Source organism: Engystomops pustulosus, chromosome 5, assembly GCF_040894005.1.
Source record: "Engystomops pustulosus chromosome 5, aEngPut4.maternal, whole genome shotgun sequence".
In the NCBI taxonomy this organism is placed as follows: Eukaryota; Metazoa; Chordata; class Amphibia; order Anura; family Leptodactylidae; genus Engystomops; species Engystomops pustulosus.
Window position 1 is genome coordinate 176556720 of NC_092415.1, and position 255219 is coordinate 176811938.

A 255219-nucleotide genomic window follows, 5' to 3' on the forward strand; every position below is an offset into this window, starting at 1 on the left:
AAGATGGGTGTAAGTCCTTGTGCAGATTAGATATGTATAACATACCCCTTGGTATTGTTATAAATATATAATATTGTGTTACACCTGTAAATGTGGATAACTGATCAGCAGATAGGTCGGATTTCCACCATCAGCAGACTAACACCAGATGAAGAGTGAAACTGGTTATATGGAGAAGGTCATCTTTCCCAGAACTTACATAAAGGCCGAGAGAAACAAGAGAATACACCGCAAAGAAGGGAGACTCAAGACCAAAATAGAGAGACGACACATTGCTTGCTTGGGTGTCCAGAAACATTCCCAAATGTCTGATTCCCAGGAACGGATCAATTACAGAGAACTTGCCCTTTTTGATATCCCACCTGAAGCTCTGGAGAACAGAATTATCTAGAGGTTGTCAACCTGTCATGGGACCTTCACCAGATAAGGAATTGAAGCAACTTTCTGGCTGCATATGGGATGTCTATGGGAAGTCTAATGAGATCCTTGCTGGATCAAAAGGAACTTGGAGAACTTGTGAGCTGTGAGGAGCGAATAAAGTAGACCTATATGGAGACAGATGCTTAACCCACAAAGCAGAAGCCCTGCTTACCCAAGAAGCATGCATTTTGTGAAACAGCAACAATTAGTAATGAGTGAACCCAAACCTTAACTTTAGCCAGAAGATCGGTTCAGCCTTTATCACTTCATCATTACTGTATGTTAAGTCTTCAAGTGTGTGCTACTATTTTTCAGAGGATCATTGCTCCCCATGGCGTCTTCAGGGAGAAACAATCCTCGGGAAATTGGTGGTGTGCACATGCTGCCAGCATTAAAATGCCACCTTTGCCTTTACCAGCACTGAATGAAAGTGTAACCAGTGGGGGGGTGAGTGTTCAAGTTCACTACCAGAACAGAACATTCAGGTCCGCCCTCTCATCCCTAACAACAATATATTAGGATCTGCCCAAAGTCTTCTCCTTTTCGTTAAGTCACTTAAATCCAGTTGCTTAGAGCCTCCACCAAAGTGGTACTAGTCTCAGAATGTACCAAAGTGGGTTCAGACTATTTCTTGATGTTTTTTTTCTTCCACAAAGGGACACTAGAAATAAGCTCTCTTGGAAGTTAAAAGATGCTAATCTGGAAGGCCAAGAGGAGAAGACTCCAGCTGAGTAGACGTAGAATCTTCTTTGGCAAGGACGGTATTACCAAAAAACTGAATTAGTTCCTGCAAAGTAGAGGAGATATATTAATGCTCAAAAGAGTGCACAGAGGAGGCGTCTTTCCACAGAATGTGGGTTAGGGGACCATCATGAGTGGCAGACCGAGGGGTCATCCTAAGCCTTTTTCTGGGATCTGCTCTTGAGAGGAGAGTCAGGGCAGGCTCCTCCTGGCCCATAATGATATATGTTATCCATTGCACCACTAGCCCATTGATAGGACAGGTTCCTTGCCGGAGGAGGAAGTCTTGGCATCTATCTGGACTGGCTGTTTCATACATTTACCACTGCTGAGAAGTGGGTAGGTAAGGATTGGTCAGTGATGCCAACAATTATGGAGATTATCATGTCAAGTTGTGTGGAGGGTTGCCAGAGGACCAAGGGGTAAGTCATTCAACCAAGATTTAGTCTGGCTGGCTGCATTGCAACTAGACACTACATTGGGTTCCAGCAACATACGTGGCATCTCACAAGGCAGCATGCTGCCTATGGAAACTTTTTTTAGGGAAGAGGACATGAATTCCATGATAAGGAGGAGACATAAAGAGGAGAGCAAAACAGACACATCAGTAAAAGTAGCTGGAGATGATGAGCAGAATAGCAGAGATGTAGATGGAACCAGACCTGAGGTGCAGGCAATCAAAAGTTGCATGACATTTGTACATATCAGGAGTCAGTATTGGTAGGTGAGACAGCTACTGTGCACCAACACTAAATACCATTCTGCTGTAAGGAGATACAGCAAGTGTACTAGACCACTTCAGGCACTCCTTTAGGAAGAAGCCTTCTCCTGAAGCAAAGAGTATAGTAGTAGCACTAGTTGAGTTTGTCACCTACAAAAACTAGGCTCAAACTGATTAGCCTTTTGGCTGAGCAGAGTGTATAGCCTAACATAGACTTGGCCTATACCCATGTGCAATGTCCCCAATGCTATTAACCAGAAAACAAATAAGTTATAGTGTGCACTTGTAATTGTTGCCTCTTTATGCAAAATGCCAAGTAATTGTAACTTATATACCATCATAATTCTGCTCTGATCCTCAGAAGGTTAACATTATATTTGTGAGCCCATCAACCACTTTGTTTCCTTATTACGGTGGGTCCCTACACTACCACTTTACTTATAGATCAGGATATCACATTATTACAGGGAAGTCTCTAAGATCTTGATCTCTGCAGTCTAAACTAGGGGAGGAGACGGCATTTATTATTCGAGTAAAGTCTTAGTGTAGGGACCCATCTGAATGAGGTCGCCGTGACGTGGCAGATGGGCTAGCGCAATTTATATAACTGTGCGCTAAGAACCTCAATTTTAAAATTGTAGTCAGGGATAGATGGAACAAAAATTATAATTCAAAGTATTAACTAACTAAGATGATGTATTTCAGGCAGTAAGACAAGTCTAAAGCCTGGAATAGGTTTTATTTGGTGTAATTTAGTGGCAGCTCCTATTTTCTCTATTTATGTGTTGAGCTAAATAGGCTCACTAAGAGTCACCTGAAAATAGAAGCTACTTTAAGGAGGACTTTTTACCACCTCACACATGTGGAGATGAACATACCATGGTATAGGGGCTGCAGCAGAGATTCAGAGGCACTTTCCATTTTTTTCCTAGCACCCATGGTTGCTGCAATATCAGTAAAGATATCTAACCCTTATAATCCTCTCTACTGTCAGAGAGGAGGAGCTGGAGCAGAGTAAGGGGCATGTGTTATGATTGGCATAACACACTCCCCCTCCAAGCACCTCCTCTCTAACAGTAGATAGGATTATAATGGTCAGATACTGCAACTGATATCTTTGCAACCATAGGGGCTAGAAAGAAAATTCAAAGTGCCCACGAATATGTGTAGCAGCCCCTTCAAAGTATGTTTCTCTCCAGGTATGTGAGCTGGTGAAAGGTTATCTTTAAATAAATTCTGACTCATCTATATGATGCAGACTCATTGAGGACAAGCACAACCATGAGGGTATCCAGTGTGTTTGTTTGGAAGTACTGGGAAGTAGAGGTAGGGTTACTCTTCAAAGGAAATGAATCTTAATGTAGACAGATAAAGGCTAGACACAGATAAAGGCTTAGGGTTGCCTTTTCTACTGGGTTGTAAAAGTTGTGCAATAACAAAGCTGTAATAATTAACCTAATCCACTGAGCTGTCAGAATTCCAGATCCAGGAGATGTTGATCCCATGAGATAAATATATGAGTTATATATACACACATACTGTATGTCATAGAAATATACTAATTGTGGAAATTATTTTTAGAGGGAGAGCTAAAAGTAACTTGATGAGACAGTTATAACAAAGATATATTGACAGGCTCTAACAGTAACCAAAGGGAGTATTAAAGTGAAAGTGCATTACTTGAAGGGGTTGTCTAGCAAATCCACCTACTGCTTATGTGTCAACAGCTCTGGACACCTTTGTGCAGAAAAAGCAATAACCTCATATGGTGCGAGGTTCCTGTAGTAAAATGAGATGTACATATTTGTTTTTGCACTGAGCTTTTCTTATCATGCATTCATAAATTATTCATATATGATCATTTCCATATTGCAGCCTCTTCTTCGCTATCTGAGGTCTGGCCGTGGGATGTTGGCACGTCAGTCTGGATAACACATGCACAAGCCATTCACACTACCTAAAAAACGACATGAATGAATGGAGAAAGAGAGATTTATTCAAGATCATGTCTTTTATCAACTCTACTGACATTTCTATACAACGGGACAAAAGACTTAGCAGTGAGCACTACATAAAGGTGGAGGAGTGGGGGAGTGATTGGAGGAAGGAAGATGCAGGCTTGAGGTGTATAAGACTAAGCTGTCTGCTGTGAGATAGGGAAGGGCTAGGAGAGGAGGCAGCAGGATTGAGCTGTCGGCTGTGAGATAGGGAATGGCTAGGAGAGGAGGCAGCAGGATTGAGCTGTCGGCTGTGAGATAGGGAATGGCTAGGAGAGGAGGCAGCAGGATTGAGCTGTCTGCTGTGAGAAAGGGAATGGCTAGGAGAGGAGGCAGCAGGATTGAGCTGTCTGCTGTGAGATAGGGAATGTCTTGGAGAGGAGGCAGCAGGATTGAGCTGTCTGCTGTGAGAGGGAATGGCTAGGAGAGGAGGCAGCAGGATTGAGCTGTCTGCTGTGAGATAGGGAATGGCTAGGAGAGGAGGCAACAGGATTGAGCTGTCTGCTGTGAGATAGGGAATGGCTAGGAGAGGAGGCAGCAGGATTGAGCTGTCTGCTGTGAGAAAGGGAATGGCTAGGAGAGGAGGCAGCAGGATTGATCTGTCTGCTGTGAGATAGGGAATGTCTAGGGGAGGAGGCAGCAGGATTGAACTGTCTGCAGTGAGATAGGGAATGGCTAGGAGAGGAGGCAGCAGGATTGAGCTGTCTGCTGTGAGATAGGGAATGGCTAGGAGAGGAGGCAGCAGGATTGAGCTGTCTGCTGTGAGATAGGGAATGGCTAGGAGAGGAGGCAGCAGGATTGAGCTGTCTGCTATGAGATAGGGAATGTCTAGGAGAGGAGGCAGCAGGATTGAGCTGTCTGCTGTGAGATAGGGAATGGCTAGGAGAGGAGGCAGCAGGATTGAGCTGTCTGCTGTGAGATAGGGAATGGCTAGGAGAGGAGGCAGCAGGATTGAGCTGTCTGCTGTGAGATAGGGAATGTCTAGGGGAGGAGGCAGCAGGATTGAGCTGTCTGCTGTGAGATAGGGAATGGCTAGGAGAGGAGACAGCAGGATTGAGCTGTCTGCTGTGAGATAGGGAATGGCTAGGAGAGGAGGCAGCAGGATTGAGCTGTCTGCTGTGAGATAGGGAATGTCTTGGAGAGGATGCAGCAGGATTGAGCTGTCTGCTGTGAGATAGGGAATGTCTTGGAGAGGAGGCAGCAGGATTGAGCTGTCTGCTGTGAGAGGGAATGGCTAGGAGAGGAGGCAGCAGGATTGAGCTGTCTGCTGTGAGATAGGGAATGGCTAGGAGAGGAGGCAACAGGATTGAGCTGTCTGCTGTGAGATAGGGAATGGCTAGGAGAGGAGGCAGCAGGATTGAGCTGTCTGCTGTGAGAAAGGGAATGGCTAGGAGAGGAGGCAGCAGGATTGATCTGTCTGCTGTGAGATAGGGAATGTCTAGGGGAGGAGGCAGCAGGATTGAACTGTCTGCAGTGAGATAGGGAATGGCTAGGAGAGGAGGCAGCAGGATTGAGCTGTCTGCTGTGAGATAGGGAATGGCTAGGAGAGGAGGCAGCAGGATTGAGCTGTCTGCTGTGAGATAGGGAATGGCTAGGAGAGGAGGCAGCAGGATTGAGCTGTCTGCTATGAGATAGGGAATGTCTAGGAGAGGAGGCAGCAGGATTGAGCTGTCTGCTGTGAGATAGGGAATGGCTAGGAGAGGAGGCAGCAGGATTGAGCTGTCTGCTGTGAGATAGGGAATGGCTAGGAGAGGAGGCAGCAGGATTGAGCTGTCTGCTGTGAGATAGGGAATGTCTAGGGGAGGAGGCAGCAGGATTGAGCTGTCTGCTGTGAGATAGGGAATGGCTAGGAGAGGAGACAGCAGGATTGAGCTGTCTGCTGTGAGATAGGGAATGGCTAGGAGAGGAGGCAGCAGGATTGAGCTGTCTGCTGTGAGATAGGGAATGTCTTGGAGAGGATGCAGCAGGATTGAGCTGTCTGCTGTGAGAGGGAATGGCTAGGAGAGGAGGCAGCAGGATTGAGCTGTCTGCTGTGAGATAGGGAATGGCCAGGAGAGGAGGCAACAGGATTGAGCTGTCTGCTGTGAGATAGGGAATGGCTAGGAGAGGAGGCAGCAGGATTGAGCTGTCTGCTGTGAGATAGGGAATGGCTAGGAGAGGAGGCAGCAGGATTGAGCTGTCTGCTGTGAGATAGGGAATGGCTAGGAGAGGAGGCAGCAGGATTGAGCTGTCTGCTGTGAGATAGGGAATGTCTTGGAGAGGAGGCAGCAGGATTGAGCTGTCTGCTGTGAGAGGGAATGGCTAGGAGAGGAGGCAGCAGGATTGAGCTGTCTGCTGTGAGATAGGGAATGGCCAGGAGAGGAGGCAACAGGATTGAGCTGTCTGCTGTGAGATAGGGAATGGCTAGGAGAGGAGGCAGCAGGATTGAGCTGTCTGCTGTGAGATAGGGAATGGCTAGGAGAGGAGGCAGCAGGATTGAGCTGTCTGCTGTGAGATAGGAAATGCCAAGGAAAGGAGGCAGCAGGATTGAGCTGTCTGCTGTAAGATAGGGAATGACTAGGAGACGAGGAAGCAGGATTGAGCTGTCTGCTGTGAGATAGGGAATGGCAATGAGAGGGGGCAGCAGGATTGAGCTGTCTGCTGTGAGATGGGAGCATGGCAAAGGGTGGGGGAGACCTGACTGAGCTGTCTACTGATGGGGGCGGCTGAGGAGCAGGACTTGCAGGGCTTGTAGGTGAGGCTTGTGCATAACAAGAGAGGGGAGTTTGATCATTTTCATCTTACGCAGGCAGATTTTTGTTAGGAAGCTCTGCTGTGCACAGCCATCCATGCAAACTGCCTAACACTTAGGTTAGACCGTGTTTTAAGAAAATCTAGCATCAAAATCAAGCATGATATACCAAGGGAACTTATGGTATCATAGATTGTGACTGTGGTAATCTTCTTATGTTTGGTATCCATGGCCTCCTTCCTTCTTTTAAAATTATGCCTATGAACCAGAAGGAATTAGAGGCATTACCAGAGCCTCTCCCTGCAACAGCTTCACAGGCTATCACACTGTGTAGAAGCAATCCCCCCTTTCCTACTGTGTGAGATTACAGCAGGCAGAGGGAGGGTGAAATGCTGAGACAGTAGGGGGTTGGGCTGGGTATTTGAGACAGTGTTACAGTCTGTGAAACTACAGAATGAAGGGCTCTGGTAATGCCCACTGAGCTCTTCAGGCTAATTGGCATACTTTTAAAACTTTATTTTACCACAGTCACAGTAACTGGTCTATGGGTGAGTGTCCCTGGTTATTGTGATGGATATCATATTTCTCTCCAGACGCCATCTTGTTCACTGTCGTCCATCTCATGATTCAGACACCATTTTGTGTAATCTGTCTAGAGATAGTTTTTGGCCATGCTGCTGTTTGACATCTTCTCTGCAGCCCCTGAAGGCCATGTTTTGACTAGTGGGGAGCCTTCACAGTACATTTAGTCATAAGACCCTGTTCCCTTGAGAAACATTCTTGTTAGAAGAAACAAAACCTAGAGTTCACTTGGGAATAGCACTTAAGGGGGGTTTCTGGGAGTTGCTCAAAGTATATTCAAGCTAACCTATAGTATTTCAGTATTTTATCACCTTTTCGTGCCCTATGCAAAGCTGCACACCTTGAATAAAGTGTGATTGAGTGCAGTTTATGACCTGTATGCGTTTTTCTGTTATACTCTGTCAGTCATCCATGTCAGCCATTTTGTTTTCCCTTTCAACAATGGGAGATCACTTTATTACTTAAGAAGGCTTGTTGAAGCCCTGAATAAAAATCTCTAACATTATCATGCTTGATTTTGATGGTTTCCTTTAAGATATCCCTATTGATTTTAGTCTTTCTATAAACACAATAGGCAGAGGAGGGGATTAAAAGGTTGTCAAAATTGTTCATTGACTTAAATGCTCACCTGCTCAACCCCCTGCCCATTCCAGCACCCATTGGCCTATTGTCCCTCCGGGGACTTTGTTAATATTACAGCAAGAAATGTCTACTGTGCCAAGACATAAGTACAACAGTCAATCACTGGTATAGCGTGAAATCATTACTGCAGCATAAATGTACAGAAAGGGAGAGTCTCGGACCTATAGATGATGGAGCGTTGTGGAATGTGAAGAGAACTTATCAGCACTAGAGCGTGAAGTTCCTCTGTGATCGCTGTTGTGCAAAATCTCAACAACTATGTGAGAATACTCCCATGTCACAGGGATTCTGTTTATTGGTCACAATATAAGATTTTTATCGTAGTATAAAGAATGTATGCCGAGCATTGCCGCGTTACAATACTGGTAGCAACTCTCAACTGCAGTAGAATATTATGACATGGCGGAGATCAGTGAAAAGAAGTATTTAGCCAAGAAATGCTGAGAATTTCTACGTTGCATTGCGTTGCTTCAGGTATATGCTTAATCACTTGTGACGGAAAGTATTTATTAAATGTGACTGCCAGGTTTGAGTCAATGTTTTCTCGCCACAGTTCTCCCATCTGGTGAAGACTACGTGTTTTGACAGTCTTGCTGAGATGGCTCAGGAGAAAAACAAAGACTGGGCACAGAAAGACAAATGAGGTTCTTCTCTGATCCATCTGTGTGTGATGACTAAGCCATCCACAGTAAGTGGTACCTTTAAATGGCATTAACAGCATATTCATTAGGGAACACGTGCGATGTGTGTGATCTTCCCGTGTCATAGGCAGGCAACAGGAACAAAACTGAAAAATAAAATAGTGTCTGTAACAGAAACCCTGCATGATGCAATTGCATATAATAGCATTACATAGCAGAAGACTTAAAGGGAAACTACCAATTGGGCAGTCATGATTTAAACTACCGTATTTATCAGACTATAAGGCGCACCACAAAAAAATCCTTTGAATTTCTCAGAAATCAAAGGTGCGCCTTATAGTCCAGTGCGCGTTATATGTGAACTGACTTACAGACAACAGCTGCCTTGAACTGTGCACAGGTCTGCCACCTGCTGGTCATTCATCCTTATAATCTGGTGCGCCTTATATATGAACCTAGACGTTTTAGCGGGCATTCATTGATGGTGCGCCTTATACTCTGCTGTGCCTTATAGTCCAAAAAATACTGTATATATACTTAGGGGTTAGGTTTTACTTCAATATAAAAGAACAAGTCTTCATAATGCTTTAAATACGAGTATCCTGGAGAAAAATGGCTTTAAAAATTAAACTAATCAGCACTCGGCGCTCCTTCGTCTCCTAATTATGCACGCCTCCTTTGTGCTTCATCCGGGACCTCGGGAAGTCTCGCAAAAGTAAGCTGGCAGTTTCCGTTTTTTTATATGGATGAGGACAGCACATGCGCAAGACTTCCCGAGAGCCGGATGAAATCTCCAACTCTTGGACAGAGGGGTGGGAGGGATTGGGTGTAAATGAAAGCATGAAATAGGTTAGCATAATTAGGAGGGGAAGGAGCGCCGGGTGCTAATTAGCATATTTATAACAATCTTTTTTCTCCAGCATTTAAAGCCTAATAAAGACATGTTCTGTTATATAGAAATAAAACCCGACCCGCAAGTATGTACTACCCAAGTGGTATTTTTCCTTTTAATGGTCTCTCTTATGTCATTTCATTCTGGTTTGTGGAACCTAATTGACTTTGGGCAACTCATAAGTGAATTGTCTATTTGACTCCCCCCCCCTCTCGGTTTACATCTCTTAACCCCTATAAAAGTGGGCAGAAAGAGTACGTAACCCGGGGATTGCCTGTATTGGTTATTTAAAACTAGTGCATAGAAGGGGGTCCATTTATATACAAGATGACAAGAGCTACATTGACAAAGCAGGAGATATTTCACAATGCATTAACATTCGCTGTGTGACCAGGTGCAAATCATTTCTTTGTGTTATCAACTGTTAAAGCCGGGAGGAGGCCGTGTGCAATGTGCATGAATAGGAGAATTCTGAAAAATGGCAAATTCTCTACAATGAACCAGTAATTACATTTTTTTGTGTTTTTTTTTAAATTAAAAATATATGTAAGTTTATTATTCCTACAAAATAGGCATACTATTTTTCCTAATTAGAAATAGCCCTACTTGAAAAGTATTATTATAAACAAGTATATTTTGACTAGTCAAAAAGTGGGAGCAGGTCAGGGGTACAACAAAACTAGACTTAGGGGCAGATTTATCAAGCTGTCTGAAAATTAGAATAGTTCTAGTTTCCCATTGCAACCAATCACAGCTCCCCATTAAATACTACAATGTGAGCGGGCACTACTGGAGAATAGCGTAAAAGACTATTGTCCACGTATCCCTGAATGCAACATGTGAAAACACTGAAGAAAAAGATGGGATACGTACAAAGGACTGACCATAAATAACAAAATATTTTATTGTAAATAACTACACATATAAACAGGACAAGGAAGAAAATTAAAAACACTTAAAAAGATGCACACTAAGGTGTATCTGGCTACCAAGGGTCAATGAGCCCTATGATCCCTCCCACGTGCAGACAATATTGAAATATAAATGTACAAAATGACACCAGGTGTCCAAACCGCAATTAGCAATACAATTTCAAATGAAAAATAAGTAACAAAAATGAAACTGGGTATGCAAAAGACCTGGTGATCAGAACAAGGCTGCCTGTGAAGAAATGCAATGCCACAGGAGGGGGCAATGCATGTGCGGTACCTATCTGAATGCAGGTGAAAGCCAGTGCCGCAGGCAGACCAAGTCAGACGGGGAGGGATGTGGAGCAGACCCCACGCGTATCGTCACCTGACTGGTGACTTCCTCAGGGGTAAGTGATTTGTGAGTTTCCAGTGTCCTATTAAATACCCAGCGTGTGTCACCCGCCCACCTAATCATCAAGTCTTGAGAAGTATGATTGGTCAAATACACTGACCTATGATGTTGGTGCTGGCAGGAGAAGGGAGTCGGCGTGTCCAGCAATGTACCGCGCATGTGCGGAAGTGTTCCGTTCACGTGTGTGGTCACGTGAGCGGGTTGGATCACATGATCAGAGCCGGCCGGAGAAGACCATAAATTAAAGAAGAGACGACGTCGCACATGCAACTACAGTAGTAAAGAAGGCATGGTAGGTAGTTAGTCGGAGAGAACATGACGAGGTACATGTATCTCCATATAGTGAACTTTGAGATGCGCAAAAATTTAAAACAGTAATTATCAGAGAACGCGGCACTGAATGTGCATTAGAATATGTGCTACCACAGTATAGTAAATTTTTGAACGTTATTACATACTGGCGAGACAGTGCGGCGCCACTGCCTATTCGGCGAATATAGTATTTGATCTAAATAAAAAATATATAATGAAAACGTAAAAAAAAATTTTTGGGTATCATTCTTCACGTATTTTTTACGTTTTCATTATATATTTTTTATTTAGATCAAATACTATATTCGCCGAATAGGCAGTGGCGCCGCACTGTCTCGCCAGTATGTAATAACGTTCAATTAATTTTGTCCTTACTACTTAATGCTTATGTACTAAGCTCGGATTGCATACTCAAGGAATACAGTTTAGGGGTCATATCGTATCTTCCCCTATATATTTCACATTCACTTGACTATAAGCGCCGCACCATCTTTTTCTGTCCCAAATAATGTGTCACTTACTTGGTTTTTCGTTATGCATATTTACTATACTGTGGTAGCACATATATTCTAATGCACATTCAGTGCCGCGTTCTCTGATAATTACTGTTTTTAATTTTTGCGCGTCTCAAAGTTCACTATATGGAGATACATGTACCTCGTCATGTTCTCTCCGACTAACTACCTACCATGCCTTCTTTACTACTGTAGTTGCATGTGCGATGTCGTCTCCTCTTTAATTTATGGTCTTCTCCGGCCGGCTCCGATCATGTGATCCAGCCCGCTCACGTGACCACACACGTGAACGGAACACTTCCGCACATGCGCGGTACATTGCTGGACACGCCGACTCCCTTCTCCTGCCAGCACCAACATCATAGGTCAGTGTATTTGACCAATCATACTTCTCAAGACTTGATGATTAGGTGGGCGGGTGACACACGCTGGGTATTTAATAGGACACTGGAAACTCACAAATCACTTACCCCTGAGGAAGTCACCAGTCAGGTGACGATACGCGTGGGGTCTGCTCCACATCCCTCCCCGTCTGACTTGGTCTGCCTGCGGCACTGGCTTTCACCTGCATTCAGATAGGTACCGCACATGCATTGCCCCCTCCTGTGGCATTGCATTTCTTCACAGGCAGCCTTGTTCTGATCACCAGGGGCCACATTTATCACTTGTTTTTTCTGTTGGTTTTGCGCCTTTTCGTTTAGGCGCACCGTTTTTGCGCCATTTTTGCGATTAAACGTCAAATTAGCCGCGCAGCTAAAATAACCACCTTTCCCTCATCTATCGTTCAATTCCAGATGTTTTGCTGCGCCTAATGATATTCATCACGTGCGACTTTTGCATTTAGGCGCAAAAACGGCCGCAAAAACACTCCAGCCCGAAGGTGGCATTATCTGAGAAGAAAGCACTGAGCCCCTTTGCAGAACAGCTCATTTCTATCAGCAAAGCTCAACCAGACACTGAAACATATAATAGATACATTAGATACATTGCAGACAGGAGCTGCAGACTCTATTTACAGTTCATCACCTTCTATTTACAAAATATTCTGCAAAACGCTGAGCTCAAAGCAAGAGCAAGAGAAGTTTGCACAAGTTTGCAGAAGCTTGCAGAATTTTGCAGATACTACAAACAAGTGTCCCCCATGTAATTCTGCACAGTATCACTAGTGTCTGAGGGGGATACTGTGCAGAATTACAGGGGTGCAGCAGGAGACCAGCACTGGGGGATCCCCTCCAGGAGAATCCCCTGCTGAGGAGGTTACTGGGTGCAGGGTGTCACACACCTCGGTGCTGCTGTGAGTGTTATCTTCATTCTGGGCTGTGGGAGAAGCAGAGAGGAGCTTGTAGCAGGATCACATGTAAGTGCCTGAATCTAACATTGCGCCTAAACTGCGCCTAAACTGCGCCTAAACTGTGTTAAAGTAAAGTGATTAATAAGAGGCAGAAAATATACTTATCACAGATGGTTGTAGCTTGTGATAATTCTGGCAAAACAGTGCGCCCGAATTTAGGCGCAACTACTACACTTAGGCGCACAAAAGTGATAAATGTGGCCCCAGGTCTTTTGCATACCCAGTTTCATTTTTGTTACTTATTTTTAATTTGAAATTGTATTGCTTATTGCGGTTTGGACACCTGGTGTCATTTTGTACATTTATTCATTTATATTTCAATATTGTCTGCACGTGGGAGGGATCATAGGGCTCATTGACCCTTGGTAGCCAGATACACCTTAGTGTGCATCTTTTTAAGTGTTTTTCATTTTCTTCCTTGTCCTGTTTATATGTGTAGTTATTTACAATAAAATATTTTGTTATTTATGGTCAGTCCTTTGTACGTATCCCATCTTTTTCTTCAGTGTTTTCACAAGCTCCCCATTAAATATTCATGAGCACTGGTAAAATGTAAGCTGAGCTGTGATTGGTTGCCATGTGCAACTAGAAATATTCTGACTTTCAGACAGTTTGATAAATCTGCCCCATAGTGTACCATGCTCCAGCTCTCAGACCTGCTTCTGCCATTGAGTGCTCTCCTCGGACCATAGGGCGTTACTTGTGGCGGAAGAGAACATAGTAGGTCACAAAATTTTCCCGAAAAGATATCAGTGAACCCCCAATATTCGCAGTCAAGCAATCAGTGTCGAGAGACCAGAAGACTTGATTGACAGCAGAACTTTTTTTGGCCTCCCAGCCCTTTCCAGAATTCCTGAAAAAAATTTTTTTTTCCCTGATATATCCTAGTTTTTCCTTTCATCCTCACATTTCAAAAGCACATTTCTTGTAATTTCTTATATGGACAGTTATATTACTCGGGAACTCCCAGAGTGTACGCTCAGTTATGGTCCAAATGACTTTAGGGCAGTGATGGTGAACCTTTTAGAGCCTGAGTGCCCAAACTTTAACCAAAAGCCACTTATTTATTGCAAAGTGCCAGCACAGCAATTTAAGCAGTAATGTATTTCTCCTTGTTCTCTGACAACTTTCAATCCTTCAGCTTCCTAAAGACACCAATGCAGTTGAAAGGAGGAGGGCAAATTCATCTATCATTGTAGGAAGATTCTGTAAGAAGATTCTTTGAGTCCTGTCTAGTGAGCTTCATGCTGGGGTTATGGCCTGGGTGCCCACAAAGAGGGCTCCGAGTGCCACCTCTGGCACCAGTGCCATAGGTTCGCCACCACTGCTTTAGGGTTTTGGCCAAGGTGATGAATATTAAAGGACATCTACCAGTTCACTGGTGGTAGAGTGTCCTAATTAGGCTGCTCGTTCAGTCTAGGGGATAAGGGGATAGTTTTTAATAGGTTTTCTGGCATCTTTATTAATTAAATAACTTTGTAAAACAGCTGGAGGCTCTCAGGCTGATGGTGCCCAAGTGCTTTTTGGGTTCCCTGGCTTTATTTTATGCACATCCCCCCCTCAAGCCTCCTCCTGCTCTCGGCCGGGGAATTACGATCCGGACGATGGCATCAGAGCCGGGGCGTGGAGAGACCAGGGCGTGGAGAGCCGGGGCGTGGAGAGACCAGGGCGTGGAGAGACCGGGGCGTGGAGAGACCAGGGCATGGAGAGAACGGGGCGTCTGCTTTTTCCTAGTTCCCCGACCGGGAGCAGGAGGAGGCTTGGAGCAGGGGCGAGCGTAAATTATAAGCCAAGGAAGTCAAGAAGCACTTGGCACTAAAGATGCCAGAAAACCTCCCCATCCCCTAGACTGAACGAGCAGCCTCATTAGGACACTCTACCATCTGTTAACTGGTGACAGATGTCCTTTAATGAGCTAATCTCTGGTCCAATTCATTTAGGGGTCCTATAATTACGGTACCTATGAAGTATAGGGCCTGTCATCATCTAGTTGCCCCTCTCCTCTGTCTTTGTACCTTAAGGCTCTTTTATCTATCATACACTATATCAGTGATTTTCAACCAGTGTGCCGTGGCAGACTAGTGTGCCGCGACACATGGTCGGGTGTGCCGCGGGGAAAGTTCCCCAAACTATGGTGCCCCCTGTGTTTTGTTTCCCGGCAATGTGCAGCGATGTAAAATGAGAAATACTATAGTCATGAGGCTGGAGTACTACAAGTACCAGCTGATATGCTGAGTATATGAGCCGGCACTTGTACTCTGGCCTCATGGTCATAGTACTTCTCATTGTACCCCTTTATTTTGCAGTATATAAGCCACATAATAATCAGCACCATATACTAAAAACAGGGAGAAACTGAGAACTGTTGAGGAAGAGGTTTCACACTCATTGAGTGAGTAAAATAAATTTAGAATCTATATTAACTATATGTATAAAATGACTGTTTTAGTGTCATTTTGTGCTATTTTGGTTGGTGGTGTGCCCCAGGATTTTCTAAGCATAAAAAGTGTGCCGCGGCTCAAAAAAGGTTGAAAATCACTGGACTTTATAACAGTACAGGCCTTTTCTGCCTACCAGGATGTATTCCAAACCAACTGGCTATTCTGGGAAGGGGAAAAGTAGGAAAGGGTAGCAGCTGGACCAACTTAAATCTTTCCTAAGTCTTAGGCCTTTTAAATAAAGCGTGTTGCTGGATGGAAATACTTAACACAATGTGCTGATTATGGGAAGGAATTTGTTATTACTGCTTTAAGAACAACTGATTTATTAGTGGGGCTTGTAAGGCTCCCGGAACGCCAGGAATGTGCCGAGTAATTTTCACTTTTCAACTAGGAAGATAAAATCTAAAATCCATGGAGCGAAAAATAAAACACATTTGCGGGAGATTATTTGTAGCATTTAGCTGTAACAGCCTGTAATGTCTAAGGTCTAGATGGTAGCAGATGACTACAACTTCTTAGTTTTTTTTTTACTTGTCCCAAGCTAAGAATTATGGGTTCTGCATCTTCAAAATAAAAAGGCTCATCATGTTTAGAGTTTATTCAGTCATGAGCAAAGAAAGTATATGGTTACTGATGTGACATCTACCACCAGGATGAAGGAATATAAACCAAACACACTTACATACTCGTAGGAGCTGTTCTTCTTTAAGCTTCTTATCCCCTGGGCTTTTTATAAATTATGCAAATTAGCCCGACAGGCTTCAGGCTCCTGATGTTAATGGTACTAGGAACCCTTACTGGTTCGTTTCCATAATTTGTAAAGCTTTTTTTTTTAATTAAAACTAAGGGCATAAAAAGCTTAAAGAAGACCAGATCCTGGCAGAGGGGACACACATAAGTATGTCAGTGTGCTTGGTTTACAACCCTTCTTCCTGGTAGTATCACCTGGTGGCTCACACTTGTGGGAATGATGGAGCCTCCCAGAGGTAGCATATGAGTTCCTTAGCAGGGCTGCCATCATTTCGGGGACCCATACAGGCACATTGTGCCAAACTATATATCACACAAATAACTTAATCAAAAAAATTACAGTATTTTAACATCATATCATTTTACTTTATTAGGCTTTTTATAATCCTCCAAGTTGGGGTTATCAGTTGTTACTTACCCGAGGAAGTCACATTGGTGACAAAACATGTGGGGTCTGCCTCCCCCTACCCTGCTTTTCCCCATTGGTGCCTGTTGCCCTTTCTCACCCCTTTTTTCTATATCCACATTGGTATAGTATGCTGATTGTTTTTTTTTCTGGGGTGGTTTTTGATCATTTTATCTCCGATGTAGCTGGTATAGGGGAGTTTATCTGGGGCTCTGCGTTGTACTTTCAGGTGCCCAATATGCCCATTGCATCTTTTAAGTGGTTTATTATGTGTGTGTTGTATAATGATTAATAAAGAATTTTTCTATTCATTTTTGGTCATTTGTTGCATCCATCTGCTTCTTTTTTGTTGTGTCATTTGGATATGTTTTGATGGATAACCATGATAAACTCCTGATTTATCATGATGGATTTTGATGGCAGATTTCCTTTAGTTTCAACAAGTTTTATTAACTAGAAAAACAGAATAGTGCCTTACAACAGGTCATGGCATAATATACCCCTCGCAGGAGGAACTCCTAGAATGTATTTCAGAGTGATACAAAAAGCAGAACTAGTATAGGGGGGAGGAGGGAGGGACACAGGGGGGGGGGGGGGTTGGTATCCTGAATATGTTTGTACAAGATCACTATAGGTGAGAGAGGTGGTAGATTTCCTTTAAAAGAAACTTGTCACCCGATTTTACGACAATTAACTAATAACCCCCTAACCCCCTCAGGTAGGGTATAATATGCATTTTCTAGAATTCCCACTAATGTGAATCCCATCTATTTACTTACAAAAAAAACAAACATTATGTGAAAATGAAAAAGGGTAATATGTTGTGCGAGATGAGTCACATTTAGAGGCTGCACTACAAATGTCTCTATCTTGCGTTGTCATTCAAAAACTATCCGTTTTGTTTGCTTTATATGATGTACCCCCCCCCCCCCCCAAAAAAAAAAAAAAACAGTGACCCATAAACTTTTATTATTTTTTCATAGGGGACCCATAGATTTTTATTGTTGTCTGTGATAACCACCAGATGTGAAAAAAAGGACATCAAAAAAGCGCATAGAAAAGAAAGTCTCAGTAAGATACAAGTGGAAAGCAATCATTTAAGCAAATTTCGTAGTGAATAAGTTTTGAATATTCTTTGAAGAATCGCCCAGTCGGATCCTGAAGTGAATGAGACGGGTTCTTAGCGGTTCTGTCGCTCTGCTGTTTACCAACTAGTTTATTCAGGTGCATGAAGGATCCGGTGTAGGGAAACCTACTAGTCATCACAATCTGATGATTTACCCTTATTTCAGTTTCCAAAGTAAATTTCTGCTCTGTATAAAACATTTGGTATTGAAGACATTTGGAGATCAGACTCGTAGAAGACAAATAAAGCCCAGGAGCAACATAACATATTATATTCCAGGAGAAACAAACACATCAAAGCCCTCAAACAAATGCCATGTGGTCCAATTGTTCCAACTCACACCCCATGTGCCGTATCCCAGCAATACAGAAATAGTACCTACCGGTAATTTACTTTCCGTGAGTCCACCATGCCAATTCACCCCTGTAGGGGCAGTAAGTCGAGAGGGTAATAGGCCCTGCTCTCAGCCTCCCTCCCTCTATACCAGGAAGCAGGGCCGGCTCCAGGTTTCAGTGGGCCCCTGGGCGATAGAGCCTCAGTGGGCCCCCTAACAGTGAACTCATGTGGCGGCATGGCCTTACCTCCTGAGCTCAGACAAAATCATATATTTCAATTACATAGGCAACAAGCATGCTGTCGCTGATAAAATTACATTTTCTGATCACGGGCGTGACTAGTAGAGGTTGGGCTCCATAGCAGACCATTGAAGGGGGCCCCATTCCCTTAAAAACACATGCATGTTTTTACTCAATCATATGTAATACAGCTGTGGTTGTTACGCCACTGTTTCTGATCGATCGTCGTGGTGGGCCCCTTTGGAGCTATAGGGCCCCGGCACTTGCCCGAGCCTGCCGGGTGCTGATGTCGGCCCTGCCAGGAAGGATTGGAAAGAATGTTAAATCGAGATACAACAGAACATTTACTGGAGGCATATACAGGCCACGGTAGACCCATGGAATGTGAATTTCCGCTAGGTACTAACTCAGTATTCCCATTACGTCACCCATGACGACCCCCTGGAGACATATTGATAAATCAGGAAGGGACTACAGTCTGAAGGGGAGTGGCTCTCCTTGTCAAACATAAACTAGCATGGTGACTAGATACCTAGGTGTGGGCGCCATATTCCCGTACGCATGCGCCATATAAAGCCGATACAAACCTCCCACTGTACTCGAATAAACATCTTGATAGGCTGGGAGCACGCACAGATCATCCAACAGGGGGAGTTGCATACACGTCATCCGGAGGGAGGAGTTGCATGTGGGCGGAGCAGAGTGTAGTCAGGCTTTCAGTTCCTTGTGTCATCACACTGTTGGCATTAATAACAGTTGATCTGTGACGTGGCGTTTTGAACCCCTTTTTTGGGCCATTTTTAAGCAGTCTGTTAAAAAACACATGCATTTTTGAAATCGCATCAGTTTTTTGACCCGTTTTAATTAAGATAATTGGTAAAACCGGTCAAAAACGCATGCGTTTAACGGACTGCTTAAAAACGGCCCAAAAACAGGTTCAAAGCACCATGTGTGCTTTGAAATTAGGTAAGTAGAAATTACCTTATCTTTGACCAAGGACCCTGTGCATATATCCCTGGGATAGGTCCCCAACTTTTCACGTTAGCATCTGGCTGTATGGGGATCATTGGCCATTGATTCCACAGGAGACCTTTCTCCAAATAGTCCGGATTTTTCCACCAGTCTAGAGATTTTACTTGGCATGGAATGTGAAACTTCCTGTCATTTGCAGGTGATTTCTATTCCACCAGGACAATATTCGCCTGTGGAGAATTCTGGTATCAGTCCACGTTACACACTGTAGCTGCGTCATCTGTCCCAGTAGGCTCACGGTTGTCCTTATAGTAGAGGCCGATTTTATCTTTTCTTTTCTGAATCTGGAGGAAATTGTCCAAGCATGGGGTGATTATAGTGTTTTCTCCTTTCATGTGCTTCACCACTTTCTCTGTGACCTTCCTGAATATTTTTGGAGCAGACGAGATACCAAACAGAAGGGAACTGATTTGAAGATGTGTTAGTTTGCCTGAAGAATGTATCCTGTAGGTGTAATGTACACATTACTGCACCCTATTAAATCAAGGGAGTCGCATTCATTACCGATTCCATTTTGAATCTTGTATAATTAACCAATTGTTTAAGTGTTTTGGATTATCACACATACAGGTGTATATACACTTTCATCTGGCTTCTGTACTAACACATAGGAGAGATGACAGATGAGAGATGGCTATTACAGAGGCTGACAGACTTTTACACTGCCAGCTCTGCTACATCTGTTCTCATAGATGTGCCTGCCTCCCCCTTACCCTGGATCACTTATCTCCTTGTAGTTTGCAGCTGCTCTTTGCTCACCATGTGCTGGCAGGAAGTGAATAAGTGTATGTGTCAGTGTGAGCTCAGTGCAGGCACTGCAGAGGGGGGGGGGGGGGGGGGGGTTACTGCAGGCTCAGAGCAGAAAGGCTCAAAGCACAGCCATCTTACAGGAATCAAAGATGGCGTCCCAACTCTAAATTGTATTGTGATTTTAGCTCCCATCACTCAGTGAGGTCAGGGTTAAAACACTGAGCAGACACTTCATGATCCCTCTAGTGCCATGTGAGATGTTGTGTGATGACATTGTGCTTATATACCATGGGAGTGTCAGCATTGTATAGAATGTTGAACAGGAAACAAGGGCCTAAAAACCTGTAGGCGTACCGTTCTCACAGAACACTAGAATTCGCACCATTGTATTAAAGAGAACCTGTCAGGCAAATTAACCCCCAAAACTAAATATATTTTTAGAAACTGCCATTAGAAAGCATTGCCCCCATCTCTTCATTGTCCCTCTACATGACTGCAAACTTAATCAGGCACTAAAGATTAATGCAGATAACCTGAGAGGTCCAAGGAATCATTACTTGTCTCACACGTGTATAGCAGAACATGTAAAAAAAAAAAAAAAAAATATAGTAAATGAGGTCTATATGTCGATAGTGAATATTAGCACTGTCCAAGTACAAGGAGGCAGAGCAGTGATTTGGAGACAGCTGTCAGTCACAATAATAGGGTGTGGTTCAGAGAGAAGAGTCAGAATCTAATTTGCATATCAATCTGCTGTCATTAACGAGCAGTGCCTCACTGACAGCTACTTTTAGGCAATAATTGGGAGGACTTCAACCCCTTAACTGCAGGACTTATTACCCGGCGTGGTAAAGTTCTGGTGACAGTTTTTTGACTTGAAGACCTGACTTTGACCACTGCCCTTCTCCAATGAGTAAGGTGCAGAAACATTACCATTTGAAAAACCATACACAAGGGATAGGTTTTGCATAGACCCAGAAGAGGATTATGCCACATTCATTGTGCCTATAACCTGCATTTCCAGTGGCTGGTCACATACCAGAAGATAGTTCTGCCTTAAAGAAAATCTACCACCAGGATGAAAGTTTGTAAAACAAGCATACTAGCATCTGGTGAGTGCCCTCTCTGGAAGGATCTGCTCCACTTAAACCCTTTTTTTAAATTACGGTAAGCAGACAAGCCCAAGGAGCTCCAGGTTAAAATAACATATCCTGCCAGAAGAGGCACACAGGGCAATGGCTCATGGACAGATAAGATGGACCCTCCATCTGCAGCCATTTTATAGACAAGCACATCTGACTGATGAGGTAAAAGACAGGCAGCTTCACTTGGCCTATCATAAGTCACCCAATATCCTTCCCACACCTTACAAAAACCCATGAGCTAAAGTGGCCAACCCCTATAATAAGCAATAATTACTTTGGCTTGGATGGAGCCCTCCCCAGACTGTTGTACATAAGAGTCACTGGTGCATCTTTAGACTACACAAGACTTGGCTACACTGATAAAATAGAAAATATTGGGCAGTATTCCACCACATGGGCAAATGTACTCCCCTACACCCTACAACATTGTCTACAGATATTACAGTAGATATAAGGTTATGCCAAAACATGACACCGAGCACAAGGTCTGCAGCTGTTTTATTTACAAGTTTACACTGAACAAAGAAAGAAACACTGACGTTCAAGCCTGGTTAAGGGTAATGTAACAATAGGCATCATTAGAGTGATTACAATATTATAAACAAACTACACAAAAAAAAAATTTAATGCCAGTAAAAGTATTGGCCATAATATTTAAGAAATATTGTATACAAATTTATAGTGTGTGATTGAAAAGTGGAAGTTGGTAGGTATCTGCACAGAAGTCAGATTATTCGCATAATCAAAGAAAAAAAAAAAAAAAAAAAAGGCGGCTGTGACCATCCATGTCTTAACATCCGAGTAACCCTTCCAGTACCAGAAGACACCCTAGGGTGCTGGCATTACAGTACACCTACCACCAAGACGAGAGACTGTATGCAAATGAGTCTAGGGGGCTCCAGGCTCCATTAACACCAATGGAGCCTGGAGCCACTCAGGCTCATTTTCTTACAATCCTTCATCCTGGTGGCAGATGCCCTTTAAGGCTTCTGCTGGGAGAGGAAGGGTTAACAGCGAAGCCCAATATTGAAGTAGAACAGGCAGTTTGCTTATTCAAGTAGAATATATTCCCAGTGTCCGCGGCTTGTGTAGTGGAATTACATTACGGAGCAGGACGACTTCCCTTGTGAGCCTACGCCATCAATTTTCTCAGCTTCCAAAATTATTCTTTTAAAAACATCAACAGCGGTCTGCAAAATGAAAGCAACAAAACATGACAAGATAAAAAGCTGCTCCAAGGGCTGGAAACAGAGGGGCATTGTGGGAGTACATTGTACCAAGTGATCAGCCATAAACAAGACTAGGAAGTAGAATAGAGCAGTGATCATGGCATCCAGTCACCTACATGACCAATTCCTTATCTCACTACTGCAGCGGTTAAGGTTACCGATGAACTAGTGTCATGAGGGCGAATACCATATCCACCACAGCTTAATACAACTATAAAAATTGCCATTTTTGAAGGACATGTTAAGAGTGACACTATGCTGCCAACTAAAAGGAACACACCTTTAACCACCTGCTACCAAACTACTTCTCACCTTCTTGACACGGCCCAATAGCAGACACGTGTCACTAGAAGTAACTGACTTTTGAACACTTTAAATATTGCCAGGTGCGACACATTGTTCTTCATGCAGTTGACAAATTTGGGTAATACATTGGGAGTTTATAATAAATGCCATTTGGTAAATGGATTGTCAAAATTTTCTAATTTGACAGTTAAAGTTATTTTACTATTATGACTAACATTTACCAAATGTCTGCTTCATGTCAATGTAGCATTTTTATGCATCCCCTTATATTTGGAGGATGTTCTCAAGCCTGGAACTTTAGGTGCCATTTTTCACTTTTTCATAAAAACAAACTTTTGAGGGACCTGCTCAGATTGCAAGTCACTTTGAGTGACCCAAGTTATAGTAAAACTTCATAAATTACACAACTTTTATAAAGTTGTTAAACTTCATTTTACAGCAGTTAAATCAGCTGCAATTTTGAAGTTTAACTTTTGGCCAAATGGGAAATTCTCAATGGATAAAATGCCAAATGCTGCACAAAGTTTGATAACTAATCTCCAAGATAACAAGATCATTACAATTATTGGAATATGTCATTTATACAAGTCAGTATTCAGTAAAACTAAAAATATCTAAGAATTTGTTTTCATATCACCATAATTAGATTTTTTGGTTGACAGCTGGCTTAGGGATTATTCATTTGAAGGACATGTTAAGAGTGACACTATGCTGTGCTACCATTTTGGCTCACACAACTTTTTTTGTGATTGGATTATGAAAATTTACATTTCTGGCAAGTTTTTGTTATGCTCGTACAAGTACAATGTTTCCGAATTAGTGTACAGATTGTTGCGGTTGTGCTGTTGTACAATGATAAACCGTACAGAAATGCCCTCCTGGAACATCGAGATGTATGGAGCAAAGAGGTCATGCACAGCTGTCTGCTCCATTACTCTCTGGGAGTGATGAGGGGTCTGGTTGAGGTAACTGGGACCCCTTGTTTTCATAATTTCAAACTTACCTGATTCTCTTTAGCGGAAGACTCCAAGAACGCTGCATTCCAGGACTCAGCTAAGGCTTTGCCTTCTTCATAGCTGATCACTCTAAAAATAGACAAATTCAAGGATTTCAGATAATGAAAGAAGTCTACACTCACCGGCCACTTTATTAGGTACACCTGTCCAACTGCTCGTTAACACTTAATTTCTAATCAGCCAATCACATGGCGGCCACTCAGTGCATTTAGGCATGTAGACATGGTCAAGACAATCTCCTGCAGTTCAAACCAAGCATCAGTATGGAGAAAGGTGATTTGAGTGCCTTTGAACGTGCCATGGTTGTTGGTGCCAGAAGGGCTGGTCTGAGTATTTCAGAAACTGCTGATCTACTGGGATTTTCATGCACAACCATCTCTAGGGTTTACAGAGAATGGTCCGAAAAAGAAAAAACATCCAGTGAGCGGCAGTTCTGTGGGCGGAAATGCCTTGTTGATGCCAGCGGTCAGAGGAGAATGGGCAGACTGGTTCGAGGTGATAGAAAGGCAACAGTGACTCAAATCGCCGTTGAACTTTGAGGCAGATGGGCTACAGCAGCAGAAGACCACACCGGGTGCCACTCCTTTCAGCTAAGAACAGGAAACAGGCTACAATTTGCACAAGCTCATCGAAATTGGACAGTAGAAGATTGGAAAGACGTTGCCTAGTCTGATGAGTCTCGATTTCTGCTGCGACATTCGGATGGTAGGGTCAGAATTTGGCATCAACAACATGAAAGCATGGATCCATCCTGCCTTGTATCAACGGTTCAGGCTGGTGGTGTCATGGTGTGGGGAATATTTTCTTGGCGCTCTTTGGGCCCCTTGGTACCAATTGAGCATTGTTGCAACGCCACAGCCTACCTGAGTATTGTTGCTGACCATGTCCATCCCTTTATGACCACAATGTACCCTGTAACATCTGATGGCTACTTTCAGCAGGATAATGCGCCATGTCATAAAGCTGGACTCATCTCAGACTGGTTTCTTGAACATGACAATGAGTTCACTGTACTCAAATGGCCTCCACAGTCACCAGATCTCAATCCAATAGAGCGTCTTTGGGATGTGGTGGAACGGGAGATTCGCATCATGGATGTGCAGCCGACAAATCTGCGGCAACTGTGTGATGCCATCATGTCAGTATGGACCAAAATCTGAGGAATGTTTCCAGCACCTTGTTGAATCTATGCCACGAAGAATTGAGGCAGTTCTGAAGGCAAAAGGGGGTCCAACCCGTTACTAGCATGGTGTACCTAATAAAGTGGCCGGTGAGTGTATATTGGGAGTATGATATTTTCTATCCCCATTTCAGTTGGTAGAATGGACTACAGATTTATTGCTTTAGATTTTCCACTTTTGAATAAAGGTGGAAATCTCTAACACATTGTAAAACCCAGAGGTTACTACAAACCTTTCCATGTGCAAGTCTTTCTTGTTTCCAACCAACATTATGGGAACCCTGGAAGAGAGAAAGTCAGGTTAGTGGATACAGATCAAGTCAAGGGGGGCAGATTTGTAAGGTCTCAAAAGCACCATAAACTTACTGGACTTTCCCCACCATATCCAACAACTTTTCATGAATAACTTTAATCACTTCAAAGCTAAAAAAGAGAAGAGAATGTTACAATTTTTCACTACTGCAATACAGACCTGTACACCCTATCGAAGCTGCTGTTAGACATTTTATAGATATTATGAACTTTTATAGTTGCAATAATTAGTTGTGATGGCTATAATCTAATAAGCAGTGCAGAATCTGACACTACTAACAATGGCCCCTTTAAGAATACATGCACTGCATTAAGTCAGTCTCCCCTGCGAGAGAAGCGACCCTTAAACATACCTTTTGATAGAGGTTACAGAGTATACAAGGATGTAGCCATTGATGTCTATGGAATAGGTCTGAGGAATAATGGAAAATTCATCCTAGAAAAAAAAAAAAAAAAAAAAAATATATATATATAATATAATTTATATCAGAAATTACCAAGCGTTTCCCCATCAATTCCAGCAGCGAGACGGGGACATCCCTGTTTCCATAGGAACTATTCTCTTCTGCTGTCAATTTTACATGAATTGGAACAATCCAGCAGAGATTGCAGAGTTCCTGAGATGGTGATCAGGTGAGATCCCTGGTGTGGAACATGATCCGACCAGTCATTAATTTGCTGTATAGTGGAGGAAGACTGGGGCATATAGAAAATGTTTCGTTTCAAGATGTAGACTGTAAGAGGAGGTTACAGACCTTATTCTAACATATTCTTCTTATTCTGCCTTTAGAAATCAATGAAGGTGAATGAAGGATTATGGATACATTTGGCATTCTAAGATTAGTAGAAAGAAAATACTCACTTGACCAGCCGTATCAACTAATTGCAGCTGATAATCTTGTCCATTCACAGATATCTGTTTGGTGAATGCTAGAAAACATGAAGACAAGTTATTGCTGATCATGAAGTCAGACATTTTGGCAAGTCAAATTGTTTAACTCATGTCTCCATCCAATGGCTATAGTGCAGAAATCTACCACACGGATGCAGCGCCTCTAAACCAAAACTACTACACACCAAAAAACCCTGTCCCCAATGGGGCTCAAAATCTAATCAACCCAATTGGAGTCACTCTTTGCAGATGCTGATGTGAACTCCCCAGCGCTGCAAGGCTGTAATGCTGATCACTAAGTGCCCATCTTGCCTTGTGCTGGGGTGCGTGCCTCACGAGACAGGCTTTGTTCTATTTTGGTACTTATGGCCCCCCCTGCTCCCTCCCTCAAACCAAGTGAAAATTCTGCAAATGAGCCTCAGGGGCTCCAGGATACATAACAGAAGTCCCTTTTGCTGCAGAAGTGTGCCATCAGACTCTGTCTATTTATGGCTCAATTAGGTACCACACCTCTTCCCTCCCAAGCCAGAGTGAGAATGGCCCTCTGACAGTTTGAGAACTTTTAAAATGATGCCAATTGCGAGGGGCTCCTGGCTAAGACATTAGAAGAAAAGATAAGGAAAGAAGGTTTCAGGAGGCACACAGCAGCGTTACGTGTGATTGGTCAAGCATCCCTGCATGCATGGGGTACATTTCTACAGGATATTGCATTGCCACAAATAAGCTATAATAATATTGTTAAGGAGTTCAGATAAAACTGAGCAAATTTCCCCCATCCCCTCCTTTATATTCCAGGCAGGACATGGCAGATAGCCAGGTGGCTCAAAGGTGAGCTTGGAACAGCACCAGATCCGCAGAGTTCAGAGAGTTTGTTTATCAGCCTCAGTATTACAGAAGGGCAAAGGATTTGTACAAGAACAGCACAGACAGGACTACTGATAAACTGGGCTACAGGGGCAGAGTAGAACCACACTAGTGTCCTCTACAGGCATCCACTAGCCCAACCACATCAAACCTCTGGATCAAGTGTTAAAGGTCAGTAATGGTGTACTTGTCCTGAGGTCTTCATGTCTAGAGTCAATGACTCTTCTCCACCACTTTGTATTGCCAAGGCTCACAGAATATAGAAGGACATCTGTCTGGGATGACAGGTCGGCCACCGCTTATGTATGGTGTATTAAAGGGTAGTGATTCATGTCTGCTCTCAGGGGGTCTTGGCTGTTCGATAACCTAAGCACATTGTCAGTATACAGCAACTCCTAGCACTAGAGGGATCATGAAGTGTCTGATCAGAGAGGCCCCACCCACACTCTGGGATTTTACACTGACAGTGATGGAAGCAAAAACAGAAATAAAAATAAGTAAAATTGTAAAGTAAGGGGTTAAAAAAAATTCTTTATTGTGTAAAGAAATCACTTAGGTATTACAATATGAAAACTTCCTTTCATGGGCAAACCCCTTGCTAGGAGATGCTGTGTACTGACAATGTGCTTAGATTATGAGGGAACAGGTTTATATACACTTTCATTTAGCTTCTGAACATTCACTAGTATCAAACACATAGAAAGATGACATAGAGATGAAAGATGTTGAGATCCACAAAATGGATATATCAATGACACTTCAGCTCTCCTACATCTGAGCTATAATAAACACTGTCAGCTCTGCTATAAAGGTCTTATCTGTACCATTTATATTTAGTTTCTTCACACTGCTGCTTGCCCCGCAGGAAGTGTCTGATCTAGTCTTGTAATGGAAAGGGGAGTGGCCAATTCAGAAAGCAGAGAAGATATTAATGACAAGAATTGTCATTGACAGAGATTGTACACACATCAGGATTGAGCGAGACAGACTGTACTTATCTGAAACTATGTATTCTTGTTAATAACAGTTAAAGATAAACACCGACGGGGGAAAAAAAAAAAAAAAAAAAAAAAAGTTGCAGGACACTTACTGTTTTCTATAGTTGGATCATAGGCATCCACAAACTGTCCTTCAACAAACTGTATGGTGAGTGAAGACTTCCCTGAAAAAATAAGAGGTTTCATTAATGGAGACTAAGGGTTTTAGCATTTGGATCACACAATAACAAGCAGCCAAATTCTACAAGTAACAGAACTTTGATGTCAAATTGGAAGAGAGAACTGGGTCCAAGCATGCAATATAGGAGAATGACAGCGACAGAATTACAGGAAACCTCCCATCAGAAGTAGATCTGGTGGTAGATGCCTCTTGTCTACCTCTACCCTAATCTGTAATTTACCAATCCTGGAAGCCAACCGTTAAACTTTTTTAGTAATATGTAAATTAACTGCAGAGGCTACTGGGGCGGGTACTAAGTCGACCGGGCTCTGGCTACTCCACACCCCAGTAGCCTCTGCAGTTAAAGAGAACCCGTCATGCAAAATAACCCCCCTAAACTAAATATATTTTCATAAACTGCCATTAGAGAGCATTGCCTCTATCCCTTCATTGTCCCTCTACATGCCTGTAAACCTAAGCAATGAGGTCCTAAAGCTGTATGCAAATGACCTGTGAAATGTCCAATGAAGCATTAGCATATTCAAGTTGTCCACTATTCATGAGTGGGAGGCACAGCCACACCCCCAGTGCTTGACTGACAGCCTGTATAATGATGTGCTTCCTGGTGCGTGCGTGCGTGCGTGAGATACAGCAGCTCCAGGCAGCCATGTTACAGCAGAACATGTCAGGCACTTGTGTAGCTGATGTCTGTGTCTCTGTATATTAGGAGGATGCAGCATGTCAGCAGATGCAGCACACACACTAGCAATGCTTTACTATACATTACACACAGACATGAGCAGGGGGAGGAGAGGGGAGGGGTAACAGGGGTGACATCACTGCCTCTGACCATGTGACCAGCCTCATTTACATAATAAAAAATAGATGATTTTACAATGATTAATGTATGAAATAACTAGATAAAGGCTGGGATGGAATCCTTGTGAGCTGCTCCAACAGGTAGTGGTGAAAGGACAGACGTCCTTCAAGCCATTTTTTAGGTTTCCTTTATATATAATATAAAGCAAGTCCCCCACCCATTCTGTGCCCAATAGACATAGAGGGGAGGTTTATCATACACTGACACTCATGCCCCAACCCTATGCCCCCCCCCCCCCCCCACCATCCAGCAATGTCAGATACTGTACATAGAGGCTCCTGCAGGGTGGGCTGCACAACATTTGTACACAAACCACATGTTCCCATTAAAATTATTGCAGTTACTGAATGCTGTCCATGGGCACCAATGCTGGGACCCTTATACAAGATAACCTAACTAAACAAGCCCCTGGGCTGCTTCCACACACTATGCTTATCACATGGCCCCAGAGCTGGTCACAGATCTCATACATGGGAAGAACAGCAGCCCTCACACGGCAAATGGAAGTGGATATTTTTATTCCCCCCGTGAAGTTTCTTCTAACCCAGAGGAAATGTCCGGGATGGTTCTGTTGCTGTGGGAAAGGTCAGCATTGTGAAGCTACACAACACAGAATGGCCGTGACGCTGGGGTCACCCGGGTGCTGCAGTGAAGTTTCCAGACCAGGATCAACAGTGTGACCTGAAATGTCATCTGCTGCCTTTTATGTTGGGGAAACTTGACAACGTGGAATTACCAGGGTTACATGATTGTTCCTGGTCACACTGTTCTGGAAGCAGAAAACGTTCTGTTCCATGTATGCTATCAGGATGTTTGCAAACATTTATCCAGCATCCTATCAGCGCATGTAAAATTATAATCTGACATTGCCGTAAGCAATCCTATGTGAAATCCATGTAAACGCTGGAGAGGGAAGTTGAGGGGAGGTAGTCCTCGGACTCCCCAGTACGGGCCATTGACATCAGGGCCCCACAGCCATCAGTTTCCTGCACAATTTCAGCATAAAACGCCATCTGGACAAGTGGATGGCACAACCCGTCTGCTTCCAGCTCCATACATTCTGCTGATAAATAAGGAATCCTGGTACCACACATTGGTCATTTATTTTTTGGAATTAAAATGTACACAAGTAGCTCAATGTTAAATACCCTTAATCAGTGCCAGCATCAATCCGAGGCATTACCGGCAGGGGTGAGCCTGAACAAGCTTCTGGCTGAAGCCCATTAACATTATTATTATGGTGATACCCCGAAACCGCACAGGTACCAAAACGATTGGATGTCTGAGGTCTATAACCACTACAAAAAAAAAAAAAAAAAAAAAAAAAAAAAAAAAGACACTAAACAAGCCTTAAAATGTAAATGAGCCAGAAGGGCTACTGGAAGTGCTACAATAGCCCTTTGTGCAGTAGCTTCACAGGCTGTTACACTGTCTCCTGCATACTCCGCCCACAGGCCTAGAAAGTGCTCCTTGCACACTAAGCCTGTGAAGCTTCAGCTCGTGAGGCTCTTTATTTCCCCAAGAGCTTTTCAGGCTTATTACCATAATTTTAAAAAGTGGATTTCAGAAGGATGGATAACAAATAAGATTACCACAGTCCCACTGTCTGGATCTACTAGCAAGTGCCCCTGATTTATACTTGTCTTGATGTTAGATGTTCTCAAAATCATTTTGTGCCGAGCTAATATGATTGCCAAACCATGAATAAGAGTAAACATGAAGCTGCAAGTTGATCAATTCTACAAGCCATAACAAAAAACCAGTCTGAAGAATAAGACAATCCCCCAAATGTAAGACATTTCATGGTGTTCTGGAAATAACTTGAATGGACACCTTGACAACATCCACAGTATCCATACAGGTTCCTTACTACAGGTGTACCACCACTAATACAACCATCGCTTGTCTGTTGTGCAGCTCTTACAATACACAGCGGCCATTGGCCACACATTAGGCCTCACTCTGCACCAACAGCCCCAAAGGAATGGAGGGTCCAGACACACGGCGCCACAAGAAAGGCCAAGATCACACCGGCATTCAGCAGGTCCTGTTATATTCTACTGAAACTGACCGGATACTAGAAAGCCTAAACAGATGTGAACTGGGCCCAAACTATAGCTCCTCAGTAAGGAGAGCTCTGGACCCCAGCAGTAACACTGCTGCTCACCAGCTCTGTTCTTTCAGTAGTGGCAGTTACCAGTATTACAAGTTAATCCATGTACATATGTAATTATACATCTCATGATACACAGCAGTAGATCAAGCACAGCACAGATGCTGGGGAACACAGAGCCTGGGGTACATTGCCCTATAAGGTGGCTGGCATTCCAAATGACACTAACACTTATGGCACCTTCAGACAAACCCTCCTATGACAAGTGCCCATCACTTTAATGTGCGGTAGTGCCCATACCATGCAATGGCATACAAGTAGTGACAGATCAGCTGCCCCTAGTAACACTGCCACCTACTATCTGTTATATGAGGCAATGGCAGGGACCAGAGCAGGTGATATAGGAGGGAGAGGGCAGGGTAATAGTGGCATGAGGCTCAGCACACAGATGGCACCCTCCATCCCCCCCAACTGGCACCCTCCATCCCCCGCGCCCATACACCTCCCCCCCGCCTGGCACCCTCCAGCGGAACACTACATATGGGTCCCGGCTCCCCATGTGTCCGGCGCAGGAGCCGCGGCCACTCACCCACGGAGCGGTAGCCCAGGATGGCGATCTTCCGCGACTTAGGCTGCGGCATCTTTGGGGACTCCACTGTTAACCTTTGGTGTAGACCCGAAGGCGCTGCATCCACTGACTGATGAAGGAAGAAGAGGACGCCGAGCACGAGCCGCACTTCCCCGCCTCACACCGGAGCTGTAGCGCTGCACTCCCGCCCACGGCCGCGCTCGCTGATGCTGCTGCGTGGAGACGTAAGGCGTCAGCTCGGCTTTATATCCCGCCTTCTCCGGCCCCGGCACGGATTTGTTATTATTATTCTGCCCGCCCTCTCCCTGCCCGGAATAAAACTCGCTGCGTCACCCCAGTCCGTTCTCTGTGGCGGGGAAGCGGGTGATTGGTGGATACTTGTGGCAAGGGGCGGGGCGTGTGTCAAGTAAGACTTTTCTATTGGACGTAGGCGGTGCCTTTCTGACAACCCGAAATGTGACGGGGAGGTGCAGCGTCCGCTCACGCGGTTGTCGTTTAGCAGAAGGCAACCGGGCACGAGAGGGTGAATGACGCCGCCAACGCGTAGAGGGCTCGGCCATCTTTGCGGCGACCAAAACTCAGTGTGGTGATTGGAAATGTCGTCGCCGAAATGGCTCCTGAAGTGCGGACAATAACGTATGTATGTGACGTGAGCGTCCACACCGGCGTGCGTCAGCGAGTGTGACAATGATAGTGCACGCAGTGTCCGCGAGTGACTGTCTTACAGTACGGGACGCGCTATCCTTATGAGCCGGCTCTCTATGGTCACTGGAGGACGCAGGCTACTACTGCTTTTATTTGGCAATGAAATCTCCTCCTAACTGTGGAGACGTTAGTGTTTACATCTTCCGTTTGATCTCCTGTTATTTGAGTAGATCCTCCGTTAACCCCTTAAGGACGCAGGGTATTTTAGCTCATTTCTCGCTCTCCACCTTCAAAAATCCATAACTTTTTCATTTTTCCGTGTACAGAGCTGTGTGAGGGCTTATTTTGTGTGTAACAAATTTTTCTTTCCAGTGATGTTATTTATTATAACATGCCGTGTACTGCGAAGCTGGAAAAAAATTCCAAATTTGGAAAAATTGAAATAAAAGTGCACGTGTGTCACGTTCTTGTGGGCTCAGTTTTTACAACTTTCACTCTTTGCTCCAAATAACACCTCTACTTTATTCTTTGGTTCCAAATTTCTACAGGTTTTATTGCGTTTTAATACATTTTCAAAAATTAAACGAATGTGTATGAAGAAGAAAAACATTTTTTTGGCATCTTCTGACACTACTAACTTTTTCATACTTTGGTGCACGGAGCTGTGTGAGGTGTCATTTTTTGCGAAATGAGCCGACGTTTTCATTTATATAATTTTTTATGTAAAAGCCGCGTTTTGGACATTTGGGCGCCATTTCCCGTTTTGGAGGTCACCGGCGGCAATAACCGTTTTTATATTTTGATAGATTGGGCATTTTGGGACGCGGCGATACCTAATGTGTTTCTGATTTCTACTCTTTATTATGTTTTATATCAATTCTTGGGAAAGGGGGGTGATTTGAATTTTTATTATTTTATTAATTTTTTTTACTTTTTTAAAACTTTTTTTTAAATTAAAATTTTTGCTTATGATCCATTGCAATGAGCCACTGGCTCATTGTAACAAATCTGCAGTAACCATACAGCCTTGTGTCTGACGAAGACCTGAGGCTGTCGCCGCCCCCCGACGACGTTCAGGGGAGCGACGATCGGAAGAAACATGGCGGCGCCCAAGCACCGCCGTGCTTTTAAGTGGCAAGGAAGAGGTTAACACCAACGATCGCTGCAAGCACCGACCGCGGGTGATAGCGATGGGTCTTTGATGCAATATGCAGCAAAGCCCATCTCTGTATGAAGAGGGCTCAGCCCGTGAGCCCTCTTTATACACCCTTCAGAGCTCTGCGGCGATTATATCCGTCGCAGAGCGTGAAGGGTTTAAAATGGATGGCCATAAAATTATGGAATACAGAAACTTGACACCAATTGAAAGCAAAATATGTATTTCATAACAGATTTGCTGAAAAACTGATATGTTGATATTAATGTGTCAGTCCAGAAATCTGTTTAAATCACAATGTGGTTTTCCAAAACACAGATGGAAACTGGCCCTGACCTGCAGGGGGTGTGCCCCGGCCCTGTCACATATACGTTTCTGTGGAAACACATGCAATCGGTAAACACTTCCTGGTTGTGACTTCATCTAAGGGCACTGAGGCCAGAGCAGGTTCCCTTACTTCCCTATAGTGCTAGAGAAATATGGACAAAAAGTCTCTCCCTATTTTTCCTAAATCATGCACATTGTCCAGCCCCTTCCCCACTAAACATAGTATAATATTGTTTTTATGGCCCCCCATAGTATAATGCGCCTTTCCTGTGGCCATCCCTCATCCTGGACCTATATTATACCCCCTGAAGCAACTCAGCAACATATAATATCCCCTCTGTAATTTTATCTTCCTTTTACCTTTGTTCCCCCACTTTTATTTCTCTCCCCAAAATTATAATGCCCAAGCTTTCTGTACTCCTGACACCCTCCCCTCATATTGTGTCCTCCATCGTCCCTCATATTGTGGCCTTTTGTCTCCACTCCCCTCATATTGTGGCCTCCTGTCTTCAATCCTCCTCATATTGTGGCTTCCTGTCCTCCATGATAATAATAATTCCTTAAATTGGTCCCCCTCATATTGTGGCCACCTTTCGCCCATGATCCCTCTTTTATTGTGGCTTGTAGTCTACCATGATTCCTCTCATATTGTGGCCTCCTGTCTTCCATCCTTGCCACATCTCTGTCCACCTGTCTCCCATCCTCTTCATATTGTGGCCACCTGTCTCCCATCCTCTTCATATTGTGGCCTCCTGTCTCCCATCCTCTTCATATTGTGGCCTCCTGTCTCCCATTATCTTCATATTGTGGCCTCCTGTCTCCCATCCTCTTCATATTGTGGCCTCCTGTCTCCCATCCTCTTCATATTGTGGCCTCCTGTCTCCCATCCTCTTCATATTGTGGCCACCTGTCTCCCATCCTCTTCATATTGTGGCCTCCTGTCTCCCATCCTCTTCATATTGTGGCCTCCTGTCTCCCATCCTCTTCATATTGTGGCCTCCTGTCTCCCATCCTCTTCATATTGTGGCCTCCTGTCTCCCATCCTCTTCATATTGTGGCCTCCTGTCTCCCATCCTCTTCATATTGTGGCCTCCTGTCTCCCATCCTCTTCATATTGTGGCCTCCTGTCTCCCATCCTCTTCATATTGTGGCCTCCTGTCTCCCATCCTCTTCATATTGTGGCCTCCTGTCTCCCATCCTCTTCATATTGTGGCCACCTGTCTCCCATCCTCTTCATATTGTGGCCTCCTGTCTCCCATCCTCTTCATATTGTGGCCACCTGTCTCCCATCCTCTTCATATTGTGGCCTCCTGTCTCCCATCCTCTTCATATTGTGGCCACCTGTCTCCCATCCTCTTCATATTGTGGCCTCCTGTCTCCCATCCTCTTCATATTGTGGCCTCCTGTCTCCCATCCTCTTCATATTGTGGCCTCCTGTCTCCCATCCTCTTCATATTGTGGCCTCCTGTCTCCCATCCTCTTCATATTGTGGCCTCCTGTCTCCCATCCTCTTCATATTGTGGCCACCTGTCTCCCATCCTCTTCATATTGTGGCCACCTGTCTCCCATCCTCTTCATATTGTGGCCTCCTGTCTCCCATCCTCTTCATATTGTGGCCTCCTGTCCTCAATCCTCCTTATATTGTTCCTCCATCTCCATCATATTGTGGCCCCTTTTCCTCCATGATCTCTCTCATATTATGGCAATCCAACCCCTTCCCCCGTTTCTGAGTATTATCAAAGAAATAAAAACCTTGTTACTTACCTTTTTCTCATTCCCCCATAGTCCAACTTATAGACCCCCCCCCCTCTGAGATGAAGAAGAAGGGGGTTGGGGCCAGCAAGAGGAGGAGCTACCTCCACACATCTCTGCAAAAGAGCAAAAACAGAGACACATGGAGACTGCAGGAGCTGATTCCGCTTCCTGGTCACTGTAGTGTGTGTCGGGGCAAGGGCCAGGAGACGGAACACCACAGGACATTTTTCCAACTGGCCCGAATTCGGTGTGACAGTCCCAGTTTTTCAGCACTGCCCTGCCATCCCGGGCGATTAGAAGAATGTCCTGGGGTGTTGGGAGTTGTGCCTCAGTGTTACTGCTGTATAACACAGATATGACCCTAACCGGACACATAAATCAATGTTAGATTTATATCTTCACATCCATAATGACATGCATTACACTTACAGTGACCTATTATATACACACACATATACAACTATGCACTGTTATACACATAGATCTGTAATCTTATACACCCTTATGACTTATTATACACATTGCCTGCTATGATGGATGTGTCAGCCAGGCTATCCAGTAGATGCTATCACTCTCTCCTCATCCATCTAGGTATATGGGGGATGGGAAGTACAGAGAATGGAGGAGACACAGAGAATTAAAAGGCCCTCATCCTGTATATCAGACTTCTGTGCTGATCCAAACCATAGAGAGAAGTTGGTGGTGTGCAGGGAAGTCTTCTTTATTATAGGGAACCTGTCACCAGGAGACCCATTTTTAGCAGTCCCCACAGAGCATAGTACATACTCTGCCAAAGTGTTTTTGTATAAAAATAGGTTTTACAGAAAAAAAGATATGTTATATAGTACCTTTGTGATTAGGCATCTGGGAGTGGCTGTAAAGGAGCAGCCCCCCCCCTCCTTTGGGAAAGCACTCCTCCATGTGTCCTTTTCTAATATATGAATAACTCCCCTCACTCGGGATTGGCTGTAGAGAAGCAGGGGCGTCGCTAAACCAAGTGACGGGTGTTTTCATATATGTAAAAAGGTCACATGGAGGAGCTGTTTCCCAAGGGAAGGGGGGAGGATTTCTCCTTTACAGCCACTCCCAGGGGACAAGTGCCTAGTCACAGAGCACATGGCATTGAAAGGTACAATATAACATATCTTTTTTTCTGTAAAACCTATTTTTATACAAAAACACTTTGGCAGTGTATGTACTATGCTCTGTGGGGACTGGGGGAGTGCTAAAAATGGGTCTCCTGGTGACAGGTTCCCTTTAAGGGAAATCCACTGTCAGGAATCTACTGACTTAGTAGATCGTGATGGTAGATTTCTCTAGTCTAACGAATGCCTAATCACCTTGTTTTATTTTCTAAAGCCTAACCTATATGTTTATGTGGAGTAGCCTCTGTGAGCTTAGGGGCGGTGTACCACACTTCTGCTGGGTTGCAATAGCCGCCTATAGGAACGTATATCCAGCCGTATACGTCCCCACACGTGCAGTGTGAATGGGGCCTCAATCTCAGTTTCGGCTTTTCATTATTATATAGCTAGCCTTGTACAAGTGTCCCTGCTTTGGCCACTAGAGGTCGCATTAAAACTGTGGAATGTAAAATCAGGGCAGGATCAGTATAAGATAACCTATGGATTAACTGATCGGAGCTGATATTTTGATGAGTGTACAAACTTTTGGTCACATTTTAGTCATTGTCATTTGTCATTTCAGACATATGGCCACTATTTTCTGTTACGGGGTTCAATGCTGGGAATAACCGATAGATTGGACATTTTGCGACACAGGATACCTAATAAGTCTATGATTGTTACTGATTATTTTTATATCATTTCTAGGGAAAGGGGGTGATTTCTTTTCTTTAACTTGTTTTTTTTTACTATTTTTCCAACCCCCTAGCGTACATAAATACTAGGTTGTCTTATTGATCCAACCATATGTTGCCATACTAAGGTATGGCAGTGTATGGGGATTTTACAAATGATCTATTACAATGTGCCAGTGGCACATTGTAACCGATCTTCAGAAACCATTAAGCCTCGGGTCTTATAAGGCCCCTTCTACACTAGCGAGTGTAATGCGATGAACTCGCCTCACACTCGCAACGCATGCTGCCGGGATCGCGCGGCCCGAACGCTACAAACTGGGACTGAACTGACATGCTGAGTTCACTCCCGCGGTGCAGCGTCCGGGCAGGGAGACCCGGGCAGCATGCGTTGTGAGTGTGATGCCAGTTCATCGCATTACACTCGCTAGTGTAGAAGGGGCCTAAAGACCCAAAGCTTTTATGGCGACAGATCGTAGGGAGAAAAGATCTCAGCCAAGATGGCCCAGGCACTGCCGGCAGCAATCAAAGGGTTGATACTACCGTGATCAGGACCAGCACCCCATGCATTTGTTACCGGTGGGTGTTTGCAGCAATATGGAGCCTGTGAGCCCTCTCCAAACACCCGCAGCCGACGTGTGAGGGGTTAAAAGCGGCTTATCTATAGATATTGATATCATCAGAGTTTGTCTGAAGAATTCATGGAGGTTTGAATCTTCTGAGAGACATTTTTTATGTTATTATAAGTATTGTGCAGCTTCATCATTGCTATGCTTCATAATGGGCAGCAGAGGGAGCAAGTGCTTTTCTTTCCTTTTCCTCCTATGAAAAGAATGGACTATGGGGGTCATTTACTAAGGGCCCGATTCGCGTTTTCCCGACGTGTTACCCGAATATTTCCGATTTGCGCCGATTGTACCTGAATTGCCCCGGGATTTTGGCGCACGCGATCAGATTGTGGTGCATGCGCGCAACGGAAATGGGGGGGCGTGGCCGAACGAAAACCCGACGGATTCGGATAAACCGCCGCATTTTTTAAAAAAAAGTGTCGCGAAAATTGCGCTTACCTTCATCCAGGTTAGGCCGGTGAATTTCAGGGCATTTCAGCGCACCTCCGGGAACTTCAGCGCAGCAGCCACACCTGGTGGACGGCGGAGGAACTGCCTTCATAAATCCCGGCCGGACCCGAATCCAGCGCAGAGAACGTGCGTTGGATCGCGAATGGGCCGGGTAAGTAAATATGCCCCAGTGTCCTCTAAGTGCTTAGTGCTGTTACTTTCTTCTCTCTAATGCGTTACAAACCCCTGGATCTGTACTCAAGGCAATTATTGAGGACAGAGGAAAAGCACCTCCTATGCATGTCCCAAATGCTGAGTTTTCTCAGAATTTGCAACATAATGCTGGAATTATCTGGTGATTTTCTTGCAATTCCAATCCTATATTTCTGGGGGAGATTCAAAAACTTGTCTATATCTGAATTCTGGAGTAATTTCTGCCTGAAATGTGCCACATTTATTGTCCATTGCATTGAGCCAAAGCAGTTATGGATCCTAATGATTGAGAACATATCACTGAGAGAAGCTGCAACTCTCTTTTCACTCCTGGTTTGGACACCAAAAACTGCATCTGAAAAAGTGAAAGTGTGACTGCGCCCTCAGGCTGGGTTCACACGTTACATTTGGATTGTGTTTCAAAAATTGCTACGTGTGATCGTTAATGAGCGCCCAGTGTTTTGCATATACAAATCTACAGAATCCCTGCTTTTATCATGAAATCTGGATTGTGTTTTGAAACTGAATGTGTAAAAGCAGACTTAAAGGAAGCCTGTCAGCAGAAATGGACCCAATAAGCCACTACTATGTTGTCAAGTGGTGGCCTCACCCAGAAAATCAACTTTAAAGTGAGATTTAACTTGGTATAAAGTCACAAAGACAGAAAACTGAGAGCTGAAGTCAAGCTCTCCTGAATTTATGATGCCCCTTTTGCTGTGACGGACATCGTTCACTAGATTGCAGGGTGCGTTCACATGTTCAGTTTTTCAGATGCAGTTTTTGATGCGCAAACCAGGAGTGGAGTGAAAAAGGAGGAGGAGCGGCTTCTCCCAGTGATATGTTCTCACCCATTATGATCCGCACCTGCTTTTTTTCCTTCAAAAACTGCATGTGAATAACTGAACGTGTGAACGCACCTTAAAGAGACAGATATGATGTCACTGGGCACATGACTACACTGAAGGGAGTCTTCCGATGTTGGGAAAACTTGACTTTATTAGCCAACTCTCCACCTCTCTGACTAAATACAACTAGCTTAGATGCCCCCCATCTGCTGCAGAAGAGAAAACGGGACAAAAATTGTGGCGCGCTTAGCATTCTGTTGAAAGCTATTTTTGCCCTGTGCCACCCATTTTGCGCCGCTCTTTACTTAACCACCTCACAGTATAATGTCCCCCTTATTGCCTCATCCCCCCATCTCACATTATGTCCCTCCAGGTCCCTGTCACATTGTAGCCCCTCTGATATTGTGCCCCCAGCCATCCATATTATTGTGCCCATTCCCCAGTAGGTCCCCCAGTTATTGTACAGACCCAGCAGCTCTGCTTATTTTGCCACCCACCACAGCAGCTCCCCCTCTTATAGCTCCCATACCGTAATAATAAACATACTCATTTTTCCTTGTTCCCGTGCAGCAGCTTCTCTCTCACATGATGTCATCACCTGCCAACTCTGCAGAAACAGAGGACCGGCGATAGTGAACCATAATAATTCCTTTATATAGAGCACACAGATTCTGCAGTGCTGCACAGAGTTTACCAGATCAGTCCCTGTCCCCAATGGGGTTCACAATCTAATCAACCTACCAGTATGTTTTGGAGTGTGGGAGGAAAGCAGAGGCTGGTGCTACACGCACCGTTTTGCGTTTGAAAGCGCAAACCAAGCCGCGCCCCGATCGCATCGGCATTCTATGGAAACGCCTGCGATCGGGAACAAGCCGCTAGTGTTTTGCATTAATTTTACGCAAAACACAGGTGGCTCGTTCCCGATCGCAGGCGTTTCCATAGAATGCCGATGCCGTTTTCAAACGCAGACAAAGCGGTGCGTGTGTCACCAGCCAGAGGAAACACATGCAAACATGGAGAGAACACACAAACTCTTTGCAGATGTTGACCCTGGGACTTGAACCAAGGATGCCAGCGCTGCAAAGCTGTAATGTTAACCACTAAGCCACTGTGCTGTCCCTAACCATTGTAATCAGCTCTATCGGTGTCCGGAGGATGCGAGAGCTCTTGTCCCGGATATACCTGCCGCCAGGCGGGACAGACCACAGTGATCGGGACTGTCCCGCTGGATCCAGGTGGTAGAGTTTATATCTGGCTTCAAAGTGGACTCTGTGGATGATGCTAGTATGCACGGAAGAAACATGATCTGCACACAAGATAATGCTTGGATATAGGGACAAACAACCATATCATACATCAGTTTCCATTTATGCTAATTGGAATTTATCTGAATTTTCTGGCGTATGCCCAGGTATTGTTACTATTTCTCCCATATGCCACCTCCATGCCAAGTAAGCTTGGAGTTATGTGAAGGGTGCCATGCCTGCAGGCAGAATAGGCTGGAGCACGGCAGTCCTGTCCTGCACTATAGCGCAACTGCTCCCTACCCATTAGCTTTTACTAGGGCTTTTATTGCGTTTCAAAACAAAATTCAAGCTCATCATCAATTAGCAACAAGTGTTTTGCCAATTAACAAAGGTCGCAACTTCGTGAACGCAAGCGTTTAATGTAAAAGTGTCCGAGTTTGGGAGTTACTCCACCCTGATGAGCTTGATATGCGTTTTTTTTGCATATAAACAATGCAAAATATGTGTAGATTGTTCCAGAAAACAAGCGGTTCACTAGAAAAAAACACTACAAACACTACATGTGAACGCAGCCTAACAAAGGGATGGACTCGCTCATGGTGGCTGCGGTGACACAGGCTTCACTAATGAGATCCAATCATTGTGTTGGAGCAGCAATTCTTATGCATTCCAGACTTGTCTGTAACAAATCATTGTGTTCCACCTGAAATAACAATAGTGGAGCAGCTATTGAGAGATAACAGTAGGGCGTCTGTATAGACTGTAGGGACACATCAGGATAGGGATGGTGGGGGGCTCATCTGCTGTGATCCCTTCTGTTCAGAAGAAACTCCAGCAGTGTGGAGATCAAATTGTGTAAAATAGCATAAACACATTCTCTAGATCACTGATGGCGAACCTTTTAGATACAGAGTGCCCAAACTACAACCAAAACCCACTTTTATGTCGCAAAGTGCCAACATGACAATTGCAGTAACCTATTGGTCTCTGCTGTATCACAAGTTTTAATCATATTGGAGTCCTGAGGAAGCAGGAGACTTTTGGATTGCACCTCATCTCCAGGTTCCCCTGAATAGGAAGAATTAAAATAGCACTGAGCGTGGCACGTCCTGAGCTGTCTTGGACTGCAGGGAAGAAGCCTTGAGTCCCATCTGATAAATTCTGTGCTGGGTGAAAGGGCTCAGAGTGCCACCTCTGGCACCCGTGCCATAAGTTCACCACCACTGCTCTAGATGATCCCCGGTCACTCCTGTACCCATTCCCAATGCTTCCTGAGGCACCGCTGTTCACACCCCTCCACGATAATGTAACAAATACATGTTCCACCAATCACGGGCTGAGGGGCAGAGAGCTGCTGTGGCCAGTGATTGGTCAAGAAGGCATTTCCTGTGTGCCAAGGGCCAAATGGGAATCCTAGGTGGGAACAGCTTTTCTAATATATAGAAATATATATTTTTCTTGAACGGGTAAAATATTTTTCATCCTGGGCAATTCCTAGAAGGGAGTTTCCGAGGACCATGATAATGGTTGCCCATCAGTAGGATAGCTCATAGTTGAGCACTCTGATAGGGATATAAATATCAGTTAATGGGTGGTCCGACTCCCAGCAACCGCACATATAAACTACTTGTACAGACTGTGGGGCTTTGTATAAGTGTCACATACAGCGGTGTACTATATTGGTCATGCTTAGTATTGCAGCTCAGCCATGTTCAGCTGCAACTACACCATGTGACAGAGATCTGGGGGTAGACCACCAATCGTAGGTCTCATGCACACAACCGTGCGCTTCACCTGGGCCAGACAAGTGGAGAAGAAGGGGCGTTCGCTGAAAAAGGTCAACGTTGCAAATCTGGCCAAAAGTAGGACCTGCTCTATATAATCCTGGTGCGGTGAGAAAACAGCGTAACAGACCTCTATGGCGGCCGTCATTACATCCAACACGGTCATGTGCATGGGGGCCTCATATTAATGACCCATCCTATAAAAGACCATTGTAATTCTGGAAACCAAAATAAAACCAGGAACATACTGGGTGCAAAGACGATTCAAGACAAAACTACCACAAACAATGCATCTTTTATTGCCCTGTGTAAAGTAAGTGCACCCTCCATAACGTCACATTAGAAATTATCTGCAAGCTTTTTCACCCTTCTCCTCCCAGACAGTAAAATAAAATGTACACTCTTTATCAACCCATCGGAAAACATACAGGAAAAAAACCATCATTGGGGAAAAAAAAAAAAAAAAAAAAAAAAACACAACCTTACAAACATGAGGATTTTACAGTTTCCACAAAAAATATATTTATATAGATGAGTTTCTCTGGCACTTCTACTTATATACATTACAGTACAGGATACCAGTTTCCGATAAATCTTCCCATCGAGCCGCAACAATGATGAAACAACGTGCGCGGTTTATTCTTTACAACAATCAACGGTTTATTCATAGGGGCGAGACCTTTCGGTCTTCGCCGGTTTGGTGCAAATTCCTTTAAAATTGAATGTAAAAAATAAATAAACGTATAATTTTTTTTGTTCAGCGTCTCTTGAATCTGTGGTATATCGAAGCGGTAGAAAGGTCATTGTTGCGGGAAGGATGAGGATGATGATGGGGGTGGCGTGCCTGATGTGGGTTACAGTAGAAGAGCAGGACGAGGAGAAGCACAGCTATGATGTATATATTGCTGCAGCCCAGACACGAGGAGGAAGAGATTCCTTATGGTCCACATTGGGGACCTCGCTCCTGGATGTTGATCTATAAGGACTAAACGCGCATCTCTTAAATAGTTTCTGATATATATAACCTACCCTAGTGACACCGCGTGGACACAAGGAGAGGGGGACAGTAACCGATTTTGGTGCTATGATGGTCTTTGGCACCTGCATCGCACACAGTCACTCGGCATTCACATTCAATACAGTGTCTAACATTGCACGGCCATGGGGGGAGGGGTCCCCGTATTAATAATATATACACTGCACACTAGGACCGCGCCCTAGCATCAAAACTCTTCAAGAACCCAATAGAATTCCAAAAGCAGGTAGAAAACGGTGTATTTGGATATGTCGAACAAAAAAAAAGAGGAAAAAAAAAAATTAAGCGAATAACAACGAAATAATCTGTTGCATCACCATCGGGGTATCCTCCTCTGAGAAATGTCTGTGCCATTGTGCCGGCTCAGATCAGAACTTTCCATTGCGTCACACACATTCTCCAGGAGTCTTCTGCCCACATATCGCAGTCCATGTATCTGAGGCAAAAGTTTGACAAAAAAACATAATCCAAGTTCTTTTTGTTTGTTTTTTATTTTGTTTTCTAGAGAAAATGTTGATGAAGGGTTCAGGAAGGGAGAGGGGAGGGGATCAGTCCGCTTCGCTTTCCTTTCTTTTGGCACCTGCAAGATATAAAAAGGAAAACATGAAAGTGAGAAATAATTTTATTTCTGCACCTAATAATCCAGAGATTCTATGATGAAGTGATGCAACCGTTAAAAGCAAGCATGGCAAACCAGGGACACTTACTCAGAGATCCAGGCACAGCGACTGTGGTAAATCTTCTTATATTTATCCATGGCCTCCCACCTTGTAAAATCAATTTTTAAAATTACGCTAATAAGCCTGAAGGGGTCCTGGGGGCGTTACCAGAGCCCTTCGGTGCTCCGGTTTCTGCGCAAGATTTTGGAGACAGACACCCAAGGTTCTAGTACAAGAAGCAGCAAACTATATCCAAATTCTAGTGTTCATTCTGGAGCTGTATACTCATTAGGTGGCACCAAGTGACTGAAGGAACGTCTATAAATGGACCCAATATGAAGGATTTCCTAGCAGTGTCCTTAATCCCAGGAATCAGATCTAAATCATTTCTATCCTCCTATCACTAGTGTGATAAGGTGATGGGGAGGCCATTACCCACCTGCAGGGGACAGCACCAGTGCTTGCAGGATATCCGAGAGAGATATAATTCCAACAATGCTGTGAGCTTCATTCACAACTACCAGCCGATGTACCTGGGGAACACATGGCAAGTCATCACTGGAATATACTGTAAACAATCAGATCATAAATCTCTTTATGTGCACTTTCTGGGATGCATTCTCTCATGCTGGACATTGCCTTTAATGATCGTCACAGGCCGCACATTTCTCTTCTTGCAGGTGACAATTAAAATGCACAACCGGATTCCTTAAATCGCCTGCATTCGGAAAATCGTGTACACGTCCATTAGATACGGAAGTGATAGAACTGTACAGGAGTGTTTATATTGCTGCGTGCATGTAGGAAAGGTGGGAACATGGCGGCCTCCTGCTGTAGGGATATGTTCATTCAAGGAAAATGGGAGCTGTAGTGCAGGTGATACTAGAAAATTATAGAATGGAATGTATTATACTTCATTATCACCCGCACTACAGCTATATTATATTATTATAGAGGACCTGTCACCCACAATTTCAGCACTAGGAGCTGCTTACTAAGGTAAGCAGCTCCTAGTGCTTAAACGCCGCAACATCGGAAACCTCCGGTAACGCTAACACTATGGCAGAGTACAATGTAATCGTCAGACGGCTCGCAAAGCGGTCCGACATATTCATGAGGGGGCGGTCCGAGGCGCTGCCTCTTCCCCAGAACCCCCTGCTCGCTCCATAGGCCGGCGGAGACTGCCGCGCGTCATGCAGCAGTCACCGCCCCTAACCGCGCCCCCTCATAAATACATCGGACTGCTTTGCGAGCAGTCCTACGATTACACTGTACTCCGCTGCAGTGTTATATAACGGTAACGCTATGCTAACACTGCAGCGTTTGTTTAAGCGCAGCTCCTAGTGCCGAAATTATGGGTGACAGGTACAGATAAATAAAGCAGCATCTCTGTGCTTCTTTCCCGCTTCTTTGTCCTGTAGTGAGCAGTGTATGCGAAAGCCACTTCGGACAAATAAGGAGGCTGAAGATTAACTCTCATATCTAGAGAATATATTTTGCAGGATAATTCAGCTCTCTGAAGAGACCAAAAAGAGTCAAGTCATTAGACACTTGATCAGGTTCCTTTATCTCTCGGCTGTCAATGGATACAGGACAGAAAGCGGATTTACACAAACTGCTTTAATAAGGAAGAAATGAAAGGAAAAAGAAGGACACAAGAACAGATTTCTCTAATAAAATGTATAAATTATAATAAATAATAAAGTATATTACAAAATTTATCATCTGCAATATTTATTTAGGCAACTGTCGAGAGTTTAGTTAAAAGGGAACCTTTCACCACATTTTTCACAAATGCAGCTAGTGACAGGTTCCCATAGATCCCTATTAAATGTCCCACTTCTTTTAGCTAAAAATTGTTTTCCTCCCTGCCATTAAATTTGCTATCTTACTTGGTATACAGCCAAATCCTGAGCGAGTCAGAGGGGACGTGTCCTCTTGTCTTCACTTATTTCTACGCCTCTTCACGTCCCCTTCTTACCATTCAGAAGTACATGCCTTGTGGCCAGGGTGATGTCATCCAAGGTCCTTTAGCCACTAAAATTTGCAAAATCTACCACTGGTATGCATCTAATCACATGAAATCACAGCATGCCTCCATGGACTTTTACCTCTCCTTAATGGAGGCCAATATGATTTCATGTAATCAGATACATACATAGGGTAGGTTTTGCAAAGCTAAATTGGTAAATGACATTATCCTGGTCATCTGACATTAAGTGCCGAATTTTGAGATGGAGGTATGGGGTGGAATAGAAAGGTGTGAGAATGGGGGGAGGGGACACCCCTCTGAATCACTCAGGTTCTGGATGTATGCCAGGTAAGATAAGAAAGTTAATTTTATGCTGATGAGAGGGAAACAATTTTTGGCAATATGGGTCTATGGGAAGCAGTCACCAGCTGTATTTGTGAAAAATGTGGTGACAGGTTCCCTTTAAGACAAAATACTCTCAAGCACAGCCTTACATGTCGCTGTAGGGGCTTAATCCTACGACAGTACAAATACTGCTCTTACCTCTGCTCTGACTATTCGGTCCACAATAGTCTCCAGTGTTTCTAGCTTATTGCATTTTACTACACCTTCGAAATACTGTGAGCGGTGTTCCAGTGCCTGTGTCACGGTGATGTCTAAATTATTATAGGTTTTCTCAGCAGCAAGGTTCTGAAAATGAATTATGCATCTGTCAATAAAAGTACGGTAAATTATAAAGGAGATGACGGCAGGACGGAGCCCATTATATACAATACAGTCATGAACCCTGCACTGCAGCTATGTACAAGGCCACACCAGCTGCTCCACCCAGTCTGTAGAAGACCCAGTTATCTTGCATCAGGCAGCTAATAGCGTTACTTTTATCAGTTGTATATCCTGGTTTTATCGCTATGGAGAACGCATAGCAATAGCAAGTAAAGCCAGATATTCACATAACATCCACTGGTTACATTAAAGGGGATGTGGGTAAAATCCTTTTTTTTTTTAGCAACTATTCTTTGGAAAGTAGATGAATGTTAGCTCCACCTTTTATGGCAGAGGCAATGAGGTGTGTGATGGAGGAAAGATCCAGCATGGGGCTTTACTAAAAAACTATTCGAGTACATCCTCAACTTCTCCTTTAATTTGCCAAAGTAAAGAACAGCTCTAATGAGTCTTCCATTATCTCTTGGGGACACATTTGTAACATGTAATTCTACATTCAGACTGTGGGGGCGCTGTAGGAAATTTGAACGCCTGCTGCTAGGCTCCCCCTGCAGATTACAGCTCTGTAATAGGAATACGAGCCTAAGTAACCATAAAACAGGCGGTACACGTTGTAGCAGTGTTTTCTCTCCCCCCCGAGAGGCGACATACAATGATGTATCCAAGGAGCTCACATGAGGATTATTCTATTTTAATCCTTCAATTTTCAACCATCCATCGATTCTGTCACCGGTGTTAAATAAAAGCGACGGCTGTGAAAACCGTGATAACAGTAATACGGATTCTTCTTATGGAGACGCATGTAGCGGCAAGGTGTGAAATATCTTTAATTAGGCTGGATATTCTGGCAAGTGTATGCAAGATGGAAACATCATCTCTAGACTGGCAACATGAAGGCACCGCAGATTATTACAGGAAAAACTGTGCGCTACAATTACGGTTTACAATAACGAGTGTTAAAGGGGCTGTAAGAAAAAAAAAAATATTATATATCTATCCATCTATCTATATCCCCTGCTAATATGGCCTGTTAGGACATAAAAAGGGCCATGGGGGGGGGGGGGGGAATTCTATGTTTAGAACCTCTGTCTATGATCCAAAACAGAAAGCTATTCTATAGTAAAATATCATGTTCTGGTGAACTAGAGATGACAATTTATTACATCTGAATGGACACGCCGTTAAAGTACTTAACTTACTAAATTCTGGGTGTCCAAGAACTGGGGGAGGGGCCCGCTCTCACTACAAGGGGCAGAACACAGACCCCTCTCCCCCCCAGGACAGGCAGACTGCATAGAAAGTAATGCTTTATATAATATTTGCTAAATGTAACCCCCCCCCCCCCAGACAAAGGAGCAAAAGTTTAGAGAGAAATTTGTGCATTTAAGACCAAGTATACTTACAATGACATCAAATTTGGAATAAATATCTACAACTTTCCCTGTAATGAAATAAAAGATCTGGTTAGATTTGCAGCTAGAACAAGTCTTATCCAGGTGGACACAGATTACAGATAACATTTTGGGATTAAATGTTGCTTTATGATGCAAAGTAATTTTTTTTTTATTAATCTAATACCTCCACATTTATCTACTACTAGTATGACTTAAAGGAACACTCCAGGTCACAGCTAATTCATTTAATAATACCTTGTGCAGAGCCTGAAGGCAGGAGCGCGACTCCAGGTTCTAGGAATAATGAGAATGGGTCATGCTCCTCCCTCCAGGCCCTGCACCTTGTATTAAACAATGAATTAGCTATGACTAGAGTGTTCCTTCAAGTATAAGGCCCCTTCCACACTTGCGAGTGTGATGCACTAAATTCGCATCACACTCACAGCGAGTGCTGCCCGGATCTCCCGGCCCGAACGCTGCAAACCGGAACTGATCTGACATGCTGAGTTCAGTTCCGGTTTGCAGCGTTCAGGCCTGGAGATCCAGGCAGCACTCACTGCGAGTGTGATGCGAATTTAGTGCATCACACTCGCAAGTGTGGAAGGGGCCTTATACTTGAAGGAACACTCTAGTCATAGCTAATTCATTGTTTAATACAAGGTGCAGGGCCTGGAGGGAGGAGCATGACCCATTCTCATTATTCCTAGAACCTGGAGTCGCGCTCCTGCCTTCAGGCTCTGCACAAGGTATTATTAAATGAATTAGCTGTGACCTGGAGTGTTCCTTTAAGTCATACTAGTAGTAGATAAATGTGGAGGTATTAGATTGATAAAAAGTGTGCAATGGGCCCAAGATCCATACCCACAAATATCCAAATTATTCTTTTAGTTCCCAACCTTAAAAGGAGCGTTTCCATTGCAACAAATAAAAGGTTTTTGTTTGTATAATGAAACATTATACAATTCCCTAATGTGCTTACTGTATCAATTCCTTGTGGTTTTCTAGATCTCTGCTTGCTGTCATTCAATAGGAAAAAAAGATGGTCCCTTGTCATGTGATGTCACACAGGTGCACAGCTGGTTATATCACACAACTGATTACAGATACTCTCAACTAGCCTAGCGCCTGTGTGACATCACATGACCAGGGATCGGTGTTAATCCTCAAGGAAGTAAACAATGAAGCTTCATGTTAAGTGACAAGCAGAGATCTAAAAAAAAAAAAAAAAAAAAAAAAACAAACAAACCGAGGAATTGATACAGAAAGTATATTGGAAAATAATTTTTGCTGAAATAGGAAATTCTACAAATTCTCAATAAGAAAGTTTAACTTTGATTCTTAGGGATGGCAAGTAAAAAAAAAAAAAAAGCTGCTGTACTATTTTTTTCCCACTATTAAAGACAAAATTAGATATGACCGATCACCATGTTCTGATGAAGATGCACCAATGGGATCTTACCCGACTCATCCACAACCGGCAATGCAGAAACCCGTCGTTCTACAAATATATTCAAAGCTTTGATGATGGGAGTGTGGGGATGGATGAAGGCAATGTTGTGGTAAGTCCCTATCCCAAGTTCCTCTAGGTTTTTCTTCATGAAGGCAGGCTTTGGCATCTCTGACACCTGCAAGAAGAGACCAAATCTCAGCCATTTACCAAGTAACAGACAAAAAAAAAATCTACTAAAACTCAAGTTTATAGTAGATATAAGTATATTAGACAAGTTAAAAGATAGGAGCAGTAATTTACTCTGGAGCGATCCTCTGATACATAACACTTGAGGTGATGGCTCATATCAAGAGCAATAACCTAGATGTGACATATTCCCTTAATACTCAGTGGGGCACATGAATCAAACTTTTGGTTTGTCTTTTTATTTAATTTTTGAGACTTTTCACTGCGCTTTTGCTCATTTGCGACTATTTTTGCACCCAAAACGGTCTCCATTGAAAGTTCACCAATGTCTAGTTTTCTGCAGCGTCTCCTGAGTTATCACCTGAATCCAGAAGTGAAAGTTTAAAAAGGCACAAATTTTGGCACAAATCTGCAGTTGCCCCAGACCAGGTGTAGAAATTGGCTCAGAACTGATTAAAAAGTCGCGTCTGATCTTTGGTGAATATGACACATTTATCAAGAAGGAAAAACTGCCAAAGAAAAGCCAAGAAAAGTCTCAAAAAACAAGACGGACAAAGCCAGACCTACCTTGTCGACAGGTACCCCAGCTTTGTCGACAAATCTATGTAAAATATACTCTACCAAGGATAATCTATGCTTGTGGCGCATCCCCATCACCAAAACAGGGGTCTTCTCCTGACTAGTGATAGCGCAGAAGGTCGAGCATGTGTCCCGCTGCTCCGTTCAATACTATGGCGAGAACTGCCGAGCACAGCGCTCAATGTCCGTGACTAGGCGGGACACCCGAGCGCTGTGATCTGCAATTTCCAATACTTCCATAGTAGTGAACGGAGCAGCATGATGCATGCTCCTCTGATCCTCCACACATTTCTGGGATCTCAGTTCTCCGGATTGCCGTTGCTCAGCAGTTGGACCCGCAATGAGATTCTTATCCCCCCCTCCTCTGGATAGGTCAAACCAAAAGTTTACAAAATTTTAAGAAACTTCTTAAAAAACAGGAGAACTTTATATTTCAGCTGCAGTGGATTCATGTCATGAGGGGGGCGGAGAGGTTTCCAGCTGAGGTAGCGCTGTGTCCAACTGGTGACGTTAAAATCCATAAATACAGATGGTTCCCACCTATAAATAGACTGACAGAGGAGAGGAACAGTCGGGACTCTTCTTTACTTACAAAAAGCTGAAGAAACTTGAGGATTCTCTTGTGGGTAAGAATATAAAGTGCATTCCCGCTGACTGGGTCGATGACCGGTAACCGGTGGATTTTGTTTTTGATGAGTGAATATACTGCATCGTATAGGCTGAAGGAGAGACATGAACACATTACACACTGCGTAACAATGAAGCTGACTACAGTAGTGAATAGTCTCAGGATCAATAAAGAGGTTTTGCTGGACCAAATTTTTAATGACTTATTCATATAGATCATCAGTTGGGGGACATGGGCTCACTGCACCCATTCACTTCAATAGAGCAGCCGCCCAATATACTACAGACTGGGAAGTACTTCCAGCTCTCTCCATAGTGTAGAATAGAAGCCGTACAAGATGTTACACCCTTAACTTATTTCTAAGACTAAGGTCGCACAGAGCATTGAAACATTGGTACTGGCTAAAGTACTACTAAACTCAGAAGCACAATATTGAGCCCCGTTCTATCATTTTCAGTACTCAGTGACTTATGCCCTTCTACAGACTCCAAGAAGCTGTCCGCAGGGGAATCCTCTGAATAGATGCGTCAGGCCATTGGGAGAGCAACTAAGAGCTACACTAGAACTTCCATAGAGTTACACTGTGCCACAAGCTCAATGCACGGGTATATAAAGATGTATCTTCTCAAAGATCCCTCTATATATCATTATATATACAAATTAAATCGCTACATAATAAAACAACTGCACTAGTGCAATCCACCTACCATATTTTTCGGAATAAAAAAAGAGAAAAAAACTTTTTAGCAAGATTTTTTTTTTTTTTTTTTAATTGCAAAAAATGTCTTTTAGTCTAAAGGTCAGGAGGATCCAGCACTACCAGACCCCCCTGACCGCTGTACTGGAGATTGGGTAAAGCAATGACAAAGTGTTTCTCCTGATCTCAGAAGACAAAGCCTCTGCTCTCTCCCTTTCCCAGCTGTCCTGACATGAGCAATACTGCAGGACCTAGAGTTATGTCAGAATCACATGCTTCCTGCATCACTGCAAGGTCCTTAAACACTTTCTTGCCTTCACAGGATAGTGACAGAAGAGTGTTGCAGCTGGAATTGGGAAGAAGAGCCGAGTGTGTGAGTGAATGGACGTAGCAGAGTGTGAATGATGTATGTATGTATGTGCTCTTCTTTTTGTGCTGGTGTATAATGTAATTTTATATATATATTATTATATTTGATATTTTATTTATTTATTTTTGGATGACTAAATCTGGGGTGTATCTTACAGTCCAAAAAAATATGGTATATTCTTACCTTGCATCTGGAGTAATATTCACCAAAGGCTTGAAGGTTTCTTGTAAATACAATTCTGTAGAAACACAGTCATGACAGAAATGTGGTCATACGCATAGCAATGATGAGCCGAGAATTGTGCGATCACTAAATCCTAGAGTAGGAAAACCCACCCTTTAAAAGGAAGCACTCAACATAAAAAGAGCAAAACAACACACACAGCCCTTTCCCAGTTTTATTCCCACCTTTCTCTTGATCTTATTTTGCCGAATATTGCAAATAATTTAAAAACAAATGGTATCAAAAAGTGGTCTAACATATGAAGGTTAGTATATATAATATACACTGTGGTCTGTATAAGGGGGATGGCCTTTTGGAGAGCTTAGCCTTCTCCTTACTGCCCTCTGGATGCAAGACGACTGGGTGGAGGAGACGCTGTATACAGTATGAGCGCCCCTTTTACAAACCAAAGATGGATCTGAAAGGTGGGAGATTAACCCTGTGTGCTCTGCAGGATCTCTACAAGCCTGTTTGCGTCTGCTGAATCGGTCCTTTAAAGAGGACCTGTCACCCAAATTTTCGGCACTAGTGCTTGAACAAACGCTGCAGTGTTAGAGTGATAGCGTTACCGGAAACAGTGTAATTGTCAGACAGCTTGCAAAGTTGTCCAACACATTCATGAGGTGGCGGAGTTGGGGCGTGACTAGGGGTGGTGACTGCCGCCTGGCATGCGGCAGTTACTGCCGGCCTATAGAGCGATCCCCCTCATGAATACATCGGACTGCTTTGCGAACGGTCCGATGATTACACTGTACCCCACCGAAGTTGGAGGTTTACGGGAACGCTATCACTCTAACACTGCGGCGGTTGTTCAAGCACTAGGAGCCGCTTACTTTAGTAAGCGGCTCCTAGTGCCGAAAAATTGGGTGACAGGTCCTCTTTAAATAGCTTACTAATCCCACACCTCATCATAACACAAATTAAGATTTCACATTCTAAAAACCAAATTCATAGTCCGAAGCATTGTGCAAAAGTTAAAACAACTTAAGAGTCAGACGCTTACCCCTCCAGGTCTCTATCTTGTGCTCCTCCAATTCATAGATCTGTACCTATAGTAACAAGTAAATACATAGTAGATGCAGATTTATTGTGCGTTGCTCTGGACTATACTCAGCAGTAGAAAATCTGTAATAATTCACAACAACCTTCCTATCCCCTATGTACCGGTCCCTGAGGGCGCAGTAGGCACAGGTGTTAACAGCAGGTTACATACACTAGATCGACAGGTATGAAGAGCGGGAAGGGCAAAGTGCTCTGGAATGATCAGAATACAATAAATCATCTCCTCTTCATGTCAGGAGTTGGTGGGCGCTAATCAAGTTTGGGTGGAAGGGAGGGGGGGGGGCTAGGGTTTCTAAATTTCATTAGTCAGCGATCTCTGCCCTTTTTTGGGCTATGCGGTTTGGGGTCCCCACCGCCAATAACCATTTCCATAATAACTCCCTGGATTTTGATGGTAGATTTCCCTTAATTCAAGACTGTACCACAACCTCCACCACCACCACGAAGGCCGCCGTAAGGAGTTTGTACAAGACAAATGTGTTTACCACTCCGTCATATTAGCTGGCACAGTAAGTAAGGGCTACCACATGATGTGATGTACTCACCATTGGAGACTTGTAGTATCGATGTAATATATTGATGAAGTCTGTAATTGTTAACATGCCTAAAAGGAAGAAAAAAAAAAAAGTATGATAATGATTATGTTACAGTGATTGGCTACAGAGGTCACATGTCATGTCGACAAGTTGGAAGAACAGGACTGGCGAGGACTAGGAGAGTACTGAAAATATTTCCATTTTGGAAAAATTCATGTAGATGGAAAATTCCTTTAATTCCGCATGTGTACGAGAAATTTAAAAGAAAATATCCAAATAAATATTCTGGCCGTGCGCTGATCACCACATATAGTAGTTGTAGTCAGAGCAAAGCATTGTGAAAGTTATGAACCGAATCGGTCATCCGGGTCCGGGCTACAATGCCCCATGGCTAAACCAAGCATGGAGATGGGTCCGGCTTCCTGCGTGTTAGGGCTTGAACCCAGTTCCAGGGCAACAGTCGACTGAGTTCACGTATACGAAGCGTCTTGGTCTCCGTGAAGGGGTTATTTATATAGACGTCTTTTATCAACATCTTTTTCCGAGAACCTCTCCAAACTTACATTCCAGATCAGAGGAGAGCGGTATTTAACTCTGTCTCCATAGCAGCAGCAGTATACGCTCCTCGCAGATGTGCAGCGGCTCATGAAATTAGCAGATCATTGGTTTCGGGTGTTAACTTTCTATTTGGTTCTATTAAACTGCAAGACATCGAACTGCATTTTAAGACCGAATAGATTTTATTTTTCCAGTGTTCTATAAAAATATATATGTATAAAATTCCAATGTCCTGTTTGATAAAACAAAAAAAAAAAAAGGTGGACATCAGGCGAGAAGGATAAGAAAAGAGGTAGCGCCTTCTGCTATTTGTTTCAAACTCAAATCGTGAGTTCTTTGTCAAGAACTTTATATGTATATGCTCTTTTTTATCGCTCTTCATTGCTGCTATAATATAGGGGCAGGTTGTTTCACATTACATTTCTCCTTCAAGTGTTGGAGGGAATCGCTTCTCCGTTTTTGTCTTTCAGGGAGAACTCCTGGGTACGGGGTCTCCTCCATATGCTCTAAAAATGGAGCAAGGAGTAGATCTGTCCAAGAACATAGGACCCTGATCTTTAATTAAGGCCTCATGCACAAAGCACAACCGTATATGGTGGCTGTGAGCAAGACGCACAAATTGTGGTTGTTGATAGGACAATACACAGCGTCATACTGCCAATTTTTAACATATGATCACAGATGTCAATTGTGTGATAGCCACTCAGAATTAGAAGCAAATCCTGCAAAATGCAGACAGACCCTGAATACAGTAATCTCCTCATAAGGTTTACACTGCTCACTGCAGGAGGAAGAAGCAGAAAAATAACGCTACTTTTAAGGGCTCGTCCGATTCCAGCAAATAATTGTTGGTATAATGAGAAGTTATACAATTTTCCAACATACTTTATGTATTAATTTCTCCCATTTTTCTAGATCTCTGCTTGCGGTCCTGCTATAGAAAGCTTCTAAGTTTACTTCCAATTGGATTTTAGAAATTCTTTGCGGTCATGGGAACAAAAATAATCAATCCTTCATTACAGACACCTTACAGCTGATCATTGCAGCCTGGGACTAAAATAACATCCAGAGAGCTTCACCAGAGGTCACAGTGGGCAGAGAGGTCCGTCTGTAACTAAGGCCTCTTCCACACCAGCGTTGCGTTTCCCGTCAGGGTGCAATGCGTGAAAAACTGACGTTTTTGGCTGCGTTTTTGTTCCATTTTTCCTTGGAGTAATTAGCGTTTTTCACGCGCGTGTTGTTAGCGTTTTTTTGCGTTTTCGGCGCATTTTTCACGCGCGATTCAATGGGAGACTCGAGCATTTTTCAAAGGGACCATGGTTTGGGATTAAAATGTGTTATTTAATTGAAAAATAATGTCTTCTGATAATTTGCAAACATCTGCGATCTATTCTTCACTGTTCCGTGCGTATATTATCTCCCGACAATTTAGCAGATGTGAAGAACAGTGAAGAATAGAATAAAAACATTGAACACAGTGAACACAGGATCATTTAAGAGAAAAACACAGTGCAGAACACAGTGCAGAATAGATTACAGATGTTCGGCACATCTGCTTACTTGTCGGGAGATACGCGCGGAACGGCGCGAACAAAATAGCATGTGAAGAACAATATATATGTGTGTGAAGAACACATTGCAGATGTTGCTCGCGAGCAGGGGAAATAATGTTATTCTGGTCACCTAGCAACCCTTAAGTTTAAAACGCATTGCACTTGCAATGATTGCGAGTGCAATGCGTTCTTGATGCATCTCCATAGACTTGAATGGGGCATGAAAAACGCGCATGACACGCAAAAATAGAGCATGCTGCGATTTTGACGCGCGTGAAAACGAACGCAAGCACGCGCGTTAAAACCAACGCTAATGAAGAAAGACCCATTGAATACAATGGGACAGAGTGCAATGCAAGTTCTGCGCGTCAAATGCACGCGCAGAACTCGCGCGTGAAAAACGCCAGTGTGGAAGGGGCTTAAGGGTCGTCTGTAAGTCAGGTGTCCTTAAGCCGCCAGATTACCTGCAGATTCTACAAGTTCAATCAAAAATCTGCTATCCAATTTAACACACTGTGACTTTGTATTGCACGATATGCCCATTACAGTGCAGATTACAGCGCTCACCTACAAAACTCTGGTTTTTCGTTTCCCATAACGGAGCAGCTCTCACACCATTCGCTACCAGCGCAAAAAAGGCTTTCTTAACCTGCCAAGGAAAGACACAGACACGTGAGCTGGGATTTATGATTTTATATTCAGGTCAATTGTACGTTCAGAGCTGTGACAGGGGGAGGGGAGTGGATCAATAACAAAATCAATACTCCATGTACAGTTCTAGTGGTATTTTCTTGCATACCAAACCATTTCTTAAAATTTCAGGGTAACAAGTATTATATATAGTGTATATGGCATCACAGGGACTTTCTTAATAGTAATCTGAATGTTTCCTTAATGGGGTTTTCCAGAGATTGAAAAACAGCACCACACCTGACCATGGCTTGTGCTGGTATTGCAGATCAGATGTATACAAATAAAGTAGAGTTTCAATACCACAAGTGACAGGTGTCTTTTTTCAACCGTATAAACTATGTAGTGTGGTTGGCAAAAATTTGAAAGCAAAAAACACACAAAAAAAACCATCATCATCTAAGTCAACCCTCCTGAAGCAGATACATAACATCTAACCAGAAAATTTTACTTTTTGCTTTATTTCTATTTCAGTCTAAAATAATGTTCACTATTCTATTATTATCCAGAATCCAGAAAGTTCTCTCCTAATATCATAAGCTTCTAAATCTTGCAGCCAGTTGCCCTCTGTAAGCATCCAGCCAATCACTGCAGCAGGCAGTAATGACATCACTACTGACTGCTGATGTAATAATAGCAGCATGTGAGGAGGGTCATTCTCTCCACCACAATCCAAACAGTAGAATTGTGTCTGCAGTTAGAAGGATAACAAAACTTTTTTTCATGCGGTTAAAGGTCGGCACAAGAAAATAATATAAACTCTGACCCGTAAACCAACAAAAAACATGAGAATAAAAAAAAAGAAAGAAAAATGCAGCAGAACAATCCAGCCCTGAACTGGCTTTGAAGAACTTAAAAACCCTGCAATGGGAATTCCGTTCCTTGAAGATGTTGGAGAATAACAGGAAGGACGAAGCTTTGAAGGAGAGATCCCGGAAGATTTATTTCATGTACAGAGCAAACATCTCAAAGCAGAAACGGAACATGGAGTAAACCTATAAAAGTGCACAGGCCTTTGCTGTGAATAACTTCAGCACCGGCCACAGGACCCCACTAGTCTATCACGCGGCTCTGCTGGGATGTTGGTCCACTCTTATCACAGTTTCTCCCACAGTTCTGCGACTGTTGTGGCCACGAAACCCACAACTTTGTCACTAAGGATTTCCCAGAGGTTTTCTATTGGATTTAGATCAGGATTTCATTGCTTCAATGTTTTCAGTTTCAAGGCTGTTACACTGTGCAGGAGCACATCACCACCTGCCTCCTCAGCACTTCCCCCCTCCCTCTGCCTGATGTAATCTCATGGCAGCAGAGTAAATTTCAGCACACAATGTGAGGAGGGAAGGCTTATTAGAATAATTTTACAAGTTGATTTTAGAAAGGAGGCCATGGCCAACAAATATAAGGCTACCACAGTCACTGTGCCTGCATACTGGATTTAGATGGGAAATTTCCTTTCAACATAGTCAAAACTTTCACATACACTATAACAAGTATACAGGGGTGCACTTACTTGTAAGGTAGTGTCAAACACAACAAGCTTGGAGCTGGTGGGTACAATGTCATAACACTTGTGGGATTTCATGAAGCGCACGTATATATCACTCTCCGATTCTTCAACAGCTAAAAGATACAAGTCACCATTATTATAGTACACACATTGTACACGAGATTTACTGCAATGCAACATCATGACAATCACAAATATCAGCTGGTAGTGCTACATCCCAGGGCCCGCTTCCCTGCATCCACTCTACTGGGTCCTATTGTGCCCTCATACATGGCCGGGCAATGTCCAGGAGAAGGATAGCCACTGCAGCACACCTGACATATCACACCTAACACACCTCCATATCACACCGACACATTTTAGGGATGTACAGGCAGTCCCCGGGTTACGTACAAGATAGGGTCTGGAGGTTTGTTCTTAAGTTGAATTTGTATGCAAGTTGAAACTGTATATTTTATAATTGAAGTTCTAGACAAATTTTTTTCTTTTGTCCCAGTGACAATTGGAGTTTCAAAATTTTTGCTGTAATGGGACCAAGGATTATCAATAAAGCTTCATTACAGACACCTTACAGCTGATCATTGCAGCCTGGGACTATAGTAAAGCATCCAGAGAGCTCCACCAGAGGTCACAGTGGGCTGAGGGGTCCGTCTGTAACTATGGGTTGTCTGTAAGTCGGGTGTCCTTAAGTAGGGGACCGCCTGTATTGTAGTAGGTGGAAGTTACTAAAGGCTAGACGGGAGCCACAACGCGAGGGGGGGGGGGGGGGTAAACACTATACCTCTGGGGTATACGATTTTATAATTTTCAGTCTGATGCTACAGACATACTACAGCTATGTGCCAGAGGCTGTACAGCCCCCCAGGATCCTTAATGTAGGAACAGTGGCGAAAAAAAACCCTCCATAGCCGGTAGTACTTGCTACATAATATCCAGCCACACACGTAAATTGTGACAGAACAGAAGTGTCGCACCTTCAGGGTTACTGACACCCACAGCGGGGGCCGCCCACTACTCAGGAGCAGAGATTTTATAATGTGGAAGAAGAAATACAGAGAAAAGTCTTCCACATTGTGACAAAGAGTTTGTGATGGGAAAAAAAAAAAGAAATCTTAATCCACAGATGCTGCGCTTTCCCATAATTACCATACTTTTTGGCAATTAAGATAATTAGTTTGGTTCCCAGGATATTCAGCGTGCCCAGAATTTGTTCTGGGAAACACAAATGGGTTTTCATTTTATTTTTGACTAACTGTGAATTTTATCTGTCTGTGGATACAGCACGTGCCCGTACAGAGGCCACCGTCTGCACCCCAAATATTTCTAGGGTCCCTTAGGAGAACAAATGTTTCCGAATTCCCCCTCTATGCACAGGACATAATGCACATAGATGTCTAAATGCAATGTAGACTCTGCCTATAACCTGGTCACCACTCGCTCAGTGATAGCTGCAGGCAACGGACATCATGGAAAGAGCTGCAATAATTTCTAAAAGGGAATGTACCACCTCCATCAAGTATGTTGTAGAGAAATGTACCACGACTCCCAACAAACCTTGATTAGTTCTGCTCAGAATGGGATTTTTGAACAACTCTCATTGTAATCCATATGCTAATTAGTCAGTTGGTGCACCAGGCCGTGTCCTCAGCACCCGAGCACCACCATTCCTGGCTGAATCGTAGCCCTCTCCAATAGATATAACCAGGGGATTTATCTTATGCATGGGTGACAGGAAGGAGAGGAAAGTGATAAATGCAGCAATAGGTGCTGAGGATACGCCCTGGGTGCACCTACTGCCTCATTAGCATATGATATTAATTGGGAATATCGTGGAATAATGGATAGAAATAATCAAGATTTGTTTAAAAAAAAAAAAAAAAAAAAAAGAAATCACTGTACATTTGTCTACAACATGATGCCAGAAGCTTACAGTGCAGGGATAGATTGTCTTATAGTCCCTACCATTGGTGTTCTTATAACAAAATCAAAACTGGAGGTGACAATACAGTAAGGTTGGATGAAATAAGCGAGTCCCTCCGTGTGCGAGAGCGGTTCATAAAGGATCATACTTGCACAGAGGATGAGCAGATACCTATATCATATACAGGATGGGTTCTGTAGGTTTGTTCTTAAGTTGAATTTGTATGTAAATTGGAACTGTATAATTTATAACTGAAACCCTAGCAAGAAGATAACTGTTACAGCTGTTTATTGTAGCCTAGGGATAAAGTTCAGTAAGTTACCAACTACCACAGGTCTGTTCGTAACCAGGGGTCGTCTGTAAGTCGGGTGTTCTTAAATAGGGGACCGCCTGTACCTATATTAGGGGTTATCCACTTTTATCTTATAGTGTCAGACTGTAGTGACCCGCTCCTTTGACAAAGGAATTGAAACATTCAGTTGCCAATGCAATCCCAGTACACAGTATCCGGTGACAAAATAACATGATCCCGAATCGTGTTTTAAAGGAGAACACAAGGATCTACTACAAGGTAAATCTTTGGAGAGACGATGGATCTTCCCTTCATCCTTAGAAAGGTTTTTCTTATTTACCAGAATCATATAAAATGGTTTTCTGAAGATCATATATCTAGATGCTCCAGATGTAAGTAATATATGCATGAGTCTGTATGTAGGTTGAGAACAGCGATGGGGGGGGGGGGGGGGGGAATAAAATGTATACTGTTATATTACTCATTTACATCTATATACCTTGTATATATATTTGTCTTATCTCCCGTAAGATAAACTTCAGCCCAATCTGCCCCCAATAGAAGGCACATTAACCCAGATACAGTGCAGCCACATACATGTCCTATCCATCACCCGGAGACCTAACCGGTTATAGGAGGGAGAACCTCCGAGTAGAGGATCACGCTAACAAATGTTTATCAAGACTACAAAATATACAGGTTGTCACCGCTGCGCCCAGTCTATATATAAACTAAACTTTACATAGTGATATACAGTATAAGTAATAGTATCAAACGTTAAAGGGCCATCACAGCTACAGCACAGACACCATAGTTATGGTATAAAAGTCATACAATCCACTAATGCATTTCCTGCATCAATCCTTAAAGGGGTTTTCAAGACTTACATTTTACCCCCATCAGTTTCCAAGCATCACCCACATAGAGCCCAGGACCAGTGTGAACACCATGGTTACACAAAGTGTTGTTAAATTAAGGAAATTAAGTAAGATTTGTGAGGAATATATTAAATTGCATGGCTCCTCCTGCACTATAACATACCACCTGCAGATTAGAACACCAGATTAGGTAGGAATTAGAAGAATAACATAAAAAAAGTCATACTTCATATTTTCCCACAAAGCCTTTTATGTTCAACCTGTTGAAAACCTGTGCATAGCTCTTCCTGCAGGCAGCATGTTATAGAGCAGGAGAAGCTCATCAGATTGTACAGATAGGACCTGTAACATACAACTAGGACTGCACATACAATGCCATTTGCCCTCTTTATAGGCATATTTAGCACAAGCCGTTATGCACATATGCACAGACACGCCTGGCGTGTGCCAGTTTTCAAGTTTTAATATCTTGTGGTGCAGCAGGCGAGACCCACCCCCCACCGATGACAGCAATGTGCCCATACAGTCTGGGCAATGTACACCCATACATAGCACACAGAGGACAAGCCTTTTGCAACCAAATCAGAATTTTTTAATTTCTTCTTTGTAAAGAAACTATTCCTGGATGGGGATTAAAGAGAAGCGCGTGTCAGGAGTCGTCTGTAAGTAGAAGGCTTCCTCTACATCTCCATCTAAAGCTCCAGCTCTTCTGTGCTCCTCAGCCCAACCAGCGCCTGCTCTATGGCTACATGGTCAATAATGAGGAAGAATTACAAAAGTCTAGTAAAATAAAATAACAAAATGTTGTTCCAAGAAAAACACGTATAAATAGCGTCGGACTGTTTACCCGGGAATTAGAGCAACAAGGCTCGCTGGGAGGGGGAGGCAGGCGACTGAAGACACAGCTTGACCTATCCACCCTTTATGGGTCACAGACTTAGAGGGATTATTATTTGTATAAAGAAGGTTACACTGTAACCAAAAAGTGTTACAATAATAATAACAACAAAAATTCTTTATATAGCGCACACAGATTATGCAGCGCTGCACAAAGCATGTCAAATTGGTCCCTGTCCCCAATGGGGCTCACAATCTAATCAACCTAACAGTATGTTTTTGGAGTGTGGGAGGAAGCGGAGGAAACCCACATCAACACTGAGAGAACATACAAACTCTTTGCAGGGGAGGAGGGAGGGGGTTATGAGGGAGCCCGTCATTAGGTTGAATGTTGAAAAACTGATGACATGTTCCCTTTAAAGTTTAACTAACTGGGAAGCAATTACTGTTTTCGGAAATGAATAGAGCAGGTGACAACGTATTCCAAAGTTTACTGTTATCAAGGAAAGCAGATTCTCTGTGCTGCTTCTTTTTCCTGTAGTGAGCAATGTATCTGAAAGCATTGAGAACTCAGTCTACTTCAGACCAATAAGGAGGCTAATGATTAACCCTACCTAGAGATTCCCCACCAGGATGAAAGACTATATGCAAATGAGCCTGAGGGGCTCCGGGCTCCATTAACACCTATGGAGCCCGGAGCCCCTCAGGCTCATTTACGTACAATCCTGAATAAATCATTTAGCTCTCCAAGGTGATTAGACCTTCCGTGGACTGTATGAAAGGCGTAAAGTCATTAGATCCTTTATCAGATTGTCAGTAGATACAAAACAAAGATTTACAAAAACTGCTTAATACAGGAAGAAAGGCAGAGGAAAAAGAAGGACAAACATTTCTTTAATAAAGTATATTACAACGTTTTTTTTATTATTATCCGCACTATTTATAACATTTTGCCAAAAGTTTAGATTTACTTTAAAAGTATTAGCCGTCTGCCACTACATACAGAAGAAAACCAAAAATACAGTTCTATACTCCTGTGGATGAGCCCCTTTCTCTTGGTACTAGTCCGAGATCCCATAATAATCAGATATTGATCACCTAGACGATTTGCCATTGTTATCCAAGTTCTGGAATGCCCCTTTAAAAAAAAAAAAGCTACGAGGATACATTACAGTTCGGTTTTTATGAGGTGGAGCAAATAAGGTCCTTTTGTTTAGCAGGAAGGTTTATGCTTCATGAATCTAATTTGCCTCCAACCATTAACCCGGCCTCTCATTTCCCTGAATAGAACAGTTTAGGTTTTTAGCTGAAGGTCTATATTTATACCATAGAAAGAAAGAGGCTCTTTATAACCCTATGAAGAAGAGAGGCAAGAAAACGGCTCGGCTCCTACCACAGCCACCGCACTGATCAATCATATGAACAGGAGGCGAGTGACAGGAGACGAGCCCGGGGAGCACATGTCCATACATACAGGAGATCTGCAGAGGAGACGGAGTGACCCTAGACGATGGTTGTCCCATAATTATTAATCACTGACATTCTGGACTGTGGGATGGAAACTCACTGCGCCGGTATACAGTAAAATCTCATCCACCATCCAAGGTAAAACACATTGGACAAGCCTCTAAAGGGATTGGCCAGAAGGTTTAAAAACATGGCTACTTTCTTCCAAAAACAGCCCCTAAACTGACCACCATCTGATTTTCTGGTATTGCAGCTCAGCAGTATAGAGATGAACGGAGCTACTTAGCAATACCACACACTACCCATGGCCGCTTTTGGAATAAAGCAGGCATGTTTTTAAATCGAACAACCCCTTTAAGTCCAAGACACGGCCGAAAGGCCACATTCCTACAGTGAGTGAGATGTATCAATCTGTGTACACCAGAAAACTGGAGTCCTTTGCAGCTGAAATGCCATGCAAACCATTCATTGTAGGTTTTAGACCATTTTTAAGCAGCATCATTGTTTTATGGCATATAGCAGTGGTGGCGAACCTATGGCACGGGTGCCAGAGGTGGCACTCAGAGCCCTTTCTGCTGGCACTCAGGCCTCATCCAAAGACAGAGTTCACCAAACAGGATCAAATCTTTCTACAGTCGCAGGCAACTTTTGAGATGCTGCTCTCAGCGCTATTTTAAAGTAACACTTTATTGGCTGTTTGGATCTGCGGGAAAAGTGAGAAGGTGCTGACAAAACTGCATTATCTTTGGAGGTCATCCTGCTAGACCCACCATTCTTCCTGTACAGAGACCCTGGAGAGAAGCTATTTGCCCTCTTTCTTTCAACTGTATTAGTGGCATTAGGCGGCCAATACAATTGAAAGATGTGGAAGAACACATAGCAATAAGTTACTGCTTAAAATGCCACGTTGGCACTTCACGGTAAATAAGGATTTTGGTTGTAGTTTGGGCACTCGGTCTCCAAAAGGTTCACCATCACTGGCATATAGGGATGAAACTACCGTATTGATTCTGTGTTACATAACCCCAACAAGATAATCTAATTTTGATTTCTAATCCAAATCAACTGCATTAAGGTAATTGACACAAAACTCTGTAGGGATATTAGTTCCTCAGTTTTCTGCTGAATATACACATAATATTATAAATACTTTATTAGAGGGGAAGTTTAAATAAGGGGAATTTGTTTTTTATAGTTCTGGGAATCGTTAAATCCGTATGCAGTGAGCTCCCTCTAGTGGTGTTTGTGGGCAGACATTTACAGCAGTTCTTTAGCCTTTGATATTGGTGAAATTTTGTGGCGACCAGTGGCCGGAGCTGAATGGGAGCTATGTTGCAGTGGTGTGGCACGGTAGGAAGGGTGCGGCCACATGCAGAATTTGTATTGCATTTACAAATACAATGCAAACGCCCTGGATGACATATGGGTTTCCATTGACTGCTGGTTCCAATAGAAATGCATTTGTGATGCATTGAGTTAATCAATTAGGGATCTAAGCTGCAGTACTATGGGCCGGGCACTGCAGAATTGGAAACGGTTAAAGCAAGTGGCTGCTTGGGTGTCAGGCTGCATTTCGAAAAAGAAAGGAGAGGGACTTGGCCTCATCACGTGTAAGCATGGGGTGCTTATCCCCAATCGCATGCATTTCAGTGGAAAAGAAAATGCACCTGGACCAAGTCCCTCTTTGTCGCACTTGAGTTTAAAAACTTCATTGAAACGCAACGTGTGACGCAGCCTCAGACCTCCACTACTGAACCAGCACAGACCTGCGCCCAGACTGATTATGAGATCAGTTAGCGCAAGACTGGGTCCATTTAGGTACAAGAAAAGACGAGAAACATGATAGGTACAAATTTAATTAAATCTCCAGCTGATCCGCAGTCTGTCCTTACTGGAGGAATGCAACAAAACAAGCAGAACACAATCCCCCCTGCCCCAGAGGTCAGACGCCGCTACAATGGATTAAAGCTGTTCTCAATGGTTAATGCGGTTTTGTTCACTATTAACACTGCAGCCGGTCAAACGACAATCCCAAAACAGCAATAAGATTTTACAGCAGCCAATAGGATCTTGTGCATGACGAGACAGAACAGACAATTTATTTGTTTTTGCTCCAACCTGGAACAGCACATCTACATTTCTCCATGGTAACAGACTACAAAGTAATGTGTGTAGTCTGAGCCTTCAGTCTGGATATAGTGGAGATCTACATGTACAGCGATAGAGAATAGTAAATAATAAAATATTCCTGTGTCCACAGCTACTATAGACATGTATATGCATTGTAATGGTCACATACCACAACCTGTGTAGTCTGATGCTATAGTCATAAGCACTTTAGGTAGTCGTGTGACCTTGGGCACATACATTGAAAATCTATAAAACAGACTCTCAATATCGGATTGGAGGTCTCCAACACCCCCTACAAATCAGTGTATAACAAGAAAATGGAGCGGGAAGCAGTTAACTCTCCTCTATAAAGTCGTCAGACCAAGTTGCTGCAGATCAGCTCCTATTAATCACAATGCAATCTTAGCCGCAGTGACTTGCTTTAGCCACTACACTGGAGAACGGCACTGTCAACTTTCTGTGCCATTCTCAATTAATGAATCAGCTTCTGATAAGAGCCAATATATGGCGGGAGGGGAGCTAGTTACGTCAACTTTTGATATTTAGAACACATTCGATAGATATTTTACCTATAATTTTAGCCTAAAAACCCTTTAAAGTCATATACGGTAGGTTTCTTTGTGACCCACATATAACCTGGGTTATTAAAAATTAAGCTTATTACACTCATGCAGATAATTTGTTACTTAAAGAGAACCTGTCACCGGGTTTTAACCCCACTAAATTGATAACCGCTTTAAAAGGAGCATGAAATATCCTTTCTAGAGTTCCCTCTATGTGAAATCTCACCCATTTACTATATAAAAAAAATTATCACAAATTCAGACAAATATATAATTTTTACATAAGACGAGTCAAGGTTAGTGGTTGCAGAGGTAGTGTCACTGCAGAAGCCCATATCTGTTCTATAGCCATATTATAGTGCCATATTAAAGATAAGGACCTCATCTTTCAGATCACAACAGCTTTTTGGTTCTGTGATCTACAGAACCAGAGATACAGGCAGCGAAGGACGTAGTTGAAAATGCAATCTGCAGATATAGATCCAATTCCCACCTATTATTCTTTAACTGCCTGTAAATCCAGTTCTGCTTCTTACAGAGCCATAAGCCCGATGGGATCCAAAATATGAAATTCTTATCTGTAATATAACACAAAGAGCATGTTACTATGGAACCAAAAAAAAGGGGCTTCTGAAGTGTCACCACCCCTGCGGCAACCACAAAAATTGACTCCTCATGTGAAAATGGGATGAGAAGAGTCATATTTGCCTGAATTTGGGAGATATATTATATACAGGTAAATGGGTGAGATTTCACATAAAAGAGGGAAATTCTAGAAAGGACATGTCATACCACTACCTGAGCGGTGAAGTAGTTAAATGGGGTAAAACCTGGTGACAGGTTACCCTTAAGTAAAAAAGTGATTAAATAAAATTTAAGTACAGTATTTCATATTCACAGCATAGCAGAATTCCCCCTAGAAATATTCAGGATCCCCCATTATATTCTGTATACAGGACATCAATATGATACAATCCTACAATTACACCATCGCCAGGGACTGCTGCGGCCTCTCCGGTCTGGGTAATGGTCACGGGCAGGCCATCCTCCTCACCAGCCGCACATCAGCTAGAATAAACCGGAAGACGCTTTTATAGGTTTCTTTCTGACTACACAGTTCGCTCTGCATGAACGCTCGCAGGATGAAGTTACTAGGTAGTAAATCCAGTTTCACAACTCCAGTCGATTCCTTCGTCAGAATTCAATAGATGTTAATTGAAACCGCTGAAGTATAATTGGCGCGAATCTGTATTGACTCAATAGGCCGACATAACGTTACGTGACCTAGTGACACAGTTACATTGCATACTATGCGTATCCATGCATTCCTATAGGTGTAACTGTTCTCCAGTGTGTAATGTAGTGCAGAGGTTATACTAAAGGGGTTTCATGTACTCATATAGCGATTACCTATCTGAAATCTGGCACCACCATGACCTCTACTAATACTAGTCCACTACTCACCAAACACAGCGCCGTTAGTTGTATAGTGGCTCTGCTTGGTATTACTGCCGATAACAATTCAATAAATGGGGCCATGCACGTAGTATGTAAACTATGGGTGTTATTTATACTGCTCCACGAGACTAAAGACGAGCGAATCCAAATTTCCTGCACAAGTTCGGGGCCCAGACATATTGCCGGATAAACTGCCCAAAAGCCAATCCGGCAAATTAATGCCCCTTGCAACTTGCCATAGCTATGATTGGCTAGGGTTGTCCCCTTGGCCAATCAGGAGTAGCTACTAACAAAGGCTGTTTTGCAGCTTATCCAACAATATGTCCAGGTCGCATGGGACATATCTGAAACGGATATTCGGATCATCTCTACTGGTAACCATACCTTTATGTGTGCTGTTAGTAGCAGCAGGACTGTGAAATGCAATCATATTCCAGATTAGCAGCTGGACTTGCAGCACTCTGATGCACTGGTGTGTGAGATCTCTTCACTGTACAAAGCCCCAACCCTCAGAGTAACTGATGTAGTATGCGACAGAAGCGCGTTGGGGGTGCTGTGCAGTGTTTAGTGAAGAGATCTCACACACCGGTGTACTAGAATAATCCCAAATAAATGTATCACATCTCCACGGCCAAACTCACTTTAAAATTAAAATTGTCTGCATTTAAAATTAAAAAAAATAAATAAATAAATGGCATCATTAACCATTAAAGTTCCCTGCAGTTTATCGCTATAGCGTGGATGCGGCTTTACTTGTCTGAATTCGCCCTTACACACACGGAATCACGTTCTGCTACATTACATTCCAAAGAGACCCAACCGGTCCATAAACATGACTCACAGTCACACATGAGCCGTACAGAGACTTGTGGACACACGCCAGAAATATATGATGTATGGCTGCAATTATATCGTCTATAAGCAGCTTGAACTTTTCATACCTCAAGTTCAGATTAACCACGAAAAAGACTTACGGTATTTATCCTTTCAAAATGTGCGACATTTCTGCAGGAATATGACATCAGAACATTTGTAACTTCGCCCAAGATAGAAACTGGGTTTAAGGAATATCCCTTTAAGTGTATTAAGACCTTAAATAAGCAATTGTCTGTTTGGGGGACAGATGCCAACTGCTAGGCCCCTGCTGATGGCCAGATTAGGGCAACTCATCCCCTCCTCCCCCTCGGTTCCTGCAAAAACAAAAAGTCAAATAAAGCGGGGGAGGGCTTATTCTCTACTAAACTCCTCCCACTGACCTTGTGGTAACAGGTGATCAGTAGGGGTCCAAGTGATCAGTCCCCTATCAAACTGGTAGTGATCATAAATGCTTATGACTGGAACATCCCTTTAAGGTTTCATTCTCAGACAGACGGCTATTCCTTTCAACTCTCCTATTCACATGCAACGAGGATCATGCCAGCGTTTTGAAGGAGCAGAGGGAACAAGCCCCCGCCAGAGGCCCTCTGGCTATTCTCCCCAAAATCTGCCCCTCCCCACTTCAAGTCTGTGACCCCATTACATACACCTATGGCTGGCTAACCCCCACCCCACAAGAAGGTAGGTGTGCATAGCCAGTGTGACTTACCTAGGCACCTGGGAACTTCCCCTGACATATCTTCTCCTCTACCACAGCATAAAGAGCAGAATAAAGCGCAGGGAGTAGGAGGATTCCTTTACACATGACCAGGTAAAACCAGACAGTTCCATCCCCAGCGAGAGCCCAGAATCACTCTGCTCAGACTTTAAACCAAACCCTGAAAAGGATCTCCGTACAATAATAAATACAAGTTATATGGTAAAGTAAGAGGTAAGTAAATCTCAGAGCTAAGTGACCTTCAACTTGGATTCAGTCAGTAATATATTTCACCCATGATGCTAGGAGCAGCTCAACAGGTTAAACACAAACTTTCCCATCAGATCAAAAAAGTGACCGCATCAAAATAGTATCCGCTGTGGTTTTAAATGGAACCTGTCACCAGATTTTACCTCATTACACTACTACCCCCCTCAGGTAGGGTATGAAATGTCCTTTCTACAATTCCCGCTTTTATGTGAATCGTCACCCATTCACCTATATAAAAAAAATCTACTCCAAAGTCATGAGAAAAATGAGCAGAGAAGAGTCATTTTTAGAGACTGAAGGAGTAGTGACCTCAGACGTCCCCATCTTCAGTTCTATATCAGGTAGAAACACATTAAAGACAAGATTTCAGATCACATCTGAATGTGGTTCTACGATCTACAGAACCAGAGATATAGGCAGGAAATGGATCATTATCTATAACTACATGTATCTCCAGTTCTGTAGCTCAGAGAACCAGAGGCGACCTGAAAGATGAGATTCTTATCTTTTCTATGACACCAGCATGTTTATAGGAGCTTTAGAATGGAAGATAGGAGCGTATAAAGTGACACTCCCCCTGCAGCCTCTTAAAGTGACTAATCTGATACTTTGGAAGCTTTTTTTTGTTATATGGGATAGATTTTATATAAAAGAAGAAATTTTATACCCTACTTGAGGGGACTATTAGTTTAATGGGGTAAAATTTTGAGGACAAGACTCCACCGCCTGAGTGGATTTGTAATGATCACAAAATTTTGCAGGAAATGTTAACTGCAAACTGCGCAACTGCCCCGATCACATTACAGGGTATTACGGAATGCGATCTGCTCCTGCCGCTCATTATCCCACACCCTCCATTAGTATACCCTGCCAATAATCCACTTCAGCCAACAGCTGGAGTGTCGTCACAATGTTTCAGGAGCCTCACGTCTCTGCAGTGGATACATTAAACAGGCAGCTTCCGTGCATGATCTATAGGGACTTCTAACTTATACGCAGCCTCTCCAGTCCCATTGATTACACATAAAGCCTTCCCATTATCCCCCGCACAGGATTTATACATATTGACGAGCCGGTAAATAAGTCTCCACTCTCACCGCCGAGGATCCTCCTGGCACAGTTCGGACCCGAATCCAGCAATCCTAGCATATTGATAATCTGCATTGCGTCCCTATGGGCAGTAATGAATTAGAGCGTGAAAGGTTCACGGAGAAGCTGACTCATCTCAGGGAACGGCGGGCAGAAATGGAAAGTTTAAAGAAACAAGACTTAAAGGGGTTTTCCACATTTACCATGCATTTTTTATCATCATCAATATAAAGCATAACGCACCGTCTGTTTTGCCCAGTGTTCCTTTAAAGGGAACCCGTCAACATATTTTACTCCAACTACTGATCCTAGGGCATGATAAGTCCTTTATAGATTTCCCTGTTTAGTGGAGGAGATTTGTTTTTTATAGATAAAGGGTGAAACTTCAAAGTCATGTAAAAATGAGTAGAGATTCTGTCTTAGAGGAGTCAAATATAAAGACTACAACTTTATAGTCTCCTCACATTTCCAACTATGTCTAGCAGTTCTAAACATAACAGAACCACAAGCCTGATATGATCTGGAAGACTGGAGGAGATTAACTTTAATACAGAGTCAAAGATAAGAGCTTCTGAAGGGATACTCCCTCTGCAGCCTCTAAACATGACTCATCTGAGGACAATAGGACTCTAAGGGTGCGGTCACGTGGTGCATCCTTGCTGCGATTGTACATATGCCTTCATTTCTAGAAGTGTATGAAGCTGTATTAAAGGGAACATGTCACCAGGGATTTCATTTTCTCTATAGACAGGTTCCAGGAGCCCATAACACCTGCAGTGCAAATCTGCCTTTCTGCTTCCTCTAAGCATTTGCATTACATTATAATTGTGTGTTATAACTTACCTTGCATCCTGACAGAATCCTCTGTGCAGGCCCAGGGGTTGGGCTTCTGTTTAGATGCATTTAAAAAAACAATATGTGACAGGTCTGTGCTGCAGACAGCTTAGCTCTTGGCCCCCACCTTTGTGCTCCTGCACAGCTCCTCCCTCTCCCACTGATGTCAGCTCACCAGCCTGTGAGCTCTGTGAAGGTGCAGGAGGGAGGAGATGTATATGAGCACAAAGGTGGGGGCCGAGAGCTGAGCAGTTTGCAGCACAGACAAGTCACTTATTTTAGTGCACCCAAACCAAAGCCCAACCCCTGGGACTACACAACGGATTCTGTCAGAGTGCAAGGCAAATTATAACACACAATTATTTCTGCCTTTGAAGTACAATATATTTGCAAGGCAAGTGTGATGGGCTTCTGCTGTCTTTAGTCAAAATGAGGTCTCTGGTAACAGGTTCCCTTTAAAGCTTTCACAGGTGCTTACACTTCCCAAAATGAAGTAAAACTGATTGAAAGCCAAACGCACGGTAAAGACGCAAAAAGGCACCAAGTTTGCATCATAAAGGAATTTTACAAGTGATTACATATCCTCAGGATCGGTCATCAATACGCAGGTGGTTGGGTCCCACACCCATAATATGCATCCAGATTCTTGTGGAACATCAATTCAACAACTATAGACATGTATAGGAGTTTAGTTGAAGTTCCTTAACATGACCACTATACAATGGATAGAGACTGAATAGCTGAGCATTGTGGGCCGTGACGGATCACATACTCATGACCTATCACTGGGGGGGAGAAGGGGTACCCAGGACTCTTGCCGTCTCTCCTAGGAGTCCTGCCAGGTTGCATTCAGAAGTCCCACTCCTAAATATTAGAAAGCTATAAATCGCCCCTCACAGGGAGCAACATGTGAGCCACACGCCACACGCGGTAACGTACAAGAGCCTTCACCTTACACGAGCTCAGGATACAATTTTATCTAAATTGGAGAGAATTTTGGAGGATTTCCTGCAATCAATCTTCAATTCCAGGAGCGCAGATTCCCTTCAATTACAAAACGCTCTTGGGCATTTTGGAGAATCTTAATAAAATCTCATTTACGCGAGGAAGGAAGAATGTGTCGTTCTTGGCAGCGTCAACATGTTGGGACGAGAAGTCTAAGTATCAGGCCTGTTAGTGTCCGTATTTCTATGGTATGGATATAGAGATATATACATACAGACGTCAGGAGATGAATATAATGACTACATTGACCTATAACTTGTGTGTAAGCAGGTGAAGCGGAGTGTTCTCAGGCCGCATTCACATGTTGCGTTTTCCAGGCAGCTGAAGATCAGCTAAAAGCAATTGTCTTCTCCAACCTTAGGGCTGTGTTCACACGTGGCAGTTACGCATGTGTTTTCAAAACGCATCACAGCAGCTGAGAAGCGGAGATTTGCCTGATGGCAATGTTGACAGCCAAGTTATTAGGAAATTCCCCTCTCAGCTGTTGTCAGGAGTTTGTAAAGGCATGCGTTAACACCAGGTGTAAACACACCCTCAGTCTCACCTGTAAAACTTTGTAGCCTTTGGATGCTACAGGTGGGAAGGGCTTTGCTTCTGGAACTTCTAACACCTTTTGAGACTGCGTTTACATGTCACGTTTACGTTGCAATACAACAGCCGAAGAGAGCAGATTTAGCCAAGGACACGGCTGTTAAGTTACGCAAAATAAAATGTTAACATTGTGTTAATGGCATGTTAACATTAAACAAAATGCCAACAACGCCAAGTTAATGCATTCGTTAAAATTGCTCTTTGTAAATGTAACGTCAACAGCAATGTAATTAGACAAATCTCCTCTCCCCTGCCACGTGTAAACGCAGCCTAACTAGGCTGCATTCACACAGATGTATGGGGGGGGGGGGGGCGTATATACGGCCGGAAAGAGAATATACCTCCCCCATCATCGTCTGCGGTGCTCAGGCTTGGTAGGGTAAGCACAATGTGTGCTCACTGTGCTGTGGCCGGAAAAAAAAAAAAATTTGAACATACTCCATCTTTGGCCGTAAGAACAGACTTGCGACTATTTTCTATGGAGAGGGGAGGGATGAGCAGCGCTTGATAATATATGAGGCAATTGCATTGCAAGCATTTGTCTATTACTATGCCTCTAATACAGTAGATAGAAGTGCCAAATAATAATGCACAAGGCGCCATCCCACTATCGATTCCTAATTTGTAGGTAACAGCGAGGACTTGCAGCCAGATACCGGCAGACTCATCGCCTTACTCATATTCGCCATTAGGATCTCGCCCCTGCAGCCACAGTAACAGTGAACAGGAGTGGGTGATGTTCCGGGAGAGGTTTACGTCTGGCACATACAGCTGCCCCCCTGAGGTGAAACTAGCCCTGACATTTCCAGAGTTTATTTCCCAAGTCAGTCCGTGACCCGCCGGAGCTGCGGTGAGAGCCCACTCCGTGATAAATGTTGACTCACTGCTGGCATCCGACTGTCAATGACATCACTGCGCAGAAAGCAGCTCAGACAAGTTGGCCACATTGTACCCTGGGGTGAGGTGGCGGGGGCTTTGCCATCTGCAGGGCAGAACAGGAAGGGGGGGGGGGGGTCGCAGAACATTGATGCTCCGCACCGACATTCTGTGCCCTAAACCTGTCATATCATGCGGCCGTCAGGATTCTCAGGGAAGGTGTCACTATCCCGGGATATTCACCGCACGCTCCGCTCTACCCCACACATGGAGCAGAGCTCTGCTACTCCTCTAACTCATCCGGCATTCAGCTCTGCTACATCTGCCATATGAAGATGCTCATATAACACTGGTATATTTAAAGGGGTTGTCCAGCTATTTGTGCACATTCAGGTTTTAATAAATTAATAAACCCCCCTCATTGTCTCAGACGAGTGGTTTTTCTGATGTTTAGGAGTCTGGTGAGCGGATGTAATCTGCACCTGACAGTCTTAGCCCCCATTCAGACATCAGTATCTCCTTCAGTATTATTTACAAGCTAAAAATCCAGGAATGGAACTTGAACGGAGAAAAACCGTAAGATCCGTTTCCCACAAACAGGTATTGCCTGACCGACCCTGTACATGACGAGGATTTACCGACTGAACCCAGACCTGCTGACCTGAACCCAGTATCTGTTCTCAATCTCCTACGCACAGAGTAAGTTTGTTGGTGTAACTTCCAAATACTAATGGAAGATACTGATCAGAATACGGCAGTCTGAATGGGGCCTTACCTGCAGGACTGTGAATACAGAAATAGCAAAAATCACAGGGTTCCTGCCCCTGCTCTATAACATGCACGCTCGACAGGGGGGGTGGGAGGTTGCTTAATGATGGGAGTACTGGCACGACGGGGGGGGGGGGGGGGGGGGGGCGCAATGATGGGAGTACTGGCACGACTGGGGGGGGGGGCAATGATGGGAGTACTGGCACGACTGGGGGGGGGGGGCAATGATGGGAGTACTGGCACGACTGGGGGGGGGGGCAATGATGGGAGTACTGGCACGACTGGGGGGGGGGGCAATGATGGGAGTACTGGCACGACTGGGGGGGGGCAATGATGGGAGTACTGGCACGACTGGGGGGGGCAATGATGGGAGTACTGGCACGACTGGGGGGGGGCAATGATGGGAGTACTGGCACGACTGGGGGGGGGGCAATGATGGGAGTACTGGCACGACTGGGGGGGGGCAATGATGGGAGTACTGGCACGACTGGGGGGGGGGCAATGATGGGAGTACTGGCACGACTGGGGGGGGGGCAATGATGGGAGTACTGGCACGACTGGGGGGGGGGCAATGATGGGAGTACTGGCACGACTGGGGGGGGGGCAATGATGGGAGTACTGGCACGACTGGGGGGGGGGCAATGATGGGAGTACTGGCACGACTGGGGGGGGGGCAATGATGGGAGTACTGGCACGACTGGGGGGGGGGCAATGATGGGAGTACTGGCACGACTGGGGGGGGGGCAATGATGGGAGTACTGGCACGACTGGGGGGGGGCAATGATGGGAGTACTGGCACGACTGGGGGGGGGGCAATGATGGGAGTACTGGCACGACTGGGGGGGGGCAATGATGGGAGTACTGGCACGACTGGGGGGGGGGCAATGATGGGAGTACTGGCACGACTGGGGGGGGGGCAATGATGGGAGTACTGGCACGACTGGGGGGGGGGCAATGATGGGAGTACTGGCACGACTGGGGGGGGGGGGCAATGATGGGAGTACTGGCACGACTGGGGGGGGGGCAATGATGGGAGTACTGGCACGACTGGGGGGGGGGGGCAATGATGGGAGTACTGGCACGACTGGGGGGGGGGCAATGATGGGAGTACTGGCACGACTGGGGGGGGGGGCAATGATGGGAGTACTGGCACGACTGGGGGGGGGGCAATGATGGGAGTACTGGCACGACTGGGGGGGGGGGGCAATGATGGGAGTACTGGCACGACTGGGGGGGGGGGCAATGATGGGAGTACTGGCACGACTGGGGGGGGGGGCAATGATGGGAGTACTGGCACGACTGGGGGGGGGGCAATGATGGGAGTACTGGCACGACTGGGGGGGGGGGGGCAATGATGGGAGTACTGGCACGACTGGGGGGGGGGGCAATGATGGGAGTACTGGCACGACTGGGGGGGGGGCAATGATGGGAGTACTGGCACGACTGGGGGGGGCAATGATGGGAGTACTGGCACGACTGGGGGGGGCAATGATGGGAGTACTGGCACGACTGGGGGGGGCAATGATGGGAGTACTGGCACGACTGGGGGGGGCAATGATGGGAGTACTGGCACGACTGGGGGGGGGGCAATGATGGGAGTACTGGCACGACTGGGGGGGGGGCAATGATGGGAGTACTGGCACAACTGGGGGGGGGGGGCAATGATGGGAGTACTGGCACAACTGGGGGGGGGGGGCAATGATGGGAGTACTGGTATGACAGGAGGCAATGATGAGAATACTGACATGATAGGAGGAGGATGGGAGTGATGTGCAGTGTATTCAGCAGTGCTATCCATAGGCACGGCAATGGTGTATAGCTGGGCCCCTGTATATAAGGAGCTGCTATACACAGGCAGCAGCAGGGCCTCCAGCTACACGTCAGGGGCAGGTACCTAGCGGCACATCCATCAGCAGGTGAGGCAGCTCCATGCACCACACACAGGACGCGGCGGGCTCGTACCTTCATCTTCTAGCTCCAGTTTCTCCAGCATGCCTTCTATGGTGCCGAGAGCCTGTGAGGGGAGAAGGCAGAGAGCGGGGATGAGCAACAGCACCAAACCTCCTCTCCCTCCACCAGCAGCGCGGGACTGCCCTGTCTGGCCGGGGCGGAGCTTCACTCTCCCACGGTGACGCCTATTGGGCGATTAACAAAATTAGGATTGTGATTGGTTCGCGGCATTAACGGCTCGGACCAATGGAGAATAGAATGACTAAATGCCCCGCCCGTTTTCTGCAGCGCACAAACAAGAGCCGGTGTCGGCTGTCACTATGGGGACTGGGGCTCATCTTCTGAGCTGCCCTGGTTGGGAAGCTCCGCCCTGGTTGGGAAGCTCCGCCCTGGTTGGGAAGCTCCGCCCTGGTTGGGAAGCTCCGCCCTGGTTGGGAAGCTCCGCCCTGGTGATGCCGGTGCTGTGTGAACTGTCACCTAACACGTGTAATGCAGTTAGTAAAGCGCAGATTGAGTTTTGAAACACAAGTCAAGCCAAACGGAGTGGAGTTTACCCCTAAATGCATGTGATCTGGAGCGAGAACCACAGGTTGTGCAATTCCGTTTAGATCTAAATGCATCTGCGATGGGAAACCGCTCTCCGCTGCGCTTGAATTGCGTTTCTAAACGCAGTGTGCGAATGTAGTATAGCATCAGGCAGCTTTACCATACACATTTGTTATTTTACAGTAATTTGTTAATAAAGTCCTTTACATTGGTGAGAAAGGGACCCTTGCTTTCCAGATTTCGGGGAAGGGGGGGGGGGGAGAATCCAAGCAGTCAGACCCCCACCAATCGGATTGTTATTCGTTATCCAGTGGATTGGGGGATAACAATAATACTTACATCCTGATGCAGGTAATGTATAAAAATAGTTCTTAAAGGGAATAAAACATTTCAATACAAATTATTCGTCTAATGTTTTTTTTTTATTTTCTATTATTTTTGCCGAGCAGTACAGATATGTATCAGCAATATATAAAGATAAATATAACATTGCAAAAAAAAGCGTTTTATGAGATGCTACATGAAGCAGCGCAGGACTCTGGGCCCCCCCTATCAGGATATTTCACAATTCAGCATAGAGGATAGGATCAGCCCCTGTCCATGCCCCTATGGACTGTGTTGAGTTTATTGATACAGTATACAGCTGCTGCTCCCTCTAGTGGCCACCAGTAGGAAAAAATACAATTTCGTATTTACTGAAATACGAAAATCAATGAAACCCCCCTGCAAAAATCGGTAAATTTATCGGTAGACATTAAATTGCTTCATTAAAATAAAATCACATGCTATCTGTCCCCTCTGATCAGATGCTAGTTAAAATTTAGGGACATCCCCTTTAATAATGAGGGCGCGTTCACACGTTGCGCTTTTGTTTGCGTCTTAATTGCGTTTTAAAATGCATTACAACAGCTGAGGAGAGGTGATTTGCCTAATTACATCACTGTTGACATTTGCGTTTACAAAACGCATTGTAAACGCGATGTTAAACGCATGCGTTAACATAGCGTTAACAAATGTAAATAGTAATGTAATTAGACAAATCACCTCTCCACAGCTGTTGTAATGCATTTTAAATGCAATGAAAACGCAAAGTGTGAACGCGCCCTGAGGGCGCGTTCACACGTTCCGCTAGTGTCGCGTTATGAACGGGGCGGAGTTTGGGGCGATCCCATATGCATTTCCAGAGAAACGCATGCGATCGGGTTATTAATCACGTGCGTTTCCCGGGAAACGCATATGCGATCGTCCCGAGCCCCGCCCACTGTGCGCTAGCATCGCGTTATAGTTCACACGTTGCGTTTTGACCTGCGTTTTCATTGCGTTTGAAATGCATATACAACAGCTGAGGAGGGGTGATTTGCCTAATTACATCACTGTAAATGTTTCCGTTTACAAAACGCATCGTAAAAGCGATGTTAACGCATGTGTTAACAAAGCGTTTACAAACGTAAACGGTAATGTAATTAGGCAAATTACCTCACATCAGCTGTTGTATATGCGTTTCAAATGCAATGAAAACGCAACCAAAACGTAACGTGTGAACGAGCCCTGAGAGTTCCATTCAGTGACTTCTTGAATATGGTGAATGAGTCAGTTATACCAGGATCATAGTAGGTAAAACAGCAGGGTGAGGATGGGCGCAACCAGATATTAGGGCCTCTGTGTGTGTCCCACGGTGCAGGGGATTTGTGGAATATGTGGCTGTTTACTTTAAAGCAGCAGAAGAAAAAATCTACTGTATTTGTTGACCGAGCACAAGAATTGCATTATTATTATTATTATTATTATTATTGTCAATTTGAACTAGCACCCCCTAGTGTTGTGAAGTGATCTCTACACCTACTACTAGTAGCACATCATCATGTAATACAGGGACAGGTGTGGAGGGAGTGCAAAGGGTGCGGTTGCAACTGGACCCAAGAGGCCTAGAATGATGCCACACATGGCGTTTTTGGTCAGTTTGAAAATTCATACGTTTTTGACTAATTGGGAAAAATGGACATATACAGTCGCGTTTTAAAAACGGATGCGTTTTTAAACTGACTAAAAACGTATGCTTAAAACGGGGCCAAAAACATCATGTGGGGCATCACCCAGGCCGCGGTCACACGTACCGCTAGGCGTCCGTCATAACGCGACGCTAGCGCACAGGGGGAGGTCCTGGGCCCGAGCGCACATGCGTTTTCAGGGAAACGCATGCGATTGTTGCGCCGATCGCTTGCGTTTCTCTGGAAACGCATGTGCGTTCGGGCCGAGGACCTCCCCCTGTGCGCTAGCGTCGCGTTATGAACGGACACCTAGCGGGAAACGCATATGCGATCGGGTTATTAATCGCATGCGTTTCCTGGGAAACGCATATGTGATCGGCCTGAGCCCCGACCACTGTGCGCTAGCGTTGCGTTATGAATGCGACGATAGCGGAGCGTGTGAACGCGCCCTTAGGCTGGTGCCACACGTAACGCTTTGTCTGCGTTTGCAAACGCAGGCAAAGCCGCACCCACCAGGGTGGGCCGTGGCCCGATCGCATCTGCGTTGCTATGGGAACGAGCCGCCGTTATTTTGTCATAAATTAACGCGAAACACTCGCGGCTCGTTCCCGATCGCAGGTGTTTCCATAGAAACACCGATGCGATTGGGCCGTGGCCCGCACCGGTGGGTGCGGCTTTGTCTGCGTTTGCGTTAATTGTGGCACCAGCCGAGGGCGCGTTCACACGTGCGTTTTGACCTGCATTTTCATTGCGTCTGAAACGCATATACAACAGCTGATGTGAGGTAATTTGTCTAATTACATTACCGTTTACGTTGGTAAACGCAATGTTAACGCATGCGTTAACACATTGTTAACGTGCGCGTTAACAACGTGTTTACTATGCGTTTTGTAAACGGAAACGTTAACAGTGATGTAATTAGGCAAATCACCCCTCCTCAGCTGTTATATATGCGTTTCAAACGCAATGAAAACGCAGGTCAAAACGCAACGTGTGAACGCGCCCTTAAGGACGCAGGGTTTTTTCGCTTATTTCTCGCTCTCCACCTTCAAAAATCCATAACTTTTTCAATAAGCTGTGTGAGGGCTTATTTTGTGCGTAACAAATTTACTTTCCAGTGATGTTACTTATTATTCCATGCCGTGTACTGGAAAAATTGAAAAAACCGCATGTTCTTGTGGGCTCAGTTTTTCGGACTTTCACTCTTCGCTCCAAATAACACCTCTACTTTATTCTTTGGTTCGGTACGATCGCGGTGATACCAAATTTATACAGGTTTTATTGTGTTTTCATACATTTTCAAAAATTAAACGAAAAAGGAAAAAAAAATTGCCATCTTCTGACGCTAATAACTTTTTCATACTTTGGGGTACGGAGCTGTGTGATGTGTCATTTTTTGCGAAATGAGCAGACGTTTTCATTGCTACCATTTTGAGGACTGTGCAACATTTCCCGTCTCGGAGGTCAGATAGAGGTTGATAGATCGGGAATTTTGGGACGCAGCGGTACCTCATGTGTTTGTGATTTTTACTGTTTATTATATTTTATATCAGTTCTAGGGAAAGGGGGGTGATTTGAACTTTTAGCATTTAATTAATTTTTTACATTTTTTAAACTTTTTTTTTTTTTTTTTTTTCACTCTTTCTTAGACCATCTATGGGACATTAACCCTAGATAGTCAGATCGTTCCTACCATATAATGCAAAACAACTGTATCACAGTATATGGAGTTTTTGCATGACATTCATTACAGTGACCACTGGCTCATTGTAACGAATATGCAGAAGCCATTCAGCCTTGGGTCAGACGAAGACCAGAGGCTGTCATGGCAACTGACCGGGTAGCAACGATCGGAGGTAACTTGGCGGCGCCCAAGCGCTGCAATACTTTCAGTGCTGCCGGCGACTTTGCCGCCGGCAAAGAAAAGGTTACCACCCGCGATCGGTGCATGCGTTAACATAGCGTTAAAGAATGTAAACAGTAATGTAATTAGGCAAATCACCTCTCCTCAGCTGTTGTAATGCGTTTTAAAATGTAATGAAAAGGCAACAAAAGCGCAACGTGTGAAAGCACCCTCAGGGTCACAGGTTGTGTTTTGGTTCCGTTTTCATTGCGTTTTGAAACACATTACAACAGCTGAGGAGAGGGGATTTGCCTAATTACATTACTGTTAGGCCGCGGTCACACGATCCGCTAGGCGTCCGTTCATAACGCGACGCTAGCGCACAGGGGGCGGTCCTCGGCCCGACCGCACATGCGTTAACAGGGAAACGCATGCGATTGATAAGCCGATCGCATGCGTTTCCCTGTTAACGCATGTGCGTTCGGGCCGAGGACCGCCCCCTGTGCGCTAGCGTCGCGTTTTGAACGGACGCCTAGCGGATCGTGTGACCGCGGCCTCAACATTTGGTTTTACAATGTTAACAGCACGTTTATATAGCATTCTGTTAACATTTGTAAACGCAAATGTTTATAGTAATGTAATTAGGCAAATCCCCTCATCTCAGGTGTTGTAATTCGTTTCAAAACGCAATGAAAAACACAACCAAAACTCACTGGGGGACATTTACTTAAAGTGTCGTTGTCTGCATTGGCTTTGTTACCGACCTGCTCTCAGAAAGAAGATACACATTTAATATTGTGGAGCTGTGCAGAGACATTTCTGGCGCCGAGACTATTTTCTGTCCCTGGGACCAAAATCTGTCCCGAGCACCAGAAATGTGTCCAACAGTCCCTGCTAGACCAGTTTTCTTTTGGTCTACTTTCCGCCAGTTTACAGCGCCCAAAAAGGGCTGCGACACATATTAATTGTGTCTGAGTTTCCACTCCGCCAAAGCCCTTTTCGGAGAAGAGTCGGAGCAGACGGAAAAAGTCATTTTTTCTGGCCTCGCCAGCTAATAAATTGGTCGGAGAGCAGAACATGCGGTGAGAGGGCCACAAAACTGGCGGAAACACCATAGTAAATGTCCCCCACTGTGTGACCGCACCCTCGGAGACATCCAATAAACTTGGAGCATGTGACAACTGCCTCTGCATCACATGAGGAAACCTGTTTAGATGTTTGGGTTACTCACCGTCTTTGAGGTAGCGCTAAGCGTTGAAGTCGCCAGGGAAGATTTAGTCACAGTAACTGGTAGATGTGGTAGGGAGAACCTCTGGCCCGTGTCCGGCGGAGAGGAGAATGAGCGGAGCCTGGCCTCCAGACGTTCTGGTTCATGCTTGTAGGATTCCAGAGGGAAATTGGGCTGCTTGGTCACTTGTGTGGGAGTGGATGGGGAAGAGGACAGTCCTGAGGCTGCAGAATATAAGAGGAGAAGATCCCCATTAGATTTATCAGAACACAAGCGCTGAGTTATACTTTGTGTGTAAAACCTTACTGGCTTCTGTTTCCATCTAAGTCATATTCACGTGAGGAAAAGCTGAGATCTGCGATTCTGTAGAGATCTTAAAGGAAATCTATGACCAAATAAAAACATAATAAACACTTAGGCCACACGCACCGCTTTGTCTGCGTTGAAAACGCAAACGCAGACAAAGCCGCGCCTACCAGGGCGGGCCGCGGCCCGCTCGAATCGGCATTAATATGGAAACGCCTGCGATCGGGAACGAGCCGCCGTTTTTTTTTGCGTTAATTTAATGCAAAACACCGGCTTGTTCATGATCGCAGGCGTTTCCATAGAAACGTCGATTCAATCGGGCCGCCACGGGCCGCCCCGGTAGGCGCGGCTTTGTCTGCGTTTGCGTTTTCAAACGCAGACAAAGCGGTGCATGTGGCACCGGCCTAAGGCCCTTTCACTCCTTTTTTGCAGACCTGAACTTGCAAATAAGTTACGTTTTCCGTTCTTTAATGGTTTCTTTCTCACTGACTGTTTTTTTGTATAAGTCGTGTCCTATGTCCAGCTGAATTTGGAGCTGCTGCCTTCCCATTAAAATCTATGGGGCATTCATTTTTGCAGGTTGCATTCAGGTTCGTCCATTTTTGCAGACTGTTTTTTCATTCCATTGCTTAGATACAACACATATGACCAGAAAATCATCACATGACACTTGGATGACATACGGACAATTTTTGTGGACGAGGTATGAACAAACTGACAAAGAACAAGTCCAAAACACAACATAAAAATGGACCTACTGAGTATGCTGACCTAGGAAAATAACATTCGTGTAAAAGGGGCATTACTGTATTTTTATGACTATAAGGCGCACAAAAATTCCTTTTATTTTCTCAAAATTCAAAGGTGCACTTAATATATGAATTGTACTTACAGACAACAGCTGTCTTGAACTGTGTACAGGTCTGCCACCTGCTGGTCATTCATCCTTATAATCCAGTGTGCCTTATATATGAACCTAAACGTTGTAGCAGGTATTTATTGATGGTGCGCCTTATAGTCCGAAAAATACGGTACTCATAGATCGAGGCAAAGCATTGTAATCTTTTTATATTTGTTACCCATAGCCTTCTTTCTTCCTAAATCAACTTTCAAATTATACTAATGAGCCAGAAGGGCTTTGGGTTTTTTGACCACAGCCCCTCAGTGTTCTGCATTCACAGGCTTTTACACTGTCTCCCCTTTCCCCTCTTCTCCCTCAGGACCTTCCCCTCCCTCTGCCTGTTGTAATCTCACAGAAGCAGAGGGAGTTTCAGAACATAGTGGTAGGGGGATGTGCTCCTGCACAGAGCTACAGCCTTTGAAGCTACATCAAAGAGGGGTTCTGGTAACAACATGGACTTCTGGCTCATCATTAACATAATTGTAAAAATTTATTTAGAATGAAGGATAACAAATATAAGACCATTACCATAGTTACAGTGCCTGGATCTATGGGATTACCATGCTTGATTTTGAAGGTAGATTGCATTTAAGTACATTTCAGTAAGACCTAGATCATTTCAAGAAATTTTAAACAAATGATTTGCATATTAAATTAATATGTATTTGTTAGAGAATCATGTATACAAAAAAATGTAAAAATATGACAAAAGTATTTAAGACATTGGCAATGCAAATGAGCCCTAACAAGTTCCGGATTGGAGATTGCTTTTAGCTCTCCGTGGGCTTATTCTTATCTATCGAATCAGATACAGAATTAGTGTAACCTTTCCAACAGTCTCCTTGAATTTGGAAGAAAATTCAGCATCTATTTTCCTTCTCCCTAGGAGCAGCATGACCATGATTAAAACTCGACTTGTATTAGGACCGACTGAGATGTAACAGCAATTTATGTAGCAGGAGACGGTCACATATTTCTGTCTAAAATTACAATGGAATATTTTCCATCATAACATGTGGAAATGAATGTCATAGCTGCAGTATATCTACGGTAATAAAGAATGAGTCCACATCTCATCTATTTTTCCACTTTACTTTGCTTCAAAGTAAGAATACAATGTATTCATTGTTGTAGGGGAATGTTTTCCTAGATGCTCTGTAAGATAATTAGTTGTAGGGCATCTACATTACATTGACTGTATATGCTTAAAGGGACTTTGTCACCAGATTTTACACCATTAAGGCTACATTCACACACATGTACGGGGGACGTATATACGGACGATGTATATACGGCCGATATACGTCCCCCATACACTTCTATGGGCTTATGGGAGCGGTACGGTGCAGCACACGTGCGGCACCGTACCGCTCCGTAGCCTGGGAAAGGATAGGACATGTCCTATCTTTTGCCGTGTTACGGCGCTGTGCGCCATATGTTCCTATGGAGAGGGGCGGGGGTGAGCAATGCTCAACTCCTCATCTCCCCGTGCGCCGCCATGTGCCCGCCGTGCTACGGTATCGCGGGCAAAGGCAGTGTGCATGTAGCCTTAAATCTCATTTGTTTACCTATAAAAAAATCTTGTTCATAGCCAAATGAAGAAGAGAAGAGTCAGATTTTGCCTGAGATCTGTCCCTTAGAACCTAGAAACATGAATTACTGTGTCATGTAAGGATAGTAGTAGTTTAATGGGGATAAAAAGAGTCCTAGTTAAAGGGACACTGAACCTAGAAATGAATCCAATAAGTAAACAAGAGAGATTCTCTTTATCTCTCCCAAGTATATCCCAAGACCTGCAGATATCCTGCAAAAATCAAATGGATTCATGGTGAAATGTGGGAATAACTGTTCTTACTCTCGGAAGAAATGTCTAATTTTCTTTTGAAAGAATAAATTGGCTAAATCTTTCATGATACCATTAATATCCAAAACCAACTAAGCTTCACTAACCCTATAACAATTTCAGTACTGTAGTATGGCAGTATATGGTAGGATCGATCAGACAACCTAGGGTTAAAGTACCCTAGGGGGTCTGAAAAATAGTGAAAGTAAAAATAAAAAAAGTGAAAAAAAACCCCATAAAAATTCAAATCACCCCCCTTTCCCTAGAACTGATATAAATATAAATAAACAGTAAAAATCATAAACACATTAGGTATCGCTGCGTCCGAAAATGTCCGATCTATCAAAATATAATAACGGGTTTTCACTGCGTTTCCCTCTAACAGAAAATAGTGCCCAAATTTGAAAATGGCACTTTTCTGGCATTTTGAAAAATTCTATAAAAGTGATCAAAAGGTCATATTGTTCTAAAAATGGTAGCATTGAAAACGTCATCAAAAGTTACACAAAATGACATCACCCACAGCTTCGTACACCAAAGTATAAAAAAGTTTTTAGCGCCAGAGATGGCAAAATAAAAAAAGAATTTTTGGACAGGTTTTAATTTCTGTAAATGTATGAAAACATTTAAAAAACCTATACAAATTTGTTATCCCCGTGATTGTACCGACCCAAAGAATAAAGGAGACATGTCATTTGGGGCATACATTGAAAGGCGTAAAATCCAAGCCCACAAGAAAAGAGCGCAAATTCGTTTTTTCACCATTTTTGCTGCATTTGGAATTTTTTTTCCCGCTTCCCAGTACGCGGCATGGAATAATAAATACCATCACTATGAAGTGCAATTTGCTATGCAGAAAACAAGCCCTTATGTAGCTCTTTACATGGAAAAATAAAAAGTTATAGATTCACCCAAATTGCAGGTCGCTAGCCCACCCATGCCTTTTTCCCCCCGCTGGCGCGGCGTCCGCGCTTCTTACATGTCCCGGCTCCTGCTCTGTCTTCCTCGGCTGTGTGCGCGCTTTCATGAGTACTAGGGTGCGCGCGCTGGCTTCAAAAGATTTAAAGGGCCAGCGCACCGCTAGTTGGCACTGGCCATTTTTAGGAATTCTACTTAAGCCTGCCCCTTTCTGCAAACCCCGCCGCATCTTTGTGCCTACGCCTTAGAGAAAGCTCTCCTGCGATATTCCTGTGTTCCTGCTCCTGAGTTCCCGTGTTCCTGTGTTCCTGTTCCCGTGCTCCTGTATGTTCCTGTGTTCCTGTTCCCGTGCTCCTGTGTATTCCTACGTTCCTGTTCCGTGTTCCTGTTCCCGTGCTCCTGTGTGTTCCTGTCCGTTCCTGTGTTATCGTTCCCATTTGCCTGGACCTCCCGTTGCTGACCCCAGATCGGACTTGACCTTGCATCTCTGCTGCCTGCCCTGACCTTGTGCCTGGACCTGACCAGTAGACTGTCTCCTGCTAAGGTACCTCGACCTCGGTTGCCACCGCGGGCTAGTTGCACCCACGGAACGACCTGGTGGCACCCTGCCCCAGAAAGTCCAACCAGCTTTCTGGCAGGCTCTGGTGAAGACCAGGTGCCACTTAGATTCCGGTCCCGGGAGTCGGCTAGTACCACCTCCTGCGGTGGTTCAGATGATCCACTGATCCTGAATCATGACAAGGGCCAGGTCGTTAAGGGGTTAAATATTGGAATTGTTAATTAAAGTAGGCAGCTTTTTTTTCTTGTGCCACGCAATGGGAAAGACTTCTCGCTCCCAGTAAAGAGCCTGTTGTTAAAGATTGGAATCCTGTTTATTCTCTCCTGCGATACCATCCTTTTGTAGGTGAAACACTATACCAATGTACATTGAAACGGAATGTATCATGATATGTGATCTCACCCTGTACCTATTCTATAGCTGAAAAACTGTTAATGAATCCCACCTCTGACTTTAGTGCTATACCCTTTAATAAATAAGATACCAATTTCCAAATCTATCTTTTGTATCACATATGCTTGGCAGGAAGAGTTAACCTGAATTGGTAATGTATGTGACCTCCCATCCCCCACCATCTATGTGTGTAGGCAATGTATAAGCCTCCAACTACAGACAGTCATAAAAATGAGTAATAGATGGATGGTCCCGGCCTCCCAGCTTACTACAGACACCAAGGTTGTCTGCTGATATTGAACACAAGTGCTATTATAAGTCTATTAGGAAATTGCTTCAAGGGTAAAGCTTTATTACCAGGAAGCCATGCACCATGAACCCTATCCTTTGATTAGGAAGATCACTTTTCATACTATTACCTTTTAGTCCAACACACCTTCTAAAATTAGGACAGGAGCATAATATTACAGTATGACTTCACATGATAACCATCCCCTCGGCCCACACAGTAAAGTATAGGTAGTTTGAGGACATCCTCTACACGTCCACAGCCCATAAAGTGAGCCCTGGACCAAATCCAGTGTATACATAAATAGTGCACAAGGTTCTGGGCAGGTCAAGACAACCACAGCTCAAGGACCTACAGCTCAAGGAGGCTTCAGGGGGGGTACAAAAACATTCTAGGGAATCGTAGGACCACCACTGCTCAAGGACCTACAGCTCAAGGAGGGTTCAGGGGGGTACAAAAATATGTTAGGGGATCGTAGGACAACCACTGCTCAAGGACCTACAGCTCAAGGAGGCTTCAGGGGGGGTACAAAAATATGCTAGGGGATCGTAGGACAACCACTGCTCAAGGACCTACAGCTCAAGGAGGCTTCAGGGGTATACAAAAATATGCTAGGGGATCGTAGGACAACCACTGCTCAAGGACCTACAACGAGGAGGAGGCTTCAGGGGGGTACAAAAATATGCTAGGGGATCGTAGGACAACCACTGCTCAAGGACTTACAGCTCAAGGAGGCTTCAGGGGTATACAAAAACATGCTAGGGGATCGTAGGACAACCACTGCTCAAGGACTTACAGCTCAAGGAGGCTTCAGGGGTATACAAAAATATGCTAGGGGATCGTAGGACAACCACTGCTCAAGGACCTACAACGAGGAGGAGGCTTCAGGGGGGTACAAAAATATGCTAGGGGATCGTAGGACAACCACTGCTCAAGGACCTACAACGAGGAGGAGGCTTCAGGGGGGGTACAAAAACATGCTAGGGGATCATAGGACAACCACTGCTCAAGGACCTACAGCTCAAGGAGGGTTCAGGGGGGTACAAAAATATGTTAGGGGATCGTAGGACAACCACTGCTCAAGGACCTACAGCTCAAGGAGGCTTCAGGGGGGGTACAAAAATATGCTAGGGGATCGTAGGACAACCACTGCTCAAGGACCTACAACGAGGAGGAGGCTTCAGGGGGGGTACAAAAACATGCTAGGGGATCATAGGACAACCACTGCTCAAGGACCTACAGCTCAAGGAGGGTTCAGGGGGGTACAAAAATATGTTAGGGGATCGTAGGACAACCACTGCTCAAGGACCTACAGCTCAAGGAGGCTTCAGGGGGGGTACAAAAATATGCTAGGGGATCGTAGGACAACCACTGCTCAAGGACCTACAGCTCAAGGAGGCTTCAGGGGTATACAAAAATATGCTAGGGGATCGTAGGACAACCACTGCTCAAGGACCTACAGCTCAAGGAGGCTTCAGGGGGGGTACAAAAACATGCTAGGGGATCGTAGGACAACCACTGCCCAAGGACCTACAACGAGGAGGAGGCTTCAGGGGGGTACAAAAACATGCTAGGGGATCATAGGACAACCACTGCTCAAGGACCTACAGCTCAAGGAGGGTTCAGGGGGGTACAAAACTATGTTAGGGGATCGTAGGACAACCACTGCTCAAGGACCTACAGCTCAAGGAGGCTTTAGGGGGGGTACAAAAACATGCTAGGGGATCGTAGGACAACCACTGCTCAAGGATCTACAACGAGGAGGAGGCTTCAGGGGCGCCTGGAGATGGTGGGGGGTAAATTAGCTTTACATTTCTATACAGATTTAAATTATAGAAAATAAAAGTCTTTTAGCAGCACTGTTTAGTGTTTAGTCATACTGCCATTGAGTACCGTATACAGACAGTCCCCCGGGTTACGTACAGGATAGGTTCTGTAGAATTGTTCCTTAGTTGAATTTGTATGTAAGTCAGAACTGTATAATTTATTATTGTAACCCCAGCCAAAAATTTTTTGGTCTCTGAGACAATTGGATTTTAAAAATGTTGGGTTGTCATAAGAACCAGGATTAACAATAAAGCCTCATTTCAGACACCTGTGATAACTGTTATAGATGTTTATTGTAGCCTGGGACTAAAGTACAGTAAATTACCAACATCCAGAGGTCCGTTTGTAACTAGGGGTCGTCTGTAAGTCGGGTGTTCTTAAGTAGGGGACCGCCTGTATACTCGAATATAAGCCGGATTTTTCAGCACAAAAATGTGGTGAAAACCTCAAACTCGGCTTATACTCAAGTCAAGACTGACCGAAGAAGAGAAGACCTGCAGGGGGCGCCAGAAAGGTGATTTTTGACTTTGTTTTTTTAAGTGCTACCTGGGGCAGATGCTGGATGGTTATTTCCTGGGGAGCAGGGGGCTGGCTGGCTATATACTAGGGGCTTGTAAGTTGAAGGTATGGCCTGGCTATATACTGGGGGCACTGGTTGGCTATATACTGGGGGACATGGGCAGGCTATATAAATAGGGGCACTGGCTGGCTTTATACTGGGGGGTCATGGGCTGGCTTTATACTGGGGGGGGCATGAGCTGGCTATATCCTGGGGGGCATGGGCTGGCTATATAAATAGGGGCACTGGCTGTCTTTATACTGGTGGGCATGGGCTGGCTTTATACTGGTGGGGGGCATGGGCTGGCTTTATACTGGGGTGGCATGAGCTGGCTATATGCTGGGGGGCATGGGCTGGCTTTATACTGGGGTGGCATGAGCTGGCTATATGCTGGGGGGCATGGGCTGGCTTTATACTGGGGGGGGCATGAGCTGGCTATATGCCAGGGGGCATGGGCTGGCTATATACTGGGGGTCATGGGTTGGCACAAATGTATATACTCAAGTATATACAGTACATTGGAAAAAAAAAGGTTGAAGCGCACTAAGAGCAGGTCCTAACACTGCTGTGCTCTTAGCTCTTCACATTTTAGTACCCCACAGCCCTTATCCTCTGCTCTCAGTGACTCCTGTACTGTTAAGGCTAAATTCACACATCTGCAAAAAGTCCTATTCCTGCCCTGATTGGCCACATGGCCACTCGCTATGAATACCATATAGTTGGTCAAAAATCGTTTGGTTCGGCCATAAAGATTTTGACAAAATAACCAACAGTCTGGGTCTACAATTTAGCTTTTAGCCATTTGCCCTTTGTATAAACCTACCCCATACAGAGAGGTTGATGTGAGAGGGACTCACTGAGCAGTAAACCTTGTACAAACCTCTCACTTATCCATGAATGTTATATTCCTATCCCCGTATTGTTTATGTTACCCCAAGCACAAAGGCACATACACTGCGCACTACTAATGAATAACTTTGAGACGTTAATAACCCTTGAAATTATTCTTCTGCATTTAGCAAAGCAATTTCTTGCCAGTTAAACAGAGAATAAGACGGCCCCTGGCTGCTGCATTCATAAGTAGGGTCTGAGACACGTCCTAATCTGCATTCATCCAGGAACACATTCGGAATAACTGGCTTATCCCTTTATCTGAAATGTTCTACTTTATAGTGGAAATTCCTCAGCATTATATATGTAGTAATGAGCAGCTTGAAGGGATGCCAGTTTTCCAGAACTCACTGAAACTTATTGACTATAATAGTTATTAAGGAATAGTCCTGAAGGTCAGTGCTGACATCTACAGAATAGGCTCTTACTTTTTATTACTATGTCTCTGAAAAACCTCACATATCAAACCATCCAATTTACAGAAAGTCTATTTCCAGACTACGGGTGAACATAGCATTAAAGCCCATGGTTCCATGGTAAGTGCTTCTTTTAGGGTTTTTCCCAGTGTATGAATGATCATTATCAGTCCAATAAACATGAGTGGCAGAATGCATGGGCCATTGTCGGTCCATACAACTGTGTAATATGGGACCCCATTGTCATAATCATTAGGGCCAGACATTTATCAACTAAATTATAATTATACATAGGAAAAATTCAGAAACGTTATAACATACTTTACATTTCAAATCATCAGCATGGTTGTTTGCTCTCAATGACCAGGAAGGAATTTTTTCCTACTGTGGGCCAATTGGAATCAGCCTTGTGCAACACCCCTGCCGACGCAGTGTTGCAAAACTAAAAAACCTCCCATAGATTTAATAGGAATCTATGAGCCTGATCAACTAAGTGAGACCTTCAGTGTCTGGAAATGGTAATGCACCTGTATAATATCTGCCTGAAGCGGAGTGTTGATTACTGCGACCAATCAAATGTCTTGTGGTTTTTATATTGTACAAAGGTGCTGGTTGGATAATTAGCTTCCCAACTGACAAGGGGAATTTATAAAACAAATATAGAAAGATGCAGAAGAACAGGCACTACCCAAACCTCCATGAGAAAAGTGAGTGCCGTTCTGTTCACTACGGGAATTTATATAACCTCTTGTGGCTGGAAAGTTTGCTCTCTTTCTGCCCAGGATGGAATAAGAAGCACATGTGTCTGAGGTTTGCTGCCCAGATCCACAGCCTACAACTAAGGCCTGCAGGACTCTGCGCTATCAACCAGAGTACTACAAAGCAATCTGCAGCCTATACCAGAGTGTGAGCAACATCTGCCAAACACCATCCAGCCAGTGACCTGGAACCAGTTGACTAGTTCCCTACTGCTGTGGCCATTGCCGTGTTCCAGAATAAACAAACTGTGAGTTTTATGGTTGAGATCCCTTGTCTCGGAGTGATCCCTGGGTAAATCTGCTAACATCAAGGGTGCCCCATTTACCACCAGCCTTAAATTTCTTTACAACTTCTCGATATAACAGTATTTATCATGATTATCAGAGCAGCTTGCTTTACCCCACTTGTTTTTCCAGCACAAAGGGAACCTGTCACCTACTTTTACCCCACTAAACTAGCAGCCCTGGTAGGGTATGTCATTTCTAAAATTACCTCTTTCTGTGAAATCTCCCCAATTTACCTAAAGAATCCCATTCCACGTCATCGGGAAATGATAAGAAAACTGTGAATATACCTGTGAATTTAGATTATAGAATCACAGGCCTGTAAAAGTTTAAAGATAAAATTCTCTTCTTTAGTCTGGTACCAGAACTAGTGGCTATAGAATCCAAGACATAAGTATCTAAATTTACCATTCACCTCCAGCCTCAGTTGTCAGATTGTATATAAATCTCGATGATGATGAATAACAGGGCAAAGGCAAAATGGAGAATTGTTATTTTGTCAAGTGGAAGACACAATGAGGAATAATGTAAATTCTTTTTGGAATGTCAACAGTTTAACCCAGGAAGAGGTACGGCACCGCCTCGCAAGCACTAAGATAGATAAATCACCGGGACCAGATGGCATACACCCCCGGGTTCTGCATAAACTATGTACCATGATAGACAGACCGTTATTTTTAATATTTGAAGATTCACTGAGAACTGGTTATGTTCCACAGGACTGGCGCATAGCAAATGTGGTACCAATATACAAAAAAGGATCAAATAGCGATCCTGGAAACTACAGATCCGTGAGTCTAACTTCTGTGGTGGGGAAAATATTTGAGGGGTTTATTAGAGATGCTATCCTGGAGTATCTCACTGTGCACAACCTTATAACCCAGCATCAGCATGGGTTTATGAGAGATCGGTCCTGTCAGACTAATCTGATTGGTTTCTATGAGGAGGTAAGTTCAAGACTGGATCTGGGGGACGCTGTGAATGTTGTATATCTGGACTTTTCAAAGGCATTTGACACCGTGCCACATAAAAGGTTGGTATATAAAATGAAACTGCTGGGAATAGGAGAAAATATGTGTATTTGGGTAAGTAATTGGCTTAGTGATAGAAAACAGAGGGTCGTCATTAATGGCACATTCTCAGATTGGGTTGAGGTTACTAGTGGAGTGCCACAGGGGTCAGTATTGGGGCCACTTCTTTTTAATATTTTTATTAATGACCTTGTAGTGGGTTTACACAGTCAAGTTTCAATATTTGCAGATGATACTAAGCTGTATAAAGTAATAAATACTGAGGTCGATAGTTTAGCATTACAGAGGGATTTGTGGAAGCTTGAGGAGTGGGCAGAGAAATGGTTGATGATATTTAATGTAGATAAATGTAAAGTTATGCACTTGGGCCATGGAAACAAAAAGTATAATTATGTTCTAAACGGTCAATTACTTGGTAAAACTGGAGCTGAAAAGGACTTGGGGGTATTGGTGGATGGTAAACTTAATTTTAGTGACCAGAGCCAGGCAGCTGCTGCCAAAGCAAATAAAATTATGGGATGTATCAAGAGAGGAATAGATTCTCATGATAAAGACATAGTTTTGCCCTTATACAAATCGCTGGTCAGACCACACATGGAATTTTGTGTCCAGTTTTGGGCACCAGTGTATAAAAAGGATATAGTAGAGCTGGAACGGGTGCAGAGGAGAGCAACCAGGATTATTAGGGGAGTGGGGGGATTAGAATACAATGACAGATTACAAAATTTGGGATTATTCAGGGGAGACCTCATTACAATGTACAAATACCTGAATGGACAGTACAAGGATCTCTCCAAAGATCTTTTTATACCTAGGCCTGTGACCAGGACAAGGGGGCATCCTCTACGCCTAGAGGAGAGGCGATTTTACCATCAACATAGACAAAGGTTCTTTACTGTAAGAGCAGTGAGACTATGGAACTCTCTGCCGCAGGAGGTTGTTATGGCGGACTCTATGTACATGTTCAAGAGAGGCCTGGATGCCTTTCTGGAGAGCAAAAATATCACGGGTTATGGGGATAAAACATTTATTTAATTCTTAAAGGTTGGACTTGATGGACTTGCGTCTTTTTCCAGCCTTATATACTATGATACTATGAGTTACATAATGATATTGTTGAACAGGATAATGTTGCTTTCAAATTGAAATATGTTTCTTGGCTCAAAATACTGAAACCCTATGATAAAGATAGGGCCTTAATATTAGATCATTGGGGGGTCCAACACCCAGAACCACCATAGATTCGAGTTAATGAACGAGACAGCTCTGTTCTCAGTGTAGTGGCAGAAATAGAGTCACTGCAGGTAGATCCTATTGAAATGAATGGGGAATAATCTGCAGTAACCTTGTCTGACCACTATACTGTAGCATCTGTCTGCTTCCTGAACCATTCTCTCTTTTTATCAACTGATAAATACAGATATTGGACCCTTTAATTTCCTACATATTTGATTACATCTTGTTATGCTCTTCTCATATTATTGTCATAACTTCCTTATGTATCCGGCTATAATGTTCCCAGAATGCATCCTCCAAATTATTTCGAATCCTCATGAAAGTAATCTTATTACCCAGCATGCTCCATTCTAAGAATCATAAAATAACTGTTTCCAGTAAAGAACCAAGTTCTCTTCAAGAGTCCTTGAGTGAAGTTTTATACCAGTCAAGTGTCATATCACAAGACGTAGATCATTTAGTGCTTTCCACTCCTGCTGGATCTGGATACTGTGAGAACCAGTGCTTACAGCTCCATTTCTATATTTACTCTACTCCCGGCACCTGCCATTTAGACCCTTAGCGGAGCAGCCTCGTGTTTAATGTCATTTATTTCAATGTCTTGGGGACACAGGAAATGCCATGAAACGTTCACCTCCGTCGTCTGTTTTTACGCAAATGGAGGAAATGTAAATTGGCTGGAATTCCTAAACATACGGGTGTATGGGCTAAGCGCTCGCACAAAGATCTCAATTAACTTTGAAGCTCTGATTCAGCTTCTGTGCTGTGATTTCTTAAAGGAAAACAATCATGGAATGTGCATTATTCGAGAAGAGATTGTGACTCTGAAAAAGCTTAATTAGCTGAGATGTAGAGTGACAAATCTGAGCTCCAGACTCTAATCCAAAAATTGCATGGATTTACACTATGGGTCAAGGAAACAGATCTTAAATAATAACACTGCTGTAACTTTCCAATGCAGAAGTGATGCTATGTAAGACTTAAAAGGACCCTGACGTTCCAATTAACCCAATCAAAAGAAATACAGGCGGTCCCCTACTTAAGGACACACGACTTACCGACGACCCCTAGTTAAAAATGGTTCCCTATGCCCCCTGTGACGTCTGGTGAAGTTCTCTGGATGTTACTTTAGTCCAAGGCTGCAATGATTAGAAGTAAGGTGTCTGTAATGAAGCTTTATTGATAATCATTGGTCCAATCACAGCAAAAAATTTTGAAACTCCAATTGTCACTGGGGCATAAATTGGATGGACATGCAATTATAAAATATACAGTTTTGACTTACATACAAATTCAACTTAAGAACAAACCTATGGAACCTGTTGTGTATGTAACCCGGGAATTTCCTGTCCTTTTCATGGCTGCAATGTTAAAAAAAATCAAATTTTTATGCTTATATGCAACTCACCTGTAGTGAGTTGAATCATAGTAAATGAGTCCTGCATATTCATTGTTCCCTGCACTGCCCTGCATCCCTGTTCCTGGTTGACAGGTCTCACTGCATATACAGCTCCCTTTACTTTCCCAGGGGTCGTTATTAGGGGTAGGAAATGCTACACAATGCCTTGCTGGAACCTTTACAGAGAGACCTCTGTGAGGCTAAAGAGAATTCCTGAGGATGTAGTGAGGAGCAGGTCAGAGAGAGAGACAAAGAGAGAGAGTGGCTTTGTGTTACTCAGCCCTGCTACATCATTAACCACTCCCTCTGGAAGGAGGGGGTGAGAATGATGCTGGCCTAAGAGAAATCAACCTTGCTCCTTACCCCTCCTTAAGAAGTTCTCTTCAGTAGGGTTACAATGTCAGAATCAGTGAGGGAGCGGGCTAGCATTTTAGACAATACAAGACACCGGATGCTGATCGCCATGCGTTTGCATAGAATAACATATATGTTCAGCCATGGCTCGACACCATACCCTTTGATTCCATTTCATAACGGAACCAAACGCTAACATCTGACAGCACCCTTAGGAGTTAGAATTTGCCTCTGGTGATTGGCTGAGAGGGATAACAGATGGTACAACATCAACACCCTGAATGATTGAATGAACCAGTGGTACACACTACTTACGGATATTTGCCTTGTGAGTGAAATCTCAGGATGAACCTAAAATTCACTGTAACCTTTACAGGTAGACTAATTGTGGACCTTCTCTAAACTTTTGAATGGGCATATCCAAGTGTTTAATGTTCCCTTACTTTTTGCACAACCTGCCATTCTCTAATAAGAAGATTAACAACAAATGGTGAATTCTATGAATCGTTCAATACATTTCCTGGTTCAATTAGAGTTAATATTTAATCAGCCCTCCTCATCTTGCTGTCCACATTTTGACATCATGAGGCACATTTACTTATGCGTTCCTGTCACGATACCTGGTCCGGACTGTCCGACGAGGATGAAGTCCGGCGCGATTCACCAAGATCATGCGCCTGAGATCCTGCATGTGTCGCTTCCTCGCTGAGGTCCGCCAGAGTTCACCTTCTTCTTCCCGGTGTATGTAAGTGCATGTCTTGCGACACAATTTGACATGTTAAATCCTGTGCGTTGTCTGAATACGTCGGATGGTCCGACAACCTGCCCCTCGATTTGTGTCGCATGAAATTCGGCGCCGGTGCCCACAATCCGTTCGCGTGCAACACAATCCCCGGCACGATCCCCAAAAACGTTGAACAACCCAACGGAAATACGGCTGCGGGACCTTAGTAAATAAGCCCCCATGAGTCTAAGACAGCCCCTAACAATTGATCAATGATACCTCGGCATTGCCTGGCTTCATGATGTTCTCAGGAGGTTAGAGTGTCACAAAGTGTCATCAGGGTTGCTATAAAGAGACTGAAAGAATAGAAGTGGATGTCCTTTGGTCGTTTCCCTCTCTGATGAGCATTTCTTTGTAAGTAATGTTCTGTAGAACCGAGTGATAGATGCAACACACCTCCAGGCACATTCAAGCAAAGGTGAGTAGCATCCATCATGCCATTAAAAAACATTAACATCAATATGATATGCATGCTAGATGACCCTCAACACCACCAGGCACTGGCATCATTATTATGCATGGACCACGGAGCATCTACTTTGGACAAGGGACCAGGGAGCCTCAATGCTGTTAAGTGATAAAGGTTTTTTTCACACTGAACAGAAATTATGGCCACCAATGATGTTGGATATGTCAAGGAGAGCGCTAAGTATAAGCCACTGTTGTCACCAAACAAACCTTTGGTTGCAGTGGGAATGTTAGAGTGTGGACAGGTATTACACTTCTAGAATGGTACAGTGACAAGCCTAAACTACTTGTATAAGATCATTAATCCAGTCATTGTGCCTCTGCATGACCAATACAGAATTCATTTTATCTTCATGGATGACAATGCACCAACTCATTGAGATTGCTTCATTAGGGGATGGTTGCTGGATGCTGAGGTAGCTCAAATGGCATAGTCTTGACAGTCACCAGACCAGAATCTCAATTAAACCCTATGGAATTATCCCATTAGCCAATGGAGTCGCTATGGTAAGGCTTGGAACTATGTATTCCTCAACCTTCAATGACCTGCGGGCTTCTCTTATAGAAGAGTTGGATGCTCCTACAGAAGACAACTAATGACGTGTGATTAGCATAAGGCCCCTTCCACATTTGCGTTGCAGATCACGTCAGAGTCTGATCAGGGTGCGATCAGGCTTTGGTCAGTGAAAAACTGACATTTTTCATCAGAGTTCAATCAGTTTTCAGTCAGAATTTGTTCAGTGTCTCAGTTTTTCACGCACGTTTTCAATGCAATTTCAATGAGTTTTTCATGTGCAGATGAAAGGACTCAGGTCTGAGCTCTATCTTTTCTATGGCAATTGATGCGTGAAAAACGCATTGCACTTGCATGTGTCTCAGAGTGCGATGCGTTTTTGATGCATCTCCATAGACTTGTATGGTGCATTTTTCACGCGCGTGACTTGAAAAAGTAGAGCATGCCGAGATTTAGACGCGCGTTAAAAAAAACACACGTGTGCGCGTGAAAAAAAAATGCAAGTCTGAAAAGACCCATTGGTTACAATGGGTCAGAGTGCAATGCAAGTTCTGCGCGTCAAAAGCACGCGCAGAAAACGCACATGAAAAACGCAAGTGTGAAAGGGGCCTTAGACATCATTGTCAGCTTTAATTAATGCTTAAGTGATGACAAGTTGTTCAGACATTGATATTTTTCTGGTGATATACCCACCACTGTTGTTGGCTTTTGTCTCAATAAATAGTTAGAGATGAGAAAATCACCATTTCATGATTTCACTTACGGTAAATGTCCTACTTGCATGATATAATATCACTGCATTGTGAATTTTTAAAGTTTTCCAAAAGCCAAATATTCCTAACTTTTTGTGAGTCACTTGTGTACCTGAGAGGCATCGTTTGTCTATGCATAAAAAGAGGTCTCCAGATTGGCCTTAGCCCAATTTTCTTTGGCAATGAGAGTTTATGCAAGACTCAGGTCAAATCTCAGCGTTATGAACCCTCTGCTCTACATATTCCACAATTTTATCAATCTGTTTTGATTTTCCAGTTAAAAAGTTAAAATAAATTCTCCCGGTTTCTATTGCAGATCCTGTTATATATGTCCGTCTTGTGCTTCCTTACATTGCATCCATCAAACTAGAATAGACTTCTAATATGTCCATAAGGAGCCATGCATAAACCCAATGCATTGTAGAAGGGTAAAGCTCCAGTTAAAGTTAATCTGTCATTGGGATTTAACATTTTCACCAAATTACAGATTTCCATACGCTGTTTAATACTAAATCTCTGTCGGCTTTTATAATTAACATTACTGCTTCCGCACAATTTTTAAAGTAGATAGAAGTATACCTGGTTCCCTGCCAGCAAACTGCATAAAGTCATCATTATTATCTGCACACTGCTCTTACAATTCTACTCCCTGCTCCCTCCTCTCCCTCCCTCATGCAAACAGGAGCTGACCCTGTGCTGCAAAAAAATCTGTCAGCTCAAGTCTGCAAGAGGGGATGAGGGAGCAGTCAGTAGAGTTGTAAGAGCAGTGAGCAGATAATGATGATGACTTGATGCAGTTTGCTGTCAGGGAACCAGATTTAGTTTTATCTTCATTTAAAAGTGAGTGGAACCATTAATGGTACATATAAAAGTGGATGGAGAATTACTATTGAAAAGGCTATGGGAACCTGTCATTAGGTGAAATTGTTAAATCCTGATGACAAATTCCCTTTAAAACAATTTACCATTGAATGATACTTATGTAATAATTTTAACCATACTGGGTTCATATAAAAATTCGATTTTTAACCTTGAACAGATTAAAGGGTTGTGTTGCAACTACATTTTATTCTCATGAGCATCAAGAAATTAATCTTAATAAAATAAGACAAGAAAAAATGAATCGTTAAGAGAAGAAAACAAAGGATTTGAAGAATGGTTTAAACTTTTTTTTATCCACTGGCTCAGACATGATCAAAAACATTGGAGCTGAGAAACTTGTGCATCTTAGGATCGGAGCACAACATGAGGAGTCTATATACCAACTAACCTAAAATAATGAGAACTCAACATATACACACCTCCTATATCTACTTCATTAGGCATTGTACTATGAGAGGCTGACATAGCAGTGAAAACTGACCAAGTTATATTTATATTAATGCTAATTTATTTGAATAAAATAATGTAATGCTTATTCAGTCAGATTTTTTACAGATTTTTTGGGGGAGAATGTTACACTTTTGAATAATCTGTCAAGGTCTACAGGTATCTGCAGACACCAGATCAGCACAGTACAATGTACAGTTGTACTGTCCATTTGTTCTCCTGCTTTCTGTAAAACAAGAGCAGGACACTCACCTTCCCCAATCATTACATCAGCAAAAAAACATGTCAGCCTTTGCAGCTGCCCTTATGTGATATAGAGCTGTGGAGCACTGGAACAGTGGGTGCTGACATTCTGAGTGCTTATAAGCGATAGGGGACATAAATTGGGGGTATCTCCTATTAAGTGGGTTATTTATGTCTTCTTTTTTAAGAGATCACAGCACATAAGCTAGCACCCTGGTCTTTCTAATACTAACCACATCACTACTCACCAAGCACAGTGCCATACAATGTATAGAGGCTCTGCTTGGTATTGCAGCTCAGCTTCTTTCAATTGAAAGATACCGTGATGCAAACCGACCAAGTAATTAAAGGAGCTGACATCACAGGCTTGTGAAATGGTAGTGTCCTGCAATGTCCTCCCACCGGGCCTGACCTTTTGGTAGGGGGGATATGGATTCGCCTGGTACATAAGTAGCTGGCTTTGGTCTGGCCTAGCGCTAGACTTGTCATGATCGCTTGCTCCAGGTGGAACAGTCCTCGTCCATGCCAGGCAGGGCCATTGAGGGTATTGCAGAAAGGGATAGCAGGCACTATAGCAGGAAGGGGCAGGCACTGCACAGGTAGCTGATTCACTACCCTAATCTGACATGTTTGTTAGGATAACCCTGTCTAATTGTACATACAGGGCCACATTTATCACTTTTGTGCGCCTAAGTGTAGTAGTTGCGCCTAAATTCGGGCGCACTGTTTTGCCAGAATTATCACAAGCTACAACCAACTGTGATAAGTATATTTTCTGCCTCTTATTAATCACTTTACTTTAACACAGTTTAGGCGCAGTTTAGGCGCAGTTTAGGCGCAATGTTAGATTCGGGCACTTACATGTGATCCTGCTACAAGCTCCTCTCTGCTTCTCCCACAGCCCAGAATGGAGATAACACTCACAGCAGCACCCAGGTGTGTGACACCCTGCACCCAGTGACCTCCTCAGCAGGGGCTTCTCCTGGAGGGGATCCCCCAGTGCTGGTCTCCTGCTGCACCCCTGTAATTCTGCACAGTATCCCCCTCAGACACACTGGTGATACTGTGCAGAATTACATGGGGGACACTTGTTTGCAGTATCTGCAAAATTCTGCAAGCTTCTGCAAACTTGTGCAAACTTCTCTTGCTCTTGCTTTGAGCTCAGGTTTTGCAGAATATTTTGTAAATAGAAGGTGATGAACTGTAAATAGAGTCTGCAGCTCCTGTCTGCAGTGTATCTAATTGTATCTATTATATGTTCCAGTGTCTGGCTGAGCTTTGCTGCTAGAAATGAGCTCTTCTGCAAAGGGGCTCAGTGCTTTCTTCTCAGATAACGCCACCTTCGAGCTGGAGTGTTTTTGCGCCCGTTTTTGCGCCTAAATGCAAAAGTCGCACGTGATGAATATCATTAGGCGCAGCAAAACATCTGGAATTGAACGATAGATGAGGGAAAGGTGGTTATTTTAGCTGCGCGGCTAATTTGACGTTTAATCGCAAAAATGGCGCAAAAACGGTGCGCCTAAACGAAAAGGCGCAAAAACAACAGAAAAAACAAGTGATAAATGTGGCCCACAGTTTTTTGCATACCTTGTGCTTGTAATCATATGTCTTTGGCACAGTTATTGACACTAATACATACTTATGCTGACAGTTTATCTTTCCAAAGTGTCGTTCAGTGCTGTACTGTTTCCAGTTATTACATTAATAAAGATAATAATTTTTACTATGCATTTTTTGGTCACAAGCTTCTATCTTTTGTGTTTTTGGTTTGGTGATTTGTAAGTAAGCGGAGTTGCTGTATATATATATATGTACAGACATTTGCCAACCCTGTTTATTTTGGTTGAGATTCATGGTGTATGTGTGATGTAGGGATTGGTAGGTAGATGGTAAAGGGGAGGCCAGTGATGTTAACAGCAGCCAGGGATCACACATGTAGACAAGATGTAGAACATCAAACTTACAGTCTCTTTATTCCAGAACTTCAAAGCAGCAAAAATTACAGGCTACAGTAAGGATCCTATTTGCCATTATCCAAGGTAGATGGTTGTTTGCAGTCTGATAAAGTAAGCCCACAGCCCAGATTCAGAGACCTGGGGCTGGAGAAGGTAGAAACTGCTTTGGCAATAAATTTTAGAGAAGCCTCTGTATAGATACAAAGCTGCAAACCTGATGGAGGGAGGATTGCCCTCAGGAAAGACAGCAGCTGAAGGCTGGTGTCTGTAGACCTTGGGCCACATTTATCACTTTTGTGCGCCTAAGTGTAGTAGTTGCGCCTAAATTCGGGCGCACTGTTTTGCCAGAATTATCACAAGCTACAACCATCTGTGATAAGTATATTTTCTGCCTCTTATTAATCACTTTACTTTAACACAGTTTAGGCGCAGTTTAGGTGCAATGTTAGATTCAGGCACTTACATGTGATCCTGCTGCAAGCTCCTCTCTGCTTCTCCCACAGCCCAGAATGAAGATAACACTCACAGCAGCACCCAGGTGTGTGACACCCAGCACCCAGTGACCTCCTCAGCAGTGGCTTCTCCTGGAGGGGATCCCCCAGTGCTGGTCTCCTGCTGCACCCCTGTAATTCTGCACAGTATCCCCCTCAGACACTGGTGATACTGTGCAGAATTACATGGGGGACACTTGTTTGTAGTATCTGCAAGCTTCTGCAAACTTGTGCAAACTTCTCTTGCTCTTGCTGTGAGCTCAACGTTTTGCAGATTGTTTTGTAAATAGAAGGTGATGAACTGTAAATAGAGTCTGCAGCTCCTGTCTGCAGTGTATCTAATGTATCTATTATATGTTCCAGTGTCTGGCTGAGCTCTGCTGCTAGAAATGAGCTCTTCTGCAAAGGGTCTCAGTGCTTTCTTCTCAGATAACGCCACCTCCGGGCTGGAGTGTTTTTGCGCCTAAATGCAAAAGTCGCACGTGATGAATATCATTAGGCGCAGCAAAACATCTGGAATTGAACGATAGATGAGGGAAAGGTGGTTATTTTAGCTGCGCGGCTAATTTGACGTTTAATCGCAAAAATGGCGCAAAAACGGTGCGCCTAAACGAAAAGGCGCAAAAACAACAGAAAAAACAAGTGATAAATGTGGCCCCTTGTGTCTAGTTACAACTCTACTTCTAGTCAGAGGGAGTATAAGTTAAACTTCCCTTTTGTGTGGATTTTCAGGCATCCATGATTTAGGAACCTTGGGGCAGAACAGGACTAACATGAACGAAACAACAATTCTCATTGGCTAGCAATCAAACCCTCCCTTCCTAGGCATATAATATACAGCTGCACTACCAGTTATGGACAGTAGATGGCGCACAGAGGTAATTAAGCTCTATGAAAAGATAACAATTTGATAGGAGCACAATATTTTGTAGTAACTGCATTGGCAGGGCTATTACAGTCCCACTGGATCCGCTCTGATCGATCTACTGACGCTATTGCCTTTTATAATTCAGGCATTCTACGGACTGATTCTCCTGGGCAATCTGTATCTGATGAAGGTCGTGTTTTAGACTGAAGCGTTATATGGTGGTTTGCATTCAAATTACAAATGTAAGCATATGGAAAAATGTAAAAAATAAAATGTGCCAAGTATTTATTCTATTGTATGATCGTGGGGGGGATCCCCCAGATGGAACACCACTGAGCTCTAATAAGGAGTTACATAGAATAGGTGTTTAATAATTAAATCCCAGAATACTCCTTCATTTCACAGCTGCCATTAATAAAACATATTGCTGATAGAGATTTAATGATTCCATCCAGTTTTTAGGGAAAGATCCATGAGAAGTGAACCCCCAGTATCAGGCAGAAGAGTCACTTAGCTATTCATTTACTGTTACCTGCTTCCCCTTGTGAATCCAAATCAGATGATTTGGCTGATGGAACAGATGTGACTTTGTACTTTTAGATCATGATCTTTCATAGGGTCTAAATCTGAAAAGCCATTTAACTCATCATGTATTATGAGTTGTTAACACCTTCTGTGCCAAGCATTTTTCAGCCATGTCCAGTGGCAGTAATGGGTCACACAGTGAGTTATACATAGAAGCCTGAGGAAGTTGGCACATTAGACTGGCATCACTGCCTTCCAACTGCATCATCATCGCAAATTCTTTCTTCGCTTTGGACAAATTGTTTAGACAAAGCTTAAGCTGAAGGAAATAGACTAATAATGGTGCACAGAGCCAAAAAAAATGAATTTCTTTAGCAAATGGGACACAAAAACCTTGTCGCACCCTAGTTATTGTTATTGTGATAGAAACTGTTTTGTCTATTGATACCTGCTTAAACTGTATGAGTGCCAGAACAATAGACAATAGAAACCAGGGGCAATTACTTATAGATTCAGGCGACATGACTGTGGTCAACTTCTTATATTTGATATCCGTGGCCTCCTTCCTTCTAAAATGAACTATAAAAAATATGCTAATGAGACAGAAGTGCTCTGGGGGTGTTGCCAGAGCTCTTCTGTGCTACAGCTTCACAGGCAGTTACACTGCGCAGGGACAGTGCCAGATGCCAGAGCCCCTCACTGTACAGGAACATTTTCCTCACTCTGTGCTAAAACTTCCTTTGCTATCCGGAGATTACAGCAGGCAGAGGGAGGGGAAGTGCTGAGATAGCTGGGAGAAGGGTGAAAACAGTGTAACAGCCTTTGTAACTACAGCACAGATGGGCTCTTCCGACTAATTATCATAATTTTAGATTTTAGAAAAACAAATGCCATGGATAACACATATATGAAGATGGATCTATAAGTAAGTGCCCCTGGTTTATCATGCTTGATTTTGATAGTAGATTTCCTAATTATGGATTATTATTAAAGGGGTGTTCCCATTTCGGTAAATTAATGTTATTGTTTGTATAATAAAAAGTTGTACAATTTTCCAATATACTTTCCGTATCAATTCTTCACTGTTTTCTAGATCTCTGCTTGCTGTCATTCTATAGGAAGCTTCTTTGTTTACTTCTAGTGGACAGAAATCTGACTGTGGTCACACAGGCGCACTGCTCATTATAACACACATCACTGATTACCCTTTGGGATACTATCGAGCCGTGCACCTGTGTGACCATGGTTAGATTTCTGTCCACTAGAAGTAATCATAGAAACTTCCTATAGAATGACAGCAAGCAGAGATCTAGAAACAGTGAAGAATTGATATAGAAAGTATATTGGAAAATTGTACAACTTTTTATTATACAAACAATAACATTAATTTGCCAAAATGGGAACACGCATTTAAGCCTGTATAGACTAGCAAAAACTATACATACATTAATAATTAATGTTATATAAGTATATATTATTACATATCTAATAGCTTTCTCAGTCTATATTAGCAGTACTATACATACTTGGGTGTCTTATCATACTCTCGGGATACTGGTAAGTATTTCTCTTGATACACTTCTTGCACTCGACTTGTTTCTGACACCACATATGGTAAGTGAGTGGGAACAGCCTGAGCCTGCAGCTTCTACATCAATGTCTTACTAGCAGGGCCAGGAAAAAACACAATGCCGGACAGGAACATGGAAGGCAGTAATTTCATGTGGTGTGGGTGATGTGATTTGTGAAAACCATTGGCCCCCCTCCCCCCACACGCGCTTATGACAGCACTACGTGTATAGTGAGTAGACTTGAGGTGCGAAGGATCTTGTGAACTAATGAATATGAACGTTACCATTGTATAATGTCCACCTGGCGGCCTATTCCTGGCTCTGGACAATGTGATATAAGACAGTGGCACACACTGTTTTCTATTGCGCCCCCTATGGAGCGGGCAGATGGTGTAGCTATTATGCTAGGTACAGGCCGTGTCGCACTTCTAACCGCTATTCATTACTAACATGCACTAACATTCCCACTATCATTAGCAATGATTGTAACTGCTTCAGTAGTGCCATATGTATGTACCTAGAATGACCCCTTTAGGAGCAAACATTCCAGGAGTAATTTAGGCAGCAATCCTCCAGTCCAATTTATTAAGAGAACAATCGTATTGCTGTAAAAGAAGGCAAACCGTACTGTATGTCATCAAATATTCTAATACTTTGTTCCTAAGAACCGTAGTACTAGGTACTAGGCAACGTATCGGTGACCTATAGGTAATATCCCATGAACCCGACTGCTATAGGCGACTAATGAGCCATTCAAATTTTTGCCGTAAAAAGTAGATTGTACTCAGACATGCCTGGCTTAATGGTAATTTGAGTTACAAGAGAGTATTTGTGGATTGCTCTAGGAAGGACAATAGGCAAGCCTTAAATGTGACTCTATTTTGGATCCAAAATTTTAAAGGCGATTTCCCATATTTCCCTATTTATGACATATAAATGATGGGTCCTACCTCTGGGACCTGCACCTATAACGGGAGCACAGGTCCACATTCTCCATTCAACTCTATGAGAGCAGCAAACGTATCCTCTAGAGTTGAAGGAACTCAACCAGACGATGGGAAGGGGATCTCAGACCTCCATGTCTGTTATACTTGCTGGGGGAAGCACGGTGGCTGAGTGGGTGACACTTCTGCCTTGCAGCACTGGAGTCCTGGGTTCTAGTCCCACCCAGGTCAACATCTGCAAAGAGTTTGAATGTTCTCTCTGTGTTTGCGTGGGTTTCCTCCAGTTTTCTCCCACACTCCAAAACATACTGGTAGGTTGTTTAGATTGTGAGCTCCATGGGGACAGGGACCAATTTGTGCAATGCTGCGTACTCTGTGTGCGCTATATAAACAAAGAATTATTATTATTATTCTAGAAATAGGACCCGCATCTATCATCTATGTATGAAATAGCAGCAATAACAATTTAGCAAAGGTAACCTGACAAAAGGAGAACAACCAAATGACTTTTTAATTTTTTTTCTCAAATAGCATAGGATCAGATGGGAAAGAGTTTCAAAGAATCACTGTATATAAGGATACAGGATGGAACAACTAAGATCATAAGAACTTATAAGATTGTTCCTTAAAATAAAAAAAGATTCTTATTAAAAGTAAAGTAGTTGTGTTTTGTGAGGAAGGATGAAATATGTTTCTTTATGTAGACCAGTGGACCGAGGAGGACTAGGTATTCCATGGGTTTTTTTGTATTTTATTGCGGAATTGTAGCGCTTTTTGTAGGTTAATTAGGTGAAGTTCAGGAAGAAGAGACACTATTTTTATGTTATTAGAGAGTGGAGAATTGACACATTGGGGGTCATTTACTAAGGGCCCGATTCGCGTTTTCCCAACGTGTTACCCGAATATTTCCGATTTGCGCTGATTTCCCCTGAATTGCCCCGGGATTTTGGCGCACGCGATCAGATTGTGGGGCATTGGCGCTGGCATGCACGTGGCGGAAATGGGGGGCGTGGCCGAACGAAAACCCGACGGATTCGGAAAAACCGCCGCTTGCACTTACCTTCACTCAGCCCGGCTCGGTGAACTCCAGTGCGTTCCGATGCTTTTCAGCGCAGCAGCGCCACCTTAATGAATCTTGGCCGGACCCGAATCCAGTGCAGAGAACGCGCCGCTGGATCGTGAATGGACCGGGTAAGTAAATCTGCCCCAATGTAGGATATTTATCAGGGCCTCTGTGCCACGTCAGTGACATAGTGACAAAGCACTTGCGATTATTTACCCCAATCCGCCACCTTCACGCCAGTAGGGGGGCGTAAAAGGGGGGGAGGCACCGCAGGCTGTGTGGAGGGCGTGGCTGGCCGGGAGTGGGCCTGGGTGCAGAGCCAAGCACTGATGTGGAGCTATCTTCACAATCCACAATTGGCTTTCAAACACTCCAGGGGATTAAAGGACTTGAGTTACATAGAGGAAAAGGATGGATGGAAATGATGACGGGATGCAGAGCGCTTGTAGTCAGACAGGCAGCACTTTTAGAAAGGCTTTAGAAGCATCATGAGGAAAAATCTTATATAGGAACAATGAGCAAACAGCTAAAAAGAGATGGAAAATTACAATGGAGAGCCAATAAATCAGCGACGGAAGTGCAGACAATGGAGATGTACAGATGTGTTTTCTTCTGTTTTCTGTTATGGATGGAAATTAGAGATGGTATGAAAGCAGTTAACTTTAAGTATAATATTACATGCACCACTATACTATACATTACAATAATATGGTATTAGGTCATTAGAAAGAACCTAGTTACCTGCTAAACGGAACAGATTTAAGATGGTTATTTGAGAGAAGCCCATTGTCATGTGTGAAGGGAACAAATGAATTCCTCAGCCCAAAACCAAACCAAAGATCGCTGCCCCACGTGCACAGTCCATATAATTGATCCATTGAAGTGTTTTTTGCCTTTCTAATAGAATTTGCAGAGTCCAGTGCGAGTACATGAGGGATAAGACTGTTCTTTTCATTGTATGATGTGTATTCTGTATTTCCCAGTCTCTGTAATTTGCAGTTCTCTCTCAGCGGCTGGGGGAAGACCTAGCTGCTCCGGCTCACTTTTTAAGGGGTTTCTGAGATTCAGCAAACATTGCAGTGTGAAAAGCTGATTAGACAAACATTCTTTTCTTCTTTTGTAATATTTATGCTAAGTTTGTTAAAAACCCAATGGATCCTGCAATGTCGCTGGCTGAAGGGGTTGTCCACCACCTGTACATTTTTTAACACGCTTGGACAACCTAAATTCGCCGTGTTTTGTTGCGCCCTATTTGTCATTACATTGTGCCTCTTTACAGATGTTTGCTCAGTGCTCAGAGAAGGGGGAAATAAGATAAATGACAATATATGTTTACAATTGGTCACTATTGAGCTTAACATTTGTGGACCTGGAAAATCATTCAAAATATTGAATCTCTTTAGCAGTGTATTGGGTCCTCTGAAACCCCAATTCAAGATTGTCAGAATACTATTGCATCACATTGTATTGTGGTTATTAAAGGGGTTGTTCACTTTCAGCTTATAATTTATATTGTTTGTAAAATGAAAAGTTATACAGCTTTCCAATATACTTTCTGTATCAATTCCTCACTGTTTTCTAGATCTCTGCTTGCTGTTAATCAATAGGAAACCTCATTGTTTGTACCAGTGCGTAAAAAATGGTCCCCTACATGGTATTCTACATACTACCAACCAGACAAAATACTTGGACCTCAAGTGACTCTGTCAATGTTCTCTTTAGATTGACGTAAAGATATCAATACCCAATGGCCAGGGGATCATTGGTTATAAAGTTTTACCGTGCCCTTGATACAGAACCCCAACAATCATCAGGACACAATTATATTTGGGAAATTTATATTATTTTTCCCAGTCCAAGTCTTGGTTTCTGTTATGTATAATCTCCCAGATTAAATGATAGTAGCGCTATCTGAGACCACAACAAAATATAGGCTTTAGTCCACATGGTCAGTAGACAATATGGACCCCTTAGTCATGCAATGCTATTATGGAGGCTGGAGTCTTGGTAAAGTTTCTGTAAAGCCATCAGGACCAGCAGGTCACATGATCTCCCTACAGCAGGACTCAGGACTTCCTGTTCTGCTGGCTTCTGTCTGATGGAGGTGGCCGTACAGCCATTACAGTGTGCACACCCCCTGCACTATCACCACACCCACATGTCCTTGCCTCTACTATGGGAATAGTTATGGCGGAGGGAGCGTGGGCTTAGTAATACCTGCATAGCCTTCTTTTATGCGTCAGAAGCCAGCAGGACACAGGCCATCACAGGAAGCCCCGATTACTGCTGCCAGCAGGTCACATGATCTGCTGGTCCCAACAGCTTTACAGAAACTTTACTGGCAACTTAACCGACAACAGGTCACTGTCTCATGACGTTTTATAGACAAGGAAAAAGTTATTTGTGATATGTTAATGGGAAGAATAACTAAGATGCTTTCAATACAAAACCAGCTGTCACTTCAGCGTGGCAGTAAAAGCAGCGTGAGTTATAGTCCTGCTTGTTCTACATTACATAAAATGGTTGTGGAGAAAGCAGAGCCAAGCCCGCCAGCAATAATTGTCAATCTAATCCCTCTGTATTGATTTCCATTAGCAGTAATATTCTTTTAGGGATGAAAAAAAATGTAACAAGGTCATTAATTTTTAATTATGTTTTTGGAAAGTAACAAAGTGGATTTTGTAATGTATCTGAAATAGCAGCTTTGAATCCAAACTACATGTAGTGCTCGCTCCCAATCGCAACATATCAGCTTCACCAATGCAGTTGGGTGAGATGGGGTGCACCAAAAAGACACTTTGTGGCCCAATTTTTGTTTACAGTTGACTTGATCAGAATATTAAAGGGGTTGACTTTACAAAAAAAACAAAGGTAGCTGGGAGGGGGCTGCTTAAAAAAATAAACATGAACTTACCTCCCGGCACCCTCCGGTTGTCCCCCACTACTCCGGTCTGTGCCCCATGTAAACAAACATGGTCGCGGAAGCAGCTCTGCATTCAGCTTCCGGGTGGCCGGCCTTGCCCACCCGCCCCTATTCACAGCATTGAATATGTGAGACGGATGGGTGTTGGGTCCGGCCGGAAGCTGAAGCTGAATGCAGCGCTGCTTCCACTGCCATATTTCTTTACATGGGGCACGGACCAGAGTGACAGCAGCGCGGGACACCAAGAAGGCACCGGGAGGTATGTACATGTTTATTTTTTTAAGCAGCCCCCTCCAGGCCATGTCGGTTTTTTTGTAAAGTCCCAGACAACCCCTTTAAATGTTTGCCCTAACTGAAGATAGGTCTTTTTTCACCAATTGATGAGACATTAACCCAGAACCTATAATGCAGTGAAGTTATCTTTTTAATGATCACTAACTTTTTGAAAATAATTTCCATAAATCCACAGTATAGCTGAACATATGGAACCAGGGGTGAACCTAAACTTTCTGCGACCTGAGGCGAGCTATAGAATGGCGCCCAATCCTGTAGTATTATCTGATCAGGTTATTTTGTTTAGTATGTATGAGATTGCTGTCAGCATTGTGTTTACAAAACACATACGTTAACATGATGTTAGCATAGTGTCAACAAAGTTATGTGTTAATGTGATGTTAACACATGCGTTAATATGGCATTAATGAATGCATTTTGTAAACGCCATGTTGACAGCAATATCATTTGGGGAATCTTCTCTTCTCAGCTGCTGTGATGTGAAAACGCACGCGTTAACGGAACGTGTGAATCCAGCCTGAAGAGGGGAAATTTTATAGTTCTAGTCCAACATATAGGTGGTGTCAAGTAGTACTCACCAGTCTTATACTGCACCAGATGAATCATCCAGCATCAGACACAATGGAGCTCATTTACTAAGGGTCTGCGGACTGCACTCCAACGATTTCCGATGTGCGCCGTACTCAGAAGGGTTTTTGCCGCATGCGATAGGATTTTGTCGCATCGGCACCGGCTTTCACGCGACACAAATCGGGGGGCGGGCCGTTGGATGATCCGACGGATTCAGACAATGTGTGGGATTTAACATTCAAAATTGTGTCGCCAAGCACTTACATGCACCATGAAGAAGAAGGTGAACTCCGGCGGACCTCAGCGGGGAAGCGACACATGCAGGAAATTGGATGCACGATCTTAGTGAATCGCGGCAGCTCCGAATCGTTGTCAGACAACGCTCCTTGGGGATCGCAACTGGACGGGTAAATAAATGTGCCCCAATGATTAATCTGGCGCAGCAGAGAACGGTCTAGTCTTACTCTGCACTGGTCTAAAAACCAACACATTAGTACATCTCCCCCAATATTATACTTCACATACAAAAACTCGCTTTTGCTCACGGTGCCAGGAAAAAAAAATTGATACGCAATAATGGCTACTTAATACGTGTAATATGATAACTTCCTACATTGGATGCAGAAGTAGTATATCACTGGCTGACTCAAATTCACAGCAGGTCCCCATATTATTAGATTACCGGTACTATTAAAACTGGAGCACAAGACCCAGGTGCTAGAATAAGCGATTCTCCCGGCAGACGTGTTCCGTTTAATCACTGCTCTCAATCTGCGGAAGTAGAGAGAGAGAGTTATAATGTAATTATTAAGACTAATCCCTTCTGCTGATTATCTGCTAACCTATTCCAGCTCTATGGTGAAGAAGGGCCTCTCCCTAGATACTGATATGTAGTCTACACAGAGGAAAGCGATTACATAATTACGGCCATCGACAGAGGATTCTGTTTTTTTAAATATATTATTAGATTGAAGCTAATTATTCTCCAAGGCAATGTTGTCCATTAATTTCCCTATTGATGGCTCATCCTGCAATGTTATGCTGTGTTACACTCTACTTATTGTATTCCCGAACAAAGGAAATCAACCATCATGATAAACCAGGGACACTTACTCATAGATCCAGGCACCGTGACTGTGGTTATCCTCTTATATTTGTAATCCATGGCCTTCGTCCTTCTATAATCCACAGTTAAAATTATGCTAATAAGCTAGAAGGGCTCTACAATGATAACTCCACCCTCCCACCGTGTTCTGCTACAGTGAGATTACAACAAGAAGGGGGAGGGGGAAGTACTTAGGGAGCAGAGGGTGGGTAAAAAGTGCTCCTGTACAATGTAGCAGCCTGCGCAGAAATAGCATAAAGGGGTTCTGGTAACGCTTCCTCCCCAGACCACAACTGTCTCATTAGCATAATTTTAAACATTGATTTTAGAAAGTAGGCAATAGATATCAACTATAAGATTTCCATGGTCACAGTGCCTGGATTTATGAATAAATGGTGATGCCACACATGGCGTTTTGAACCCGTTTTTGGTCCGTTCTTAAGCAGTCCATTTTTTTAAAAACACATCCATTTTTGACAGGTTTTACCAATTATCTTAATTAAAACTGGTCAAAAATGGATGCGTTTTCTAATGCTTGCATTTTTGGACGGACTGCTTAAAAACAGACCAAAAATGGGTTTGAAACGCCATGTGTCCCTGGTTTATCACGCTTGATTTTAATGGTACATTTCCTTCGATTCAAAAGCAGCAACACAAAATTGTGGTGCCGACACTTCATAAATAAGGTGCAAGAGACAGAGCAAAGGAGAACAGTTTTACCTCAGACACTTATGATAAATCTCTCCCATACAGTATATAAACACCAGCAAGTGCCTAAGGTTCATCTGAGTACATCTTCTGACTGTGCTGACTTTTTGTATAATGTCTTATTACACCGACCTTTTCACCAGTTATTACAATTCTCTACTCTTCATTGAAAGTAAAAAAGGCCTATAATATACAGAAGATCCCATTCATTCTACTCTGGTTACATAAACAATGCTTTCTATGTACTGTAAATAATCAGCGACGTCCTAAAAACGAAAGGTCCTTTACAAAGACGCCTCCTACCAAATGTTCTCCCTGATTTCTAGTGCTAAAGGTGGCCTATTTTTAGTCTGTGGTTGAGCTAAATGTTACCATAGTGACTATTGGTCAATACAAACTTAGCCTTGACTTTCCCGGCCTAGGTATACACAGCTCCTCTGCTTGGGTCTGGAGGGGTTGCCAGCAAAGCAATAACTAAAATTAATATTAACTAACAACTACAATATAGAAAACTAAGGAAAACACAAAACTATGTTTATGATCCACGGGGGAACATGTATTATCTTTTCTGCGCCTAAAAAATGCCGGGATCTTTCTTTTTTTTGGGCGCAGAATTTATCATTTATAATGAGTTTGTGCCAGAAAGAACTGATGTTTCTGACTTTCCCGATTCCTCCGTCTTTTTTTAGTGCAAGTGGGTGTGGCCTAACTTTTCCACATTGTCCGTCACATTTATGTGGATTTTGTCGGCATTTTTTGGCACAATTTTTGGCGCACAATAGACCAGGAAAAAATTGTCAGATAGCAAAATTAAGGTGCAGTCCATGTAAGATTTTGGCGCACATCTCATTGATGTCGGCATTTTTATCGCGCATGACTGATTATTACTGTCTACCCATTATTTACTTACAGCCGTGCGCCACTTTAAAACATCGGGCTGAGCTTTCCAGAGACTGATCTGCGATGCCGATAGTCGTGCTTGCGCCAGAATTAGTAAATCCCCCCCCCCCATGGTCTTTGTTTCTGATGATTTCTTAGCCATATGATCGGTATCCATTGTCAACTTCCAAAATTTCCTTTAGTATATTTTGTTTATTATGACTGTTATTACAACTTGTTGCATCCTTTAATAGACGCTTCATCATTGATTCCCATGTAATTGGAATTTTATCTTTAGCCCCCAATTTTTCCCAGTTAGCTCATAAAAAAGTAATAAAATATTTCATATTTCAAAGTCTGTGCGCCAAAGATAATGCTAAAGATAACGCTCCAGGAATTTTAAGCCAACTAATAGGAGATGCAAAGTACGACTTGGCAGTCTTATACTACACCAGATTTGTCCTCTAGAATCAGACATTGGGGTGGGGGGCATTCATTATTGTCTTTGCACCATTTTTTTCAGTCGTGGTTTTTTTTTGCGACATGCATGCTATATTTATTATGTGTCAGAAACATAATTTAGTTGTTTCTCCAACACTCCCTTTTTTCATTCAATATGTAATTCTTTATCCTGACACTTTTTTTGCTAGTTTTTTGGCTAAATTAGTCCAATAAAAAACAACTAAACCCCTTAATGAAAGCGGTTTGACATTTCTGACACTCATTTGTTCATCTTATGGTGCGCCAAATACATTAAAGGGATTTTCCCATGAATGTGATGGGACCCCAATGGATCATGAGAACAGGGGTCCGATGCACCCCTGTCAAACCCTTCTTGGCACCACCGAGATGGCAGGTGCAGCAGATCGCACATCGATCGCACATGGCGATCATCTCTATAGAGCTAACGGAGATTGCCGAAAGCCGTGATAGGCTGCTCCTGCCATTTCAGTGGTGCTAAGAAGGGTGTGACAGGGGTACCTCGGACCCCATCAAACCCTCATTTTAGTCATCGGTGGAGGACCCATCACTGAAATCCCCACAGATCAGCAAGTCAGGCCCAATGTGGGTAGTCTTATAACATCACAGTGCAAATCACAGCTAAATTGGGCGCCAAAAACAACTACCGGTAATAGCACCACAAATAACGAATGCCCCACGTTGTGATAAACCTGGCACAGCATCAGACTGTCTCACATCTGTTGTCTCACTTTACAACACCTTTTTTGAAAAATCTTCTTCTTTTTATTTTTAATTTATAATACCTTAGTTATATCTGCTTTCCAGAGCAAACCACCTCCCATGTCTTCCTATTCTTTGTTGTATATTTAATATAGACTACAATCCCCCAAAAGATTATACCTTAGATGTTAAGAATAAAAATAGTAATTTGGAAAAGTCAAGATGAAAGCCATGTGTATAAAACAGCTCGGCCTTTGATGGCTAAATTACATTCCTCGGGCAGGTAGGGGATTGAATATCTATGAAAGGCCACCACCGGCACTATAAGACAAGTGTTATATACTGTATACACCTGTCTGGGTTTTTTTTCTATGATTTCATAATAAAGGGTTGAATCTAAGGTTATTTGAATTTACCAAACATATAAAAAATGTTAATTACAGTTTTCTTTTTGGCTTTATTTTCGCAAGAATAGTACGTTTTTGCCGTTTGCAATAAAATTACCTTGTAATCAGTTCTAGACTGATGGATGAAGGCTCAATATACTGTGAGGTTTGGGTTCAACATGGCTTTAAGATACAAAGTAATTAATAATAATAATTCCTTTATTTATATAGCGCACAGAGATCATGCAGCGCTGCACAAAGCTTGCCAAGTCGGTAACGTCGTTTCGGGAGTTTCGGCTAGCATATGTGCACTTTTCTTTAAATAGGTTCATACACACATATGTACATACTGCAAAAGCTAAGTGCCCAAACCACAAAACTTATGGAAAGTCCTATTGCTGCCATAGGTTTGTGACTCTTATCTCCTGTCATTGACGTGTGAGCAGACATCAAGCACCAGCCTGTGATGAGCACAAGTCAGTTCATTGCACATCGGTACATACATTGCACCGGTACATCTGGTCTTCAGAACTTTCCCCTGGCTAGAAGGTCCCAGAAACTGCTCTCTCTGGCCTGACATAGGTGCAGAAGATGGAAAGTACAAGAGAAACAAAGAAACAAGTAGCTGGAACAGGGAATAACACTTTCTAGGAAAACACATCAGCTATTTTGATGGAACTCTTTAATGAGGAATTTTAGTGGCAAGTCCTTATTCACATGAATGCCATGGACTATGGATTAGAGATGAGCGAGCACTAAAATGCTCGGGTGCTCGTTATTCGAGACGAACTTTTCCTGATGCTCGAGTGCTCGTCTCGAATAACGAGCCCCATTGAAGTCAATGGGAGACTCGAGCATTTTTCAAAGGGACCATGGTTAGGGAATAAAATGTGTTATTTAATTGAAAAAGAATGTCTACTGATAAGTTAGCAGATGTATGCAAACATCTGCAATCTATTCTTCACTGTTCCGCGTGTATATTATCTCCCGACAAGTTAGCAGATGTGAAGAACAGTGAAGAATAGAATAAAAACAGTGAACACAGTGAACACAGGATAATTTAAGTGAAAAACGCAGTGAAAAACACAGTGAAGAATAGATTGCAGATGTTCTGCACATCTGCTTACTTGTCGGGAGATACGCTGTCCCGGGATCTGCTCCTCTTCTTCCACTGAAGTCTCCCCGATCTCTCTGCCCTTCGTGCCTGCCACTGCCCCGCTGTCTCCGTGCCTGCCGCTGCCCCGGTGTCTCCGTGCCTGCCGCTGCCCCGCTGTCTCCGTGCCTGCCGCTGCCCCGGTGTCTCCGTGCCTGCCGCTGCCCCGGTGTCTCCGTGCCTCCCGCTGCCCCGGTGTCTCCGTGCCCGCCACTGCCCCGCTGTCTCCGTGCCCACCGCTGCCCCGCTGTCTCCGTGCCCGCCGCTGCCCCGCTGTCTCCGTGCCTGCTGCTGCCCCGGTGTCTCCGTGCTGCCGCTGCCCTGGTGTCTCCGTGCTGCCGCTGTCCCGCTGTCTCCGTTCCCGCCGCTGCCCCGCTGTCTCCGTGCCCGCCGCTGCCCCGCTGTCTCCGTGCCCGCCGCTGCCCACGATGTCTCCGTGCCCGCCGCTGCCCACGATGTCTCCGTGCCTGCCGCTGCCCACGATGTCTCCGTGCCTGCCGCTGCCCCGGTGTCTCCGTGCCTGCCACTGCCCCGCTGTCTCCGTGCCTGCCGCTGCCCCGCTGTCTCCGTGCCTGCCGCTGCCCCGCTGTCTCCGTGCCTGCCGCTGCCTGTGCTGCTCCCTGGTGTCTCTGTGCTGCTCCCCGGTGTCTCTGTGCCGCTCCCTGGTGTCTCTGTCCTGCTCACCGTGTTCTTCAATGTGTTCTTCACATACTATTTTGTTCGCACCGTTCCGCACATATCTTCCGACAAGTAAGCAGATGTGCCGAACATCTGTAATCTATTCTTCACTGTGTTTTTCACTTAAATGATCCTGTGTTCACTGTGTTCACAGTTTTTATTCTATTCTTCATTGTTCTTCACTGTGTTTTTTTAATTAAATGCTCGATCTCGAGCAGGGGAAATACTCGTCCGAGCAACGAGCCGTTTCGAGTACCTTAATACTCAAAGGAGCATCAAGCTCGGACGAGTATACTCGCTCATCTCTACTATGGATCAATTTTCAACAAACTTTGCATAAATCAAGTGAATACGAGAAAAGTTATTATCAGTTAAAGTATCCCTTTCACCAATTACCATTGTAACGGTTGTACATACTGTAGCCTTTATCATCCTCCTGCCTTCTTCTATAATCTGTTTTTTCAACTTACTAGCAAGACAGGAGGTAAGAGAAGGGAGGAGGGAGCAGTGAGTCACAGCACCTAGGGCTCCACTCGACCGCTCAGAGAGAATTACAATCTGCAGATTAATTATTGGACAATGAAAATTGCATATGACATGATGGTCAGAAACAATGTTTACATGTTTGTTTACATGCACATATTAATAATGTTTTATTGATGTTTTGATCAATTGATTTTTCCATATTGTAATTCTTCATAAATAAGGTCACAGTTTTAAGGTCACTCCAAATAGAAAACTTCTAACATTTTCTTGCAATTTGTGTCCATGTTTGGTTAGGTTATCAAGTATTATTCACGGATTCTCACCAGGGGTGATCCTAAAGTCCCTCCTGCATGAGGCAAGCTATAGAACAGCCCCCCCCCCCCCATCCAGTAATTACATAACAATTTATTTTTTAGCAATTGGGTTTTCCATGCAGCCTCTCGCTCACTTGCTGAAATTGAGTGTGAAGAGACATTATTTTTAAGTGTTAGGTCCTGCTTTATATTAAGTGTTAGGTCCTTACTTCGCTTGGTGCGACCTTAAGCAAGAGGCTCAACTCGCCTCATGCCTGGTGCACTCCTGACTCTGACTAACAATCCCCAGCCAGGAATTGTTTACTGTAATATTCTATTGATGAAGATTCTAGTTGTCAGTAAAAAGCTCTAAAATATTAATGTGTTTCTGCCACTTATCCAACTGTTATTACACTCAGAAATGATCATGCCTAAATTGTAAAGAAACCAAGACGACAAAGAGGTTTTGATTGAAGACAAAATATTCTAAAAATTCGGAAAAACACATTATCCGACTGGGGTTTCTTGGGTACAAATAGAGTTTGAGACCCCCTAACTAAATATAACATACCCCGATCCACTATGATAGAATGATAATAGTATTAGTATAACACACACAGGAGATATGCTCATTAAAGCTCAATACATTTTTAATTAGTAAGTTGACTTCAGAAAGTATTGACTATGTTGGCTCTTTGACGATGATCATTATAGAGACTAAAACTACTATCACAGGAAAAAAACATAATAAATGAAGTCAAAGAAACTGTGCCCATCTAAAGAAGATATATCCCCATATATTAGACTTACTATGATCTGACCCCCATCAAGACTGCCCCTCTTTTTACTCCTATACAGGTGGTGTTTTTTCAATATAGAATCATTCATTATGTCCCTCTGCAGCAGGGGCGTAACTACAGCGGTAGCAGCCATGGCAGCTGCTATGGGGCCCACAGTGTAAGGGGGCCTCGGTATCTGAACCGACACATTAAATAATGGAGGATGTTCACCATTATATACATATGATGCTGCACATTGAGCAGCATATTTTTCAGTGCATAAATGTGTGTATGTATGTAAGAGTGTATAAATGTGTGAGCATACAGATATGTATATTTTCTTAGGGTGTAGGGGGCCCCATTCAGACATCTGCTATGGGGCCCTACGTCTCCAAGTTACGCCCCTGCTCTGGAGGCTCATGGGACCCGCTTTATCCAATGACTGTCCTCCTCAGACCAGGACACAGCGCATAAATGGATGCCCCTTAGAAGAGCATAAGCGAAAACCGATGTCCGAGGAGGCCGATAATTGGATGGAGCAGGTCCTGTGACCTTCTGGAATTTCCAGTAGGGTGCAAGGTGCTGATCCAGAAGTACTGGAGAGACAAGGAAAGTTGGACTCTTTCTGGTCCCCTATAGATTGTTTACATTCATGGAAAACCCCTTTAACTATTCAATTCATTCACTACCATTTAATATGTATAAGCAATTCGTCTAAATGTTATCACACAATCCATAAGATCTATATAGTCATGTTACAGATGTATTACTCTCCAGCACCAAACTTCTTTAGCGATCCTCATGGCTGTCCTGTCACCATAAGGCTTACAATCTAACTTTTCTCTGGTAGTCAGGATTGCTTGCTAATTCTTAAGAATGTCGATACCTTTGGTCACAAACTCAAGTGACTAAGGAAACCTACGCAAACTATACTGCATACATTGACATGCAAATAAAAGGCAAATACTGATAGCTAGTAATGACGCGGCGATGCCGGAGCACAGACACAAGGTTTCTCATACTCAATGCAGCAATCCACAATAAAATATAAAATATACTTAAGCCATATAACATAAACCTATAACATAACATATAAACCAAACTGTGCATCATTCTGTGTCATCATATTGAAAACATCACTGCGCTCCTGTCACTTAAAGGAAGGAATGTAAGCCAAGCACACTGACATACTGGTGTGTGCCTCCTCTGGCAGGATCACAATAGGGCTCACAATCTAATCAACCTACCAGTATGTTTTGGAGTGTGGGAGGAAACACGGAGAGAACATGGCCTGGATGGGACTTGAACCCAGGACTCCAGTGCTGCAAGGCTATAGTGCTAACCACTGAGCTACCATGCTTTTTCCACCCTCTGCTATAGTAATATCATAAAATATAGGAGGATTGTCTGAACTTTAATGCCAGGGTAACACTGCAACATTGCAGAGCAATTTTAACTATTGAGCTGCAAATGACGTCCAAATAAGTGCATTCAGGTACAGAATATCAGAGCATAAAGCGCAGCATTATGTGCTGATGAAAAAGTTAGCTCAACTAAATTTTGTACGTTGATACTGTACCAAACATATTTGTGTTGTTCTATTTTTGAATGATGAATGAATGAATGGGCGCTCAATATACCAGAGTGGTAACACACTTAAAGAGACCTCCTTTATTTAGACTCGATTACTCTTTTTAATGCATTTTTTCCTTAATTGTCTTAAAGAGGTCTTACTGCAATCTATCTCCTATCCAATCTATCTAATCCATCTATTTATGTCTATCTATGTATGTACTACATCACACATGCAGTCAGGACATAGATAGATAGATAGATAGATAGATAGATAGATAGATAGATAGATAGATAGATAGATAGATGTAGTGATAATATTCTGAAAGTCCATATAGTGTGTGTGATATGTATATATACATATATATATATATATACACATATATACACATATACATATATATAGATATACACCATATGGACTTTCAGGACTTTTATCATTAACAGGTTTCAATTTTTCGGAGAAATAATAGGAAGACCTGACTGTACAGGGCATATTAGGGAAAACAAGGCAAATTTGTATATGCAAAATCCGAACACAGCAAGGTGTACACATCATACCTAGGAGTCCATGAGGTTCTGATTGTCGCCTCTCATTCCCCCGTCCCTGATCCTTTCGCTTCTTGCTACCTCTGAGGCTGCCAAAACGCTTCATCAGGGGAAGTAAGTTGTGCCACTTCAGTAGATCATATCCACAGCAAGTCAAAAACTAAAATACAACGTTGCTAAAAATAGAGGTGAAGAAAAATACAGAATTGAAGATTCTGGAGAAATTCACTTGTTAAATATTTGACTCCTTGGAGTTTAGGGATTGTGGTGGAGGATCTCCCGGTCAGGGCGCATTGCAGCCTCTGCTAGAGATCTGCACACACTGAATTCTTCTCCTTAAGTGGTGAAACAGGCTGCAGATACCATACAAGATCTTCCTGCTTGGGGACGGTCAGTGCGGACTGATAAGACTCCTTTTATAAAATTCCACATCAGGAAAAGCCAGGCAGGGGATTGTCATGTGCGGTTGTGAATAATGTCTCTTTAAAAAGACTGTAAAAGGAATCCACCCTTGTCCAGACAATTCTTGGCACCAATTGGCCGGAGCACATTCTCATTATAATGTGACATCACGCAGCTATTTTGACTCGTGCTCTGGGCCCTTCGCTGAAGCAGGAAAGCACATGCTGGTTACGGCTTCATGTCAAGTGCTCGCTAGTCACTCGGAGACCCACATGTCACTACAGCATGATCATTCAGAATGGAAAACGTTCTCCCTCCGAAAGTGAAAGACCCCGGGGCTTAACCAGGAATGCCACTTGTGCAGCCAGATATTCGCACAACTCTTAACCCACAGAGCACTGGGTGTGCACTCGTTTATACTGCAGATTTTTTTCTTCCTCTTTTTCATAGGGACTTGTGTGCTCAAGGCGCGATTCATTCATTCTTTTAGAAAAGTTAAATAGTAACAATGTATATTTCAGAAATTTGGATTTATCTTATGTGACCTTGGGACGGGCATACAGAAAGGCTATCCTGGGACACTGTCATATCTAGCACATCGGCTCAGCCAGGAGGTAACCTTACCTGAAGTGCAGAATACCTCCTACCTGCAACATGGGCTTTTACGATATTTAAAGGGGCATGCATTTTTTGTCAAATTATTCTACTACCTTTAAAGGAACCTTTCAACAGAAATTGAACTACTAAAGTCGAAGCAGTATGTTGGCAAGTTGATCAACATCTTCCTAGTTATGTTCCTTTCATGGCTCAGTGCTGGGGCATCATCTACAAAATCAACTTTGAAGTGAAATGTAAATGACTTTAGAACTAAAGTATTCTTGCCCCAAAATGTCCCCTCTGCTATGGTTGGCATCATGCACCAGACCTTAGGAGACCCATTCAGTGGTAGCACTTGATGCAGGGCCTGCAATGACACCATGGAGTCCATACAACCATGGAGTCATCGGGACGAGACTTATCATATGCTGTGCTCATATGCATATGATCAGAAAGGTATACCCTATCCTCTACCCTTCAGTGCCCTTCTAGTAATATACTATTAAAATAATTCAGAAGTAATTAGGTTGAAACAGTCTCAAACAATGTAGGTTTAAACTGTTAGAGCAAACCTGAAATGGTAAATATGCAGCACCGATTTATAAAAACTTCAGCACATTGTGGGGTTAGTAGTCCAGTGGGTGGTCCTACTTATTGATTGACAGCTACCTACAGGGGAGTAACTACAGCGGCAGCAACCATAGTAGCTGCTATGGGGCCCGCAGTGTCAGGGGGCCCCATCATCAAACCTGACAAACTAAAGAATGGAGGATGTGCACTATTTTATCCATATTGGGGGTCATTTACTAAGGGCCCGATTCGCGTTTTCCCGACGTGTTACCCGAATATTTCCGATTTGCGCCGATTTCCCCTGAATTGCCCCGGGATTTTGGCGCACGCGATCGGATTGTGGCACATCGACGCTGGCATGCACGCAACAGAAATTGGGGGACGTGGACGAACAAAAACTCGGCGGATTCGGAAAAACCGCTGCATGTAGGGCACTGGGCCCAAATGCAATTTGACTAACCCAACTGCATCCCTTTATTCCTAAATATATAATGCGGATTGAGTCTGTAAAACCTAATGAACTACAGAACTCTACTCTACTTTTCTGATACACAAACACCCTTAAAGTTTTCTCATAAAAGGGGTAGAAGCAATTTTGCAAGTTATCCCCTATCCACAGCATATCCAACTGCTGGGTCACTGTTCAGGAGAATGGACCACCAGAAATCTGGAGAACAAGAGTCCCATTCTCACGAATTGATGGAGCTTCAGGTGGAGAAACGTCTATTCCCTATCTACAGAGATGTCAGAGATATCCGAGAGCTGTGCTCAGCAATTTCTGTCACTCCTATGTAGTTGAATGGAGCAGCAGGACACATGCTCAACATGCTGCTCCGCCCATTAATGAGAACATGACCCTCATGATCGGTGGGAGTTCAAGCAGATGGACCCTCATTTTGTTATCACTTATCCTGTGGATGGAGATAGTATGCAAAATCATTAAAACCTCTGTCCCTGTCTTGGAGCACTGTAATGTCCTGGAGTTGAGCCATTATAAACTCTGGTCAATGGAGTTCCAAAGGACCTAGTGGGCTGACTGCCCTATTGGGCTTCCCCCAACTCAGAAACTTGGGTAATGAGACCCCTTTTCCTATCCCAGGATCCTTTTACTACATTGTTGTACTAAAATGGTTAATATTATATTTATGTTAAAAGTATCTTTCTTCAAGCTTCCAGGCTAATGATTGGCTGGCACCTCAGAGAGTTCCAGAAAAAAATCTATACATTCTCCCTCTATTTGGACCTCTGTATTTTTGGTCTTCAGCTCTTTTTGGACTCTGTCCTTCTAGATTTGTCTCCATAGAGATTCCTGTGTCTCTGTGTGCTGCTACTGCTGACATTCTTGCAGTCCGCTGGCTCTCATCATCACCATACAGCCAGCCGATCCACAGACCTGCTAGCCTCCAAAATAAAAGAGCCTTCCTTTATTGTGTTTCTGTTGTTACAAACCTGCCAATAAAAGCAGCCATAATATTGAGGAATTTCTGCTCCTCTCTGTGTGTGCCTAGACTGCTGCTACCATCACAGGCCTCCCACAAAACCTCTGCCAGAGAATTAGCCATCTTCACTGGGAGTGCCCCAGGGGGATACCTTCTGCATATGCTGCCCCCCCCCCCTCTTCTTGCTTTACTTCTGTGACACCTACGGCCTAGTTGCCATCATAGCCAGCCACTCCAAGTTCTAGTTCCTGCTGCCCCCACATGTTGTCGGCCAAAGGGGATGTTGCACTAGCCTTGAAGGGGTATTCCGACGAAGACAAGATTCGTAAATATACTCAGGATAACAAAAGAACACATTCTGTAATTCACTGTTAGTAACAAAAATACAGCAATTCACAGATATATTTCCAACCTGTCCGTCCGGGTATATTCAATTTTGGTTGCCTGGGATGCAGCCGTAAATCTTCTATGGTAAGGAAGGGCAGATTCTTCTCATTAATAGCTTATCCTGTCTGCAGGATGCAGTGTGCTCTCTGCCCCTCCTCCTCCATTAAAAGAGATGCTCACACATAGACACACCCAGACACTCCCTGTCGGTAAGTAGCAGCTTGCACAGACTCACTCTACAAGCTACAGGCTAGAAAAGGTCTTTATAGCATAGGAAAGAGGGAAATGGCACAACTAACTGTGTGTGTTATAGCTGAGATGTAGTATAGCGGACAGTGTGTGATATAGGTGAATTAGCAGAGTGTCATTGTGTGTTATATTCATCTAATGGATCTCATCATCTCTCATCTCTGATCTGTCTCATCTCTCTTTATCTATGTGTAAGATACTAGTAGATTGTTCAGAAGCTTAATAAAAGTGTAGATTAACCCTGTACCCTGATAATCAAAGCACATTGTCAGCACAAAGCATCTCATAGCCCAGAGGAATCATGATGTGTCTGCATAGAGAGTCCTCGCCCACACTCAGGAATATTACACTGACCATCAGTGATAGGAGCTAAAACAACAATAAAATTGAGTAAAATTGTAAAGTAAATTATCTTTATTGTCTAAACATCACTAGGGGGTTATAACTTGAGAACTTCCTTTAATGGGCAAACCTTTTTAAGGCATCCTGTGAAGAGGGGGTGCCTTTAATGTGCAAACCCCTTTAATCACAAAAGTGCACTAGAGTTTATAAAATAATTTTCATTATTGCATAAAAGTTAGTTTGCTCTTGGAAACTCCCATCTTTCTTACTTCCTATACTCTCAGTGCTAATATGAATAATATGAATGATGATCGATTATGACATTGAATAATACACAAAGTAGCATGAATGATACATGTAAGACAAACTGCTGAAGGACAGATTGTTTCAGCACTGGAAAACATTCTAGCAATGTATTCAATGTAAATGTTCATTACCATCAGACCAGGCAGCTCCATAGATAAGTTATAACTACGAGATGTGCTATAAAAACTACTGTATAATAAATGCCACATGCTTTATAGCCCCAGCCCTGGGAGCAATGCGTCACCACATGGAATCTTTGGTCAGATGAGAAATTGGCTTTCTGATACCTGTGTAACGTGACCTGGTCAATCCATGACCGCAGTATAAATAGAGTGGGATTAATATTCCTCCCAGTGCCCCACTGAACCAGTTGGCTTGGTCACATGCTGGCAGAATTTTAATCACCTAATTAAATAATCACAAATTGGTGTCTGACAGGAGGACATTGTTACATTATGATATCTGTCAGGATGCGTAAAACAATATCATATTCAATTGTCATCTTATTTAAGAGGAAGATATGAAATATTCATTTTTTTTTCTATATTAAATATTTTTTGTTCCATAGTTTGATATTATGTCTAGAGATTAGCAATTTATTATAGTAACCACATTATATCGCCTCCAGCACTCTAGGAAGCAGAATGGCCACTCAATGATCTTCATGATGTCTCCCACAATAATCCAGACCCTAAATAAAGGGAACCTGTCACCAGGAATGTCATATTTAGCTAGTGTTATGTTCCAATAGCCTCTGCTATGCTGATTTTAAAAATGGCTTTGTCAGCATTCTGAATCATTTCAGTACTTTATATAAGTTTAATTCACATTACCTGGGTTCCTACCAGCAGCATGTGGTGAGTCCCAGGGGAGGGGAAGATGAAGCCTGTGTGTGACTGTATCCGCACATGCATTCTTCCTCTACAACACCCCCCTCCCTCTGCTGCATATCGGGGAGAGGTGAGGAAGCTGTATGAGTGTGGAGGAAAGGAGATTGACATAGGCACAGACAGGCTGCAGCTGCCCCTCCCTGGGGATTCACCACACACTGCTGACAGGAAGCCAGGTAATGTGAATTACATTTATATAAAGTACTGACATGTTTCGGAATGCGAACAAAGGCATTTTTAAAATCAGCATATGTTTTTAGGACCTGTCACCAGCTAAAAATGACATTCCTGGTGACAGGTTATGGCTTAATGAAGCTGTAATGGATAATATATGTGGGATAGGGACAAGATACATTTTGGTATCCAGGATTTCACCATAGTAAATAATAGTTCTAGCTTCATCTTAATCCTCTTATTGCAAAATGTATATTATTACTGAAGCAAGAAGTGGCACAGAGGAAGTCTGCATCATTTTTATGGGGTAAAAAGAGAGATAATACTATCTGTGCCTCTATCCTATACAGAGAGAAATTGGTAAATTATTCTATCATTTAAAGAGAGACACGAAAAGAAAAAAGAATGGGGGGAACTTATCAAGAGCTTACACTCTGCGACCCTCCCGGCCTTCTGGTTTAAAGCGGAGGATAGGGGACTTTTAATGGCTTGACATATTGACATATCCACTTCATTTCCATCCCCTCATTTATGAGTCCCACCACTGAGACCACCATTTGTTCTTATAACAAGGGCCAGGCCCAGTGGTCATTCATGCGCAGCCACTCTCCATTCAAGTCTCTTGGAGCAACAATTATGTCCAAGCTTCTAGACACTATTTTCGCAGCTCCCACCGACCTGAACCAAAAGAGAGCACTGCATTGCAAAGTCATTGCAGATCCCCTTCTCAGGATAGATGCGAGTCCCAGATGGCAATATATTATATATTATACAATATATTATTTTCAATGAAGCAAAGCAATGGTGAAATGTGCCCATACAAAGACTACAGAGAGAAACAAGGATATGTTACTATCTGTGCTTACATACAGTGAGAAATAAAAGGGGCAAAAGTCTCTATATCTTTATTAATTAGAGAGAAAGAATTATCGTAGTTAGAAACAAGGAGGCAGCACTATCTTTACATACATTATTAGCAAGAAGTAACTGGTAAAAAAAAACTACAAGTGTTTACAACATCTGTAGAGGGAAACAAGTACTTTCTGAGCTTACATAATCTACAAAAAAGCAACAAGGAGACAGTACTATCTGAAACCGTTTGGCAGTATTATCTGTGCTTATGTTTCTTACATAATCTAGGCAAAATACTGAATTGCTCCTCAATACCAGAAAATTATACTAAAGCATAGAGATTGTGGATAATTTGCCCCCATGCAATAGTTTCTTGCCATTGCACTGAATACATTCCAACAAAAATGATAAATTCCCCCCAAAAAACTACAGATACTTCAAATGTATATTGAAGGATGGAATATAAAGACAACAAAAAATGAACAATCCTTTAGGCCCGTACCAGACTAGTGCATTGTTTTTCCTTAAGTGTTCATTTAATAAGTAGTTAGCATGTGATACTAATATTTGAAGATAGAAAGATCTGGACCGCAACACTTTTTTTTACAGCCATAAAATAAATAAAAATAAATTTTAAAAATAATTTTAAAAAAATTATATTTAAAGTTTTATTTTCTTAATTCTTTTGTTTTAGATTGAAGTGAACTTCTATGTATTTCTGCCTGGAGTAAGTGACATCTGACAGGCTGAAACCATGCAGACCCGATGACCCGCTGAGAAAATGATCCATTTACTCCCTTACTCTCACCAGAAGAGCAGCACCCACTGTGCACATTGCATCGATGTATAACCATAATGACAGGAAGGAGAAAAATACTTTAACCAAAGCCAAGGATTAAAAATTGATGGTCTGTTGAGTTAGAACCAGAGGGCGTCTGGGAACTGACTTATTTTGTGGTCTCAGAGTAGAAGGAGCTTTAATGATTTTACTAGCTCGCACATACCTGTAGGATGAAAGAAGTGTTCTCAGATTGTAACTAGCCCAATGACCTTTCACTAATGGCTCGCTGTTCTCTTCAGCTAATGTTGTTCTGCTGCGATTGTTTAAAGAAACATTAACAGAAGCCATTAAAATCAATGATTCAAAAACATTGTCTGTTCACACCTACCCCAAAGCCTTATCCCTACTGCTGCCAGAAAATGGAGCTGTGGAGTATGGACAGGAGTCCAAAGAGATACATGTCATTGAGAAAGCCAATGGGAGGCATTCATTATTTTTGGCACTAGTAGTTCTTTTTTGGCGCCCAATTTTAGCTGTGTTTTGCACATGTTACGGACCACAAACTTAAAGGGCATCTACCACCCGGATGAAGGACTGTATGCATATGAGCCTGAGGCGCTCCAGTAACACCTATCGAGTCTGGAGCCCCTCAGGCTCATTTGCATACAGTCCTTTATCATGGTGTCCTTTAAAGGGGTTGTATACGTTCAGTAAATAACTGATATGGTTTATGTAAGGAAAAATTATCCAATTTTTCCAATATACTTTCTGTATCAATTCCCCATGGTTTTCTAGATCTCCCCCTGCTGTCCTACTATATAAAGCTTCTAAGTTTACATCCAGTTCATAGAAATCTGACCATGGTCATGTGATGTCACACAGGTGCACGAGCCATTATATCACAGAGAGTAATAAGAGCTATGGGGCACATTTACTAAGGGTCCACGGAACGCATTTCCGTCGGGTTCCCTGAATTTTTCCAATTTGCACTGAATTGCACATGGGTTTAAGCCCACGCGATGAGATTTTGGCACATCGGCTTTCATGCGTTAAAAAATTGGGGGGCATGGCCATCGGACAACCTGAATGATTCGGACAAACCGCAGAATTTAACATTCAAATTGTGTCGCAAGACAATGCACTCACATACACCGGGAAGAAGATGGTGAACTCCGGTGGACCTGAGCGGGGAAGCGACACATGCAGGAAATTGGACGCACGATCTTAGTGAATCACGGCAGCTCCGAATCCTCGTCAGACAACGCACCTCAGGGATCGCGACGGGACAGGTAAGTAAATGTGCCTCTATGTCTTATAATAAATGGTGCACATCACATAACCATGGACAGCATTCTATCCGCTGGAAGTAAACAATGAAGCATTCTATAGCAGGACAGCAAGCAGAGATCTTGAAAACTGTAAGGAATTGATACAGAAAGTATATTGGAAAATTGTATAAACTTTCTTTACATAAACCATATAAATTATTTTCTGAAAATGAATTCTGTAATGTATTTGGCACGCCATAAGAAGAACAAATGAGCATGAAGGGGTTTAGAAGTTGGTAGACTTTTAGAAGGTGTGACTGAAGGGAAAGAAGCTAAATTGTGGCGCCGGCACATCATAAATATGGCACATGTCGCAAACTACAAAGAAAAAACCCACAAAAAATGCCAAAAATATATATATGGCGTAAAGCTGATAATGAATGTCCCCCCTCCCCAATGTGCTAATGTTTAAAGGGAGTTTTAATAAATAAATATTTAATAGATGGGGTTGTCTGCTCTAGGATTCAGACAAAGAAGTACCCAGAATACTCAGTAGAGGGGCTGCAGCGTAGAAAAGTGTGATTTGTACTCAGTTCAAGTCTAAAAGTGTTTCTCGTTACCACCCCTGGTCATGGAATACTCAAATATTACCTGCATTAAAAAAAAACATGAGTGAAGAAACATCCCGTTATATAATAAATGTTACCACTTGACCCTCAAACCAGAAACTTCTTTTAGAACACAAAACATTTCGGTGACTTTTAGGTCTTTGTCAACTTGTTATGGTGGTTATATGGCCTGTGGTTATAGAGCCGAACTAATTAGTTGCTGAACTGTCAAAACTTCACAGTACGAGATCCTAAAGTGTCGATGGTTCTGATAATATTCCTATATGACTGTCTGGCCAAGTCATTTGTTTTGGAAAAGCTTCTATTGTTCTTTACGTGAACTTTGATATTAACATACTTTTTCTGGAATTCAATGCTTTCCTCTTTTTCAAATTTTTCTTCCTTTTTACGAAATATATTGTTATAATTTACACAACACAAATATGATGGAGGTACAGGAAATATAGTATGAGGGCTGCTATAGGGGTTTTCCCAGTTATTATGATATTGATGCGAGTAATAAAACCAGGCATTGAAATTCAACATTACCTATCCTTCCCTAAAAAACCCAAGAATTCATAAATCTGCTTGTTATTGTATAAGGCTGCATTAAAGGGGGAATTATATGGGGGGCTACAGGAAAGGAGGCATTATATGCTGCAGGTAAGGGAGCATTATAAGGGGGGAGCTGCAGGAAGAATGGGCAGTATAGGGGGAGCTGCTGCAGGAAAGGAGGCATATGCTGCACGTAAGGGAGCATTATAAGGGGGGAGCTGCAGGAAAAATGAGCAGTATAAGGGGAGCTGCTGCAGGAAAGGAGGCATTATATGCCGCAGGTAAGGGAGCATTATAAGGGGGGCTGCAGGAAGAATGGGCAGTATAAAGGGAGCTGCTGCAGGAAAGGAGGCATATGCTGCACGTAAGGGAGCATTATAAGGGGGGAGCTGCAGGAAAAATGAGCAGTATAAGGGGAGCTGCTGCAGGAAAGGAGGCATTATATGCCGCAGGTAAGGGAGCATTATAAGGGGGGCTGCAGGAAGAATGGGCAGTATAAGGGGAGCTGCTGCAGGAAAGGAGGCATTATATGCCGCAGGTAAGGGAGCATTATAAGGGGGCTGCAGGAAGAATGGGCAGTATAAGGGGAGCTGCTGCAGGAAAGGAGGCATATGCTGCAGGTAAGGGAGCATTATAAGGGGGAAGCTGCAGGAAAAATGGGCAGTATAAGGGAAGCTGCTGCAGGAAAGGAGGCATTATATGCTGCAGGTAAGGGAGCATTATAAGGGGGGGCTGCAGGAAAAATGCGCAGTATAAGGGGAGCTGATGCAGGGAAGGTGGCATTATAAGCAGAGCTGCAGGAAGAAAGGCAATATAATGGGAGCTGCTGCAGGAAAAGGGGAATTATAAGCGGGTGAGCTGCGGGAAAGGGGGCATTATAAGTGGGCTCCAGGAATGAAGACAATATAAGAGGGGGAGGTGTAGGAACAAGTACATTATATAGGCCAATAAGGGACTGGTATTGCACTTTGTGGGTACACAAGGGGTGGGGGCTAGGTACCAGGTTAGGGCAGACAAAATTAGATTTTTCAGCAACCCACCACCGATCCCTGGAATAAAAATGTTGCTTGCAGTTGGTCCCTGGTTACAGAATGTTTGGGGACTAATCCTTTGTTTGGGCTCAGCCTGAAATTAGGCCAAAATTTAAAATGATAAATTCCAACTATACTATGCCATTAGCCATGGAGAAATCTTACCAAGTACACCGTAATTATTTTTAAAGGAATAGTAAATAATGTGGGATAAAAGGTGTTGTCCTATGAGGACTATTTAAACATTTTCCTTATATATAATATAATAGCTGACAATTATGTTCACTGGGGGAGATCTATAAAGCTCTCTAAGTGTAAGAATGTGCTTAATTGCCCATGGCAACGGCTCAGCTTTCATTTTACCAGGGCTCATGAATATTTTAAAGGGGAGCTGTAATTGGTTGCCATGGGTAAGTAAGCACATTCTTAAACTTAGACAGTTTGATGAATCTCCCCCACAGTGTTTGGATTGTCTGGGGCATCTTCTTCCAGTCACCAGTGTTGGTCCATAAAAGTGTGTAAGGGGGTCTACCCAAGTAGCATAATGTCATATATTAAGATTATAGAATAGACTGTAGGTTCTTAAGAGCTCTCCAATTGTCCCATATGACTGTTTGTACTCTGTAACGTCTTATTTTATTTGTATATGTTCCCTATCATTTGTAAAGCGCTATCAACTATATCTCTATATAAATAAAGATTATTATTTTAATAACTCTCATCACACACGGGGCCGGTTTTAGACAAAGTGGGGCCCTGGGAAAAACTAAATGTGGGGCCCCAAAATAAAACTATTTTATGATCAGTCACATTCAGTAAGAGGCTCCAATAGTCCTGAACAATAATAACACTTTGTAGTTTACAAGCTGTAGTAGGTAAGTATCTGTAATATGGGAATGTAGGAGGATTTTATAGGATATAGACAGATGATAGATAAATAGATAGATAGATAGATAGATAGATAGATAGATAGATAGATAGATAGATAGATAGATAGATAGACAGACAGACAGATAGATAGATAGATAGATAGACTGATGATGAAGATATATATGAAAGATGATATAGATTTATAGATGCAGACATATAATGTAGATTATATATAGATAGATGATAAAATATAGATATGAGAGACAAATACGGTAGTAGAGCACACACAGATCTACACAGAGCTTCCAAATCAGTCCCTGTCTTCAATGGGGCTCACAATCTAAAAAACCTACCAGTATGTTTTTGGAGTGTGGGAGGAAACCGGAGGACCCGGAGGAAACCCACACAAACACGGAGAGAACATACAAATTCTATGCAGATGTTGACCCTGGGACGTGAACCCAGGGCCCAGGCACTGCAAGGCTGTAATGCTCACTAAGCCACCGTGCTGCAGTAGATAGATAGACAGGAGATAGATGATAAGCATCTTCACTCGGGCATTCAACCAAGGGGTATGAAAAGAGAAATACATCCTCTGCTTACAAAAGTCCACATAGAGGTGGTTCCTTTAGGACAGGGGGCCCTGACCAAATGCTCAATTTGCCGCTCCCTAATGCCGGTCTTGATCACACAAATTCAAATGGATCGCTAATTAATTAATAATATTCATACTACATTTGATTGCACTGATGAACTTCCAGCAGAACATCCTTATGCTGCTATACAAGTATTAGAGAGGGGATTAGCTCAATATGATATTATTCACACAGCCGAACATAGGGAATTTTTACAAAAGCAGATCTATTAAGCGATGCTATTAAATCAATAAGTATGGCTATTATTAGACATGATCCCGTGGCGTGGGCAACTTTATAACTTTTTACATAAAAGCTCATCCACAGATATTCTGCAGCATTGCTGTCCTGGTGGATAATTCTGTAGGACATTCATGCAGGACATGCTGATATAGCACTCACATCAATCTGATGATGTGAAATAAAGTTATATGAAAAAAAAATTCATCCCCCTTGCCAAAAATAATACATTTTTAACTTTTTATACATGTACCAGGGTTCTACACAAGCCTTTGTATATGCTACATACGTTTGACTGCATTTCCTTCCATGGCTGATCCTAGGACGCCGCGATAGATACTCATTGCTGGCTTGAAGCCCAGAATCCTGTCTCTGTACAGGCGATACTTGTAACATTCCATCATTCCAGCTGGATACATTCTATACCATGACACCAGACAACAGGATGACCATTTTGGGAAGGAGTCTAGATCCTGAGGAACATCATGACCATCTCACAGTAGAACCTTCCTTACTAGATGTTCTCTAGCTGATATGAGACAAGGGTCTTCTTCTCACAGGTCCAGCATTGACTCAAAAGTTTCATAAAATGTATTTGCCTCCAGTCATGTAGAGAGTAATCACAAGACGGAAGAAGTTAGGGTCCTGCTAGAGATCCCTGTAGAGGGGTTAATAGGCCGTGTACTTGTCCTGTCCCATATAACTGTCCTGTAAGGAATACAGTGTTCCACACAATACTAGGACACAAGGTCATGTGCTCCTGCTTTCATGAGCTGCCATCATCCTCTGTTTAATGTTTTAAAGGTTATATTGGTATTTCATCCAAATTCTGCATGTCACAATCCTTGTTTCATTAAAAAAAATCACATTGTGCAGCAGGGTAAAGTACAGTGTGTACTATTTCCTAATATAAACATCTGACAAATAAAGACCAAATCCGAACCAATGTTATATAGGTATATATGCTCTACATGCTCTTTAAAGGAAATCTACCACCAGGATGAAGGATTGTAAAACAAGAACACTTACATACAGGTGTGTGACTTCTCTGTCAGGATCCATTCTCCTTTTCGCTTTTTAAGCCCTTGTTTTTACAAAAAAAAAAGTTTCAAAAATTAAGCATTGAACATGAGGAGCTCCAGACTCAATTGACACCTATTAAGCCAGGAGCCCCTCAGGCTCACTCACATAAATTTTAAATTTTTTTTCTTAAAAACAAGGGCATAAGAAGCTAAAATAAGAGCAGATCCTGCCAGAGGCGATGCGGACCAGTATGTCAGTGTGCTTGGTTTACAATCCTTCATCCTGAGCGTAGATTTACTTTAAAGGAAATCTACCATCAATATCTAGCATGCTAAACCAGGGGCACTCAATGCTTGAGATTCAAAGCTGTTACACTGTTCAGAACATGTCTCGCCCAACCCCCTGCTCTCTCTCCTTCATCTGCCTGTGTAATATAGCAGCAGAAAGTGCAGGGGGGGGTGACTGGCTCTGCTTATTGTAACAGCCTGAGGGGCTCTGAAAACACCCACCAGAGCCCTTCAGAAGCATTAGCATAATCACAAAAGTTGCTTTTAGACATAAGGAGGCCATAAAGATAAGAAGATATATGAGTAATTGTCCCTGGTTTATCATGCTTCCTTTTGATGATAGACCCATCACCCCCCCTCACATGTATAGGTAAATACTTGTATTCACTATGGAATAACAATTATGGAAAATTCTTAATAGAACTCTGCGTACTACCATTCCATAAACAATCTTTCTAGAAATTTCTAAATATGTAAAAAATTGTGAATTTGTTAAATGTCTATACACAGTCTAAGGAAGATTCATGAACAATTCTCTTTAAAGGAGGTAAACAAGTATAAGACAAACCTATCTGCTTTCTCTTAGAAAATGCATCACACAGGTCAGTGGGCCTTCATCGAGTCCTGACCTTCATCTCCATCTACTTTAATGAAGCTAGTGGGTAATATCCAATTTCAAATTAATTTGAGTTTGAGATTGCTTGCTTCTCCTATAGTAGTGAGCAGTGTTTCTAAAAGCATAATATATATATATATTATACTGAATTGCACAAACCAATATTGTGGCAAACTGCTCATACAACTTCTGAAAATCCGTAACATCCTATTTACCATGAAAAACAGAGTATATTCGCCATCTACAGTAGCTGGTGCTGGTCACAAAATGTATGTGAGATGATGCATAAACAGAAGAGATGTGGCGCCCTCTAGTCGACGCCTAAAGAATAACACCTAGAGATCCCACAACAAGATGACAAAATGCAAAATTCTAAAAATTATAGGAATATAACAACACATTCCTGTATGTTTATAATGACTCCATCGGAGCCTAAAATATCATATTGACTATAATGGGGTCCAATGAGTTCCTAATCTTAATTAGGATAATTTTTTGACAAAGAAGGTTATTTGAATTTTTAGAGAAATCTGTAAAATAAATCCAGTCCTGAAAACAATATTAGGCAGCTGTGGCCATGTGCTGTACAGGGGAAGACACACAAACACCTTACAGCACATTCTTCAGTCCTGAATCATTGGTAGAAGAATGTGTGACTTCCCTGCAAGTCCCAATAACATTTGTCATACTGCCCTCTAGTGGTAGAAAAGAAAAATGCCAATTTTGTATTGGTAAAATAAACAGATATTATCCCTAAGGCCATTTCTTAAATGAATCAGTATGTTGCTATTTTAATATTTAGTTTTTTGCTTTCTTAAAATCATACTAATTATATTGGAAAAGTACATATACTACAAGTGAAGCCAAGTGAATACAGATCTATCAGTTTTGCACAAAGTTTCAGTCCATACGGCGACTTTATCAATGTATACTTGCAAAACAAATCATAATTTACTAACTGATATGGATTATAGATGACATATATCTATGATTACAGTTGACACTTTTATCCTCATAGTCAATGTAGTTATTCATATGTCATATGTCATATGCTGTGGTGAGCCATACGAGAAGGATGAGGCAGGGGTTGCAGCTTACTGAAGGTGTGGGAATACCCACGCGGGTGTCGGTTCTGTTCCTTATATGTCCCACTGCCCACAGTACCAGTACAGATGTGGACTTTGCTCACTGTCCAGGAAAATAAACATGTACTCTACTGGTTCATGGATATCCATAGGTTTGGGGAACACTGATATTGAGTACTATGAGCACAAATGTTTCTTTATTCTCCAATATTTCATGGTCAATATATATGAACACATCTTTAATACAGTTATGTTGTGTTGGATGTATAGAATTTGGAATACGTTCCACATATGACTTTAGTACCATTGTTATTCCTGCAGCCACCACTTCCTCTCCTTCCTCTCTTGGCTCTGAATGAAAGAAATCCAATCTGATTTGGAAATCCCTGTGCCGCTGTAAACACTAAGGTTTGCTCTACTTGTCTGTCTTAGTTAATATTTGCATTTCTCCTGAAATCGTAATTCACAAACATGTGTTCTGAGAACTGCTGTTCTTTTGTTATTCCTCCTGGAAATTAAATTGACACAACACAGAAAAGTCACCTGTTCACCTATTCACCCTTGATTGCTGCTTAGATCCTGCATTGGTAGGTGTAAAAGTTAATAGAGGGAAAAAGCTCAATCCTTGTCATTTGGAAAGAAATCATGGAATGGCTGGCTAGTGCGGCCTTGGGCACGCTGTGGTCATGCTGCTTGGTATGGGGACTGGAGGGCTGTCCTACAGCCTGGCAGGTCTCCAGCAGGTGGTGTGTGCAAGAAATATGGAGGGAGAGGCTGATGCAATGGTTTCTCCCTGAGGCAACCCCTGAGGTGTCTCTAGGATGAGTCCCTGGGTAAGGGATGGGGAGCCTGAGGTAGTAAACAGCCATATCCAGGGATCAGACGGAGGCAACGTTGTGCAAATTAACTTACAGTTCTTCATTGAACCTCAAACAGCAGGCAATGGCCTAACACGATTAACATCAGATTCTGGTTACTGGAGTGGTCATGGAGAGTGGTCCGCAGGAATGGTGCACCAGCCTGATAGTAGATACAGGCTGGTATAGTTGAGGTGGAGCTGTGTCCAAATTGCGGAAGCTGCAGCTCTGGGATTGAGACTCCTGAGTTCCTGGGATCAGTATCTGCTGCACACATTGGCTCTCTCTTCTCTCTGACTAAGAACAGACCATGTACTCCCTCTGCACAGGGGTTTTATATTCCCTCTGATCAGGTGGTAAAACCTCTCCAATAACACTCCAGCTAACAATACAGCCACATAATTGGATAATTACTTACACCAATTTAACTGTTACCTTTCCAGGCAGAATCTACAGCTGCTCAGCAGATAGATCCTGGCATGGAGAGAGTGCTATTCGCAACTACCACCTTGCCTACAAGTTGGCAGGGGTGTTGCACAATCTTTAAAGGAAACCTACCATCTACCTAATAAGGTAGATCCGGTAGCAGGTTCCTTTAATAAAGCACTTCGTGCGAAACACGTGTCGGGGCAATCCTCTGCTGGTCATCATTTGGTATGGTATTTGTTACTGTTTTGGTCATCCTATTTATATGTGTCATTGTTTATTGCCTTGTAACCATGCACTATAGTGCATTGGTTCTTTTTAAACAATTCTCATGACTGTTTCACCTACCTCGAGGCTATTTGTTCAGCCATTTATTGTACCATGCAGAGTTTTTAATTTATGTTGCTTGTCCAGTAATTGTATCTATTGTTTATGTATTTTTGCACATAATAAAGTATTCTTTGTTGCAATCAAATTTCTCTTTTTGGGTGGTACGTCACTCATGTTCAAACTTTTGGTGTATAAACATTGAAATTGGCAAACAATGGCCCTAATGTACCAATAGTGTTGCAAACTGCCTCTGGTGCACGGTGTTAAATTATCTGGTGCAATCGGCACTTCTATGGAAAGTGTGCACACAGTTGCACCTTTTTCTTTTTGGTGCACAGTGTGTGGCACAATTGTGTTGAGTTGCGGTAATAAATGTGGCCACCAACTCTGACTCAGTACTACCACACCCCTTTAGGTGCACAGTTTTCTAAAGTGTCGGACAAATTGCAACCACAACCAAAAAGCAGTGCAAAAACACTTAAAGGAAATCTACCATTTGCTTTTATGCATTATGAAGCAAACATACCTTGAGAATGCTGTAGCTACACTGATGTAGAAACATATCTTGTTTAATCCCTGAACTGAGTATTTTTGCTGAAAAAACTATTATAAAATTATGATAATGAGGCTCTGTCGCTCCTGTGGCAGCCTGGGCTCTCTCCTCTTACCCTAATTATGCACTGCTTCAGATTTGTCCTTCCTAGCATAAGCTGAGAATACTGTAATCACTGTGTTGTCCCTGACAGGCAGAAGTAATCAATCACTGCACCATCCCCCAGCTGCTGTGTATGAGTCATCCAGCGCAGGTTGATTAGTCCTGTCTGGACATTCCAGGCAGCTCCTGTGTATGTGGAAGTAATGTGTTTATTTACAGCAGCCAGCCTGCACCCAGCTTTCCCAAGGTCCTGAATTTTATAATTGTTTTCTGAGCAAAACCATCTTGTTCAGGGATTAGACAAGATATGTTTCTGCATCAGTGTCGTCACAATTCATAAAAGCAAATGGTAGATTTCCTTTAATAAAAACATGTGCAAGCACCAAAGACGTTGTTTTTAGTGCAAAATTAGACAAAAAAACTGGCACAGACACAATGATATATCTGGGCTTATATACTGAGATTTAGTATTATATATATTTAAATTAATAGAATTATTATTTATTTAAAACTTGGCACATTTCTTTGGCAGACAGGGCAGCGCCATTCTAATACCTTTTAAATGATATGCCACAGATTGATCCGCGGAGTGGTATTACCATTATGAAATTGCGCACATGCCAGTGAAGTCAATCCTGGCCCTGTCCTCACTGATGAATCTGGAGGCTTATTACATGTAATAATCCTGGAAAGTTGGCAATCTGCGTGAGGTGTACACAAATAACCCCTCAACCACTGTGAGCTTCTTACAGCACAAAAATCATTAAAAATTAATTTTGCCACAAAGAGGCTTCCAGACTGAAAGCATCATGAACCTTTATCGAGCTGCCAAAAAATAACATTATGTATTGTAATGTTAGACCCAGTATGAGCTTAACTGCGCTCCACTCCGGCACAAAATGTTCTGTGCAGAATGGAAACATTTTCTTTTTGCATTATCAGGTTATTTGGAGATAAAACGGATGATAGGATTTAGATACTTCATCGTAACAGATTGTTTTCCCTGCATTCAAATAGGGGACTATTAAAAGCGTAAATTATTCCATAAAAACACAGAAAAAGTCATCAGGTATTATGGATGGAGAAACGGTGTAAAATTGCTAGACATTGTACACGTAGGATGGAGCCAATAAAGTCATTTATAGAAATGGTCCTCATTTTCACATTTTAGTTGGGCGCATTTTCGTTGGGTTTCCCGACGATTTCCATTTTGCGCCAAATTGCTCACGTGATCGGATTTAGGCGCATCAGCGCCAGCTTGCATGGGACAGAAATCGAGGGCGTGGTTGTCAGACAACCAGACGGATTCGGACAACATGCAAGATTTAACATTTAGAATTGTGTCGCAAGACACGCACTTACATGCACTGGGAAGAAGAAGGTAAACTCCGGCGGACCTCAGCGGGGAAGCGACGGATGCAGGATCTCGAGTGCACGACCTTAGTGAATCCTCGTCGGACAACGCACTGCGGGATCGCGACAGGACCGGGTAATTAAATCTGCCCCAGTGATTTTGTGATTAAATTGATGGTAGATTTGATTATTTATATGAACACTAAAATAGTACAATTTATAGAATCTAATATATTGCCTATGAAAATGAAATGTAGTTAACTACAGATGACCATACCTGTTATTGTATATACTGTACATTATTAGGTTGAGTACCTTCAATTGATCCTGGAGGATAACTATCATATAATGCTGCAGCAAAGAAATGGCAAATGGCATGAAAAGTGACTTAAAAATTACATTTTTATTTAGTAATTTAAAGGACATCTAACATTTTAGATTTAGAGCTGCTGTGTTTAAGTCATCCAGCTCAGGTTGATTTGTCCTGTCTGGAGAGTTCAGGATCTCCATGTAATGTATTTATGTACGGCAAGCAGCATGCAACCCAGCTTTCCCAAGGTCCTGTATTTTATAATAGTTTTATATATATATATATATATGTTATAATATGTTTCTGCATCAGTGCAGCTACTGCATTCCCCAAGTATGTTTGGTTCATAATGCATGAAATCAAATGGTAGGTTTCCTTTAAAAGGCATAAACGCCACCATGATGTATTTATGTAATACATGTCATAGTCATGAGTAAGGGGGTTTGTATACATGATGGCGGCATTTATGACTTTTGGATGATTAAATTAAAAATTGAGTTTTACGTCACAGTCTCAGGATTCTACTTTTCACCCCATTATAATGGGAAATGGGTCAGCAGTTATAAACTTTGTGTATCCTGCTAGTAGCAACGTGAGTGTAGAAAATTGATTTATATTCCAGAAAGAGTATCCTGCTAGAGTTTTTACACAGAGCAAATAGGAGAGGCTGTAGAGCAGTTTAAAGCATAGCACTAACAGCACAGCAGTTTGAGAAGTTCTTACTGTGTTCTATGTTTTGTACTAGTGGACAGGAATCTGACCATGGTCACACAGGTGCACGGCTCGCTAGTATCACACAGCTCTGATTACTCTCCATGATATAATGAGCCGTGCACCTGTGTGACCATGGTCAGATTTCTGTCCACTAGTACAAAACATAGACACATTCCATAGAATGACAGCAAGCAGAGATCTAGAAATCTGTGAGGAATTGATACAGAAAGTATATTGGAAAATTGTATAACTTTTTATCATAAAAACAATAACAATTATTTGCTAAAATGGGAACACCCCTTTAATTTGCAAGTTACTATATTTTTAATAAAATGTAACTTTTATTAATTATATGTTTTATTCTTGCCACTTTTCCCTACTTACCACTTTAATGTTGAATTTGAGCCAGGGCAGGTGCCAGCACTGGGCATACCTGGGTAAGTTCCGGGGCCCAGAGCTGCTGGGGGGCCCACATGAGGCTGAACATAAGTAATCCATGGAGTTCAGGGGGCTGTATCTAATGAATCTATAGGGTACGAGGGGGGCTTTATATAAAATACCCACGAGGGGGCTGTTTGTTATTATAAACTAGGGAATACTTTAGTAGACTGTTGTCGTTTCTGAATTTTTGATGCCACCATGTGAGTTTACTGCAAAGGGGCCCACTGAGGCTCTTTCGCCAAGGGGCCTACTGAAACCTGGATCTGACCCTACAAGGAGCTATGAAAAAACATGCTCGTATTCTGCTCATAACCTATGAGAAACGATGTAAAACGCTCCAGGTTTTGGCTTTAAAAACTGCATCAAAAAAGTGTAAATGCATTCATCTGTTCTTAATGCTACTAAATTGTTATTATCCTTTATTTCTATTTGTAATGATTTAACAACATAAAAAATATAGCTGGAAATAAGTGTTAAATAAATGGTGAACATTTTTATACTGATCCTTTCGCTAGTAAAAATCCATGTCTGACATTGCCAAGTTCTGTAAATATGTCTACTGTTTGCCTGGCAGAATAACACTGCGCTGCTATAAAGATAACACTCATATAAGATTTCCTTCCTCTCTGTGAATTGTAGTAATTACATACAAACAGTTATTTCTCATAAAGAATTGGGAAATAAAATCCTTTCCCATACTGCCCTGCTGTGCTCACAACATGGAGAGGAATGACAGCAAACACAAGCCGGGACAATGGTTTGATCTGCTTTCTGCTGAGTATCGCTCTGTCATTGTCATGGGGGGATATTTGTTGTGTCTAATTGTAAAAATACATTTGTGGCCCCTATTCACATAAAAACATTCCACAAATCCCGAGTCCATTGATGGTAAATTGTAGTAAATAGAAATAAAACAGGTAAAATAAAGTGAGTGACCCTCAGCAATAATGACTTTTACAAGAGCGCATTGGCCAGGCAACTGACGTACAAGCTACAATAAATCTCCCCCATGGGTTTTACAGGTGTATTACTTGTGACTACTATGACCACTTAGCGTCTGGAGGATGGCCAATAGATCCCCTCCTTGTCATTAAGCCTCTGCCACTGCTTTGTGTGGCAGAAGTTGTCAGGCATGATGTGATGACATCATCACTCTTTCCAACTTCAGAATGGCACATAGAAGTGGTAAAGAAGAAAGGAGGCTCTGCTGCAGGGGAACATGGAAAGGTGAGTATCAGATTTTTTCCCCCCAATCTGACTGCACATTGGTGGAAAGCGGGCAAGAAAAGATAGGGCTACGACAAAAGGGGGCATCACATAGGCATTAGGTGTGTGGGGGGCTGTTACACAGATCAATGCATGGGGAGGGTAGAGCAAAGGTGGAGGGCGACAGATAATGGCTATAAGATGGGGGGGGGTGGCTACATGAAGGGTATCATGAGATATAGGGTGTTACAGAAAGGTAACATAAGGGGAACTACCTCAAATGTAGAACTATGTGGAGAAGGGCTAAGAAAGGGGGCATTTCGGAGGGGCATTATTTGTGTGTATGGGGGGGGCTACTGAACTGGGGAACATTATAAGTGGCACTTAAATAAAAGGATTATACATTGTGGGAGCAAAAGTGGCTGGGGTTGGGGCAAAAAATTACTTTAAAATGGGGTAACTGTATATTGAGGTGGCTGCTATACTTGCATGTACTGTTTAGGGGGGAAGATATAGTTAAAATTTGCTAATGATTGTTGCCCAATTATTTCTAGTTACATCCTTGAATATGTAACTGCTGGTTATGTAAATGCTGGTTACTGACAAAAAAACAAGCCAAACAACTTTAAGAAGACCACAAAAGACCCAAGAAGCCGGGAAAACAGTACAAAAGATATCTTCCCATGAAGATATGATTCTTAAATATACTCAGAACAACAAGTTCTCTAAATCACTGTTATTAACGAAAATACAACATTTTATAAACATAATTCCAACCTGTCTATATCAGTCCTGGTGTTTACAATTTGATTGTCCCTAGATCCAACTGTAAATCTTCTGACTATGGTCAGATTGTTCTCATGAATATCTTCTCTTGTCTGCACATAGCATAGCAAGGCTGACTGTCTGAGCATTATGTCTTATATCCATCTCATGACTCTGATCTGTCTCATCTCTCTTTTTCTATGTGTCAGTGTCTATGTGAACTATTAGACTTTTCAGAAGCTAAATGAAAATGTATATAAACCCTGTACCCTGATAATCCAAGCACGTTGTCAGCACACAGCATCTCACAGAACAGTTCCACACTCTGGAATTTTACACTAATTGTGACTGGGTAATAAGTCACAAAACAGCAATAAATCTAAGTTAAAATGTAAAGTAAGGGTTTCAACTTGATCTTTATTGTGTAAACGCCACTATGGGATTAAAATTTGAAAACTTTCTTTCATGGGAAAAACCTCTTGAAGACATGAATGTACATCAATTCTTGGTTAGAACAAATGTTTACTAATACATAAAATTCCAGACTGTCACTCTCTCACAGGTCTCTCACAAGTCCCAAATTGTGTTGCCTGGTTATTACATGACCTGAAGCTCCTGGCAAAATTTAAGAAGGTAAGAATAATATGGGTAATTCTGTTTGGTATAATTGTCTAACCTCATTGAGAATTGAGAAAAAGTCTCTGGACTCCAGTAATGAGAACTAAACTGAATTTCCCATATTGTCACGTACCCTTCATATTCATGGGCTTCCATACATTTCCTTTCTAAATATGAATGTAACAGAGGGGACGGCCCTGTATAATGAGTAAGGAGTATTATGGGTATGATAACATATTGGGGCAGATTTACTTACCCGGCCCATTGGCGATCCAGCGGCGCGTTCTCTGAACAGGATTCAGGTCCGGACGGGATTTATGAAGGTAGTTCCTCCGCCGTCCACCAGGTGGCGCTGCTGCGCTGAAAATCAACTGAACGCGACGGAATACACCGAGCTGGACCAGGTGAAGGTAAGCGCGTCCCAAGTGACACAATTTCGGTTTATAAATGCAGCGGTTTTTCCGAATACGTCGGGTTTTCGTTTGGCCACGCCCCCCGATTTCCGTCGCGTGCATGCCAGCGCCGATGCGCCACAATCCGATCGCGTGCGCCAAAATCCCGGGGCAATTCAGGTACAATCGGCGCAAATCGGAAATATTTGGGTAACACGTCGGGAAAACGCAAATCGGGCCCTTAGTAAATGACCCCCATTGGGGGAGAGGAGGGGTGGGATGACTGGACCTGCATTAGAATCACAAGATCAGTACAGAAATTGTAGAGAGAGCATATGGTCAGTGCACAGATCCGGAGCACTTCATAGAGATTGGTGATCACTGGTGAACGTGTAGGGGTGTCATCCTCAATAACAACAGCTGTTTTTGATAGCTCATACTAAACTACCCTAAAATGACCCTAAAATAAAAACATCAACGAAGGAGTCACGAGTACAAGGCCAGATCTGCGAAAGTCTCCCTATAACAGCCATTTAGACTTAGATCACCCACATACAATGTAAGCATTTTTATCTGAAATATACATAGAAGACATTTCTTCAGTCGTCATCCATTGTGTTCTCTTCTCATTTCAATGTTAAATGTTTTATTTAATCTGCGAATTGCTGATAAAGTCAAAGTTAAAGGCTGTAACCTTGTTAATTATTGACATTATGTGACCTGTGTGACAAGTTCTGCCAGTGATACTCCCAAGAAGTAGAACACATTCTGCTGTTCCTGTGGACGAAGACCATGTCTCCTTGTTATTGCCATAAAATGATAAAAACACATTTATATCCACCAAAAGTATTCACAGCAAGCAGAGGTTTTGGAAAAGTGTGTTGGATTAATCCAAACAATATGTTGGAAACTGCTTATGGTGGTGCCATTAATGACCTATACATAGGTGGTGTGGGAATCTGGCACTTGTGATGCCCTTCAATCAGTGGATTCCTGCTGAGTAACGAGGGATGCAGGAGCTCTGTTCTCTGTGTAGTGACCAGCAACAGGAACCGAAGTCCAGCTACTGTTCAAGCATCATGTTAGATAAGGTTAGAAAAAGAAGCAGGTCCATCAAGTCCAACCTATAAGATTTAACAAGTTTTCCCCAAAAAAACTGGTGTAGAGGAAATCCCCTGCCTATGATAATGGTAGAACCACCTTTCCTCTAGGTCTAGAGCAGTGGTGGCGAACCTATGGCACGGGTGCCAGAGGTGGCACTCAGAGCCCTTTCTGTGGGCACCTTGGCCATTGCCCCAGCACACAAGACAGGACATAAAGAATCTTCCTGCAGTTCTAAGCAACTTAAAAGATGCTGCTTTCACTCATATTTTGATACTTACTTCTCTACTTGGGACCGTCAGAAGTGGGAAAATGAGTAGACAGGGACAAATTATCTTTGGAGGACCTCCTGCTGGCCCCACAATTTTCTCTGTATAGAGGGACACTGGAAAGAAGCTAAAATGATGAAAATTTTCCATCTTTCTACTGTGTTGCTGTCCACAGGAGGCCAATATGATTGAAAGTTGTTGAACAGGGAGCAATAAGTTACTGCTTTAATTTTTGGTTGGCACCTCACGATAAATGAGGGGGGTTTTGGGTTGCAGTTTGGGCACTCGGCCGCTAAAAGGTTCACCATCACTGGTCTAGAGGATACAAATTGTTCTGGTATAGAGACATCTTTGGAAGGATCCCTGTACTCCCCAGGTATTTGTACATTGTAATGAAGTCTCCCTTTTTCTAATCCGAATAATCCCAAATTTTGTAATCTGTCATTGTAGTCTAGTCCCCCCATTCCCCTAATAATCTTGGCTTCTCTCCTCTGCACCCGTTCCAGTTCCTTTTTATACACTGGTGCCCAAAATTGTACACAATATTCCATGTGTGGTCTGACCAATGACTTGTATAAGGATAAACTGTATGTCCTTTTCATGAGAATCTAAGTCTTTTTTGATATATCTCTCTGATTCTATCAGTAGCTGTCTTACTCTGATCACTAAAATAAAGTTTACTATCCAACAATATCCACAAATATTTTTTTGCAGCAGTTTTCCCAAGTAATTGAGTCTTTTTAACTTGTTTTGTACTTTTTGTTTCCATGGCCCAAGCGCATAACTTTACATTTTCTACATTAAACTTCATCATCGTTATTAGTATTATTAGTCATTTCTCTACCCATTCTTCCAACTTCCACAAACCCATCTGTAATATTATACTATCTGTCTCTGTATTCATTACTTTACAGAGCTTAGTATCATCTGCAACTATTGAAATGGGAGTTTAACTGATGTTCCCACTGCAGGCCACTACACAGTGAACAGAGTTGTACTTCTGTTATTCTATTCCTGGGGACTACCATAATCAGCGGATAACTGAACATAGTGTTGAACCCTACACATCTAATTTTGATGACCTATCGTATGGTTAAATCATCCATATCACTAACCACCTTTTCAAGCAGCATTTTTTTTATACAAATCCTAAAATACTTTAGTTAAGGATCCCATCATTTTAAGTGCAAGTCAAATTTAAGGGTTTAATTAGTGACTGTGAAATAAACACAATGCCTTACTTAATTATTAATATTATTGACTCCACATGGTCCTTAATTCTGCATTAAGAGAACCTGAATCTGATTAAATAGAAGATCCGATTAAGAAGAGTAGACTATATTCCAAAGACTTCAGTTCGACTCTGTCCTACTGTGATTTATACATTGTTCTGGTTACACATAATCCGTAATTATTAATTAATCCAGAAGTCATTATGTTTTTCATCTTTGCCCTCATTAAAGAATGGACCGTAATCATTTATATCATTAAAGGGGATCGTACAATGAAAGAAAGTGCTCTTCTAGTGGACCTGACCCATCCATGCATTTCATGGTTAGTCATTGATTTGTATTATGTGTACTACAAATTCTATGCCTATCCTGCAGTGGGGGGTTATATCGTTAGGAATTTTAGATCAGCAGTGAGATTGCAAAGCGAAAGAGGGATATGAATTGAAAACCTATGTAGTGTAGACTTAACAGAATACTCACCAGAATATAGAAATAGGGATAAGTGAGGCAGAACCGCAGCAATTCTCTAAGTGTGAGGGCAACGTGTGGGTGACATCTGCCTATAAGTAGGGAGGACTTGCGTTCCCCCACTCATACTCTAGGGAGGCTTCCCAACAAGGACAGATATATATGCCCTCTAGAGCCCTATTCACTAATGAGATCATAGTGAAAATTTTAAATAAACTCAGAGTATGTGAACAACACACATTGTCAACACTTACATAGGTTGTCTTCCGACCCATCATACAATGAAAGCTTTGACAAATCACTGTCTGTAATTTTAATCACAGTGGGGCAGATTTACTTACCCGGTCTGTTCGCGATCCAGCGGCGCGTTCTCTGCACTGGATTCGGGTCCGGCTGGGATTCATCAAAGCAGTTCCTCCGCCGTCCACCAGGTGGCGCTGCTGCGCTGAAGTCCGCTGTAATGCCTCGAAATACACCGGCCTATCCAGGATGAAGGTGAGTGAAATTTTCACGACACAATTTTCTTTTTAAATGCGGCGGGTTTTTCGGATACGTAGGGTTTTCGTTCGGCCACGCCCCCCGATTTCCGTCGCGTGCATACCGGCGCCGATGCGCCAAATTCCGATCGCGTGCGCCAAAAACCCGGGGCAATTTAGGTACAATCGGCGCAAATCGGAAATATTCGGGTAACACGTCGAGAAAACGCGAATCGGGCCCTTAGTAAATGACCCCCAGTGTGTTGGATGAAATTGCACCTTCTCCCACTTTTTTCTGTACTTTTTTAAAATAAAGACTATTAAAAGTTATGTTTTAGTGACAATTGGGTATATACGTCCGATTTGGACGACTTGTTTGTCTTATATCCTGCAGTGGGCAATGGCTGTGGCTTGTGAAACCAGTACCACGGCAGTCAAATTAAAAAGACAACCCTTTTAGGATCAACGTGTCTCTAAAACATGTGACAGATCCTCCATCATCATTTAGTCATTATAGACGGAGGTTCCTTTGACCCGCCAAATTATGTGATTCTGAAGAACCTATTCATACTGAACCATGAATGTCACAAACCAAAACTAATAAGATCATCCCTTTCGGACAGCAAAAAAAGGAACAAAAAAAGGAAGCTGCTGTACCCCTACTGCAAAATATATACCAGGGTCCCATAGTTATAATTTATCATTTAGACTACTAGTCTCCTAATATGGGACAAATTATGGCCCCAAAAACTACAAGGCCCAGGTGTGACTCTCTAAACCTCCCTAAGTAGCACCCCTGATGGCTAGCCCTTAGACCTCTACTGACCTTTCCAATAATTTTTTTTTTTATACTTCTGATAAGTTCTAATATAATGATATTTGTAAATCAACCTATAAGAAATGGACAACTGTGACTGCTCTATTCAATTCCAACTGACCATTGCTATATCTTTGGGCCCCATTATAAATTGTTAGAGCCTGGGCCCAGTTTTGCCTCTAGTAGTTTGAGAAGTTATTCAAAGAGTTTATAGTTTGTGTGTTTTCCAGGAAAAACAACCTAAATATCATTCAGGATACTGCTGTAATGATATAGATTATATTTTATAATGGTTTTGTGTGACAGCAGTTCTGATAAAATAAAACACTACATGGTGGCTTTCCTATAGCACTCTATAGTCTACATGAGGGGCTGTTTTCATCCTCAGGGTATAAATAGGCTGACAGGAATGTGCTGTATGAACATTCCCAATTTCATCCCATTGAAGAAGGTATTAGGTTTTAGCTATATGTTTTAGTTTTCTCCCAGGACAGAGTTGCTGACCAAGCAGAAGCTAAAGAAAACATCCGGGTTGCAAAAGTTACTAGCCCTGGCATCTTTTATTGGCGGCTCCATCAAAGACCTCCAAAATGTTTGTTCTATTTATGCACCATGTGCTCTTGTTACTAGGAACCTCCTCCTATGGAACAAACTCAAACATAAATCAGGGAACTACATCTATAGAACTACTTATTTTTATACACAAGTCTGCCTTCTTGAATATGAAAGAGAATCAATAAGGAGGAACAACACAAATTGGTAGAAAACTGGGCACATGAAAAACTAACTAAACAATGATACAAAATGACCATGTGCTATGCCAAAATACACAATCTTTATTGAAAATTAACATCACATAAATATTATACACCAAACCAAGAGTCATTAAAAACATTTAAAAAGGATGCAAAAATCCTCTGTACAAAACCCAAGGGAGGGTAGGACCCATGATAAGGCCCACCAAAAACAACACCTCCCTACCCAGCCCCAAACTCTAAGCCTGTCAAATACCAGAGATGTTACAAAGCAAAAGGGTAACCAAAGAATATATATCTATAAAGTAATAGCGTAAGTATATAAGGCAAAAATAGATGTAATTACCAGGCAGGCCAGACAAGAGGGTGAGGGGCTGGGGGAGCCCCATGCGTATCGCCACTCACGGTGGCTTCCTCAGGGGTACCCTGGGGGGATACACGTGGGGCTCCCCCAGCCCCTCACCCTCTTGTCTGGCCTGCCTGGTAATTACATCTATTTTTGCCTTATATACTTACGCTATTACTTTATAGATATATATTCTTTGGTTACCCTTTTGCTTTGTAACATCTCTGGTATTTGACAGGCTTAGGGTTTGGGCTGGGTAGGGAGGTGTTGTTTTTGGTGGGCCTTATCATGGGTCCTACCCTCCCTTGGGTTTTGTACAGAGGATTTTTGCATCCTTTTTAAATGTTTTTAATGACTCTTGGTTTGGTGTATAATATTTATGTGATGTTAATTTTCAATAAAGATTGTGTATTTTGGCATAGCACATGGTCATTTTGTATCATTGCCTTCTTGAATATCTCTTGATACATGAACTTCTAGGCCCCAGAAGAAAAACAACCTCCCCTCACCTAACGCATCGAAGAAGTTTCGTTAGGGCTTCAAACAACTGCCCATCTCATACAAATGTTCCGTAAAATGCTCCTCATACGCCATAGTCAACCTGACAAGTTCCCTTAAAACAGATCAACAGCATTTATCATTTGCGCCAAAGTTTTAAAAAAATGTTGAGGAGCACTTTTCCCTCTTACCTTTTCTTGATCGGGTAAAGAATTTAATGCCCCCGGGTGAGGTAGATTGGTTGGAGGATGTAGAGTCTTTGGAAGAGGATCTAAATATTCCACTAAAGCTCATCCGTCGAGGTGAGCGAGGAGGGGACTCCTGATGTGGAAACGGAAACACAGTTTTTGGGGATCCAGGGCTGTATTTTGATTTTACTGGAGCAGATAGTGGACTAGATGGTCTGTTTTGGAGAGCTCTTGGGAAAAAGCTTTTTGAAGGGCTCCCGGTACTGCTTGGTTCCTCTGCCTAAACAAAAAATAAAATAAAAAAAATAATATAGTGATATAACAGGTCAGGATAAGCCATTTGTAAGTTGTAAAAGCTATAACATTGTTAATTTTCCACTGAGGTTGCTGGTCGAGGACACGTTTTTGTGGGACAAGTGCCTATAAACATTCAGGCTGATATGTGCATAGAAAAAGTCACAAAACTTTTGCCCAAAAATAGCAAATTTCCTATTATGCTACTGTTTCAAGCCAGAATTCTAAAGTACAGGAACTATAAATCTACCCCTATGTGTAAATGTGCAATGGTCAATCTATAAGTCTGAACTGAGGCCTAAAGTGTTGTGTATGCATTATTATTCCTTAGAGCTAATCATACAGATGAAGGTTTTGTTGTGGATCATATACCTTGCGGGGGACATTTTTATCTGAATTGTCCAAATCTCCATCCAGAAAGGGCATAGCAAAGGAACTGAGGTCCTATGAAAGAGAAAAAAATTATATTAGCCAAACAAAACAAAGATTGACTTCTTTCATGTTTGATCAGTGATCAGTTTCCGGTTCTGGTGCTATCCAACTGTGGTCTGGATATCTGAAGTTGTGACAGATTTCAGTGTGATGTCACAAGGAGGATGTCTGAGTATCTTCATCCTTCATTTTTTACTCACCAACAGATTTACTCACCAACAGATGATCCAAAGCAAAAAATTGTACACATGCATTAGCCTATAGACTTAAAGTATTTGGTTCCGTTATAAATTAGGACACACTCATAATAGAAAACATTATTTGCAGCCAATGGGTGTCCCTCTATGATCTAACATGGCAAAATTCATCAAACACTCTGCATGAAGAGAATACGGTCCCAGATCAATGAGTTAAAGGTGTTTTTACCACAAAATAAGTTAGGTCCTATCCACAGGATAGGATCGAACTTGCTGATCGGTGGATGTCTTAGTGATGAGAACCCCACAGATCACGAGAACATGGGGTCCACTGGGGTCTGATTTACCACTGTCGGTCCCCTTGTCTCTCCCCTAGATGAGCGGAGCAACCGGCAGCGCATGACCGGCTGCCCCGTTCATCTCTATGGAACTGGCAGAGATAGCTGAGTACGGCGCTTGGCAATCTCCTGTAGCTTCATAGACATGAAAGAGGCAGCTCAGCCTGTTGCTCCACACATCTTGAGGAGCCTGAAGCTCCCTGGATCTATGAGTAAGTGTCCCTGGTTTATCATGACGGATTTTGATGGTAGATTTTCTTTACATTGCCGTGCCCTACATACGCTCCCAGCATTGCGCACCCCATCCAAATACTCAGCAGGCTCTTTCTGTATATACACAGAAATCTAATACTACTATTAGTGCATCCACCCATCCTACTACAACCCTGACCACAAGGGCCGCATATAGCACAGTACAACATCTCAGCACATTACGTACATGTTATTCATGTCACTTACATAGTGTTAGGAAATACACTGAGTACTATTCCATTCAGCATAACAACTCATGAATGATATTATTCCATAAACATATTTTGGTCAAAAGACTCAGCAGAAATACGTAAGATCCATAATCCTGGACGGACTTGTGTTGCAAGGTTCTTGTACTTGTGTTTACAGCATCACATAAGCCACAACTGTGTTCATACTTTGTATCATGTGGGAACATGATGTATGTGATAATGGTAAAAATAACACAACCATTGATGACTAAAACTTCTATCGTACTTCCCTGTGTATCTTGAAGAACAATTATTAGTTATCTAAGGTAATACAAGTTTTGACTTGAAGGAAAACACTGACATCAACTCTTTCTGAACTTTTCTTCTATAGTGCAGGCCATTTCATGGGAATGTGCCAAAGAAATTACCAATTTTTTATTTTTGCATTTTTATTTGCCATGTCATATTCTATATTAATTTAAAAGTAGTACATGGTGTAATTTTCAACATTCTCAAATAATTCACTGACTCTTTTCCACTGTATAGGGGGTTTCTTTTCAGCAGTCACCTTATCACTGACTGAGGATTACAATAGAATTTCATCATTACATCACTACTGACAATAGATGATGTCATAGATTATCTCCTCCCTCTCCCTGTACAATGACCTCTATATAGATAGCACTGGCCCATCATTACATCACTACTGACAATAGATGATGTCACAGCTTATCCCCTCCCCCTCCCTGTACAATGATCTCCATATAGATAACACTGACCCATCATTACATCACTACTGACGATAGATGATGTCATAGATTATCTCCTCCCTCTCCTGTACAATGACCTCTATATAGATAGCACTGACCCATCATTACATCACTACTGACAATAGATGATGTCACAGCTTATCTCCTCCCCCTCCCTGTACAATGACCTCTATAAAGATAACACTGACCGATCATTACATCACTACTGACAATAGATGATGTCACATCTTATCTCCTCCTCCCTGTACAATGACCTCTATAAAGATAACACTGACCGATCATTACATCACTACTGACAATAGATGATGTCACATCTTATCTCCTCCTCCCTGTACAATGACCTCTATAAAGATAACACTGACCCATCATTACATCACTACTGACAATAGGTGATGTCACAGCTTACCTCCTCCCTGTACAATGACCTCTATATAGATAACACTGACCCATCATTACATTACTACTGACAATAGATGATGTCACAGCTTATCTCCTCCCCCTCCTCCCTGTACAATGATCTCTATATAGATAACACTGACCCATCATTACATCACTACTGACAATAGATGATGTCACAGCTTATCTCCTCCCCCTCCCTGTACAATGTCTTCTATATAAATAACACTGACCCATCATTACATCACTACTGACAATAGATGTCACAGCTTATCTCCTCCCCCTCTCTGTACAATGACCTCTATATAGATAACACTGACCCATCATTACATCACTACTGACAATAGATGATGTCACAGCTTATCTCCTCTCCCTCCCTGTACAATGACCTCTATATAGATAACACTGACCCATCATTACATCACTACTGACAATAGATGATGTCACAGCTTATCCCCTCCCCCTCCCTGTACAGTGATCTCTATATAGATAACACTTACCCACCATTACATCACTACTGACAATAGATTATGTCACAGCTTATCTCCTCCCCTTCCTGTGCAATGACCTCTATATAGATAACACTGACCCATCATTACATCACTACTGACAATAGGTGATGTCACAGCTTACCTCCTCCCTGTACAATGACCTCTATATAGATCATACTGACCCATCATTACATCAGCACTGACAATAGATGATGTCACAGCTTATCTCCTCCCTCTCCCTGTACAATGTCCTCTATAGAGACAACACTGACCCATCATTACATCACTATTGACAATAGATGATGTCACAGCTCATCTCCTCCCCCTGCAAAATAACCTCTATATAGATAACAGGTTCATATAGAGCCCTAGTAACTATCTGACACCCTTCTTTTAGCTTAAAATAGTTTCCCGCAGATAACCATAAAATCAGAGTTATAAACTTGCCTGGTATCTAGGGATCTTTAGAGTGAGTTGAGGGACATTGCCTAAAGTCATGTGACCAGGTTGACATCATCACAGGTACTTTAGCCTCTTAACATTGGCAAACTGTACCCCATGCACATATCTGGCCACATAAAAAATCACAGCATGCCCTTATGGACTTCTAGTCTTCTCCAGACAGGCTGCTGTGATATCATGTTATATGATTTGCTCTGATTTCATGAGATAGATGCTTGGTGTACAGTTTACTGCTGCATGAGGAGAAAGCATGGGGAGGAGCTGCTGGATTAAGCACAAGGAGGCCACGCCCACTTTGATTCGCTATAGACATCCAGGTAAAATTACATAATAAGTTAAAAATATGGGAATCTGAGGGAACACTTTTCAGCTAAATAAAGGGGCTCTATAGGAAACTGCCACTAGCTGTATTTGTGAAAAATGTGGTGACAGGTCCCTTTAAGAGGTCCCAGCTCTCAGTTGAATGTTTTTTAAGCTGTAAGTGGTAACAAGTGGATACATTTGTATTGCTGTAGTTGTACGGTCAAGCAAATACTTTTTTTATCATGGAACTTATGGTTATTAACATATTTTGCTGCCACTATAATAATAATAATATTTAAATAGCGCCGTTCATATTCCTCAGCGCAGATCATGGGGTACTTATAAACACAAAATAAGACATTACAGAGCAATAACAGTGTCAGATGAAACCGTAGGAATGAGGGCCCTGCTCACAAGAGCTTACAGTCTATGGGGATATCTATCAGGACCTCTGCGCCATGTCAGCTTATTGCTAGCACTTGCGATTATATGCCCTAATCCACCACCTTCACACCATTGGGGCGTGAAGGGAGAGCATGGGCGGCCTGGAGTGGGCCGACACGGGGCGTTACTGTCCCCACGCCGGCCCACTCACTGCTGCCGGCGACTTTTCACATGTGTCTGCCTGGCGTAGAATAAACGCTGCGTAGCAGCCTGCTGATACATCATGAGGCGGAAGCCTCTCGATGTATCCTGATGCAAAAACGCAGCAGCGGGCATATCATATCATATGATATTATAAATATCCCCCTATAAGGCTATGGTGACAGTAACTTGGTGACACTGGTTTATTGAATAACTAACTTTGCACTCTACTTATGTATCCTATATATTGTATGGAATACATTGCGGCACATTTACTTACCCGGTCCCGCCGCGATCCCGCGATGCGTTGTCCGATGAGGATTCGGGTTTGACGCGATTCACTAACCTCGCTGATGTCCGCCGGAGTTCACCTTCTTCTTCCCGGTGCATGTGAGTTCTTGATCTTGCGACACAATTCCTTTTTTAAATTCCATGGTTTGTCCGAATCCGTCGGGTTGTCCGACGGCCCGCCCCCGATTTCTGTCGCATGCAAGCCGGCGCCAGTGCGCCACAATCCGATCGCGTGCGCCAAAAACCCGCAGCAATCCAGGGAAAAACAGAAATAATCGCGAAACCCAACGAAAGTGCGGCGTTTGGGCCCTTAGTAAATGTGCCCCATTGTGTTTCTTTTATTGGGTTGGGGTCTGGACCAATAAACTCAAGTGATTTAAGCCATTTTCCCATTATAGAAAGTGGTTTTCAAGTTATAAAATTGTAATAACTAATCCACAGGTCTATAATATTGGTGACCCCGCCAACCAGGCCCGGCGCCAGCACCCGGCTAACCCGGGCAAGTGCCGGGGCCCCAGGGTACTGGAGGGGCCCACTCGGGCCCCCAGATCAATTGTAGCAGTGTCGGGCGTCTCTCATAGCGATCTGTGTCTTCCGGACACAGATCGCTATGAGAATGTTTGCAGTCACTGCTTTCCCCGGCAGGAGCTGCTGCATCGGAGGCTGAAGGACCTGCGATGACGTCATGGTCACATGACCTGCCGGGGAAAGCAGTGACCACACAGAGAGAGCTGCATCAGTAAGGTGAAAGGGTAGACAGGGGGGGGGGCTATGTGTATACAGGGGGAGGGCAGTGTGTATACAGGAGGAGGAGGGGGCTGTTTGTATACAGGAGGGGGGGCAGTGTGTATACAGGAGGAGGAGGGGGGCGGTGTGTATACAGGAGGGGGGGCAGTGTGTATACAGGAGAAGGAGGAGGGGGACTGTGTGTATACAGGAGGGGGGGCAGTGTGTATACAGGAGGAGGGGGGCAGTGTGTATACAGGAGGAGGAGGGGGGCAGTGTGTATACAGGAGGAGGGGGGGCTGTGTGTATACAGGAGGGGGGCAGTGTGTATACAGGAGGAGGAGGGGGGGCTGTGTGTATACAGGAGGAGGGGGGCTGTGTGTATACAGGAGGAGGAGGGGGGCAGTGTGTATACAGGAGGAGGAGGAGGGGGGGCTGTGTGTATACAGGAGGATGAGGGGGGGCAGTGTGTATACAGGAGGAGGGGGGGGCTGTGTGTATACAGGAGAAGGAGGAGGGGGGCTGTGTGTATACAGGAGGGGGGGCAGTGTGTATACAGGAGGAGGGGGGCAGTGTGTATACAGGAGGAGGAGGGGGGGCAGTGTGTATACAGGAGGAGGGGGGCTGTGTGTATACAGGAGGGGGGCTGTGTGTATACAGGAGGAGGAGGGGGGGGCAGTGTGTATACAGGAGGAGGAGGGGGGCTGTGTGTATACAGGAGAAGGAGGAGGGGGGCTGTGTGTATACAGGAGGGGGGGCAGTGTGTATTCAGGAGGAGGGGGGCAGTGTGTATACAGGAGGAGGAGGGGGGCAGTGTGTATACAGGAGGAGGGGGGGCTGTGTGTATACAGGAGGGGGGGGCTGTGTGTATACAGGAGGAGGAGGGGGGGGCAGTGTGTATACAGGAGGAGGGGGGCTGTGTGTATACAGGAGGAGGAGGGGGGCAGTATGTATACAGGAGGAGGAGGGGGGGCTGTGTGTATACAGGAGGGGGGGCAGTGTGTATACAGGAGGAGGGGGGGCTGTGTGTATACAGGAGGGGGGAAGTGTGTATACAGGAGGGGGGCAGTGTGTATACAGGGGGAGGAGGGGGCAGTGTGTATACAGGAGGAGGGGCAGTGTGTATACAGGAGGAGGGGGCAGTGTGTATACAGGAGGGGGGGCAGTGTGTATACAGGAGGGGGGGCAGTGTGTATACAGGAGGAAGGGGGGCAGTGTGTATACAGGGGGAGAGGGGGCAGTGTGTATACAGGAGGGGGGGCAGTGTGTATACAGGAGGAAGGGGGGCAGTGTGTATACAGGGGGAGAGGGGGCAGTGTGTATACAGGGGGAGAGGGGGCAGTGTGTATACAGGGGGAGAGGGGGCAGTGTGTATACAGGGGGAGAGGGGGCAGTGTGTATACAGGGGGAGAGGGTAGCAGTGTGTACACATGGGGAGAGGGTAGCAGTGTGTATACAGGAGGGGGGGGATGTATCCACGCGGGGGAGGGGGGGCAGTGTGACTACTGAAGGGCGGCCCATAAAGGGGCCCACTAGGGCTCTGTCGCCCAGGGGCCCACTAAAACCTAGAGCCGGCCCTGCCGCCAACCAACCACAAGCATGGCCACAAGTTTACATGTATCCCCTCTTTCCCGTGCCTCCCACTCCCCCATGATTCACAGGGCCTTGATCTCCCCTCCAAAACCAGGCAGGGTGCACTGGACCATAGTGTAGCAGAAAGATCCCCAGAACATTTCATCTACTGGGTCATAAGTTTAGTTCATGTGACCCAGGAACTGCCCGGCTCCCTGTATGAATGGTTATCCCAACATTTGCCATCTTAGACCATGGGGGGGATTTACTAATTCTGGCGCAAGCACAACTGTCGGCATCGGAGATCAGTTTCCGGAAAGCACAGCCTGATGTTTTAAAGTGGCGCACGGCAGTAATTAAATAATGGGTAGACGGTAATAATCAGTGGTGCGCCATAAATGCTGACATCAATGAGATGTGCGCCAAAATCTTACATGGACTGCGCCTTAATTTTGCCCTTTGACCATTTTTTCCCCAGTCTATCATGCGCCAAAAATTGTGCCTAAATATGCTGACAAAATACACATAAATGTGACGGATAAGTTAGGCCACACCCACTTGCGCCAAAAAATTACGGAGGAGTCGGGATAGTCGGAAACATCAGGTTCTTTCTAGCGCAAACTCATTATAAATGATTCACAACAATTCAGCTCCCAAAAAAATGAAAGATCCCGGCATTTTTTAGGCGCAGATACAATAATACATGTTCCCCAATGTATGGTAGTGATGCAGAAAGTGGATATAACACGTAGTAAACAAGCATGTTGTGTACAGATAAGGGGTTGTTGTATTAATGGTGCTATTAGGATGCAGTTCTGCTCACATCAAATTCCTGGACTTTGTTCTGGTAGAAGCAAACAGCAGCCTTAATGTCCTGGATCCCGGCCATACTGTCACCTGGCACAAATAAAGTGTTTTTGTGTTACTAGAAGGACAAACTCCCCTTCAGCCAAACTATTAACTCTTTATTTGTATGTAGACTTGTGGTTCTAGAGGTTAAATAGAGCTGGTGCCGGTACTTACTTTCGTTAGTGTTATTAACCGCTGTAAACTTTAGAGCAGAAGAGGCTTCGGCGCTTCGTGCTCGCTCCTACATAGGAAATGCCGGAGACGTTGCGCGTGCACAGTCGCGCGCAGCGCTGAAGCCTCTTCTGCTCTAAAGTTTAAAAAGTGTTAAAACCGTGATACAGCGGTTAATAACACTAACGAAAGTAAGTACCGGCACCAGCTCACCCTGACATGGTGCTCGGTACCTACTGCTTACCCCTGCCATTCTAACTGGTAGGTTTCCTTTAAGCCACTTTATCAGGCCTGGTATAAGACAATGGGGCAGATTTACTTACCCGGTCTAATCGCGATCCAGCGGCGCGTTCTCTGCGCTGTATTCGGGTCCGGCCGGGATTTAATAAGGCAGATCCTCCGCCGTCCACCAGGTGGCGCTGCTGCGCTGAAAAGCATCTGAACGCGCCAGAGTTCACCGGCTCGGGCTGAGTGAAGGTAAGTGCGTCCCGAGCGTCACATTTTCCGTTCTTAAATGCGGTGGTTTTTTCGAATACGTCGGGTTTTTGTTCGGCCACGCCCCCCGATTTCCGTCGCGCGCATGCCGGCGCCGATGCGCCACAATCCAATCGCGTGCGCCAAAATCCCGGGGCAATTTAGGTACAATCGGCGCAAATCGGAAATATTCGGGTAACACGTCGTCAAAACGCGAATCGGGCCCTTAGTAAATGACCCCCAATGAGCCAGACTTATTACAGTCTTTGCGCCAGCTTTCTGTCTGACTTTGCACTGAAAAGAACATACAAACTACTTGCACATGTATTTATAAAGTGTCTGCACCAGTTTTGTGTCGCGCTTTTGTGTTTTCGTCTGACAAGACCAAAAAAAATGTGCACCTAAAGGGGTGTGTTACTGCTTAGTCGGATTTTGCGCCACATTTATACTGACGTGCGCCACGTCTCTTTCTGCGTCACAATTCTGCATCATGAACAAAGAGCACCCAAAGGAAATGGTGTCCACTTCCCAAGAAGTGCAGGGGGCGCAAGATTAATGAACAACAATGTAGGCCAATATCTGAAAAGAACACAAATTTAGTGCTCTATTCAGATATTGGTTCACATTTATCAAAAACAGTGCAGTCTGTACTATGTGCAGTTTCCCTGTGTAGTGTGCAGAGGGCGCCAGATTCATGAATTGTGGAGCACGTTCTTCATGAATCTAGTGCCCCCTGCATGGCCCCAACATTTTTTGGTGCACCTTCAACATAGGGCGTGCAATACTGTTGGACACTGCATGATGACACTGCACGGACCTTAGTGAATCCCGGCAGAACCTGAACCAGCGTCAAACAACGCGCTGCGGGATCGCGAATGTACCAGTTAAGTAAATGTGCCCCAGTAAGTGTTTTTTTTGCTGGGTACCTCATGTTGGATACAATAGGAACCCTTTCAAAATATTGAGGGGCTAGTTCCATGAAGAAAAAATAGAGTAGCAATAAGTATGAAGCCATACTCTCCGTTCATTTGTGGGACTCCTGTGCTTCAGATTAGTAGGGTCTCAAAATTGAGTTGACTATGAAAATTAACCCATTGAGGGTCCGGAGTCCCGAATATCCCTTATGAACTAGAGAAAAGGGAACAATGAAGCAAAAACACAACTTAATGGGGCAGATTTACTTACCCGGTCCATTCGCGATCCAGCGGCGCGTTCTCTGTGGTGGATTCGGGTCCGGCCGGGATTCACTAAGGTAGTTCCTCCGACATCCACCAGGTGGCGCTGCTGTGCTGAGGTTCCCCGAGGCCCGCTGGAATGCCCTGAAGTACACCGGCCTATTCCTGGTGAAGGTAAGTGCAAGTTCCGCAACACTTTTTTTTAAAAAATGCGGCGGTTTTTCCGAATCCGTCGGGTTTTTCGTTCGGCCACACACCCCCGATTTCCATCGCGTGCATGCTGGCGCCGATGCGCCAAAATCCGATCGCGTGTGCCAAAATCCCGGGGCAATACAGGGAAAATCGGCGCAAATCGGAAATATTCGGGTAACACGCCGGGAAAACGTGAATCGGGCCCTTAGTAAATGACCCCCATTAAGTAATATATCTGTGTAGGAAGAGAATTGCAGAAGGACATACTGGGGGGGATTTACTAATTGTGCAGCAAGGACGACTGTCGGCATCAGAGATGAGTCTCCGCAAAGCACAGCCCGCTGTATTAAAATGGCGCACGGCTGTAAGTAATTAATGGGTAGACGGAACCGATCAGTCGTGCGCCATAAAAATGCCGACATCAATGAGATGTGTGCCAAAATCTTACATGGACTGCGCCTTAATTTTGCTCTCTGACCATTTTTTCCTGGTCTATCGTGCGCCAAAAATTGTGCCTAAAAATTCAGACACAATACACATAAATGTGGAGGATAATGTGGAAACACCTACTTGCGCCAAAGAAAGACGGAGGAGTCGGGATAGTCGGCAACATCTGTTCTTTCTGGCACAAACTCATTATAAATGATCCGCAATAATTCTGCGCCCAAAAAAACATAAAATCCCGGCATTTTTTGGGCGCAGATACGATAATACATGTGCCCCACTGTATCACGGTAACATTACATGAACTTACCGCTATAAGACAACAATGTGAGAATGTTCATGGCGACCTCACTAGCTCGGGTCAGCGCCTATTACTAGAATATTTGTCGTCACATCTCGCTAATATGTTTGTTGTGGCCTACACTTACATAGTTTTATTTCTGTCTCTCCGCACAGATACTGCTACGGCTGGCACACGGAGTGAAAACATACAGGAATTTTCAGATAAAACATGTTTGTTGTCTGTGGCCTTCAGCAAAATACTTCTTTTACAAAAAGAAACTCTACATGAGGAGCGACCAGACATGAATAGAAACCTTCTACATTTACAGATTTAGAAGTGTTATGACTTCAGAGTTTATCTCTTGGTGTTCTTTTCGGACGACAGATTAGAGAAATATAATCCACAATTAATAGAGTTGTAGAAATTCCAGGAAAGGGATCTGTTAGTCTATGTAAACTCACTAGACACCAACACAATATAACTCAGTGAAGATATTATTACACGTGGAGTCCCAATAATAATAAAGAACCCCAACATAATGGCCCGGATTTATCAAAAGTGAGGTGCTGTACAAGAATATGTACAAGATAGGGTCTGTAGGTTTGTTCTTAAGTCGAATTTGTATGTAAGTTAGAACTGTATACTTTATAATTGTAACCCCCAGGCAACATTTTTTGGTCTCTGTGACAATTGGATTTTAAAAATGTTGGATTGTCATAAAAACCAGGATTAACAATAAAGCTTCATTTCAGACATCTTTTATAACTGTTACAGATGTTTATTGTAGCCTAGGACTAAAGTACAGTAAATTACCAATTGCCAGAGGTCCGTTTGTAACTAGGGGTCGTCTGTAAGTTGGGTGTTCTTAAGTAGGGGACTGCCTATCCTGCCTCACTTATATGCAGGGTGTGGCAGATTATTAAAATTGGTGCATGGGCTTCAATTATCTGGCGCACCCTGCAACACAATTCTGTCGAGTTGCAGTATTTACCCCTTAACAACATTTGACATTTTAGTGTGTCACATGTCAGCTGATGGTGTGTGGGCTGAGCCCTCTCCATGCAAGGTGGGTGTTTGCTGCATTTTACAGCAAACACCCACCGGTAACACCAAAACGATCGATGCTTCATTAAATTGGTCTCAATTGGTCTCAGTGATCTGGCTGCAGCCTACTCAAAACTCCTCATTTATAAGACAGACATGACTGCTTGACTACGGCAAAGTTTGGGGGAAACAGTTGTTAGTCATGTGAATGTTTTTCAGGCAGCTGTATAAAGTGTATTCATCAGTCCCCCTCCCCCTCTTCAATCTTGGTCTCTTTACTAAAAAGGTGATCAATCCCCAAATACTTTTAGGACTTAATATAGTTAGGTTAGGGAAGGATTGTAGGGGCTCATCCCTAATTTTGAGGTATATTTTGATATCCATGCTTTACAATCCGAAAGTATTACCAGCTAGAAGGTGACATGGATTCAGATGTTTTTATGGATGTATTCAGCTGTGAAGAATGAAAAACTTGTCAAGCTGTAAAGACCTGTCCTTTCTCTGCCCTCTCCCGTCTCTTTCTTGCCCAATAATCAAAAAAGTGTTTTCTACAATGGACTTTGGATCTTTTTTTAGAGTTAAAAGGTTAAATAAATAGTGCTCCACCTAACTTCTGTAACTTTCTATGGATTCTGAGGGTTCTTCTTCTACACAGGTAAGGGTACATTCACACGCGGAAACAGCGGAGCACGGCCGTACACCAGGGAAAAGATAGAGCGTGTTCTATATTTTCCTGGTGTGTGGCGCGGAACGGTGCCACACATATGGGGACATATATGCGGCCTCAGATTTGCGGCCCCCCAGGCGGCCGTGTGAATGAACCCTAAAAAACACGAGCCCCCCCCCCCAAAAAGAAAAACTCAACTGAATCCAAAATTCTAAATTACCACGTTTTCAATGAATTAAGGCCTTGTTCACATGGCCGTGTGCTTGCCTGGACCGGATTGAGGGCGAGCAAAGAGCCGGGTGGAGAAGCGAGGGGGAGTGAGCACTTCTCACCCCACCCCTCTCCATTGAACAAGTGTTAATGCTGTAAATTTTCCCAAATATAGGACATGACCTATCTTTTGTGGCGTAGTCACCCGGCCCGGCTTATTTACTAAGGGTCGGATTTCAGAAACTTTCAGGTTTTGCGCCACTGTGACAGCTATTTAGAAGGGGATTGTGTCACACGCGATCAGATTTTGGCTCAATCGCACCGACTTTCATGCGACAGAAATCAGGGGGCGGGTCGTATGACGATCTGACGGATTCAGACTCAACGCAGGTTTTAACTTCATAATTGTGTCATAAGATATGCACTTACTTACACTGGGAACAAGAAGGCGAACTCCGACAGACCTGACCGGGGAAGCAACACATGCAGGAAATCGGGCGCACAATCTTTGTGAATCGAGACACAGTGCATTATAGTCGGAAGAATGCACTTTGGGTGAACTCCTCGGACAGGTAAGTAAATGTGCCCCTTTGTGATCACTTTGCTATGACTGGGTGACATAGACTTCTATTGTGATCTGTAATTTGTGCGGCCAGATCAAGACCACAATTACGCCCCTGTGAATATTGCCTTAGGGTGTGTCTCACACTATATTGTCAACAGACCCCACCGAAAGCAACAAGATCCGCTGCAAAGAATGAAACATCTATTGACAAATTGGAGAGGAAAAGATAAACTAGTTTGAAAGTGTCCTGTTGGAAAGCACATCAATTATAGTGTATTATGAATAAACAGATTTCGTTATTACGCACATAACAGTCATGTGTACGGTAACATAAAAGAGGTGAAAAGTCAGGAGTTTAATCCGGGTCGCCGAGTCAATGGGCGCTTCACGTGTTTTGCTCCTTTCCATACAACATAAACAGATATCACAATCATCAAAACAAGAACGAGGACTCCATAGAAAAACAAGTTCTTTGTAAGTTCCCAAACAACCTTAGAAGTCAAGGCGTATGTGCTCTGGTCAACCAGGATAAAGCTGCTTATGCTCCTAAAACTAGATCAGAAATGTGTGACCTTCATAAGCCCCAAAGTTATTTTGCATGTTTTTGTCTAGTATGAATCATTCAATAAGTGAAAAGAAATAAAAGGTTTTCATCTCTGTGGGCGTCATAATAACAGATTATTCATCGCGAGCGCAGAAAATATGCTTGATCATTCCAAACACACATGGACCATGATTCATCACTGCAGAGACGGAGCGTCTGAGACAGACTCCGAGAAATCGTCTATCTGAGTCGATTTTCAATGAAACATAAACATTATTGCAGATTATACATCTTGACCAAGTATTCCTGCAGCATACTAAGAATATGTTTTAATCCAGAGACATAGATTAAAGTGATCGGGCCCCGTTTCAAAATCTTAACCAGGCCCCCAACTATAGTGTTATGTTTATAGTGCTTTTCTCTTCATATAAAGGCTCTTAAAGGAAACCTACCACTTGTAGTGGCAGGTTTCTGATGGAAATACCGGGCACCAGTTCAGGCTGAGCTGGTGCCGGAGCTTATTTTCGTTAGTGTTTTAAACCGCGGTATCGCGGTTTAAAACACTTTTTAAACTGTATAGCCGGCGCAGGCAGGTACGCGCTCGGCGCTTACCATGCGCGCGGCTCTCATTCACTTCCTATGTAGCCGCGCGCACGGATAGCGCCGAGCGCGTACCTGCCTGCGCCGGCTATAAAGTTTTAAAAGTGTTTTAAACCGCGATACCGCGGTTTAAAACACTAACTAAAATAAGCTCCGGCACCAGCTCACCCTGAGCTGGTGCCCGGTATTTCCATCAGAAACCTGCCACTACAAGTGGTAGGTTTCCTTTAAAGGGAACCGGTCACCACATTTTCATCTAAGGTCCTTTACCCAGTTAAATTTGCAACATCTATCCCATGTATGTATTTGATCACATGGCAGTATCATGGCATGATCACAGCATGTCTGCATGGACTTCTACTCCTCCCCATCCTCCATGGAGGCTGCTGTGATTTCATGTGATCAGATACATACATGGGGTAGACTGTGCAAATGTAACAAGACTTTAGATGACATCACCCTGGTCACATGACATAAAGTGGACAACGATGTAACAGAGCTCACATTCAATGTTCCACATAGAATCATCTTCTGTAGCAGTGAGATCTGTCAGTCAGGACAATGAGGCGGGGTAATTCCAAGTAATATTTACTATGCAGGACTCACTTAGTGTCATTGGAATCACATCAGGTGAGTTTCATTTAAGTTTACAGATTTCTTAACATTGCAGCCATGGAAAGGAACCATCTAGTGATATAGTAAGAGGAAAAAAAAAACACATACCCTTGGCTTGTCTACGAGGTGGATCCTTTCATAGCAGTGCTTCTGCGGCGTCTGGCATGTGAAGCAAGTCCAAAATTCTTCAAAAAAGCCGGAGCACTTTTGCAGATAAAATCCAAGTATTTTATTAGATATCCATTAAAAGTTTTGCACTATTCAAGTGCATAGAAGGTGCAGGCATACGACCTATGCGTTCCAGACCATGATTAAGGCTTTTTGTTAAGCTGAAACGCGTGGGTCGTATGCCTGCACCTTCTATGCACTTGAATAGTGCAAAACTTTTAATGGATATCTAATAAAATACTTTGATTTTATCTGCAAACGTGCTCCGGCTTTTTCTGAAAAATTTTGGACATCTGGGGAGCCTAGGAGCCTGAAGAAGGCCTCTATGTGCCATCTGGTGGAGTTGAAGGTTAGTGTAGCAGAGAGTCTATTAATGGGTATCAATAGACACCCCTGCTAATGGCACGCACTTATCTTCTGTGGCTAAATCATTTCTGCACTGAACTTTCGCTGCACTTGATGTTAACTACATAAGCGCCACAAAAAACTGAGATTATCCAGATCAGTATCAAATCAGATATGTTGCAATAAAAAGTGTCTGAATCAGGTTTTTCTTCCATTTGAAAATAACACTTTTTTCTGCTTTTTCTCAAAACGTTGTCCTTTCTATTAAATAAACTAATAATTAAAACTGTGGTAATTTTATATATGTGATATTCCAAATCTTCTATGCAGACTTGGGCAGTAGAGTATTGTGAGCAGTCATATGGGAACCAAAATATTTTTGTGACTCTTACATTATGCAATTGGCTTTTTACATTGCATCATGTTGTCTACACTGTTACTTTATATGGAACGCTATGTGAAATTCAGCATATGAAGCTTTACAGCTGATAAAAGAACAAATACACAATAGCTCAGTCTACAGAGACCCTACTATACACTGCTGCACCTACAGTAGATATAATTAACAACCCATCACTCCTTCTAAGCTTTGGATCAAGACTTTTGTGCATAACCAGCAAGCTCTCAATGAAGAAATCTATAAGGTCCATACACCAACCCTGGTCAATGTAGTCAACTATAACGACCCATCACTCCTTATAAGCTTTGGATAAAGACTTTTGTGCATAATTCGCAAGATCTTAATAGAGAGATCTATAGGGTCCGTACACTGATTCTTGTCAATGTAGCCAACTACAACAACCCATCACTCGTTATGAGCTTTGGATCAAGACTTTTGTGCATAACCAGCAAGATCTCAATGAAGAAATATATAAGGTCCCTACACCGATTCTGGTCAATGTAGTCATCTACAACAATCCGTCACTCCTCATAACCAGCAAGATCTTAACCAGAGGGATCTATAAGGTCATGCCAACTACAATGCCTCTGATTACCAACTATGCAGAAATTGTTGCAAATCCTATACCAGCTATTGCATTAAAATATATCACGGACTTACAGATCTGAGATATCCTGACGGTAGCTGGAAATGTCTATAGGTAGCAATGAGTGAATAATATCACTGTATTCCTGGGCTCCCACTTGCATTATTGTGCCTGCAGCAGATGGGGATCAATGCAGCATGTGTTTCCTAGTTCCCTTCACAGTGTAAAGTAAGAGGGAAGTGGACGGCTCAGGTATCTTTGTATACTACAGGCAGTCGGCCCCAACCACCCACCCCTGTGCCAAAAATGTATCAGGGCTACTGGAAGATCCTGTTACATTAACACAGCAAGCTGTCACATTAACTCTTACTAAGAAAGTGGCCAATTGCTAGAAGACATCTGTAAGAGCCATTCCAGCCAGTTCAATCTCCATACCCCTATTTAAAGGTATATAACATCACTTATCTTAGTACCTGCTTCATAGTAACAGCTGATGGTTCTGGAGGGACACGGCCCGGTCATACAGCTTCTATGTGAGTTCTTTCTCTGCTTTTACAGTGTGTTTAGTGTGAACATATGCTCGCACTGAGCTTATAGGTAAGACTGTCATCATACCCCCACTCACTTCTGTTATCAGTAAACACTTGAAAGACAAGGAGGCCAACTAGGTGGAGCTACTATCCATAGCTACTATCCAAGAGTCAAAGCAAGACAATTATGCCAAGTTAGTTCATTATAGTCTAATGCAGTAGATTTGTTGTTGATTTTTTCGACTTTAACATACATCTAAAAAAAGTCAGATATAATGGAATAGATTTAGAGTTGCAAATATTTCTGCAATAAATCTCTTGCATGTGGATTTACATTACCAATCGCCCACAGATCTCCAACGTAGGCCCCATTCACACGACCGTATGGGGGACGTACATGTCCTATCATTACCTATGTTATGGCCGTGCCCAATGGATTGCTATGAAGAGGGGAGGGGTCACCCCTCATCCTCTCTATCTCGGCTAGCGTATGTCCGGCCATATCTGTGTGGGCAGACGTCAGTACTGCAGCTACTGTACCGCAGGCTGAGTGAAAGGTATTGTGCCACCAGGATAAGGGAAAAGTGATCACTGGGGATTGTGTATACTGTAAAGCACAAATGCTTTAAATGCAAAAAAGTGCAAATGAGATAATTGTTAAAGGATATTGATCAAAATTAGAGAACACCTGCATGTTACTGCTGCTAACTTCCTTAATTATCTAACAAACCCTTTTAACTGGCACCTAACTTTCTAGTTCTCACTGACTAGAATAGTGTGCCGTTCCAAAGTGACTGAAACCCTCAGGCAGCAGGTACCAAATGATAGACAAAGGGGTGATCCCACAGCCACAGCAAGAGAAGTTGGTTGTTCCAAGTCTGTGATTTCTACAATATTGATATCTGTGATATCAATATCACAGATATCTGTGATATCTATAGAACATCAAAAACTCATTTAAGTCCCCCAAGAAGGCTGGTCACCCTCGAAAGACAAATTCAAGAGAGGACATGATAATGCGGACAGTGGCGTAACAAGGAGAGGCAAGGCCCCATATCAGACTTCTGAATGGGGCCACCCTTACCCCTTAAAAAAATATACATATTCACATGCTCACAAATATGAGTTACAGTTGCACGGTATACACAATATATATATGCAACACCCTCGCCGATGCAAGGCAGAGGGATTGTTGCGAATACGTCCCACCATGTAGCTTGCAGCCTGTGTAGGGTCTGATCAGCCCCACAGCATGTCACTACATAACAACTACATAACACAGATGAGCACTGCAGCGGTAGAGTCTGCCTGGTAAGGCAGGAGTTAATTGTTTTATGTGATGCAATTCCAGCAACCAATCACATGTGTTAAATCTTGTATCTGTGAGCTGAGATGTAATTGGAGGAGTAGCCACCACCTGACCAGTGGGAGTAACAAAACCCCTGGTCAGGAAACTTCTAGAAGTCAGTCTTAGGCTAGAGCTGACACAGCTCAGTACAGCTAAGCAAGTCAGTGCAGCCAGCACACCAGACAAGAGCAGGAGAGCTCAGCTCCCTGGCTAAAGAGTGTAGTGAGTTAGTCAGAGAGAGAGGAAAGGGGTATCATCCTACCTTCAAGGGTGATATCTGAAGCAACCCAGGACAAGCTGAAGCATCCTTCAAGGACACAGCTATCTCCCAGCCTGCCATTTGCATCCAGGCTGATGATACATCCGGTGGCTCCCTCCAACTGCATCTCCAGCATTCTACCATTCTGTCAAGGCACGTTGCTACTATTCCTGTCGGTTCCAATAAAGAACTGTAAGTTATTTTTTTTCAATGTCTGCCTCCGTCTGGTCCCTGCTTCTATGGCTGTCCCCATCACGGGCACCCTGTCCACCACACAGAGACTCATACTCTTGACACCAAAGGGTTGCCCCAGGGAGAACCACTATAGCAGCCTCTCCCTCATCATTTCTTGCCAACACCACCCTGCTGGAGACCTGCCAGGCTGTAGGACAGCCCTCCGGTTCCCCATACCAAGCACCGTGCCACTAGCGTGCCTAGGCCGCAACCGCCAGCCACTCAGGTACTGCAGGCCCCGGCTGTCTCCAGTCCCCAAGAAAAGGCTAGGCCCCGGTGGGGGATGTTGCATATATATAGAGTATAATGCAATATATATACACATCATACATTGTGTAGACATACAATATATACACATCACAGATACAGCATATATACATCACATATATGTTATATACATATTGGGGCACATTTACTAAGTTCGAATTTGAATGCATAAAAAGTGCGTCCCTCGGACTAGAACGGGATATGCGCCCATTCACTAATTGTGTCGCACGCGTGATAAATGTGGCGCATGAGTTGCGCCACAAAATTTTGGCATAAAAAGTGCACAGCGAGGCTAATTGCACAGCTGGTATCTATCATGGCTGGGCGTCCAGAGCAGTCCACAGCAGCACCAGATGCTCCCAGTGCCATTTTTATGGAGCTACTCCGGCAGCAGTGTCCCCAGGTGTATGACTATGCCATCCGCGGAGCACGGGAGATGGAGGCGGAGAATCGTCAAGCCCCCCCAACATCTGTGGCCCCAGCATCCGCTGCTCCGTCCTCTGCTCCGTCCGCTGCTCCTGGGGATCACAGACCACCAGCTGCCGGGGATATGGATACTGGGGGCTCTGGTGCTGAAGATGAGGAGGAGCCTGGCCGGGCAAAGAAGGCACGTTTCACGGAACGTGAAACGAAAATATTGGTTGAGGAGGTATTGTTACATTTTTTTTACTTTTTTTTACTGTTGGTGTCCTGTTCGACTCTTTACCCACCGTTGCAGAGGGCGCGTTCACACGTTGCGTTTTGACCTGCGTTTTCATTGCGTTTGAAACGCATATACAACAGCTGAGGAGAGGTGATTTGCCTAATTTCAACACTGTTAACGCATGCGTTAACAAAACGCATCGTAAACGCGATGTTAACGCACGCGTTAACAAAGCGTTAACGCATGCGTTTTGTTAACGCATGCGTTAACATTGCGTTTACAAACGTAAACGGTAATGTAATTAGGCAAATTACCTCACATCAGCTGTTGTATATGCGTTCCAAACGCAATGAAAACGCAACCAAAACGCAACGTGTGAACGCGCCCAGAGTGTTTTTAATGAATGTTTTTTTTTCCCTTTAAGTGGTGCTTGTGTATGGAACATAGCTGCAGACCCATCCCTTTAATTTGTGCTTGTGGATGGAACATAGCTGCAGACCCATCCCTTTAAGTGGGGCTTGTGTATGGAACATAGCTGCAGACCCATCCCTTTAAGTTGGGCTTGTGTATGGAACATAGCTGCAGACCCATCCCTTTAACTGGGGCTTGTGAATGGAACATACCTGCAGACCTATCCCTTTAAGTGGGGCTTCTTGCTTTTCAAAAGCAACATTCTCCAAGTAGGATCCTAAGCAAAAGAAAAATGCCCTGACTTTCACCTCCTTCAGCCCGGTGTATCTGAGTGCACGTCTTGCGACACAATTCGGTTTTTAAATTCAGGGGCTTGTCCGAATAATTCGGGTTGCTCGAAAACCACACCCCCTATTTGTGGCGCACGGAAGCTGGTGCGCGCGCGACAAAATTCAAACCCGTGCGCCACAATCCCGGGGCAATTTAGGGGAAAACGGCGCAAATCGGAAATATTCGGGGAACACATCGGGAAAACGCGAATCGGGCCCTTAGTAAATGTGCCCCATTATGTTGTACAATGTATATGTATATAATGGTGTCCATTCTTTTGTCAGGTTGGATGATGGGGCCCCCTGACACTGTGGGCCCCATAGCAGCTGCTATGGCTTCTACCACTGTAGTTACGCCCCTGAATGCGAAGAATCTCCATGAGTAATTGTTTCAACACTGCATCTGGAATTCGTCGCAAGTTCAGCATTGAACAGGGTAAGGATCTGCCTCATGTCACAGTCTCACAACATTTAAGAGAATTTGGACTGAAATCCCACTCTGAAGTGACCAAACCTATCATTAGCAGAAAAAAAATCAAAAAGGTAGACTCACCTTTGCTGAGGAGCATGTTGTGTGGACAGATGAGAAGTTCATTTGAAAGCAAATTTAATTTATTTGGAACTGATGGGAAACATTGGGGCAAATTTATCAAGCTGTCTGAAAGTCAGAATATTCCTAGTTACCCATGGCAACCAACCAATCAGCTCCCCTTTAAAATATTCTTGAGCACAGGTAAAATGAAAGCTGAGCTGTCAGCTGCCATGGGCAATTAGAAATATTCTGACTTTCAGACAGCGTGATAAATCTGCCCCAGTATGTTTGTCAACAAACTGGGGAAAAACCAAACCCAAAGTTTGTAACGGAGTCAGTGAAAGCTGGCGGAGAAAATGCCATGGTTTGGAGAATGTTTTCTGCAGCAGGAGTTGGACCTTTCATGCAGCTACATGGCAGAGTAGATACAAGTGTGTATCAGAACCTTCTTCAACAACAAGTGGTTCCTTCCTTGAGTTCTTCATTCAATTTTCTTCCACCAACATTGTCCCCAGTCACACAGCAAAAAAGGTAAAGAAGTTCACAGAAAACATTGAAACAATAAAATGACCAGCCCAAAGCTGATCTTAACCCAATAGAAAACATCTGAGAAATCCTTGGTGACAATGTTATGGCCAAGAAACCCACCAAAGTCACAGAACTATGGAAGAGACTGGAAAAAGATTGGACCAAAATCCCAGCAGATCGGTGAGAGAGACTAATGAAGTCCTGTGGCTGCAGATGTGCTGAGGTAATTCACAGCAAAGACCTGTGCACTCCCTACTGATTGGTGACTGGTGGGACCTTCAGAAAATTTAGTTATAATCTTTCTCAGTGCTGTTCTCTAATTATGATCCTTATGTTTTGTTTTTTTTAAATAAAGTTTTTATGTTGAATCAGTTTATTGAGACAGTTCAACAAACGATAAACAATAACAAAAAACAGAAAAACAAAACAGGTAAGAACATAAGAAAGTTATCCACGCAGGGATAACAACAGTATGATTTACAATATCAATACATACTATGGAGGGGTACTAGACAATTTGTTTGTTATTTAAGGTATGGTGATATTTCTCAAAATTACACAGATATAAACAATACCAGTCTTGAGAAACCGCTAGGCCAGCGATGGCGAACCTATGGCACGCGTGCCAGAGAGGGCACGCAGAGCCCTCACTGCTGGCACGCGCCCCATCCTCCTAACCACTGCCAGGTGCGGACAACCACTGTCCACACCTGGTTGTCATGGCTGCTAGCAGTATCGGAGCTGCGCTCCGATACTGCTAGCAGCCATGACAGAGCAGGGTGCTGACACTTCCTGCTCTGTCACTCCAATCACAGCAGCGCACAAGACGGTAAGCGTCCCAGCGCTGGCAGCGAAATGATGTCATTACGCTGCCAGCGCTGGGCACCTTACTCAGTGTGCGCTGCAGTGATCAGCCGGAGGAACGCCGAGTCTGAGGTGAATTTTTTTTTTTTTAACTCAGCGCATCCACGGGGCATAGATCAGCAGGAGGCTGATTTCCTGCCCGCTCCCGCCCCTCCCCTCCCCTAAGCAACCGGCCCGAAACTCACTGCGCCGCTACCACAAGCCCCCGCGCCCGAAACCCAGCCCGCTATCGCACCCCTACCCCCCCGCCCAAACTCCGCCCACTACTGCAATTTGCCTGCCCGAACTCCGGCCGCTCTCACTACCCCCCCCCCCCTCAATTCCAGTCACTGCCCTGCATCACCCCCTCCCCTGGAACTCATAACCCCATTGCCCCGAACTCCAGATGTTGCATTACCCCCCCCGGCCCTAACTCTGGCCGCCCACCCTCTGCCCATCTACCCTACTGACCCCCCCGGAACAACAGACACCTGAACTTCTGCCCGCCAGCAAGGCCGCCACCTTGGACAACTAAAGAGTAAGTAACATGTATTTCTATGTATGTATTTATGTATATGCATATTATATTATATATTTATATGCGCATTTATATATTTATATCTGTGTGAGGGCTTATTTTTTGCGTAACATATTTTACTTCTCATTTATTATTCCATGTCGTGTACTGGGAAGCTGGATATTAATACTTTCACTGTGCGCTCCAAATCATTTGTCTCCTTTATTCTTTGGTTCGGTAAACTCACAGTGATACCAGATTTGTAGGTTTTATTGTGTTTTAATACTTTTTCAATAATTAAAACAGTGTACAAAAAAGAAAATAGTTTCGCCATCTTGTGACGCTGATAACTTTAGTGTACGGAGCTGGGGAGGGGTGGTTTTTTGCTTAATGAGCCGTTGTTTTCATTGCTACCATTTTGAGGACTGCGTAACCTTTTGATAACTTTTTATTACTCTTTTATGTGATGTAAAATGGTGTAAAAGTGGCTTTTCAGTGTGTATAGGACTGCTGGAATCCGAGCTCAGACAGTCCTGTGTAAATTGATTCTAAACTAAACCGTCAGTTTTCAGGTTAAATTGCCGTACTGGCACTTTGCGATAAGTAATTAGGTTTTGGGTTGCAGTTTGGGCACTCGGTCTCTAAAAGGTTCGCCATCACTGCGCTAGGCTCTTATGGATGGGCCCCGTGTCGGACCCAAAATCCCTAGCGGTCCAGGTGATATTAGCTTCTGCGTCTGAAGAGGCATAATATGACGACGGCAATAACTAGTGCATATTTGAGCAATCACCCGATTATTCCCAGCTAACTGCTAGCGCCTCCTTTCTATGAGTTATAAAAATAACGGACAAATATCAACAGGAGAGAGTAGGAGGGCAGGGAAGGGAATAGCAGGGGGGAGGGAGAGAGAGAGGGGCTCCCCTTAAAGGGAAAGGGAAACCATTGCAGATTTAGATGCTTGGGCAACATGTGGTGGAGGACATGAATGGGTGAGTATATAGATAAAGGCGAACAGTGGCTTAGCATCCTATCCCCCCATGAGGTCGCTAAAGGCTTTAGTTTCCTTGAAATCCAGCCACGACTGCCACACGTGAAAGTACCTTTCATAAGCATCCGGTGTCACCGCGGCCAGCTCCTCCATGCGGGACAGCGCCAACATCTCTTGGGCCCATTCCGCCATGGACGGGCAGACCGCCGATCGCCAGTGTCTGGGAATTACCGCTCGTGCTGCTATCAAGCAGAACCTCAGAATGTTCTTCTTTTGGAGGCTAATGGAACCTGGGAGCATCGACAGCAACGCTATCTCTGGGGAAGTTGTCACTTGTTTACCTGTTATTTGTTGGTACGTGGCAAATACCTGATCCCAGAACCGCTTGAGGGCATCACAAGTCCACCAGATGTGCAGCATGTCCCCCTTCTCCTTTCCACAGCGCCAACATAAATCTGAGACAGAGGGAAAAGCCAAGTGTAGTACTGTCGGCACCCGGTACCACCTAGACACAATCTTGTAGCCCTTCTCTTGGGCAGCACAAGCAGATGATAACTTATGAGTGAAGAGGAATGAGCGTTGCCAATCCTCCTCAGATGGGGCATTACCTAGGTCGCGCTCCCAACCTTTGACAAAGGAGAGCTCTGACGAGTCCGGGCCTCGGGATAGGAGAGAGTATATTTCAGAAATCACATGGGATGGGGCCGTATTGGACCGGAATAGTCTCTCAAACTCAGTCAGAGATTCCCCGTACGCTGCCGCGGATCCCGCCTTATTTATGAAAGACCGGAGTTGCGAATACTCAAACCACGATGGGTTAGTCACTTCAGGACGAGGATAGAAATCCTCTAGGTTTGGTAAAGGGGAGCCCTGTAGGATATCATGTAATCTGGGGTCTTCGAGTACCCCCCACCCCAAAAAGGACAATTTTGACATCCCTGGAGGGAAACCGGGATTGCGAAATATTGGTGTGAGGGGGCTAAACTGTCGGGACAAAGTTCCTTTTGAAATCAACGATCTCCATATTCGCAGGGCGTCTTTCAGGAGGGTAGCCTGGGGGGGAATAGAAGGGATAGACTCTGAAGAAATCCACGGGAGGAGCTTAAGCAGTACTGGAGAATAGGCTTGTTCTAAAGATACCCATTGCTTGGTTGTGGTGTGAAAATGCCAGTCTACAAGTCTCGTGAGTATGGAGGCTTGGTGGTACAATTTTAAATCAGGCAGGCCGGCTCCCCCCCTGGATTTGGGGCGAGTCAGAACCCTCCAGCCCACTCTAGGTCGACTAGAACCCCATATAAACCGTAGCATGGCTGAGGGCAATGATCGAAAGAATGTGGCTGGGAGGCTGATGGGCACCCCTTGGAAGATGTACAAAAACCGAGGGAGGATGTCCATTTTAAGGACGTTAATCCTACCAAACCACGATAAGCGTTTCCGGTCGTATCGCTGTAGGTCCCCCAAGGTGCGTTCCAACAGGGGTGTGTAGTTGAGGCTATACAGTTTGGACGAGTCAGTGGGAACTGAGATGCCTAGGTATCGGATCGATGTCTCCTGCCATTGGAACGGGAAGTTATCTGTTATGTGCTGTACTTCTGACTGTGGGAGGGAGATGTTTAAAGCTTCCGATTTGGTGTAGTTGATTTTAAAGTTACTGAGTACACTGTACCTCTTAAATTCCTGGATAAGGGACGGAAATGAGATCCTTGGCTGCGATACGTATAGTAATAGGACATCAGCGTACAATGCTGCTTTGCAGTGACGGGAGCCCATGCGGATACCATGGATATTAGCGTTGTTTCTAATGGCAACAGCCAAATGCTCCATTACTATAACGTATAGCAAAGGGGACAGAGGGCACCCCTGTCTAGTCCCATTTTTAATTGTAAAAGAAGAGGATAAATTGCCGTTAACCCTAACTTTCGCAGTGGGGCTGGAGTATAGAGCAAGAATTTTCCCCAAAAAGCTTGGACCCATCCCTATTTGTCTCAGCGCTGCCTCCATAAAACCCCAGCTAACCCGGTCAAAGGCCTTTTCTGCATCGATCGACAATAGACATGCTGGGACCTGTCCTGCCTTAGCCTGAGACATCAGTAGGAAGGTCTTAATCAGATTGTCTCTGGCCTCCCTACCCTGGACAAATCCCACCTGGTCAGTGTGAATGACTGAGGGTAAGTGAGGGGCCAATCTCTCTGCCAAAACTTTGGCGAACAGCTTCACGTCCACGTTGATCAGAGAAATGGGACGGTAGCTGACTGGAAGAGACGGGTCCTTCCCTGGCTTAGGCAATACGCTAATATGAGCCTCTAAGGCCCGGTCCGAGAATCCAGAGTCCGCAGAGACAGCGCTAAAAACCTTGGCCAATAAGGGGGACAGGAGCTCCCTAAATTGCTTGTAGAAGGCTGGAGTAAAGCCGTCTGGGCCTGGGCTCTTCCCAGTAGGGGTGTTTTTGATAACTACCGAAACTTCTGTAAGCTCAATCTCCTGCTCCAGCCCAGAAATCACCTCTCCAGACAAGGGCGGTAGGCTAGTTTCTGAGATGTAAGACTCTATTTGAGCTTCATGTGAAGGAGCGGACCTAGGTGTGTCAGGGCCTTTTAGGGCGTACAGGGAAGAGTAGTACGAAGAGAAGCTATCGCACATTTCAGATGGTTGGTAAACCTCTGTCCCCCCCGGGCCCTTAATCTTGGGTATGTAGGAGGTGAGAGACCGGGGGTGTAGTAAGCGGGACAAGGGGCGGCCGCACTTGTCTGCATGGTCGTATAAGTAACTTTGAAATCTTGCCCTCTGATGGAGGTACTTTTGGTCTAGAAGGGATCTCAGAGATTCCCTAGCTAATGTCAATTCTGCTAGGACCTCATGGGATAGGGTAGATTTATGACGCGTTTCGAGGCTCTGAATTCTAGAGGTAAGTGACTCTATCCGGGCTAAATTCTCTCTTTTAAGACGAGTCCCATGGCGGATGAAGATATTTCTCAGGGAGTATTTGAGGTGTTCCCACTGCTGCGGCAAGGGGGCCTGATTGTTTGTGGTTTGTGCTTGGATGCTAGTATTGATGTGTTCCCGGATGTCTGCTGTGCAAAGGGAGTCCCTCAAAAGATTATCATTCAATCGCCATGTCCACGGAGAACGGGAATTTAGAGGTAATGTCAAGGACAGGAATACTGGGGCATGGTCAGAGAATAGTATGTTCCCTATTTCTGCCTCAGGGGCCCAGGACAAAGCATTATGACTTATGAGAAAGAAATCAATCCGGCTATAAGAGCCATGTGCCGGTGAAAAGTATGAGTAGTCCCTGTCCTGAGGGTGTAGGATGCGCCATACATCCAGTAAGTGGAGGGCCTGTATGTCACGTTTAAGGGACCGCATTTGGTTCTGTGGAAGATAGTTTCGACCCCCTGAAGTATCAATCAAGGGGTCTAGTGGGAAGTTAAAGTCACCCCCTATGACTAAGTGACCTTCGGCAAATTCTGAGAGCGCTGCCAAGAGTTTCTTACATGCTGAAACAGGGTTATGATTAGGTAGGTACCAGTTGGCGAGAGTCAACACTTGTCCCATAATTTTTACCTTCAAAAAGACGTATCGACCAGAGTCACCCGTCTGAGAGGCGATCACTTCGTGAACTAGCGACCTGTGGAGGGCTATCGATACTCCCTTGGACTTTGCCTCAGGGTTGGCACTGTGGAACCAATGTGGGAAATTCTGATCACGGATGTTCGGCACGCTGGTGGACTTGAAATGCGTTTCCTGTAAAAACAGAATGTTAGCCCGGTGTTTGTGCATATCATACAGAATTTGTGAGCGTTTTTGAGGAACATTCAGTCCTCTGGCATTAAAGGAGCATAATTTCAAGGTATCCATCTGGGAATCTATTGGAGTCGTGGTGATGGGAATGCAGGAGTCCCCCTAGCCTGCTAGTATAGAAGGCCAGAAGAAAGTGTACAGGGGAGGGAAGTGTGTCAAAAGAAGGGGAGGGGGAGGAGAGAGAACAGAAAACACAAATATACACAATAAACAAACAAAGAAACACAAAAATTGCGTTGGGGAAGTAACAGCTACTATACCGCAGACAGACCAGCTGGCCACGGATTCCCCTGTGGGTAGTAAACTAACTGTAGAGGACACCGCCGTCCCCTGCCGCAACCAAATCTTACACAAGAATAGAAATATCGACATCTGAACGTATCCAGCATTAAGGGGTGTGGGTGAAGGAGATTGGGATTTGGGGTTAGGTAGAGCTACTGAGCAGAGGGTCTTGATAACTATAACGGCTCTAGGCAGCGAGGCTCGCCCAACTCAATTCAACCTGGCTTGATACCTACTGTTAACTGTGACACAATATGAGCCCAAGTTGTAGATATTTAACATAGACCCTGCAACTCATCTAACACTCAGGACATTAACTTAGTGCTTGTGTCAAGACCTATGACGTATATGTGACTCAGTTCAATGGCTGAGGCGCATGGTCGCGACCCCGACGGGCCCTGCCTCGTCCAGGGCCACGATGTGCTCTACGCCCGGGCAGCCCCCCCAATGGAGGAAGGTTACCGGGTCGCCCCGGTAAAGGCAAGCCGGGCCAATCTGTGATTGCCGGAGCCGGAAAATCCAGCGCCGCAGCAAAAGCAGGGACATCTCTGGGATGGCACACCACATATCTTTGATCTGCTCGTCTTATCTGCAGGTCGAAACGGAAAACCCCACGTGTATGGTATGTCTCTTTGACAGAGTTCATCCAGCAAAGGTTTAAATGCTCTTCTTTTGAGCAGGGTCAGCCGTGATAGATCAGGTAACAACTGAAGGTGAGCCCCTTGATAGATAATGTCGCCAGCTAGACGTGCTTTAGACATGATAGCGTCTTTAAGTTGGAACCGATGCACCCTGCATATCACATCTCTAGGCTGGTCACCCGCTGGGGGGCGGGCCTGTAGTGAACGGTGGGCTCGGTCTAGCTCCAGGGGTGTATCTGCCGGGACTTCCAGTAAGGAGTTAAATAATTGTCGCAGAGTATCGTGAAGCGAAGGAGTTTCCACAGTCTCTGGGAGGCCCCGCACTCTAATGTTATTGCGGCGACCTCTGTTCTCAGCATCATCTAACTGATCCGCGAGATATTGCAGTTGAAAGGTATGGGTGGATATAGCCTCATCATGGGAGTTTAGACGTTCTGTAAGCGTATTGTTGACTTCCTCTGTCAATGAGACCCTAGCTCCCAATTGTTGGACCTCTTCCCGCACCATATTTAGCTCTGCTGTATAAGATTGCTCCAATCTGGCTACATAGCTTTCCATATCATCTCTAGTGGGTATAGTACGGAGGTGTGAGCTTAGGGCACGTAATTCAGCTAAGGCACCAAACTCCTGGGACCATATGTTCTGCTGTGTGGTAGAAGGCCCCTCTGGGGAGAAAGCTGCGGCCATTACGCTGTGCCCTGTGGAGGGTACAGGGAGCTGATTCGGGTCCTGCGAGGGGTGAGGAGAAGGTGCTGGGCTATGGGCTGAGGGTGTCCCTGGCCAGTCATCCCCCATTTCAGACCATAAGGCCGGGGAATGAGGAGCGGAGGGTATGTCTCCTCTGGGGCACGGCTGCCATCCGGCGGTCTCCCTCTCTACCACTCCAAAATGGCCTCGCTGCTGGCTCTCTACCTCTGCGGCCCAGGAAGGGCCCGGTGTAGAAGATGGGGAGATCTGTGGGGCACTGCATGACCTCATTGCTGGTGGGTTGACAGGCTGAGCTGTATCCATAGCATTGGGTACCTGGAAGTCATTACTCTGCTGAGGCAGAGGACCACGGTGGACAGACGCCTCTGTCAGAGGAGGGGTGCTGCTTCCCGGTGGCAGGTGCGTGACAGGAGCCCCAGGTGGCCGTTCTTCTTCATGGCTCCCATGCTGCTCCGCTGCAGGCTCTGAATTCGCTGCCCGATCGGCTGCCCGCTCCAACCGCGCCACGGAGCAGATCATTCCACTCCGCGGCTGTGCGGGGAGAGGATCGCCGCGGGGGGATTCAGCCGCGGGGTCCGCCATCTTGGCCACGTGCTCCGTCAGTGCTGGAGCGCCGGCTTCTTCTCCCTGCTCCCCTCCGCTCGTGCCAGCAGCTGGTATCTGCGGCTGTGCTGCGCAGGAGGCACCCGGGGTCTCCGCTGTATGAGACTCCCTCTCCGCGTCTCCTGATCCACGTGCAGAGCCCGCCGCCATGTCAGGGTTCCGAGTGGATGCCGCTGCCGTCACTATGCCGTTGAGGTACCTGCTTATTCCTCTAGCTGAGGTCCGTCCGAGATGTACTGAAGGGGTTCGGGTACCCCCTTTTCTCTTTGCACCCATGTGTGATGAGAAGGGATCGCTGGATACGCGTTTATGCTGGTCACAAGCAGGGTGAAGGCAGGAGCAGGCTTAGTGTGCAGCCATCTTCCTCAGCAGCCAGGACACGCCCCCTAAATAAAGTTTTTATGTTGATAAACTTTGGTTATTGTATAAAACACAATTCTAGTAGTATGGTGCACCCCTTACCAAAATCAATCAAATGTTAATCAATGGAGGTTACATTATTTTTGAAAAAATCAAGTGGCCCCATACACTGGGGCACATTTACTTACCCGGTCCAGTCGCAATTCCCGATCCGGACTGTCCGATGAGGATGAACTCCGGCGCGATTAGCCAAGATCGTGCGCCCGATATCCTGTATGTGTCGCTTCCCCGCTCAGGTCCGCCGGAGTTCACCTTCTTCTTCCCGGTGCATGTGAGTGCATGTCTTGCGACACAAATTGAATTTAAAATCCCCGATTTGTGTTGCATGAAAGTTGGCGTGATTGCACTAAAATCGTGTGCACCAAAAACCCCTGTTAAATGCCGCTCAAATTGGAAATAGTTAGGAAACCCAACGGAAATACGGTGCGCGGACCCTTAGAAAATGTGCACCATTGTTCTCTAATTTTGATCTCCAGTGCATTGTGGGTTCCAGTCAGACAAATTACTCTACTAAAGTAATTGAATTTCTAAGAAATGTACTTGTGATGGGATTTAACTTTGGTATCATTTACATTAATAGTAAACAGAGACCACAAGATCTTCCTGAAGAGCGCTGAGTAACAATCAGTGAAATGACTTCTGCTAGCAAGGTCTGTTAGTGAAAACAATACACTTTTACTTTTCTTACAGCAACACAGGACAGGACCTGTAGCTTGTATATACTGTACACACAGGCAGCCCTACAGTGCTTACATGTTTTTTTCATACAGGTGAGATCTCAGTTATCTAAGATATTAATGTAAGACATGTTGATTGGGAGAAATTCTCAAGACGTGTCGATTTTTGAAATCCTGATTCTTGATGGAATGATCATTTATGGCAAATTCCATACAAGAAACAAGGGAATCCTGTTCTGTAGGTGGGAGTAAGGCGCAAACAAGCTACTCTACCTTGACCGAGCTAGTGAGCAAAATCATTGCTCTTATTGGCCAGCTGGTGTCTGCTCTGTAAGCAGCATCTAATAGAGCAGGAGGAGCTGTGCCGCTTCCTATATTTTCTTAAGAAAAGAGATTCAGTGTAACTTGTTTTGTAGTCATTGAAATTCCTTCTTGTTCAATGAATAGTAGACCTGTAAGATTATTGACAGCGCTACTGTGATAGACACTGCATGTAGTTGTCAATCTTTAAAGCGGTATTCTCATTTAAGCAAATTATACAATTTGTGAATATATTCTCTGTATCAACTGCTTATGGTTTTCCAGATCTCTGCTTGCTGTCAAACTTTAGGGAGATTAATTAGAAGTGTCTGAGAGCAGAACGGTTCTAGTTGCCCATGACAACCAATCAGAACTCGGCTTTCATTTTCCTAAAGCTGTTTATAAAAAATATAGCTCAGCTCTGATTGGTATCCATAGGCAACTAGATATGCCTGACTTTGAGGGAGATTTTTAATGTCGGCCGGCTCCTTCATGAATGAGGTCGACTACAACAGCAGAGGATACGAGGATCCAACCTCTTATTTGGTAGAGGTCGGATCGGTTAAAACCAACTTTCCAAACATAAATTTTAAAAAAATTGACAGATATAGAGAGGGGAGAGGATTATAAGGGGTATATTTGGGGGAGGGGGGCTTTTTTGGGCATGACAGGTCCTCTTTAAGACTCCAGTGCGTGGTCTACTTAAAGTGGTGTTCCTATTTGTATACTAAAAAGTTATGCAATTTTCTAATATACTTTCTGTATCAATTCCTCATAGCTTTCTAGATCTCTGCTTGCTGTGGGCTATAGTAAGCTTCTATGTTAACATCAAGTGGATAGAAATCTGTCCCTGGTCATGTGATGTCACACAGGTGCATGGCTTATTATATCACAGGTCGCGTAATGTCCCACAGGTGCACATCTCGTTATAATAAGACAGCTCTGATTACTCTCTGTGATATAATGAGCTGTGCACCTGTGTGACGTCACATGACCAGGGACATATTTCGATCAGAATGAGGTGAGAATGTTGGGTGGCAGATTTATCAGAAGCGTCTGACGTAAAACTGTTGTATGTGATAATAACGTCTTGTGCGCCTGCATGTTCATCACATGACCATGGACAGATTTCTATCCACAGGGAGTAAACAATAACGCTTGTTAATGACAATGACAGCAAGCAGAGATCTAACACTAACTAACTAACTAACACTCTCATTATGACTACTGGGAGTCTTGTTTAACAACTACATTTTTATGCAAAAGGACAATGGCAGCAATTCCTTGAATACGTGTAGTAATGTTTTGAATAGTAAAGATACTTGGCAGCGTCCATAACAATTGGGGAATAACTGGCTCCATCGAGTCACATTCATCTAAGAAATCAATGCTGCAGTGAAGACGAGGCAGAGACGTCATGCTGTTTGTCTGGCCATCTCCTGACCCCGGTCTTCAGCACTGATCAAGGACTTACTTGTACCATTAACCGTAAAACATAAAGATAGAAAAATAATAATAATCTAATTATTTCAGTTTGTATAGCCACAAAATAACATTGGCAAACTTTTGTAAATTTTCACTGGCTGCACACAACATGTGAGCAGTGCATATACCGGACTCCTTTACTATCATTGGACTCACATCAAGCGGGTTGCATATAAGTTTACAAACTGATTTTTTTAAAACATTGCAGTAATGGAAAGGAACCATTTAGTGACAAGGCCAAAAACAATTTTTTGTTCAGGAGGTTTTAATTTTTGCAAATGTATGAAAACATTATAAAACCTATACAAATTTGGTATCCCCGTAATAGTACCAACCCAAAGAATAAAGTAGACCTGTCATTTGGGGCGTATAGTGAAATCCGTAAAATCCAAGCCCACAGGAATACGGCACAAATGTGTTTTTTTACCAATTTCACTGCATTTGGAATTTTTTTTCCCGCTTCCCAGTACACGGAATGCAATATAATATTAAATACCACCATTTTGAAGTGTAATTTGTTACGTAGAAAATAAGCCATAACACAGTACATAACTCTGTACATGGGAATATAAAAAAGTTATAGATTTTTGAAGGTGGGGAGTGAAAAATGAAACCGCAAAAACGAAAAAGGGCTGTGGCGTTAAGGGGTTAAAGATGTGCTCACACAATTGGCAAATACGCTCACACTTTCTAGTGATAGCTGTGCTGTGCAGACTTGGACAAGGCATGCAGGGTCACCGAATAAGATCTGTTGGGTACTGTACATATAGATAATGCTCTGTCAACAAACACTTGTACAATGACTATATTACAATTTTGCTACAATAAGCAGTGACAGATAATTTGTAAGTGGAATATTTACAATCGATGTGTTACATACAGTGGTGTAACTAGGAGAGGCAAGGCCCCATAGCAGACTTCTGAGCGTGGCCCCCCTCCTCACTTTAAAAATACACATATTTGTAAACTCACATATGTACTTTACAATCGCACACACAATTATAGACTCGTATTACACTACAGGTCTTTAGTGTGTCAGGTCAGATGACAGGGCCCCTCACACTGTGGGCCCCATAGCATTAGCTATGGCTGCTACCCCTGTAGTTACACCCCTGATTACATACCAGAATGCAACTAAGTTAAAACTGACATTTAACAAAACACATTCCATTCAAAATGTCAACTTAAAGTTTGCCTCATCCTGGTATAGTATGTAATACATCAAATGTCAAGTTAAAGTTTGCTACTGTTGCTGTGACTATGTAACTCTATAGCTGTGCGCATTCTCAGGACCGTGGTTCAACGCTCGCGGCCCGTGTGTCATCGACGTGTGAGGTCCATTTATGTCAGTAAAGAATAATGGGACAGGGATGAGAAATGCTCGGAAATTTTGGGCTTGGCCAGTCGGCTCAGACACATGGTCCTGGAAACCCTGACTGTATACAGTATATCCCATATTAAAGTATTTGTCTGTGTGGTTTCTAATAACAGATAACACATAATTTATCTATAGTATAGATCGTGTATTTTAGTATTTGTGGAAAACACAATGACAACAGCATGCACACTGTATTATCAATCATTGTTGCCAGAAAAATACTGTTTTATGGACATTTTCAGGTAATTTTCACATTATTTAATAAGTAAAATAGAGTAAAAAAAACACACACATAGACCAAAACTCCCCAAACTATAATATTCAATGGCTTATTGTGCCCATTTTTTCCAGAAGAAACATAATTGTAAGTGGAATAAAACAACAATCTTATGATGATAATCTTAAGTTAATCATTGACTTTGTATGAGCGGAGCATTATTGCCGTATTATCAATCTCTGCTACTTGTTACTGTAAGTGCACTAGGTTTTATCTTAATGAAATCAAAGCTTGTACTGAGTCCTATAATTAACTGAGCAACTGAAAAAGAACTAGAAAATGAATAAGCAACAGAATAATGATCTCCTGGTAAACAGATACATATAAAAAAGCCATATTCCAGAGAACCTGTCACCAGGAATGTCAGTTTAGCTTGTGACAGGTTCCAATAGCCTATGCTATGCTGATTCTAAATATGCCTGAGCATTCTGAATCATTTCAGTACTTTGTAAAACTTTATTTCACATTACCTGCCTGTGTTTTTAGCAGCATGTGTTTCCTCATCCCTCTACTTGAAACAATCCCCCTCCCTCTCCTGCCTGTTCAATGCACATGACAGTAAGGGAGGACAGATGAGGGAGTTGGTTGAGTGTGGAGGAGAGGAGACTAAGATACAGGGACACAGACTGCTGCAGCTGCCTCCCCACCCCATGATATCAGACTAGCTCTCGAAATGTGCCAGTTTTCATGCTGGTATTTTCATTTTAATATGTTTTCTGGAAATCAAATAAAGTTGGACAAATGAATTTTATCAGCCAGTGGACATTGGAGGCCTCCAAGGTTTCCAAGATGGTGGAAGTCCTCATAATCTCTACATTTACCAATTAAATAGCTTCTATTCTTGAGTGTATAAACTATTAAAGAAAATCTACCATTTGCTTTTATGCATTGTGAATCAAACATACCTTGAGAATGCTGTAGCTACACTGATGCAGAAACATATCTTGTTTAATCTCTGAACTGGTCTCTGAGTGGTTTTGCTAAAAAAACATTCTTTTTTTTCAGTGGTTTGATGACATAATATAAATGACAGAAGCAGCGAGAGGAATGAAGTCAGGCACTCGATCAGAAAATAATGCGGGTTTCACAGGCAGTCATGTCCCCTTCCATCTGTCCCCTATTATTGCTTATGTCTGATTTTGTCTGCATATGTACCCCTTGATCTGTAAAGCATTGGGGGGGTTGATGCCTCTATATAAATACAGATTTATCATTATTACTAAACTACTACACCAATTGAAGGATTTAAATGAATGATAGGAATGATTATGGGTGCAGGTTCATTCTACAACTGCTAGATATTGGGGGGAGGGGGATTCCTGCACAGTAGTGGGGCTATCCCATACCTCCCAAATTTTGTGGAGATGAAAGAGGGTAAAAAGATAAGAATCCATAGAAATCCCCCCCCCAAAGCCCTTCCTTTAGACCTGCCTTGTACTCCACCCCCAAACAGTATATAATTCTCCCCTTATTATCCCCATCAGCCCCTCACATTCTCACGTTTTGCCCCCCCCCCTGCCCTCCATCAACTCACATTGTGGCCCCCACATATTGTGCCCAACTCCCCTTCATATTGTGCTCCCCCCCCTCCTTTAACAATGTGCTACCCTTATATTGTGCTCTCATGTTCCCCTTATATTATGGCCATCTCATATTGTGCAGCCCCCTAATTATGCCATTATGCCCCCCCCAGCTTCCCATCATATTGTGCACCCCCTAACATTGTGGTCCCCATATATTATTACCCCCAGTTACCCCTAGTATCCAAGACAGGGAAGCAGCACTCCGTAATAAACAAGTGTTTTGTGTCACAAGTGGGAGTTACCAGTTACCCCTGATATTGTGGCCTTCTAATCCTGTGCCATCCCTCAGCTGCCCCTCATGATATGCCACCCCCCTGCTCTCCATCATATTCTGACCCCCATCTCCCGTTAACACAGTGGGCTAGGATCCAGGACCGGTGGATGGTACGGCTATTCTACTCAACTGTTAAAAACGTGGATCCATATCCTTTCTGTGTTAACTAAACTGCATTGGCTTGGGGGGCTGTCAGGCAAACACAATGGTGGGCTATTCATAAGACAGGCAATGAATTTTATAATCTAGAAAATGTTCTGAATACTTATACTGAAATGCACCTGCCTATAACTAGAAATCAACATTTTTGTATTTTTGATTTTTAACACAATGGGGCAATTTATCAAAAGTGTTTCAAAGGATCTCATGCCTGATGATAAATCTGATTAGACTGTCTCCTATTAGTTGTCTTCATTTTTGCCAAAAAATGCATCTAAATTCTGGCCCAATTCCATAATTATTGGTGTACTCCCTTTCCCTTCCTGAAGCCACGCCCCTTTTGTCGTTATAGTTCTAAAAGTGGCAAAAAAGTGGCATAAAAAAGGAAAACTATTAGCCTTTTCGGAAAAGTAGGCCAAATAGGGGTTGAGTTTAGTTAAAGTCATCATTGCTAGGTTAGTTTTTGCAGGAGTTGTGCCAATTGTATGACTCCAAATACATAGGGTCATGTAGTAACAGCTATTTGTTGATGAAAACAACCGGTTCACATTTTACCCTCCTCCATTTGTGCCAAAAGTTTTTCTTTTTACCGCCATCACCACTTTCTGAAATGGGGGTGTGGCAAGGGCACAAAAAAGGCGGGGCTATTGGATTTATGAACTGACAGGCATGCTGACAGGCATGAACTACTCTAATCCCCTACTGGAGTCAACTCTAGTTAGGCCATGCGCCTGATTTATGACAACAAGGCCTTCACCTCCTCATGAATAAGGCACACGCTGCTCTGTGGTGTGGTGGTATCGAAAAACACAAGCCCACTACTAGGTGCGAATTATTCCAGAGAGCCGAGGATCAATACTGGTGTATGTAACACTTATAGAACAATTATTCTCACTATTATTTCTATTATTATTACTATTTTTACAGAAATTTTTGGAAATTGAAATGCTCCAATCAGCCATTCTGCATTGATTTCTGGCAGACCCCGATTTCTGCATCATATTTCCCATCATATCCTTACTCTGTGATTGTAACTGGTAAATGATAAACTATATTCCCAAGAATATCAGATCCGTCCACATCCAGGCGACCTGAGGGCTGAGGTGAAATTAAAGTCCTCTGTGCAAAATATAGAGCGGTGAAAGTATTCATTATACATGTAATTACACCTCCCTCTATTCCACCGGCTTCTTCTGGTTCTGGAACAGGAGAATGTATCCACATACCAGTATTGGATATATGATTTGGAATGGGGTGAGCTAACTACATGGCATGAAAACAGCCTGCTCATTAACAATACCAGTTTCCAGCGCCAATGAAAATTGTATAGCGTTCCGTATGTTGACAGGAAGTGGGACAATGTGGGAGCTTTGTAACCTTTGTGCTGTTTATTTGTAATGTTTGTGGTTTGTGTAGTCTAATCATAGCTATATTTACATGTTATTTCTATTTCCTGCAAATTCAGTAAAACATGTTTTCAAGAAAATTATAAGTGTTGCGGCATGTAACATCTGTGTCTCAGTCTTCCACTGTTCGTATTGGCAGGCTAAGAAGGCACTTTTGGGTCGGCAGTCTGAACAGCACCCTATGTTCTGGACTGCTGGCTGCTCTGGACCAGTAAGGGTTAAGACTCGCAAACCTTTATAGTACTGCTCCTCTCACCTGGAGCACTCTGATTTAAACCCCATGTGCACCTTCTTTCTTTGCTGGAAGTTGTCTTGTTAGCTTTCTGCTATTCATTCACACTTCTGGTTTCCGATGTCGGCTTTCGTCCTTGACTATTCTCCTGGGTGATCTACTTGCTGTCTTGTTGTGACCTAGATAGTTGACTTTCACTTTGTGTTGTTCATTCTTCATTTGTCTTGTTACCTGTCTACACTTTGGCGCAGGGAGGGACCACACCATGCTTAGGGTGGACCCACTAAGCAGGCAGGGAATTAGTGCTCACTCCTTGTCCATGTCCTGCCTATTACACAGAACTAACTAACATAACCAGAGCTGCAACTCCCCGAATACTGATATTTTACAATGGATGGAGCATTAGTTTTTGCCCCCCTCCCCTATATGGGTACACAGTTAAACTGCAGATACTTGATTGAATCTTGGTCCTTGACCCCCAGTGATCACATACCGATCTCTCTTGAGGACGGGTCATCAATGTGTAAAATAGAAATAAATGTAAACAAATGCTGTCCATGTGCTGAGCTGCAATGTAAAAATATTTTCCTAAAAACGGATTACTTGTGCCGTTTGAGATGAGGAGTTTTATGACCTTGATGTCTGCCAAGATGTTTTATCCCATTGCCAAACCGTTCTCTACTGAACTACTGAGTCATGTCAGAAAGACGGGTTATACAGATACATTGCTACAGCCTTACAGGTAGCACTTCAAAAGCATTTAAATAAATTTGTTACTCTTCATTTTAACACAGTCACATAATAAAACAAAGCATTTATTAGCCTTCATATCCTTTATATCAAGTAAACTATTAGAAACTGTAACTAACTTTACTTTGTATTGGTTAAATCTTAACTTGTAAATTGTTTTATTGGTATTTCTTGATACACAGTGTACCCTATAGTAACCTCTGGGTCTTTCCTTGGACACTGCTTCCTATTCTGCTTCTCCGCTCTGCTATGGCTCCTGAACTTGACAGCAATTCACTGAGGTGAGATGACTTAGAAGCTCTATGCAAAGGTGAGGTGGGATGAGTCACAGCAGCTAGTCCCTACCCAGCAGCTGAGATTCACACATAGATACTCCAGAGACATGAAGAATACAAGTCACATAACGGTCAGCAACAGTGTTATTTCTCATGTAAGCATGTACCTGGATTTGAGGGGGATGTATCACTTTTGATTGTTGTTCCCTATCCACGGGACAAGGGGTAATCTGTTCAGGGAAGGTCGGAAGCTCCTGGGTCCATCACTGATCAGGAAAACAGATCTTGAGATGTTCTAACTAATTTATGGCAAGGCAAGTTGCCTTTACTTTGGTAGAGTTATATCCAACACTCCTGTTCATTATCTATAGGACTCCTGGAGATTAACCTTGCGTTTAGCAATTTACAATGCTGCCATAGTATTCAATGGTGCAACAAGGTGCATACTCAACCTGCTACACCATCAAATAGTGCAAACAGGTCCCCTAGTAGTCAGAGCCTCATCAATCAGATTAATATCCTAGAATAATATCCTAAATTTCTGACCTACAAAATCACAAACATATTGGGACACATTTACTAAGGGCCGTGCGCCAGTTTTCTGTCTGACTTTTCAAGTTTTTTTAGTGCAAACTGCTTACACAGGTATTTTATAAGGGTCTGCACCATATTTGTGTCACACGTGACCCTTTTGTGGCTGCACAAGGCATTATGGGACACAAATTAGTCAGACCGGGTGCCAGATTTATCATGCAATGTGTCACCGCCCCATGTTAAAGGTTCACCAAAAAAAGGTGTGGACACTCTGTCGGAGCAGTGTAGGTTGCGTCAGATTCATGAAGAACGTGCGCCAAATATACTGAATCTGGCGCCCCCTGTAGTGTGCAGGGGGCGCCACTAGTAAATGTGCCCCAGTGTATCAAACTCTTGTATAATCTTGTGCAATATACCGTATATACTCGTGTATAAGCCGAGTTTTTCAGCACAAAAAATGTGCTGAAAACCGTCCCCTCGGCTTATACACGAGTCAAAAAATAATTAAAAATGGACTAAAAAAAAAAAACGTATTTACTCACCCTCCGGTGGCCCCGATGCGCAGCGCTGCTCCCCCGATGTCATCGCGGGTCCTCTTCTTGCTTCCGCGCCGTCTTCTGTCTTCTTTAACATCACGTTGGGAGCCGCCATTGTTCTTCTCCCTTGCGGCGCCTAGTATGACGTCAGCAGCGGCGTGTCATACTAGGCGCCGCACGGGAGAGAACAGTTGCGGCGCCCAACGCGATGTTAAAGAAGACAGAAGACGGCGCAGAAGCAAGAAGAGGAGCCGGGAAGCCAGAAGAGGACCCGCAATGACATCGGGGGAACCGCGCTGCGCATCAGGGCCACCAGAGGGTGAGTAAATAAGTTTTTTTTTTTTATTCTGGGCTCACTGTATACTACTGGGGGGACACTGTATACTACTGGGTGGAAGCTGTATACTACTGGGGGCATGCTGTATACTACTGGGGGGCATGCTGTATACTACTGGGGGCATGCTGTATACTATTGGGGGGCAGGCTGTATACTACTGGGGGGCAGGCTGGGGTGGCTGTATACTGCTGGGGTGGCTGTATACTACTGGGGGCAGGCTGGGGTGGCTGTATACTACTGGGGGCAGGCTGGGGTGGCTGTATACTTCTGGGGGCTGCCTGGCGTGGCTGTATACTAATGGGGGCTGGCTGGGGTGGCTGTATACTACTGGGGGCAGGCTGGGGTGGCTGTATACCTCTGGGGGCAGTGCTGTATACTACTGGGGGCAGTGCTGTATACTACTGGGGGCAGGTTGTATACCACTGGGGGGCAGGGCTGTATACTACTGGGGGCAGGCTGGGGCAGGCTGTATACTACTAGGGGCAGACTGTATACTACTGGGGGCAAGCTGTATACTATAGGGGGCTGGCTGGCTATATACTTGGCTGGGTCTGTGACCAATGCATTTCCCATCCTCGGCTTATACTCGAGTCAATAGGTTTTCCCAGTTTTTGGTGGTAAAATTAGGGGTCTCGGCTTATACTCGGTAATATACGGTACGTATTACTTATATACGGTAAATAAAATGTTTTAAAGGAGTTGTCCAGCATGTTGTATCCCCCCTTCCCTTTCCTCTCTGATCTCCTCTCCTAAAGTGATCAATTTTTACAAAACAGTTAATCCCTTTAATGAACTAGAGGTCATTCAGGGAATTAAAGAATAATGAAGGAAACTATTTAGACAGGTTACAACATGTAAACTAAAGCTAATACAAATGCTTGGGATTAGGGTTTAAATTATATAAGATTTTCTCTACTTAACAATGTGTGATAATGGTTATTTTTATATTAAAGTTGTAGGACAACTTAATGGACCAGAATGCTGACCGACCTGAGTTCAGTCCGAGATTCAATTTAATGATCGGTAATCTGCATGTTTTAACCTTACTAACCCACACTGCTTGAGGGCTACCAAGATTATTACACTTGTAATGGTGAAAAACATGTAAACATGAAAACTTATATACAGTTGTATGTAAGATTTTATTTTTTCTTCAATAAAGATTTATAAAAACTCCAAAAAAAGGATGTGTGATATAAAATTCTTGTACAATTTATGATACTGTAATATCCTCTCTAGTCTTTGTGAGCCACTGGCTTTCTATGAGACAGCAGACACAGCGTTGGCCCCTGACATCTGTCAATGGCATGTGTGTACAGTGACTTGCTGATGGACAGGCAGAGCATGCATGTTTATACAATAGTGAAGGAATATCGCTACAAGGTGAAAAGCTATCCTATATGTATGGCTAACTTTAGACTGCTACATGAACTCATTTGTTTTCTAATCCACTTATAGTCTGCTAAAATTGGCAACTTAATAAAATAAATTGTTATGCAACAAGGTAGAAGAACAGAAGGTAACTTCAATTTACTACTTATGGGAAGACTATAATGGCACATTTACTTACCCGGCCACCCGAGTTCACTGAACGTGCATTGTCCATGTATAATGCCGCGTGCTGCGATTCACTAAGATCTAGAAATCATGAAAGTGTCGCTTCTCCGGACTGGTCCGACAGAGTTCACCAACTTTTTTGTGGTGCCCCTTTAACATAGGTTGTGCGACACAATTTAAAATTTAAATGCAGTGCTCGGTCTGAATCAGTCGGACAGTTCAACGGCACGCCCCTTAATTTGTGTCACATGGAAGCCAGCGCAGCTGCACCACAAAAGTATTGCGTGCACCACAATCGCAGCACAGACACTTCTTAAATACCTACGTCAGCTGCAATAGCCATGAAGAAGGTGAACAGTCCGGCAAAAGTGCACAGCGCGACCCATTGTAAATGAGCCCCTATGTACAAGGAATGGCTGAGGCTGGACATATGGTTCACCAGCTATGTGCTTATATATTTCTTATGTACATATAGATACTGTCTTACTGTTTCTCACTACAAATAATGTTGGCACTTGCCACAGATTGTATTGTATTCTTTGTTATATGAAAATAGACAATATTGCCTTCCATTATGCTGTAGATAAAGATAGTACAGAGTACAGATATCGTCTCCCAGTATTTTACTGTTAATAAGAATCCTTTATTTATATAGCGCACACAGATTACGCAGCGTTGCACCGAACTTGCCAAATCAGTGTTAAGGTTCTGGCTACAGATAGTGCTGCCTCCTAGTATTTTCCTGTAAATGTTCTTACTACAGATAGTGCTGCCTCCCAGTATTTTCCTGTAAATGTTCTTACTACAGATAGTGCTGCCTCCCAGTATTTTCCTGTACATATTCTGGCTACAGATAGTACTGCCTCCCAGTATTTTCCTGTAAATGCTCTGACTACAGATAGTACTGTCTCCTAGTATTTTCCTGTAAATGTTCTTACTACAGATAGTGCTGCCTCCCAGTATTTTCCTGTACATATTCTGGCTACAGATAGTACTACCTCCCTGTATCTTCCTTCCCATGTTCTGGCTACATATAGTATTGCCTCCCAGTATTTTCCTGTAAATGCTCTGACTACAGATAGTGCTACCTCCCAGTATTTTCCTGTAAATGTTCTGACTACAGATAGTACTGCCTTGCAGTATTTTACTGTCCATGTTCTGGCTACAGATAGTACTACCTCCCTGTATCTTCCTGCCCATGTTCTGGCTACATATAGTACTGCCTCCCAGTATTTTCCTGTAAATGCTCTGGCTACAGATAGTGCTACCTCCCAGTATTTTCCTGTAAATGTTCTGACTACAGATAGTACTGCCTTGCAGTATTTTACTGTCCATGTTCTGGCTACAGATAGTACTACCTCCCTGTATTTTCCTATCCATGTTCTAGCTACATATAGTACTGCCTTGCTGTATTTTGCTGGCCATGTACTGGCTACAGACAGTACTGCCTCCATGTAACTTCCTGTCCATCTTCTGGCTTCATATAATACTGCCTCCCAATATTTTCCTGTAAATGTTCTGGCTACAGATAGTACTGCCCCCCTGTATTTCCTGTAAACGTTCTGGCTACATATAACATTACCTCCCATTATTTTCCTTGTAAATATTGTGTCTACAAATAGTCCAAACTACTCTTTATTCGTATGTGTTCTGGTTACAGATAGTACTTCCTCCCTGCATTTCCTTGTAAATGTTCTGACTACAGCAAGACAGTGAATAATTAATTCACATTCCTGGATTGTAGCTGCCTGAAGTTGTACTAGGGACTTATCACACGGAATGCTGTGCTCCACATTGAACTGCTATGAATGCCAGCTGTAGTATTTAGCCAGAAGGTCACAAATCAGAGCACAGGGGAGGGAATGTAATACTGTTCAATGCAAAGAGCACAGCAGTGTGAGGAATATAAATTCATTTATTATATATTCTTATTATATGAATTATACAGGGTCTTTCTGGTACAGAACACAGTATGGAAAATAGTTGATGGGTTCCGAAATGGAAAGATTAATATTTTAGAAACTGAACTCTAGATAACTGGACTTGACATCAGAAGGGGATTATGCAGTTAATTTACTTTACTTTAATAGAACTGTAATGCATTTAGTTTGCTAATTCTTTCTTGTGTCAAAAACTGAGCATTGTATATACATGAGCCAGGGGCATTCATTCTAGTAATGAAAAGTTTTTATACCATGTTCTAGTTGGAATACTTTGTTATAGTCACTAGTGTGCCATTAAATATAGAAATACAGCTTTCTGGAAGAATGTGTGAATAAATAGCAATAAAAAAACACACAATGGTAGAAAACAGTACAGCGATCATCTCTGACATTTCGGGGCATCAACGTCATATGAGAAGAAAAACACTGGCATTGAATTATCACATATTTTGGAGTATAAAAGCAGCAGTACATCGCGTGCTATTATGTATAATGCATTGTTACATTATGAAACTGGCTTCCATGGAAACTTTCCAAGGACTGAAAGTTAAACTCCTCTTGAAAACTGTTCTTTAAAGAAATAGTTTCCCATATTATTATTTTCAGTGCTTACATGATTTTCACTAAGTTAATGTGCATGGCGGTTTTCCTATAGGGCTCGTGAACATGACAAGGCTGCACCAATTTTCTTTTGCACTGAAAGGAGCGGGCAAAGTGCTTGTACATGTATTTATGAAGTGTCTATGCCAGTTTTGTGGCGCGAGTGCACTGCGTCCGCAAAATTCTGCACCTAAAGTGGCGTTCAGCTGCCGATTTGGACCCTGCTCCAGGTTTATTACATACGACTTGACAGAAATGTGGCGTAATGGTGTGCAACAAGAAAAACCTGGCGCACTCAGTTTAAGCACGATCAACGAAGTGTGGACCATATCTATGATTTGGAAAGCGCTGCGGAATTTGATGGCGCTTTATAAATAAAGATTATTATTATTAATGAAAACTTTGTGGAAGTCTTCAATAATCTGTCACACTCTTAGTGAGGCAAACATCACCGTAGTCAGTTTACAATACTATTGATAAATATTTAAATATAATTTTATTTGCATTTACAGGCGGTCCCCTACTTAAGGACACCCGACTTACAGACAACCCATAGTTACAGACAGACCCCTCTGCCCACTGTGACCTCTGGTGAAGCTTTCTGGATGCTTTACTATAGCCCCAGACTGCAATGATCAGCTGTAAGGTGTCTGTAATGAAGCTTTATTAATAATCCTTGGTCCAATTACAGCAAAAATTTTGAAACTCCAATTGTCACTGGGGCAAAAGAAAAAAAATGTCCAGAACTTCAATTATAACATATACAGTTTCGACTTACATACAAATTCAACTTAAGAACAAACCTCCAGACCCTATCTTGTATGTAACCCGGGGACTGCCTGTATTGAATGTGTGATGTCAAGCACATGTCAGACTTTTTGGGTAGTGAACCCCCTGGACCACTGCGGAGGATGACACAAGCCGACACCTGGGAATTAAAGTGGCACCTGGTCTCCACCAGAGTCCGCCGCAAAGCAGGATGGTCTTGCTGCGGCGTGGTACTACCAGGTCATTCTACAGGTGCGACTTGTCCGCGGTGGCAGCCAAGGTCAAGGTACAGGAACACAAAGCAGGCTTGAGGTCAGGGACAGGCAGATAGTCAGGACTGGAGGCAATGGAGCGAGGTCTAGGTCGGATCCGAGGTCACAACGAGAGGTCAGAATACAAGGAATACAGGAAGCTTTCACATAGGCTAGGAGCACTAAGATCCAGTGGGGGTTGCTGGAAGCAGCCGGCTTTTCAAGAATCCCGGAAGTGGCCAGCGCCAATCAGCGATGCGCTGCCCCTTAAAATCTGCGAGTGGCAGTGCGTGCATGCCCTAGGGAGTGAGGACACGGAGAGGTGAGTGAGCTCGGGACGGGGTTGTAGCCACGGAGAGGGGCACGGGTGTGCCTGCGATACTTTAAGTGGATCGCAGGGGCACCCGTGACAGCACGTCTACATTTGGTTGAAATTTGATGTCCTAGATGATCTAAGAACTTACCAGAAAAAAGCGAAAGAACTCTATTAGTACTAGAAGAGAAAGTACATCTCCCAAGCTGAATGGGGTGCTTCCACATCTGCAAAGTTTTAAGTTATTTTATATGTGATGTGTGTGCTTTTATTACATAAAAATGTGGTATAATAGGTCTGCATACCCCAATACTCACCTGAAGACAAGTGTGAATCCCAAAGATACGTCACTTTACTTTCAGACTTTTAAGACATATCCTAAAGGGGTTTGCCATAAATGTCTAAGCTGTTTTAAATGAATATAGTAAATTTTCTCCAGTTTTAGTGATAATAAATCTTTATATAGCGCCATCATACTCTGCAGCACTTTACAGATCAAGTCATGATGTAATAATGTAATCATAACGAGGTTAAGAGGTAAAAGGATAATTAAAGTGAAGCAAGATTCCACTTATAGTAAATGCTTTTCAGTAATAATTATCACTGCTACATCAAAAAGAAACAGCGCAGGAATGTAGAAATGTTAATATTACGTACTATACACTCATGAATGCCGCGATTGTGTTCTCAAGCCAAATAGGGGCTGGTGAAATATCTGGCTTGTTTGACCAGTTTCACTGGAAAGTGTTTGTGCATATCTAGAACATTTATGGTGATTGCTTTATCTCTCTTTAGAAGCCAAAACATTTTAATAAGTGTCTCACTTAAAGATAATATATCACTAGCTGGTAGACACATTAAACTACAAATACTTACCTACACTCTGCTTGATGTTGACCCCGGCACTGCCCTTCTCTCAGGGCCGGCTCCAGGTTTCAATAGGTCCTTGGATGACAAAGCCTCGGTCGGCCCCTTTTGCAGTGAACTCACTGGTGGCATTAAAAATTCTGAAATTTAAACGGTCCCCTATTCCCTAAAATATTCCCTAGTTTATCATCCCAAAGAGCCCCCTCATGGATTATTTTATATAAAGCCCCGACATAGGCCCAAGAATGCCAGGTGCTGGTGCCGGCCCTGCCTTCTCTAGTCTTGACACGTTGGGATCACCTAGGAAAGAAAATTATAATTACAAGCCCGGAGCACAGGGAGCCTTGGGCTGTCCAGAGCCTCGGGCTGTTAATTATTCACTCCTCTCGTACCTCCCTTTCCCAAGCTGATGTCACACGAGAGGCATAAATTCACACCTCCACTATGACAGACGCCTCCCTCTCCCATGTTGAAGAGGGAGGTGATGTCACTCATAATTAGCAGTCCGGAGTGCTGGACATCTCGTCCCTTCGCTCTGGGCTGCTAATTCTAGTTTTCTTTTCTGGGTGATCCTGGTGTGTCAAGCTTAGAGAAGGATATTGCCTGGATCAACATCAAGTGGAGGTGGGTATTTGTAGTTTAACATGTCTACCAGCTAGTGGTAGATTTCCTTTTAAGAAATTATCAGAAAATAATCAATTGCTTCAGTCTTAATTTAATGTTAAATATGTTCTAAAAACATTTTGACATTACGTTATATTTACAGTTGCATTACCTAAATATATAAGATCACACTAGCCAACTGCAAAGAATAATAGTAGGGTAAAAATAAAGGGGGATTTGGGACACTAAACCACTGGTCTATTAGGTTGGTTTAGTATCCCATATTGCCCTCAAAGAGAAAACTTAAGTTATTAGAACGAAACCAAAGCAACCTGGTAGCATGCAATGTAAAGGTACCTAAAAAGTGGAATAAAAGCTATAAGCATTAGATAGTGAGAAGATGCCATGAAGTTTAGCCCTTTCCCTGTCAAGGACATATCTCATACACCCTCACAGGGTGACACCCTAGTGGCCAAGGTCATATTAAATATGTCCCGTCTACTAAGAGCAATATGATTTCAGGATTGTTTTACTGGGTGCCATAGAATCAGAGAAATAAATGGCACAGTGAATTTCAACCATCTTCACATTAAAGTTAATAAGTCAGCACTTCCCCCTCCCTCTCTCTATAGTAATCTTACTGCAGCAGAGGAAATTTCAGCAAACAGTGGGAGGAGAAGTATATGAGGGTGGTGCAGGCTGTTAACCGTAAATTACACTTTAAGGGTTCCATAAGCCTCTCGGGCTGCGTTGCGACTGCACCCTCGGCCCCCCTCAAGTTATGCCCCTGTCTATAAACTCCTTAAAGCAATTTTGAAATTTTGAGAAGTGTCTGCTCTCAGAAAATAAATGGTTAATTGGTGTTTAGTATTATTCTTTATGCTGTCATTTCAGTTTTGTTTGTACATGTCAAAAATTGTAAAAATTGCTCTGGCCAATATGCAACAAAATTTCCATAAAACTCCTGGTAGGGAAAGGGTTGCAATGGAAAAGGGGTTAATCCAAGTATTTACTAAAACTTGAGAGGTGACAGGTCCTCTGTAACATATAGATCAATAGCAGTTGTCACATAATTACTCATTAGACAGTACGGAAATGAAAGCTAATGAGGCGTTCATCATTATCCTTTTATGTCATATAGTCTGAGTATGAACATATAGGGGAAATATTTACTAAGAATGTGGGAAACTGCACTAAAAGTGTGTATAATGCTGAGTGTGACCAATTCATTAAGATTGTGCACCAGAAATCAAGAATCTGTAGCTTCCCTGCACTGGCCTGACAGAGTTCACCAACGTTTTTGTAGTGCATAGGGCGTGCGACTGACTTTGCATGATACAGCCGGCGCACGGTTCGACTGAGCACCGGAACCCTAATTTGTGTCACTTGGTGCATAGTGCAGGTGCACCACAAAAGGGTTGCGTGCAACCCAATAGTGGTGTGGACACTTCTTAAATACTTGTGCAAGCAGTTTGCACCTTAAAGAATGTGCAAAAACCGTCAAAAAACTGGCACAAAGCCCTTAGTAAATGAGCCCCATATTGTAAAGCTTCCCTGAATATACTTCAGTCTGCAGGTAACCATCATACCCATAACCTTCATAGGCAACAGTTTTATGCTAAGAATTGTGTCCCTAACATCTCCATAACATCACCAGACTTTATAAACTTGTATTGAGTCAGGAGGGACGTGGCAAGATCTCCCGAGTCACGCCCCCCTCAAGTCCTCAGTGCCGTGCTAGAGGACATAAACCCTCACTGCACATGTCAGGAAAAAGAACGACAGTGCGAAATGGAAGGAGAAGCAGGGAGTGAGGATGGGAGTGGTAGCTTGACTCGGCCGAGCTGACCATACCCCTCCTGTGCTGACCATACCCCTCATGACTCGCTACAAGTTCTGGCTATATAGGGATGTATGGGAACCAATACCCAATAATAGGGATGTATGGGAACCAGTCATTAGTAAGCATTATGAAAATGTGCTGACAGGTTCCCTTTAAATAGAATAGATAACCAATTTTCATTTTAATTATAATGCCACAGAGAAAAAAAATGGTTTTTGTTTTTAATATCTTTTTAATTGTTAGCCACCTTTAGCAGGCCAATTTACAGCAGCCTCATGGTCATAGACAGCAATTAACTGGTGTCAAATCGCAGAGGTCTATGTGGAGTTTTCTAAATGTATTCTATGCATAAGAGGTGTGACATGATCTATTGTCAGTAGTGATGTAATGATGGGTCAGTATTATCTAAATAGAGGTCATTGTACCAGGAGGGGGAGGAGATAATCTGTGACATCATCTATTGTCAGTATTGATGTAATGATGGGTCAGTGTTATGTATATAGAGGTCATTGTACAGGGAGGGGGAGGAGATAAGCTGGAACATCATCTATTGTCAGTAGTATTGTAATGATGGGTCAGTGTTATCTATATAGAGGTCATTGTACCAGGAGGGGGAGGAGATAATCTGTGACATCATCTATTGTCAGTAGTGATGTAATGATGGGTCAGTGTTATCTATATAGAGGTCATTGTACCAGGAGGGGAGGAGATAATCTGTGACATCATCTATTGTCAGTAGTGATGTAATGATGGGTCAGTGTTATCTATATAGAGGTCATTGTACAGGGAGGGGGAGGAGATAAGCTGTGACATCATCTATTGTCAGTAGTGATGTAATGATGGGTCAGTGTTATCTATATAGAGGTCATTGTACAGGGAGGAGGAGGAGATAAGCTGTGACATCATCTATTGTCAGTAGTGATGTAATGATGGGTCAGTGTTATCTATATAGAGGTCATTGTACAGGGAGGAGGAGATAAGCTGTGATATCTATTGTCAGTAGTGATGTAATGATGGGTCAGTGTTATCTATATAGAGATCATTGTACAGGGAAGGGGAGGAGATAAGCTGTGACATCATCTATTGTCAGTAGTATTGTAATGATGGGTCAGTGTTATCTATATAGAGGTCATTGTACCAGGAGGGGGAGGAGATAAGCTGTGACATAATCTATTGTCAGTAGTATTGTAATGATGGGTCAGTGTTATCTATATAGAGGTCATTGTACCAGGAGGAGGAGGAGATAAGCTGTGACATCATCTATTGTCAGTAGTGGTGTAATGATGGCTCAGTGTTATCTATGGTCATTGCACAGGGAAGGAGTAGACAGGTTTTATGGGATCATAAAATAGTTTTATAGAAACAAAGTTACCTGTGTCTGTGACTTGTGTCTGGTACTGCAGTTTAGCATCCTTCACATTATTCACATAATCAGGGCCGGTTCTAGACAAAGTGGGGCCCTGGGCAAAACTAAAAGTGGGGCCCCAAAATAAAACTATTTTATGACCAGTCACAGTCAGCAAGTGGCTCCTTTAGTCTGGTAAAACAAACTGTAATATGGGAGAATTTTATAGGAGATAGCTGATAGGGAGATTTATGGGCAGCATGGTGGCTCAGTGGTTAGCACTACAGCCTTGCAGCACTGGTCAACATCTGCAAAGATTTTGTATGTTCTCTCTGTGTCTGCGTGGGTTTCCTCCGGGTCCTCCGGTTTCCTCCCACACTCCAAAAAATTACTGGTAGGTTGATTAGACTGTGAGGCCCATTGGGGAGGGGGACCGATATTTTCTGAAAGCAGACACTTGCCCCATTTTCAAAATTGCATCAAAGATTTTATAGACATAGGCGCCTTCATGCAATTTTGATTCAAATTGAAACATTTTATTAAAAATACTTAAAATTTGACTTTGATGGCAAAAAATTTGATCCAGACAGACAATGTTTATCCTTCACATCTCCTAAATGTAATACATGGACATTTGTAGAGTTCACAAATGTCCCATATTGATATGTTCACATAAATAAATCCACATAATATCACAAAAGCTGTAATAACTAGATATCTGCTTTTCAGCTAGACATTTTTAGACAGTCACAACCTGCAAAATATATCAATAAAACAGAATAAAAAGTAAAGGCGCCATAAAACCTATAGAATTTTGAAAGCAGACAACCAGCCGATGCATTTGGCAATTAACATTCAAAATTTCCTCTAAAATATGTACAAATCCAGAATACTTATATAAAGAAAATCTACTTTCCTAAACCAGTAAGATGTGAGGAGAGCATACATACCCCACATGTGTGTATTCACCAAAATATGCAGCAAAGGGAACTGCAGAAAATTCACACAGATCTATCATTGTATGCTCCTTACACAATGGTAACCCAAATAAATAACTATATATCCATAAACCAGGCTAATGAGATAATAAAAGTCACTATTAGATGTGCGCCAATGTATTATCACAATAACAGAACCCTCCGCCCTTCAAAAGAATGAGAGTGAGAATGTCATAACAGAGGTGTAAATAATGGAGGATGATGGGAAATAAAAACTTTATTCCAGGACATGTGTGTGTTTTTGGTGTTACATATAACTTTATGGACATGTTCTGGTCGCGGTGTAGTCACATTAGGCGAAGAGGATTGAATGTTCATCGTATCAGTCAATTTTCCCAACAAAAAATAACTATCACAAAATAAAAGGGAATAAGAGAGAAAGGGCCACATTTATCACTTTTGTGCGCCTAGGTGTAGTACAACCATCTGTGATAAGTTAATTTCCTGCCTCTTATTAATCACTTTACTTTAACACAGTTTAGGCGTAATTTTGGCGCAGTTTAGGCGCAATGTTAGATTCAGGCAGTTACATGTGATCCTGCTACAAGCTCCTCTCTGCTTCTCCCACATCCCAGAATGAAGATAACACTCACAGCAGCACCCAGGTGTGTGACACCCAGCACCCAGTGACCTCCTCAGCAGCACCCAGGTGTGTGACACCCTGCACCCAGTGACCTCCTCAGCAGGGGCTTCTCCTGGAGGGGATCCCCCAGTGCTGGTCTCCTGCTGCACCCCTGTAATTCTGCACAGTATCCCCCAGTACTATGTGCAACATTCTGTAACGTTCTCTTCTCTCTTGCTTTGAGCTCAGGATTCTGCAGAATGTTTTGTAAATAGAAGGTGATGAACTGTAAATAGAGTCTGCAGCTCCTGTCTGCAGAGTATCTAATGACTCTATTATCTGTACTAGTGTCTGCAGAGTATCTCATGTCTGTATGATCTGTTCTAGTGTCTGCAGTGTCTGGCTGAGCTTTGCTGCTAGAAATGAGCTTTTCTGCAAAGGGGCTCAGTGCTTTCTTCTCAGTTAACGCCACCTTCGGGCTGGAGTGTTTTTGCGCCCGTTTTTGCGCCTAAATGAAAAGTCGCAAGTGATGAATATCATTAGGCGCATCAAAACATCTGGATTGCTAGGATAAATGAGGGAAAGCTGGTTATTTTTTGCTGCGCAGCTAGCATTTAGTTGCATTTAGTAGCAAAAATGGCACAAAAAACGGTGCGCCTGAATGAAAAGGCGCAAAAACAACAGAAAAAAACGATTGATACATGTGGCCCAAAGTGTGTTCTTAGATTTGCATAGAGAAGGGTTAAAAACATGAATATTAGTTGATATTATCCCTTCTCAAAATGTAGTACTAGTAACATATAAAGTGAATATTTCCATTATCTGTGAGGTGCATAATAAGCTCCTGTGTGCAGCTAATTCTCCTTGCAGCCTGATGGCTAAGTATCTGGAGATGGGGAGACACTTCAGGGGGCTGTATCTCTGGCTCTGTGACACATAGAACCTTACTTCCTTTTTCCTATGAAAGAAGAAAGTCTCCTCTTTTATATGAATCTAAATTTGTGTTTCTAAAATGCAGAAAAACGGAGATATTAACTGTTAAACTGTCGTCGGAAGTGATATTTATATATAAAAATGGCACCTGATATTCTCACTTTAAACCTGAATATCTCTGGATCCATGGCACCTAGAAACAAAATTCAAGATTCATTTGAAAGAAGAGATTCTCCCCTTTCTCCCTGGGGGCCCTGGGCAATTGCCACCTTTGCCTACCCATAGCGCCGGCCCTGCACATAATCCAGACACAGCATATAGTCAGGTAGTAAGAGGAATCGCTGTTTTATGATCATTACATACAATTCAAAGAAAACAAAAATGCTAGCACATTTAGACAAGTGTATTAATCACACTCTAAATGAAGCAAGAAAACATAATTATATTCTATATGTGAGGAAACTATATGGACAGGAATCTATAAAGTGATATTAGTGAGTAGTTTCCTCCCTATATCATAGTACTAAAGATATTTATCTCATTCAAACTATAATTATTATATAACATACCGTAAATGTATTTATAGTACATTATTTTACTATACATTGTTTACAATACAGGCAGTCCTCGGGTTATGTACAAGATAGGTTCTGTAGGTTTGTTCTTAAGTTGAATTTGTATGTAAGTCGGAACTGTATATTTTATAATTGTAACTCCAGACAATTTTTTTTGGTCTCTGTGACAATTGGATCTTAAAAAAAAAGTTGGATTGTCATCAGAACCCGGATTACCAAAAAAACTTAATTGCAGACACCAGTGATAACTGTTATAGCTGTTTATTGTAGCCTAGGACTAAAGTACAGGAAATTACCAACATCTCGAAGTCCATTTGTAACTAGGGGTCGCCTGTAAGTCAGGTGTTCTTAAGTAAGGGATCACCTGTACAGCCACAGCTACATAAAAGATACTGTACATGCAGTGGCTTGGGACCATCAACACTACTGTATCCCTTGTGGTCACAGCTACTGGATTTCTTGGCACTCGTGGCCTCTTGCTACCTTTGCCCTCATTATTGCTCTGCTAACCTTCCATTATGACCTGGGCTCTCCTGGTCTTAAATGTGTGCTACCAGCCCTGGGGTCAGGAAGTAAGAGTTATCCTTATGCTTCACTGAGGGTTTCTAGGAAATATGCAAATATGTTTTCCAGGATTGGATAAGGAAAACATGGCTTCGTTTTGCTACCTTGCCCTGTACCTTGTCTCAGTTAGCTGACAAATTTAGATTTTTCAGGTCATTTTCTGTGAGAAATACCTACAATTAGTATATACTGGACCGATATATCCAGAAGATAAACAATGAATAACTGTTTATTAAAGTACAATTTTCTGTCTGACCCCCATGGTACATGACACCTGTCTTTCTCTGGTTTGACACCGGGATAGTAGCCACCCACACAAGAATTACTCCCACAAGTAGTGACCTGGTGACCCTGTTACAGCAAAATCCGAATCCCTGTAGATTGGTTAAGAGCTAAAAACCCAAAAGACCCCTTACCCAACCACATTGGAGAAACCCAAAGACACAATTGTAAATTACAGGGGTTTTTGGCACACACGATCGGATTTTGGCACAATCGCTCCAGCTTTCATGTGACACAAATCGGGGGCGTGGCTGTCGGACAACCCGATTGATTCGGACTGAGCGCGGGATTTAAAATTCAAATGCACCAGGAAGAAGAAGGTGAACTCCGTCGGACCTCGGGGGGAAGCGCCAAATGCAGGATATCGGGCGCACAATCTTGTTGAATCGCAGCAGAGTTCATCCTCATCGGACAACGCACCTCGGGGATCGCACAGGGACCGGGTAAGTAAATGTGCCCTAATATGTAAGTGACTGCCCAACCAACCTCTGTGGATATTTATCAATACGTAGTGACAAAATTAACCCAGTCACCTTAATCCCCTGAACGACAATGATATAATGTAACTATATCTATAAGACATTGGGGCAGATTTATCAAGCTGTATAAAAGTAAGAAGGTTCTTAGTTGCTCATGGCAACCAATTACAGCTCTCCTTTAAAATATTCATGAGCACTGGTAAAATGAAAGCTGAGCTTGATAAATCTCCTCCATTATCTTAATAACCATTGTCTTTGTGACAGTCCTAGTTTAACCTGCTGCTCAACATCTGCAGCATTGCCCCAGAAAAACAAACACACTGAATATGTCGCAACAGCATTAACTTTGTGAACTGCAACCTGTGCAAGAACTATATGTCTTATCCTATACAAGTGCTTGGAGCGGGGTAAAAATACTATACAGGCAGTCCCCGGGTTACATACAAGATAGGGACTGTAGGTTTGTTCTTAAGTTGAATTTGTATGTAAGTCGAAACTGTATATTTTATCATTGTAGTTCCCGACAATTTTTTTTTTTGCCCCAGTGACAATTGGAGTTTCAAATTTTTTTGCTGTAATAGGACCAAGAATTATCAATAAAGCTTCATTGCAGACAATTTTAAGCTGATTATTGCAGTCTGGGACTATTTTAAAGCATCCAGAGAGCTTCACCAGAGGTCACAGTGGGCAGAGGGGTCTGTCTGTAACTATGGGTTGTCTGTAAGTCGGGTGTCCTTAAGTAGGGGACCGCCTGTATAAATATATTCCCTTTCACAGATTTGTTGTCAATACTTTTACTTAAACCCCTGTAACACTTCTCTGCAGAATGATGCCCAGTGTCAAAAAGAGAGCTTTTCAGTTTACTAGAAGAGATCCACTTCAGTTATTTTATTACTTTATTTAGAAAATTTCTAAAAGTAAGCTGATTCCAAAGAAAATCCCACTTTCAGGAATGGACCCTGGATATAAGGCATAGGAGAAGTGAAGACTGTGCGTTGTAGAGCAGCATGCATCTCTCAGGCAGTCCATAAACTTCAGCCCATCACAGGTAAAGGATATATAAGAATTTGTATTGAGAACATCTCTTATCATTTGCCAAAAAAATAGGCAGAATCCTTGAGAAACTATATCAGAATATACAGTTCTACATGAGGGCTAGGACGTATCCCCTTGTATACTCATACAGTAGGATACGCTGTTCTGTTACACCCTCTCCCCCCTGAATCCCTGCCAATGTTTAATATGTCTCCTAAATGAGGTTACTGTCCTTAAATAGACAATTACCTTATTGGGAAAACACCAAGGGTGTATGCTCAGTGTAGGCCAGGGATGGATGCCATATAGTTGCATCCGTCCCCATAGGCTATTATGGCCTCCACTGAGCGCAAATAACCATCTGCAGAAGGAATCAAGACTCCTGTGTCCTGTTGGATGCAATGTATACTGGGCAGGAGTAGACAAAAGGGATGTTTTTATCACAATATAAGTCTACCGAAAATTTTAGATGGGAGAAAAGACCTAAGCATATTGTATCAAATATATTATTAAAAAGTGGAAGGACTGTAAGGAATTAACATGGAAAATAATACATGTGCATTACAGGAAACAGCACAATGTGGTCATTTATATTAGCTTTTAACTGCAAAGTAAATTTAACTATATAATTGTGTTCTCCTAGATGCTGAAATGAATGTGTAACCAATTAGTTTTAGGGAACTTATCCAAAAATTAAGAAGGAATAAAGTCCCAGGTCAATATTATTAGGATAATTTCAAGAAATAAACTTCTGTACAATAAATAAACTATTATGCTAGTAGTATCCGTGCACTAGTAATCGGATTTATAAGTCCAGGAATATCTGGTTATTCATATATAAAAAAAGAATCAAAGGTCTCATTATTCTTGTCCCCAATGCTATTATTATTTTTTTTATATTAATTTGTTTTTGCAGGTTTAAGTTTACTACAATTCAATAAAAGAGAGCATTTAAATCTTAATAAAATCTGGACACAGATTACTCTCGTAAGAAACTGTCCGAAATATGTCATAAGAGAAGTTACTAGTAAACATGGCAACAATAACATCCAGATGTCGCGGTCTAGAGGTCACTTGTAGCTTGCATCGAATTGTGATTCAGGATCTCCATGTAATCTATGAATCAATTATCTAAATTATAATCCAACATTGTAAAAAAGTCTTTAATCCTGAAATCACCAAACAGATACTGTACTTTTGTTCTTTTGCTCTTGTTCAGGATTGTGAAGCAAAATAATCAGTTTTTAACCACTGTTGGAATTTAAAAACAGCATAAAATGGCTGCTGAATTAAAATTTGTACAGGTTTAGGATAACTTTTTTGTATGTGGCTTTCAGAAGATACATCGTATTTCTTTAATGGGTTCCATTTGAACCTGGATGGACATCAATGTTTGGTGGGACTTGACAACGACCGTGATGCCTGACAATGAGAGGGCGCAGAGCTCCAGCAGGTGTTCCTCTACATGACTTATGTGGGCACATGGGCCGTTATGTAGGGCTATTAAAAAAATGCACTGGTTGTACCATAAATCACTGACTGTATAGAGTTGCACCGCTGACACCCTCATCCTTAGAAGACAATGGACACCATAAGTTGGCCTGGATCCTTCTGTTTCTAAGTTCAGCCTGCCATTGGATTACACCACCTGTGTCTCTTACTCTCCCCATATAATTAAGAGCATAAAGCACAATTTTAAAACCATCCATTTGGTATTAGATAGGCCCGTCTCCTGTCCTCAAAATAGCATTGAGGTATTGCGATGAAACTCCACAAGAGCTCTGACGGTATCCCGTGTTACCTGGCACCAAGACAATGGAGCACATTTACTTACCCGTCCCGTTGACGAATGTCCGACGAGGATTCGAAGCTGCCGGGATTCACTAAGATCGTGTGTCCAATTTCCTGCATGTGCCGATTCCCCCGCTGAGGTCCACCGGAGCTCACCTTCTTCTTCCAGGAGCATGTGAGTGCTGATCTTGTGACACAATTTGGTTTTTAAATTCCACGGTTTGTCCGTTGAGTTGTCCTACGTCCATGGCCCCCGATTTGTGTCGCATGCAAGCCGGCGCTGATGTACCACAATCCGATCACGTGCGCCAAAAACCAGGGGCAATTCAGGGCAAATCTGAAAAAAATCACGAAAATGCAGTGTTCGGACCCATAGTAAATGTGCCCCATTATCTGCAGATCCTGTTCTCTGGGTCTCTGGGTCTCCATGGATGGGACCTGTTTTTCCAGCACATATCACTGATGCTCAATCAGATTGAGATCTATGGAATTTGAAGGTCAAGTCAACACCCTGAACTCTTTGTCATGTTCCTCAAGCCGTTCCTGAACGCATGAACGTATGTATGAATTGTGACAGGGCACATTATTCTCCTGAAAGAGGCTACTATTATTAGGAAGTGCTGTTGTAATGAACTGATGGGTGTGGTCTAAAATAATGTTTATGTAGGGGTTAGATGTCAAAGTAACATCCATTTCAATGCAAGACCCATTGCTTGTATACTGAAGATTGTCTAGGTTATCACACTGCTTCTATTAGTGTCTCCATTGCAAAGAAAAAATCTTGTACACCCTTTTATTTCAGAAAATAAAATTACATATCTGATACCCTAACAAGCAATGGGTGAAGGGGCTGGAATATGGCCGTCATCCTGAAAGACAAGCTTTTCCAATGGGAAGGTGGTCATGTAACCTATCCAAGATGAACAGAACAGGATTGCAATATCTCTTGTGGTTCTAACGTTATCAACGTCCACATGAGAATCCATGGAGAATCTCTATGTTGATATCTTTTGAACCACAAGAGATATTGTAAAAACTTACCCTGGATCCAAATCTGGTTGCTTTTGAGATGGCAGCCATATTCTAGACATAGCCTAATAGATAGAACCTCTTACTTATTACATGCTGGGGTATTTAGATAAGTATTTTTTTACTTTTGTTTCTGTAGTTAAAAGGTCTTTTAATGCACCCTATATGCATTTATATATATAAATAGTAATAATTATGGAATAAAAGTAATAACTAGTGGCATAAGAAAGTTGATAGAGTTATTTTTTTTCCAATAATCCTATGTATACTTTTTATTTTATGTAATACAACCAAACTCAAAAACTAAATATTGTGGCCACTTCTTGGTCTTAAAGGAAATCTACCATGTGTTTTTATGCATGAACCAAACATACCTTGAGAATGCTGTAGCGACACTGATGCAGAAACATATCTTGTTTAATCCCTGATCTGAGTGGTTTTGCTCAAAAAACAATTATGAAATGTAGGACCTTGGGAAAGCTGGGTGCCATGTCTGCCGCCTGTACATTAAAAGATTACACTGTGCTTCCTGAAGACTCATATACAGCAGCTTGGGGGATTGGTGCAGCGATTGTTGCAGTCCTGTCAAGGACAACACAGTGGGGCAGATTTACTTACCCAGTCCATTCGCGATCCAGCGGCGGGTTCTCCGACGCTGATTCATGTCTTCCGGCAATTCACTAATGTAGTGCGCCCGATGTCCACTAGGTGTCGCTGCTGTGCTGAAGTCCGCCGAGGTCAGCTGGAGTTCACCAAGCTAGGCTGGGTGCAGGTAAGCGCATGTCAAGCGACACATTTTTTTTTAAAAATACGGCGGTTTTTCCGAATCCGACGGGTTTTCCAACGGCCACGCCCCTCCCCCCCCTCCACCGATTTCCTTCAAGTGCATTCCGCCACCGAAGCGGCACAATCCGATCACGTGCACCAATAAACCCAGGGCAATTCAAGGAAAAACGGTAATATTCGGGAAACACGTCGGAAAAACGCGATTCGGGCCCTTAGTAAATGACCCCCAGTGAATACAGAGTTCTCTGGAGAAGTGCATAATTAGGGTAAGAGAGAAGCACCAGGGCAGCCAGAGAAGTGACAGAGCCTCATTATCATAATCTTATAATTGTTTTTTCAGCAAAACCACTCAGTTCAGGGATTGAACAAGATATGTTTCTGCATCAGTGTATGTTATGTACAGCATTCTCAAGTAATGTTTGGTTTGTAACGCATAAAAGCAAATGGTAGATTTCCTTTAACGTTAAGATAGAATCTGACTTTGCCTTATCACACACGCAGCGCTCATCCTTTCGTTTTCTACACCAGTATCTGAATACACAGATATTCCCAGCATGTGTTGGGATGCCCTGATTTGTTATAACCTCCTGCAATGAATTGTTTTATATAGAAACAAAGCCTCTAAGATGATAAAACAATTGTGCATTTTAATTCCCTGCCTCCTATTACAGCTGACATATCATAAGTGTATCACATAGGCTCCTGCAGGGTCAGGGGTCAACCCATTGATTACACTTTAGCTATTTTACAAGCTTTATTAGAGGATGGTTACAGCAAGAAGGGAATCAGCCTCGAAAACTTGAGGAAAGTCTTTTACAATAAACAGCAAAATAGGAAAAAAAGGAAATGTCGGCAAATTCCCAAGTGTGACAAAGATCAGGACTACATGAGCAATGACTAAAAATAATTGCCTCATCTTGAAGCAATAATGGAATCTGCAGCTCAGATCTGGATTGTGTATCTTCCTCAACTGTCTCATAACAACAACCCTGGCCATATACTATAATACACTCTGGCTCATCCATTTACCACCTATGATATACTAAGAGGTCATGCCATTCCATGATGGCAATACATGGTAATGCGTGTTCCTCTCTTTACAGTGGAAGATAATTTAAGATAAGATATAGTGTGTGAAGATAATTTCCCATAAATGTAGCCATGTTGTCCCATAGAAACAAGATAGCTGTCCTTGGAATCGACCACCCCTGCACTCTAGCAGCGGCGGCCAGACATACGCTATTGAGCCCTGCCTGACCACCTGGGCATTACCACAGGATGGCTCTTATGGATATGCAGTAACTCCCAGATTCACATGCAAAAGTTGTGTACACTCTCCAGTAGCGGTGGTCGTATCCAAGGGCAGCTGTCCTCAGTTTCTAAGGAACATACATGGCTACATTTATGTGATATCTTCCCACAAAATTTTTTCAATGACATCCAATTGAAGAAATGTATGTATATGGCAGAAGAACTAAAATTAAATCTGAATGCCCAGATTAGAATACCCATTTAATTATAGTACTGTGCTTTATATTAGTATATTAGGTCACACATCGCAAAAAAAGTTCTTCTTCCATTGAAGGTGTTGGCCCATAAAACTAATGTGTTTCCTCTCCACAGGGGATAAGTTAAAGCTCCTATAGACGACCAAACATTGGACCCCCCCGCGACTGGAAGAAAGAGTGACCAAAACTCCTTCTTCCAATGCAGCACTTCTGTACATGTGTGATCAGATCTCCATTCACTTCTACTGAGATATATGTGATCCCAATCCTAATCCAAAAGAGAGAGCATAGGAATCTGATTGGTGGAGGTCTGACTGTGGGGATGCCAGCCGTTCACGAGGATTAGGGTTTCGTCTATCTCCAGCATGGACTACCAGAGCACCACTCCATCCATTAGTACTCCTGATCAGTGAGGTCCAACCCCTGTCCTGTGGATAGGGTATAACAATATAACTTGGTAAAAATCCATTAAAGGATAGGGTTACTCTCAGCATTGTAGCTTTATTATGCTTTGTAGGCTTCATTAAATGTAATAATTGTGTTACACATTGCTTGTCTTTTAGCTGTTAGATTTTCCACCTACACGTTGAATAAAAAAACTTTGATCCAAAAATGAGTCGTCAAGTCAAAAAAGTGCGGTTAAAAGCTCCAACTAAAATGATAAACATCTGTTCTGAATTACATTGAAAGCGGCTTCTGTTTATGATAGTTGGGAAGTAAAAGTTCTCCTTACGGAGACTGACAATTAAGGACACCGTATAGGTGTGTGGAGTCTTGTAGCCATTGATGCTCCACTAGGGGGATTCTGGGAAAATATGCAAAGTTTTCCAGGATGAAATAAGGAAAACCACGCCTCTTTTAGCCACCTTGTAATATGAGACTAAGGCTTCATGTCGATGACTATATATAGGATACTAGTGGGCACTGGTAGAGGTGTAGGGGCGCTCATTGTAGTTTCATGTGCCATATACATACAACAGAAGTATATTTCCTTAGATCATACCACTGGGATACAGGGTGTGATATGTGTGTGCCAGTGGTGGCCACCCCAATAATAAGACACTTGTTCTCTGTCTTGTGTATGATAAGTAATATTTAATCTAGGAAAACCTAAAAAGTGTCTGATCTTGTTCCTTTAAATGAACCATAGATTGTTATATTATAAGCGGGAGCGTCTGATTCCCCTCAAGCTGGATCCTTCTTAATATAATAAGACAAATTAATTCTTAAAAATGGCCCCCACAAACAACATTTGATTTATATATGGGGTGATATATGTACAGCATACACACCACTCACATGCCTCAATAAATAAAGCCTACTACAGGTAATATTTCTATGTATACAAAGAAGGAGATGAGAGTTAGGGCCACCCAGTGGACACATAAAAATAGTACAGATTTAATTAACATGTATTCTGAATTTGTTCTTATCATCTACTCAGCTCCTCCTGCTCTATAACATGATGCCTGCAGAAAGGAGACAATGTACAATTCACTCAGCTCTTCCTGCTCTATAAGATGCTGCCTGAAGATAGGACACTATGCCCTATCTACTCAGCTCCTCCTGATCTATAACATGCTACCTGCACATAGGACACTATGTACAATCTGCTCAGCTTCTCTTGCTCTATAACATGCTGCCCACAGATGGGACACTATTTTCAATCTGCTCAGCTCATCCTGCCTTATAACATGCTGATCAGAAACCACTAATATTTTAAAAGAATCCTTTTATGGGAAATTGTAAAAAGAACTACTATAAAATAGTAACAAAACTTACAAAAGATTGTGAAACATGTATCTTTCTTGTCAACGTTCAACACATGTTGCTCAATTTTTTGCATTTTAAGAAGTAGACTTTCCAAGAATAAGAAAGGTCATTGCTACAATAAAATGCTCTATCCATAGACAGTGATCATAACAACCCCTCAAAATCTTCTGACAATGCAGGATACAGCAGATGAATAATCCTTCCTTGCACTACCTGTATATAAGTGGGAAAGGTCCTGCACAGCGCGAATTACCCAAATAACAATCGAAAATATTACCCGGGAAGATGAACACTGCCAGGATTAAGAGCAGATTACAAGATGCGGATCATTTCATCTTGGGACATTGGTTGATTGGTTGATATTTTCCAAGTGAAAAAAATGTATAGTTTAATGAAGGTTAGTGATTTCTTATATGGTACATACACAGCAGAGGTTACGATTAATATAGTGATCTTAGTTATGTTTTATGGCAAAATTCAAGAAAAATTAAAGTGTGAGCCTTTAACTTCCTACAACCTCTGCCCCTGCCTACTTGCCAGCCCGGTGCTAAACCACAGGTGCCAACAGGGTCACTACCCTGGATAAGTGCACAATACAGAAAGACAAACAGACATAAGACAATTGGGAAAAGTTAGACAAACAGGGTCAAAACCATGATGGTGGCAAGATACAAAATGGTAAGGCAGAACAATAGTCAAGGTTCAGGCAAAAGTTAATGATTACAACAAATCATAGCAGAATAACTCAGAATATCACCAACGAGCCAGGAAGACAAAGTCAATAACAGACACGTATAATAAGTTGGCGGGTTTTATGGAGAGAGCAATCTCCACCCCTGCAGCTGATTTGATATGAAATCCATTTGATCAAGGAAGGTTCTGACAGTTTGATAATTTTGGTCCATACAATATGAAAACATAGGGCCAGATCCATTAAACTGGCTGCCAGTTTTCACTCTGACTTTGCGCTAGAAAGAACGTCTTTGGAGCTTGCACAAGAAGTGTCTGCGCCAGTTTTGTGTCGCGACTGAACTGCCTACACATTAGTGAGGCAACTGCACTTAATACAGTTTGTCTTACTAATGATAAATCTGGGCCATAGATTAAAAAAGTTTTATTCTCTTTTGCTCTGACTAATAGATGAAGGTCCATAACACAGAATTACTTTAGGCTTAGATTGGATTTTGCTATTTTATATTTTTCCGTATTTCATATGTATATTTTTTTTATGAAGGATGAACCAGATAATCCCATTCCCTCCCATTCACACCAATAACAATCCTAATCATTCCTCAAATGTCTGCTTTTAGTAATTTCTTAACAATTTATCATACAGCCAGGGCTGGCCGCAAGCACTGGACATACCAGGGCAAGTGAAGGGGCCCAGAACTGCTGTGGGGGCCCACATAATGTAGTACAAAAGGAATCCATGGGAATGAGGGGACTATATCTAATGAATCCATAGGGTGTTGGGGGGCTTATATAAAATAACCATGATGGGGATGTTGGTATGATAAAGTAGGGAATATTTTAGGGAACAGAAGACCATTTTCATTTCTGAATTTTTAATGCAACCATGTGAGTTCACTGTAAAGGGGCCCACTTAGGCTCTGTCGCCCAGGGGCCTAATGAAACCTGTAGCCAACCCTGCATAAAGCGCCCAGGGTAAGTAACTGGAAAGTCTAGAGATGAGACCTCAGATGCTTGCGCAGTATAGCGTCAGTATGAAATTCATACATTGGGGCAGATTTACTTACCCGGTCCTGTCGCGATCCCTCTGTGCATTGTCCGACGAGGATTCGGGTCTGCCACAATTCACTAACCTGCTTCTTCTACATGTTAAATCCTGTGCATTGTCTGAATCCGTCGGGTTGTCCGACGGTTCGCCCCCCGATTTCTGTCGCGTGCAAGCCGGCGCAAAACAGACACACTACATATACTGAATGGCATTCTCCGACTGACAACTCTTGAATGTCTCTACTTGTCGTAACAATGTCTCTTTGTCTAAATGTAAAGTAAATCATATGACATCTTCGAATACTACATAAAAAAGGTGACAACATTACCAGTTTTATGGCTGGATGCCCCCAATGTCTTATTTCCCAATCACATGCAGTTCTCCTGTACTATGTGGCTGTCTGAGTGACAAGGTGTAGTTTGTACCACATTTAAGTCAATTCCAACACAGAATCTGCATTTAGTGACAAGATGCCTGGAAAATTCCATTGCTGCACATTCCACTTGTTCACTGCAATTAAATCGGTTATTTGTTGCTAGGGCCAAGAGAAAACTATTTAACACTTTCACAAGCCAGAACGACAAATAGCTCTATAAAGTACTAAAAGTGCAGGCAATTATTACAATGTGTAGCCTGTAATGAATTTAAAGGGGGTGATATCCATATCAGAAAACATTTTGAAAGGAAAACATTCTTTTGACAACCGGCTTCAACCAGCATCTAAAGAAGTATCATACCTCATAGAACTAGAGACTAACTAACTAGCGCAATAAAGCTGCAGCTAATCACAGACTGGATGTAAATCAGTACATCAGAGAGTTGAAGCTTATAGAAATTCCAATTTTGCCTTTTGGAGCAAAATCATAACTTTCAAAATATGAGCTCTATTGTAGCTTTAAAGAGTAATTATCTTGAAGCTAATTTCAGAAATGAACAGTGTCGGTGATAATAGTAAACATTATAATATAATTCATTGAGGAAAGTACTTCTCTGTACATTTTTTCTGCTTCTTTTTCCGGTAGTGAGCGGTTTATCTGAAATCCTTGGCAATGTGTTCTATTTCCCCACATGCATAACATGTCTTAACATTCATTTGTCTATGTCCGGGGCAATACCCTGCAATGTGACCCAACTGTCCACATGCAAAAAATTCAATCCTACTGTTTCTTCGACAATACTTAGCAATATGCATCAGACGACCATAAGAAAAACACCTAACTGGCTTAGTAGTTTTATGTTTACATGACACAATAATATCATTACCCAAATCTTTGCCACCCACTTTTTTAGGATAATTAAAATTGTCTAACTGGCAATCCAGGCTTCAGACAGATAAGGAGGCAAAATATTAAAGGAAAGCTACCATGAGAAATCTACCATCTGAAGTAGATCTGATGGTAGATGCCTCCTGCTGCCTCTGCCCTAATCTGTCATTTAATAATTCTGGAACCTAACCGTACTTGTTAAAAGCTTTATTTTTGTCATATGTAAATTAACAGTAGAGGCTACTGGGGCGTGTATTACCCTGACTGTCTGGCATAGAAGCCATGAAATAAACATAAATGCTAGCACTTGCAATTCGTTTCCCCTTCCCCCACCTCCACAACAGAGAGGCGTGAAGGGGCTTGGAGGAGACGCGGACGGCCTGGGATTGGGCACGGCTGGTGGGGGTGTGAGCTGGAATTGGGCATGCCATACTAGTTGCAGCTGCCAACTTTTAATATATGAAAAGTCACCGGCCACGATTATTTCTAGAAATAGATAATGTGCAGGGTCCCACCAAATACATCAAGATGGTAAAGCCTCTTGATGTATCTGGCTGCGCCTTATGGTTGGCGGCGCTTTCATATGGCCTCCTTATGTGTGCCATCATATGATGAATAACCTTTTAATATCTATCAAGTCCAACCTGTCTGAGACAAATGTATTTGATCCTGAAGAAGACAAACCCAAGCTCTTGCATCAGAACACAAGGACAGATATTTCTACATTATCCTTCTATTTATTGTAGGTCTCAATGTATGAGCAGTTATAGAAGACAAGTGAAAAGTGATATCAAGTGTAATCTTAGGTCTATCGTCAATCTCTTGATGCCCCAGATTTTGTAAATACATCAGTTCAGCTCCTCTCCATCAGGAACCCTACAGAAGTCTCTGCATTAGATTTGGCCCTTTACCATGTTGCTTGTCTCTATGAATGCTATATCAGCCTCAATAGGCCGGGACAAATGACAAACACACTAGACAGGTGGCTGCACAGCTTTGGCATATGAATGCTGGGCGTTTCCCTGAGAAATACAACTTGGCTCCAAGCCCCAAGAATGTTTTCAGGAGGCTCAAGACTGTCCATACTAAGCAAAACAATTTGCTAAGAAAGGTTTTACCATTACATAATGTACTCTATAAATGCTTATCATATATTATTATATTTCATAAAGTTTATGTAGAGTTAAGTGGACCATCTGTAGGTTATAGATAGATACTCATTACAATTATGTAAACCATTCACACTACCATGAAATCCAGCTATTCCTTAAAGTATCCACAATCAAGTGCAAGAGGTATACTTACCATTTGCAGACTAAAGTATTTCCAAAAAACCATCCTTAAAGGAAATCTACCACCAAGATGAAGGATTCTAAACCAAGCACACTGAAATACTGGTGTGTGTCCCCTCTGGCAGGATCTGCTCTTCTTTCAGCTTCTTATGAACTGTTTTTTTTTTTACAAAAAAAGGTTTTTACAATCATGCAAATGATCCTAATGGGCTCCAGGTTTTATAGGAAGCCCTTTCAAGCCCTTTTTTCTTTAAAAGAAGGGCATAAGAAGCTAAAATAACAGCAGATCCTGCCAGAGGGGGCACATACCACCATGTCTGTACTTTTGGTTTACAATCCCTGATCTGGTGATAGATGCCCTTTAAGTCAGCTAAAACATCTATTCACTGCATTGAGGAATGCATCTAAATCAAGTATAAAATTCCAGGGACAATTACTCATAGATCCAGGCACAGTGACTGTGGTAATCTTCTTATATTTGTTATCCACGACCTTATTCCTTCTAAAATCAACTTTTAAAACTATGCTAATGAGTTTAAAGGGCTCTGGGGGTGTTATCAGAGTCCCTCCTCCATGCTGTAGCTTACAATGTGCTGAAACTTCCTCTGCCACCTGAGATTACAGCCGGTGGAGGGTGAAGTGCTGAATGATCAGGGGGAGGGAGAGGCATTGTAACAGCCTGTGAAGCCAGAGCATGTAGGCGCTCTGATAACGTCCCCAGAACCCTTCTGTTTCATTAGCATAATAATAATAATAAAATATTTATGCAAATTTCAATGACTAATGACTTGAATTCACTAACTTTCCAATTGTACTACATGGGGGTATAAGAACCTTTGCAATATACTGTATCTTATCAGAGGAAAGTGCTTCTTTTCCCTCATACTTTGGATCCTATTAACCTCCATCTTTTTAATCTGCTTTTCACTTTGAAATTCTTCTGAATTCCATCTTGCTATCAAGCCAGGCAGAAACTCACTGAGCACTCAGAGTCACAGAAGTCTCCACCTAACCGATCACAGAGGGTTGCAAATTTCCGACCCGGAAGTTTTGCCGCATTGGCGCCTATCTCTAATTATAAATCATAAAATGGTCACTGTTTTTTTTCAGTGAAAAAAGGGTAAGTTATTTTTTTATTTGTTAACAATTGTTAAGATTTTTTTGTCAATTTCTGTGACAAGTCGACAGCTGTCCTTTCTATGCACAAAATTCGGACAACAAAAAAAAACTGTATTTGACTACAAATTCCATCTGTATCTAATAATAATCTCTAAGTACTTGAACAGCATTAAAAATGTATCAGAACATTTCTTTTTGTTTCCATGTCTCGTAATACTAAATATAAAGTATTACATTGGTTCTTGGGGAATACAGAAATCATTGGTATTATAATAGAGTACATGTAGTGCCGCTGCTTCCTAATATGTAGAGAACAGGATGGATCGCTTGTGTATTGAGGTCTGTAATCATGAGATGGATTTTAGTGTATGCAACCTGGCCCATATACATTACAATAATGGACGCTGAACCCAATTGTTGCAGTAGAATTGGCCTACAATTTAATGTGTAAGAGGTTGCCCCAACTTCTCCAGATGGTTTCAGGATTCCCAATTCTGCGTTCTTACATCACATAAACCAATACTAGAAGCGCTTGCTATAAATTTACTGTCATTCAGAACACTTGCACACTCAGCTGAGACAAACATGCATGTACAGTCACACACTGCATTCTTGGACAGTTCTTGGTGCGTTTTTAAAGGGAACCTGTCACCAGGAGACCTATTTTTAGCACTCCCCCAGTCCCCACAGAGCTTAGTACATACACTGCCAAAGTGTTTTTGTATAAAAAATAGGTTTTACAGAAAAAAAGATATGTTATATTGTACCTTTCATTAGCATCTGCTGTGGGACTAGGCAGTTGTCAATTGTGAGGGGCCGGAAAGGAGCAGTTCCCCCCCACCCTTCGGAAACATGTGACCTTTTCAAATATATGAATAACTACCCACACTCGGGATTGGCTGTAGAAGAGCAGGGGGCGTCGCTAAGCCAAGTGATGGGTGTTTTCAAATATTTGTCACATGGAGAAGCTGAATCCCAAGGGTGGGGGGGAACTGCTCCTTTCCAGCCCCTCCCATTTGGCAACTGCCTAATCACACAGCAGATGCTAATGAAAGGTACAATATAACACATCTTTTCTTCTGTAAAACCAATTTTTAATACAAAAACACTTTGGCAGTGTATGTACTATGCTCTGTGGGGACTGGGGGAGTGCTAAAAATGGGTCTCCTGGTGACAGGTTCCCTTTAAACTCACTAAAATGTATGCGTTTTTGCATGTTAACTATGCGTTTGGCTGGGTTGAATCCATTTTTCTTCCTTTGTGGAAGCAGCTGTGAAAATGTTACTACACCGGCTTACCCTTCCAGAAATGGAAAAAAAAACTGATTCAAACCAGCCAAATGCATGGTAAACATGCACAACGCATGCACCTTTAGTGTGTTTAAAGAGGACCTGTCACCTGTAAAAACTAAACTAGGAGCTGCTTACTAAAGTTATGGGAAAGCTTAGATAATAGAAACCATAGAAAATGACGGACCAGGCTGAAAGCAGTCAGGCGTATTCATGAGGGGCGGGATTAGGGGCGGAGACTGCCACATGAAGCTCGGCAGTCACCGCCGGCCTATGGAGCAGGAGGGTGGTCCAGGGGTGAAGCAGTGCCTCGGACCTCCCCCTCATGAGTCCGCCCGAGCGCTTATGATGCAGTCCGGCGTTTTCCATTGTACAGCGCAGCAGTGTCTGCTAGCGTTATCAGAGGTTTCCAATAACGCTAGCAGTGTAACACTGTTGCGTCTGTTGTAGCACTAGAGTAAGCAGCTCCTAGTGCAGTTTTTACACGTGACAGATCCTCTTTAAAAATGCACCAAGAACAGACCAAGAACGCAAAATGTCAGGCCGCACTCTAAGGGTATGGTCACACGTCTGATGCTACCACTTCTTCTTTTGTTACATTGTAACAACGATCTCTGATTTCTCATGCCTAGACCCGTCCACATACAGTATGTATTTTGAGATAAATGGCTTTTTGATCCATATGATTTTGTGATATTGTATCAGCAGATGTCTATCCTTATTCTGTCTATGCCTGGCTAGCCACAGGTTGTGTTATGAATGGCTGTTTGTCAATGATGTATTGAACTTGTGTCATAAGAGTCTTGAATTAAATGTACAGATGGAGACATCCGTAGGGTCTGCAGTTTTACCAAATGTGCCCAATAACTTTAGCAGGACAGTCTAAAGCGGCAATCTGTTTTCACCTCTTAGTTATCCAGGCACAGAACTGAAACCGGGTACAGATTTCCACTATAATCTGCTCCAGAATTTAAGCACAGATTATAGTAAATTTGGCAGACCAGGGTGTCCCCACTCTAGCCCCCCTTGGGTCCTGCCCCATTTCCTTTTTATAGTCCCACAAAATGGGGAATTTTTGGATGGGATTTTGTAGCAAATGACCGCCTAAAGTTTCTGTCCAGCCTAAGTGTTTGCTTATGAGCAAAGGACAAGCATCCAAAAGAGAACCTGATCCCTTCAAATGAAGGCTTGAAATTCTTAATCCTATGCATTTGGAATGGTTACAGCTCCCTTAATCCAGAACAAGTATGCATTTAAAGAGGGGAAAAGTTCAGCTGCCCTCTCAGATAGTTCTACATAGACATCTCCATTTTCTTAGGGTGATACAAGGCATTAATAATCCGTTAGATAACCGCTGGGTGATTATGCAATGTTCCGCTAACATCTCTTTATTGTGAAAATGCAGTGTAAGTCTATTGTACATCTGCTCCAAAGTTGAGGAAGTTGGAATTTTCTTTCAATTAAAATGCTGCTCTATAACATTTGCAGAAGAGGAATGCTTGGTCAGCATAACTAGCATAACTTTACAGATAAATACTAAATCCTTCTTACCATTAATAACTTAAAGTAAATGTACAGTGTCTTAGATTACTTTCATGTGAAAACTGTAGAGTAAAGTAAAGATTCATTTGAAAAACCTTCTCTGTTTAAGCATTGGCATTAAAAGTAGTAGGAGTTATGGAAGTTAAGAGAGACTTAAAGGGGTTGTCCAGCCACATAAATTTTTCCTCTATACCACATAAACTTTCCCCCCAGCCCACAGCCTTGTGTAATCCAACGTGGCTCCCTTACTCACCTTTCCCCTCTTCCCCGATGAAACTTCTGTCCTCCTCTTTACTGCTGCGAACAACAGAGCTAGAGCGTACAATCATCATTCACAGGAGTAAAGAAGATGATAGCCGGTCCTATGGGGCAGCACTGTCGCCACCGAGGGGGTGAATTGTGGCTACAGTGGGGGACAGTGTGGCAGCTGTGGGGACACTCTGGCAGTTTTTGATCAGCGTGACTACTGTGGGGGACACTGTAACTACTATGGGGGGCACTATGTCTGATGTGGGGACACTCTCACTATTGGCTACTGTTTGGGGGGACACACTTGCCATAGAGAAGTCTCAGGTCATTTAACAATATTTTCAGTTTTGTGGTTGCCTTGAATTGGCTGATTTTGTTGGTAATGCTGTATAAATTTAACTGCTAAACAGCTTCAGTAGATAACTTTATATAATGATAAAAGGACTTTTGGGCCTCGCAGAAAATGAGTTTAACCCCCCTGTTGGGGTGTTGGCACCTGTCACCAGCTAAAAATGATATTTCTGGTGACAGGTTCTCTTTAAGAAGTTAAAGGGAATGTGTCACCAGAAAATGACCTATTTCACACTGTCAGTCACACTAACAATAGACTGACACTTTCTTATTCTGTAGGGGTTTTCAGACGAGGCAAAACTGATATGATTGCAATAGAAGATAACAAAATTTTAGAAAACACCATTATTATATCATTACTAACAATAGGTGATATAACAGGTACCTATTCTTTCCTGCACAATGTCTTCTATTTAAAACCACCGACCCATCATTACATCGCTACTCAAAGCAGTAGTAGAGTGTGTGACATCCAATTACCAGGGATACAACAAGCAGTGCTCCTGTGTGACATCACATGACCAGGGATATAATGAGCCGTACACCTGTGTGACATCACATGACCAGGGATACAACGAGCTGTGCAACTGTGTGACATCACATAACCAGGGATACAATAAGCCGTGACCCTTTGTGACATCACATGATCAGGAATATACCGAGCCGTGCACCTGTGTGACATCACATGACCAGGGATATACCGAGCTGTGCACCTGTGTGACATCACATGACCAGGGACAGATTTCTATCCACAGGAAGTAGACATAGAAGCTTCCTGTTGAATAACAGCAAGCAGAGATCTAGAAAAATGCGCGGAAAGTATATTAGAACACTGTATAACTTTTCATAAGGCTACATTCACACAAACGTATGAGGGACGTATATAGGGCCGACGTATATATACGGCCGATATACGTCCCTCACACATTGCAATGGCCTCACGGCGCCCAATGGGAACGTTAGGGTGCAGCACACGTGTGCCATACATTCCTATGGAGAGGGCCTGGGTTGAGCAGCGCTCTCCCCCTCCTCTTCTCCCCCGGTACTGCCGTGTGCCCGCCGTGCTACGGTACGGCTGGCAACGGCAGTGTGAATGTAGCCTTACACAAACAATCTCAATTGTTTTGTGAACAACCCCTTTAAACCCTAAAGACTTGTCTGCCACTTCAGAAAACTAGATATACTATTATAAACTGATAAAACTTTCTCACCAATACGCAACCTACAACTTTCAGCAAAGATATGTGCGTTGGACAAAGTAAGCCTGTAGATTATATAGAGAGGGCTGCTTCTTACAAAACGAGACATTTCAACACTCCCCATTTATTGCGTAATGTAAATCAAGAGATACAGGATTTGGCTCATGTCCAACAAATGTGGAAAGCGGAGTCTGAAAAGAGCAGTGTGTTGCCTATGCTTGCAGCAGCAGTACAGCTGATATACTGTGACAACTGCTAGCTTCATCTGATTTCAGGGCGGACACATGAAATGTGTTGTATGCTAACTTTAGTATCAATTACTATGATGGCTGACAACATAGCATGCACAGAATCTATAACTCTGGCCTATACATTTTATTGTTCTTGCAGATAAGCCTATTCAATATTATCAAAAGAAATCTGACCCTACCCTGACCCCAGGGTCGGCTCCAGGTTTCAGTAGCCCCCTGGGCGACAGAGTCTCCTGTTTCCTGAAATATTCCATAGTTTATCATACCAAACAGCCCCCTTATGGTTATTTTATATAAAGCCCACAGACAGTGGCGTAACTAGAAGCTAATGGGCCCCAGTGCAAAGTCTGTGCCGGGCCCCCGACTTTAATGTATGGTTTATAGTAATAGTCTTCTCATATGGAATAGTGACACCATAAGGGCCCCCTAAACTTCTCAAGTGTCAAAACATACAATTTTGGTCTGATTTCAGTACTATTGACATCTTAGCACTATTCAACCATCCATTTCTGTAGTATTAGTGTCCTCAAAATTGGGTCAGATTTTCCCATCCAATTTTTCCGGCCCCAAAATACTTCCTTTAAACACATGGATAAAACTGATTGCACTAGGATTATATCTGAGCAAGTTATAGAGGAGGATGAGCTGAGCAATATATAACTTTGTGCAAACTTTGTACTAAACTTTGTACTAATCAGAATAAAATGGAATCGATTTATTTAAATCTCTGTTCCTTTAAAATGCTTAGGAGTCCAGTGGGCGGTCCTTAACAGTGACAGACTGTATTCCACACATACAGAGAGGATTGTCAATCACTGAATAGGATTGCTGACATTTCAGCAGTTATCATGTCTGTGGACCTTAGATTACTGCCTTGCTGGATCAGTCGGGAAAGATAGACTATGAAAAGTAAAGTAAAGCAGCCTAACATTACAAAAACAGATTCCACATGGCCATTATCGATATACAGGCTGAGCATGGATGTGTATGAAAGTTATCCAACTTGGCCTGGTTAGTATGTCATTTTGTGGGTCGATATTTATCTATCAACCCTGAAGAATTGGATCTTTTTACCTAGACCAACCACACACATAGTAATAGACTATATTGTAATATAATACAGGTTGTAGTATTCCCTTAAAAATAAATCCGACTTGTTAAGATTAATTTGCATAATGACTCAAGGACAATTCTGGTTTCCATGACATTAACCCCACTGTGCGAAAAAAGGCAGAAAACCATGGAGTTACTATATTTATAATAGTTTGTTCGCTAAATTGCACTTTATAGGGGATTCTACATATGAATAGCTCACTTTGTATAGGTCACTTCATTCTCACTGTGAATAATCAAAGTCAATGGACAGTCAAAAGAAATATTATATTGTAGTAAAATTAATAAATATACGGTATAAATTTTGCTTCATTTTTTGAATACAAAGTTGTTGTAGTCCCTGTTGGCCTTTGGATCAGGAAGTATAGAGCAGCCGGAGACCAAGCAGCATCAGAATGGAAATCCATTTATATGGTATTGTTTATGACAGAGGGGGTGTACATACAGTAACAGAAGCCAGCAGGACACGGGCATCACAGGAAGGCCTGAGTCCTGCTTCCCACAGGTCACATGACATGTAACAGGGTAAGTATAATATGGGTGACCCAGTTAGGGTCTTATGATTACCCTGTTGATATTTGGTATAATCGACCAACTCATACACAGTGCAATAACTACAGTGGTAGCAGCCATAGCAGCTGCTAAGGGGCCCACATTGTAGGGGGCCCCTTCATACAACCTGACACTAAAGAATGGAGGATGTGCACCATTATATACATATTGGACTTTGGACGCTCTTTTTACTGCTTACACATGTATTTAAGAAGTGTTTGCACCACATTTGTGTCAGACACAGCCTTTTTGTTGTGCGACAAATTAGGGGGTGTTCCCGTTCCATGCAACGTCCGCCAGAATTATGTTGCACGCCCCATGTTAAAGGTGCACCAAAAAAAAAGTTGGTGCGCTCTGTCGGAGCAGTGCAGGGGGCACCAGATTCATGAAAACATGCGCCAGAAATCCTGAATCTGGCGCCCCCTGCACGCTACACAGGCAACTGCACTGTTCTTAGTAAATGTGCCCCAGTGTACCCAATTGTTCCACGCATGAATACATTTATGTTCAGGCAGCCTAAGTTTTGTTTTCTTATATCATGACCCCCATTCCAAGCAATGTGAAATATATTTTTAATTCACAGGGAAAACCCCTTTAAAAAAAAAGAAAAAAAATGGATGTTTTTGTAGTTGCAGGAGAAAGGGAAGTTGGATGTTTGTCAAAGTTCTACTTGGCTGCTCTCGTAAAACATTTCCTCACAGAGGAGTTTTCAATAGCAAGTTGTGCTGGACCTAAAATATATGTGTCAGAGATAGGGAATCGTCATTCCACTAAGTTACATAATGTGATTGACTCGCTTGAGTTGCAGTTGTAATATGTCATTCTTAGCCAAAATCCCAACACAATGTAGAAAGTCTGCAGCCTGCCAATAGTAAGCAGAAAGATTTATACTGTCCTGTCTTTCTGGAACTAGAAGTTTATGTGAAGCATGTTTGGGCTAGGTTTAGACATGGCAGTTTCGATCTGGATTTTTGGAGCAAATTCCAATATAAAGTAGAGTATAAAACCTGCTATAACTCACAGAAAAAAGAGACCTGCTGTGGATTCATAGATCTAAGGATTTATAGATTTCACTCCAAATGTTTGACAAATGCACAAGGGCTTTGACAAGACTTTAAAAGAAATCTACCATTTGTTTTCATGCATTTGGAACCAAACATACGTTGAGAATGCTGTAGCGACACTGATGCAAAAACATATCTTGTTTAATCACTGAGCTGATTAATTATCATAATGAGGCTCTGTCGCTCCTGTGGCTGCCATGACGCTTCACTGCTTACCCTAATTATGCACTGCTCCAGAGAATGAATTATTCACTGTGTTGTCCCTGACAGGCAGAAGTAATCAATCGTTGCACCATCCCTCAGCTGCTGTGTATGAGTCAGCCAGCTCAGGTTGATTAGTCCTTTCTGGACAGTTCAGGAAGCTCCATGTTATGTGTTTATGAATGGCAGCCAGCATGAAACCCAGCTTTCCCAAGGTCCTGAATTTTATAATTGTTTCTTGAGCAAAACCACTCGGATCAGGGATTAAATAAGATATGTTTCTGCATCAGTGGTATTCTCAAGGTATGTTTGGTTCAAAATGCGTGAAAACAAATGGCAGATTTCCTTTAAGGGATTTTGTGTAGATTGTGTAATATCCATGCATGGAGTTAAAACAACAGACGGAAACAGAGGGCGACTCCAGAGCTCGAAAAATATAAAGACTGAATTTTATTCAAAAACAGACAAAAACAACACTTGGACGATTAATACTAGGTTTTGAGTGGAAGGTATTTGTTAAACTTTTTCAACTCTACCCCTCTACTACTATTTCCACATTAAGAGGTTTTCTCACAGGTGAAGGTCTGAGCAAAAAAATATGTGAGATGGATTTAACGTGCACCTGTCACATAGAACATGAAACACATGGTGTCTGATCTGCTGACTACATGGAACAGAAGCAGCTGAACAGTTTGATATACAGCTTTATGGAAAACATTAAGTATAACTTGTTAATTCATATTTTCATTTAAAGTTATAGTTTTATGCTTAAGAGTCCAGTAGGCGGTCCTATTCTGCTGTTCTAGAATCTCTCAATTAGTCACAATAGAGATCCACAGACTTTTAGTAGACAGAAGACATCCATAAAATACATGGCCTGCCATTAATCTTACTAAGTTTTCTGGACTTTAGGCTGTTGTCTTTTTCCAGGGGGATTTTCCCAAATCAGGATAATAATCCCCTGATAACTTTTTACTTAAAGGAGTATTTCCAACCCTTATTAATAAAAATCTACCTGTGTGAAGATAATTTCCCATTAATGAGTCATGTTGTCTTTTAGAAACGTAGGGAGTTGTAGTTGGATACGACCACCGCTGCTGGAGGGTTTGGGTAAAGAAACAAATAGTTTTTGTGTATGAAGTGGCCGTTAGCTACTGCATGTCCCACAGGCATCCTGAATCCAGATGATCAGGCAACTCTATAATGCATGTGTTGTCCCCACTGCTAGAGTGTGACAGACAGTGATCATATCCAAGGACATCTATCTTGTTTCTTTGGATCCTGTTGCAGGTCCATAACCCCCAAACCTCTGGCTGAATGCAGGACCAAAAAACAGAAGTAAACAGGGATCGGGAGCCTGTGCGGGGTTAGTATGTGTTCTTTTTTTCCCCCATCCCAGTTCCCTGAGGGTTTACATATCCATGGAAAACCCCTTTAAATGGACCAACTGACATATAAAAGTAGTTTCCTAATATATAAAAGAGAGCTTATACATTTTATATCACCCTTTTACCCCATTATCTACTCCTGCACAGGTGCCCTCTCCTGAACACCATCCACTTGAACTCTGACACCTAAAACTGATCCAATTATTTATTGATTCTAATTCTGGTAGATCCAATTGCCATATAATTGGGTCCATCAGGATTCCTGGTATTAACATCAGCGAGGACAAATCTTTACTCCATACTTTTCTTGCCAACACAAATAGCTCTAAAAGGGAACAAATTGTAGAAAATTAAGGGGCAATTGCAACAGATTTTATCCTAGCAGCCCCCTCAAGTAGGGTATTTTCTTTTCTAGAATTCCCTCTTTTATGTGAAATCTCCCCCATTTACCTATAAAACACTCCTCACATGTAAATGAGTAGAGAAGAGTCACATTTGCCTGAGATGAGTCAAGCTATTTTTGGTTCTGTAAAGATGCTTTTTGTGTTGTATGAAAGATATGAATCTCGTCTTTCAGATCCCCAAAGGTTTGTGGTTCTGTGATCTATAATACCAGAGATAAAGGCAGTAAAAATCATACTTGGAAATGTGAGATACTGCTAAAGATCCAGTCCCTCCTTTCTTTTAAAACTGTGCATCTCCAGATCTGTAGCGCATAGCATCACAATTCTGATGTAGTCAGAAAGATGAGATCCTTATCTTTTATGACACCAATATCATGTTTCTAGATACTTAAGAAGCAAAGATAGGGGCGTCTGAAATTACACTCCACCTGTAGCCTCTAAACTTGACTCATCTCAGAATATGAGTCTTCTCTGCTTTTTTTTTTCATAGGCAAAACGGAGAGATTTGACATAAAAGGGGGAATTCTAGAAAGGAAATTTCTAGTAGTTTAAAGTGGTAAAATCTGGTGTCAGATCCCCCTTTAAATTTATGTAAAATGTTATATTCCATGACATGTACTTGAGTTACAGTCAATCTTGGAATTTACAGCAGTCTATACTCCGCATCTAGGACACAGGTATAATAAAACAAGTTCTATCCCGCAGGTAGGCCCCGGTACCCCATTGTTTGGTCACGTTACTACTTTTCCCCACTATACAAGATCCATAAACAGCGGTGTAATACAGATCCCCAGAGTATGAATCTGCACATAAATCTAATACAATATTCAGACATTCTAAACCCAGAAACAAAATTACTAAATCTCATGCTGCAAAGATCCACATTTTTTTTTGGTCAATACATAGTAGGTGTTAATCGGCAGAATGACGGAAGCCCGGAGGATACAGAAGGGACCAGATGTGTAAGAAGAGTCCTCACACATGTGCTGGGAGATACTTACAGGTATGTGCACCCTCAGCATCCTCCGCTTCTGGCTGCTGCTCTTTTTGGGAAGCTCCTTCTTCTTCTTAGTATCCATAGCTGTACTTCCCATTCTTTGATCTCCCTCCACAGAAATTTAGGCAACTTGTCGCTGCTCCTGATACCAACTCAGAGAGAGGGCGAGTATCCAGGATCCGGCTAATGCCAGGGCGAGAGATTCCAGGTGACTAGTTGGAGCCCAACCGGCAGAGAAGTCCTTGGCCCTTCATGTTGGAGAATGCAAACATTTTGGCAGCAGCTCTCGCCCCTCTGTGGAGAATAGGGACCTCGCCCCAGCCAGTTGTGAGAGTTTTGTGGAATATAAGCAGCCCTAGGGATCAGCGTGCACTAAGCAGCTCAGGACTGTCACTTCCAGTGTGTACAGCCCTGTAAATCCGTCCCTCTCACTGAGGGGTGGTGCCACACATTTCCTACATCTGACAGACGCCAAAACACGCAGCTCAGCCATGAGCCCCACTATACAGGAAGTGAGCGCAAGTTTTCTATCTCCCTGAGCAGAAAGCAGTGGCCTGGGATCAGGGTTATTACTCTGCACTTCCAGTAATGAGAGGCTTCTATCTGCTGCGTCACCGGCTGCCGGAGCACAACCAGCTCTGCTTTATCTCCACAGTATCCTCAGGGCTGCTGCAACATGTGCTACGAGATCACCCTGCAAGGCTATAATAGGCCACAGGATGGGAGAAGACATAATACATTGCATCATCATCCCAGCACAGGAATAACAACACAGTGATGTCACAGTACAGGGATAATATACACAGTGATGTCACAGTACAGGGATAATATACACAGTGATGTCACAGTACAGGGATAATACACACAGTGATGTCACACTACATGGACAATACACACAGTGATGTCACAGTACAGGGATAATACACACAGTGATGCCACAGTACAGGGATAATACAGTGATGTCACAGTACAGGGATAATACACACAGTGACGTCACAGTACAGGGATATTAAACACAGTGATGTCACCATGCAGGGATAATACACACAGTGATGTCACAGTACAGGGATAATACACACAGTGACGTCACAGTACAGGGATATTAAACACAGTGATGTCACCATGCAGGGATAATACACACAGTGATGTCACAGTACAGGGTAATACACACAGTAATGTCACAGTACAGGGATAATACACACAGTGATGTCACAGTACAGGCATAATACACACAGTGATGTCACAGTACAGGGATAATACACACAGTGATGTCACAGTACAGGGATAATACACACAGTGATGTCACAGTACAGAGATAATATTCACAGTGATGTCACAGTACAGGGATAATACACATAGTGATGTCACAGTACAGGGTAATACACACAGTGATGTCACAGTACAGAGATAATATTCACAGTGATGCCATAGTACAGTGATAATACACACAATGATGTCACTGTACAGGGATAATACACACTGTGATGTCACTGTACAGGGATAATAGACACAGTGATGTCACAGTACAGGGATAATACACACAGTAATGTCACAGTACAGGGATAATACACACAGTGATGTCACAGTACAGCGACAATACACACAATGATGTCACAGTACATAGATAATACACACAGTGATGTCCCAGCGCAGTGATAATACACACAGTGATGTCACAGTACAGCGACAATACACACAGCGATGTTACAGTACAGGAATAATAACACAGTGATGTCACAGTACAGGAATAATACACACAGCGATGTCACAGTACAGGAATAATAACACAGTGATGTCACAGTACAGGAATAATAACACAATGATGTCACAGTACAGGTATAATACACACAGTGATGTCACAGTACAGGGATAATATACACAGTGATGTCACAGTAAAGGGATAATACACACAGTGATGTCACAGTACAGGGATAATACACACAGTGATGTCACAGTACAGAGATAATATGCACAGTGATGCCATAGTACAGTGATAATACACACAATGATGTCACTGTACAGGGATAATACACACTGTGATGTCGCTGTACATGGATAATAGACACAGTGATGTCACAGTACAGGGATAATACACACAGTAATGTCACAGTACAGGGATAATACACACAGTGATGTCACAGTACAGCGACAATACACACAATGATGTCACAGTACATAGATAATACACACAGTGATGTCCCAGCGCAGTGATAATACACACAGTGATGTCACAGTACAGGGATAATACACACAGTGATGTCACAGTACAGGGATAATACACACAGTGATGTCACAGTACTGGGATAATACACACAGTGATGTCACAGTACAGGGATAATACACACAGTGATGTCACAGTACAGAGATAATATTCACAGTGATGTCACAGTACAGGGATAATACACACAGTGATGTCACAGTACAGGGTAATACACACAGTGATGTCACAGTACAGAGATAATATTCACAGTGATGCCATAGTACAGTGATAATACACACAATGATGTCACAGTACAGCGACAATACACACAATGATGTCACAGTACATAGATAATACACACAGTGATGTCCCAGCGCAGTGATAATACACACAGTGATGTCACAGTACAGGGATAATACACACAGCGATGTCACAGTACAGGAATAATAACACAGTGATGTCACAGTACAGGTATAATACACACAGTGATGTCACAGTACAGGGATAATATACACAATGATGTCACAGTACAGGTATAATACACACAGTGATGTCACAGTACAGGGATAATATACACAGTGATGTCACAGTAAAGGGATAATACACACAGTGATGTTACAGTGCAGGGATAATAAACCGTGTGAAGTCAAGGGATTATGTAGCATAGTGACACCATAGCAGAATAGTCCCAGGCATCTTTCCTCCCTGTGAGAACCACTGAATATCCTTATTTCTGAGATTATGATGCTAATAATCCTCCAAATATCCATCTATTTATTGTCTTCTTGATACAATAACACAGACTCCGAGCATCTGTGCAATAATATTACATCACAAATCCCTTCACTTAGAGGAACGGAAGGAAACCTGCTTACAGTATCTGATCGCATCTACAGATTATGAGGGTAATTGCCGCTCATCCGAATAAATAGATCTGCGTGTTTTTTCACCGTTGATTCTTGTTGCGCAATTCCTATTCTGTAATTCTGTGAGGCTGTCAGTAGGGGGCGCTGCAGAGTCTGTCTTATGTGCTGTCATAATTGCTCTGCATCTCATCTTTAACTCTGTCATGGCCAGAGAGATGCTAATAAATAAGAAGCATTCTGATCATAGTAGAATATTAGGAAGCAATACCATTATACAAGTTAATCATTCTTATGTGTATGCACTATATCTAATTGCCAGGTGTCTATTAAAAAAGGTTTTAGATATCTGTAAAATAAAGCTCCAATAATACATGTATAAGGATCTATCTTTTTATACGCTACAACACAATTTGTATTGTATTGTACTGTATTGCTTATATATTCTGTGTCTATCATTTTTGAAACATGATAATAATGATAAGAAAAAGAACATGCTAATCCAAAAATGGGTTATACAATTCACTTTCTTATGTGTCAATTTATACTTATGTGTCAATCTACCCTGTTTCCCCTAAAATAAGTCATCCCCCGAAAATAAGACCTAGTACAATTTTGCTCCGTCTTAGAAATATAAGGCCTCCCCTGAAAATAAGACCTAGTGGCAGTCATTGCAGCAGCTCCCCTCGGGACATATATTAGTATTAGTGGATCGTTTAGATTCTGCAGATGGACATGGGGAAGAATTAATGGAAGTAAATCACTGACTGTTGTGCTGCAAATGTGATATCAGCAGCCACCAGGATAATAAGGGTCATTTATGGAAAGAGCTTTTATTAAATATGAGACTGGGGCCAATGATTCTAATAGAAATGGAGTCACAAGAAATACAGCAGGAAATTCAGAGTTTGGAGAGTCATAAGAGAAGTAGATTTTTTTGTTCATCGATAAATGTAAATTCTTGTTCTTGGAAAAATAAGAATCCCCTGAAAATAAGACCTAGCACCTCTTTAAGAGCAAAAATTAATATAAGACATTGTCTTATTTTCGGGGAAACAGGGTATGTACCGGGATTAGGGTTGGGTTTGGAAACTTGTGGCGCTTGTGTTGTATACAATATATTTTGCTTTCTATCGATTGTGGATGCTTACCTGTACAGTTTAATAGATCATCTGTACATCATCATAGTTTTTTGTGCTGCTTTTATGCCTTGTTTTTAATTAACATATTAGGCCTATCATCTGGAGATGACAATAGTGTTTGAATTTGTGGAATTCTGCTATTGATTCTTTATTGATTGTATTGTATTATCAAGTACAGATAATACAATAACAGATAAGCAGTAGTAAATTATAATATGGGTCAATTAAATATAATAATATAGAATTTTAATATTATATAATAATATAGGTTATTTGGACGGGTAACAAGGACCCATGGTTCAGACATGTCAGCCTGTCAGCTCTAGGCACATGTATAAAAGAGCCCTTCCAGGACCTTTGAAGGTACTCCAAAGGGAACTGAACTGCAAGCCAACATAAGGTGCCTCACATCCTCCTTTCCCAGCTTGGTTCTGACACCAAAGGAAAGCAGTAAATGTCAAACTATAAAAAATTTGGCTTGTGAGGACCCATAATTTTCATGAAGCCCGGAGTCCTTGACATTCTTAATCCACCCTGAGGGATAAAGAGCCCTCAGAAAAGCCTCTTCAATGAATTCTCAAAAACTGAATCTTTACCGGTCAATCAGTGACAGTCTACCATACCGATATGCCTTTAGTGCTAAAATCCAGAGAACCCCTTGAATGGGACAAATTGACCAAACTACAGCCTCTCATAACTTTTCAGTCTATATTATACATGTAGAATGGAAATGATTACCTTGAAGTTGCAGTTCTGTCTTCCAGATGGTGAGTTCCTTACTCTAGGATAAGTATTCTTATACACCCAAGCAATAGTTCACATGACACTTGTTGAGCTCATGTACAAGTTTGTCAATGTCGGACCTGTCTATGATGTCCGGTACCAAATCTTTTTTAATGCAAACCGACTGTGACTTGGGCCTGTACGAGAACAGAATTCCTTTTTACTATTTCAGCAAATCTTTTACGCTGTTGTAAATCTTGGCCTTTAACTATTTTTATAGCAGTCAATGGTTTTATTATTATATTGCTGCAATATACACTTTATGATATGTAAGTTTATGTGCCGCCCTGTAGAAGTGAGTCTGACCATTATGTGTCAGGGCTTCCACTTTCATTCAGGATCTCTTCTGTATCTCCGCTTAGTATCTCCGGAGCTTCTCCTGTTTGGAATTTAGAGAATATATAGTCACAGGGATGGAACCTACTGGCATTCTAATATAGGCACAGGAGGAATATATAAAAGAGCCTTTGGTTTCAGTGTTATTGGGCATAGGTACCCTGTTAGGCTGCAGAGAAGCAGGTCCAGGTATAAAAGGTCCTGGTAGAGACTTGCAGCAGCCACAGGGAGTAGTGCCCTAGGAGTGGCTCCAATAGCAACAGCAGAAGATTTTATAAACTGGTAGCTTCCCCTGGTGCATAGCATTTGGATTTCTATTAGTGACTGTAGAAGCAGGCAGAGATATAAATATAAGGGTGGGGGATTTATCAAGGCTTGTACAGGTGTATGACATGTACCTACTTTTACACCACTTCCGTGCCAAGTGATCGCGGACAGGGGCGGATTAAGACTTCTATGGGTTCTGGGTTGTATGAATATTATAGCCCTTACAAGTCTAGAATTCACTTCCTACATGTGGTACTAGAATCAGCTTCTAGGGGAATGGAGGAAGTGTCCCTTCTATAGTAGTATATAGGAAGCACAGCCACAATGTGCAAATACTAAGTGTGCATAGAATGAAATACCAGAGTATTACTGATATATTGAAAAAGAAATACATAGAGTCAAGGCAGTTAATGGGGGTCATTTACTAAGGGCCCGATTCGCGTTTTCCCGACGTGTTACCCGAATATTTCTGATTTGCGCCGATTTCCCCTGTATTGCCCCGGGATTTTGGCGCACGCGATCGGATTGTCGCACGCATCGGCGCCGGCATGCACGCGACGGAAATCGGGGGCGAGGCCGAGCGAAAACCCGACGGATTCGGAAAAAACGCCGCATTTAAAAAAAGAAATGTGTCGCTTGGGACGCGCTTACCTTCACTTGGTCCGGCCCGGTGAACTCCAGCGCGTTCAGATGCTTTTCAGCGCAGCAGCTGGTGGACGGCGCAGCACCTGGTGGACGGAGGAGGAACTACCTTGATGAATCCCGGCCAGACCCGAATCCAGCGCAGAGAACGCGCCGCTGGATCGCGAACGGACTGGGTAAGTAAATCTGCCCCAATATATCAACAATTGATCACTAATTATTACATACAAAATTTAAAAAAACACAAACTGTAGTTACACTTTAAAATGACAAAAATTTGAACTGAAGGTCTTTGTATATATTTTAGTGTCCATACACATATCTCAATAGCACTTCAATCCGTTGTAAAGCAGCTTAACCTTGGGTGTCGCTTCTGCCTGCTTTCAATCTGTGGTTTCAGGACCGTTAGAGGAAATTCAAAGGTCCTGGAATGGCTCTTGCGTACATGTGTATTGAGGACGGATGTACAAGGATTTCATGGGTGAAGGTCCTTCTTAGTATAAAATTTGGTGGGTGGTGCCTGCTCTCTGTTGATGCCGAAAAGGCATTTGACAGAGTAAGTTGGAATTTCATGGAACAGACACTCAGACAGATAGGTCTTGGCCCCCTCATGCTTGCTCGTATAATGGCCCTATACCAGAATCCGACGGCGATGGTCAGGGTAAATGGGGATCTCACTACCCCGTTTGCCATAAGCAACGGAACTCGTCAGGGGTGCCCCTTATCACCACTGCTCTACATCTTAGTGATGGAATCATTGGCAAACGCCATCAGAGCTAATAAATCCATCAAGGGCCTCAAGTTGGGAGGGATCCGTCATAAAATGGCCATCTTCGCGGATGATTTACTATTATTTATCACTCAACCACGCACAACGCTTCCGTCAGTAATGACAGAGTTTAAAATCTTCTCCGAACTCTCTAACTTTAAAGTAAACCTCACGAAGTCCGAACTGCTCAACGTTAACCTGCCTGACAATGTGGTGGGGGATATTAAGAGTGAGTTCCCCTTTCGATGGGCCGAAAAAGTCATCACATATCTGGGGATAAAAATCCCGACGGATTTATCTTGCCTCTTTCAGGATAACTATCAGCCCCTGCTGGCGTCTCTGGAGAAGGAGCTCCATGCTTGGAAGCGCCTTCCGCTCTCATGGTTCGGAAGGATTAGTGTAATTAAAATGGATATCCTGCCGAAAATACTCTATTTCTTCCAAACTATACCCCTCCAAGTGGCCCCTTCCTTCCTTAGTAGACTTAAAAGGGTGATCTCGGGTTTTATATGGGATTCCTCTAGACCTCGGATGGCCCACACCTTACTCACCAGGCCTAAAGAGATGGGAGGGGCGGGCTTGCCGGACTTGGGTCTATACCATGAGGCCTCTATGCTGACTTGCATAGTAGATGCAGCCTTGAATTCGTCTTCCAAGCTCTGGGTGACGCTGGAGGCTTCTTTGAACGTGTCGCCTCTGATGGCATCTCTCTGGCTTTCCCCGGTAGACCGAAACACATCCTCTTCATGCACACCCCTATATAGGATACTGTTGGGCAGTTGGGACAGAATGAGGAAACGACATAAACTGACCTCCATCCCGGGCCCCATGTCTCCAATATTTCTAGATGCTAGGTGCCCCCTACGAGGTATGAATCCTGAAATATTCGGTCTACCGTCAAACGGGGTAGTACAAGTACGACATGCACTAAAAGGCCGCGACATTCATTCTCTGGAAGGGTGGTTTCCCGCTGAAATGAGAGGCAGCAGATGGTTTATGGCTAATCAATTGAGCAGCTTCTTACAATCCCTGGGGCACACACAATCCCTTACAAGGGAATTAACATTTATAGAACAAATCTTTACGAATAAAGAACCTCCTAGGCATCTAATATCTGTGGTCTATGGGTGGTTGGTGAGAGAGAGGACTAAAAATACGCCAGTCCCGTACAGACAAGCTTGGGAAAGGGAACTGAACAAAACATTTACTGAAGAGGATTGGGATAAGGCGTCTGTCTTAACTCATAAACTCTCTGTCTCGTCACAAATACAGGAGACTAACTTTAAAATCGTCGCCAGATGGTACCGAACTCCGGAGAGGCTACATAAGATGTTCCCGGAGGTATCTGATATGTGTTGGAGATGTGACAGGGAATGTGGTTCCATGTTACATATCTGGTGGTCTTGCCCTGGGGTGAGTGGTCTGTGGGAGGCGGTCTTTGCACTTTACAATAAATTGTGGTCGGACTCGGTTGTACCGATCCCAGAGATCGGGCTATTATCTATGATCCCTGGCTCTATCTCTGTGATAAAGAAAGGCTTTTTGAGACACTGCATTGCCGCCACTCGACAGATCATTCCCAGACTATGGAAGTCAAGCATAAGTCCCTCAAGGGCCCAGTGGGCGGAAGCCTTAAACCATATCATGAGAATGGAGGAGATGAGAGCTGTGGAGGGTCTGGCGGGCTCTCAGATAGAGAGATACACCAAGGTCTGGTCCCCATGGATCGACTTTCGCAGCTCGGCAGAATTTGCCACTTGGATAGAAGCAGGTGCTGGATGACATGGCCTGAGTTAGAAGTTTTTCCCTTTTCCCCTTACCAATCCCTCTTACCCGGTGTGTTTTCCCCTCCCCATCTACATCCCCTCCCCCTCTGTATACCGTTATGTGTTTTCCTACGGTTCCCCACGTCGTAAATGTTTAATGTGGTTCGAGTTGTTAACATTTGTTTAGTGACAGACTTTTTCTCCAGTTTCCCTTGCTCAAGGCACTTAAGGAGACAACTTTCAACTAGGTATAATTATCGTTTTGAGAGGTGCGGAATGCATTTGTAATGTAAATGTAATACTGGACACGCCAAAGTTATGTGTGTATATGCCTTAAAGCTTATATTCTGAAATTTTATTGTGATTCAATGACAAGTCTATGTATGTTGATACTAATTACTTTCAATAAAGTTTATTGAACAGAAAATTTGGTGGGTGGTTTGGGTGGCCATAGATCCTTAGAAGACTAGGAGAAGACTAGTAGACTTATTATAATACACTACTGTTTGTGGAGCGTTATGGCATGTGCTTGGACCGTGAAGGGGCCTGGAACCCCCCACATTCTCTGTGCAAGTTCTTTACGCAGGTTATAGAACAAGGCATAGAATTGTCTGACCACACGGTCATACACCTGACATTCTGAAGCCAGTGCCTCTTAGTATATCCAGTGCAACCCACGGGGTGGGGTAACATCAATGGCTGCCGCATTGTGATACATTTCTCTTTCCGTAGAGTGAAGCTGAAGAGAATAATGTTTTGAATAGTAAGAGTCTCCCTGCACTTATTAGAGAGTCATTAGCAGGAAAATGCTAACCAGGGAAAAAAAAGTTGTATTTTAAGAAACTGTCATAATAATCAGGGGGTTGTGCCACCAGAACAATTTAATTTGGGGCTAATTCCAAGGGTTTAATCTAAAAGGACCATTTAACCCTCTTGGTCAGGTTTAGCAACGCTCTGGAAAAATCCAAGGTATTGGAGATCACGGCAGGCAGATTTGGATCCAGCTGAGGTTGTCACAAAATATAGGAGTTGGACAACTCTACAGGAACAGGAAATCATACTATAGCACAAACGCTAAGAACCTTACTACTCAGGCTCCTCTCTGTGGGCATAGGTGCCTTTTATTGCCGTAGCTGTGCAGTGACTGGACTGGGACATTTTTCACATTGGCGCACTGGCATTTTAAATCTAAGAACTTGACATAAATAATGTAAAATTATGTAAAATCTGCACTTGGTCCGTTCGCTGGACCTGTGGGCCCTGTTTTATTACAATGTTATAGACGCGACCCATTGGAGGTGCAGTATATATTTTTAGTTTAGATTAAATTTGGATCTTTCTGAAAAATGATCCAGCTTGTTAGGAAACATTGCACAGGTAATAGTTTTTCCTTTCAACATTTTATCAGGGGACATGTTTTGTTATTGTGTCTTATATATCCAGGTAACATTCCATTGTTTAGAGAATATTTCCTTCCCCTCAAACGACAAGGCACAATCTCATGATCATAACAATGGAAAACATCAGTTGTTGAACCATTTTGTCAAGTTGTGCACAGGTCACTACACAGCAATAAAGGATGCCAGGCTCCGAACTGTCACAACAAGTCTGTTTTTCTCTGTGAACAATTTCTCTGTTTTTCAATATCTATGAAGCAGAAAATGTTAAAGACACATAGAAGTCTACAGTGCGAGAGGGTTAGATAAATGTGATTTTATATAGTGTGGCTGGTGCCATAATAGAATCATTTTAAAATCGATAGAAAATAATCTAAAGGGGTGTTAAAAAAATCCCTACATATGTTAAGAATCCAAAAAAGTTTGTACTGATTTTTTATTACCACTGCAATTCAGCACTGGAGCCAGTCAGTGGTCACAGTGTTCTTGAAGGACATTATGGCTGCAGTGATGAGATAACTGGCCTTACTTTAAGATCTACGTAAAAAGCAGCTAAGTGGGAAAGAATAACCAACAGCTGTTTAGAATTTCTATAAATGGGGTTTCATTTGTAAGAAAACCAGTGAAGAATGAAAACAAAGTTCACCATGGTCCTATGACTTTTTCAGATCTATATCCTACGAGCTGAGAGTAAGCTCCCAAAAGCCTAAAAATACCTGTCCAACTTTGTTCAGAACTTGCACTGCACAGTTTATGTCCTATGTACTATACAGCCTTCTACATGTGGACAATGGTCCCAAAAAGAGGAAAATCCCATTTGGTGATGGAGAAATCACCGGACACTAGCAGCTATTTCAAATAGGATAAATAATAAACATCATGGAATATAAAATTATACATCCTAAATGGCACATTATAGATGGAGTGTGGGCCTTCAGTATCTTCTTCTCTGGTTGGCACATGGAACCCTAGTGTAACACTTGCAGGTTATAAATGGGGTTTCAGAAACCAATGAAGTTGAGAAAAGAAACACAAATAATGTCCTATGAACACATTAAGGATGTATATAGAGTTTGAAGGTAGGCTCCCAAAATTATTTTATCTGGTGGATCCTAAGAAGATCCGTCCAACTTTACTCAGCACTTACACTCAACAGTTTATGTCCTATACTATACAGCCTTCTACATATAAAAAATAGACTTCAAAGTGCACTGGCCTTTCGATGTAGAATAAGTGGGCCAGGCAATAACACACTACAAAGAACCCAAAAAGCAGAAGAAAACCCCAATGGATGATGAAAAAATAACTTGACTCTAGCATTTCTTATAGGATGAGTAATAGATATCATGGATTATAAGACATTGTTGATCCTACATGGAAAGGCATTGGATCATTATAGATGGAGGGGCGGCCTTCGGCATCTTCATCTCTGGTGGGGACATTGTACCCCAGTCTAATATTGGTAGGTTGCGTAGTTTAGAGAGCTTATCACTCACAACTCACCGGAAACACTGTCCCTTCCGCAATTTTCCAGAATTACAAAATTGCCAATGTGGCCCTAAACCTACTCTTTTTTTAATTATAAGGTTCAACAATTTTCCAAATACCCAATGCTTTCTGCATCAATTTATCATGGTTTGTATATAATTTCATCATTTACTGGTAACATTCTTTACTTTCAATGTATGAAACTATCAATACACATCTGTAGGATGTCTAGGCACCTACACTATCAGTGGCGGATTAAGTGTCCCATGGGCCCTGGGCTGTTCACACGACTAGGGCCTCCACAGTGTCCAAACCAACCTCGTGCCCAGAGGCCTAATCTCCTTCACCCAACCACACCACTGCAGCCCATACTGGTGCCCCTTTAAAGAAATGTCCACAGCAGAGCCCCTTGTTAATGAAAAGTCCACAGCAGAGCCCCCTTTACAGAAATGTCCACAGCAGAGACAACTTTAGCAGAAATAGCCCCCATAAATAAAATGTCCATAGCAGGGCTGATCTTTAATGAAATGGAAACAGCGGGGCCCCTCCCTTTACAGAAATATCCACATAAGAGCCCCTGAGAAATGTAAATCGCTATACTCACCTCCAGCATTTTCCTTCCCGTGACTCCATCTTCTCCCTTATGTCCCGCACGCAACACAATGACGTCATGCGGCTGCAACCCCGACACGCCATAGTGTATGTAGACGGAGCCGCAGGGAGAAACAGCCGGAGGTGAGTATACTGGGTTTTTTTTTTACTTGAACCCAAGGCAATAGGGGAGTGTCATAATATTAGGAAGCAGAGGTGCCTGACACCATGGGCAAGTTAGGAGACTAAGCCCCAGAGCAGAGGTCCTCCACCTTTCCCAGCCCAGTCTGAAGTTACTACCAGGCTGCGAGCAATCCTTCCTGGGGATCAGCTATCTCCCATCAGTTCACCAGCTTGCTGAATCTGCTGCTAATATCTGGCTGTTGCCTGCCTCTTGAAGTTGAATAAAGAACTGTAAGTTGATTTGCACAACATGCCTCAGTGTGATCCCTGGCTCAGGATGCTTCACCATCACGGGCTCCCCATCCTCCATCACTCAGGGATTCCCATATACACCTCAGGGTTTGCTCCAGGGAGAAACCTCCTTCATCAGCCTCTCCCTCCATCTTTTCTTGCACCCACCACCTGCTGGAGACCTGCCCGGCTGTATGCCCGTCCTCTGGTCCCAATACCAAGGACCATGACCAATGCATATCCCATGCTGGCATAAGCCAGCCACTGTGGTATTCTGGGTCCCGGCTGTCTACAACCACCGAAGAAAGGCTAGGCCCCAATGGGGGATGTTGCAAATGTCTCAGTATAGCTATCTAAGGCCATAAACATATGTGCGGAGGGGCAGATGGGATAGGGGTTGGGAAGTGTGTTTTCTGTATTTGTTTATTCAAAAAAAAATAAAAACTCAAATAAAAAGTATTTGATTCAAAATAAAACTTCAATTCAATAACAACTTTCTTGTGTTCTAATGATTTCATAAATGCAGAAAAGACATTACCTAAATTGATTGCTTAATTAGTGAGTGTATTTGGGCATATTCCATGGTCTAGTGTGACCCGAAAGGCTCCCTTTCAAAAATGTTTGCAGAACTTTTAACTGTAGGATAACCTATAGATAACTGGGTCATTTGTTTGCCTTTGATGGCCTCAATGCAGTATACGAGTATTTGACTTATTTAGATATATCCTGTACAGGCAGTCCCTGATACAAGATAGGTTCCATAGGTTTGTTCTTGAATTTGTATGTAAGTCGAAACTGTATATTTTATCATTGTAGATCCAGACAAAAAAATTTTTTGCCCCAGTGACAACTGAAGTTTTCTAATTTTTTGCTGTAATGGGACCAAGAATTATCAATAAAGTTTCATTAAAGGGAACCTACCACCACGAATGTACCTATAAAGGTAGATCGGGTGGTAGGTGGATCTATAGGACATAAGGATAGCCCTTTTAAGGGCTAATCCTCATGTCCCACACTTTTTTGATAACTTATATTATCAGAATATGTAATTTTCCAAAGTGTCTACTGGGGCGTGGAGTAGCCTGAGCTGAGGCTACACAACGCGGCTACTCCACGCCCCAGTAGCCTCTTTGTTCCTCCTCCTCGTAGCTGTGCGCCCTTTGACGGTGCGCAGCTACGAGGAGATGCACGCCGAAGATTTTGGGTAGGAGGAACAAAGAGGCTACTGGGGCATGGAGTAGCTGCACCATGTAGCCTCAGCTCCGTCAACACCACACCCCAGTAGCCGCTTTAGAAAATGTACATATTCTGATAATAAAAGTTATCAAAAAAGTGCAGGGACGTGAGGATTGCAGTCTGGGACTACAGTAACACCCAGAGAGCTTCAACAGAGGTCACAGTGGACAGAGGTGTCATGTGTAAGTCGGGTGTCCAAGTAGGGGACTGCCTGCAATGCATTTTCATTGTGCCACTTCTGAATTATTAATCATATCACTTGGTATATTAGGCACATGCAACTGTGTGCACATTGACTGGCACTTTATTTATTTTTCTTTAATGTTGACACACTGAGATTGCCTAGAAAAAAGCCTTACAATTAGCAGCCAGGAGTGACGGGACAAGATGTCCGACATTCTTGGCTGCCAGATGTGCACGCCCCTGGCCACCTTCCTCTCCCAAACTAGGGAGGTGACGTCACACGAAAGGATTGAATTCACACCTCTCGCATGATGTCACCTACCTCTACCACCATGCGTGCATAATTAGCAGTCTGGAGCACTGAAAATCTTGTCCGTGTGCTCCAGCATGCTAATTAGAAGTCTTTTTTCTAGATAATCCTTGCATGTCGATATTAAAGAAGATCAGCACCGGGATCAAAATGAAGAGGAGCGCAGGCGAATGTGTCTGGTTTGTTTTTTGTTATTCTAAATGGTTGTTTGAGTTGAACAGAACCAATTGTATGTGTGTCAGACATGCATACAATTGATTACAATAGCGGCGCAGGCAGGCAGATGCATGTCTATGTGCCGTGCTTGCGCACACTAATGAAGTCAGAAGCCAAATGAAAGTGTATATACATCTTGTACCCTGATAATGTAACCACATTGTCACCCCACAGAACTAGATGTTTCATAATGTGTCTGCTTAGAGAGTCCCTGCCCACACCCTGGGATTTTGCACTGAGCACCCGAGGTAGAGATAGGAGCTAAAACAGCAATAAAACTGAGTGGAATTGTAAAGTAAAGGGTTAAAATGAACTTTATTGTGTTATCATCACTAGGGGATTGAAATGTGAGAATTTTCTCTTGTGGGAAAACCCCTTTAAGGGGGCTGCAGTGAGAATTTCTTTAATAAGAGCTGCTGGAAAGTATATCAATAATGGAGGCTGCTGGACTCTACGTACAGGGGCGGACTGACCATAAGACCCACCGGGAAAAATCCCGGTGGGCCGATTAGTTTAGGGCCGGTTCGGGGCCGGTCTGGGACTGGTCGGGCTGGTGGAAAAATAAAAACACACGAAACTCACCTCTCCGATGCCCGGACACTGCTCCCCTGCTTGATCCCAGTCCGGCCGCGGTGACAACAACGAATGCGCCGGCGTCGCACAGACCATGACGTCAGCAAGCGGATGACTTCATGGTCTGTGTGACGCCGGCCCGTACGGAGCTGTCACCGCAGATGGACTGGGATCAACAGGGGAGCAGGGAGCAGGGCATCGGAGAGGTGAGTTTCATGTGTTTCTATTTTTATGTAGTGCGCTGTATACCGGGGGCAGGCTGTACACCGGCGGCAGGGGCTGTACACCGGGGGCAGGGGCTGTACACTGGGGCTATGGGCTGTACACTGGGGCTATGGGCTGTATACTGGGGCTTAGGGCAGGCTGGCTGTTTACTGGGGCTATGGGCTGGCAGGTTGTATACTGGGGCTATGGGCTGGCAGGTTGTATTCTTGGGCTACGGGCAGGCTGGCTGTATAGTGGGGCTATGGGCAGGCTGGCTGTATACTGGGGCTATGGGCTGGCAGGTTGTATACTGGGGCTATGGGCTGGCAGGTTGTATACTGGGGCTATGGGCAGGCTGGCTGTATACTGGGGCTATGGGCTGGCAGGTTGTATACTGGGGCTATGGGCTGGCAGGTTGTATACTGGGGCTATGGGCTGGCAGGTTGTATACTGGGGCTATGGGCTGGTTGGCTATATCATGGGGCTATGGGCTGGCAGGTTGTATACTGGGGCTATGGGCTGGCAGGTTGCATACTGGGGCTATGGGCAGTCTGGCTGTATACTGGGGCTATGGGCTGGCAGGCTGTATACTGGGGCAGGGGCTGTATACTGGGGCTATAGGCTTTCTGGCTGTATACTGGGGATATGGGCTGGCAGGTTGTATACTGGGGATATGGGCTGGCTGGCTGTATACTGGGTCAGGGGCTGTATACTGGGTCAGGGGCTGTATACTGGGGCTATGGGCTGTCTGGCTGTACACTGGGGCAGGGGCAGGCTGGCTGTACACTGTGGCCATGGGCAGTCTGGCTGTACACTGTGGCTATGGGCAGTCTGGCTGTACACTGGGGCAGGGGCAGACTGGCTGTACACTGGGGCAGGGGCAGTCTGGCTGTACACTGGGGCAGGGGCAGTCTGGCTGTACACTGGGGCAGGGGCAGTCTGGCTGTACACTGGGGCAGGGGCAGTCTGACTGTACACTGGGGCAGGGGCAGTCTGGCTGTACACTGGGGCAGGGGCAGTCTGGCTGTATCATGGGCGGATACATATATATATATATATATATATACTACAGTGGGCTGGATGTATACTGGGGTGGCACGCTGACTGTATACTGGGGGGGGGGGTGCTGGCTACTAGTAATAGTAGCTATATTCCTGTACATAGGGGGCAGTATTATAGCAGTTATATTCTTGTACTTAGGGGGCAGTATTATAGTAGTTATATTCTTGTACATAGGGGACAGTATTATAGTAGTTATATTCTTGTACATAGGGGGCAGGATTATAGTAGTTATATTCTTGTACATAGGGGGCAGTATTATAGTAGTTAAATTCTTGTACATAGGGGGGAGTATTATAGTAGTTATATTCTTGTACATAGGGGGCAGTATTAAAGTAGTTATATTCTTGTACATAGGGGGCAGTATTAAAGTAGTTATATTCTTGTACATAGGGGGCAGTATTATAGTAGTTATATTCTTTTGCATAGGGGACAGTATTACAGTAGTTATATTCCTGTACATAGGGACAGTATTATAGTAGTTATATTCCGGTACATAGGAGCAGTATTATAGTAGTTATATTCTTGTACGTAGGGGGGCAGTATTATAGTAGTTATATTCTTGTGCATAGGGGACAGTATTATAGTAGTTATATTCCTGTACGTGGGGGGCAGTATTATAGTAGTTATATTCCTGTACATAGGGACCAGTATTATAATAGTTATATTCCTGTACATAGGGACAGTATTATAGTAGTTATATTCCTGTACGTAGGAACAGTATTATAGTAGTTATATTCTTGTACATAGGGGGCAGTATTATAGTAGTTATATTACTGTACACAGGGGGCAGTATTATAGCAGTTATATTCTTGTGCACAGGGGGCAGTATTATAGCAGTTATATTCTTGTACATAGGGGGCAGTATTATAGTAGTTATATTCTTGTACATAGGGGGCAGTATTATAGTAATTATATTCTTGTACATAGGGGCAGTATTATAGTAGTTATATTCTTGTGCATAGGGGGCAGTATTATAGTAGTTATATTCTTGTACATAGGGGGTAGGATTATAGGAGTTATATTCTTGTACATAGGAGGCAGTATTATAGTAGTTATATTCTTGTACATAGGGGGCAGTATTATAGTAGTTATATTCTTGTATATAGCGGGCAGTATTATAGTAGTTATATTCTTGTACATAAGGGGCAGTATTATAGTAGTTATATTCTTGTACATAGGGGGCAGGATTATACTAGTTATATTCTTGTACATAGGGGGCAGTATTATAGTAGTTATATTCTTGTACATAGGGGGCAGTATTATAGGAGCTATGTTCTTGTACATAGGGGGGCAGTATTACAATATATTTTACTTAGGGGCAGTAGTATTATAGTAGTTACATTCTTGTTTATTGGAGAAGGTATTGTAGTATGTTTTCAGTGTACTTATATGGCAGTATTAAGTTGTGTGCTCTCAAAATAAAAGTGTTATTCCTTTACAAGGAGGCAGTATGAATCTCTTTCTCTGCGGTGTACATGTTGATTTAGACCATCTATTAACAATTTGTATGGAGTTTAGTAACTCCACCCACATCACAAGGTCACGCCTACTTGTTTTGACCCCGCCCACAGAATGGGGCCACTTTTACAGTTTTTTCCAGGGCCACTTTAAATTCCCAGTCCGCCCCTTACTACATATAAGGTGTATAAGGAGTTTGGTTCCATGAGTATAATTATGTGTAGCATATATGTGTATTCTCAGGGGTGGCAGTGAGAGTTTAGGTATATGCCTGTCCCGATCCAAAGTTCAAACCAGGGCCCAGTAGAGTCTTGTTATGCCACTCCCAGCCATTGTGTATATTTGCCATTATCACTTTATCCAATATATATATAATTTGCCTCAATCTTCAAATCTTTTATTATCTCTTGTGTTGTATTTGTAACCATTTGTAATAAAATTATATAGCTTTATTATGGTGTTTTTATGATGTTTCAATTTTGGTAGTTGCTGAATTAATTTTGGAGTCATATAAGGAATATGTCACTATAGTGTTAAAGTTCCAGAAGCAAGAGACTGAAAATAGCAAACTCAGGATTCATCAGGAGAAATGATTATAAAGGCCTGGAGCTTATGGAGAAAATTAGGAAAGAGAACATCTCTTAAAGGGAACCAGTCAGTGTGATTTGGACCCCTACACAACCACCCACAAGTCATTCCTGCTCACTGTACAAGTGCTAAGGGAGTAGAAGGGAGAGTAAGACAGTATAACGGTCTATGAAGTCAGATCACAGAAGAGTTAGGATAGCCCCTCATGCTAATTAGCATAATTTTAAAAGCTGCTTTTAGAAGAAAGGAGGCCATTGATAATAAAAATAAGATAATCACGCTTATGGTGCCTGGATCTATGAGTACAGATTATATAGCTTTATTCATGAGGTTCTCTGTAAAATGCTACACAATATTTCATCCATCAAAGTTCTACTTTGCCAATATTTTTCTGTATTATAATCTAACCATTTATCTTAATGGATGCGGGCATCAAGAATGTCTTTTCAGAACTATGAATCAAAGCAATGGAACAGGAAAAGATTTAGTAGATTTTTCTTCTTGCCATCCGTAAATTCGGAAATAGCTCAGAGATCCTGACACATGGACTGAATGGAGTTTGATTCTGATGTCTTTGTCTATGATTGTAATTGTCAATGCGTTCCTATTATTCCATTGCGCCTGCCAGACATAGAACATGATTACTTCCAATATTAATTTTAGAGACTCAGGGACCCTGAGCTTTCCGCAATAGCGTTGACATATTTTGATACTTGTGTTCCGGGATTAACATATTAGGTTTGTTTTGTGCTATTTCTATTAGGCAGCAATTCTGTATAACAAGCAAAATGAGTCATGACCTCTTTCTTCTTTCTGTTTTCCCAGTAATGGCTATAAAAAGGAAACGTCATATAGCATTACAAATAATAACCCTGCGGGACTAGAAAGAGCAATTTTATCAAGTCATATCCTGCATCGTTACACTAATTGTAGCCTATCAATGGACTCTACTATTACATTAAGTTCACCTACGAACTACAATTACTTATATTATGGTTGACAAGTCGGTAACCCCCATTTTCCAAAGTCCCTGGCTAGCAGGGACTTCGGAAGAAATATATAATATATTTATATATATATATACATATATATATATATAAATATATATATATATATATATATATATTGTGACAGGACTAGGGGAAAAGTGTTAAATGGTGTGTATGTTTCCCCTAGGTTTCTGTCCTACACTATCTAGAGAACCAAAACCTGGTTCTGGAAGACCTGGCTGCTGCAGTTTGGAGTGTAGGGCTTAGTCTACTCTGCTCAGCCACTCCAGGTGATTGAGGTAATTGGGGCTCATCACCAGCAGCTCTGAGATGTTGCTTTAAAAAGTCAGAAGCTGCACAAGAGGAGCCGCTCTCTGCTCCTGGGAAAACCTTATGTGAGTTGCCAATTGCTGTATGCTGTGGTTGGGAAGCTGTACAGTAGGTACAGTTTCTTGGTAGTGAGGAAACTACTGTATTGTATAGTTAGTGGCCAGACGGCCTAGGATTTTATTTCTGTATTGTTTTGTTTTGCCATTTTTCATGCTTGAAGTTAATAAAACTGGTTGAGGCCAGTTGCACCCAACATGTCTGGAGTGGACTGTGACTGCGTTGTGCCAAAAAGTGCCCGTCTATCCCAGGAGACGGCGATCCCAGAGCTAATCCCATTACAATATATATATATAAATATATATATTTCTTATAGGAGATGTTATAGGTAAATTTTAAGGGTGAAGAAGTAACTTGGTAACTTGTCATTACTTGTATACTGTTTGAATAAAATAATATATCCTAAAATATAAAAAGCAAATAAAATTAAATGTATTTTCCTGCTCAGATAATCATGACATCTGACATAATGAAACAGAACTATGCTTCATAATTTAAAGTATATCTTGACTTTTGCAGTAAATGAATAGAACAGGGTATAGTACTAAACGAACGACAGCATGCAAGGCCAGTTGTAGGCTATGACTGGAGTGGCTGGATTGATGGCAGCTCGCCAAGGTCACAGGAGCCTGTCCTAGGGTAGGCCTCATCCATGACCATCCGGGCTGGCAAGGAGACGCAAGAAGAAAGGGAGATGATGTAACAGTGAAGGTCCTGGTGTAGGTGATGAATCCCTGGCAGATGGCAATGAGGGAGGCCTGCGATGGTAGCAGCAGGCCAGGGACACACACATACACAGAAAGCAACTCATGGTTTATTTTTTTAGGAGACAAGCTACACAGCATCAGGTAATGGACTGGCTATGAGCTCCTTCCTTCAGACGTCTAGCAAGGCTGCAGATTGGCTGTAGCAGTAGGAATAGTGCTTGGTTTGTAGGAACACCAGCCTGGACCAGTGATCAGCTTAGATGGCAAGTATCTCCGTTTTCAGTAGCACAGAATAGCAGCATGCAGCAATCAGTGTGTCCTCTGAGAACAACCAATGAGCCACCTGTTAAGCCTCAGGAAAGTTACAACTAGTGCAAAAAGAACATTAACATTGAATATACATTGAAATCAGTGCATTGCAGCCTATCAACAGAAGGAAGTATACAGTTTTAATATGAAATTAAAGCTATCCTGGGATAGGAAAAAGGGCCACATTACCCATTAAAAACTTTGATTAAAAAGCTTTGTCCTTATCCATAAATGGTTCCTTTCCATGGCTGCAATGTTAAAAAATCTGTTTGTAAACTTATATGCAACTCACCTGATTTGAGTCAAATGATAGTAATAAGGTCCAGTATATGCACTGATCACTGTGCTGCCTCCTTGTACCTGATTGACAGGTCTCACTGGTACAGAAGATGCTGCCTCATGGAACTACAGGCAGTCCCCGGGTTACATACAAGATAGGTTCTGTAGGTTTGTTCTTAAGTTGAGTTTGTATGTAAGTCGAAACCGTATACTTTATTATTGTAACCTCAGTCGAAATTCTTTTGGTCTCTGTGACAAATGGATTTTAAAAATGTTGGATTGTCATAAGAACCAGGATAAACAATAAATCTTAAATATAGGCACCATTGATAACTGTTATAGCTGTTTATTGTAGCCTAGGACTAAAGTACAGTAAATTACCAAAATCTAGAGGTCTGTTTGTAACTAGGGGTCGTATGTAAGTCAGGTGTTCTTAAGTAGTCGACCGCCTGTACAGTCATATTTTATATGTGTTTGTCAGATGTTTTTATCACATACAGAAATACAAGTCTATTGATTCCTGACTTGGACTTTTGAGGCTTAGTATGGTTATATTGTAAATATTCATGACCTATCAGTGTTGATGTGATTGTCATTAAATGTACTGTTTTTAATATATAATAAAGATGATACATTTTTAGAATTGGATGTTAACTCCATTTTTCAGTGGGTTTTGAACTATTGATAGGAGTTGGTCTGTGCAGAAACCCAAATTTTTGGTTGCTGACAGTCTCCATGAAGCCTCAGAGCACAGGTAGATTATCCGGTGTCAGAGGGGAAAGGTAGAAAGCAGGGCAGAAGCTCCGCGCTCTCAGAGATCGGATGAAGCACTTTGTTAGAGCTTTGCTCGATCTCCAGGACATTGTTCAGGTGGGTCTGGCAGCGCTGGATCCTCCTGACTTCAGCCTATGATACACAGGCATTTTTTAGCAAAACTTTTTTTTGCGACTAAAGTATTATAGCCCGAAAAATATGTTAAATAATGATTGAGATCACCTTGTGTACTACTGGGAACTCTGCACTGTGCACCATGAAACAGAACAAATTTATGAAGTGCATAATTCTTGTTTGGGGATACAGATGCCTTATGCTACATCAGTCAATGACAGTTTTGTTCCCTTTCCGTCATTCTTCTTCTGTGTTGGCCATTAATTTGAAATCAAAAAATTTGATTTCAGTAAATACTTCCGTTAAAAAAATGGTTCTTTTTCATGCGTGGGTTTATCTAAGTATAAAGAAATTAGATTCCTCCTGACAGAACGTAACTTTGTATTCATTACAGTTTGTGTGATGTGTCAGATAGTGAAGATGGAGATGAAACCAGGGACTAAAGAAGCCTGAAACCTGCTGCCAATTATTGATAAAATATTTCTGTTTGTGAACACTGCCTGCATTTCTGACCGTGTACTGTGTTGCCGTCGTATGGTGACTTTGACTTGAACCTTTGATTGTTCTCTGGTTTCTTATCCTGGTTTTGACTTGGCTAGCTGCAGGGACGTAACCACAGTGGTAGTAGCCATAGCTGTCCATATGGGGGCCACAGACTGATCCTCGCGTCGGGAATCGGTATTCGGGAAGAACACAGGAAAAACCCTGCTCCTTCGGTCTAGCAAAGAATCTTCAAGCAAGTACCTCCAATGAAAAGAAAATTGGATGAACTCTTCACAGAGGCATCTGGGAAGAAAATCTGCATAGCTCCCTCTGGTAAACTAGCTCCACCCACTCTGGAAAAGAAGCCTATCAGTATTTTTGATCACAGCGCCCCAGTAATGTCCTCCACAGCCCTCCAATAATGTCCTCCACAGCCCTCCATTAATGTCCTCCACAGCCCTCCATTAATGTCCTCCACAGCCCTCCAATAATGTCCTCCACAGCCCTCCAATAATGTCCTCCACAGCCCTCCAATAATGTCCTCCAGAGCCCCCTGTAATGTCCTCCAGAGCCCCCTGTAATGTCCTCCAGAGCCCCCTGTAATGTCCTCCAGAGCCCCCTGTAATGTCCTCCAGAGCCCCACAGTAATGTCCTCCACGGTGCCCCCAGTAATGATTTCACCACAGCGCCCCAGTAATGTCCTCCACAGCCCTCCAACAATGACCTCCACAGCCCCCAATAATGTCCTCCACAGTCCCCCTATAATGTCCTCCATAGCCCCTTAGTAATGTCCTCCAACCCCCCCCCCTGTAACCCCCCCCCCTGTAATGTCCTCCATAGCCCCCTAGTAGTGTCCTCCACAGCTCACCTCAGTGACAACACACACACTCCCTCGCTCTCACTAGTAACCTACAGGTTCCCACTTTCCCATCAACAACACAGGAGCTCCCCTCTCCCCCAACAGCCACTTACTTCATGTTTCTTGTTCCTCTACTCCATGCTGGTTTTCTACGATGAGCAGACCATACTCTGCGGGGTAGGGCCTCATGTAGCTGGAGGAGATGTGGATTGTGGATACCTCTCCGATGCTATGTCCACCCCCCACTGCTGGATGTATAAGTAACTGCCCCTGGTTTATCATGTTTAATACTGATGGAAGTTTCCTTTAAGTATCTTACAATCTTGTATTTATCTTTTAATTTTTAGATAAAGAATTGTCACACAATTGGGAGAAACTGTAATAAAAGAAAATCTTTTGTGTTCTACTAGTTAGAAACAACACAGAATACAATAAAGAAGTAGTCAGATTATTTCACTTATCATCCATTTTCCCCCTCTTATTTACACTCTAACTTTACATTATTATGACTATAAGGCCCCTTCTCCACTGGCGTTTTTCACGCGCGAGTTCTGCGCGTGCATTTGACGCGCAGAACTCGCATTGCACTCTGTCCCATTGTATTCAATGGGTCTTTCTCCATTAGCGTGGTTTTGAACGCGCGTGCTTGCGTTCGTTTGCACGCGCGTCAAAATCGCAGCATGCTCTATTTTTGCGAGTCACGCGCAATTTTCACGCCCCATTCAAGTCTATGGAGATGCATCAAGAACGCATTGCACTCGCAATCATTGCAAGTGCAATGCGAGTGCAATGCGTTTTAAACGTAAGGGTTGCTAGGTGACCAGAATAACATTATTTCCCCTGCTCGCGAACGATCATTTAATTAATAAAACACAGTGAAGAACAGTGAAGAATAGAATAAAAACAGTGAACACAGTGAACACAGTGACCACAGGATCATTTAAGATAAAAACACAGTGCAGAACACAGTGAAGAATAGATTACAGATGTTCGGCACATCTGCTTACTTGTCGGGAGATACGCGCGGAACGGCGCGAACAAAATAGCATGTGAAGAACAATATATATGTGTGAAGAATACATTGCAGATGTATTTAAACATCTGCAATGTGTTCTTCACACACATATATATTGTTCTTCACATGCTATTTTGTTCGCGGCGTTCCGCGCGTATCTCCCGACAAGTAAGCAGATGTGCCGAACATCTGTAATCTATTCTGCACTGTGTTCTGCACTGTGTTTTTATCTTAAATGATCCTGTGTTCACTGTGTTCACTGTGTACAATGATTTTATTCTATTCTTCACTGTTCTTCACATCTGCTAAATTGTCGGGAGATAATATACGCGCGGAACAGTGAAGAATAGATCGCAGATGTTTGCAAATTATCAGAAGACATTATTTTTCAATTAAATAACACATTTTAATCCCAAACCATGGTCCCTTTGAAAACTGCTCGAGTCTCCCATTGAAACGCGCGTCAAAAATGCGCCGAAAACGCAAAAACAACGCTAACAACACGCGCGTGAAAAACGCAAAAACGCAAATTACTCCAAGGAAAAATGGAACAAAAACGCAGCCAAAACGTCAGTTTTTCACGCATTGCACCCTGACGTGAAACGCAACGCTAGTGTGCAAGAGGCCTAAAGCTCCAGAGATTTTGTAGAGGTTTAGAACCGAAAATCCAGATGACAGATCCCTTTAAGTAGCATTTTCGAGAAGGAATTTTACAGTTTGAGCTAAACAAGACGTGGATAATAATGATAAAAGGTATCTGCTACTTTATTGTATTCTGTGTTGCTTCCATCTAGTGGAACACAAAAGA

General features: G+C 42.9%; 2 protein-coding genes and 1 long non-coding RNA gene across 9 annotated transcripts; all 3 read right to left on the reverse strand.

The window, feature by feature from the left end:
• Window positions 1-17473: 17473 nt before the first annotated feature.
• On the reverse strand, window positions 17474-19287 carry LOC140134253 (uncharacterized). Its single transcript, XR_011856159.1, has 3 exons — window positions 19148-19287; window positions 18754-18903; window positions 17474-17717 (listed from the first exon to the last, which is right to left on the reverse strand). It is a non-coding gene; the product is annotated as an uncharacterized lncRNA (long non-coding RNA).
• Window positions 19288-21574: 2287 nt separating this feature from the next.
• RHEB (Ras homolog, mTORC1 binding) lies at window positions 21575-32016 on the reverse strand. The gene is made up of 8 exons (XM_072153899.1): window positions 31633-32016; window positions 27983-28054; window positions 25999-26066; window positions 25490-25572; window positions 25191-25247; window positions 25058-25105; window positions 23632-23713; window positions 21575-22283 (listed from the first exon to the last, which is right to left on the reverse strand). The coding sequence occupies exons 1-8, from the start codon at window positions 31682-31684 to the stop codon at window positions 22191-22193; spliced, it is 555 nt and encodes a 184-aa protein (XP_072010000.1). The 5' UTR covers window positions 31685-32016; the 3' UTR covers window positions 21575-22190.
• Window positions 32017-42757: 10741 nt separating this feature from the next.
• Window positions 42758-230428, reverse strand: PRKAG2 (protein kinase AMP-activated non-catalytic subunit gamma 2). Of its 7 annotated transcripts, none has more exons than XM_072153900.1 (16): window positions 230012-230424; window positions 151536-151607; window positions 150873-151149; window positions 82420-82640; window positions 76824-76875; window positions 58313-58422; window positions 56677-56758; window positions 54008-54066; window positions 53404-53449; window positions 52362-52416; window positions 51076-51202; window positions 49728-49893; window positions 48278-48315; window positions 46692-46838; window positions 44616-44709; window positions 42758-44097 (listed from the first exon to the last, which is right to left on the reverse strand). In XM_072153900.1, exons 1-16 carry the CDS (start codon window positions 230102-230104, stop codon window positions 44066-44068), a joined length of 1671 nt encoding a protein of 556 aa, XP_072010001.1. In that variant the 5' UTR covers window positions 230105-230424; the 3' UTR covers window positions 42758-44065. The 7 variants fall into 7 exon arrangements, with proteins under 7 accessions (XP_072010001.1, XP_072010003.1, XP_072010005.1 ...); XM_072153902.1 differs by lacking the exon at window positions 230012-230424 and adding an exon at window positions 167576-167594; XM_072153904.1 differs by lacking the exons at window positions 150873-151149; window positions 151536-151607; window positions 230012-230424 and adding an exon at window positions 133931-134340.
• Window positions 230429-255219: the final 24791 nt, after the last annotated feature.

Excerpts from the sequence above, each read along its gene's own strand:
- RHEB (XM_072153899.1), bottom strand. The coding sequence starts at position 31,684 with ATGCCGCAGCCTAAGTCGCGGAAGATCGCCATCCTGGGCTACCGCTCC. Across the intron at positions 28,055-31,632 it reads CCTGGGCTACCGCTCCGTGG|GGAAGTCTTCACTCACCATA; the intron begins GTGAGTGGCCGC and ends TTATTTTTTCAG. Across the intron at positions 22,284-23,631 it reads CTTCCGCTAAAGAGAATCAG|ACCGCTGTTGATGTTTTTAA; the intron begins GTAAGTTTGAAA and ends TTCATTTTGCAG.
- PRKAG2 (XM_072153900.1), bottom strand. The coding sequence starts at position 230,104 with ATGGGAAGTACAGCTATGGATACTAAGAAGAAGAAGGAGCTTCCCAAA. Across the intron at positions 151,150-151,535 it reads ATAAAAATGTCCCCCGCAAG|GCAGAGGAACCAAGCAGTAC; the intron begins GTATATGATCCA and ends TTTTTTGTTTAG. Across the intron at positions 54,067-56,676 it reads GAAAAACCAGAGTTTTGTAG|GCATGTTAACAATTACAGAC; the intron begins GTGAGCGCTGTA and ends TCTTCCTTTTAG.